This window comes from Calidris pugnax, unplaced genomic scaffold (assembly GCF_001431845.1).
Source record: "Calidris pugnax isolate Ruff unplaced genomic scaffold, ASM143184v1 scaffold70, whole genome shotgun sequence".
Taxonomy (NCBI): Eukaryota; Metazoa; Chordata; class Aves; order Charadriiformes; family Scolopacidae; genus Calidris; species Calidris pugnax.
In genome coordinates, this window is record NW_015090862.1 from 16,665,432 (window position 1) to 16,934,527 (window position 269,096).

A 269,096-nucleotide genomic window follows, 5' to 3' on the forward strand; every position below is an offset into this window, starting at 1 on the left:
TGTAGAACCGATTTCCTTGTCTTTATTTTTTGTGAGGTTCATTCAGAGGTCAAAAATCCAAGTATTCAGCTTTTGACCCTAACTAATCTGAGGGGCAGTACCACAGACAGGAAAACTCTGTCTGTGGTAAAAAGACAGAGAGGCAAGTGCCAAGCCAAACTTCCCCACCACACGTCCTACAGGACAGACTGTTGACAAATTTCCATTTACCATCAGGGAGAGAGCAGTGTTGTAGCAGGTGAATCCCTCCACCAGTGTCCAGTCACCCTTTGCTGCCCCTGCGGAGGCCAATAATAGTGGCTGATTTTTGTTATGGGGTAGTGATCTGTAATTTAAGTGGAGACATTCATCATTCAGAAGTCACAGTCGAACAAGCTGCTCAATGATGACCCTAGGGCAGTCCCAGCCATGAAGCAAGCTGGGGATATAAACACTTATGTTTAGGGAAGAGTGTTTACATCCTGTCTCTCTCTCTCACTACTTCTATTGTTTAATAGATTGGTCGAGATCTCTTGTGATGTCCTTCAAGAGTCTATAAAGGACTACACAAGTTACAGCAATCAAAAGAAAAAGGAGACTCTTAATAGTCCATACCAATGATCCACTCACATTCATTGTAAATGGACAAAAAAAAATGGAGTCCCCAAAACTCCAAAAGACTAAATGCACTGCTTTATTGCCCATAGGTGCATTTATCAACTGTTTTCCTGCTTCCTTAAGAGCCAATTCCCAAAATACTATTATTTCAACAGCAGCAGAGCTGTGAGCTGTCTCCACGAAAAAGAAAAAAAAAAAAGGAAAAAAAGGGGGGAAAACCCACTGAAATCTTTTTCTCAAGGGGCCTCTAAATCCATTTTCAGGCAGGATCCAGCAAGAAAGCTGAGATTTTTCATGGAGAAGGGCTGGAAGTCAATAAAATTCTGAAAACGTTTCATGGCCAGCACACCATATGAGGGACGGTTGTGAGTAGATGATCAGGCATCTTTATGACTGTCTAGTTACCATGCCCATCTAATTACCTACTGGAAAAATTCTATCCATCATCTACTGTCTACCTTCAGTGAGAACAATGCTACTGTCCGCTCCAGTTTCCCGGTCAGAGCAGATTGCCAGGAACAGTAGCAATAATGACATCCCCTTCTGTCCTCACAGGAACTGAACACAGAAAAAGAGCTGCTGGGATTCTTCTGCACACTTTCGCCAGCTCTCTTGCCAGGATCTAGCTGTAAGACAGACTGGATCCAGAGATGGCTTCATAAAGTGAAAAAAAAAACACACCCAAAAACCAAACCCAAAACCACAAAAAAACACCAACAACCAGATGTGCCCAGTAATTGAGAAAAGAGGCTCTTTCTCTCATACAGCTACATGAAACTTGCAGCATTATGCAAGAAAGAGCTTTAGCTAAAATATAAAATAGGACATAGGAACTCTTAGGATTTTGCTCCTGCCACTGATCCTTGTGCAATTCACTTCACTCGTCTACGCCTTGGTGTCCCTTCTTTAAATGGGGATGACAGTTCTTTCCCATGCCTTGGTGGTTTTGTGAGGTTTAACCCTTATTAACATTTGCAAAGCAGATTGGGACCATTGAATTTCAAGGCTTTATTACTTGAGAGAAAAAATGTTGAATGGATGGCTGAAAAGAATTTTCAAGGCTTTATTACTTGAGAGAAAAAATATTGTGGGGGGGGAAAACCAGATAGGAGCAGAAGCCTGTTCCCCCTCTTGATGTGGCAGAGTCCAGCTCTTTGGGACCAGTTTAACCCTGTTCTCTGAGGCCGTTCTCTGGCTCAGCCGCCTCTGAACAATCATGCTCTGCAGCCACCTCTTTTCATAAAAAAATATCCCAGATAGGAGCAGAAGCCTGTTCCCCCTCTTGATGTGGCAGAGTCCAGCTCTTTGGGACCAGTTTAACCCTGTTCTCTGAGGCCGTTCTCTGGCTCAGCCGCCTCTGAACAATCATGCTCTGCAGCCACCTCTTTTCATACCCATTACAAAAGGTGAGCAATATTTATTGGTTCAAGCAGGGCCAAGGGCTGACATTAAGCAAATTTCAAGGGTTATTTGAAGTTAATTGAGTTTAATCATGTAATGATTTTATAATTAGTCATAGTTCCCAGTCTTGTACTGAAAAAAGTCACACTTAAGAATTATTTAAAAGAAAATTAAAGCCAATTTAGAATAAGCAGGAGGAAACTACATCGGTGATTGGTGGGATTGGGTGAAGGTGTGCTGGCTTAATGCACTAACTGCTTTAGTGCACTGAACCTCTGCCTTTAAGTGCAGTGAGCTGCAGTCCCAGCTGGGGACTGGCTCTAAGGGTAAGGACAGCAGTAAGTTTCCCGAATGTTAGTCATGCTGACTTGGTGGTATTTCTCACTGGCAATGAATTGGATGGATCCTGCCCCAGGGGAAAAGAAACTTCAGAGTTTTTCCACCTCACTGGAGCCAGGTCCACCCAGCTGATTCAAAAGAAATGGCCAGGAAATTGCGTTTATACATCCCTAAGACAAGGCTTGCCAGTGGAAAACTATACTCCCCAGTTATATAGAAGGTAAGTAAGTCCTATAACGTACTTACTCTAGAACTTCAAGCATGTGTTTGGAAATGGAATCTGAAATGCAATTTTTAAGTTTTTTTTTAAAGATTCCTGTGAAAATGGCATGTGCAGCAATAAATGAGGCATAAACGAGATCAACATCAATGAGTTTGGTGAAGTTACAACAATAATGCATCATCCATTCTATCCCCAACTCTGCAAGGCATTCAGGACACCGGCAAATAACCACCTGTGGAACACAGCACCTCAGAAAGTAAAATTGTATGGGTGCTTAGGGATAAAGGACCTGCTTAGGGACAACTCACAGATCACACAGCAAACTACCTGCTTGGTAGCAAGTACCTACTTGGTAACAATTGCTCCTCACTTCCTGCTAATCCAGGACACCCCTTTCAGGAGCATTACATGGTCTTGATGAGCTGGGTTTTGCAACGTCATATTAAAACGCAGTGTGTAATGGTGGGCATCTGGTGTGGGTTTAAACATTGTTTAAACAAAACCTTCTCTTGAGGGTGGAGGCAACTTGTAAGTCAGCCTCATGTGTTTTCACTGTCTGTGTTTCCGCATCTCTTGTACTGTGAAAATCCAGTCTCTGAAAGTTGGCATATCCCTAAGAAGGGAAACATGTTGCTTTCAGAGAAGAACTGGTATGGTTCCCACCAAAGCTGGCCCAAGGTGCAGGAAAAGTGATCAGCAGCATGGAAAACACCTGCAATTGTGAGCTTTGGGGTTGAGGAGAAGGTGAAAATGTAAGGCTGTAATACCTTAGAGAAGCAGGAAAGTGTCTTCCAAGAACAGGAGCTGTGCTCTGTCCCACCTTACCCCAGAGTGGCAAAAGCCTGCTCCTGCTGTCCCTTCTGGTTCTGCTCTACTTCTAACTCAAAACCTCCAGAGCAACCAGCACCTGGCCCAGCTCCTTCCCCTGGTCTTGTCTCTCAAGACTAAAAGGCACTCAAAGTTTTACCTCTGCAACAGAGCAGCCTCAGAGGGATGTTGACTGGTCCTGCGTCTTGTCCTACTGCACACGAGGTGTTGCAAGGTTTCCCTGCAGTCTTCACCCTTCACCATGGTGTGGAACGGCACCGTCACCATTGGTCTTCCCACTCACAGCAGTGTGGCCACCTTCAGGGCAGGCCCCAAGGACTATGTGACTCATCTGGATTTAAGAAGTCCTCCTGAAAAACAGTTAAGCATTTATAGGTACCAGTTCCGTAAAGATACTTATCACCCCGCATAGAAACACAATTACTGATAAAATGATCTTTCTCCTCATCACCCACTGATAATTCTTGTGTAATTGTCTTGCTTATTTTCATCAAATTACAGAACTGACGTGTCCCCAGCCACTTGGCAATCATGAGCCACAAGCAAGACTAGTTGGGACAAATATTTTTCTTTCAAATACTCAAATCATGTGGAAAATTCAGCCAAGGAAAAATAATCGACAAGCAAAAATTCAGAGCAGAAATAAAAATTTAGTAGAACTCCCTCTAACTAAAATATATTTAAAAATAAACTAATTTGATTTTTCACTTCAGAAATAAGATTTCTCTAACTCAAATTAATTTGATTTTTCACTTCAGAAATAAGATTTTGAAGTAATTCTGTCCTAAATGTATTTACAAATACATATTATAAATATAGATATATTCCAGCTTGAAATGACCAGTTGTGCTTTTGCTGAGGGAGAGAGGATTTCAGTGATAAAGCTGTGAGACAAGACATTCAGAGCAGCCCAGTAAATAATCAGATCTTCATTCTCTTAAGGAAAGGAAGAACTTGGAGGCATCACTCTCTGTGTGCTGCCGTGGGACCGGAGCAGTTGGAAAGACCAACAATGCTGTGGTGTCTGAGTCAGGACTGCGTTCTGTGGGGGCTGTGCCATGGGACATGCCCAACAGAGAGCAGATTTTGAAGTTATTCTGTCCTAAATGTATTTACAAATACATATTATAAATATAGATATATTCCAACTTGAAATGACCAGTTGTGCTTTTGCTGAGGGAGAGAGGATTTCAGTGATAAAACTGTGAGACAAGACTTTCAGAGCAGCCCAGGAAATAATCAGATCTTCATTCTCTTAAGGAAAGGAAGAACTTGGAGGCATCACTCTCTGCGTGCTGCCATGGGACAGGAGCAGTTGGAAAGACCAACAATGCTGTGGTGTCTGAGTCAGGACTGCGTTCTGTGGGGGCTGTGCCATGGGACATGCCCAACAGAGAGCAGAACCAGAGACAGTCAACTTGGTGGCAAGTTCTTTCAGAGCAAATCCACCTCCCAGGACAGTTTCCAAAAGCTAATGCCTTAACTCCAGAAGGCGGTGTTTAAAATTATGAGCCTAACAAAGGCTCCTTTTCATTTAAAACACAATCTTATCTGCAGTATTCTTACCCTCTCCCTACAGCCATAAATAATACCAGTGTATTACTTAATGATATGACTTATTTATTATTTATTTAAATGATTTATGTAGAGCCTATAGCCTTAACAACTATAACGATAACGATTCAAAAACCAGAAGCAACATGAAAAGGAGATGCTTAAATAATTAAAAGCCTCCCTCCTTTCCCGAAAGAGAGCCGAGGAGCAGTGTGTTTTTCTTTAGGTTTTTAGTTCTCCTACAAGTGAAAGGGCAGAGTGCCATTGGCTAAATGCTGGCTTAGCAAAAGAAAATAAATCAGAATAACCAGTATTACTGTAGCTCTTGTCTAGCCTTTCCCATCCATGCATCTCAAAGGAGGGTAAGTACCACAGGACCTATTTTACAAAAGGTGAAACCGAGGACAAGGAGGTGATACAAATGGTCCACAGTCACCCAGAAGTTCATGTGCAAAGCTGGGCATAAATCTTTTCTTCTATCTGCTGGACCAGCCCTCCTCCACCAAGCCCCACTGATTTCATATTTTCTCTTCTTGATTCTTTTCTATCATGATTCTCTGCCTTTTCAGCATTTACCATTCTTTATGTCCATCTCTCTTCCAGTCCCTCTGATCTCAACTTCAAGCCTTCTTCCTCCCCTGGTGGCCTTTCCCTCCAGGTTTACCCCTCCTGGCAGTCACTTTTTGCCCAGTTTTTCCAAATAGGTTTTATCCTCTGCAACTAGGCAAATACTTGGCAACTCCCAGCACAAGTGTGTAATTGAGCACAGTTGTAAGTGGATTATCATTGAAATGACTGATTTTACACAATGTAGAAAGCTCAAGGCAGCAACAGGGTGCTTTGCAATTTAAACATTGCAAAGAGAGGGAAAATATTTTCAGGTTTCATTTTAAAACTTTCTAAATGCAAAAACGGAAGCCGCTTCCCCAATGGCAAGGCATAAATACACATTGTAAACTCAAATCACCAAACGTTTGCCTACCTCGGTTAAGGGGAACAGATGAATTATCAGAACCAGACTTCACAGAGCAGCTGGAGCAGTAAAAAAATAACATAACATTTGAAAAGATGTTCTGGACTACTCTTCAAACAAGCAAAAAAACCAGACAAAAGTTCCTTGACATCGGTCTTGGTGTGCAATGAAAAAACTACCAAAGTAGACGGATAGGTATCTCCAAGAGAAAACCCTGAAAACTTACACTTTGAGACTCTCAAAGTTTACACTCATGTTGGGGAGAATTCACAAAAATTGAGAATTCATGGTCTTGACTGGAAATTTCTAAAGCCAAAACCAACAGCTCTCTGATCTAGGGATCCTCTGTGTCACTTTAACACAGAACTAACTCTTTAGCAAATGGAGTTTTTAAATTTCTCACTGATTTAATTGGGAGTGTGCAAAGATTAATGCTTACAGATGTCTGACAATTTGTTGTTTGGGTTTTTTTTTAAACATATTCAGGACACTGGGCTGAGATTTGGTAAACTGGTTCAATATTCAGCTCTGCCACAAACTTTCTGCGTGACCTTGGAAAAGTCATTTAGGTCTACAGATCTACATTAGGAAGCTAATCCACCCAGATAATGCAGAGAGACAGAGACAGGCACCAAAAGAGAGGGGATGCAGACCACCTAAATAATACATAAAGATATTATTTTCTCCTACTCTTCATCTCCTCTATTGAGTATTGCTCATTCGATGCTGCATTATCTTTATGGCGTAGACTTTTCTCTCCCCCCAACAGGATCCCAATTCATATACCATCTTGAAGTGTTGCATTAATACAAATAAAAATAAGAATACAAATTCCAAATTGTTATATTTATCTCATCAGAGCTGCTTACATTTAAAAGACTTAACTGTCACAGTGAACAGCTCACGAGCAATCTGCAAACTAAAAAGGCAAATAAATGTTTTGTTAAAAGTTATTTGAGGAATGATTCTAAAAACCACAATCAACACAAGAAAACCACAGTCTGCTCAGTGACCAATTGAGAACATACAGAGATATGAAGTTTGAATGAAAAAATTTACAACTTAATCTGCCAAACTACCTTCTTTATTCTCAGAAATAGCAAATAAAGGAAAGCATTTGTGAATAAGAACTATTCAAGACTGGAAGCAGGTACATTAGATATGGTGGACTGAGAAAGCAGATTCAGTCTGCTGGAGACAGACAGTCGCAACAATTTCCAGTGTCAAAGAAAAATCTGGCACCTTGTTAAATATTAATAAGCTGTCGGGGTCAAAATGTTTAGGTCCTCCCAACTCAATCACTTTCATTTCTACTTCTCAGAAGCCATTCAATTGGAAATACCCTTTCCTGTCTTGCCCCTCCTCATCCTGCCTTCTCACCAAGAATCATGCAGAATCAGATGAAAATGGACAGTAAATGAGTTGGCAGCCAAATGATGCTTTTGTCTCCCCTGCCTTTGCTGGTATGCACGCTGTTATTTTTAGTAAGGCACACAAAACTTAAATACAAGAAAAAGAACAATGAGAAGACTTGGTTTAGCAAATCTCTGCCGCATTTTCTGCAGGTTAGTGTTATTGATTACTGACACCTAAGGGTCTGACACATAATCGATAGACCTCACGACCCACATATGTGACATGGCCTGTGGGGGCTTTAGAAACAAGAATGAACATGGCAGCTCCATCCGAAGCTTTTCATATAATATTTATTTATTTATTTGCAGGCAAAGCTGTTTCTACTCAAATTACCGTCATGGTGAAAAGTGGTGTCAGAGGGGTTTGCTCATTTCTTCTTGCAGTACCTGAAGACATGAGAAGAAAAAAAAAAAAAACCTGTTAGTGAAACAAAAATCTAACTCTACATCAACAATCTAGGAGCTGAAACTCCCCTTCCCTCCCGAATCCAGTTACTTGTAAAGTGAACTAGTCATCTTAAGGAGAAAGAACTCTTGAATAAGAGAAAGAGGCAGAAGGTGTCTCCCCAGCTTACCTTCATCTTTCTGCAAAGTACCAGAGTAGTGCAAACTGGTGTGGAAAGCACCAGTTTGACTTCAGAAGACTGGAGCGGCTCTTTTCCGGTGCACAGTCCTCAAAGGTAGCTGGTAAGAAAAGCTTTTGTACTGCAGTTTGCAGACTACAATCTTCTCCAAACATAATTCTTTGTTTTAGTGTTGTCTTCTCCCAGTACAAACTGGTCAACTCAGGATTACTGCTGGATCTCAAAGAGCTATACCAGATGTGCTCATTTCCTTGACGGCAGCATTTTTTGTAGCGGGGATTTTATACTCCCAGAGCTTTCCTTCTTCTCACAGCTCACTATCTTTGCTGTTTCTGAACTGGTATTGTCTTCTCTCAACATTGTTCACTTTCAGCTTGAGGAGTCTCAGTGCCAAATTCCTACCTCTGCAGTCTTCAAATGAAGGCAAACATCTGAAATTCTCCATCTGGGTTTTCAGATATTACTGAAGTTCTTCCTCCCGTTTCTGCAGTCCATTGTCAATTACCTCCACAATTTTTCTACTTTGTTTGGTTTTTTTACTCTTTGAGGGGATATTACTATGAATTAGTCATTACCTTGTTGTTGCCCATACACTTAGGCCATATGCAGGCTGCTTATGATAGCACCTAAGATAAACGCAGGCATGTAACTTCATGAGCACAATAAACAACTGAGAACACTCACTATGTAGTACAGTGGATCCTGACTGGGAGAAAACAGGAAACCAAGGAAAGTTACACATGATCAGGTAGTCCAAAAATGGCTCTGGGTCTGCATCTTCACCCACATAAACTGTTATTGTCAGGGCTAACACCAAGGCCGAAGATCAGCAGGCATAAGTCTTAGTCCAGTCTCATGTTAGCAGACTGCTCTGCTGCACAAGGACCAGATTCTTCATTGCTTTGGAGACTTCAGCATACAGAACTGATAATGTCCTACTACAACTAGGCACCCTGCCCAATCACAGCAAGTCAGTTCTTTCCTGGATGAGCAATTCCATGCCAGAACAGCCTAGACTTTTTCATAAGCGAGCAATGGCTTTCTTACAGTATCTGCCTTTTTACAAGCAAGCAATATAGCTTGTTTTCAAGCCAGGCCCCAGGAATCGCTTGGTGGGGCTGTCTGGGGCCACAGAAGGCATCCTGCTGTTCTCTTCCCTGTAGACTTTTTACCCCACTTCTGTCACATTGACAGTTTCCTGGCATATTCTGAAGGAGAATATGTTTCTGACCCAAAGCTATGTGGATGTTCAATGCTTCTTCCAAATCACAAAGAACCAAACTGCTGGAATCAAAGAGTTCCCACCGACAGCAAAAAACCAGGACAGAAGCTAAGATCTCCCAACAGTTCTTTCTTGCATTAAATGCCCTACAATAGCACTTAATCTTCAAATATCAGTCAGCAAAAGTCAATTGAGAGGCTGTTGACAAGTCCCTCCACAGTCCTGTTCTCTGTGCCAGCTTCTGTGTAATGCTGGAAAGATTTCAGTTCTAATAAATTCTTTGTCGACATGAGCAAAGTTTTTATTAGGCCAGTGAAGCATGCACTGTCTAATGCATGTAGTGTACTGCACTGTATGTTGTAGAGGGGCAAATGTAGCTTAAGACAGAGCTAGAAATGAATCATAGAGGGGGACACAACCCACATTCACCTGGTGGCCTTAGGGCCACTACAGCTCTCAGTTCTCAGGATAGTAATTCTTTCAAACGCTCACTACTGAGCAAAGCTTGGCCATTGAGCCCTTTCCACTCAAATCCTTTCCTGAACATCTAACTCCAGTGCTTTTCTGCCCTCCCTTAATAAAAACATTGATTCCTGATGGTGGGCAACTTCACCTCAGTGTTGTGCTCCACTCCAAGCTGGCTGCATTTAAGGGAGGGTGGCAGGTAGCACTCGGCATTCTTGGTCTGTGAAGTGTTGGGAATTCTTCAGGATGGAGAACACTACACATTTTACCCCCACACATCTTACACAAGCCAACTACCTACTTTTTTTTTTTTTTCCCTCTAGTTTTCATCTCTTGCAAGACACTGTTATTTTATGGAGAGCAGAAAAATACCATAAGTAAGTCAGAGGCAAATAATAATACCCATTCAGTTCACCACTAGAAACCCTATGAAGATTTTCTCTTTCCACAAGACCCAGCAATATCCTGCATGAGAGATGGCCTGCTGCTATCATTTCAGAGGCACAATCTCTTTTTTCATCTTTCCTGCTGCAGAAAATTCCTCATCAGCTCCTGGTAAACACTGTTTCTGTTTTACCCTGTTGTGCCGCATGGGGAAACACACTGCTGGGTGCAGGATCTTCCTGGTATCTATTTTACGCCTCCGGGAGTTTTCCAGCAGCCAGCAATAATATAAAAGATCACCATGGACTGTGATGTGACCAATTACAGCAGACAGCAGTTATTTATAGAAAAGTCAGCAGCACTGAAGCTTTAACACCAGCCAGCGCACCCCTCTGCTTCCCATCGCTTAGTGTGTGTGCAAGCATCCTGCAACACCCTCTGTAGCAAGGAATTTTAAGGCAATTACCTTGGTACCTCACAAAACCGTGGAGACACGTGGCATATGCCCACAGGACAAGGAAGGAGCAGCACTTTACATACACCGGATCTTCAAGCTGCCACAGCATATTTCATTTTCATAAATTGCTGACCCCAGATGTCACTTTCATTCCGAAATCCTCGTCCGCCTACTCAGCAGCACAGCACATCAGGGCACGGCACAGTCCATGCATGTAAGACACTGTAACACACACCTTCCTGATTCCTAGCTCTTTGCAAAGTGTCTCTTCTCATCCTCTCCAGGACCTGCTATAAAGGCTGTCCAAATATTACAGTAGAAAGGAAGTAGAAAGGAAGACAACATGTTAGCTAGGTATCTTTCTGAACTTCCCCAGTCATGATATAAAGTCAATTATAGAATCATAGAATCATAGAATGGTTTGGGTTGGAAGGGACCTCAAAGATCATCTAGTTCCAACCCCCCTGCCCTGGGCAGGGACACCTCCCACTAGAGCAGGTTGCTCAAGGCCACATCCAGCCTGGTCTTGAACCCCTCCAGGGATGGGGCATCCACAACTTCCCTGGGCAACCTGTTCCAGTGCCTCACCACCCTCATAGTAAAAAATTTCTTCCTGATATCTAATCTGAATCTTTTTTCTTCCAATTTAAAACCGTTTCTCCTTGTCCTATCATTACCCTTCCTGGCAAAGATTATCAATTAGTTGATACAGTTGTCGCTCTCTTGATGCAAAGGTGGAAAATCCACCAAAAAAGCATGAAAAATCACAGTGACCAAGTGGGAGATGTTACTTCCAGGGGTCACATACTGCCTCACCAAATCACTCCTATAAGGCAAACAACACTGACGGCCCCCAACATGGAAATGCCCCTTCTCAGAGCTGACATGCAAGAGTGTTTGAGTGATGCGGTTTGTAACGCAGGCACCTGACATCAGCCACCGAAGGAATTTGGATTCAAAACGTCATTTCAAATTATTTTGCTTCTGGAATATTTAATCCCCTATGTAAGTGTAAACCCATCCTTGGAAGCTGAGGGAAAAAGTTCACGGCCCCTTTCTGAGGTGAGCATTTCCAGCAGAGCGTCGCAGAAGGAAATGCAATATTGCCATCTACTGCCTGACCTGGAAACATCCCCTCTCCCTCTGACACATTCTGCTGAAGATGAGATCAATGTTTCAGGACAAGGAATCTTTTAATCATAATGAAAATGTGATCTTGACTGATCCGAGGTCACATTACATTAATACAGTCTTCAAAGCTTTTTTAATAATACAATTAACGATTTCTGCCATACCATTAAGAGAATTAAAGACCAAAAAGCTTAAGGGGTATTGACCTATTCAGTTTCAGTTTTAAAATAACGTCAAAGCAATATGGACTTTTTTCTTTCTTTACCTCCCCCTCCCCTTCAAACTCCCAGATACATAATTCTTAGATGTGTTGTTCTATTTGTGTTCGTGGGTATCACACTTTTAGTAAAGATTGGGATAAGCCAGTAGAGGGGATCTCCATTCTGATTAGCTAACCCCTTTTATCTTGTGAACCAATAGGTCAGGCTAGGACAGCTCACACTACAGTAAGAAGAAAAACAACAACATTAATTAGGAAGGTCGAAACTACAGTTTGATGCAGAGAGAGACTTACTTCCACAAAGGCACTTTAATCCATAACCCCCCTTTCTGCAAGCCAAGAGTCTCATTCTCTCCCTTAACCTACCATCCTGCTAAAGGTCTCATCCGCCCCTTTGCAAATGCCTTGGAAAGCTTTAAAGGAATTTAATAAAGCCCAAATAAAATATATGCTGGCTAATGTTTACTCACAACGTGGTCGCTCCTCAGCACCAAAAGGCACAGATTCAAATGGCATTTCTCAGCAAGGGGTGCTATTAGCCAGCCACTAACTTTAGCCTGGGCATCCCTGGGTTCAGACTACTCCCTTGGCAGCAGTGCACAAGGTGGGATTCAGGACACAGTGGCCAGAAGGGCAGGACTGATGGACACCAATATGGGGGTTGTATGAGCGAGGTTGGCATCAGAAAGCAGCACCACAGCGAGTTTCACCCTGGATGAGTCCCAGAACTCAAGAAAGATCTTAGCCAAAGTGGCATTATACCATGTACCTCTGTATCAACGGACTTCTCTTCTGTGCTTGGTTGTTTTCTTTCTTTTTTTTATTCTTTTTTTTTTCAGGTATTATATATAAAACCTGGCAGCCCATGTTTACTTTTAAGTAAGGACAAGTGAATCCAGGGTAAGTCGTTTAGAATCGATTGCAGATACTGGCAGGGTTTCTTGAGGGAAAGCAGACTTGTCTGAGGCTTCACGCTACTCCTGGGCAGGACACAAGAGGAGAGAAGCAGAACTGCGCCTGTGCATGAAAAATTGCAGATGAAACCAAGGGACTGTGAAAAATCTATAACAACAATGAGGAACACAACTCAGCCCGTGTCATCACCATATGAGCTTATTGTCCTGGGCAGGGGTTCAACCATGGGATTTGGCAAAGATGATTCTTTCTGATCAGAGCTACACCAATCCACTGCTACAAATATACTGAATAATCTGGCCTCGAAGCTGCCAGGAGTGAATTTCCCAGCACTTCTGGGCCCTCTGTAGCAGAATACTGGCTGCCTCCTGGATTTCTAATACTTGTGGTTTTTTTCCCCTTGGCTAGGACAGGCAATATTGTTTGTCCTGACCTTGGGAAGCTGAGAGGTGAATTATCAGAATATGTTTTACCTCCCTTCAGATCCCATTGCTAGAACAGGGAATCATCTCTGTCGTTATAATTACACTGCATCAAAGAGACCGGCTGGTCTGAGCCTAAGACACAGCAAGGCTGTGACCAGGCAAAAACACAGAGGCAGAAATCAAGCACTTCTATCGCTCGTAACTGATGTCAGCTCTGCCTTTGGTAGAAACCTGCCTTCCCTTTCCTCTGTAGGGCCACTGAACCGCTCTGCAAGCTTAGGCCTGCAAGTCAAAAGCCAGGCAAGGACAGAGCACAGCATGGTACATCCATCTGTTGGAAGCCAAAGGCTCTCTGAAGCTCTCAGTCTCAGTTACCTCAATGAGTAGAAAGACATAAGGTCCCTCCCTCCCATCCCCAGCGTGGCAGAGCCATGTGCTTTGCGATCTATTTGACAACTCACAAGGATATTACCTATCGAAGTGCCAGTGCCTTTGATGCCTTAACTGTTCAGGCAGGAAATGCTAAATATCATCTTGCAGAAACTTCTGATGTCTACAGGGAGCAAGACCCCTTCTTGACCTTTTCTCTTGCTATTTTGCTGGTTTTGTTCTGCGCTTCTCAGAGCTGCTCCTCCATTCCAGATGCACAAAAGAGGTCAAACTAGCAGAGGTGGCTTGTGCCAAAGGCTTTGGCTTCTACCAAGAGATGCTTTAAAAGGAAGATATTTGTGCTTGTGACATAGAGCAAAGAGGGACAATACGTCTTTCACTCCGATTGATTTACCCACCAACCTGCTACGCAAACAAGGATAAAAGCAGCATTTCAGTCTGTATTACAGCAGATGGGCTCCGCATGCAGCACAAGAGAGATAGCTTTAAAAAAGACTGAGCCAGCCCCAAGATCTGGTGAGGGTGGGGGAATCAGAAGGCTCTTTTATATCATGCAGCTTGAAGACAGCATTTACCCAAAATGCATCTTAGTTAAGAGACTTATCAAAGGCTTGGAAGAGAGGGGACATGCCAAGCAAGAAGAAACTTAGAAAATGAGTCAATTGAACTAATCCCTTTAGAAAGGGTTTTTCTTTTCTCCCTCTCCACTCCTTGCAGAAAGCTGGGAGGGGATTACTGGTTCCAGGTAGGAGGACTGAAGGTATGCTGCACATCTGTATCTTCTCAAAGCAGCATGAAATTGATGCCTTTATGCCAAGGCCACTCCTGTGACCAGAGGGCACACATAGCTCCAAAGTGCTTCTCCTCTCATGGTCACTGACCTTTAACATACCACAGTCCAGAGAGGCTGAGCTATTAATTTACAAATCAGATGTCAGTGAATGAATACCGACATCCCCAAATGTGCTCATCATGGTGAATGCAACCTCTGATCTCCTCCCTGAGAATTAAAAAAAAAAGTTCAACTTCATCTAAGTGTCAGGTGGCTGGTAGAAAAGAATTCTTCCAGATGGAGTTTATTGATCTTCCAAAAATGGAGCCTTCAGTTTAAATTAAAACCAAAAAGATTTCTTAAAAAAACACCACCAAAAAAACCCCCAACAACCTTCAAGACAGAAAAATTCAATAAAGCAAGGATAAAGTCTAAGGCAAATAGAGAAGATTAAACTGAGACTTTACCATGAAGTTGGATTGCAAGAGGAAACAAATTGAAAAGCAGGCTAATTACAAACTCCTAATTTTGTCTCCTGTGTACTTAGATTTTATTGCATGTTCATCTGTAATAAGAAATATATAAAGGAAGGCCTAAGTCAATAGCAAACAACCAACTACAGCTGGATGTATTCTTTGTTTATGCAGTTGAGCAATAGATTTGACAAAGCAGAAATTCTATTTGGACATCTTAATTTTGTCTGTTTCTGCAACATCCTTGATATGCAAATATTAAGAGGGATCCAGTGAGGTAATGAAGTTTAAACTGTTCCCTCCCTTCTTCGTCCTTAGGATAGGACACTGCAATGTGATTTGAACCGCCCCTAAATGACTGCAAATCAACTGCTGTGTTTTACTGGCCTGCCAAGGCTTTCTTTAGGAACGTGGGTCAGTTAGAGGGAATCAATCCTGGCTACGTCAGCCAGGCACTCACCTCCGAGGACATCCCTGAACCCTTGCTTGGACACAGTCAATGCAAAGCTGCCAAGTTAGTCTGGTTTTCAGACTCATGAGTTCAGACAAGTTAGCTGTTTTTTCCTACTTTGGCACCTTCTTACGAGGCAATGTTTTGGATGGCTCACTTCTCATAATCAAGTAATATATGTGAAAAGTGGTTATTTAGAAGAGTTTAATTGCTATTTCTAAACCTCTAAAACTTTTAACACAAAAACCATGGCAGAAAGAAAGCATCCGAAGTTTTTGTGACTTCTAGCAGATCCTTCAAGAGCAGCCCATGAGTGTCTGAACAGATCCCATAATACTTTAATGTCATCACAGTGATGGGAGGGAAGGTTATTAGCCCAAGTTACTGATGTGATAAACTAAGAGTTGCACAGAGCTCCTACCATTTAGCAGACAGACATCTCATACCACACTAATCATGGATTGTGATATTGCAGGCCTGAAGGACTGGAAAATCACCACAAAAATAGAGTTAGCATTGGGCTCACAAAAAGCAAGTGAAAGAACAGAGACTGCTTTGAAATGTTTGCATTACAATCTTTGATTAGGATGGAGAACTGCCCTTCATGTACAACTTTATGCTTGCACTGAAGTTTTACTTAATATTAACCATTTAAAAAAAAATTAAAAATAAAAATCAAATTGTCTGCTTACTTAATCTGCTCTTCTCTCCTTTGGATTGGTCACATATAAAACATAGCAGCAAAGGAAGAAACTTAGCATTTAGAGCAAATATAGACCTATAGATTCTTGCTTTTCCAATGCTGAGAATATTAACAGCATATTATATGGCTGCTGCTATTACATGAAAAGTGCTCAGGGATACTCTGAACGTAGTAGTAGTAGTAGGTAAGGGAAGGGTCAGAAACAGAAAATCAGATGTTCAAGTTTTTTGAGCAGAGAACCATCCAGTGCTGGGAAAACAAGAAATACAACAGGGAGAAGTCCCACCCAGGCTTCCTGATGAGATGAGAGGACAAAGGGACACAATCTGGGTGCAGTCTGTATTTTGTGCTACTCTATGACTTCATCTTGACTTCACAAATATTTGAAAACCTCAATCCTGGGCCCAGTCAACATAAACGCCAGAACTACAGTGCGATTGAACAGCAAACACGAGACAAGCTTTACCACACCATCATCCTCCGTTCTCTGAACCAACAACCTTCCTCTGAAGAAGTCAAGCCAACCAGTGATGTATTTAAATCTCAGGAATCGTCTCAAACACCCAAGAGATGACGCCACTGTTAAGCTGTGTAATGGTGCCATCTCGTGGTAATAATACAGATGATGCTGGATAGAGACAACATTTTCAGCAGTCCGCTGCAGCCATTGTGGCCATTAAAAACAACACATTAAAAACAGATACCTCTTAATTCCTCCACGTCGTTTAAGTTTTACAGTGTATGTTCACCATTAAGACACACAAGTACAAAAGAATCCCGTGATGATTTACAACCACAGGCCATCGCAGCCGGAAAATGTTAACCCGTAACAGTCAGCACGACTGTAACTGTAGCCGGGGCTCTGCTCGTGTTCAGGCTTCTAAGAGGAATTTGAAAAATTGAAAACCTCTCTGAAAGGATAAGAAAAATTAATCAAGGTCAGGAAAATCTGCCTCACAGAGACAGATCCAAAAACCAGTGCTGTTTACTGATGTCACGCCATAATCATAGAATCATGGAATTGCCTAGGTTGAAAGAGACCTTTAAGATCATTGAGTCCAACCATTAACCTAACACTAAAACATGCCCCTAAGCACCATGTCTACCTGTATCCATTCCCACATAGAAAGGATCTTAATAGTACTAGAGCCATAGCTCAGCATTAAACGGAAAAGCAAAATCCATCATAGGAGACTAAAATAAAATGAATTCAGACTAAAAAAAAATTGAGTGCACTTCTAAACACGAAACTTTAGAACAACTTGCCATGGAATATGGCAGATTTCCCACCGCCCAACATCTGAAAAATCAAAACTGTCATATCAAAACATTTTTTCTGAAAAATGGGTTGTTTCAACCAAACCCAATGATTTTTGATACAGCAGCCATGCATGAAATTGTCTGGCTTACATTATGTGAAACATCGTGACAGATTAACGTAATGAAATTTCTAGCCTTAAAATCCATATGTTTACTTTTCTTGAGAGTGATTCAAAAACTTTATTTAGTTGGCACACACCCACCCAGATCACTGCTAACACTAATGTCTAACGTCTTACCTGCAGGCCAGACTGAAGTGTCTGTGCTTATAAGAACAATAGGTACAAATTTACTTTCATCAGGTCTTCCATCTCTCACGCACACACACTTACCTCCTTGTCTCCTAAGCAGAAATACCATCATGTCAAGCCACAACCACCAGAGTTAAGATTCAGAGTGAGATTAAACCCAAGGTTTTGAAAACTTAATTCCAAAAATTGGAATGCCTTTCAAGCCTTTGCCAACTTTTCCAGCACTCTGAAACGATCCTACCCTTGAGTAAACGCAGATTTCTTTTATTTAAAAGGACTTCCACTGTGAGAAAAAGATGTTTGTGCTGTTGGTTGTTTTTTTCCCTCCTATTATGTTCTATTAAGATAGTAAAGATATTGGATCTGTTTCTGCTTCAGACCCTCTTAGGATTCTTGTGATCTCACTGAGCACTTCAGACTTCCAAGATCAAGTTGCAGCTTTTCAACTAATCAGGTACTTTAAAGCACTAATATAACAAGGTTTTTTTTTTCTCCTATTATGTTCTATTAAGATAGTGAAGATATTAGATCTGTTTCTGCTTCAGACCTTCTTAGGATTCTTGTGATCTCACTGAGCACTTCAGACTTCCAAGATCAAGTTGCAGCTTTTCAACTAATCAGGTACTTTAAAGCACTAATATAACAAACAAACAAACAAACAAACAAAAAAAGGAAAATCTATATTGAGACTAATTGTTCTGTAAATCAGCATTTCCAAAATAACATGGGCCAAGCCTGTGTCTTCCTGCAACCTGTAGCCCAGGAGCTTAGTACTGTGAAGCGGGACCTCAGAACACCTAGTTCTGCTTCTTTACTGGGTCTTTACTGGATATAGATAATGGCCAAATGTCTGCATCCTCTTATTCTACTCTTTCTGCTTGGTGTGTTTCTTTTGCCAGGCAGGGAAGATGAACGGAACGTAGAACATCCCTAATTGTCACCAGTTTTGATTAGAAGGATGATATGATCACTTTCTTTGATTAGAAAGTACTAAGCCATCTGCCAACACCTTCTCATCAAATGCACCTTTGCTTACTTCTATAATATGCCCAGTTGCCACCATGAGCATGCATCAATTTTTTGATGAAAAAGTATTACTTAGAAAACAAAAAGCTAAACGTAATCAAGGGTGACAATTCTTACATAGAAGAAAGTACCTTTTCTGTGAGAAGAAATTTTTCTGTGAGAGTAGCCAGTAAAGTAGCTGCAATGCAGCCAATGGATCACTGGATAATAGAGAGGTGAAACAGAAATTCAGTTTGGGGATATTGAAAAATTGCTGCTTTTTCCTCTGATTCAAAATGTCCCTAGATATAGAACAAATTTAGTCAAATTAGGTGTCTGCCCATTCTACACACAGTACCTTATCCATCTTCTTTATTCTAATACAAATTCATACAGAGTTTCCGTACGGGGCCTTATTAGACAAAATTTTCTTGAAAGACTTAAATCAGATTAAACTTCTCAATAGTCCCCACTTGCAGAACAACTCCAGTTTACCTTACCTTGACAATTATAATATAGGCTGTTACATGCAAACTAGATGTGAGGCTACTGCAACTCCAGAATCAGCTTTCATGAGGAGAGATATAATCATTTTCTAGCATATTTAGGAGCAACCGGTATTGCAACTCTTCACAAACACTATTTTTTTTTAAAAGGTATGTATTTAACCATACATTAAGTGAAAATGTAGGCTGCTGCACAGGAGGACACACAGTTTCAGGCAGTCTTTATAGCACGCCCTTTGCAACTTGATGAATCAACAACCTGAAGATCCACTGATTATAAAGTTAGTCCTAAATGCATTCTCTTTGAGACAAGAGAACCATGGCAACATGATTAAGGCTGGCACACAATTCAGTGTTTTAATTCTCTTGGCAAACATTTGTAAGTTCCAATTATAGCTTTTCTTAAACATTTTTTTTTAAAAGAGATGCCTAGAAAGGTCTGATTTCGATGTGTCTCAGGCATATGGCTTACCGAGCAGCTCAACAGGGGAGGAGTTACTTAGATACATGAAAAAATGCTGTGTTAAATCACAACCTTAAACAAAAACAGGGTGACAGGGATATGTGTAAGCAATTATGCTGTACAGGGGCAAAAATATACATCCTGACAGTGTATCTACAATGCCTGCCTACAGAGCTGTCTCCCTGGAAATGCTGGATTAGTTTCTGGAAAGAAATAGCTACCTCTCCTTGTTCCAAGACACCCACTTAAGGAATTACAGGCTGGATCTCTTCAGGTTCATCAAGACCCTTCTGTTGTTCTCCACTGAGCCTTCCTCTTTGCAAAGCCTTCTCTGCCACTGGACAAAAGATCTGATCCTCAAGTTTCACCTGTAATCCTTAATACAACATTCAAGCTTTAGAAATTCCCCACTATAAAAAAAATAAAATCTAACACAGAACCGGCTTGTGGTGAAAGATTGTCTTGGATTGTCAATTGCCAATTTCTTTACCAAGCCATAACATGAGTACTCTAGTGAAATATGTTATACTTCCAAGTTAATTAAATGCAAAACATTAGGAAAGAGACTACAGGAAATAAAACATGCAATTTGTAATCTAAACAAAGTTCTACACCCTGAACTTACACATAACATGATCACAGTGCCTGAACTGAAAGGCAGTTTAAGGCCGGTAGCTTGCTCACTCCTCTTCTCTGTACCAAACCTTTTCTGCCTGAATGGAGTTTGTGTGTCATCCTGTCCACCACAGGGACAGTTTTTCTACTAGAAAAAAAACAAATGAAAGCAATTCAAGATCAATTGTTCCATTTGAAAGGAAGGTTACAGCTGTCATTCTCATACCAACGTGTGTTGCAGTATCTCTCTTCCATAATGCACGATGTGGTTTCCATAGAAATATCTTCTTCCTTCAGTATCTACAAGCCCTCCAATTATTCCCTTTTGGACATCTCACGCAATCCAATAAAATCTTTTCAGAGCAGGGAAATAACTAGGCTCAACTACTACTTAATTACTTGGTGAGAAGAAAAAGAAAAGGAAAATTAGCAAAGAAAAGCTTTATTTAAAACAAAACACATGATGGAGAACATGTGCCTTGCAAAAAAATTATATCTTACCTGAAGAAATCTCTCCAGTGTTACAAATTATGAACAGTCACGTACAATTTTTAAGATCACACAGATTTTGCTGATTTCTGAAAGTGCAATTATGGTATAATTCTACATTGTTTGGTGGCCTTGTCTCCAACTAAGCCCCCAGGGCCTGCTCTTTTTCTGAATCCTTTGCTTTGCTGAGCATTGCCTGCACCTTGTTCAAAGTCCTCTTGTTCAGGACCCTGCGAGCTCCGAGTCCCTGCTGCTGCTGCTGCGTCATCTTCTTTTTCTGTGGAATCTCCTGCCACTTTCCCAACACCAGGAATGTATTCAACGCCCTGAAATTAGAACCAAGACAGAGGGAACACCAAATTACACCCAAACAACATAAACAGTGACTTGATCCTAATATAAAATGCTTCTGTCAACCGAGGCAACCATAAACACGCAGGGCAAGAAACTGAGCTGCGTTGTTTGTATAGAACAGCTTCATTCCTGCTGCTCTGCCTGAGTTCCCAGAAGTGTCAGGATAAAGAAAACTGGGAGCACACGGAGCCTTCATCTGGCTGGGTGGGCTCTGAAGCCATGACCACAGCACATAACGCAAGAGCCGTGCACCACAGGGGCCAGTGCTGTCACAGCTTCCCCAGGAGACCCATGTCTGAAGAAAACAAACTCATTTAATTGTGCGGTAACCAAAATGTGCTGGGGAAACAACCCCTACAGCTCTTTGTTTTTCTTCCACTCGTCTGTCCTTTTTTTTTTTAATTACTTGGAAAAGCTTAATTACTGTGATTTGTTTTCTGAGATACACGTTTCCCTAACTAGGTTTAGGCGTCTTTCAAACCTCTCATCCCATTTTAGGCTTTCACCCTGCAAAAAGTTAAGCACAGTCAGATCTGCAGCTCAGTAGTTGGATAACATAATTAGGACTGTAAAGAGCTGGGCTTACTCATTCTAAAGGTGTCGCACTCAAGCCCTGTACAGGCACAGGAAAAAAAATCATTGTTCAGTTCAGAAAGCCATTGCATACACAAACTTTGGCACTCGCTGTTTGCCAGCTCGTTACAGTTCCCTTATTCCAGTAAGGATCAATCTAAACATTTAGCGAAAACTATCCACTACTCTTTAGCCTCTCAAACTACTACAGCTCTATAAATTAGCTCCAGGAATCAATTATATGTGTATGTATACATTATATAGCTATGATTACCTACATAAACCTATGGGTCAGCAGTAGAAAAACACCTATAGTTGTCTGTGATGGTCTCTCATATTTAAACCTCAGTACTTCACTAAAAAGGAAAAAGGTCACCAAAGAAAAAGAAAGTCATACAATAGCTAATTAATGACTGTACCTTATTCATCTGGTCCACATCTGATTGTCTGGGTTTACTGGTTTGAGCTTTCTCCATACGAGAGCCCCCTTCAGTCTCTGGAGAAATGGGGTGAATAGTTTCGCCCCAGAAAGAGATTTAAAAGGAAAACATGTCAGCAGACTTTCATGGCAATTTTCACTTTAAAAACACACCAGATAAAGCCACCTGAATGCTACCTTCCACCCCTTTTTGCCTCGCTTTTGTTAATTAACCAAAGCAGGGTGCCTGATGACACTTTCACAAAAGACAAAGGTAAACAACTGTAGTAGAAACAAAATGTGTCTGGGCCTTTCTTAGCTTGAAAGTTCTGCTAAATAGACCATCCATCTCTTACACCCAGAAAGCCCATATCCCTTCCTCCTTTTCAGAAAATGCAGATACTCTGACCAATTCAGATAAAGGATTATAAACAATCATTTGAAATTGATTTTAATTCTTGGTCAGCCTGCTTATTTTTTGCATTAGCTTCACATTTACACGCTTTACGTATATTACTAAACAACTTCAAAACAGCTCAGTTCACCGCCTGATAGATTTAACAAGTAGGATCGAATCATGTTAAATGATTTCTGTTCCTCCAATCAGCCCCAGAAGAGAAATGTCACTGTGTTCCTGTTACTGAGTCTATTTGCTGTAAATAGATCTCTCCATTTTTCAGACAGTAACAATTAATTCAGAATGAACAATTGCAGCTATGTGTGACATGCTGAAGAGCTGTATTTGCATAGATATATGTATACATGCAGACAGAAGTGTGTATATCTATGTCTATGTATCTGCACACATCCAAACTGAAGTATCAGTTGCAGTAAACAGAATGCTGCAGTTTATCTGTACTGCCACTAGATGCAGCCACATAACCTTGCAAAATTTAAAATTCTGACCTCAGGGTTATAGAAACCTTTTTTTGGACTATCTGTGATAGCAGAAATCTTACAACAAAATTAATAGTATGCAGTCCCTGAGTACTAGGGGAGGAAAAAATGTAATATGAGTAAATTTTCAATTTTTCTTCTCAATAATTTTGTTCCAAAACATAGCATTGTGTATGTTGATGGGGATCTAAGAAATAAGAGCAGAATAAGACTTGTCTGTTTTCATGGTTGTTGCCATAGATCCAGATCGGAGCTGACAATATTGAATTACATAGTGTTTTGCTTTCTGCATAACAGAATAAATAGGAATGAAGCACCATATTCCCAAAGCGACCCCCTAAAGACAGAATCATAGAATCGTAGAATAGTTTGGGTCAGAAGAGACCTTTAAAAGGCCATCTAGTCCAACCCACCTGCAATGAGCAGGGACATCTTCAAGTGGATCAGGTTGCTCAAAGCCTCACCCAACCTGACCTCAAATGTTTCCAGGGATGGGGCACGTACCTACCACCCCTCTGGGCAACCTGGGCCAGTGTTTCACCACCCTCATTGTAAAAAATTTATTCCTTATATCTAGTTTAAATCTGTCTTCTTTTAGTTTAAAACCATTACCCTCTGCCCCATTGCAACAGACCCTGCTAAATAGTTTGTCCTTGTCTTTCTTATAGACCCCCTTTCAGTACTGAAAGGCTGCAATGAGGTATCTCTGGAGCCTTCTCCAGGCTGAACAATCCCAACTTCCCAGCCTGTCTTCGCAGCAGAGGTATTCCAGCCCTCTGATCATTTTTGTGGCCTCCTCTGGACCTCCTCCAACAGGTCCATGTCTTTCCTGTGCTGAGGGCTCCAGAGCTGGACGCAGTACTCCAGGTGGGGTCTCATGAGAGCAGAGTAGAGGGGTAAAATCACCTCCCTCGATCTGCTGGCCCTGCTTCTTTTCATGCAGCCCAGGATATGGTTGGCATTTCCACCTCATGTCCAGATTTTCATCTACCAAAACCCTCAAGTCCACAGGGCTGCTCTCAATACCTTCATCCCCCAGCCTATATTGATACCATGGATGGCCTCGACCCAGGTGCAGGACCCTGCACTTGGCCTTGTTGAACCTCATGATGTCAACACAGGCCCACTTGTCAAGCTTGTCCAGGTCCCTCTGGATGGCATCTCGTCCCTCAGGCACGTCAACCACATCACTCAGCTTGGTATCATCTGCAAACTTGCAAAAGATCTAAATGACTGTGCACATATGGAGCACCTAAGTGTGCATCTCTAGTGGTTTCCACTCTATGCTCCATCATTTTCCCCTCTCTCCCTATACCACAGCTCTGGAAAGACAAGGTTCTCTTTACGTGTCTGGTAAGCAGCAGACTAGCTCAGATGATAAAGGATTTCTGCACTCAGAAAATGTTTCTGGTTTATCCACTATTAACAGAGAGCGTGAAGCTCTGGAAAATTCTCTTGTTATTTCTCAGCAGCAATTACACAGAGCCGTGCAGGAGAAACGCTGCCTTTAAGAAAAGCAAAATAAGGGAAACTCTCCCCTAGTTTTAGCAGGTGTTATCTGCTCTGTACTCTCCCCTGGTATTTCTCTGGGTGTGTAATATGCACAGCACTGGGATAATACAAGCACAAGAAGCCCACAAGTAGATTCCATATGTAAAGCAGATATAATAAATGTAGTACACAGTGTTTTAAATACTGTTTTTATAGTGGGTTGATTTTCCACTGAAGATAGATGAAATAAAGCCTGTTCAACACATTCAGTGTAAAGGAAAGTGATGCCCAGTGAGCTGCGCACCAGAGTGAAGAATATAATTTAAAAAACAGATTTTTATTACATATTTTAGTGCCAAATTCACATGCTTCTGTTCCCTTCCACTATAAAGATCACATTGCAACTCGCAATCCATCAAAATTATATATAAACACACACCCCCACTTCTGGTTTATATTTTCCCTCCTTCCTTTCTTTGTAGATACGAGATATCTCATTTACGTGCAGAACTGGTCAAGGCAGTTCCTAGGCCTGACGTGGATTCTTTACTGACAGCCACTCTAGTGCAATTATGTTTACCCTTGGTTTTGGGTTGTTTCTCTTTGTTTGCTTGGTTTTTTTAGAAGACAGCAAAAAAAAAAAAAAGAAAGAAAAAAGAAAGTATACTCTCCCCTCCAGGACCTGCTTTCTGTTTGCTGACCTGATCATAGTTCTCTTTAATTGCCATTAATAAACTGAATTTAGCAAGATGGATTAAAGGAAAGAGCAAACACCAGTATTTGCTGGTTTAAAGCATGAGGAACATAAATATAACGGCTTCAGAGGAAGCCAGCCTAGGGCTAATTTCTGACTGAACTCTCCTGTGGGGTGCTGCAGAGAAGATGAAACACAATGTCTCAACCGAAGGTCCCCAAGCCAATCCAAAGCAGGACAGATGTGGGAAGGCATGGGAGCAATTTGCTCTGCAGCACTCCTTGCTGCACTCCCAGAAAGAGACAATGTGTGCCCTTCTTTTGGAACCTAACGCTTATCACAGCTTGTGCGCATGCAGCAGAGGGCCCTGTCTGGATCCCCAAGCCAGCTGAACAGACTACAGCAAGATCCCCATATGAACTGTCAAAAGGTTTTCCTACTCTATTGCTATCTTTTGTGAAGTAGGCAGAAAATGCTCCCAGCAAGAAGGATCTACCCTGTAGGAGAGTAATTTAAATCTTCCAAAAGCCATAATGAAAAGGTTTGTGTTTCCATCCAAGAATGGTATTGGCAGCAAATTGAAGGCAATTAAACACATTGCCCATTGGCCATACAAATTTCTTCTTTGTAATAATTTCAGAGAAACAAACCCCTCTCTATAACCCAGACATTGTGTTGTGCAACAGGAATTTTTTGGGCTAACTTCTACCCTGCTGTAAGTGCACTGCAATGGGAGTTACAGCCACTTTATGCCAAGACTGTGCTTTGTTCAGTATCTCTCAGATGCTCTGTAGTTCTGTTTCGTTACCTCATAATTTCTAAGAATTGTCCTGTTTACTGGGAAAAGACCAGTGAACTGGACTGCACGCTCTGTAGTTTCTCCATGTGCAAACAACAGAGAAACCACCTATCTATGATCACTACCTAACGCTTGATTTTATTTCTTATCTTTATATAACTAACACGGCCAAGCTCATATTGTTTAACTCACTTCCTGAAGGGGATGACTCCATCTGAATTTTTAACCAGATATTCACTCGCTGGCTCCAGTCTCCTGGTGCTTCCACCTCCCACAGTCGCTTCTGCTCCTCGGGATAAGTCTGCAAGAATTTCTGGCAAACTAAATAGGAGAAACCAAGGGGCAAAAGCATGAATGAGTGAAAAGTACAGTGGAAGAGGGAATGTATTCTATCCTGGAAATGCTCTCAGACCTACTTTCATTAGTTCCTTTGGAAATCTTTTCTTCTCTCTTCTTGTCTTCCTTTTTTTTGCTTTTAGCTGGGGCTTTCAGGAAAGCTCTGTGTGGAATGACCTAAACAGGCACAAGTGAATCCTGTCTGTCTGCTTCAGTCTGGCTTCCTTCCTTCTGAGCGCAGAAATACACAACTTGAAATGACTTACTGAGCCACCTTCCTCTGGCACTGCATCACAGAACTGTCACCAGACACTTTACAGGTTTTAGACTAACAGCAGTGAGGGTTTTTTCACCTTCACCACTCTGAAATGAAAGGTGTTTCAGTGTCTTCCAGCTTTAACCATTAAGAATGCTACTCTAATTTCTATTTATAAGCAAAACCTTGGTATCAGTTCATTCTTGGGCCAATAGCACCCTCCATTTTACTACTCCTACCCTATAATCCGTTGCTGGGGTTCATTTACTTCTTTGGGTGTGGGAAAACAGGCAATAGGAGGAACTGAGAAAATAATAACAGAGGTCCCTGTGTCAGATGTACGATCGCCTTCAGAAACCATGTTCCCACAGATTCTTATCACTGTCAGTACATACTGAACATTAATATAAATTGGATAAACAATCAAATTTATGCTTCTTTATGTTATCAAACTGAAATCTGTCTTGTTTAGAGGTTTCCTTAGGATGTGTGCAGAGCCAAGAGGAGGCGTATGTTGTAGGACAAACAGTTCAAAAAATTTAAAGGGGATTTTTAAACTTTCCTTAACCACCATTCTATCAGCTCCATCAACTGTACTAAGACAGCAAACTGTAAACAAAATTATTTTCATGCTCTCCTCTGTTCGTTGTAGTTCATCATACTACTGAAAGGGTAATTCATCTTCAACATTTAACAATGGGATGTCGAAACAAAACCCCTAATTCTGGTATGTAAACATTTGCCTTACAATAATGAGCAGAACACTGTCATTAATTTTATTCAAGGATATCCAAACTAAATTAATCATTTCAATAAAAGCTAATGAAAGTAACATATTTACCAAAACAGAGACACCTGCTAAATGGCTTTTTACTTACTTTTAGGCATCTATAGCACATTAAACAACGTGCTAGTGAAAACTGTGCACGTTTACTACAGAGATTTAAAGTTTGCACTTTTTTGTCAAAGTATGAGATTGTGGTTCCAATGGAATTAAAAACAGGCAGTAACTTCAATATACTCTAAATTTAACTTACAGTATTAGTATTTTTATAAAAGTAGGACCCAGAAAACCTAAGAAGAACATGAAATTTATTCACTATTAACTCTAAACATGACTGAGATGAAAGCATAGCCTTGCAATATGTAGCTAGCATGAACACTTAAACAGTGCAACTTTCGGATCCGTGGGTTCTAAACCATTGATGCCTCCCATAGGAAAAAATGATATTATTGGGAGAAGAGAAAGAATGTTGTAAATACTATTCCTTCCTGAATTTACAAGTAGCAGTACCTTAGAAACTTCTGGGATACATTTGTATACATTGGGGTACATTTGTATACATTCAATGGCACATTCTCACCAAGAGAAAGAAAATACATGGTGAAAATTTTGTTGACACTTATTAGGAAATAGCTGTAAAGTCATAAGTCAGTAAAAACATCTCCCAAAAAATGATAGCAAAGACTGCTCTCTCATACAGAGAGCAACTTTAGGAAAAAATACTTTTTTAAAGAAAACAGTTTTATAAATGTGAGGACGGGAGTTTTCTGTAAATTGTACTTTTCTGTAAATTGTACCAGAACTTCAACCTGAGCACACGGAAGATATGTAATTAGTTAGTGATGTTTTTAAAGTGCCAAATGTTCGAAGGCAGTCAATACAAAATGAGTACTAATGTGACTGGATGAACAAGTAGAGCCTAGGTATATGGCTTATTAGATGTAATTTCTTACAAATGCAGTACCTACAAAAGCATTATGTGCATAGTGCAGGCTTGACAACATCTTATGATTCTTTTCCCTCTGGTGTCAAATAAAACGGGTAAGTCACTGTCTAGGGCAATGACATAGTTCTAAGCGAGAGTGAGCTAAGAATGCAAAATGTCAAACAGGCAGTATGAGTTTTATGCTTTTCATTGTCTTACATAAAAATTGGCCTACCTTTCAAGAGGAAATTCCAGAATTCTCAAGAAAAGTAACCAGTAAAAGAACAGCAGTTCAGTTCAGACCAGTGCACTGAACTCTTACACAGTTAAGAAATTCCAACCAAGACCATATTGAAATGTATACATTATACATGACCCTTGCCTAACGTTTCCACATCAAATGATTTACCTTGATACATCGCAGCAGAAATAGGGCAGCTGATCCCCAAGGCATCCTCAGCCACGAAAGACTGACAGAAATCATGCAGCATTTTCATCCCTAGGCCACCTCTCCTGTACTTTCTCCGGACAAATATAGTATCCAAAACCGGCAGCAAGTAACATTGACTGGTTGTACCATCACAAAGGCTCCCTGAAAGCAGACAGTAAAAAAATACATTAGTTTGAAAACAAACTTGGTATTGCTGCACTAACTGCCCTCATACCTTTCCACAGGGTGACCCCAGCTGAAGTGCATTTGCATAGACAGTAAAACACTTTCCAAGAGGAAAATTTGTGCCATCAAACTGAGAGGACCTGCTTAAGATGTGGCTGACAGGGCACACCATAGTCTTTTCCACATTCTGATTCTCCATAATCAGCCCATCTAGGTACACAGGCAACGTACATAGGAAAGTTCACTGAAAAGATGTAACTGGGTTATAGCCAAAGAGGCATAAATATTCTGAATGTAATCTCAGTATGTTCCTTTAGCTTTTGGCTATTCTGGTAAATCACCCCACAAACTCTTTTTGTGAAATACACTGAATCACCCAACACAGTACGATCTAAAAGCTCAGAAGGTCAAAACTGCCTGATGCAGCATTTTCCTTTCAAATATTCTATCACTTTATCAGGGTCCTGCATTTGTTTGGGAGTGAAGTTTCAAACCACTGGAGGTGAGAAGCTCTCTAGATACCTGCCCATATTCTTCCACATGCCATGCCACCCATGACTATCCAGCCTGGGGGCAGATCTCAGGGTGTTACTCTTAAATAGTTGTTTAACCCTAAACAAGACCTGAAAAATATTCAGGAGACATAGCAATAGGAACGTGCTGGTTTAAACATCCCAAGGATACTCAAAATTCTCAAAAGCTGTTGTACCTGGACCAAAGGAGAAAAGGGAGGCAAAAGAGTTGGGGAAAGTACCCCATCCTGCTTCCCCCATAGATTGGGTGCAATTATTAATAAATTTCAAGACATAGCACCTGAGGTACGGGCAGAACAGCAATGATGCATGAATGTACCAACGTAACCACGTGAACAGTGTTGTTAGTGTTGTTGTTATATCAGGAGTCAATATTACACAGGATAGCAAAGTGATAATCCTGATAGTGCTTGTAAGAATTTACATAACACAACCATGTGAACAAACACTGCGACCAGCAACTATTTAACTAATATAATAAATGCATATAACAGATTTGTTTTAACATGCTCTGGTCAGATGTGTCGTTATCTCAACCCCTCGAGCCCCATGCTGGGTGCCAAAAAGGACTGTTGTGGTTTAGTCCCAGCTGGCAACAAAGAACCACGTGGCCCTTCACTCACTCCTCCCTCCCCAGCTGTGGGATGGGGGGAGAATCGGAAGAAAAAGGCAAAACTCATGGGCTGGGATAAAGGCAGTTTAACAGAACAGCAAAGGAAAGGGGAAAACAAGAATAATACTGATAAAGGAATATACAAACCACAATTAATGTACAACTGCTCACCAACTGGAACCCAGAAAGCCCAGCCCACTCGCAAGCTGCAATTCCTGCCCCCTCTCCCCACCAGCTCCCCCAGTTACATACTGAGCATGATGCCATGTGTTGTTGACTACCCCTTTGGCTAGTTTGGGTCAGCCACCCCAGCTCTGCATGAAAATTAACCCTATCCCTGTTGGAACAAGGGCAACAAAGTCCATGCTAATAAACATATTAAGCCAGTCACTTGAAATCATGGGGACATGACATAATGCTCTACGTGTAGACAAAATACAGACTCAAATATAAGCCTCCAAACTATAAAAACTCAGTTCTCAGTGAAAACTGTCAAAAAAAATTAGAACCAAGGGATTTATTTTGCCATCATGTATGGTAAACTCAAACTGGAGTCAAGAGAAAGTTGATTAAGAAGAGACAATCAGAGTCCAAAATTTTCATGTTCATCCTAAACAACTTTGGGTCCCATTGCAGGAGGTACATTAGCAATTCACGGAACAGCTTTCAGTCAGTGCAGAAGGCCATAGAAACAGAACCTCAAACTACTTGACAGCATAAGCATCAAATCCCAAAATGAATGACCAACATCAGTTCACCAACTACCTATATATAGGATAAGGTCACCATAGAAACATCTCACTGATTTATTTTAATTTTTAGAAAATATTTATAAAGATTTTATGCTGCTTCTATCTGGGTACACAGCAGTTTACTTTGTCACTTAAGTCTAATCAAGACCTTCTCAGTTTTCTTTCTTACCACTTACTAATGTACCACTCAGTCCAGGTTTCAGTATCTTGAGACATGAAACTTTCATCACTTCACTAAGACCAGTTTCACAGATCTCCTAGTGAATGGCTGTTCCTAAATTCCAGTATAAGACTTTTACTTAATAAATCCAATTTGTCTTTATCACATCCCCACAGCTATCTTAAACTGAGATCTACTTCTGCTCCTTGAGTTGGTGTCTAGTACCTTTTGCTGATAAGTCACCAGGCCTGACTTCAATTACTCTCTTTTCTAGGATGCCAGTTCAGCAAAGCATTCATGACTATAATTCTAGACCCCAATTTGTCAAGGCTGTAGCTCTCCACTTAGCAAGAATCCACATCACTCACACTCAGCCATACAACAAGAGTATGTAAGCTACACAATCACTCAATTTACATTGAGGCTTGGTGCACCCCTGCTTAATCAAAGTGCATGCTTAACTTCAAACACATGTTCAAGCACATTGTTGGAAAAGGATGGTTTGTGGTGGTGTTTATAACCTTTCAATATTTGTAACACATGATGGGTAGTTATTCTTTTTTTAGGAGCCAAAAACTTGAGTGTATCCCTAGTCCCATTGTTAGCTGCCAGCCCAACAGAAATGTTGGATTCCAGCAGCATTGCACCAAACATTCTAAGAAAGGGATAAACTTTTCCTCGTGAAGTCAATAGCTTTAAGAATTCCTGCATGTTGCAAGCGTCCTTATAAGTTTATTATTATCTCATATAGTCTGTCTCCTATAAATCCTGATGAGACTGCTGTGCTGCAATCCCAGGAGCTGAGTGATTTATGTCTGTGCTCCTAATTTTGTGTTGAGAAGATGACAAAAACTTGTAATGTCTAAAGGCACTGTAAATAAAGAAACCATGAAGCCATTCTTCACCTTGTCCCTGGGAAACATATTAGAAGAGTCATAGCCCACAGCCATTTGAAATAAAATAAACAAACAAACCAACCTTTGGAACAAAGGCCACTTTGTCTCTAGTTTCCATCCAATAGCAAAGAGGTTACCATAAGCTAATGGTGGCCCAGAGGTGACCACTGGGCTCTCACACACTTGGTTCCGAGGTTTGTTTCATTGTTGAAACACACAGACTGAGTTTTGAGGTGAGGGAAGAGACAGGGAAAATAAGAGCACTGGCGATGGACATGGAAGTATTCATACAGTCTGCCCTTTGAAAGCCTTTGATCTCTTTGGTTAGGTCACGAGTGCCAAATGACCAACTTATGAGCCAGCAAAATGGTAAACAGATATTACAAGGGCAGGAAAGCAGACAGCCATTAGCATTCCCACAGAGCCACAAACCAGAAAAAAAAAAAAAAAAACCCAACCCAGTCCCCACATCCAACAGACCCAAACAAAACAAGGTTGTGCATACTGACTATTTCCCTGCTGAACAAGTTGGCTTGGCACACACATGTTTGGACAGGCCTTGAGCAGGCTGAGAGCTTGTGTAAAGGGTGGGGAGTATTTCTGCTGAATAGAACCCAAGGTCAACCCATTGTGTGAGTTTGTATGTGAGAAGGGGAACAAAGGTTCTGGCTTCAATAAAATTAAATGAATTCATGTCTTGACTGGTATGTAGTCATTTAATTTTTATTACAGCCAGAACCTTCAGTCTGCCTCAGAAATGCACATTAAAAATATTATTGCTAGAAAACAGAGGGAGAGAAAAGCAATTATCCAACAAGATTTCAGCTAATTATCTGTCAGGTTAACTTCAATTCTGATTATTTTTTTTCTAAAAGAAACGTATGTAATCAGTGCAAATAAAATCTTACTATCTTTTTAGGATCTATTTCTAGAGAATACCACCTAGGCCATCAAAGTATTAAAAGAAATTTGAGAAGGCTTGTATGAAGAAAGGTGTGAAATGGATTTTAGCTTGGGTAACCACTTCCAAAGACCATCTCTTGGGCTCTGGGGTAGAAAAAGCAGAGACTGGCCCAAGGTTTCTTTGCTTTGAATATAAAGCAGATCTCAAAACCAAAGGATCTATATGAAGCCTTTCGGAAAAATATTTCATTTTCAGGTTGTTGTCTGCAAAGAAAGGGACAGGGACAAGGAACTGTCATTTCCTGTTGTACCTTTAAGAGGCTACATTCAGTGAGGTCTAACTCCTCAGCTGTCTAATATGGGAGCCGCTGACATAGATAAAATTGGAGACATTTATCTTGGCACGTGACAAAGTGTCTTATCAGCCTCATTAGTGGCTTAGTACGTCTCATCAATCTTTAGTATACCCAGTGGTAAATGCTGCATGCCTGTCATTGGACAGGAATAGGCACATACCAGGGAGGCTGGGGTGATGATCTGTGTAGTCATGAATAAATTTTGTTTTAATAAAGGTGTCTAATGCTCACGAAAAGTGATAGCCTTGAAGAATGAGTCTTCTGTTTATCTCCACAACAGGTGCAGGATGACCAGTGTCGCTAGTTGCCAAATTGTCTCAAAACCTTGACTTGCAGTCACTGAGTCTCTGAGCAAGGCGGGTGCTCAAGACCATCTGTCCCTCTTTAGCTGGACTATCAAAAGAGATCCAGTTAAGGATGCTCAGAAGATTAATGGATATGTGGAACTGGACCAAAATTACCAAGTTCACTTTGTACAGGCCACCTAGGAACTAGCAAATGGAAATTACTTTAGAATATTGCCAAGATAGTTAATTGGAATCACTGAAGTCCATTGAAAATTTAGTTTGCATAATGGCACACTAAATCTGTAGCAAAGATCGAACAGTTTCTCCTCCTTGGTCACCGTTTCTGTGATTCACCCAGATGACTTATGTATGAAATAGCCATGCTCCACAGATCTGTTCTGGCTTATTTGGCTCCACTGAAGCATGTTTCTGTCATACTGTAGATAATGGAAAGTTCACAGATGAGAAATACAGTTGAACACAACATCAGCATGAGAGTCTCAATTACCTAGTGAAGAAAATAAAACTATAAAGAATGGCCAGGTAATTGCAGAGCATGGAAATAAGGGGAATCAAAATCACATAGTGGGCACAAAGGACAATAATTTCTTCCTAGGATCAGAAGCTGTAACAGAGGTCCAGCACAATATAAAGTCCTGTACTTAATGCTGCGCCTACTAAATGTTCTGACCAGGAGAGTAAAAGGAAAAAGAACTCCCATTATGATTAAAAAAAAGTTAAAAGTTAAAGATTAAAAGAAAAGTTTATGAAAAAAATCTAGAACAACCATGTGAAATACAACTTCTAAGAGAAGATATTTATCTTAGCCTGTTTTGGGCCTAATAAATCCATGGCTTGTGTAGAAAGTAGAGAGAATAGGATCAGCCAGAGCATGGCTGGTATGAAATTGAAATCACAGAACTTCAGAAAGAGGAATTATTTTCTCAATGCATACAGCAAATCATAAAAATGGGCAAAAACAATCTGTTTCAAGCTTCCCGAAAAGCCTTTGGCAAAAGACCACAGTAATTTGCGACACAGGCCAAAAACTAACAAATATAGCTGCCCAGAGAAAAAAAAACACTGGCAGCAAAAGACAGATGCTGACAAAGCTGGACTTGAAGAATTTGTATTTTATGTGGACCTGGTTTAAAACCAAACTGTGACTCTCAACTTACTCAGAAACAGTTTCAACTTGGCTAATACTCCACCCATAACAGACTACTGTGTAAATTTATTTTACTGAAGCATGAATCATTACAGCCCATACAAGTGTTTCTTTCCAAGAGCTTTGCTCAGAAATATTTATGGACTTAAAGGAAAATGTACTATGGCAATTGAATTGTTTGCCAATTACAAACCAGTTCATCAACATATTCACAGATACATACAAGATTCCTTTATCGTAGGCTGAGTCTTGTACCACTACAGTGGTGTACAAACTACACCTCATTGTGAAGAAGGATTTTGCACATCCCAAGGGAGCAGAAGAGCAAAACATCTCTTATTGTTGCTGGCCTTTGAGCCTCTATCAGAGAAGGCGCCTTCAGACTGTCCTCTGGAATCCAAAGCTATCCATATCTGCACAGCTCTCAAGCTGTTTCTTATTCTCCCCTTTTGGACAGATGGCTACTGATTGCTGAATTAAACAATATACTTACCTCCAAAGAGACCAACTTTTCTATGTTTAAGCTGCTGGTATCAAGATAACACCCATGAAACTTAAACACAGACTGGTAACCAGCTCCTACATGGGGGTACGAACTCAGCTGCACACCTGAAGTTATTCTCATGAAGCCTTTTCCACTCTTGCTTGTTAATAGCAATGTACCTGTGTTCATACATACTATTTAATAAAAAAACTCAGTAAAGTTTATACTGGTGCAAGTATCCCTAAAGATTCAAAATACATTGTTTCTTTTCTATGCTATTTAATCAATTAATGATTAAATAATTAATCATCATCCTTTAAATTGGAAGTACCACAACTCGACAAAGCATTCCAGGATGGATCTAGTGCATACACCTTCCTCTACACAACCCAGTCACTGCTCCTTATGCATCCAGGGATATTGCTTCTTCTCTCCACCAGCCACTTCTGAAACACTGGTTTTCCACTGTGAACTTCCACTGTACTCCTTTTTTCAGATATCATTCTTTCCAGGATGCAGTCCTTCAATCTGCGGGTAGGCCCTGCATTCTTTGTTCCTAGATGTACAACCTTCTACTTGGCTGCATTAAAGCACATTTTATTGGAATAACCCAGTACTTCAGATCACTCAGTGTAACTGAGAACAGAGTTTTGAGCCATCGTGTTTAAATGAAAGTAACATGGATGGCTTCCAAATGCTGGGAAGGTTTGTTCCCCAGATTTGTTCTAAGAAAGATTTGATATAAAAATGTAAATGAGAGCCAGGATTATTTATACTGAAAGATAAACAAAAAGATTACATTTCTAGCTATTAGGAACCAATGGAAATGTGTCTCTAAAATGACCTTACCTTTCATCTTGACTGAGTAAAAGGCAACAGCCTCGCTATTTCTCCAGAGTATCTTGGCACACTCAGTGGCAGAGTGAGGTAGAAAGAATGCATCATTAGCTGAACTCCCTTCCAGCATTCCAAAAATAACGTAGTTCAGAACAAAGAGGACAATCCTTTCTCTAAATGTCTGGACCTTAGAGAACAAACAAAAACAGAACAAAGAAAAATGAAGTACAGAATAGTATTTTGCATTTCATAAAGGCTTCAAAATTAAAAAGGGATGGGAAGGAGGAGGAGGTCAGGAAATACGTACACTTAATTTGGAGAAAATACCCCACGAATTGCTTCAGATAGAATAACAAAAACAGTGTTTCCCAGTGTTCCACCCTCTATCCAGAGGGCATAGAATAATTAAGTAACAATTTATAAAGTTTGACATATCTCTTGTTGTCACAGAGAGGAATTCTAAAGCAGCAGGCAAAGAAGTATCTTCATTATAGTCACAGCAAACTAGTCACAGATTTGGAAACAGGAGCAAGGCAATCTAATCACACCCAAAAGTAAAATAAAGACAGGATTCACTGTGTCATCCTTGTCACCTCTCTCCTGTTACCTGTGGCTGTCTTGCCACAGCATCAAAGAACTTTAGTGGGTGAGGACCTTACTGAGGTAGACACTATACAAACCAGAGAATAAATACAGTATGTTCCAAACAGCTTATAACTGAGGTGTAACATGAACAATTAGGTTTTATGTCATGGTTCTTATTAGACAACCAACAGGACAGGGAGATGGAGAAATATAAAGGAACAAGATCATACTGGTCATCAAGGCAAAAAGTGATGCCAACAAACTTCACATGAATGCTGAAAAAGAAAATGAGAGTTTCCACAAATCATGACAATTTACCTCTTAGCAACGAGCTAGAAGGGGCAAGTTTTCAGATATATTTTCATTCTCTGTTGATACAGCAGATGCTTGAAAGCCTATGTTTCTGCTCCATCTTGCAAGGATTTGTATCTCAAAATCCCTCCAGTTCAGTTACCCACTAAAAGGCAACTTAATTCAGTGAATAATTAAACTCTATGTATGGCAGATATTAGGGAAAGATGCTAAAGGAATGGAATCATTAAGGCCCAAATCTGGACAAAGAAGGTTGGGTAGGAAACAGAACTGATTTAACAGCCTCATGGCAACACAAAGCTCACATGGGGTAGGCATTTGTCTTCTTAGTTGAAAACAGACAACAGGCTACCCAAATCTCCCAAATTACAAAAAAGTAGTTGTATCCTACTAAGATAATTTATTTGGAAAAAGAATTACAGATATAGAAACTATTAACAACTGTTTCATAAAATGAAGGCAATATAAACATTATTCAAGGCCAAAAAAAATCATAACTAGCTAGATAAGGCATTGTTCCAAAGGTCAGTAACATCTCCCATCAGACAGACAGTCAAGCAACACTGAAGAGTTCTGCTAATGTAGTAATTTGGTTTATCTGATTATTTCTTTAGTAGGCAGTGAGGTTAAACTGAAAAGAAAAACTAATAAATCCCACAGATGAATCATAAACAGAATACACAAAATTGTTTATAGAGGGTTCATGTGGATGCCACTGTGCAGAGGGAGGTATATGAAGTACTTGGTGAGCCACACAGCCCGGAGCCCACAGGTTACATAAAGCATGAGCTATAGGAGACCAGAGACAATTACACATGATTGTTCCAGCTGGAAAGTTCCAGGGTAAAGGCAATGTTTAAAATAGCATCCTTACCGAAATTAGCCCATCTCTAGAAGGATCAGCTGTCTTTACTACATCTTCAACAGGCCACCAACGCTGGTTCAAATAAACTGCCAAAACTACAGAAAGAAAAAGACAGGGGAACACGTTACCTACTAATAAATGCAAAGTTGGTTCCAAACTTTTCCACAAGCAGCCTCAGATCTACTTTTCCCTCCAGCTGACTCCAGTTTGATCTGCTGTGTGACAGCAGAACAACGATTGTATTTCAATTTCACCTCCATGTCCCTTGATTTCCAATTTTCAGTACCACAGGAAGCATCAAGTGAAGGTAATTTTTCTCAAGAATTTGATGTGACTTTGGTGTGACAACCTGTGTGCCATACGAATAAAGCCCTTCCTGCCTAATATCTGTTCAGCAGCACAGTAAGCTTGTGCAGTATTTGGGACAAAGAGTGCTATCTAGCTAAAGGTTACATTTTTGAAGTGTCTTTCAGCCATTCCCCTGTCCAAATGGACACACACTCCATACAAGTCAAACACAAAGGTTTTCATATCCACTTTTATCAAATAGCTTTTCAGCTGCCTACGTGATTGAATTTCTATGTGTTTGTACCTGTAGAATACAGACTCCTAAATCTCTGCACGGACAGATGTTCACAGAAGTTCAAAGGCATACAGAGAGGTTTCTATCAACAAAGGATAGGCATATGCACACATAATTATGATACACTGAAGAAAAAGTGTATGACCAACCTACAAGTAAGTAAGGCCCTTATGTAGGTCCTATGCAAAACTTGCACCCCACTTTTTCCCATCCTTCCTGAATTTTTCACTTATCCAGAAAACAAGTATTTAAACCCTTCTCCTACATGTTCATCTACAAAATTCATTGCCTGCCATTAGATTTACAAGACTGAAGCAGCAACTGTGACACTGCAATTGCTCCCAAGCCCTGTTCAGAAACAAAAGTCTTAATACAGGGTCATTTCAAAGGACACAGAAGAGATTTCAAGGGTTTAGACTAGGTTTTAGAATAAACACAGAAATCTGACCATTTATGACCACCAACACACCAAGGAGCACATATTTCAGCAAAAAGAACTTTCATTATCCATACAGTAGTGACATCCACCTAAAGAAAGTACACAGCTACAATTTCAGGAGTGCTCAAGAACACCACTATCTTTACTGTCTTCAAATAGGGCAGGTAGAATCCCCATTTTTAGACAAAAAGATAAAATATAATATAGGAAGTATGTTGCAAAGATCAGCACGGAGTTCACACCTCGAGTCCTAAGACAGTACACTGTCTACTGGTTTTCTAAGCTATCCAACTAGGGACATAAGAAAGTTAAAAACCATCTATGAGTTCGAGGCAAATTCACACACGAGGAAATGAAATGGCTTTAACAGGATTCATCTTTTACCTGTCTTAGGCTCAGGTTATACAAATATCATTGATGTGCACAGGTTAGTTTCCCTTTTTGCTTCAGCCTCTACCAGCTCCCACTGGCTTTAGGGCTGGAGATGCCACTTAGCTAGCTTATATTTCAAATCAATTATTAAAGCATACACCAAAAAGCACTATACTTTGTGTACTGGGTTAACAATGAAGAAAGTATTGCACGCCAGGGCAGGCGCCTGTTTATAGCACCAGATTCAATCCATGACATATTATGCACTTACTTGCATGGGAGTTTCATACTCTTTCTGTGATGGATTCAATCTGTTCCCTCAGTCCCTTCACTCTGCTCTCAAATGCAAGCAGCCACTGCTCCATTACACATCCATGAAACACGCAGCTACAAAGGCAGCTGAGTCAGACAAAGGGGATGTAACGGGCCAAATGCTGACTTTAATGGGAGCTGCAGAGAGGTCTGGCACATAGTTCAGACACATACAACGCACATAGTAAAGGTCAGAAAAGTTTTTTAAATCTTTGAGGAAAATAGGAAGATGCACAACCATGTTCTAAAGAGCTACTTTTATAGAACATTTACTGTGCTATTCAATAATTTAAATGTGTGGAAGGGAACACTAGTTGACATAGCAACTGTCACATCACATTACTTGAGCAACCTTATCTATATGGATGCTTTCCTTGAAGGAAAAACATTTCTCCAGATTTCACACAAACATATGTACTTTGCTTTTTGTTATAATTTTTCAAGCCAACATCTGGTCCGCAGTTAAATCCATCTATGCTTCCCCATATTCTCATTTTCATTTTATAATCAACTTTGAGGAACGCTGTTTCAAACGCAAACATGTTTTGTGAGACCACATGTTCCTTCCCTCTCCCAAGCCTTGTTGTTTTTTCCAAGACATTCAGTTATATTCACCTGATAATAAGAGATCAGGTAATTGCCAACAGTAATGTACATACATCACCTGAACCCTGTGAATCATGATGTACGTGATTACAATGATCTTGCAATTGCAAAACTTGATGTGCTCGATCTTGCGATTGCAAGAGTAGGTGAAATGGATTAAGTGAAATACATTTCAGTTCACAATTAATGGGGTATATACATGCCCAGTTGGGTGGCTTGCCCTGAAAGCACTCGCTTGCTAAACCTCAGTACTTTGATCACTTGCAGCCAGACAAACATATTCAGAGTGTTGCAAGAAGCCGAGAGCCTGTGAAGCACACGATTCTGTACCACTCCGGGTAGCTGGAATACGGCACTGAAACACACTGAGTTGAATTAAGCACTAAGCATAATGCAATTGTGATTATGAAATGCCTCCTTTTGCTAGGCAAACATGGAACCCTTCCCAGCCCAGGTCTGGATCATATTTTTACTTTCTAGGCTACGCTGGCCAAATGTTCCCACGCTGGTGCGCAACTATTTGAATGAAATGTGCATATCAGGGCTCCACACACAGAGTAAAGGAGAAAAATTAAAGCAATATCCAGATTGGTACTTCTTTTTCCCCAGCCGTCATCTGAATTGCTGAAATGCATCTCTCAGCCACAAACTAAATTAAAGGCAATGAAATATATGAGAGATGAGATTTGAATATGTTTAATAAATATAGAATGTACCAGCTCTTTACCTTAGATGAAGTCATCTTTACCTTCATTTTGGCAGGATTTCAGATTGAGGGCACACTTACAGAAGCTGCTTCTGCCAAAGGTCAGCGATGGTAATGGTGCAAGCTCAGAGATCCTACATTAAACTGTGTTCTGCAACATCAACATACCCTGAATAGCTGTGTACCCCAGCTCCCTATCTTTAATATGGAATAAGAGCGTTTCTCTCTCTTTCCTAAGAGTCTTATCGAAATAAATACATTAAAGCTTGGGAGGCATGCAGATGCTGCAGTAATGGCAGCCATTCAAGTATCTAAGATAGATATCTTTCCTGCAACCAATTACATTTTCTTCTACAATTTGAGTTTTACTCAGTGATTTGTTGCAAATGTCTTGTGATAAATGTTCTGTGGCATCTAACAGTTATTGTAAATTATTATATACAGCATACAGAAAATGCCACAATAGGGTATGTTTATTTAGTGTTATAAAGACGTTAATCACCCATGCTATGCTCTGTAAGCCCTTAGAACACAATTCACATTCTCATAAAAATATCTGCACAGATATAATAACAGAACAGAACACTCAGCCCATCAAAAATAAATTAAAAACGCTCCCAACCAAGACCAAGTCCTATGGAAAAGCTATCATATCCATTTTCTCTTTGAAATATGCAGGTCATTTCAGAGCACAAGCTATGCATCAGTTCTGGACAACCCATCTGAGCAAGACGATCAGATATAAATCTCAGTGTTGGAATCAATCCCTCTTAACCTATGTTCAAGAATTAAATGCCCCCAAACTTTAAAGCTCTTCACAGGCAAACCTGTACCTATGCTGCTAAATTCAGTATTTTTCCAGAGTCTAAACAACTAGAATTTCAAATACAAGTTATTAGATTGACAATATTTTCTTTGGGAACTGTGGGAAAATAGGTATATTACAGTGGATATTATTTAATAAGTATTATATACATCATTTTATCTATTCAATACTTATCCATTATAGATCTAAACACAAATGGAGCTGAAAGAGGAAATCCCATCACATATGAATGTAAGACATACAAGCTATACAGTATTCTCATTGAGATTAAGGTACTGCCCAGGATGTTGGGAAGTCACCAGAAGCAAAAGCAGAGATGTTGGAGCAAAACTGAAGGAACTGGTGGTGTCAGGGATAGAGCTGGAGAAGAGAACCAACTTGAAAAGGCAGTCACTGGTCAGAAGAACCACTACAGCAGATCTGTTCACTAATCAGAACAAAAGGTCACAAAGGTAAGCAAGTCCAGATGGACTTGTCACATTCATGGAGCCTGCTGCCTTAAGAGTCAATTTCAAATCCGTTGAACTGTGGGAAAAATAGCTGGACAAAACACTTCAGATGTATATACCCATATGTAAAGGTACGCACACACATACACACACCCCCAGCAGACTTTACACAACTAACAAAAATTTATTAAAATTCATCTAAATAAAAGTATTGCGTCAGTCAAATTTGATGTGTGTAGGAAGGCTGGCCACATGTTTATAGCATATAAAATCCAGAAATAAAGAACTTCCAGTAAAATGCTTTAAATCATACTTGTAAAAGGAAATATTAAAAGCCAGATGATGTAGGCCTTACTTAAATAACTACTTACTGATCTCTGTGAGACTCCTTCTGTGACTATGGGCTGGTGACTCAAGCTAAAGTTTTGCAAGGGGGTCACAGTAGTCAGTCAGTCTGTTGTTTATAATATAATAAGGTGTTTATTCTGCTAGGTTTAAGCTTTTAATGTAGATCACTATCATATAATTTAGGCTCCAATATGGACTTGTTTGACTTGTTCCTGTGGGAAACAATTTTTCCCTTCTGTATATGTATCTCATTAATACTTGTTGATCCTAATACTATTAGATCATTTAACTGAAGATTTGTGCTAAATGCACTGCTTTCACCTGCATTTATTTAATAATTCTTTATTTTTGCATTGCAGTTGTTACAGATCCCCATTCCTGTTGTGCAGCCTAAACTAACTTAATGCTGGTTTCAATTACATTCCTTTGAATGAGTCAGTAGGCCTGCACAACTGCACTCAGAGAGCAAGTTTGGCTCCGGTGTTGATGCTTCTCTCCTTTATCACACCAGTGCCTATCTCTCTTCAGAAAAATGTTAATGGAATATATAAATCAATGTCAGGAAAGTAATTCCATATCAATAGCTTTAGAGAGACCAGAAAGTCTTTTGACCACACTTCTAACTTGGAAAGGCCTCCTGCCTTCAATTCCATGAATCACAACCCATTAGCAAACATCAAATTGAAACTGTATGTAAAAGGAGCTGGAAAACTTTACAGAGTTCACCTCTAACCACAGATGATTTTAATCTGGTTTTTGTTCTTATGAAGAAATATCCTGGTTACAGGGTTTGCACTGAACAATGAATACTTAGTTACACTAATAGTACCTGTTCTAGGAGTCTAAGATCATTACCTGACACACTTTAGAACTGAACATAGAGTGCTACACTTCTTTGCCTTGCCTTTGTTGTATTATTAAGAATACTGGCCATTAAAGCCTACAAGGTATAATTTATAGCTTATCCTTAGAAAAAAAAAAAGTTCGTTTAATGACAGATGTCATTAGTTTGCTGCCACAATTGGAGGCTGAAAGTTTAAGAGGTTTCACGTGTCCTCTATTCCCTAAGTGACACAATGGGTCAATGCAAAGATTCATGTCTTTGCTGTAGATGTTCCAAAGATTCCACAGCCCATTGCTTCACAACAGCTCCAACACTCCCCATTTAATCCAGGTGGGTCAAAACCTGGGCTTTTAGTTTCCCATTGACACCAATTCCAGTGGTATCAAGAGCTGTTACCTCATTTGCACCTGCGTTTTTTCACATTCCATAGTCAAAGACACTTGCCCGAGAGTAAATACAAAGAAATCAGGCTGTGTATGAAGATAATACAATCCAGATAGTGGGAGATAAAACTTAGATACAATTATTGATCAAATCTTAATAACCTGTTGATACTCTAAGCAGACTCTTGAAACAGAAACGCCAGTAAGCACACGCTGACTTTTACTGCCTGTAACACAATTGTAGCGTATCCCTGTCAGGCTGACACATGGCTGTAATAGGAAAACACCAGCATTCATAGCAGCAAGCAAGTTTAAAGCCTATCTTGGGAGAACTGCCAAATAAAATGGATTTAACTCAATTCCTGAGCATAGTTGCACTCCAAATATACCCCTCACACACCAATACTGGAAACAGGAGGCAATTAAATCTAGTACTGAAGAAGGTACCATATAGTAAAAATAATATGAAGAAGAACCAGTAAGACCTAATGCAATGTTACATATATATTTGCTTATGTTTAAGGATTTCAGAATTCTATGCAAATTATAATGCATTAAATTTCACATCATCTTGAATTAGAAAAATATTACCCCATTGAACAAACTCAGGAAGAATAACAAATTCACCCAAGGTTATTTTTCAGCTACCAGCAGAGCTATGCATAGAATTTAAAAGCTCTGATGGTCAATCCTCCCTTCTAATCAGTAGCCCACCGACAGAAATCCCTGACAGGTAAATTGAATCCATTTCATATTCAAAATAAACCCCCAAATATTTATATATATAAACAAGCAGACCATCTAGAAAGTACAACTACTCAAAATTCAAAATATTTTGACCAATTCTAACCTGTCTCTTTATCCTTTGGATCAGTTAACAGCAACAGTTTGCAAGTAGGATTATTTCGGTAGAGAGGGACAAAACACACAGAGGAATCTTCAAGTTTAACCTAAAAAAACAAACAAGCCCTGTAGCTGTTTGTACTGCAAAGCTCGCGAGCAGAATTTCATGTATTAGATGCATTTATGGTATATTTTACTAACACGCATGGTATAAGTTTAGCACAACACCCTCTCAATCCTGAACTTCAAGGCACTAAAACATACTTAATATCCTAATACTATCAGTAGGTAAAGTTAATTTAAAAGAAATCAAGAAGTGAGTGAAGACCTTAAGGACAACTTACTATGATTAGTACATAACCTGGCTTTGAACACAGTTACATGCAGACAAACGGTGTTATGAAACACCAGACACATCAAATAAAAACAAATACAACTTGCACTTCTTACAGCATGGTCCAGCTGAGTACTTGTGGTGTTTTGCAAACAATGAATTAAGCCTCAGGGTACAGGGAGTATCAAAGCACTAGGGCAGTGCCTGGGCAGTTTATCTGTGAGGCACAGGGAGGGTAGATAATTGGCACAAGGTGGTTATGTTGAAGGCAAAGCTAAAATCAAAATGCAGCTCTCAAGCTCTCAGTCTTAGACTAAACTTCTAAACGATGTGACACATAAACACAAAATTACTGTGCTCAAACAGCTCTATATGCATAGAGATGACGATTTCCATATGAATATTGCAAATGCTCTCATGTAAGTTTAGGTACAGGCAAAGAGCGTGCATAATGTAGCACAGTATGTACTGTACTTTCAAAAATCTGGTCCATTGTGTATGTGTGGGTGTGCCTCTCTCTCTAATTGCACCCATTTGTCAGTTTGCTATGAAACTCAAATCAGTCATGTGATACATCTAATATTTCTTGGTGCAAGGAAGGAGTAGTATGAATATGGATTATTCAAGATAACAACTCTAAGTTGAAACCAGTGTTCACTAGTGTGCTAGAATCCTGGGATCATCCATGCAAACACTGGACTCCAGGAAAAAAACTGAAAACTGCCTGAAGTCTGTATTCATGAGCTTTCCGAATTCTCAGTATGTTCTGGGGATTCAGTTGTTCTTTTCATGCTTCAAATATAACAGCATCAATATCATTATGGCACCTGGGAGCATTACTATAATGAAAAGGCCAGTACTATTTCCAATAGTGTTATGATTGTTATTTTGTTTCATAAGGTAATGTGCACTTTCACAGGTGCTAACAACATCAGCATGAGCCAAGCAGAACCTTCTGCGTATGAACGCTGCCAACGCGCTTCCATCCTTGCAATAATCCTTGCTATCTGTGTACTGGATGCTTGACCAAGGACCACACCATACCAAAAAGAAGGTCTGTGACCCCAGCAAGTGGGCTGACAGCCACTTAACACTTGCTAAATAATTATTCATAGTTGCAGGGCCTGCCACTTCAAACCTGCTTTAATTCAGATACACAGAGGAAAAAAAAAGAAGCCTGGTAATTGCAGCCATTATTCCAACACCAAAATCCTCATCCTTCAGGTTGTAGGTATATAATAGAGATTGTTAGCTCAGATATTCACTGGGGATGGGGGCTTTACCTTGTTACATTTAGTTTCTTTTTAATTACAAAATATCAACGTTCATTGAGCTATTTATTATAGAGTATAAGGAAAAAAACAATACAGCAAGAACATCACCATTACTTATGCCTTTGACTAGCTGTCTGACTGCAGATTAGATTAGACCTGAATTAAATGTATGCAAAGAGAAATGCGTTGCTACGAGACTCAAATCAGTCATGTGATACATTTAAGGTCTGATGACAAGCCACAAAATCAAGACAGTTCTGAATCAAAAACGCAGAAGTCCGCCTTTAACTGATCTCACTGTGTCTAGCTACTGCAGAAATACACACAGCACTGCTCGGGACTTTAATTTACCCTCCCTTCTAATGGCACAGTAAATGAGCCTCTAAAAGTACAACCAAAGCATGAAAGGCTGAAGTAAACCCTGAACTGAGGGATCTTTGCATTTCAGGTTTGTTCGTATTTAACCCTACACGGTCCACTAGAGGGCATTAAAAGAGTATCTAAAGCTAGTTAGATTCACAGCTCACAGATAAAGCTACACACCTGAAACGGCAATTTTCTGGAAATTACTGCATATTATTTTCCTAAATCGTAGAAAGGCCACTGTATACAAAATATTTATTTCAACTAATCCACTTACTGGTTTGATAGTACAGTCACAGCCCAACACACCTTTTACGACCTAGGACATGCCCAGAATGAAAGGTTTCATATGTTGACTGAAGGCAGAATTTTTAATAGGCCTGTTCAGTCATCTCCCATCCATTTCCCAGGTGGCTCAGGGATGGATCCTAAAGCATTGGCAGCTACAGTATTTATACCATCTATCAATCACATCTGATCGGAATTGCTTTGGGAGAACCTATATTCCAAATTATCAATATTAGTATTGAAAAGAATGAAAATAAAAGATAGATTATATCCCAACACCGTGTAAACTGCACAGTAGAGGCAGAATACAGAACTGTGCCATGGTATAAATGTCTAGGAAATTCACTTTTGATTCAGTCCTGTAACAAGGCAAGTCTAGATGCAATGCTTAGGTAAGTACTTCAAACCCTCATCCACACTCAAGAGGGTTTTACACTTGTAGTTTAAACTTATCTCTCATTTGCAGCATGCAAACTTTTTGAAATAATGCAGAATTTGCTGATTTTAAGAGATTTGTAATCCGGCCACACCAGTTTACCCCTATTCACAGACAGACTACGAGCACAACCCACAAACTAGTTTGCAAGTGTCTAACTGGCAGTATGAAAAGCAGCAGCCTACTACCTCTTCTAGTCCAGGGATGGAAAAAACATCAGGAGCGGATGATGGCTTCTTCAAGAGTTTTTCATAGTATGTTTCAGCATCTGCTTGCAGAACCTCTGGATCTCCCACCAATGTATCCACCAAGTAAAGGCGACCTGGAATTAAAATAAAACACAAGATATTTTTACTTTTAAATGAACTAAGAAACATAAGTTTTAAAACGTTGGTTTCCCCAAAAGCTGCTTGGTGTAACTGGGTGCTTATTGTTCCCATTACAGCCTTTTATATAATCCTGATCTAAAATAGTAAGGCTGGTAAAAATCTATCTGTTATTTGCCTCTTGACATGCAATTTTACAAAGTAGAACCATGACAGCATCAAATCACATTTGTCTCCTTTGAATTCAACAAACCCAATCTCAAATTTCTCTAGGTGTAAGTAAATTGCTTTAAAGCTGGAAGAGCAAAAAAACCTTCAAAACACAGCCTGAGATTTAGCACTGTCCAAAAATATAACAGGAAAAGAATTCCAAAGCTTCCACTCTTTCTTGGAAGACTGCCCCTTTATGGGTCAGTCCACAATCTGTTGTATATCATTAGTTTTCTCTTTCTCTTTTTTGAGTAACTTCAATTGGGCACTTTCACAACAATGAAATCATGTCAAAAAATATTAAAATATTTAACTACATAAGAGTTCCCAAAACAGTAACCGCCACCTTCTATGCATCATAACTTAATCCATGAGACTCAATGCTGAAGGGTATGCATGCAACGTAGTTGTTAACTGCATGCAAACAAAAATTACATACATCTGATGCCTGTTACCTAAATGAAACGTCCAACTCAGTGCTCATGAGGAACCAAGCAACTTCTTTCTAATATAAGAAACTAATACTGATTGGTGATTCATCACCAGCTAAAGATAAAGAACATCAGAAGAAACGGGTTAGCAATCCAAATCGTATTCTGCCAGTCTTCTATCACAGGAAGGAAATAGTTTCAACTTAAGGGGCTGATTTTAATTCAATCAACAAGCTACACCTGCAACTCTCGTAAGCCCCAAACTGAGGACAAAATCTTCTACCACATTGCTACAGCTGGAATCTTAGTTCTAAATCCTCCATGGTTTGCTCTCACATGGCAGCTCCTGTGACCCAAGTTTAATGTAGAGTAACCACACTGATAATAAGTGCAAAGTAAATGGCCGAGCCAATGAATAGTCTTACAAGGGCCAGATTAAACTGTATTAAGTCTATATTAAGATTCAGAAACTATGAATCATAAAAGTACCATATTGAAAATGATACCTTTCTACGTAACAGTAGGAGGATGGGACCTGCAGTATCAGGTCAGACTTTCACCCATGATCCTACCACCCTCCCTCTGGCAGTGATCAGTATCCGATTCCTCAGCAAAAGGGTAAGAAACTACAACTGATAATTCACCACCACCCAGCACTGCTTAAAATGCTTTAAACACAATTTTCCTGCCCTTTGCAGGCAATCAGCTTACATCCTGAGGCTTGACAGCAAAGCTACGTAGTCAGAATGCTGAACAGAAGCTACTCTGTAAATGGTTTTCATAGTATGTTTGCATGTGACAAAATGGGAGAGAAAGCAGCATTGCAACACTGGCAAGTTGAGTCACACTATAAAGTCCCAACCAGGACTTAGGAATGGCAGTTTTCTTCTGCAGCGACCTTCCCCCGTGTACTCTGTAACACCATCAAGCAAAGAGGCCATATAAAGGAAAGAAATTAAAGATTATTATTAAAAACTTTAGTAATTTACCAAAGTAAATTTACTTGTAAATTAATTCTTTGCAAAAGAGCAGCATGTAAGACTCAACTTTAGCACAAAGAAAAATATTGCCTGAGCTAATAAACACTATTCATGAGATGCTACTTACAAGGCTACATCCTGCCATTGTTAAACCAAAGCAACTTAATAAGCACAATCATGTTTTCTACTTACTGAACAGAACAACCAGTAACTTCAAAATTACACTACCTTTCTGGTACATAATATGCTTATATTCGAAGGTAATAGTGACCATTTGAAGGATGAAATAATGCCACAGATTAAATGAGGCATTAGAGAAAACTTCTGATCAACTTTTCATTAATACAGCTCTCCACAGAAATACTTTTTTCCTCTAAAAAACACCTTTAGACTTCAAGTTAATTTGTCTTTCCTGTGTAATACTCTGAAAACAACCAAGTGTGTTAGGAACACATATTCCAATAAAGGGCAAATCCAGAAATTTTTCATAAAGAAAACAGATCCATTTGAGCTTCTGTGTATAAGGGAAGGGAGACAGAGTGAGGGTCCTTTAGGCACAATACAGAGCAGAAGTCTAACTTTAGGTACCCTGGAGAGTCCTCAAGAAGTCAGTTGTGCTAAGGATGGCTTTTGTGAACATCCCCCTAAAACTTGCTCACACATGCACGCACCACTAATACTCCTCAGTTGCCATAGGCAAGAGAAAAATCACCAGTTTGAATTTTTTTTTCACATTACCTAATGTGTTTCCCAGTTTTCCCCAGTATTTGCCCACCTGTATATGTCCTTTTATGCTTTTTTTCTATACAGAAACAAACGAACAAAAAAAAATCCCTCAACAAAGTCTAACTATAACTATTGTTATTAGGCATGTGACTACAATAATAATTATTGCTGGCTAACAGGATGTTAAAAATGGTCCAAAATCAAATGTAAAATAATTTCTTAACTTCCTTCTAAAAGAAAAGCAGCGATATTCTCCTGTGAGTGCTTCAGTCTGAGGCCCCTATCAGTATCTTGGGATACCAAAATTGCGAAGTTTCAATTACAGCCTTTTAACCTAATTTGAATTACAGGATTTCATTTTAATTTGATCTTACCTAGCAGCAACAAAAGAGCACATTGTGGCAGCCAATCTGCTGGACACCCAGTGAGCACTTCTTTCAAACGGGTGATGTGCACAAAGGGTTACCATCTGGGGGGGGGGAAGAAGGGGGGGCAGAACGGGTGAATCATAAAAAGGGGGCCTCTTGCCGCATCCACAGAGGAGGGACCATAAACCATAAGAAGAGCAAATTTAGAACAGGAGGCCTACTGCATTAGAGGGATTCCTGACATTTGTGCTGAAGGGGCTGCCATCCCAAATAGCCAAAGCTGGTAAAGAAGGTCAAGACATCATCAAGGAGGATTCTCCGGCAGCGGTGACAATGAAGGGTGCGCAGACAGGTACCGACTTTGCCTTTTACAGGGCACTGGCAAACGAGGAGGAAATGTATGCAATTCCAGGGGAAAAAAAAAACAAAACAACCAAAACGCATCTAGGGACAAATAAATAAATAAGAAATCTGAATGGCCATATTTCCATTTCAAGCACACAGAATAGATTTTAAAGCAAATACTAACACTGCTTCTGTTTTTCCTCTTTTGTTTCCATGGAGCAGTCTGGGCCACTTTCTCAAGTGAGGATGTGTAAGTTCATCTCCTCTCACTCTAGTGATTTGTCATCAATTTGCACTAAGAATCTGATTTTTAAAGTGAAAAGCTACCGTTAGAACCAGCTATACAAACAAGCAGGCACTGCCCATACAACTCAGTCATCTTTCTGAGATACTACCCTCCAGCACCTATAGGTACCTCAGCCTGAAACACCACGCTACTCTGCCAACAAGGCATAAACCAGGGCCCCTGTTTCAGCCCTGATCCCTGAACTCAGCTTTTTCTAAACCCATTGCTATCCCACTTCTGGTTTTCTTGAAAATAGAGAGCTGAATTTTATGGTGGTTTCAGGACATGGACAAACACCCTTCTGGAGAGGTAAAAGTCAGACAAAGTTCACTTCACTTATGAGCCATATGTGGGAATCCAGGTAGATCTGATTAACATGCTTAATGTAGATAAATAACAAATGCAATCACAAAACATGTTTTGCATCAGGTAGATAAATAACAAATGCAATCACAAAACAGAAAACAATGTTCTACCTTAAGCTAGAAATTAATTTTCGTAGATTAGAGACAGACCCTCATCATTACAGATTCAGCAAGAATTTCATTCTATCAGTTAAAGTAAGCAGGAAATATTTTTCCATGGGCAAAAGAATTTATACTCAATACAACAGAAAACACATGGTGCACACACTTGTATGTGAAATTCCACAAGTGAAATTATAGACTGCTGTAGTGCCGGAAGGTAAATGACATGCTTCAATCTAATCAGTTATTCTGAAGATTCTTGTTGATGATCCCTCTATATCCTCTGCAGCTAAACCCTGTGCCATAATAGAAATAATTTAACTAGAATATACATAACCACAGACTTATCTCATTAACATAATCCTACAGCAATTCACATCACACATATTCCTCAAGCTCTCTTTCACTATGCTAGTCATTTTAGTACCTATATATTAGTTTTACTATTTTGCCATTATCTAACAAATCAGTTACAACTTGGGACAATCAACTCTGTCTCTTTGTAAGGTGTTTTAAATGCTCATTGAAGTTTCAAATCAGTATGTATTATCAATATACTTAAGTCCTTTTTGATCATGAACCAAATACACAATTTATTAAATGAGATATTTGCTTTCATTTTTAAGAATTTTCTATTCCTGCATTCATATGTAGCTTATTAATAGTGTTTCCTTAAGCCAACAAGTTGGTGGTGCAGTTACTTCAGAGCAGACACATCACTGGCTTGATTGAGATGCGTTAAGGAATTGCTGGTACGCCCAGGAAAGACTTACTTGTTGAAAAAGCCATTTCAGAAATTTGTAAGAGCATTTAGGATGCAGCCAGATTGTAAAGCAAAATACATCAACCTCACTGTAGATGAAGCATGAAAAGTGTTATGTCTGAAGTGAATTAATCATTTATCTTACAACTACTTTTTCATGTTTTACAAACACAGAGAATGATACTACATGCATCCATTAAGAATGTTTACAGAAGAGCCATCAGTCACAACAGGATTTGTATCCAGACTGTACATCTTTGTACATTTGTGCAAATTTCTGCATACTTTTACATGTAAAAGTACAAAAAAATACTTGTGTGATTTCTAGTGGTGCAGAAACAACATAGATAAAAAGAACCTAACATTTCTAACTTTCAAGTGTCATTTTTTATTCAGTTTTGCCATTTCTAATGCTTGCAATAGCAGGACTGGTTTTATTTATTGGCTTTACTATTGGCTTTATTTTCATGCCAATATATTTCACAATCAACAACAAAAAAAACAAAACAAAACAAAAAAGCAGCAAAAAAAACTTCAGCACATTCTAAGTGTTTCTGACATTATTATGAGGTTTTTTGTCCAAGAAGTATTTTACTTTTTTTTTTTAATCGCAATACGAGACAAACACCCATGCAGCAACACAAAAAGACTGTCTATCATGTCAATATTTAGGAGTGAATGTTCTTGCAATTAAATCAGGCAACTGAGACCAGAACTCCAAAGATTTATTCTTAACGCAGGTGTGGTTTTGTGGCCCCCAACAAATCACTTCATCTTCTGTCTGCTTTCTTATCAGCTAAGTGTATGTCTTATCTACCACTTCAAAAGGGTGTGACGTTTTTCTTATCAGTGCCTCTGAAGTCACAACATAAAAAGACAAAGTCATATACCATAAATTGCTCTCTGTTCTCCTGTGGACTGTCACCGCCACACTATGGCAGCACAACCATGATAATGTCTAGGATCTAAAGATAAATTTTTTTGCCCTTCTAAATCACACACATAGAACAAAAGTGGTTTACACTAGCCTCCCATAGGAGTGGAACCTCTGTGTTGAACAGCAGTGCTTAACATCAACTCTTCTCCATCCCATCCAAAGAGCTTGAACAGCTCTATGCATGTGGTTATCATTAGACAACCGTATTTGTTTAACCTTCCAAAGGAAGGAAGAGGTCTCTGGCACGTTCCCGGGAGTACATGCAGAACCTGACTCTCACATCCTGAATTTAATTGAGCCAGTATATGTCAAAAACCCAAGTTCTAGTGTTAAGTGAAACTACACTATCATAACAACGTGTGGTGGCAACAGAGCTAGTGGGCAAACGCTGTGGTGTGATATCTGTCCAACATGGCAAGGCAGCTCTTAGCCACATGCTGTACACCATTAATGAAAACAATGTTCTTTCCCCAGTGCATTGCTTTTCACCATTACTAATAGAGCAATCACTCTTGGAACCCAAAGGATGAAAAAAAACCAACCCATTGGCGTTAACAGGTTTCTCTGTTTCGATCCAAAAATGACATTTATGTATTACTTACTATTCTGTCACAATTCAATGGTCAGAAGGGCTTCAGAAGAAAAACTAAATATGTTTCCATTGGTAAATAATTTTCTGCTGTGGAATCAATAAATGAAGGCAGAAGGGAAATAAATAATCTTAATCCCATTGCCAATTAAGAAACAAAACATTAAATAGATGAGTTCAGCTGTAGCTATACGTGTCATTACTGCGGATTCCATCACTCAAGTGGAGAGGAGACCAAATGTTAGGCATCCCAAATGCAGGATGCTATTATATTAGCTATCCCATTCCTGCTAACACATTTTTACTACTGATTTCAGAAAGGGGGGGAAAAAGCTTTAAGCATATACATTCATTTAGCAGAATGCAGATGAGCAAGGGCACAAACTAGACAAGCCTAACTCTGAATAAATATCAAACACCTTCAATTTCTACTCACCTCAATGAGCTTTGAAAGCCCTCAGAACCCTGTATGACCAGGGTTTGGTAAGTCACATGTGCTATTTACTTTCCAAAACTTAAAGTAATCTGCAACTTATGAAATGGGAAAAAAATAGACAAAGGAAATAAATAATTGATTTAATTATTTAGCTCTTTTTGGAAAAATACCTAGATGAAACCACATTATTTAAAATGTTTCAAATCCAGAAGAGCAAGTGCATATTGAAGAAATTACATAATGGCATTAATCACCTCTAAGCTGCAGTACTCCCGTACTGAAATTTTCAGCAAACAGGTTCCAACTACATCTATTTTTCCTCAGATGGATGTTAGCAGTGTTACACTTACAAAAATAAAGCCACACCCAACTCACAGTACAGATAAATTAAAATCCATCTGTGTAAACAGGCTATCTCCTGTCCTATTATACACAGAATGCACATCTGGACTGGCATGTTTTGCACTAAGTTCTAACCTAATGTAATTGAAAAAAGTTGAGGTATTATGGCCCAGAAACAGCCTTTATAAATAAAAACTGTAGCATACTGTGAAACCATGGAAGTGCTAACAGCTGTAACTATGACATATCAGGAATTCATACTTCTGCACGTTTAACTCTCTTTTTCACAGTGCTTAGATGCAAAAGAGAAGGAAAGAGCTTACAGAATAACTGAGAGAAGATGCAGTCCTGAAGAAATTAAGGCTTTAAGGTTTATGTTCACATCAGGTTTTGCTCAAGGAAACGCCATTGATTCAGTAGGTTTGCTGCTAATACCTCTGAACATGAGAACATCAGAATTGAGTTCTTAATAGGCACCATACAACCAAGAAATGAGCAGAAACGTTCCTGGAAAAGTCTAACTTCAACCACTGAAGGCAATGGTGTGAATTTTCTTGCATATGTAAGGAAAACAGATCTAAATTTGTCAACTTAATTATTTGTCTACCCCCTAAACAAAATAAAATATACAAGTTTTCCAGAATGACTATGTCCACATCAGGGGCTTTTTCCAGCACAACTATGTCAGTGTTACATCTCACTTCATACCCATAACCAAAATAGCTGCACCAGCAGAAGTTCATAGTCCGGGCCTGACCTCAAATCAGAGACTGACACTCAAATTCTAAGCAAAGAAGAAATGTGAGGCCCTGAATGACACTGAAATATATCACTGAAATATTTTCATTATTCAAAGAGGTTGATTTGAAAGGAAGATGACAGAAAAGAACCCGTGAACAGCAGTAGAGCTTTTCTGAATCACAAGTTCAAATGTAGATTGTGGTAATTCAATCCTTTACAAAGATGGAAGACTGAAAGGAGGATGCATTGGTCACAAGTCATCCTATAACTTAAGGGAAAAGACAATGTCTCCCATAGTGATAAACAAGGAACAGCGAAATGGCAGGAAATGACAACTGAGTCTGGCAAATGGTCTAGCATGAGCATGATTTCATCCCGTGGGGAGAAGCCAGCCAGCCTGCCAGTTAGGGCAGTTTCAGAAAATAGCCATATTTTAAGACCAAGGAGCATTTAAAATTATTACTGAGACACCCACTGTCACAGCCTGGCACCAGGGCTAGTATTTAAGCACTGCATTAAATACATCTCCCTGTTACCACCATCATTCAAAGCAGGTGTGGGAAACCTCAGGCCACACTACACACAGCCCCGTCTTCATTTCACACAAACTATGGGAGTACGTGTACAAAAAGTACCCGAAAGCCCTGGCTTGTTTGTTGTTCCCCAAACGAACGATACAGCAATGAAAATATGAGCCAACTGTCTAGATTTTCAGGGATACCAGTTTCAAATGCTGCATAATTTGAGTTGCAAATGCTTTACATATCTGACGAACCTACTGCTCCCACCAGTAGAGTGCATGAGTCCGCCTAAGAAAGCCCAGCAGCCTTTCAATTACTTGCAAGGAGCAATTTGTACAGCCAGACTAATCTCAAAATAAAGCAATTAATTTGAGGAAAAAAAAAGAAAAGAAACAAAAAAAATCCCTTCCCCCAGTAATTTCCACTTTGGTAAATTTATTATGCGGCTGCAAATTAATACGTCACCTGCACTAGCAATCACAAGCCTCTCAGCCTGTCTCAGAACTTGCTTTTATAAACAGCTGCATGTAGTGGAGGAAAAATGCAAACATCTCTCTTGTTTCTCTGTGCCATTGTGTCAGCTATTCTACATGTCTTTGAAGGTGCTCCAAAATCAGCATGGCTCTGCTTCTCCCTTTTTCTCCTTTTGGGAGGAGGAAGGAGCAGAGAAGGAAGGACAGGCTGGCAACAGAGGGCTAACTCTGTGCTTGCTGTGCTCTTGACAGTAAGGCTGAGATTGTTTAAATTCAGTTTACACAGGCTGTTCTGTAAGGACAAAAGAAACCACTGCTGGTGGTTAAAAATGCAAAAGGTTTTGATTGTAATGGCTTGACAATCAGCCAAAGATATGACTAGGGGGAAAAACACAGCAAGGCAGCTATGACCAGAATGGAAGAAACAAGGAAAAACACATGGCTTGACTTCAGACCAGAAAATTGACTTAGGCTTTGCATAAATGACAGCATACCTCCAAGCTTGCCTGATCCACAGTCTGCCTGGAATGAGAACATGTAGTCTAAAAGCAGAGCCTATTAAAAGGCATAATGTTTCTAAACGGCATCTGTTACGTACTAATAAGCATTACTTAAAGGACACAGGCCTTAAATTGCTACCAAACATGCACTTATCTGAAACTGCTGCAAGGCAATCATTACAAAAATGTCACATGACACCATGGGAATTTGACTAATATAAAATGTTTTTATTTAGTTTGGCTTGAAATCATTACGCAGAAAAAATATGGAGGCACTTTCTGAGATTTTGAAACTGTGCAACTTCACAGGAATGAAACCCTAGCAAGAATTACATCAGCAGAGCCATTTGCCATCTGTTGTCAGCAATACTATAAAGACCAGCCACCAGACAGCAGTTTGAAAGGTTACAAACACAACATTTTTAAGCATCCACAAACCTCTCAGTAACTGAGCAGGACCCAGTTTACTTCGGATATGTGCGACCTGAGGGTCTGCCAACCATTTTGCAAAGACACCAGAACTGTGAACTACCACACAAAGTGTTTGGGAGTCTCTCAGTACGCAACCATTATACGATGTGGAAAACACATACCAGCCTGCTCTACGTAGGTTCCTCTAACGTACTCACAACCATAATGTCTGTACACCTCCCACTTGCAAATTTAAACCGGCTAGACTTTCTCTTGTGGTGTTTGTTTTCTCATACTTTCCCCCAAGGGAAGGAGTGTATTCACTGCAATGCTATTATGAAAAAGGACTCAGATTTGTTTGCTGGGGTTTGGACTGTATTTTTTCTTTGAGGGAAACATTCAGGATTTTGTTTCCTGATTTCTTTCCTTCTAGACCATAACTACATATTTATGTTAAAGAAAGCAAGGTTTCAGTAACTTGCCTTACCTGTGGCATGGAAAGCAAGGAGGTTATGACAGCCCTTACCTCTCAGATACACACGCTCCTCAGTCTGAGTAAGATCCTACCTGTTCCGTACGTGAGATTTTAGTTAAACTGAAGGAATATGTTGTTGATCAGTCTCACTGTAGAACTTTGAATATCTTTTCTAGATGTGGGGGCCACGTTCATGATACATGGGCCACAAAAACAATCAGAAGGATGGAACACCTCCTACGAAGACAGGCTGAGAGAGTTGCAGTTGTTCAGCCCCGGGGAAGAGAAGGCTCCAGAGAGACCTTACTGCAGCGTTGCAGTACTGAGAGGGGGCTTGTAAGGAAGATGGAGACAAATTTTTTAGCAGGGCCTGTTGCAGTAAGACAAGGAGTAATGGTTTTAAACTAAAAGAGGGTAGACTTAGACTAGATATAGGAAAGAAATTTTTACAAACTTTTTACCTTTTGCCAGTTATTCCATAATTATTTTAAACATAGGTATATTCAATTAAATAACTACACCAAAACTTGGACAATACCTAGAAACAATGGCATCTGTTCCAAAAGAGGAAGGGGATGGAAGAACTATTCTAAACATTCAATTTGAGAGCAATGAAAAAGTTAGGGGGGAAAACGTAGACATTATCTCAAGTGCCCAACAATACAATGTGTACTTGGACATGCAAAGCCAAGTCCCATTCATCTAGAGATATTTTATTTAAAAACATTAGCAGAATTGAGAGACTTCCAAAAAAAGCCAACAGCATTATTACAAATGTTTGACTTTCATAAGTGGCTGATAGGAGGGAAAAAATAGAGCAATCTGACTACGGCGCATTTAGCCATGAGCAGCTAGAGGAACTAATGAACATCATCATTATTTTACTGAAGGGGATGAAGTAGGTGCTTTAGATAAATGGCAGCAACTTAAAATGCGTTTCAGAAGATAAATTCACTTTCTCTCCATTTACCTGCTAGTGTGACAAATTAAGAAAGAAGAGTATAAAAACAGAGCAGGAGGGAAAGCAGTGCAAAAGCTAACTGAGGTGATGCAATGGGCCCTTATCCAAACAAGTGCGTGAACAGAGATTCTTGGAAGTGCTCCTAGTCAAATATAAACCAGGAACACTACACACACCAGACTCCCTTGGAACTCCATAGTGGAGCATGTGCAGAAGGATTCACCTGTCCTAAAATCAGCTCCCTTACCAAGCACCAGGAAGCACTGCCATTTGGGAAGTAACATGTCAGTTTCAAAGCAATGTAAGTCCACCACTTATGGAATGGCTGAGTTCTCTCTGTTGGCCTCTGCTGGGCCGAGCAACTCTTTGCCTACTGTTAGAAACACCAGTAAATTAACTTTTGCGCTCCAGAGAGACCTTACTGCAGCGTTGCAGTACTGAGAGGGGGCTTGTAAGGAAGATGGAGACAAATTTTTTAGCAGGGCCTGTTGCAGTAAGACAAGGAGTAATGGTTTTAAACTAAAAGAGGGTAGACTTAGACTAGATATAGGAAAGAAATTTTTACAAACTTTTTACCTTTTGCCAGTTATTCCATAATTATTTTAAACATAGGTATATTCAATTAAATAACTACACCAAAACTTGGACAATACCTAGAAACAATGGCATCTGTTCCAAAAGAGGAAGGGGATGGAAGAACTATTCTAAACATTCAATTTGAGAGCAATGAAAAAGTTAGGGGGGAAAACGTAGACATTATCTCAAGTGCCCAACAATACAATGTGTACTTGGACATGCAAAGCCAAGTCCCATTCATCTAGAGATATTTTATTTAAAAACATTAGCAGAATTGAGAGACTTCCAAAAAAAGCCAACAGCATTATTACAAATGTTTGACTTTCATAAGTGGCTGATAGGAGGGAAAAAATAGAGCAATCTGACTACGGCGCATTTAGCCATGAGCAGCTAGAGGAACTAATGAACATCATCATTATTTTACTGAAGGGGATGAAGTAGGTGCTTTAGATAAATGGCAGCAACTTAAAATGCGTTTCAGAAGATAAATTCACTTTCTCTCCATTTACCTGCTAGTGTGACAAATTAAGAAAGAAGAGTATAAAAACAGAGCAGGAGGGAAAGCAGTGCAAAAGCTAACTGAGGTGATGCAATGGGCCCTTATCCAAACAAGTGCGTGAACAGAGATTCTTGGAAGTGCTCCTAGTCAAATATAAACCAGGAACACTACACACACCAGACTCCCTTGGAACTCCATAGTGGAGCATGTGCAGAAGGATTCACCTGTCCTAAAATCAGCTCCCTTACCAAGCACCAGGAAGCACTGCCATTTGGGAAGTAACATGTCAGTTTCAAAGCAATGTAAGTCCACCACTTATGGAATGGCTGAGTTCTCTCTGTTGGCCTCTGCTGGGCCGAGCAACTCTTTGCCTACTGTTAGAAACACCAGTAAATTAACTTTTGCTGAAAGAAGATGAGGCGCGAGTGACTTTTTTTCCCCCCCAAAAAATCATCATTAGAGACTACATATTTCTTGTTCTACAGTCAGCCTATGATTCAGCAAAGAAAGTTTTTACCAAATACTTTTTAGAGAAAGGGTATGTCCTCTGCAATGTAGAAAACCTTTTGTATCTCACTTGTACACCAAAATAATCAAACTAATTATTCTTTTGTGGTCAAGAAGCAACATGTTTACTGCTCCTTTTGTCCCTGTTAAACCATGCATCCTTTGTTAATCCATGTTTTTGTGCAGTTTGGGTAAACACTTGCTGATACTGCCTGACATTTGGCCTTAAAAATGTAGAAGTACTTTTACACAGTATTCCCTCAGCTCTTTAGCAGTTCTCCAGCACTTTGCCATCAAAGTCCCAACCTCATGCACCTGTGCAGTGAGACCTCTGAACACATACTGGAAACTGACATTTGGAGACGAGCCCTTTACAAGCACCACCTGCTGAACCAAAGCTGACAGAAATCCTCGGGCCAGCTCCTCTCTGCTTCAGGACGTGTTTGGACTACCCTAAAACTTGGAAAAGTTACCTGAACACGTAAGGAAAAGGGCAAAGAACCCTGTAGCGGCCTACTCTGGTTGCCCCTGCTTTGTGCAAGGTGGGGTTAGACTCCACCATCTCCCCTCCAGCAATGCTGTGGAAAAAAGGGCGCTGGGAGAACGGTAATGCAGAGCCGGGGCTCGCCCGGTCATGACCGCTGGCAGCTGAGCAAAGTTTTCCTGGAAAGGCCCTAGTGTTTTGCGGCGTTTTGTCCGCTTCTGGAAAGCCCGGCCGCGGTGCCGCGGGGAGCCCGCCATTTCGGGGCGGCGGGAGGGGGGCTCCTCACAGGAGGCGGGGGGGGGAATGGCGCCGGCGGCGCCCCCGGACAGCCCGGGCGGGCGGTGCGACAGCCAGGCACCGCGTCCAGCCTCTGCGGGCGGGCGGCTGGCCCGGCATGAAGGCAAGAAGCGAGCGGGGCGGCTGCCGTGAGGAGGCGGCGTGAGGGGAGAGACGGGGCAAGGGGAGGAGACCAGGCCGCGGGGGAGCTCCCGAGCGCTCTCCCTCCCCTCTTACCAGCGGCGGCTCTTCCTCCTCCCTCGGCCTCCATCACTTCCTCCGAGGCGGGCTCCCGCCCCCGCCCCGGACGGGGTGGCGGTGCGGCCCAGGCCCTCTGCGGGCGGACCCGGAGGGGCGGGTCGGGGCTTGGGCTGACAGGAAAAGCGGCGGGGATGGCGGTCGTGGGGCGGCTGGGGGAAACAAAAGGACGGGGGAGGTGACGGTAAACAGTCTGGAGAAGTTTCTGTAGGGGGGAAGGCTGGGGAGGCTGCGAGCTCCCGGCAGGGTGTCCGCAGGCTGAGGGGGCGGCCGCCGGCAGGACCCGGCCTGTGGCGAGGGCCAGCCCAGGACTGCCTCTTAACTTCTAAAACTCCCAACAAAAGTTACAGATTCTTCCCTTAAAAGGCCCTGAATGTCAAGCCGTAAAGCTAACGCCAATTTCTTTAGACTCGACTGGCAAAGGCAGGAGGGTTTATGAGGGAAAGTAAGTGCAAAAATGACATTTTTATAGCGTTCTTCAGCAACGCGCTGCAGTGATCGTTGTCAGTGTGAAAGAGGCTTTTGGTAAAGCTAGGCATGCAGCCTGCTGTTCATTATTACAAACTGTAAAATTGAGGTACAGACATTAAAATGAATACACAGTTGTCAAAATTAGAAAGTAGAATCCAGGTGTTGACTCCCGGGAGCCTTCCTACAGCGGGTGTGCGATGGCTTAATTATTTCTAAAATAGCAGACACAAGTATCAAAAGAGGTGAAGAGAAAAGTGCATGGAAATAACAGAATGTTTGCATGGAAACAAACTTACCTTTGCACTTTCACTGTCCGGGAACATGCTGTGACCTGGAGGAAAGGTTTCAAGGCAGCATCTTCAGTGCCTCACATCACTGTTAGGTCCATTCCCTGACAGCACAGGGACTGGAAACTCCATAAGGTTTCTCCCCCTCTGAAATGGTTTAAAACACATACTAAAGTAGATTCATATTTTCTTTCCTCAAAGGACAACATACTTTACAGAGTATCAGTGGATTTCAGCACCATACTTTACAGAGTATCAGTGGATTTCAGCACAATTTTGTGATCTGGATTCATATTTTCTTTCCTCAAAGGACAAAGTGAGCTCAGCCCATACGCTGATGCTCTCAGCCATACTTTACAGAGTATCAGTGGATTTCAGCACAATTTTGTGATCTCCTGGAAGCTTTGTAGCTTCCACCACTCCCCATGTTACGCTCTGCCCAGAGGTTTGGCTGTGCCATGAGCCAAGGCCTCGTTTGATGCAGCATTGCCGTGTGGCTTTGCCTGAGTTTTATCGAGAAAATTGTTAAGCCATGAGAAAGTACATGGGCTAAAGCTGTTACAGACGAGAAGATAAAGTCACAGGAGCATTGTTGTTGGGATGACAGTAATTAGCTGGTGAAAGATTCAAGAGGAAAGATACAGAAGTAAAGAAAAGCAGAAAATGTGAAAGTAACTCAGTAATGCTGAGGGATCTGCCCATACCAACAAATGGCAGAGACCAACTTTCCCCAGTATATCAGAAACTTCCTGGCCAGCTAAGACTCATCAGTTTTCTGATCAGGAGTGGTAAACATTTTACTGTTTAGCCTAGCAATCTGTTAGTTCTAGCTATCTATTTTGCATATTAGCTGATAAATCATTACTTAAATTGTGTGTATCCTGCTTGCAGAGTCTCTTTGTGCATGGTAAATGATGCCTGAACAAAAGCAACCCATTGATTGAGAGTTGCGTGCTCTCCTGCTAACGTATTTTCTCCCTGTACTAAACTATTATAAACAAACAAACAAATTGGAAACTTCCTGGCCAGCTAAGACTCGTCAGTTTTCTGATCAGGAGTGGTAAGCATCTTACTGCTTAGCCTAGCAATCTGTTAGTTCTAGCTATCTATTTTGCATATTAGCTGATAAATCATTACTTAAATTGTGTGTATCCTGCTTGCAGAGTCTCTTTGTGCATGGTAAATGATGCCTGAACAAAAGCAACCCATTGATTGAGAGTTGCGTGCTCTCCTGCTAACGTATTTTCTCCCTGTACTAAACTATTATAAACAAACAAACAAACAAAAATCTTTCCATACACAGCAGTTAGTTTTTGTCAATACTGCAAGATCAGAAACTTCCTGGCCAGCTAAGACTCATCAGTTTTCTGATCAGGAGTGGTAAACATTTTACTGTTTAGCCTAGCAATCTGTTAGTTCTAGCTATCTATTTTGCATATTAGCTGATAAATCATTACTTAAATTGTGTGTATCCTGCTTGCAGAGTCTCTTTGTGCATGGTAAATGATGCCTGAACAAAAGCAACCCATTGATTGAGAGTTGCGTGCTCTCCTGCTAACGTATTTTCTCCCTGTACTAAACTATTATAAACAAACAAACAAACAAAAATCTTTCCATACACAGCAGTTAGTTTTTGTCAATACTGCAAGATGACCAGAACTGAAATTATAACAGCCACCCAACAGTCTGCCTACGTTAAAATTATATACTATTTCAATTTTTTCCATTATTGCTAAGCACTGGGTGTGCATCAACGGTATCAGTTACAGAAGAACTAATATAAATAAGGCAGCAACATAAAATATATAACACTTTCTATCCAAAAAAAGGTATGTGAAATTGCTGTTACATTTTTCCATTTACCGTTTCTATGAGTTTGCTATAGAAGAGGCATTGGTCCACAGGGAACAGTGAGCTTTACACTGAAATGTTTGTCTCCTCTCTTTTTGTGACATTGCATTCCATCTATCTAAAGACCAGCTTCGGTCTTTCCCCAGGATCATTTATTTTTATTAGAATGGAAAGAAATATAGGGTGTGAGATACTGAAATTTCTATTTAAAGTCCCATTATAGTTTAATGTTAAATAGCATAACAGCTTGATTTCTCCTTCCTCTCATTAAATGTTGAACAGCTGAGATAAAAATTGAAATATATTAAACACTTCCACTTAACAGTTTCAAACATTGGTCAGTGCCTGCCAATAACAAGAAATAAAAAATCTATATGTAAGTAATAATAAAAGAGATAAAAATTAAGGAGCTGTTTCTAAATGAAGGGCCATATTCAGTTCTTGTTACCATCAGTACTAAAAAGCTATTTGAGCGGTGTTCTGGCAGTTCTGCAATATGAACAGAATGCATTTGCAGAAAATATATTTTTCTCTTACTCAGCAGTTCAAATAATTTTTAAACGTGTCAGACAACTGTACAGAAAAATATTCAGGGTGATAACCAGGGCTTTCATAGTTCAGTTGCTTCCATTCCTTCTTTACCTCAAGATGAATGCCATGCCAATCACGTTTGTTATGGCAAGAAAACCAACCTGTGTTTAGCTGAGTCAGCTGTCTCTGTGACTTGCCTTCAAATATCCACGGCTTGGTTTCTTAATTATGGATGGGGAGATTAATTTGCACAGACCTCACATATCCAGTGACTTGGGTATTTATTGTTACAGGCACACATACACACGAGTGCTAATATTAAAGCTACAATCATACTTGCACAAGAATTTCGAGAGTAGTTTCAACTTCAGCTGAAGAAATGGTAGAGGAAAGAAAAGGTTTAGTCATTAAGCAACTATAGACCTTAAATCTTGCTTTATTCCTTGCATCTGCTTTGTTCATTAGACCACCCTGTCCTTAGATATTTTTTTTAATTTATAATATCTATCAAGCTTTTTTTTTTTTTTTAAATCAGAGAGAAATATGAGAATAGTCATATGCCATTGTCCTTACTCAGTATCATAGGAAGAGTTTTACTAACTCTCAATTAATTGATTAAAAAGTTAATTGATGAAAATCTTGTTTGACATAGGGGAATATCACTGATATGAGAGGCAGATTTTGCCTTATTTAAAGCTGAAGAGAGTTCTGTGTTTACTGTATTAGCTGCTTCTTTGGCCTCAGTGGTTAGCAAAAGTCAGTTTTGCAACTGCTATTAGTCAGGGGAAGAAATGGGTGGTGGAATCAGGGTCTTTTTATTTAAGAGAATCCACAACTTTCTTTCTGTCTCAGTGCAGGAGGATTTAAATGACACACGGCTCATAGCTCCAAACCTCATTCAGCCACCACCCAATCCAAGAGATTTCTTCAGAGATTTTTTCTTAAGGTCTCACAATTACCAGCTCTCTTGAGATTATATAGTGGCTTTCTATTCTTAGCATATTTCTCTCTGTGTGTCTCTCTCTCGCACACACACACATACACTTCCTACTCAAAACAAGACCCAGTGAAACCCTCTGCCCACATAGTTATAATTCCCAAGAGAACTTTCATATGCTTTTGTTTTGGGCAGTGACAATGTGCATATGTTTTGATTTCAGGCCCCCTATTGGTTCTCATGCTTCAGTTTAATGAAGACAGACCAGCTATTAAACTCTCCAGTTTCGGCAAGCTATAACTCAGCTTCTAGAGTTCCTTTGACCTTGCAAGTTGGAGTGAGATTTTTTTAACATGTTGCCTGTTCCAGGATATTACTGAGTAAATGTTTTGGTTTAGCAAATACATACATTTTCCTATTGGTGTTTTGTTTTAAGAGTGTAAGCTGCTTGGATTCTTTTATGAGAGAAGATAAAGCTCAAGATTAGTAAATTACATTTCTGCTCTGAAGAGGAACAGCAAAGTTACCCCTGAGCTTTTTAAATCAGTAAGAAAAAGTCTAAGAAGAGTGGAAATGGACAGATGCGTTTTTGTGGTCAAGTCATTCGTCACGATTAAAGTGAATTACAACTGTGCTAAAAATAGAATATCCACAGAGATATAATAAAACTGATTCAATTGACTTTCTGTTTACTTGTACATAAACAGGTTTCTGATGAAAAATATTGCTGAATATTTGGCAAGTTGTTTCTTTAAGCCTTTCCTGATCTTCCTAAATACTATTGCATGCCTGAAGAAAGGAAAAGAAGTTTGGGGCAGTCCCAGTCAGTCAGCTGGTCAGTCAGACTTCTATCTTTAATACAGAGACGTAACAATTTTTGCCTTGAAAGTTACATGAATCACAAATCATCCCTGTCTTGCGAATCCAGATACATCACAGTTTGAAGAAAAAAAGGTGCCCTAAATGAAATTTGCCACAGATATGTGAATCCTAATACCGTTTGGAACTGAAAGACAACAAGATTGGACTTTCTGGAGCACAGATTTCATGGATTCAAGTTCCAACACTGTGGTTGTAACTGGTAAGATTTTTATTGTATTCTTCTTTTAGCTAGAGATGGTATGCACACATGCTTGATCTTTGTCGTAAACAGTTCCCTGGAGGGAAAAACAGTAGCAAATGGTCATACTAACAATTCCAAATGGAAAATAACTTGCTGCTCTGCCTTCCTAAGAAAATCAGATGCATGTCAGAGGAAACAGACTGCAGTCTGCCCTCTTTACTGCAATCCAGTTTGGTTTGTTGTTCATTCGCTCCGTGTTTTAATCTTTGTTGACATTCTCTCTGATCCAAACCACATAGCTCAAGGCAGTGCAGGCTAGTATGAGATAAAGCTTACCCAAAAGGAGCTCTGAAGCAAGAAAACCAGGTTGCATCACAATGTCACATAGTCAGTGTCCAGAATTAGAGCAACACATGGCAAGTTTCAGGGTCTCAGTTTCAGGGCAAGGTACGGGAGATTTAAACCGGAGATGCTGCCTCATCACTGCTAAACTAGACCATTAAATTTAAATATACCAAAGGAGCATGCCTGAACATGCAGCACAAGGGACCAAATTTGGAGTATCTCTTGCTGGCTATAGCTACTGCTGAATCACAGTGGCAGAACCACTAGCTAGAAACTTCTGAGCTTTAAAAGGTTAAAGCTCTTAAGGAATGCTGCTCCTCACTATTTCTCTTGTTGCCACTGGCTCATCTAAAAGCAATCATTACACATATCTTGACATGTGAGTTGCTGGATAATTTTCCACTGCAGGTCATCTGAGGACATAGGAATGAGGTTGAAGCTACATCAAAGAGATTTGCATCTTGCTGTTTTCAATTAAACACTGTTTTTTTTAAGTAGCTGCAAGATGGGCAGAACTAGTTTGGCTTGCTCTAGACACAACTGCAGTTGAACTGAATAGGGTGCAGAATAGAGAAAGAGGTATTTGCTAACCTCTTAAAAAGGCTGACTATCTGGTTCTCTCCTATGATATTTATGGCACGTACCCTTGATGGGCACACTTCTTAGCACCTTATTAGTTCTTTCTCCCCTTGGACAGCCATTTAGAAATCTACTTGTTTAAATAGTTTTAGACTAGTGTGTCCCATTAAAGACACAGGTGCATCTTTAAGCTATTAGGGGGATTATCACCGCATGCCTCTGTCACATTTTCACCTGCTCATAATATAAACCTGCTGGCAGTGAGCCCAGTTGATTGAGTTTATTATATAGTGCCTAATAATATTCAGCCAGTTTGCTCTCCAAGTGGTTGCAGGTATTTCAGTACTGTAAAACTCTCTTACGTTTAGTCATTTCTTTTCATAGAACAATATTATCCTAAGCAATAGTTTTCTTATGGCCACCACTGACATGCACGTATTTCATTGTGAGCTATTTAGTAACTGTACTATAATTCTACAGTTCTGCACACACAGGTACACAAATATGCACAACAATTACAGCTTCAAAATGGAGTAGGTGTCACCCTAGTTTTGCTCTGAAAGCGGAGTGGGACTAGTGAGGTTTTATGCTCCCTGTTAATGTGAAATAAGCACCATTTTCCCTGTTCCCTCCCCATAGTACTGACTTAAACCTGGGGAAAACATTGTCAAAAACAGCAGCACCATCCAGCTTTTCATAACATTAAAGAAAAAAGATTGAGCAGTTACAAAATAAGTATTAACAAATCAAGAAATGCTTAAAGTCTAGCATTAATTAAGATGTCATAAGCCTGCATTTAGACTTAATTGTCCCCACATACAAGTACCTTTCACCATGCAAAATAGCAATCATATGCTGTCAAGTATTTATTTGTTCATTTAAGAATTTTTAAATATCTAAGAGTTACAGTATTAAAACCATTTCAAAAACTGGTTTTCCTGCCACCCAGTATCTAAGACTTGGCAACACTCTGGACTGAGAGCAGTAATTGAGATTAATAAAGATAGTGGGAGTTTTACCGTCAAACCTTTTCATGACAAGATGCCCATCTAGCTTGAAATGTGTTTTGTTGGGTTTTTTTCCTTTTTATTTAAAGATATTCTTTTACAAAAAAGGATGCATAAAGTTAAATGTAGTACTCAGGATTTGAAGAATCGTTTTCCCTTTCATCCTCTCTTTTACTATGGGGAAAAAAGTAAAGGATGAGATTTTGCCCAGCACCACAAAAGCACACTTTCCCTGACAGAACACTTAAGTTTTCATTACTTAGGATTAAGAAAAAATAATTATAAATGAAATAAAATTTTACTCTTTCAAACATTCTTATTAAATATGCATAACTTCATGAGCTTTAACAATGAGAATGGTTCATTGACCGTGACCTGGGACTACTTAACACCGGATCTTTTAGTCATGGTATTTCTATGGTTGATGATCCTTTCGCAAAAATCATCATTTACATGATCTGTCCAATTGGCTCCACTACATTTAGCGGCTTCAGTTAAGGTGATCTCATAAGTAGGCCTTGACATGAGTGAAGATTGCAGGATTAGTTCTTATATCAGTGCATATGAAAAATGAAAATACTACTTCCTTAAGTATTATAAAGGCTAAATCATATCTAAAAAACCACAATGTCCATAATCAAAAATATGAAGATAAAGAACAAATATGTGTGTGTATGCACGTCAGCACCTGATCTACAATTGCACAGCAAGCACAGGTTAAAAGCATATTTCTGTCTTTTCAGGTTTTGGTCCCTTTAGACAATACCTGGTTAATTCTAGCTGGGAAGCAGTGAAGGTAAGCACTAAAAAAAAAAAGGGAGGGGGGTGTTTTATTTTGCGGGGATCCCAATACAAACTGTTTTCAGGCTTTCCATTCCCTTCAAGAAAATTATTTCTTATGACTCATTAAACAGAATTGTGCCTGATGGAGCAAACTCCCAACATGGAAGAAAGAGGATCATTAAGAAGTGAAACATTATTTTATTTGCAGGATATTTTTTTGTGTGTACTATTTAAGCAATTTTCAAATTATTAGTCTTGATTTTTAAAAAGGGTATTTTTTCCTTAGGGTAACTTCTCTGCAACTAACACATATGCCACAAGTTATCTCTGTCTTCAGTAAAAAGATCATCTAATACCACAACTTATTTTATCAAATCTGTGTGAGACGATTTCCTTTTCATACAAGTGTAGCCTATTGAGATCTTACTGCCTACTTCAGGAGAACGAAACCTAGAGTGTGCCAATTCAAAGTATGTTTTCACACCTCAGCTTTGGCTTCCACTTTCAAATGACAGCGAAGTCTGCAGCTGAAATTGAAAACAAGGTCATTCAGACTTCTTTCCCCTCCATACACCTTGACTGGCATGTAACAACATGTCTAAGATGGAATCTTGAAAATGCCTGCTTATTTCCTAGGCATGTGTATTAGAACAAACTTAGCAAAAGATACAAAGATCATGGTTTGGATACCTGGCTTTCAGTATAAACTTTACTGTTACAATTGTTTATTTTCTAATTATTGTTTATGTCAACACACATTGCTTGGGACATGCCAAAAATTTCCAGAACTAGACTATTTTTCAGCAACAAGCTTACTCATTTTTAAAACATTATCTAGGTTTTAACAATAACATAATTTCTGTCTTTAAATACCTCTTACAAAATAGTAGCCAACTATTGTATGTAAGAGTATGTCTACTACAATGAAATTATTTACTAGTTTGGTACTTTAGTCCTTAAGCTCAGTCTAAAGTGTGAAAGGTCACAGTATCTATGTTCAAAGGGTAGGAACAGCTGCAGAGATTTTCTGAGTATGTGTAAAAGTCACATGCAAGGTTCATTCATTCTCCCTAGCACAGACAATGGCCATTCCTTGGGTTCAGTTACTCTCATAAGGTATTTATGCAGAGAGTTAATTTAAGAGCGTCTTTCATACGAGTTCCTAGCAATTTCGAGGTAGAAGGAAGGTTAACACAATGAAATCTGAAACTGGTTAGAGAACAGTCAAGGTAGTAAAACTGAATTGGAAGATTGGTCCAATATCTGCAAGAAATAACAGATAGTACCGATAAAAATTGAAAGCAGGACACAAAAACCAGAGGGGACTGTGTTCTATTAGGGAGGCTGAAATAAGCCCATTAACATTTCAATTCTGAATACAGGACTGTAACCATATTACAAATTTTGGTGACAGCTACTGAAGATCTGTCTTGACAATGAAGAGCAGTCAAGCCAAGACGATTGAAAAACAAGAAGCTAGTACATTTTTACAAAAAACAAAGTTGTAGCTTTATTAGCTGCACCAACCTATACATATTTTCTGTTCTGGCTTTGTTGGGTGAAGAATGCTGACTGCAACTTGTGTTTGGAAGAATAAATCTATTACCCATTCAAAGTCATGAGGGATGTTATCCCTGTAGGCTAACAAGAAACAGAAATACTTCTGTGATACCTTTCTACACCTCAGTCATCGAGACCCATAAATTATCTTAACTCCAACTTGACATGTGCCCTAAACCACAAATATTTGTCAGTTGACAATGTTCTTGCTTACTATTTCCTGATTCCTATTGGTTCCAATTTTGGGTGCAAGATCATCCTCTTCTGGCTGAAAATAAGACGTGTTCTTTATCTGCAAGCAAAACAGCCTAAAGCAAAAACACACTGATGAGAGGAGTTTTCTGTAGTGATGCCACGCACTGGCTACGCCAGGAAGTTGCATAACAAGGGCTACAGCATTCCATAATGAAACAGATGTCAGTCCTTGTGTATGGAGGAGAACGGATCCATTTCCCTCTGATGTGACACCCTCTGTGTGGAATTCATTTGTATTCATACTGGGGATGCTGCTTTGGTTTCCTATTCCCTGGCAAAGGTGGTTAATCCAGACAATTCAGGGAAATTTGCTGCAAATCTGGAAGTACTTTGAATGTTGATAGGCTTCTCCACGCTAAATAGCAATCTCATGGTATTGTTCCATTGGCCTTGTTCACATGAGTAGCCCTATGGTCTTCAGGAAGCTTATGCACTTATATTAAAGATAGCAAAATTTAGTATTTACATCTGGAAGTTATCATGTTTTGGCTTTGAGGTTCCTGCATGGATCACTAAAGTGACTTATGTCAGCCCTCCTGCTGAGTCCCTATGCTGACAACCACGCAAGAGTACACTCAAACTCATCCTCAAGAAAGTACTGAACAGCTGGACCTGAGCTACTAAACTTGATTGCTCCTTTGTACGTTATCCAGAACTATCTGAATTACTCCCTAAAAGTAACTAGGTCCTTATCAAAAGCCTGGATTACCATGGTACCCTCAGTGACGTTGTAAGGCTGATACGTGTCATCTTCTGAGTTCATATCCCAGAAGGGCTCTCACACCAAAAGCATCCAAAGTCCTGTAAAAATACATGTAACAGGAGTCCCAGAGTTCTAATTCTCAAAGCATGGCCTCACCCACCATACGTTCTGGAATGCAGTGTTTGCTAAAGAGCAATGGCTTTGCTTTTTTGAGCAATACTTGCTCTTACACACATCTGCTTCCTTAAGATCCCTGCTGAACTTCTGTGTGAGATGCTGTTGCACTCTGCTGTGCTGATGGGATCAGCCATTTTCCTGAACTTCTTTTCTTGCTGTAGGGAGATTGACCCAGTGAGCACACAGCCCATTCCAATAGCTACATCCCTTCTGTGCCCTCATCAGGCACTCAGAAAAACCGTTCTGTGATATTGTTTCTCTTAAAAATTAACTATTTACTACCACCTTTTTGGTGAAAAAGCCAATTTCCATTTTCTGAAATCCCCAGGAATCGGATGATAAATGCTAATAAAACTCTCCACATCTCTATTTCTGTTGGCTTCTAAAAGGTATTTATTCTGAATGCTTGGTTTCCTATTGACACTATGTAGCAGTGCATTGTCCCCATTCATATTATTTCATAATATGAAAATATAATTTTCCAACAACGTGAGGAGTACCCTGTTGGTTTTGCACAAACCCAGGTTCACATTTCAGCGAAGAGGACTCCCACACAAGGTGTTCATCAGCATTGCAGCCACAGAGTTCTCCTTGCTCAGCAAGTACCGCTCGAGTGTCCAGGGAAAAGGATAGTCAAATGGATCTGAAAGTACAGGCGAACCTGTCAATTCAGGGTCATTGAGAAAAGCTTCAGAGCTTTTACAGACACTGTCACATGGCCCAACATGGTTGTCTAGCACTAGAAAGACAGCTTCTCTTTTAGAAACCTGTCTCACTAAGTTTTTCATGGTTCTCATAACTCCATTCACCTGAAATACCCTCCTAAGATACGCACGAAAGCTCCACCAGCAGCACTTTTAACTCTGGAAGTGCAAGACATTCTCTCTAAAGGAAAACACCACCAAGTATTTACTCCCCATTTACTGACAGATCACATTGAGTTATCACAATGTTAGTTCTTTGGCACCACATGGGACCCTCAGAATCCCAGATCCCCTGAATTATTTATTCCATATTACAGATTGATGGTCCCACCTAATAACCCTTGATCTGACCCTGTTTCTGTGTCTCCTCCAGAAACTCCTGTCTGGCACTTGGCAGCTAAATAACCTATCAGGGCAGTCTACCATCAAGGTCAAAATCCCCAGTTAATAGGGCACAAATGTAAGTTGAGTGACAACATTCATAGTAATTAAACTGTTAGTGCAAAGAACAGGTCACATTTCCAACTGCTTCTGGGAATGATGTTTGCTATCGGGAGATGAGGATCGGATCTCCGAGTGCCGTTTTTCATCCTGCCACTGACCATGCGGTCTTTGGAAATTTGTCATTTAATCTCTCTGTCTCTCCCTCTCTGCTTTAGTTTCATCATCTGTGAAACTAAGATGACTGTTTAGTTGCTATTTAATTCCCTCATTTCTGTTTTGGAACTTTCTTACATCCCTAAAGCTTTAAAAAGGTATCAGCAGGATTTAAAAAAAAACAAACAAACAACCAGAAAACAAAAAACACCCAACAACTAAACATTGTCTGCAACATTCTTGCAGGCTGACCGGGTCAACTGATAACCTCTGGGTTTCTTTCTGCACCAACACAAGCCCTTTTGCATGAGGTTCCCAAAATTAACACATGCCTCCTTCCCCAGCAACCCAAATCAGTGAACACTCAGGAAAACTCGGGGACATTTTCGGGAGTTTTTTTAAAAGTTCAAGATGCTTCTAACACCCCGTGTGACACCAACCGCTGCACCTGAGCTCAGCTGATCTGTGCAAAGCACTTCTCTTTGGGGAGAGCAGTGTAACAACATGGGCCAGAACCCCAGTGGACCAGGACTATGACCACAACTCGCCAACAACTCCAGGTCATCAGCTGATAAGGCTGCACTTCATTTCCCTTTTAGAAGAACTTCCCGACAACGAATCTCCATGCTTTCTTTTGAACCACTTTTCCCACAAAAAAAAAGTCCTCCAAAACCTTTATCCTCTTTTGAAGTTTCCTTTGCTCTTTCAACTACAAAAGACAGACACTTGTTTACTGAATGAACTCACCAGCGTGAGCTCTAGTTTCCAGATGCAGTCATCCTCCTCTAACCATCTTCGGTCTCTCACCTTAAATGCAAAGATGGTTTTAGTTAAGGCTGAGACAAGGAACAACCTTTTTTTTTTCTTTTTTGTGGTCCTTGTTTGCACAACATCGGGTCTAGTGGGGTATAAGCCCATGGGGTAGGATTCTTAGACGACAAAGTAATACACATTATTGACAACATGCTGAAATTGCTTAGGACATAGCAAACTACCTTCCTTTGACACAAATTCTCAGCCCTTTGCTATTGGCCAGCTTCTGGGTTTGTCCTGCACGGAAGTATTTTTGCATGTTTCTCCCATGACAAATGGTGACAACAGAATGTCAATCCTGAGAGCACGAGAGGAGAACAGCCCAACAACTTACTCTGGGTCTCCACAGCCTGTACTGAAGTTACGGGTAGTCGAGTCCTCTAAGCCTTACAGTTAAAAAGGAAGAATCTCATTAAATGTTAAAATTAAAGATGCTTTAGAAAAGAAAATGCTAATTGTGGACCAGCTGGGGTTTTCTTTTTTGGAAGCTGAGACACAGTACAGCATTCTTAAGCAAGATGATGCAATGGTCTCTCAAAGCCTGTCAGTGCCCAGAGGAAAAAAGGCTGGCACTGTTCTCCAAATGTGTTTACTTCCCTGCAGGCATTGTTTCCTTGCTTGTGTCAAATACTTTATTGAGCACAGCTAATCAATGTTTCCGCTGACAAGAAAATTGGAACAGTTTATATAGGAAGCCAGTGTTGAAGGGCAAATTTCCCAGTTAGCACGGCTTAGAACTGTGGGCCTCATCCGCATGAACATCCGTACTGAGAAATGAAAGCTTGAGAAGACATTTAGTAAGAAGTCACAGGTTTCTTGGGCTCTGCTGCTGACTTTTTGCCTATGCCCCCTTAGAAACTTCACCTGTACCCTCCTTTGGTAGTGTTCTACTCAACTGCAACAGGGATTTTCAGCCCACCATTTTACTTTTCTGGGACAAACCTTTCCACCTCAGATACTCTCTATCTGCATCCTGCCGTTGCAGCAGCCTACCTTCTACTTAGAGGCTTATGCTTTGTTTGTCAGCCCTATTCCTCTGACAAAATAATTTCAAGTCATTTCCACGTGACATTTATTCTCCAGACCGCCTTCCAACCATGTGGCCAGTCTGCTGCTTTGAAGGGTGCTTTTGTTTCTTTCACCTCAATCCTGGGCATAATTTTTGTTTCCCATGAGGAACTTCAACATGTAAATGACAGAGCAATAACATCCCAGCTTTGGTAGTGTTCTACTCAACTGCAACAGGGATTTTCAGCCCACCATTTTACTTTTCTGGGACAAACCTTTCCACCTCAGATACTCTCTATCTGCATCCTGCCATTGCAGCAGCCTACCTTCTGCTTAGAGGTTTATGCTTTGTTTGTCAGCCCTATTCCTCTGACAAAATAATTTCAAGTCATTTCCACGTGACATTTATTCTCCAGACCGCCTTCCAACCATGTGGCCAGTCTGCTGCTTTGAAGGGTGCTTTTGTTTCTTTCACCTCAATCCTGGGCATAATTTTTGTTTCCCATGAGGAACTTCATGTAAATGACAGAGCAATAACATCCCAGCAAGTGACATTTCCTTTTACGAGAGAAACATATTCTAGACCAGAGCTTACCTGAACCAGTTCAAGCCAGCAGATCGTGTGTCACTGGAGTGGACAGCTTATGTGGATTCCTCCTAGTTTGTGTCTCTTGATGGTGCGGGTTTATCTACTAGAGTTTTCAGAGGACCAGCTCTTACCTGTTTAGATGCTTTCAAGTGCAGATCCTTTCTGAGAGATCCTTTATTTCATGGTTCATGGTTCTCCATGGACCAGTCCCTAAGCAATAACCACTCCCACCCATTGGAGACTGAGATCAAAGCCTGTTTAGATGCTTTCAAGTGCAGATCCCTTCTGAGAGATCCTGTATTTCATGGTTCCCCATGGACCAGTCCCTAAACAATAACCACTCCCACCCATTGGAGACTGAGCATCCCTTTGGGAAACACAACAATGGCTCCACATGGACATTAGGAAACTGGTAAACACATTTTAGTCTCTTCCAGCCAGAAAAGGGAGAGCTACCACAAAACAACTGACTGCAGACCAATATTTAGGAACCACGGGCTCAGACAGCATTACATTGCTCTTTCCTATGTTTTCTCAGTTGGATCAGCCTGATTTCTCTATCGCAGTCTGAGAAATTCAGTGCTCTTAAAAGTCCATGGTGGTTTTTTTGTAAACACAGGAGCTGTCCAAGAGAGGCCTTGGTGAAAACATAGATCTGCGAATCATGCAGCTGCCAGTGGTTTACCAAAAAGCAAAGGAGCAAGTCTTCATGATATGGAAAACTCTTCAGCCACTGGTGAGTAATTAGGAAGTTACACAATTTTTCCCCTTCATTTATGAGTATTATTATTCTGACTAGAGCTTTAAAAAGATCTCCAAAAGAGTATTGCACAATATGCGCATCAGACAGCTCTGGAAAGTGACTATTAAAACTGTGATAAAGGTTTCAACCAAATTTGGAGCACACAATGATTAACATTTCATTTAACCTTTTGCCATTTAAACAGCGTAACTGCCCATTGAACAAAGGGGGGGAAAAAAAATCCACCATAAATTGCAAAGGAGGTACCACAGCTCTGAAGTCCTGAGCTGGCTAGACACAATCAAAACAAACTAAAGCACAGTTTTGTTCTCATTTATAATCTCTTTTCTTTAGGCATGAGCTACAGCAAGACTCCCTACCTTGAAGCTAGTATTTCACATAATGCTTGGCGCTATTGCATTGCAGGTTTTTTTTTAAAAAAAAAACAGGTCTCATTTTTAATTTCCTGTTATTCACTCCGGTGGGAAAAAACCAGCTTAGTGTTCATGTTGGGCTGGCTTCATCCACCAAAGCAGTCATCATCCTCGAGCAGTGTGGGAAGAACAAAGGCTACCAAGAGATGGATGCTTGTGGTTTTCACCCAGAAGGTGGCTGTTGCATGCTAGATGGCCCGGAAAAGATTGAATCTACAATTAATATGAAGACTCTCTGGAAAAACATTTTGGTGGAAGGGATTGATATCATCTTTTCCAGAGATGCGGGAAGGTAAGCATTGCATATCAGGGTCTCTCAGTAAAAGCAGAAGTAACTCAATCAGCTCATTTAACCTTGACGAATCTTTGTAATGAGTTTTCCTCCAACCAGAATCGCTTTGAAGCAAAGTCTTCAGAAGGGGCACAGGTATGAAATTGGGATAAATTTAAATTTTATGTAAAGCAGCCTTCATGAAAAACTACAGCCAGTAGATATTTTTCCATGGATTTCTAAATTCCAAAAGAAACAAGTTTCAACACAGCACACCCTGTGATTAACAATCCCAGTAAACCTGAACTATTAAGAGAGTCTGAAAGCAATACTGACTAGTAGCAGATTTTAATCTATTTTTCCCAACTGGGAGGGATACAAAATGTAAATACATACACTGAAGAACAGAGCAATTACAGGTACCTTTTGAACAACGTCTGTGATCTCATTATGTTTCAGGAGTACTGAAGCCATTTTCTGTTATGCTAGTCTTTATTTAAAAGGAAAACACAGAAAACAGAGAATGATCTAATTTAAAAAAAAATAAAAATCAGCTAATTTAGGCCTTTAATTTTAGGATTTTCACCTCTAAGTGAAAAGGTAGAGTGATAAGAAAAAAAAAAAAAACCTCAGACAGGGAGACTGTATGATTTATACAAAAAAATGTTGTAGTTCCAGTGGGCTGTGCTGCCTTTCCCATCTCACACCGCTTACAGGCGCCCAGGAAAGAAGGCACGTCTTGTGAGTTTTTTATTTGAAGTTCCTTCTGGGTGGGTGTCTTCAGAAACCATCAGATAAGGAACATTTGTTTTTCAAACTTGGTTTATTTCAGCATTTCCTTTATTCACTAAGCAAATAAAAGCACTTTGAAGCAAAGTCTTCAGAAGGAGCACAGGTATGAAATTGGGATAAATTTAAATTTTATGTAAAGCAGCCTTCATGAAAAACTACAGCCAGTAGATATTTTTCCATGGATTTCTAAATTCCAAAAGAAACAAGTTTCAACACAGCACACCCTGTGATTAACAATCCCAGTAAACCTGAACTATTAAGAGAGTCTGAAAGCAATACTGACTAGTAGCAGATTTTAATCTATTTTTCCCAACTGGGAGGGATACAAAATGTAAATACATACACTGAAGAACAGAGCAATTACAGGTACCTTTTGAACAACGTCTGTGATCTCATTATGTTTCAGGAGTACTGAAGCCATTTTCTGTTATGCTAGTCTTTATTTAAAAGGAAAACACAGAAAACAGAGAATGATCTAATTTAAAAAAAAATAAAAATCAGCTAATTTAGGCCTTTAATTTTAGGATTTTCACCTCTAAGTGAAAAGGTAGAGTGATAAGAAAAAAAAACCAAACAACTCAGACAGGGAGACTGTATGATTTATACAAAAAAATGTTGTAGTTCCAGTGGGCTGTGCTGCCTTTCCCATCTCACACAGCTTACAGGCGCCCAGGAAAGAAGACACGTCTTGTGAGTTTTTATTTGAAGTTCCTTCTGGGTGGGTGTCTTCAGAAACCATCAGATAAGGAACATTTGTTTTTCAAACTTGGTTTATTTCAGCATTTCCTTTATTCACTAAGCAAATACGTTTTGAAACCAAACCATCAGATAAGGAACATTTGTTTTTCAAACTTGGTTTATTTCAGCATTTCCTTTATTCACTAAGCAAATACGTTTTTAATAATTTCATAAACCAGATCTGGCTTGGCTACTTAAAGAATATTTAAATTTAATCAAAGTTTACCGTTCCTTAATTCAGCTTTCTGGTTTTTGTTGTTTGTTTTTTTTTTTTTTGTCCTGAATATTGCAGGTATATCTGTGATTATACCTACTACACTTCTCTTTACTATGGCAATGGAAGAGCAGCTTTCATCCATGTGCCTCCGTTATCCAAATCGGTAACAGCGGACTTTCTAGGGAAAGCATTACAGACAATTATTTTAGAAATGTTAAAACAGTGTGGGGAAGAACGAGAGTAAGATGGATAATACTAGAAAACAATGAGGATTTCTTAGAATGCAATTCCTCACCTCTTAAATGAAGCAAATCTAAATATCATTTAAAACCCTTACATAAAGGATTTTATATTCCATGTTATTTCCAGTGAAATTTCCTCACAAAACTCAAAAACTGTTTAGATCTCTCTTTGGTGTAGGAAGCTTCAGAGAAAAAACAAATGATTGGCAGTCTGTATTGGTAACAATGATAAGGTTCAGATTTAAGGCGGCGTGAAACTGGACTTAAACCCTTTTAGATGCTTAATCCTAGTTCTGATGGTTAGAAAGACATAAAGACCTGCTGAACCGAGATGGATGGTTACAGCCGCAAGGACATTCAGCAGTGGAGGGATATAAGAGATCCCCTCAGTCCCTGTCCATGTCCAGAGAGATGGTTCAGCCATGCAAAGTGCCCACATAAAAAATATAAATACAGGAGAGAACAAAAAAACACGTAGGGATTCTGTAATGTGAAGTTTTACAATTTACAATTGCCTGCTCTAAAAGCCAATTTCCACATCAGAAATGAGTTATAAACACAGAAAAGAAAGTAAACAAGCTGGAATCCAGCCGAAAGGGGTAATGCTATTAGTAACTTGGGTTTCAACTGCCCCAAACCACCACTTACCCCACATTCTCAGGGCCTGACCCAAAGGAAAACGCTGTTGCCCTTCCCCACAGAGCACAGCACAAAGACAACAGTCTTTCAGTAGAACAGGTCACGCCTATTCGGGGACTTGTACATCAAAATCAAAAAGCTAACTCATCCCAAGAAAGGCAATCCTTGAAGCACTGTGCTGTGGCACGTGGTGTTACTTACAAAACAGGAACCACACAAGATCCCAAACTGTAAAACGTGGGCCACCACTCTGCCTTATTTCAATCAACACTTTGATGACAGGAGTCAGAAGAACTGGAAACGCCAAGAAAATTCTACTTTTCATGCCACTGTCTTTTTCAATAACCATTACAGAAAACTGATAACCACGTGCTGGATGGCCGATCGCCTCATCTATGGATTGCTGTACAAGTAGATAAGCAGGGGGTCTTCAAATAAATAAATAAACGAATAAATAAGCTTACCTTTTTCAAGGGAACTACCTGCTCCAAACCAGACTCAAAGTCCTATTGAGAAAGGATCCAAAAGCTCGTTGTCACTGGACAAAAGGACTCTTGCTTTCAACCCAACGCAGTGGCAGTACTGACCTCTACCAACATTTCTTCAGAGTAGCTCAATTAAATAGAGCCAAAAAAGGCAGAATTAAACCAGAGATTTACTCAGCTTTTACCAACCTATACTTGCTTTGCATTAGGAGCAACAAATTCAGAAACAGGCAAATGCATACAGAATTCTTTTATTTAACTTAAATCATGTAGTACTGAAACTACTAGAAAAAAGCAGAGTAAGAGAAACTAAAGGAGCCTTAGCTTCAGCCATTCAAAATAGACAAAAGTTTCTTCTTTTCATAATGTAAAGAATCCCGAGTATATCGCAATAACAGGAATAAATTCTTACAACAGAATATACAAAAACATTTTGAATTTTTTTTTTTATCTACTGATTCATTTTAATATAAACACAGGAATTTCTTTAGGAATAATTTATACACAGCAAGTCTTTTAATGTAATAAATTGGCCATGTTATTGTTTAATTTTCTCTTAAAAAAATTTAAACAAGAAAAATTGGAAAATGTTGTATTTGCAACTGCATCCATTCCTTAGCACTTTCTAGTTTTGTTTTTGTCCCAGAGGTAGACGAACTCTGGCCAATCCTTTCATCTCAAACCTCACTGGTTCAGAAAACAGAAGAGCTGATTTTCAAACAGTATCTAAATCATTGTAACCCTTCAGCAACGTGGTCAGTCAAATTCGGGGGGAGCGAGGGAAAAGGGATCTTCAATACTCTTAAATAAAAATAAATAGGGACCCTGCCTTGCTCATTACAACAAAGCTTCCAACGGTGCTCAGCATCTTGAGAGGCTGCGTACAAACTTTTAAAGTAAAGAAATCTGCAACTAGTTCTTCAATAGTAATTATGAAAACTGTCTTCCCTCTTTCTCTTACTTCAAACCACACGGCCACCGTCAAGCAGGAACTGAACAGCACAAGTGAGTGTGGGTAGCAGCAAAACCCGTTCTGTTTCCCCGACCAGTGAGGTTCTTGTAATCCATTAAGTTAACTGTGAAATGACCAGTTAAGATAATCCCACCCCAACCAGAGGGCTCTGGAAGACCAGGATACTGAAGATACAGAACATTTCTCCAACTCCTTTCCTCGTTCGCTATAGACTGGGACACAAAGCTCAGGGGGAGAGGGACACGCCGTGAGCTGGACACGTCAGCCATCCTTTTTTTTTGGCATATTGTAAAGCTAGCCAGGAAACTGGTACCATCGAAACAACTCGTCACATACAGACACACCCAGACACAGACACAGAAAAGTGCCCTTAAATTATACTTTAGGCATTTATAAACTACAAACATTTTATAAAATTATTCTATGTGCTTACAAAATGCAATGAAACATTTAATTAGTTCTTGTAAACCAGATCTTCGTCAACTGACTACCCGTAATCTACTGGACTTAAAGCCCTATTGAAAATGCTAATGGTTACTAATCAACGGAACGCATACAAATAAAAAAAATAATAAAGATGAACACACACACACACACACGTTTGCACCCACACAAACTAGTGATAGTCTTAAGGTACTTGCAAAACAGACCAACTGTAAGTTGAGACTGATTGATAGAGAGCAATGATGACAACTGTTAAACTCCAGTAATGGATTTACCACCCCAGCTGGGAAGTCCAGAGGTTCATTTACAAGTACCAACGATCACAGCTGCGATACCTGAGCTCTGATGCCGCCCCACGTTACTAAGCTCAGGAAACTACCTCCAACTTCTGCCAAGCCCTGTGTCTCTGTAGATACCCATGTCCATGTCCTTTGTGTTCACGTGTCTCCACGCAGACACTCCTCAGTTCTCATCTACCCGGCCGTGCTCCATCTCAGAGGCCGTTTATCCTCTCTGAGCAACCAGCTCTGAGCTGAGGCACAAACTAGTGATAGTCTTAAGGTACTTGCAAAACAGACCAACTGTAAGTTGAGACTGATTGATAGAGAGCGATGATGACAACTGTTAAACTCCAGTAATGGATTTACCACCCCAGCTGGGAAGTCCAGAGGTTCATTTACAAGTACCAACGATCACAGCTGCGATACCTGAGCTCTGATGCCGCCCCACGTTACTAAGCTCAGGAAACTACCTCCAACTTCTGCCAAGCCCTGTGTCTCTGTAGATACCCATGTCCATGTCCTTTGTGTTCACGTGTCTCCACGCAGACACTCCTCAGTTCTCATCTACCCGGCCGTGCTCCATCTCAGAGGCCGTTTATCCTCTCTGAGCAACCAGCTCTGAGCTGAGGCATCCTTTGAAGCCCTCCTGCCTGTTTATAGTTCTGTATCTTCAGCACCCCTGGCCACTACTGTTGTTTCTGCACATCATTCTTAAATTCTTGTCTGCACAACTGCTCACGGGTTAAGTTGCAATATCTGGCTTTTATCACTGGTGAGTAAGGAGTGGATCCCTTGCACCTTCCTCCAACTGTTGTTCAGCCCAGTGATTAAATACACGGTTGACAAACAAAATAAGAATAACAGGAAACAAGTGTTACTTGTACTAATGGAATGAAAAGGGTTTAAATATATATATCTATATTACAGATATACATATACAGATATATATATGTATATATAGATATATATGTATGGAGTTATACCAACAATAGGAGTGTCGTTCACTTCGGTTGTACTGAACACCCCTCAGCAGTTCCCAGAGGACCTGACAGCAGTTCCATCTGGTGACCAGTCGTCCTGGGCAAACTGGGCTTTATTTTTGTTTGTTTTAAAAGACCAAGAGGAGCATCAGTGCGAACCTGCCTCCAACCAGACACCGCCTCCAACCAGCTGGAAAGAGCAGAGGCATCACGCTGAGAAAGGCTCGCGCTTTCCACCACGCTCCGCTTCTGCGTCTAGTTCATCGCTCCCCCCAAAGAGCACCTTATTCATATATATATATAGATATATATGTTCATATACAGAGTGCCAGGCAGCTGACACTTCTGTCTTTACATAGGAGCCACGTTCCTTTGCAACCAAACCACCTTCTGTGCCACTGAGCGGCTCTGGGACGCCAGGCAGGTGAGAAGAACGGCCGCGCACTAAAACCAAAGCCGCCTGCTCCCTGCAGCGATGCCAATTTGTTATCCCTCTGCATTGAAACATCTTGGTACCATTTGTCAAAAAGTGCTGGTTTTCAGGGCTGGGTGGGCTTTTGTTTTTAATTTATAAACAAATTGGATTACTTTAACTTTATTCAAACATAGCTGAATTTCTAAGTAAATTTTCCATACCAGACAAGCCAGTGGTCTCAGGGAAGAACAACATTACAAACCGTATTATGACTCTATCAAGCCAACATTAATTCTCAGTTGTTCACATGCACAAACAACTTGATTTACTGTCCAAGGGAAGTCTGCATGAAAAACCCATGTGAATAAAGCTATTCAAAATGCACAAAACACAACAAAACAAAACAAAAAAAAAAGCTATGGAAACAAACAGAACAAAAAAAAGGAATTAAGCTTGAATTGCAAACACAGAACGCAATGGTATCATGAAGGTGGTTTGGTCCAGGAGAGCTGACTGTCACCACGCACGCGTACGTGATGTCACGCGACTGTCTTTACCCAAGTGCTTTTTGAAATGTTTCTCATGATGGGTGCTACGTCATTAGTGTTTTGTCCTAATGCATTTTAAAACCACCTACGTACAATTATAAAACCCAGTAACTTGGACAGTTTTAACAAAACCCTCCTAGCCAGCTGAAAGATCTGAGGATCTCCAGTTGTGGTAATCAATATGTGCGAGAGAGGGGAAGAGTCACTGCGCCGAAGGGCCACTGGAACCCAATCAAAAATGGAAAACCAGAACAAACTGGTAAAAACATTAAATTTTGCTGGTTTCTCAGGGCCAGAGAGAAACGCTCCCTCCAAAGACAAACTCCGTGGTGTGTAACCACAGCCTGTACAGCTCAGAGTAGCCAAGCACCACGGTGTTCAGATCCCACAACCAACACCTGCACCAACAGCTGCCAGAGCTGGAAAAAAAAGAGCAACGTTATCCATCAAGTTGACAGCAAGCTCGTGTTAGTCCTGTGTGCTTGTAAACCAGTTACACGCTGTCAGAGGGCAGTTAAAATTTGATGGCTGGTCCATCAGAATCCACAGTTATGAAGCATATAAACAGGGGAAGAAAAGGGAACTGAATTTTTACTGGCACGTTAAAACAAAATCAATTCAATGTTAGTTTTGAAAAATAATAATAATAATAATAAAAAAAAAAAAATCAGTGCTCTCACCAAACAGAAGCAGCAAAGATCCAAAGCTGTAAACTTGATGTAGTAGTATCATCAGGCAGCCGTGGCAGGTTTTTTTTTTTCCCCCACTGTTTTTTTGGTCAAGAAAGCAACGCTGTTGCTGGACCAGCCAATTGCTTTGGAGGTGCTGATTCAGCCAAACGCCTTTTTGGTGCTTGTGGCATCTGAGGGAAAACTGGCAGGAATGACTCAGCCCATTCTACAGGACAAACAGAAAGGCCATTCCCCTTCCTCTAGCAATTCCTCTGGACCTTCACACACTGTAAACAACTGATTTCTGTAACAGATTTCATCAAATGCTCCTCATTTAAAGTCCTCGTATCAGGTCAGCTACGTCTCTGCTCATCTAAACACGCAGCATTTTGTTGCTGACCCAAGGCTGTGCCGTGACAGCACGTCAAAAAGCCTTCGTTTTTCCTTAAAGAATGGCCACCCTCAGACAACTCTTAGATTTCTCCTCCCAATAAAAAATCTGAGCCAAAAAAATTGGAGAAACTCCTTGGAATTGAGGCAAATATTCTGAAGTGACCCTTTGTGACAGGCAGTGACTGTTCCCCTCCAGAACCTAGAGCATGTGGTATATGGAGTGAGAGGTTACCAGTATCAACGGCATTTATTGGCTGCTGAGAAATGTGAGATGTATTTTTTGTATATACACACATATAAAAAAATAAGAGTGAGGTAGATAAATGTTTGAAAAAAATCAAAAACTGTCCCCCTGTCATACTCAAAAACCCTTATCTCAGTATTTAAATTTATTATGGGGCATCTCTACAGTGATTTAAACTGATATCACAAAAATAAATAAAAAATCCTACATAGAATACCTTCTTAATTAACTTTTTTGTCTTTTTCATTTTTAAAAGGGAAAAATAACTATGGGACAGAGGCAAGAGAAGATAATGGGACCTAAACTACACAAGCAAAAAGCACTACAAACTTTTTTTAAAATCTCCAGTCAAAACTAGCAATCAGTATATTTTAACTCTTTGTTCTTACTCAAAAAGATTTAAACGTTTCCATCCCAGAACCACCTCTTCACTGCCATCGTTTGGTTGGATCAGTGCGAAAACAAAAGGCTTAGATGCTGTAACTACGGTTAAGATGAGCAACTGGTACGACTCCTTGGTTGTAGACTTTCTGATGGCCCCTCCTTCCCCTTTCACCAAGGCTTCTGCAACTGAACAAACAAGCTCACTCGTTTGCTTTTGTTCTGAGGTTTGGTCTATGATTTAAGCAACAAGCTGGTTCTTGTGCGGGTTTCCATAGCTGCCAACTCTTTAACTGTTTGCTCGCCAAGCCGCCGGCCCCAGCTACGTGCTTTCCACCCAGCCCCGTGGAAATGGAGTGGTGGGGTTTGGTTTGGTTGGGTTTTTTGTTTTTTTTACCAGGGGTGCGAAGCGCAGCCCAGGGTGCCCTCTGAGAGGGCTTCCTCGTGAGGAAGGCAAAGAGCTGGGGTTTGCCGGAGCCAGGTGCTCAATGGCCACCCTAAGAATGCCTGGCATCACCAGCTGCAGCTGGGATAGCTCTTGTTCACGGGGTGGAAGGGTTAAAATAGTCTCTTTAAAAATCAGTGACCCAAAAGCCTGGTGTCTGCTGTTGTACCCAACAAATAGAAAAAAAAAAATAATAATACATATGTGTGTGTGTGTGTGGGGATGGGTGGGTGGATGTGTGCCACAACCAAAACAAGCGGGGAGGGGAGGAGGGGTAGGACCCTTGTACAACAATGAGTATAAACACTGAACAAGAATGTACTAAATATTTAACCTTTTTTTTTTTTTTTTTTCTGACCTGAGTTTGTATCATGCCTTGCACTGTAAGAGACTCGCGTGCTGTCTGGGCAGGGGTTAGTGGGAAGGAAGGAAGGAAAACCGGGATTTAAAAATACACCACGGCACTGCTAGAGTGTTCCTGTGCAGGGTGTCCCTTCTTTCTCCATGTCCCCCCCTCAAAAGCCCTGTAGCCCACACAGCCAAGATGATGCAAAACAACTAATGGAAAAAGGAGAAAAAAAAAAAAAAAAAAAAAAAAAAAAAAAAGGAGGAAATGTATTTATAAAAAGGCATTAAACAGTTCATGGCAAATCATATGAAAGGTATCAGTTACTGGGAAGGAGGAAGTAAAAGTTACACACTATAGTACAAAGCATAAGAAAATCTGTTGAAGTGGGAGGGGAGGGGAAGGGAGGGAAGGAGGGCAGACCTGAAGGTTTTCATAGATTAAATCCACAAAGATAAAGAACAAAAAAAATAGCAGCTTTTTTCTGTACAGACATATAGATGAGTATCTGAACCGTAAAAAAGTTATAAAAGTGACACAAAAGACAATGTGTATGCAAATGATCCATGGTCTAACATAGAACTGCAAGACCCTTCGAGAAGTCTTAATAATAAAGAGAAAAGGTCAACAAAGCATCATATACTTGAATCCGGTTACTGCTTTTTTTTGTCTTCTCCAATTTATGTTTCTAGGTGGTTTTTTCCTTGCAAGCCTGTGAAGGCAGCCAGGCTGCAACGATGGAGATCTCTGCCGGTTATTTTCATGTTTTTCATGTTTCATTTTTGGCGTGCGGTTGACTTTTTTTATTTTTTTTTTGTACAAAATGCACGGTTATTTAGCTCACCACTGCCAGTTTTGTCCAGAATTCATTGGGATGGGGACAGGAGCGGAGGGAGGGCTGTTTCTTTACCCCATCCCTTTTATCTTCTCCATCACAAGAAAAAAAAAATAAATCACATTTTGTCCAGTTTTGAAAAAAGATCTAGACAATTTGATATTTTTTAATTTTTTTTTTTTTTTTAAATACCAGTGTATGATTGAATAGAACGTATTGGTCAGGATCTCTTTTAAACAGAGCAGTTGATTACTGTGCTCCTTCTATGCCTACAAAAAAAAAAAAACAAAAACAAAAAACGAAGAGTTCAGTTTTTTGGCAAAATTTGGCAGCGTTGAAAATGGTAACAACCTTGGACGAATGATGGCCCTTTTTTATTCTTTTACATGTTCCTAAAAAGATTAAAGAGCAACATTAAAAATCCAGTCTTTTTTAGTGTTGTTGGTTGTTTTTTTTTTGTGGGTTTTTTGTTTGTTTGTTTTTTTGTTTGTTTGTTTGCTTTTTTTTTTTATAAAGACCTACAGTGTTAGGCAGGTGCTTGCAAGGGTACCGGGAGCCACCTGGCCTGCGATATCTTTGATCTGATAAAAGTGCTGTACGGTTGAACTTGCACGCAGATATGTTTCCCATTATGAAGCAAAGAGAGAGACAGAAAGAAGGAGAGAGAGGGAGAGAGGAGAGAGAGAAAGAGAGAGAGAGACATCAGATCTCAAGTTTTCTGTTGCTATTAAGTGTTAACATTAAGAGTTTTAAAAGGCCGACTGTGTGCCCCATGAATGGAGTCCTTTACTGAAACAAACATCTGCTTGCATATTGAAAAAAGAAAAATACGATAACTTGTTTACTGAAAAAAGGGTTCTCCCAAGTGCAGCTATGGCAGTTCTGAAGATCCACTGAGGTACAGTAGGCTTTTGAATATATTGTAATTTTTCTTTCTTTCTTCCCCCCGACGCCATGTGTTTGTTTTTTTTCTGTGTTTTGTCGTTTCTGTGAGATTCTGGTTCTAAGGATCAGCAGGCCGAAGACTGGGGCAACGGTAAGGCCCTCTCATTCTTGCGTCCCCCGTTCATGTGTGCGTACGGCTGTCTCTCCTCGAAGCTGGCCCGAAGGACCACCACGCCTGGGCCGTTCTCGGCTTTGTGTCCTGAGTGCTTGTCAGTGGGTTGGAGGGTGGAGGAGGGATCTAAAGGAATGCTCTCCATGTTTTCAGTCTCCAGGTCAAGCTCCTCTGTATCCGGAGGTTTGTTCTCTTCACTGTAGAAGAAGGAGACCTCTTTGAAGGCTGGATCCAGCTCGTCTTTGATGCTACCGATGATTTCCAGGAAGGAGGGCCTCATTTTGGGGTTGTACTGCCAGCACATGCGCATCAGTTCAAACCTGGACAGGAAACACACAGCAAAACCATTTACTGAAGGTGTTTTACGAGCCCCGGCTGGAGCCCAACCAGCCCTGACCGACGGCACCACAGGCTGTAGGAAAATCATTCAATTCTGATGGAAGACGAAGTGACAGAATTTTTACAGGCCACGTTTCGACCTTCTTTCTAATCCTTGATTTACCTCATCTCCCGTCTCCACTCCCTTCCACACGCCTGCCCGTAAGAGTCTCCCAGATACCTGACACTCAGGAGCAGTTTGTACTTTTATTCTTCTTTTTCATCCAAAACACCCTGTGCTTACTCAATCAATACAGCTACTAAATCATACAGCTACAGGATAATGCCTCTCAGAGTACCTTTTCCAAATACCCAATCCCTACCCTATCAATATTGTCTTGGAAACAATTAAAATCGGAAATACACGCAAGGTAAAGCACCGCTTTTTCCCCCTGAAAGAAGAAAATTACATTAAAATTAATTGTAATCCCCCAAAGACATCTCCCAATCTCAAAGACATTCTCTAATCTTTTATTTGAAAATTATTATGTTGTTTTCATTTACAGCCAGGGATGCATTAATATTTTACGGCGTGTGAGATCATCTCTTTAAGCGCATCCATGATTAGATCTGTACAACGTCCCATGCTGGCAAAACACAACCACAAAATGAAACAGTAATACATCCATAATGAAAACAGCATTTTCATGACACTGCAAAATTGGATATTCCTGAGAGATTGCCCTGAGCTTTAAACACAACACAAGAAAGGATTTCACTGTCTGTGAAGGTGGAATAGGGACGTCTTCTGTTAACACAGCACGAGTAATAGGACAAATTTAAATAAGAAAAGGAAGATTAACATTAATTCTTCGAGCCAATCCTCTGCGTACGCACAGTACTCGCAGGAACACGCTGTGTGTAGGAAGTCACCACTGGCCAAAACTACTACTTTCTGGGCTAGAATAAGAATGGATCTAAAAAAAAACCACCAAAAACACCACCAAAGAAAAATCTTTCAGTTCTGGTAACGCACTGGAGAATCCTCCCCATCCCTGACTTACCTTCCAGCACTGCGACCTGCAGTCCCAGTCAGACCCCAGCAGCCAGCCTGGGCTCATCTCCCCACCTCTGCCAGGTCACCTAAACTTCCAGTTTTGATTTTATAAAACAACAATACCATCTCTCTGACTTTCACAGACTTTCAGTAAGTCTGCAAGCAATTCTATTTTATGCTTTAATTAGCTCTCGCTGCCTTATGCCCTGGCAGCAGTTTAACATCTCTGCAGCAGTGTGTGGAATGTTTATTTTTAACTAGAAAAAGAGACAAAAGCGAACAAAAACTCACTCCTTTTTTGAGTAGCACCTAAGTCCATCACAGAGTAATGCCCTAATATCTCCAGAGTCCCTGCTGTAGAGCAAAGCTCTGCACAGGACTGTCCCCCAGCTGGAAAACCCTGGGCTCTGAAGCTGGTTGCTGTACATCCCTGCGCACAGCGGGGGCCAGGGGGGTCTGGGAACCCTGGCCTGAAACAAAACCAAAGCAAAGAAATCCCCTCCCCTGGAAATTCACTCCTTGGGAAATACTGTTGCATTTCCTCATAGGGTGCGTTGTGTTCTCAGCTGATGTGAACCAGCAAAGAGAGAGAAAGCGGCTGTGCTTGGGATGCAAACAAAAACAATCTTAATTGAAGTGCATTTTAAGTCACAAATATTACTGTTAGTGCTCAGCTGGCACAATTCTGCCACAAACAGAAGTCAGGCACCTGAGCACGGCCTTGTGACACCCAAGAAGAAGCTGGCAAAACCAGTCTGTGCTGGGAGAAGTCCCCGGGTGCTCAATGCTGCATTGTAACGGCACGTAGACATATAAACACTGTTAAACCAGCGCTTGTTTTTCAGTCTTTAAAACGCCTTTCATAGCGAAAGCGAAGCCAAACTATAAAACTGCACTATACCCTCACCCACAAACGAGGAGGAAAGCTGGAGACATAAATATATAAAATCCATTGCTGTTACTTCATTGCTGTTTCCTTTCCAGCTGACTGCTGCGTCCCTGAATAGAAGCGTTTGCTGGAGCCAAGAACACTGGATATTCGCTGGCGCGTCGCCCTGGGGCCTAAGGGCAATGCTAAGGAGATACCACAAGCAGTGGAGTAATGCATGTGACATCAGCACAAACAAGGACATGTGATGTTTCTTTTAAGCCATTCCAGATTTAAAAACCCTACAGAGTTCCCATAAAAGGATATTATTTTTTTTTTCCTTTTTAACTCTGTGGGTTCAAAGACCTCGCTTACATTATCTTAAACAAAAAAACTCCCCGACTCTTTCCAGTAGACAATGGGAGAATTTAGAGGCTGTGAATACAACCTGAGCACTTTATAATTATAAAGTATGTTTCTGACTGGTGGCAAGTGGGCTGGAGGAAGATGTGGGCATCGTCATGAGATGGAGGAATAGCTGATGTCTTTCCTGGGCACCTTTTGCTCAAAGAACTGAGCAGAAACTGAGTTACTTTCTGCACTGAGACAGTAAAAAAACCCAGAAAATGGAAATTTACTATAGAAGCTGCATTCCACTGGAGTTTGGGCTTTGCATCAGACTTGATTTGGGGTGGGGGGAGTGAAAAGCCCTTTCTCCTGCTCTGCTGCTGCCACGTGCTGACATTACCTCTGCATGGCAGACCCTGCTTTCTAACCCAGCGCTCGCCAGGAACAAAGGGAAAAATCAGCAATGCGTAAATAGTCTAGTCATCTACAATACATGTGGGGGAAGCAATTTTGCTTCAAAAACAGAGTGGAATTCCAGCCTCCACAACTTTTAAAAGCCCCATGGGAACGCACTGTCTGAGAGCTTCAGCTGTAACAAACCTTCTTGCCACGCAGCCATCACCTGACGAACGCTGCCATAACAATGGTAGTACATAAAAACAGGGCTTATTACACAGGAAGAGGAGAAAAACAGCAAAGCTCCTCCTGGCACCATCTTATTGAACCATCTGTCTTATTGCATGGTTCTGTCTGTAAAACCATGCAAACTATGCCAAGAGGGTGTAGCATAAACAGAGCTGAGTCTTGTTTCACCCTGTGGAAGAGTAAAAAGCCTCTAGAAATACCGTCCCCTTTGTGCTTAGCCCTTTCCTGGGGATTTACCACCTCTCTGAACCACGAGACAACCGCGCCGTAAAATCCCCCTTTGCACAAGCATCCGACACAACCAAGGTGCAGAACAGAACCTCTTCCAGCTCTTCAAGTGTCCTTCTCTGATCCATCTAAAACCTGCTGGCTCGCTGCTACCAGGGGTGAGCAAAGCACGGCCCCTAACAAGCATTACTGGTGCTCTCAGGAGAGATGGAACATCCAAGGCTGCTTGCACCACGTAGATTCATGCAGGGGGGACAAGAAGAGGCCCTTGGGAAAACCACTGCACTGTGGCGGGAGCGCACATGGCTGTGTCAACACTCACATCATCTGCGGGGTTAAAAATAGTAGATTCGGTGACAGTTGCAGCAAGATTCTTCTCTCTATTCTCATCTACACTTCCCCACAGCAGTCCACCTCCTTCACCTGTTCTGGAGGTTTTTTGTTTCTCAGTATCCTCCCTTCTCTCGGCAGAAAGGTACATTTGTGTCCTGCCCATAATTAAGTTGTTTCAAAGTCAAACTAATTTAAAGAAAAAAAATGTATCTCTGCATTTGTAGGCTACTCCATGGGATATATAGAAGTGCAGCTCCCGGCTCCCCTTCTCGTTTGCTTTCACACAGGATGAAGCACAAGTAGTACATTGACTTCCCTGCAGTAGGTGGACTTTGCTTTCTGGACATCTTTAATATTAACTCACTATATTAACTCAAGTATCACAGACAAGACAGTCTCCACCAGTAAGAACTTGTGCTGTCTGAAAAAATACCTTCCACTGGCACAGACGTGCCAAGAAACCTGTCTTTACACAGAATCTTTAGCAACCTCCACAGAAAAAGAGGAGCCACTATTTCACACCTGAGCGAGCTGTTGCCTGAAACGCTGGGGATGAGTGACAAGATCCATACACAACGTCAGGGCTCTCTGCAACTCCATTACAACCACCTTTCTGTCCCTTGTGTAATTTTCTTGTTAGGCTGGGTGCTGAGCAGCAGCTCATGGGGCAGCTGGTGAGGGCAGGGGGACTCTGCCCACAGCCCAGGTCACCGAGTGATGCACAGCATCTTCACAGCATCTTGGGCAAACGGGATGGAAGATGGGGAAAGAAGTGAAAGCATGCAAAAAAAAAAAAAACCAAAAACAACCAAAAAGCACCATAGTAACGCAGAACAGGTTCTTTGAATGCCAAATGCATAAGCATGGAACAAAGGTGAAGATTATTCCTGGAGCTCCCTGCTGCTATTCCTACAACAGCCTATTTGAATTTCAGCAGACTTGGGTGTCTCTCCTAATCCAAAGACAAAACAAGCTGAAAGGGAACTAAAGCAAGTCACAAGAAGTTCCTAAGGTCAATTACATTCAATTGTTTTTGGTTGTTTTTCTTTTGCAGTTTGGACAGAATCAGGATGTTTTATACACAACTGTACCACCAAAAAAAAAGACACCACTAAACTGGATGTGCCTCAGTTGTGATTTCATCCCTGTTCCTTGTTCTGATGAAGACATGTGGCAAAATTCAAAGGACCATTTTTTAATTCTGTACTTCTGCAACATCAGGCTGAAGTCTTGGCCACCAGAACTAACACATGAACAGCTTCTTCATTAAAATCAGCACAGAAAAGGCCTTTGCTGTTACACACTGGTGTGAAGATTTGCTCTGCCAGACAAAAACCCAGTTCTCCCAGCTCACAAGCCAGTAACCCTGAAAATGGATTGCCCAGTAGCAACACCCAGCAAGGAGAAGATTATCTCTGAGGAGGAGGAGGGAAGAAGGAAGGAGAAGGGGCTGGGTGGGCTGCAGCAAAGAGACCTTCATGCTGTGACTCCTCTCCCGTCCCCCTGTTGATACCACACACGCCCCAGGTTAATGAGGAATTTCTAATAATTTCTTACCAATTTTGTTTGCACTGTAGAGGTATTTTTTTTTTCTCCTATGGACTCGGGGAGCTGATCCCCTCACACACCCTGTTCTTCCCCCATTTCTGCCCACTCCCCCCGCTCCATTACACAGCTCTGACCGCGTTAAACAATCTCCAGTCAACCCGACTGCCAGGAATTCTCCACAGCATCGTGGAAGGGAAAGAATGCGAAACTGAGGAATCACATGGCAGCTACACCTCCCCCTGCATATACCACCCACCCCCCTCAAACAACAAAACAACGCTGCCTGTCATCTGAAACCAAAGCCAGGGATCCGGCCAAAAAAGCTCTTTTCCTAAGAATCCCAAGCAGCTGAGGCCCTTAAGTGATTGTATCCCTTCTGTGGGCCTCCAACAAATTTCAATAACTGCAAGACGCAGTATTTCCTTCCCAAAAGCCAGTTTGGGCAGTGTAGCAAAGTAATAAAGTCTGAACAACTGAAACTGCTGTACACAAAAGCCAGCAGAAGTATTCCAGCAATGTAAAGCTCCAAAGCGAAGCCGGCTGCGCTGCGCACCCTCCTCTGCTGCCAGGCTTTGTGTGGATTCCAGGGGTGGGCAAAGGTTTTCCTGCCCACTTCTTTCTGTGCTCACAGGAAGGGAAACTGCCAGCAGGGGAGATTTGTTTATCTCAAGGCGATGAGCACGGTGACTGAAATAGCAGATCCAAGGCTGCTTCAGACAAAGGGACAATACATTCATCTTTCTGGATGCTGAACCAGAAAGCTGAATTCCACAGAGTTTATGCCCAATACACTTCAGCTCATCCTATGCCCTTTTTTCTCTTCCTGCTGAACAGAATTACTTTAAGCAGAAGAGACAAGATTCAAGCACCAAGTCTTCTGCTATAGCAAATGTGACTTATGAGCTTTTATCAAATTTTATTTCAGGAACACAAAGATTGGGTTTTGTTTCCTTATTAGGGGAGAGAGCCCAAAGTGAGATTCTGGCTGCAAGCAAAGTTGTTTTCTAGTACGTTCTAACCACTACAACATATGAGATTGACACAGACTGTTCAAGCAGCACCTCACATCGCTATCGTTCTTTAAAAGCCCCTCCCTGTGGTAGATAGAGCAGAAGTGGACACCAAAGGGATTAGGAAGAATGAAGTGTGCACTGAGAACAGTGGGAACCGTTGTCACTTACAGCATGTCGGGACAATTATCTGGTTTTTCCAGCAGACCTCCTTCCATCACAAACCGTAGCACTTGTTCATTGGTCATGCCCTGGTACGGCTGCTCCGCTAACGTTGCGATCTCCCAGAGCACAACACCAAAAGACCTGGAAAACAAATCAGAACTTTAGAAAGCTGAGCACTATTTGCAAGGACATTTTTCTTGGATGATGCTGAGCAGGCAGGTATCCATGGGCACTTTCTTTTACCAAAAAATTCTGGTTGCTCAAAAAGTATGCAGCTACGGTGATAGCCACATCACTTAGCATGAGGGACTGTTGACTTCAAACCCTTCTAGTCAATGGTGAGAAACACATTCCCAGTTCTGAATGACTCTTCAGAATGGCCTCTATAGGAAAATACTGCTAACATCCATCTCCATTTTTTCACACCATTATCTACAGCTCAGAGCTGGTCATGATTAGGACCATTCAGTGGTCAGAATTACTTGGTTACCCTGGTTCTATACACGTCAAACATTAAAAAAAGCCACCACAAGGTCACCACGTTGACCAGAAGCCTCCTAATGCAGAGGAGATTTAAGCTGTGAGCTTGCCTGGAGAACCAGCCCGCATCTCACCTCCCTTTCCCTTGGCTTTGAGTTCAGGCTTTAGGTGCACTGTGAGGTGGGAAGAACAGTGGAGAGGGGAAAGGGAAAGATGCAGTTAAGGAAAACAAACAAAAACAATTAAAAAAATTCTGTTCCTATCTCCAGGCTTCCTGTGCAGAGGAGCTCAGGCTGGAGAGACCTGATCATTGAAGTCTGCAAAAAGATCCATATGTGGCTGGGTGCAGGGAATCAAGCCTTCTAAACAGGTGGAGAAGTTGCAGAGACTGGTTATTTAGAGCAAGATCGACAAGTCGTCCCCCAAGCAGGAAAAAAAGTCTGTATATTTTAAAAATTAAACTCAAAATCTTCACGTAACATATTTCAGGTACTCCTGATAGCAGCTGAGAAGGCAACAACGCAGGACTGCAAGCTCTCGTTCCAGCACAAGCTGCTTTTCATCAGAAATACTTGAGTCACACAAATCTGATTTAAAAGCTGCATTTTCCCCATCCTGCTCTAGCATGAGCCAGAGAGCAAATGCACATCAGCACTCCTGTGTGTCTCATCTGCCTCACCACTAAAACCAAGCAAACCAACCAGCCTCTGTTCCCAGGCACAAAAACACTTCTTGGGCAAATGCTTTCCATTTATCACTCTGATTTGGTTTCGTCCACATTCTAAGTCAAAGGTGCAAAGTGAGGATCAAGGATCAAGGCATTTGATTCACGGCAGCAACCAACACAACCACTTTTTGAAAAAGACATGGAAGAAACGTGAATGTTCCCCAGCTTCTTGTACCAAGACCCTGATTTACGCTTCAGCCGGAAAATATCTAAGGCCCCAGGAGAAACTCAGTTACCCCTTTTACAACATGTGTGTAACTATGTTCTTGAAACAGAGCTTCCAGCTCCTTCCAACTACCTACAAAGGACAGCAGAAGTGAAAAGAGAAGTCTGTCTAATAATAGGAATTGATTACTGGCGAAGAAAGATAAGCATAGTTATGTAATTGGGTAGTTTGGACGCAAGTATTGACACTTTCTAAAAATATCTCCGTTTAAAATTAGTTTATTGAGCAGACGTGGCTCAAATTGTCTGTCCTGCGCTGAGGAGTCATCTACTTTTAGAGCTGCTGTGCAAAGAAAGAAAATCTAGATGTTGTCTTGTCTTCTGTGGCTAAAACGCTGAGTCAAGCTTAGACAAAAAAAAGCTTAGTTTCAATAGGGTATTGTTGTGAAAACAGGAGCCCAGTATTATTAGCTGGTTATGGTAGAGTGGTTTTATCTTTCAGTTATCCACTGTATCTAAAATGGTTTGCATCTGGAGCCAGAAGCCACAAACAGACTTGCAATTGTTTGCCTTTCAGGGCAGGCAGGGACAGAGGGTCAACTCAACATTTTGGTGTCTTTGAAGCTACTTTGATCACTGCAGGAATAATGAGAACAAGTCTTGTGCACCTACTAGTCATATTATCATAACAAATAAACTTATTGCTCCTTCAAGGCAACTACCAGCTCTGAGAGAACGCAAGATGCCGAGGACTTATTTATAGAAATACACTCTCACCCTCAACAGTATTACATGAATTTTAAAATGTTCTCCTTCCCTAACTACAACAAAAACAGTCTTGTCTAATTACCTCATTCTTCAGTCTGAAAAGCAATAAAAGAATGAATTGCTAAAATAAAGCTCCACCCTTCAAAACCTCCAGACACTCTTTTTGCAGTTCGCCGTTTCACCTTACAGCTTATAAATCTTGGACTCTGACCACTCACACAGTTTTGTCTTTTTGACATTTTGGCTTCAAAAACTTATCTCGAAGAACACGGAACCAGATGTCACAACATCCGACCAAAAAGGCAGGGAAAACTATCTCAACGTATTTTTTTTTACTGTCTGATGAAAACAAATGGCCCCCAAAACAGCCAAGCTACACAGTTTACAAGGATACAAGGAGTCAGCATAAAGAGACCTTCAATGTATTGTGTTTTGTCTAAAAGTTATTAAGAAGTAAACTGGAATGATCCTTTTAGCCATAAGCAGACCAAGTAAACAGCCACTCTTTCATGACAGTGGGAAGTCAAGCTCCACTACACTGGGAATTCAGATTGAAATTTCTGCATCTACAGCTGTGGATACACGTGGCAAATGCAAATGTATAGTGTTCTAAATAAACAGAATATTCCTGGCTTTGGTACCTCAGGATAGCCTACCTAGGTGATCCAAACTTCAGAATAAGAACTTCTAACAATTTCCAAATAAGAATAAGTCACTTCTAACAATTAAGATGACAAACCATCCCCAAGGAGGAACCATCTGAAATACTGCTGAGAGCTGTGGACCCTCCTCCTCTCCATAGACCAATTTTTTCCACTCTATACTTTCCAAGTTAAAATCTGTCAGATTTTACTCCTCCTCCTTAAGTTTTCCACCCTTATAATCAGTAAACTACTTTTCTTGACATGACTTGTGGCTAAAATATTTCCCTCACACTGTCCTGCTGATAATCTCCAATACTGTTTGCTTGACCTTGGTTGGGACTGGACGACTGACGAAGGCCAAATCTTGTTAACGCTGACGGGGGAACTCACGTACTTCCCACGACAACTGAAGCAGCAACTCACTTCTGACGCTGGGTTTGGCGTCACGTCCGTAGGGTTTCTTTGTTTGGAATTTGAGTTGTGTTTAAACAGCGATGTCACCCAACAGCCACAGGTTAAGAGGAACGTGTGTAGGGAACAAGCGCGGTACGTCAGCGAAGCCGAGCACCTGACGGGCTGCAGCCGCTGCCGATACAACAGCTGGAACTGATGGATGGACTTCAAAGTTACTGTTGTGTGGCAAGAACGGGCAGGTCTGCCAGCTCTTCACTCCAGGCTCGCTCCGTTCTACATCTGGGGATTTTCTAGGGATATATTCCAAATTTCTGTCTGCTTTGTGAAGCCATTACAAGTCCCAAAATTCTTTTACTGCAGGGACACTGCCAAAAGCACGCCTGGGCTGTTCCATTAGATGAATGGCTGATACAGGGCTTCCCCTTCAACTCAAAGTGGTTATTTTCATCTCTTTCCAAGTTTGAGGGTTACTGGGTTCATAAATAAGTTACTAGCCATACGCAAAAAAAGAAATAAAAATCTAAGCAACGTTCTGGTGCTTTGCTTTTTCCCTTGCTCCATAATTTCTCTTATGAACCTTTCACTCAAAGCTGGTGCTCTGGACTACAGTCCACCGACTCCAAAGTCCTCAAGCTGTTTAAAGAAAATGCAGTTTACTACTAAAATACCATTCTACTGGCTTCTAGACATTTGGAGGCAATCAGCTGCCAATTCTGTAACAGATCAGCAGTAAAAACATCTTGTTAGGAAGGCAGAGAAACCATAAAAGACAGAGTAGAGGTTTTGCCAGTACAAGTCCATGTCCTGCCAAGTCCTCCCTACCTATCTGCAAAAGTTTGAGGGTGGGATGTGGGGGGAATTGTTCCAGAGTATTACTCCTTTTAAGAAGTGTATTTTGAAATTTCCTGAATGCCTCTATTAATAACTTCACAGATAGAGCAAGCAGGCAATGTGCTTTTAAAGAAAAACCTATTTCTGCATCTTGCGGTATATAAAACAAGCAAACAAAGCTCCAAATGGAGAAGGATATCCACAGGGAGAACTCTCAAGAAAAAAACCTGCCGGTGTACACAAACCGTCTGCGGGCAAGCAGAAGTTATTTACACAGAAGGTTTTGATAGAAAAGCAGGTCAGCACTGTGAACCTTTCTATATTCTTGGCAACTTTTAATGCTTTTCTTGAAGGAGGGCAATTTGAAAAATGACAACTTGCTCTTCCAGGTGAAAGTAATGTTTTTCACTGCACAACTGATTTTACAACTCACAGCAGGAAACATGCTGCCACCTCCGGTTTTGGAAATCCATTTAATTCTGCTCTCTCTGAGAGCAGAATTTAACCTCACGAGCGTTTGATTTTGCAATGGAAATACAAAATATAAAGCAGAATGCTTCACAGTGAAAAAAGAGTTACCTTTGAAGAGACAGGAGCAGCAGCATACTTAGTTAAGTCTACTAAAAGAAGAAAAGAGGCTACAAAAAGAAGAGAGGCTAAAACAGATTTTTAGAACCCGTTTTTTGTTACCAGACATCGGAGTGCGTTGTGAAGACTCCATCTTTCAGTGATTCTGGGGACATCCAGCGGACAGGCAGCAAACCTTTCCCTCCTTTCCGATAATAATCTGTCTCGTAGATGTCTCTTGTCATGCCAAAATCTAGAAGGTATAAATGTTTTCAGTGTACGTGATAAAATGATGAACACTTCCCCTCACGACAAACTGTTGTAGCCAGCAGAGAATGACAGTTTGGTGCAAAGAATCCACAGTCTGTTACCACAACACTTTGCAGGCACTTTACCTGCTGCCTTAGGGATGCTTTAGTTCCCCTCCCAGCAGAAACAAGACATTTTTACCATTGACTTCAGTGGGTGAGAAATCTGAATTATTTAAATACATTAATACGAAAAGTTCCAGATTTATGCTCAAGCCTTGCAGTAAAAGCTAAGTCTTCTGAAGGTCATACAATTCACGAATCTGTTCTCTAAATTCAATGATTTTCCTTTCTTTTTAAAGAGTGTCAAGAGCTCCTTTAGTACTTAATACTATTGTCTATAATTAAAGAATCTCACATGTTGAGGGAAAAACTTCTTTTTTTTTTACCTCTTCCCAAAGTTAATTTCCAGTTCCCGTACAATATTCCACCACAAACACTACAGAGGACCAGGCTATTCATATATGACTAACACAGACTGATATTAAAGACATACTTTGGGTTATACATGTAAATTTAGCTGCAAATACATAAACACTTTCAAGACCTGGATCTAACAATGCTCATCTCCTGACTGTAACTCAAGACTTATTCCAGAATTTCTTCTGACCAATAAGCCCGATGCACACAAAGCTGCTGGGTCTTGGACTGGCCTGTTTAAACCAGTTACTGTGTTTTCAGACACTACCTAAAAAGTGAATAAATCAGGTGGCATCAAATCTCTTACTAATATTAAATGCTGTCTGCTAACACAGCAGAGCTAGGGCAAAATCCATTTTATCTATACGGACCTGTAATTGCCCCTTTTTGGGGGGAGGAAAGCAGAGTGAAAAGAAGACAGAATGCCTCCAGTTCTCCCAGCCATTATTACCAGTCTACAACTTGGCTGAGTGACCAAGCACTGATCCTTCTCATACCTTGCCTGCTATGGACACCGGTACCCTCAGAGATTATGACTAAAAAGCCCATCTGTGCAGCTATTCCATCACTCCCACGCACCAGGGTGACTTTATCTGGGCTGAATCAAAAAATTCTTTAAAAATGTAATGCAAATAAGAAACAGATACGCAACGAGCAGAGGACAGTGGAGCACAAAGCTCTTCCTCTGAGATCTAAACCGTCTGAGCTGGCGTGTTCCAGTCAAGATGCTCCTAAAGTGTTTCTACACGAAGGGATCTCAACGCTGGTAACTAAAGGAGAGCAGCACAGTGTATTTCATGGAATGCTTTTGGGTGACCATGTACCACGTTAAAAGGGAAGAAACGCACTTTGAAACGCACCATTTCAAAGAATTGTAAAATGTGGTGGTGGCGGGGAAAAGAGTGCGAAAACTGGAACTGGAAGGATTCAAGGCTGACTTCCCCCGAACCTGCAGAAAATGCACAAAATCCCCCAAAGATCTTATTTCCTAATTAACTGACTCAAAATGAAATCATTTTTCCTTTCTCCCAAATGACAGGATTACTTACACAAATTATCAAAATAGCTGAGTTAAGCTCAGAGAAAAAGAATTAGTTTCCTACAGCAGAAGGCTGTTGCTATACATGTTATTTTAATATGCACAACTCAAAAACAGCCAAAAGCTTAAAATCACCCTCTCTGGAGAGAAGCCTGAAAAAACTCATCTGGCTCTATTTTGGAGGGATGGTGAAGGGAAAAAAAAAAAAAGAAAAAAAAAAAAAAAGTGGTGTTCTAACAGCAGAGCAGAGGAAAAGCCATTCTGCTGTCTGGAAAGCAGAACTCCAGTTCAGACTGGAAAGCATCCAGCTGAAGTCAAGCCTTACATTCCACTTCCAAATCAGCTATGCTTTAAAATAATCTTAAAATTCTTATTCTTGAATCAATAAGCAGGAAGTGGAATTATTTTTGCACATTAACAGAAAAGCAAATGACACACCAGTGGTAACTACACCATCCACCCAGATGTCTGCAGCATCTGCACCTCAAATCACTGCTTCACTACCTCTTTTTAAACCCACACACTATACAATTTCCTTACTGGAACAACAGCAAGTAGAGGTATTCCAAGAGTTTCAACTCAATGTTGACTGCTCTCAGGTCTTAAATCATGACAAGCCTTCATAAGGAACACATTTCATCCTGCAGAAATCTAAACTAGAGCTAAGTTTCAAAAAAGTCTTTCAAAAAAATTAAAATGCCAAGTTCCAAGATGCCAGTTTCTCAGGGTGATGGGTTTTGTTTGTTTAGAAGTCAAAATAGCGCACCTCCAATTTTCACTGTGAAGTCTTCTGCCACCATGCAGTTTCTTGCAGCAAGGTCTCTGTGAACAAATTTGTTGGCGTTGAGGTATGCCATCCCATCAGCAATCTCTCCCGCCATCTGAATCATCTTCTTCAGAGTTGGAGGTGCCTGGCCAGGATTACTCTGAGCAAGATTAAGACGATAAAACAGATTAAGGGGGAAAGAAAAAGTAACTACTTTTACACCAAACTGTAGCACGCTATTTTAAATTTTTTTAAAATATTGTATCATCACAATTCAGCCTGACATGAGCCAGGCTGAACAGAAACCCAGGATTATGTACACCATAGCATCTGCTTAGTGGAAAAACTGGCCATATCAAGTTGGGTCACAAACAGAACTCCCAAATGGCTCTAGAATGGGGTCATTCTATTTTTGGGAATACAAGCAAGAAAGACTTTTTGGTATAAGGATGTCTTCTTACACCTATGGACTTTAAATGTCTATCCCTCTGCCACGCAAGCTTTGAGATACAAAGCAGAGGGCTTACTTTAGAGATTTCTACTGGTTTATCATCTTGACAAACAACCAGAAGATGCTAAATGATTTCATTTCCTGTTCCCCAGTTCTCCATAACCAGATGTCTCTTAGATTACTTCTGTTTGTAAACAGCAAAAAAGGTTATGGGACAATTTCTTCTGAAGCTAATTTGCTCCTCAGAATCCATGGACATATGGCTTCTGCCATTCTCAATCTCATGGATAAGGAGTTCAGGTATTTACAGACAATCAGTTAAGTTCCACCATCCCTTACCAGTACACTGCACACCAAGGACGACAGGGAATTCAGGCACAGGCCCATCACAGACTTCTCTGGAGAGCACCAGAGTACAACAGAGAAAAGCCAAATACAGAGCTCATCGTTTTGGCAATTTCTATATAACATCATTGTCCCTTTTCATGAAGTTTGTTGAATTAAACCCAAACTATTTCATATAACCTGAAACATTATTAATCATAAATGCTAGTCAAGCCCTTAGTCAATAGATCTATGGGGTGTTATTTTCTGAATCCTTTATTCAGAGTGATTATTTTCTGCACCCAAACACATAAGCAATCTGCTCTTGCTACATGCAATGCCCTCCATTTATACCACATTCGTTCTCTTGTGCACATCTTGTGCTCATGTTCTGTTCCTTTAAGTTATTCAACATCAGAATTTTTAGATTAAGGGCAAAAGCTGCTGAGCTCATTTTCTACATAGTCTGCTATGATTTCAGTGGCAAGTGACCTATGTGTCATCTTCATCCTTCAGACCCTGTATCACATGTGGCAATTTTAGCTGCTAGACTGATGGCCTACATATTAGAGTATGCGGATTAGCTGAGATATTAAGATTTTTTACTTTCCAGCAGAGGCAACATGCAGGATATAAAACATGAAACAATCATCCTAACACGCATGCTTCAACCAGCCAAATTTTTGTTTAACATCTTGATGAGTCATTAGATTAGAAAAGAGACTTAATTCAAGTCTCAAAAACAGGACTCAGTAACACAAGAAGGGACCTATTCCATGCAGTGCACTGGGCTATTTGCAATAGCTACCTCATGAAAAAAGGTGTTGCAGACCACAGAGCAGCTCATGTTTTGTTCTTAGAGTTTAAGGAGAAGGGCAAGAAAGGCTAATTGCCTGCTGCCTCCAACGTGACGCTGTTTCGTTCAAGATGATTCTGACTGAAGAAATAAAAAAAAACATCCAGCAACTTGTGACTCACCTCTGTGTCTGGCCTCAATGATCTCAGGTAACTTTTGAGGTCCCCACGTGTCATCAGCTCCATGATAACCAGCGTAGGCTGGCCCTGAGAAACAACACCAAGCAGCCGAACCTGGAAGAGGAAAAACAAGCATTCAGTTATGAATTCAGCTAATTGAACTATAGTAATTATTGATGTTGATATGTAGCCCCAGACACCTGTGAATCTGTGGGAAAGGTCTGAAAGTAGATTAGGTTCAGCTCTCTGACTCCTGTTTTGCAATAACGTTATAAAGCTGCACTGAGTTGAAGCTAAAATCCCAAGTTCCCTCTTCAGTCAGTGAAGACGTGCCCTGTGTGGATCACAGCCTCCTCACATTTTCATGACTTACCACATGGTGACAATTGAACTCCTTCATCACCGAGGCCTCGTTTAAGAACTCTATCCTCTCCCGCATGCTCGCAGACTCATTGACAGTCTTGATGGCCACCCTGGTCTCTGGCTCATCCTTCACCACTCCCTTGGCTATTCCCTCGTACACCATCCCAAAGGAGCCTTGCCCAAGCTCCCGACACATGGTGATCTTCTCACGGGGCACCTCCCATTCGTCTGGAACATACACTAAGGAGAGAAAGAACAGGCCATGATGTTCCGCTTCTGCATGTGGGGCGATCAACTCACTGCTTTACAATACCACCAACTGCCCAAACAGCTTACTGTACAGAACATTAGACACAATGCTGAGACCTTGCATGACATATGCAAATTGTTCATGGTCTTTCCCATAAAGAGATAGGCAGATGCTTGGCATACAAATAAACCTTAAAAGAAATATATAAATTGACTCGAAGTGGCCTCACTATGGTACTGACATAATGGGATTGAAATAAGGAACCTCAAAGCACAAAACCTGGGTGGGAAGAGGCTTGAATCAATACTTTAGGCTCAAGCTTTTCTTGGGATCCCTGGTCTTCTAATTCTTCCAGACAGCATCAAACATACTTGATCATCTGTATCAGTTTAGTGTCTGCTGTATTCTCTATTAGCAGATTGATTTTATGACTAGAGGGAAAGAGACTCTCTGATCTAGTAGGCTCTTTGCATGAAACTATTCTGATCACTTGCACACACACTGTTGCACCAGGAAAGGCAGAACTTGCTGCTGCTGCCAGTCTTTGATCTGAGGAAGAAGAGAGATCTCAGAAGGTGACTGCCAGGAGGGAGAACTGCCTCGGGCAAGAAGACATCTGAGCAGCCACTGATGCTGCTGCCTATCAGTCACCAAAGGAGGGGATGGTCGTGTCACATGCTCTGGATGGGTGAAGTGACAGGATGCAAAAATAGAGGATTATAGCATGAACGTTGACAGACCTTTAACCCTAATGGTGCCACTATTAAAAATAACAGTAAAAGAGTCTGCTGCCGCTCTGGTTAAACCCATTAGCCTCCTGGGGCCTTTTGGAAACACTATTTTTGACAAGAACTCCAGAGCAGTAGCAGCAAACCAAACCTTAAACAGAAGAACTGATGCCTCAAAGAAATTCATCTGATGTTCTGATTTCCTCCTGCACTTGAAGTGCTCCACACATACATAATCCATACAGTATGGGCACATGCTCATTACAGACAACCACACTTTTATTGGGGGGGAGGAAATTAATTAAATATCTAGCAAGTAGGGTTCCAGCCATAACCTAGTTGCTTTTGGTATTTTATTTTTTTTTTTTTTAAACAATTCATTTCACCAGAGAGCTGGATTTCCAGGGTTCTACATTCCATGGCAACCCCAGCACACGGGCAACATTTATGTATTATCAATGATGGACTCCATGGCTGAGCTAATAAAATGAAAAAAGAAAGCAGTTTTACAACATCCTTTTGGAGTTTCATACCTTTCAAAAGTCAGCCACAAACAGAAGATACAAAAGCAAAAGCATGAGAAGTGTAAGGCCACACTCACCATCTGAAGCACTGAAGTACTCAGGGTTCACAGAAGCGTAAAGTACTCCATTGCCCAGTCTGTCACTGTTCCTGTTGAAACATATTTTTTTCTTTTTTAATCTTTAAACCTAAGTAAATTTCAGACCACCTCTTCTACAGTCTTTTCCATTTGCTCAACCACAGAGTATTATTTACTGTACCTAGAGAGCTTTTCAGACAAAGGGGACAAACCAAGTTCTTATTCTACTTCACATAATCAATGGGAAAACAGCCCAGAACAGCTTTCCCAGGAAACCTGCCCTCTTCATTATACCAAATCAGCACCAGAAAAGCTTAAACACAAGGTACTTTTAGCTGCTGGGTAAAACTCCTCCGAGGCAGCTGTACGGCCATACACCCAGGAGATCTGTGGCTGAGAACACCCTCAGCCTGTGGGAGAGAAGCGGTCTAGCAGAGGACAAGATTGTTTTTAATGGGGAATTCCACTCAAGTATTTTGTAAGGGTTTCTATTATTTTATTTTAAAATACACACACACTGCCTCTTCTTCCCCCCCTGTTTTACTGGAGTGATTTTTCAGAATAAGACGTATTTATTCCGCACCATGAGAGCTCCTGCAGGAGGCAGGCTGTAGAAATAAAATTATCAATCAGACCTCAGAAAATCAAAGACAAAAATTTCATGTGGGCTAGAACAACAGTTTAAAGAAGGATGAGTTATCAGGCATTTCACCGAGGAGAGCCCAAGGGAAGGCCAGGCAGGTATTGTACTTCACTAGTACTTCACTTTCTGGAGTGCTTGAGGAGAAATGGTACTACTGTCTGCACACAAATGAATTAGAGCTGGAAATAATGGGATACTCAATGAGCATAATTTGTGTGAGTGTAATAAAAAGCCTCCATATCTAGGAAGTTGCAAGGCTGAACATTTGCACTGACTTCTATTAAGTTTTCATTATGTATTTCGGTTAAATAAAAAAATAAATAAATCACTGGTTATAAAAAACAAAACTGAGGAAAACAAATCAATAGAACAGTCCCCCAGACTGCTCTATCTGGGATGCAGTTTTTTAAGTGGATGTAAAGACTTAAAAAAAAAATGGTCTAGAATTTGCCAGAAATCAAATTAACCTAAATTTAACTAAGGTTTCATGGCTTATATTGACCCATATGTCACTCAAAGCTTCTGATTATATAGGTTCAGTGTCTGCCATCATTGTCCCACTGGATGTGTTCCTGACAGCCCTTCCCTCTTCCCTCCCAAACACGATACTGTAATAAAAAGCCTCTTCATATCTCAAGCGGCAGCCAGATGCTCGCTGGTAACTCTAAACCACCTCCTTTTACACACCAACAAGACAGAATTGACTTTAGCTTCTTGAATCCTCTGAACGCCATTTCCCTTTTTAATTTCTAACTTGCTCCACGAGCATGGATTTAAAAATAAACATTCCCCTCCTGCAGTTTTAACCACAAGCATATACAACTCACCTCTTCTTGTTAAAGACGTACAGCATTATCAATAATCCCCCAATGATGAGCAGGAAAGCAATAGGGAGCACAATTATCAAGTGCAGGAAGTTTCCATAGTTTGCTGCTGCAACCAACAAGAAAACAATTGTATCAGGCTTTCTATAAAATCTCCCTTAACAAAGAAACATTCAAAACCCAGTCAGTATATTTCCATACAGGGAAGAAATCAAAGTACTCATTTTCTTGTCTGATGTGGAAAAATGTACTCAGAAACACTCCCTGACTGCAGATGAGTGGAACAAGAAAACAGACAGTGAAAAGTATTAATTTTGTACAGAACAGTGTCTGTCTGGGGTTTGTTTTCACAAGTTATGCTTAAGGACTTATATTCCTCAGTGAACAATATGTAATTGTACACTTGCAGCGTCACCTTTTTTCCACCTTTTGATCACCTTGCAATTGCTTGTACTTATATTCAGAATATCCACACACTGCTCATTACTTCAAGTCCAGCCATCAGAAAACCAAAAAGGAAAAAAAAGCTGAGAGTTCCAGTTTTCTGTGGGTACATGTGCGCTACAACTAAATACGGAAGTTCTTGAGAGGGTCTTTGTGGATACTATGGTGGTGTTTTTCCAAAATATAAATTACTCTCATTGTCAGGACCAGCCTCACCTCATCAGGATGCTACCTTTATCAAACGTCTCTCGGAACATGCCACATGACAAAACATCTTGATTTTTAAAAAAACCTGCCAGCCTCTAACCAAATGATTTGCTTCTTGTATTATTCTGCAAATTATTTTTCAGGTTTGCCTGATTCTATGAAATAAGAGCAGTATTCAGGGTACAGGCAAGAGGCTCATATGCCCAGTTACGTAGGTAAACATCAGAAATTATTAAAAAGACAACAGTCCCCCAGTTCGACTCAGCCAACAAACATTTATCTTACATTTGGGTTGCACATAGAACGAGACTGGCTCAGTCCATGACCCATTTCCAGCTAACGAAGTGGCCTGAACTCTAGCAGAATAGTTTCCGGGGTTCAGATGAGTTAGTTTAGCTCCTCCAAGCTTCTTGTATTCCTGTCTGGAAATACATTCCCGCTTCTCCTAAAAGAAGAAAGTCATTTACAGCTCACGTTAATATCCTCACATTCCTTCATTCTTGAGAAAACAATACGGCTGCAGGATAAGCTAATTTAACTAAAAGCCCCATATGATCAGTTTTTCTTCAAACACCTTAAGGAGATACGTGGAATTCAAAACTGTCAAACTAAACAAAGGGAGGGCATGGTGGTTACTGCTGGGTGTTTGAAGTCACAGTTTCCACCTTTGGCCTGCAGCACTGCACGGAAGCATCTTAAGAAATACCCCATTTTGTGTATAAATTAGAGTTACAAGCAGTATCTCTTACCAGAGAAATGTCAAATCCTCACCTCTCCATGCTGCCCGTATTTGATTTCATACATTAGGATCAGCCCATTTGGATTTGTAGGCTCTAACCACTTCAAGTAGACGGTATTTTCCTCTTTTGCTTCCCATGCTACCGTTCCTGGAATGTTATCTGCTCCCTCTGTAAAATATTTACAAGTGATGTGAAGAGAACAACTATTACTGAAACAGGAACTTATGCAACCACTGAGGAAAACAAAAGGTTCATACTATTCTTTAGCTATCAAAGCATTGCACTAAGTGCTACTCAAAGACAGAGAGAACAAAATGCACTGGCCAGGGGCCTGTTGGAGAGATTAGCAAAGTCTGAACTACTTAATTGCCAGGAAAACAGTACGGTGTATACATCTTCACCAGTTACAGGCTCTGGGGTAGTCACTGTGCCCTATCATGTGCCTCAGAACCTGGTTATCAGGATCTGGTTCTTCCTTCCAAACACTCCACTACAGCAGAACAAAGGGTGCAGACACAGCTATTGCCACCGAACGGCTGTGAACACCTAAGATCTGACCCACCGACGTCCCTTCCCAAAAACATCCAGTCTTGGGAAACCTGACACAGTTTAAAATGGAGTCTCATTAGCAATTCAGAAATTGCTTTATCTCTATTTCATCCTTGATAATTTCACGTGTTTTACTCAAACCTCAACAGGACTATGAAGACCATTTCAAAGAAAAAAGGCCACTTCTTCAAAAATACAGTTGTTAAGTTTGGAAGAAAGCAGAATTGTTTAGCCTTTAGTTTTCAGGGCCAAGCGCTAAAAATCTGGGAACACTTATTTCCTTTTCCCTGATCTCAGAGTTTTCCTTATTTCCTTGAAACAAGCAATACTTTTTTTTGCCTTTTTTTTCCCCTGACACAGCTGGATCTGGATTATGATAAGTCTTTCCTTCCAGAAACAAAACAAAATTGCTACCATTCTGCATCAAATATTCCCAGACATCTGCTGGAGTGAGAAGCTCTTTGCTGGATGCATATGAGCTTACACTAAAATCATCTCTATTCTTCTCAGAAGAAGTACAATCTGTAAAAAGTCCCAAACATGAGTAGAGCATTCAATGCTTCCTATTTGAAGGACTCTCTAGACGCCGGGGATCGGGCACAAAGCAACACAGTGCTCCTCCTGTTTCCAGGCTGGACAAATGCATGGTCGTTCTGTGACAGAAGAAACATTTGGCAAACATTCCCACCAGCAAAAACTCTAACATCTGCAAACAGTTCAGAGCGAGCACAGCAAAACTAAACATTAGCAGAGAAATGTTCCCCTGTCTCCATTCAGCACACAGGGAACTGAAGAATAAAACCTTTTAACCCACCACCTCTGTGGGTCTCACCTAAATGGCTGAGAAACAGATTCTTTCACAAGTATCTGGATACTCCGTGCACACACTTCTACCTTTCTCCATGTCAAGGACAGACTCAGTACCTATCACTCACAGAATGATAGGGGTTGGAGGGGACCTCTGGAGATCATCTAAGTCCAACCCCCCTGCCAAAGCAGGTCCACCCAGAGCAGGTTGCACAGGAACGTGTCCAGGTGGGTTTGAATGTCTCCAGAGAAGGAGACTCCACCACCTCTCTGGGCAGCTTGTTCCAGGGCTCTGCCACCTTCAGAGTAAAGAAGTTCCTCCTCATGTTTAGACGGAACATCTTACGTTCACATTTGTGCCCATTTCCTTTTGTCCTGTCACTGGGCACCACTGAAAAAAGACTGGCCCCATCTTCTTGACACCCACCCTTTAAGTATTTATAAGCATTGATCGGATCTCCCCCTCAGTCTTCTCTTCTCCAGACTAAAAAGACCAGGCCCCCTCTCAGTATACACGAGAGATCAGTCAAGGACATTAAATTACTGTAACAAAGTTTTATATGGTTCCAATTCATTTTCTTGCGTACAATGTTTTTATTACATTCCCATGTTTTTCTAACTGGTTTTGGAGGGTTTGTCCTGCCTGAGATTGCTCTCTCTGCAGGAGATAAAGCATTATACTTGGGAGAGCGTACCTGAAGGCATAGTTCTTGCAAAGACAAAGTTGGAAGCGCTACAACCCAGTGTGTCAGCCTCATGGTTGCAGCTGTGAATATCGATGCGGTAAAGAGTAAAAGGCTGGAGATGGGAGATGACAGTTCTCTCCTTGCCATCCACTTTGGTCTCAAAGAACGGGTATTCCACCTCACTCTCCTCTGTGTCAGAAACGTTGGTGAAGTGATCTGTCCCAGTCGCGTTGTTCCTGTTTCGAGTGGCCAAAGTGGCATTTGCGATCCGGAACACGTCCCTCCGCTTCCGATCGGGTCTGTGGAACAAACAGACAGGTATAGAAAAGGTCTCATAAGAGAAACATCACTTTTCCTCAAGCTCTGTGAAAAAAAAAACCCAACCAGTAAAATATGTAACTCTACTATTACAAAGGCTAAATAAAAGAAACTGCAAAACAAGACGAAAGCTTTCTCCTAATCTGAACCTGCAACATGTCAGCACATCCTCTTACTCTCTTTTTTGGTCAGATACCAATCAAAACTCTGAAGCTCACACTGTGCCCCAAGATAAACGTCCAAACTTCTGACTTCACACAAATAAACTGAATAGCAAAAATGGCTTCACTGTTATTCAATAAACAACCTAGATTTGTATTTAATGACGCTGATGTTGATGCTTAAAATAAAAATCAGATGTTAAAGGTTGAAAAGGTTGGGGAAAACACTATTTTGAAGTTTGCTAGATTAGCAAAGCTGCCTCTCAGTAGGCTTAACTTCCTTTCCAGTTGTAACGAAATTATAAAACCTCAATATATTGCACTAAGAAACCTTGGAAGGCAGCTGGAAACCATGAACATTAACCACCACTACTGTGTGCTAATTTGTGTGTCTCTACTTCTCTCACCCAAACAAAAGCTCTGCAAAGGAACAATCTTCCTATGTGAGAAAACACAGCACTAATATTGTGTATGGCAAAGAGGTCACTGAGCAACTTTGCTTTGCTTTGCAGGCATCTGTATGGAATTTATGCAGTTAAAAACTTGAGGATTTTCAGCAACACCACTACTTCCTCAAGCCTGAGAATCTGTCGTAGCGAACAGGCCCGAGCAGCGGTACAAGTGTCAATATGAAAACACTCTCACAGACATTGGGATTGTATTAGCTGACCAACACCCGATTGCTACATAGGAGACTTGTCACCCAGTCTTGTGTCAGATCCAAAGCTGTTTTGGACAAAAGCACTAACTACAAGGGGCAAGTTGGCTTTTCCAGCTCCTGCTCTCCTGGTCTCCGATGGTCCAGGTGTGACCCCTGGAAAGCAATGCACCAGGGGAGTAAAAGAAGAACCTAAGAAGAGTCACACTACAAAACCTGTTTTGGCTTGAATCCTGTCCTCCCTGAAATCCCTTGGCCAGTGCCCGTTTAGCTCCTGGCCAGTGCAAGGGTTATCAAGGACAAAGATAAAGTCTAACACATTTCTATCAGAGAGGGAGTTACTAATCAGGCAAATAAGGCCTCCCTCAAACACACAACAGGAAGAAAGATGACTCAACAGGAGAAGTTAATTCACTGTCAAATATACTTTCTTAGTACACTCAGCCACAGAACAGCATGACGCAGAGCGAGCCAAAAACTGGCTGACTTGGTTTTTTGGCAGAGGTTGGATGAAATTAGTGTATTTTTTTTTTTTAGGAGTTCACTACAAAGTTTTCCAAAATCCTTTTACTATGTCTTGAGTAGCCGTTTTGAAGCTCTCAGATGCCACGTAATCCACAGCAGAGAAATAAATGAAGACAAGCAAAAAAAGCTTCCTAAGTTACCAAGAAATTGTTTTAAGCAACATATAAGCACGTGTCTTAACTTGTCAGTGGGGTACGAGGGAATTTCATAGGAGATGTAAGTACTTATTTATGAGATGTAAGCAAGTATTTATGAAGTTACTAAACCTACTGACCTCGCTTAGGAGTCACCTACTGCTTTAACTCAGTAGAAAGAACAAGCTTTTGAACTGCTAAAAGCACACTGGATGCCTAGAACTGATGAACATTTGTACAGATTTCGTGACAAAAGCAGTGAAAATAAAAAGTCCATTTTCAATCAGCCACAAAAGCATGTGCCAATGCAAGAACCCAAATGCATGACACTATCACTGCTTTTATGGGATGGATGGAGTTCAACTCTTTGGTGGTATCTGGAGGGATGGAGGGGATGACTACAGTGCTACCTTGCCTTTGGGGAAACAGGTAAAGAGAAAGCAACACAAAAGTTGTTGGTGAAAACTACAGTCATATGAGAAAGAGAAACAGGCCTGCTGGACAGCAAACATGATTAAAACATCAAGAGATCTGAGACCATTGCTTTGCAGTCAAGCATCTTCATGCTTTTGTGAAAGGCACAGATAAAGGCAAAAAACAAGCATCCAAGGAAGTCTATAGATAAAAATATGAAAATTCATCTGTTTTGTTAAAGGAGAGGAAGGAAGAAAAATGTAAGAGAAAAATTAAAAATAACGCTAGAAAAAATTAAATCGAAACTAAAAAGAAGAAAAAAATGTAGGTCATTTAACACAAAAGCAAACTGTTCTCATACTTTATGAAAATTTTAATGTTACTTCTCAGATCTACCTGCTACTACACACAGAGCCTGCCACATCCTGCTTATTAGAGAACCAAAAAATTTGAAGAATAACTCATCCTCCTGTAGTGGTCAACGTCTCTTCAAGATTAATCAGAGTCCTAATGTTTGAAGTCTACCTCACCAGTGCCAGTAACACATATGGGGTCATCCAGAAGTTGCACAGAAGATGAGATTAACAGGCTTTTTAAACAACCTTAAGACCATCCAGTCCAGTATTTTCGTGCTGTCTCTCCTTCACAATATCCTGGAGACAGATAGAACACTGGAAACACTACTATTGAGGCTTGCATTAACACATTAATTAACTTCTCCCATGGGAAAAAGGACCAAAAAAAAAGACAGCAGTAACGAGCTGCTTAGATTTGTCCCATGTAATGTCTCACTAGCTCAATCTTTAATTTCTCTGACACACAGTCTCTTTAAAGTTGCTTAGCTATGCAGGTATTTCTGAGCATTGTACCTTATCTGCCCTTGCTGTTACAAAACACACCCTTATAACAGTTTACTTAAGAAAAATGGGAAATGGACGAGCTTTCAGGAAATTCTTTGTGAACTGGTCAGTTTATTTGTTACTGTCTGAGTTCAAGGTTCAGAGTTTCCTTTACAGGGAGAAATGCAAGAAAGCTTGGGAGAAGATAACACATTTTAAGTGACAGAGCTTTGGTGAAATAAAAAAATAAAATTAATTTTTTAAAAAATTAAAATAATAAAAAAAAAATTAAAAGCCTGTCAGAAGGCCTTGCTGTGCTATTTCATAAAGTCCAAAATCATATCACAGTTACAAAATTTCACATTGCTCAGGAATTACATCCCGGCCAGTCACAGTGGCTGTTAATTCTCTGTACCTCATCTTTGCTGCTGGTTCTCATCATCAGTAGGGAAACACAGCACAAGTTCAACCACCAACGCTAAATGTGACTCTAACACAGTTCAGATACAATACCTAGCATTTCCAAACAGAGGCAGTATTTAGTTCCTCATTTTTTGGATGAAGCGAGGAAGCTCCGCACACATCACAGTCCCAACCCCAAACAACTCAATTCAACAGATCCTTCAATAAAGGGTCCAAAAATCACAATGGAGAGTGAAATTAACCAGTTTTAATGAGCAGCAAAGCCACATTTTCAAGTTCTCAAGCACAAGACTTCACCATAAATTTCAGCTGCCAAAGACAATGAGATAACACGCACGATTGAAATCTGATTGCTTATAGACAGACTGTAAGGTAACAGCTCTACACTGTGTGCTAGGCCCCGGGATCCAATTAACTAAAGTAAGAGCAGCTTACATGAAGGATAAATTGGAAACTCAAGGATGAAAATCACCAATTAATTCAGTAGTATCTACTCTATGTTGCAGCATAAAATCGTTACTATTCCACTTAATGTGTAAGCACTAGTGTTTATCATGGAAGCGTGGGCATATTTAATACTTCTCTGCAGCACAGACCCAGGAAACCAATATGCCCTTTGCAATTAGCACAGTGAGAAAGGAAGACCAGTTTCAATTCTGCGAGGTGACTATGCCCTCAATTTCAAAGGCAAATAAATCTTCAGATTGGAAACATAAGCACTTAAATGGCTATTTAGAGAAAGATTCCATCTGAAACCCTTTGTCTGCCACATGTTGCTCTTCTCCAAAACCCTTATAGACAAAGAGCTCCTCAAGTGACTCTTGACTCTGAAAGGAAACCATCACTGAAGTCCTTGAATGATACAGGTAAGAACCCTTACTATTAGATAAAATTGAGAGAAAGAGACAAAAATTAGCAAATCAGAGATACTACAAAGTAAGGCTGCACATTGTCTCACAAAAGGAAGGGCAATGTTTATGTGTTTCAGGTGTTTCCTCCACTTTCATGTCCAAGAAGTGCAAGTTCTAGGAAGAGTTAAGAAATTAAATTATTAGCCCCACTTGCAAAGAGAAAGCGTCAAAAATCCATTACCTGGGGACAAAGATGGAGTTGTGAAGGAAGTTCTCAAAGACTTTCCGGTACTCTGCTTCCTCCTTCTCAGCTTGCTTCTCTGCCTCTGTCTTGGGACAAGCACAACAAGGTCCTTTTTCTCCCCCACAGCCCTCTGGCTTGGTGGGTTCAGTAGCTTCTTCTGTATCAATGGTCCCATCAGCATACCTTCGAATCGGGACTTTATCTTAAAAGAAAAGAACAGAGGGGGCTCGTTTCTTTTGTCTCAACATTACGAATCCAGCAACAAGCCATGTTTACCCATTCCCTTCTACCTGCTGTAATTCATAAAAGAGCTGTGAAGCAGGGCATAGGTTTAGCATTCCTACCTTTGGAGCAGTAATTGTGTCTGTAAAGGTAGCTGTCCTGAGGTTGCTGCTGCCACCGTACAATGTAGTATGAGAGGTTGCCGTTGGGAAGAGAGGGAGGATTCCATTTCACAATCAGCTGGGATGAGGAGTTGGACGCTGAAATAACATCCAAGGGAATGGATGGCACTAGAAGAGGAAAAAAATACAAGGCAGCATTTAAATCTAGAGCATTCTACAGCCTATGTCAATGAAAGCTTTCAAAGCAAATCCCAATCCATTTCTATACTGGAAGAAAATATGGCATCCTATTTCAAATAAAATATTTCCTACTTATGCCCCACTAACAACAGTTATTAAGGGTTCCAATGTAACCACCTACAGTCCCAACCTGAAGTTGTACTTAATTTGACCCTCACCAGTGGAACAAAGTCTGAAATCCTAACTCCAAAAAACTCCCACAGCTCTCAATGAAAACAATGTCCGAACAACCACAGAGTTTTAATTCAAATGTTAATGCTGCTTTCAAAGTTACTGAAACTTTTTAGCATTATCCACATCATCCGCACATAAATTCAATTTCTGTATTAACAATAGAACTTGCATAATAATACAACAAGCGTAACTGTAGCGTTATCAACCTCTTACCCAAGAGCCCTTGTCTCACCTGCAGCATTGGTTCGTATATATACAATTTCACTTTTTGCTCCATGAATATGATGGTTTTCCATCATTGTGAGGGTAACAGCCTTGACATAAATGGCGTATTGAGTCCAAGGTTTCAATCCCTGCAGTAGGATTCCAGGATTGTTCTCTTTGTTCGGTGGCAGGTCAACATCGACCATGTTCCAGCTATTGGAGCCACATGCATCTTGCCCATCGTACTCTGTCACGTTTTTGAATGGCCTGAAATATTAAAACGAAAAATTAGTGTAAAATATTTATTTTCTCCCCAAAATTGTCATATACTCATGAGTGCCTCACTTCAGCATTGCTCAATGAAACAAACACAGCTTTATTTGTTTTCCACAGCAGAATAAAACAGCATAAAATTTGTATTTATTTCCAAGCTACAAAATTCAGAGTTCAGCTTTAGCTGCAGGTCTTATCTTCAGTCACCAGCAATAAGGTGACATTCTCCAAGAAAACACTAAATTTATAGGGTCTTTGTATCCAAAACAGACAGTGAAATGCTTCAGACATATCTAGATTTTAGCTAACCCTATATGAAACAGAAGCAACTCAAAACTGATAGCGGCTGAGCTTTTTACCATGAAGAACCTAGACTTCCATGACTGACTTTGATCAGCCCAACAGGCTTTTTTCTCCCCCTTTTACTTCCACACAACACAAACACACTTATATAGTCATATAGTTCTCCTTTTCCCAAGTTGCAACACTGGTGCAAGAGCATAGAGTACCATTCTTGTTATTAATTACTATGGACTCATCAACACTATGGTTATTGCATCACAATACACTGTCACAGGGATATTCTTTTTTAAGTGATGCTGGCCATCAACAGTTTGTGCTCTGTGTCTCACACCCCTGCTCCATATGTCATTAGCAGAATTCTGAACCCCCCTTACACCCCCCCAAACTGCTTGGAGAGTTATTAGTGTACTCATTTGTATTTCTATTTTACATCTGAGACACTGCAAGGATGTACAACGGCAGAGACACCTCCCAAGCAATTAGGATCTCTCCAGCAATTGCCCCACTCCATTATCAAGAGATACTGATGCTGACTAAGGACTAAGGACTTTGCTGACTAACTTTTCTCACCATTAAACCGAAAGCCAGAACAGAATTGTCTGCTAGCTCTTGGACTGACCCCATTAGTCTCCGAGGACATCTACTTACGCTTCTTTGTAGTAAACAGTGAAGCTAATGAGATCTCTGTAATCTGGAGGGCGATACCGTTCCCATGTTAGTTTAATCCGATTCTTGAGCGTGGTGTTGGAAACAAAATGCAGAATGTGGCTTTCACCTGCCATACAGAAAGACAAGACATGACAGAGTTAGCACCACATTTTCTTAATATCAGTTTTACCTAATTAGCCTTTCCAGTAATGCCTATGATGCCACACAATACAAACAGCCTTTGTCTTCATAGAGCTTCCTATTTCATCCTAATACATCTGGGTGCTTAAGGGTAAGCAGTGACCTTGGCAGTCATTCTAGAATATTTTGGAGCTACTTGTTACTATCTTTTCTGAAGCAGATATTTTACTGCATCATCAGAAAGCTCTTGAAAGCTACTTCAGACTGTCCCTGAGCAAGGAATGGAAATTCTGTTTATTCACAAGGCTGGTTTAGAAACACTAAATTAATCATCCAACTCGAATGGACACACAGAGCAGTAACTGGCCTCTGTGTTCTCACTTTCCAGGACAACTTTTGACAACTACAATTTGTTTTTCTGGGGAACGGACAACATGGAAAGGACGAAGGAGTTTACATTCTTGTTCATGAGAGGCTGGACCAAGAACTCCAAAACTCAGTTCATATACGGCACAACCATTTGATGGCAGCAGCTTCCAGCTACTCTTCTGAAAAGAGCTGGATGGAAGCCGGCAGCTTTCAAATGAATGGCTTCCCACTACCAATTCACTGAGCTCTCCAATCCAAAACAAAATAGCATTTTAAAAAACTTAATTCTTGGATGGAGAAATTGTGTTCAAAGTGTCAACTGTGAGTTAGTTTCTAATGTTCCATAGAAGTCTCTGAAAATAAAGGGGGTTTCACCCTCATGTACACTGGCACTATTGGTGCTATCTTTTCAAAGGCAGTTGAGCTTTTGTTGATTCTTTTCCCCTTCTCAGAGTCAGAAAGCTTTCTGTAATGGTTTTTTAAAAAAAACAGGCAGCGGCTGGCACTAGCCTCAGTAGTAGTAAGGACTGGCTGTGTGTCTGTAACTCCTCCAGGACTGCAAGCCTTTGCTCTATTGAATGTGCAAAGAATGGAGTGTGCTTACAACAAGGATCTATGCCATCTGCGTTTATGCATCACGCCTAAAGAGACATTCAGCAGAGTACGTGTCCCAGTTTTGTAAACACCATCCAGAACAAGGGGACTCGACTTATACACAAGATCCATTTTAATTTACTCGGCTCCAAGAACACCACAAAAAGACTGAAGAAAAACGTGTAGTCGGTTCTAAGAGTTTGAGTACAAGGTCAGATTCCTAAGTGTTCTGTCATCTTAATCCTAGATGAGAGATTGCTTTTAAATGCATTGGTTACACCTGGAGACGTGACGTGAAGATCACTGAAGCCAGAAGAAGACTTTCCAGTAACTTTGACCATCGAAGGATCCAAAATAAAGCGAAGAGACACTGAAGTTTAGGAATACTCTAGAACACTAAAAACTGTTCTCAACTCAAAAGGAAATAATTTGAAAATAAAGCACACATAATTGAGTTTACAGCAAGCATTTCTAGCAACAAGGTACAATATTCAGCAGGAGACAAAGAAACTTGAAAATAAACAGAAACTGTTTTGGTATCTATGGAATTGTTATTCAGCAGCTTCCTTATTATAATTAAAGAGCAGATATCCGAGAGACGAAAATACCTATAATGATGCACATTTGTAAAGAAAACAGAGAGACTACTCCTCTTTGGATATACCAGAACACTAGGTTTTATTTCTCAGTTCCCAAGTTTGCTCCTATTGTTATATGATGTTGCTGTCACAAAAAAAGGTTATTTGGAAAGCAGTCATCTTCATCAAATGGTTTTTACAGATGAGATAGTGACTATGTGACCACATAATTTTCCACACATGTGAACATACTTTCACAGCCACATTTCAAAATCTGAACAACTGGAAGCTTAGTATAATTTCTAAACCCCAAATACTGTAATGGTCAACAATGCGGCAGTGTGTTGGAGGGTTTTTTTGGTGACATCCTCCTATGCACTTTGCCTCGAGGTATTTTGTGTGTGTTTGTATACTTACAAGAGGCTCTCTCCCCATTGTTCCTTGGATTTATGTCTCCTTTGCTCTGTCGTCCCTTGGTTCCTGAAACTTCCTCCATCCGGTAAATCTCAGACACGCACAGTTTAGGATTAAATGCAAAATACATTTTCCCCTCCTTGATCGTCAAGTTGTGATGGTTCCAGTCCCACAGCTGCTGAAGATTGTGGTTGTCAAGCACGTAGAAGGAATAATTCCTAGAAAGAAGTTTTTGAGGGAAAAATATTAGTTTTAATTCATAGCCAATTCCAACCAAGAATACCTTAACATAAGCAAACTTTAAAACACTATGTTTCCTCTTATTACTTTAAATTGGTCTTCAGCAGAGTAAAGGATTTCCTTCTCTCACACGGAGCAAGTTTTCCCTGAATGCTCATTCAGTCAGAGGGCAGGGAAATGACTGTAACACAGGACTCCAAGGCTGACACCACACCATGTAAAGCCCACTCCAACATGTGTTTTAATAATTGCATAGAAGCTACTATGAGGAATATAAATCCATGTCCTCTGAGCAGCAGGTCTCTACGCTGGATTTTCAATTTTGTGGCAAAGAGGAAGCAATAACCTCACATACCTTATGGGAGGAAAAGCATGGTGCGGCTCTGACAAAATAAAATCATGAGCGCAGACGTCTTGCTTGTGTGTACAAAAACAACTGTAAGACTTTGCACAGTGAGGTTTCCTTGCCTCTGTCTTAGTTTACCTCTTGGCCCAATAAAGATTTCCCGTGTTGTGCCAAGTACAGTCATGCCTATACATCAAAACCTGGCAGTAAACAGTTGCCCTGACTGCACAGCACAGGATCCACACTTCAGAGTGAGTGCAGAACTAACAACGCAGGCAGCAGAACGTGCTGAGCCCATTCCCTAAGCACAGCAGTGGAATAAGATGAACATCTTTCATTTCCACAGACACTACATGCAAAATTGTGTGTGTAAATCCTATGATATATTAAGAAATTCCTGGTACCACTCGATTGTGCTGAATTGGAAAAAAAAAACACCCAGGTGCAGCAAAAGCAAGATTATAGGCTCTGCTTCAGCAGCAAGAAAACACCTGCAAAGACATTTATATTTTGGGATCATAGGGATAACAATGCACAATTGGGAAATGAGTGAAAGGTCTGTGTAGCTGGATGAACCTAAATCAAAGCAACCCATCATGGCAGCATGTATTACACTCCTCTGGGCAAAGTCCCACCAACATCATCACGTACATCAATGTAAAATCCATTATTAACACAAGGAAGCCTTGAACCCTCTGCAAGCCATTTAGCATCGGTTAGCCCACGGCAACTCAGGTAAACTAGGCTTTCTACAAATCCTTAAACCGCCCTCAGAATTTCTGGAGGGTAACATGGCAGACAAACCATGGGGCTCATAAAAAGCTGACATCACCTACTTAATTTTAAATTTTGCATTAATTCCTCCCTTACCCAACCTGAAGTGAAAACTGTGCATTCCGGTTGCAATCTGTGCAGACCACGGTTGCAGTTTCTTTTAACATACCAAAATGCTGAGTGTATTTTCAGAACGATGTGAAAAAGAAGTGGTTTCTCCTATTCCCCACTGTCTCCTAATTATCCAGGACTCGATTGCTAATGAAGTCGGTATATCTGGTACCGCTTCAGACGGATGTTGACAAGAATGTGCTTGGTTGATGAGGGAGAACATACGTGTTTGTGCTTTAAATGCGTCTTGCCAGGACAGAACAAGGATGATAAATTGCATGTGGGATTTGACAGACATCACCAAAAATCTGTGTTTCTTTGAGACACCTACTACTCTGTTACAGATGACTAAAATCCCTGCAGCTCCCTGTGCACTGCTGAAAAGATGACACTTCACCATAATTAGCCACGTGATTAAGTGATGGCAACTAAGCCTTTCAGGAAAGAACCAAAAACCTGGACTCAGATTGATCACAATAAACAGAGGTGTGGCTTCAATGACTACAGAAACCATCTTGAATTTAAATATTTAATAACAGCCTAGCCTGTCTCCTGCTCACAACGGTGGCAATTACGCTTTAGACACTAGAGATAATTCTTGCATTAAAGCAACGTGGCTGAGCTTTCAAGAGCAGGAATAAATGAGGCAAATCAAGCACACACTGGTGTTTTCCACAACTGCACAGTGCCTGGGCCAGAGCTGGGAGTTACCATGGCTCATACGTTAAAGCCATCTGCACGAGTTGGAGCAGCCATCTGAGGCAAGGCAAACGGGTCCTAAGGGTTCCTATCTACGCTGAAAGTATAAATTAGTGGAAGTTATTCCAGCAACATTCGAAGCACTAGGGAAACCACGTTTGGAGGGCTATATATAGCCTGGGTCACAGGAGGGGTGCAGCACTGCATGGCTTGAAAGGTGGTGCGAAGGGCAACTGGAGTGCACTTAAGGCTTATGTTAAAAATAAAAGTTGTAAAAAGATTATGTCAGACTGGCTCTAACAGCCGTGGAGAAAAAAATAATCAGGATGCCAAGGAAGACAGCATGTAAAGAATAAAAGATTCACTGTAGGAAAACAAAGCGCTGCCAATCAAACCCTAGAGACAGTAACTGCAGGAATGACTGGAGATTATGACCCGAAGGATGGGCTAAACCTCTGAACAGGAGTACATCTGGGCACATCTGGTCCCAGGCTTGCCATGAAATGCCTCAAGGGGACCTGCAGAACCCATGCACTCCCACAGGACAGAATTCCCACAACATGATGTGCATCCCCAACTGCAGAGCACCCACAGCCACTTAATTACTGACTGCATACATTAGAACTGTGCTTCACGCTGTTATCTGCACGCAATGCCACATCTGTGCTCATTCACCCTTCATAAAGCTGAGAGGCAGAACACGAGATCCAAACCAAAAGGAGACGGGTGTGATGGAAATGTTTCAACAAGCTTTCAATCATGCTTTATCCCCCTCCATAGCACAGGGGACCCAAAAACCTCCTGAAAGGGGTAATGACCAGATAAGCACACTGTTAATGAGAGAGCAATGCACGATCTGTAAAGGCAAGTGACTTGCACCAAAAAAGGAATGAGAACTGGCAGAGGACTGTGAATGAGAGCAGTGGATGAGCTGGCTACAGAAGACCACCAGCAGAGGTGTATGGCAGACTGACTACCCTGGGACAAGAGGAGCAACCCCGCAGGATATACAGAAGAGAAGATGTTCATCTCGCAGTGCTGCAACGATGAGAAAGACAGAAAATCCCACTAGACCAGCTGGGACATCAACCAATAAGAGACAGGAGAAAAGGAAAGCCCTTGCTGCTTTACATACACAAAACATGCTGCACGATAGCTATAAATTATTAACATGGTATATGTTCTACACCTGTATCACGGCATGACCCTGATCCCTGATGAGGAGCTGACAACAGTCAAACATATACAGCCCAGCACCATGACAGAGAATAATATGGGGGACAATACTTCAACAAAATACTCCGTTGGATGGTCTCTCCTTAAACAAGTTCCTTCTGCAGCATTTTTCCACAAGCCTGAACTTTATCAAATTTCCAAAACATTGCTAATGCTGGCATATTGCATATAGTAATATATGATAATATACTAACCCGTGGACTTGGAAGTAACGCACCTTACTAATGCTAAAGTTCAGTGTTTCCTTGTCCTGTTTGGAAAGGTAAACTGATGAGCGTCTTAAACCCCCCCCCCAAATCCAGCCTCACACTTCAATGTACAAACTCCTCAACTCATTTTTTGAAATTTCACTTAAACACGGACTCTCCTTAAAACAAAACCGAAGCTGAGGAGCACTCACTCCCCCCATGGGAGCCCACCACTGCAGCCATGCTCACCACCCGTGTTCACCACCAGCCTGGAGGACATTACTCATTCCTACAACACTCTCACACACAGGGTGTCCACTTTGCTGAAATTCTCTGGCTAAAAGAAGCCTTGCTGTCCTCATGCCAACTGCCTGAATTCTCCGTAATCTGACAATAATGATCCCAGGAAAACAAACTGTAGAGTCTTCAGTGAGGAGCCACGCAACAGCCGCAGATCCCATTCACACCTTCCAACAAGCCTGACAGCTACGGATGCCTCCGCTTCAAAATGATGGAGTAAACGGGGGGGGTTGTTTTGCTTTTATAGAGACTGTCCCCAATTTACCGCAGGAGTTGAAACACAAGGTCAGCAGCTGGTCAGTGCCGCAAGAGGAACTCTGCCTCAGCCACCGTCTCCTCACTTGGCTCCTGAAGGCCACAAACTCCTCATTTTCCAAGTCCCCAACCTGGAGAGGCTTTGAGGAGTGCTGCCCACACGCCATCCATCAGGACGGCAGCTGCAGCCGATGACAGCAAACACCCAGCGCCCCGGCAGAGGACACAGGGCACTGGCAGAGCCAAGAATTAAAACCCTGCCACAGACACCGAGACCCCACAGCACATCTCCATCTCAGCATCCCTATTTGCAAAGAGAATTGGGTTTTTTTCTTGCCATGGGAGCACATTCTCCAAGGACACAGTGTTCAAAAGAGACAATGAATACTCTGAAAACAAACAAATTCCCTCTAACTTTCTATTTTCTGGTATAAGCAAGGCAGGCATCAGCAACTGTGGAAGGAAGAAATACTGAAGTACTGTTTTGTTAGTCCGGTTCAATATAAAAAAAAGGGGGAAGGGGGGGGATGGTGGTGGGGCCAGTTGTGTAATGAACAACTATCCTAATGGGTCTCAAGTTAACCTCCCTCTCACCCCCCAGGGCAACACGGGCATAAACAGCTATTGTTCCAGCAGCTCGGGACTTCCCAGGTTAAGACCCCGCTCCCTGTTGTTCATAACTGCCAAAGTTCAAGCTCAGTTCTTCCTTACCAGGTGCCTACTTCCACCTTAGTATTTTTGGAAACGTTACTTAATTTGGGCCTCGCCACAGTCTATGCTGGGCATTTTCCAAGCAAAGAGCCTGCCCCTGACCCAAGGTATGTAACTGCAGTCATTTCCTAGCACGGGTGAATTTTAGCACAAGTAGCTCTTTACTCTCTATCTGTTTTACCTCTCCCACTCAGCCCCATTTTCCTCTTCAAAGCTGCACCGTTTACTCCTCTATTTGGGAAATCGATTTAAAAACCTGCCATTTCCCTTCATATCAGCTCTTCTTGCCGACACACAAACACAGTTACCACTCGAAACAGAAAGCTGAACTCAAATTTAAAGAGAGCGAGGGAGAGAGGGGGAGAGAAGAAAAGACAAATTGATAATTGGAGTATCTGTGAGAGCACGCCACATCCTCAGTGGGCTGAATGAGCCTTGTGCTCGGCAAAGTGACAAGCCTCTAGGATTTGCAATTAGAAACAAGCTTTTCGTAGAGCCAATGTTCTTACTGAAAAAGACAGTGTGCTTTTCAAGTGCAGGATGAAGAGCTGCCCTTTAACTCGCTCTGTCAGATGGTGGAATTTTAAGAATTTAAGGCTGACCAAAGACTAGCCTGAGAGAAAGAGGGAGGTTGTGAAGAATCCCTCATGCTGTAACTTTATCCTGTCGGGCCAGATAAATCAGACATAAGCAACCTTTCCCATGACCCTCCCACCACCTTTTCTTATACAATTTCCCCAAATTCTTCATTTAATAGTTCTATCATTACTGAGGAAGACTTATTTCTCCCAGAGAACACTGGTTTAGAACGCTAGTTGGACTAGATGGTCTCCAGAGGTCCCTTCCAACCCTGTATCATTCTGTGATTCTGTTTAAGCTTGGGATGGCTATTTGATTGAGGAAGAGAAAGAGCAAGGCAGTTTGCTGAAGGACCATCACCAGACCTCAGCACTGCAAGTTCTGTGGAGATAAAAACTTTTCTCTTGGCTGTCTGTTACCATCCTAGGAAAACAGGATTTAAATACAGCAAAAGTATGACACACGGTGTAATTATACACATTACAGAAGCCATACAACCCACAGCAAACATTTCGGGGGAATCAGCTTTACTTCTCCTGACCGGTGTTTTTTCTGCTTAATAGATAACTCATTTAATGCATTTCAAGGAGTCGCAAACAATTGCAACTCGCAAACAATTTCATACTAGCTGGGTCACTTCCAGTTTCACTCCCTGGTTAGCAAAGGTTCAAGGTTCCCTTTCAGCTGACGTTCTCCATAAAACTCTGCTAAAAACCAACAGTAAAGAATTGCAAGGAAAGCCAATTGTTTCTGAAAATGCTCTTTTCTCAATAAAATAAACCAAAAAGGACAAAGACACTTTACCAAAGTAAACAATCTCCCTAGAAAAACCTGAAGTGAAAAGCAACAGCAAAGTTACCACAAAAATACTTTTAATATACTCACTTTAATATGCTGATTTGGATAGTAACCCAAATGAGCGATGACTGTGAAATAGCGTTCATTAGGAGAAAAACACTGCATATTAGTGGAAGAGCGGATTCTTTAAGTGCTACATGAATGCTTATCAGGAGACTTAATTCTCTGCAGCTTTCTATTGAAGTGCAATTGCACCTACAAATATCTGAACACTTACCCGTCCACCTGTTCCTCTCCCAGAATATACCGCAGGTTCTTCAAGAAAGACAGGGAGACTAATGCATGGGAGTGGCGAATCTTCACATACCCTGTTACTGTCTCAATCAGACCCATGAAATTCTCCAGCTCCGAGGCGATATTATCTACAGTAAGAAAAATATAATTTTATTATTGCAGAATTCATAGCGTTAACTGTTATTCTGCTTAACGCAGTATTAGCTTGTTAAAAGAAAAATATGTTTGTGTTTGTTGCTTTTGAACATGAAAGACACTGGTATTCCTCCCCCAGTAACAGTTGCCTGTGTGGACAGATGGTTGAAGGGCAAAATAAAGCCACAGAGCAACAGTGGAAAACCAATCTTGCTTTTCCAAACTGGTATACCTGCTTTTTCCATGGACATTGCATTCTGAAGCCAGCACCAAATGTTGAGCCAGCATTCTGGCAAGGATGAAAAGACCCTTGTGTAAATGTACACATCCATGAGACTGGAATTGCTCTTTGGTTACAGAGCAAAGCTCAGGCAGAAAGCTCCATTGGAAAACAGAGAATGAGGCTGAAGATGAAGAGGTGGAGGTAGCGCACTATTGGTCTTCTCTGGGGCACAAAGCGGTGCTTTCAGTGACCTAAAAAGATTTGGCTAAAAAACTGAGAACTCTTGATGAAACAGCAAAGATAAAACCATGAGGTTTTATGCCTTATTCCATGGAGCATGTTCCATGCAGCTCGCTGAAGGTGATTTTCTATAATAAATTATTAAAACGACTGCAGAGCAAGCTCTACTCTTCAGTACTGCTCCCTCCCTAGGAAATGTACTGTCCCTGCCTAGGTCTGCAATGCCCCATCAAGGGGTACCAGGCTCAAGCTTTGAAGTCCTGGCCTCTAGTGATCCCTGGCCCATGCCCATTGCCTGGTGTCACTACCCTGTGAAGTTACACTGTGGTTGTGAGGGGCAATTTTTAAGCATTCAGGATGAGAGAAGCTCCTACAGGGTGTGTTTGCTGCCATAAAAAAAACCCCAAAGTCCTAAGAGATGGTTGGGAAGCCAAATTACCAAACACCAATGGTTGGTTCTCATACCAAATAAGCCGGGTGGAAGCAGATGCTCTTCAGCAGTCTAAGGTAACACTGGAAAAATAAAAAAAACTCCACACTTGCCCCAGGTAACTGGAACATCTCCTCATAAGGGAAGATTGTACCTGTAGCAGTGGGACCACAGATGAAATAATCTACATGCTGCTGTTTTTAAACCCCGAAGTTTTCATTCAGCAGGAAAGAGGGAATCAAATATATATCTCAATCTTTCAACCTTATTCATGAAACCAAAAGGGACCTTCCATAGGGAGATACATTTCCAATGAAAACTAACAGTGATTTTTACTCTGCTTTTAAGAGCTCATCATCTGTCAACACTTCCCTGGCTGATGAATCACTGCTCTGACAAATTTAATCCAGGGCTTGTTCAAGACATGTGACAAAGGTGGCCAGCTCACTAATGATGACCACCCAGAGGCACAGAACTAGGCTTTATATGTGCTCTCAGCACTCTGGATTCCATGTTTTAGCAAGACAACACACCTTGCCTGAAAAAGTGAGGATATGCAGTCTTTACAGTGCCATGCCTTGCTTGCAGATTAGGTATTTACCTTCCCAGATTCAAGGATTTTTGACTTTTCCACCTTCTTGGGCCTTTGCTATTCCTTTGGGACTACTGCTCATCTCACTGCCTAATCCTGGTTCCCTGTCCTGCCAAAAAAGCTAACAAAAATACCAGCTTTCACTGCCTTGTAACTTGGTAGCTGCCTACCCGTTCCATCTGCGTGTTGGAGAACAGTGCTACAGTGGGCCAAATCAAACAGGAGCACCGCTACGGGACTGGAAAGTAAACAGTTTGCTGAGTTTTTAATGTTCTTATCATTATGCTGACAGACAAAAGGAAAAAATATTAAAATCAGCCTTATCAGAGGTTCATAAAGAGAGGGCAAGCACTTACTTCCACGACGGATGTTGATCAGCAGATTTCCCTTGAGAATTGTGCATCCCTGCAACATTTGTGCTGACGTGACCGAGTCAATGGTCTTCGTTTTCCCGTCTTCACAGATTTTGGGACAAGGCCCCTCACAAGGGCTGCAGAACATGCTGTAAGGAAAGAAAGGGAAAGAAAGGACACTTCATGTGTGCACAAAACATGCCATAAAACCACAGAATTGTCCAGGTTGGAAGGGACCTGTGATCACTCCTGGTAAATAAAGCCTTCTCCATAGCCTGGATAACCAGGTCTCCTGTTTCCTTCCAGAGAGGGCCCACATTTTCCCTACTCTTCCTTTTATCCCTGATGTACCTGCAGAAGTTTTTCCTGTTGCTCTTGACATTACTGGCCAGATTTAATTCTGTCAGGGCTTTAGCTTTCCTAACCTGGTCCCTGGCTGCTCCACCAATTTCTCTGTACTCCTCCGAGGCTACCTGTCCTTGCTTCCACCCTCTGTAGGCTTCTTTTTAGAGTTTGTCCAAGAACTCCTTCATCCAGGCAGGCCTCCTGGCATTTTTGCCTGACTTTGTTGGGATGCATCACTCCTGAGCTCAGATGCAGTGACCCTTAAATATTAACCAGCTTTCCTGGGGCCCCTGTCCCTCCAGGGCTTTATCCCATGGTACTCTACCAAACAGATCCCTCAAGAGGCCAAAGTCTGCTCTCCTGAAGTCCACAGCAGTGAGCTTGCTGTCTGCCCTCCTCGTTGCCCTAAGGATCTTGGACTCCACCATTTCATGGTCACCGCAGCCAAGTCTGCCCTTGAACTTCACATCAGCCCCTCCTTGTTGGTGAGAACAAGATCCAGCATGGCACCTCTCCTCTATCACTCGGAGAAGGAAGTTATCATCAAGGCATTCCAGGAACATCCTGGATCGCTTATGGCCTGCTGCATTGTCCCTCCAACAGATATTGGGGTGGCTGAAATTCCCCATGATGATGACCAGGTGAATGTGAGGCTGCTCCACTCAGTCTACAGAGGGCCTCATCTGCTTGGTCCTCCTGGTTGGGTAGCAGACCCCCACTATAATGTCACCTGTCCCTGCTCCCACTTAAACAATAAAAGAAAGAAGCTTCCTTTTTTTAGTAGTAAGCTCTGATTTCAAAATCCTGCACTGTAACATGCCACAAACCACTAAAAGCTGCAGACACAAGCAAGAGACATTCAACTAAATGTACAAAGAATGCTGGAAATGCTTTCCATTTGCAACTATTTGTTAACACCACCTCTGGGGAACAAAACATTCACTGGCCTTGAGTTACAGCTCCTTTCAATCTCTGCAGCAGAGCACAACAGTGAGATAAGATAGGATGGCCACGCACTTCAGAGTAAGCAGTTCAAACAGCTGGTACTACAAGCTCAAGTAGATAACAAAAGAAACATTTCTCAGGTGAATATCTGGATCCCAGCAAAGGCAGCGTTAAGTCGCTTACATCCAAATGTCAACTGGAGACCGCCTTACTATTTGATCAAACAGACAGATGACACACGTGCACAGACACAAAACTGGTGCAGGTATCACCACAACCACCTTTCCAAAAAACCCAGCATCTTTAACAGCCTACAAAGATATCTTTTTAGCAAAGTACTGAAGCAGTATGAATTTTAGCACACTGACTATCCTTTACTCAAAGTCTACGACTTCCAAGGGTCAGCAGGCAAGTAAAGCTGCTTGCTTAAACCACTGGCAAAGTAAGAAAATCATAAGCACACATCACTCCAACTGTTAGAATTAAACAAGAGCAGGTGAATGACTTTCTTGCAAGAAATTATTCTGTATAATATTGTCAGCTGCTGCATTATTTTTGTCACCATCTACATGATTGCTCTCTTCTGAAACACCATTGTTATCTTCTGGAAACAGTGATAATGGGGAAATAAAATTAAATAAACCAGAGAACACACATGTCTAAAATGCAAGCACACATAAAGCAAATAGTATGTAAAGCAAAATAATGCCTGTGATTTGTTTTGTGTGATAATGGTCATCGGTCAACCTCCAACCCTGTGTGCCTGGGCTTTCACTTTCTTGTTAGTGTCCACCTGAAGACCTGCTTCTGCATTGTACTGACCTCCTCAAGTCCTTCAGAAGAATCTGTGACACCTGACAATGCACAGGACCACACACAATCAGACTTTTCAACAGGGAGCTCATCTAAGCAAGCCTTTACCAGGAAGTCACGGAATTCCCCATCATATGTTCTCACTTCTACCTATTGAAATTTGCATCACAAGCTGCCGCAGAATAAGGGGTGGAAAAACCCAAACATTGACAACTCCACTGGACTTCCCAAAAAGCTGCATTACCTTTGGCTCCCGTTGCGTATGAATCCGGAGGGGCACTCTGCCATGCACTCGTCGTTGTGAATCACAAACCTCTCGTATTCACTCGTCTCGGTGGCGGGGACTTTGGAGCAAAACTCTTTGGTCACGCAGCGCCAGCCCTCGAACTTGTAGGTGTTGGGAGGGCAGGTGGGCATGCAGACCCCTTCGTAGTAGTAATTGCGACAGGCCACGCAGGCGGTGTTGTTGTCGGGTGCCGTGCAGCTCCCCAGGCACTCGGGATGGCAACACTCATTTTGGTCTGTACAGGCTCGCTTGCCACATGAGCTGGGGCACACTGCAAGACAGAAAGGCAGGCAGCGTGAACAAGAGCTATTAAATAAAGCAAATGGCCTTAAAGGAAAAAAATCCATGCAACTCTCTACTTTCATTCCCTGGGCTCTAGAGTATCTCTGCAGAAGAACCAGCTCCTGTAAAACTGAGAAATTAAATTCTGTTTTTCTCAGTTCTAGTTGCTTGAAAAGATCTTTTTCTCAGATCAAATTTATAACATGAAGCAATTAAATAATAAGGAAAACTGCTGAAGGCGAGATCAACATAAGGATAGTGGAAACAGCCAAGAACTGGAACCTAGTCCATAACCCTAGTATTATGGTTAATTTCCTTTTTTTTTTTGAGTGCTGACTGATTGTCTTTCTAAGCATTTCTTGTCTTTCCTATTTGTACTTCAAATTGGTCTTTAACTGGCAAGAAAACAAGCTTCCTTTAAACGACTTAATTACACTTGTACAATAAAGCAGTGCTATACTGCAGCACACATGGTTAGGTTGACCCCAATGTAGCATCCCAATGTTGCTTATGTATGCAAAATGAGGTTTAATAAAGTACAGATGGTACACATCAAACGCGGTGGAATCATGGAGCTACTATTTTCCCCTGAAGAGCATAACAGAATTCTGCCTTATCCCCAAATTCTGAGTTCAGAGAACAAAATATGAAAGGAAGGCAAAAAAAAAAAGGGGGCAAATTTATGGAGGCATTAGTTTTACATGAAAGCATCTCAGCTTGGAAGACAGGAACAAAGAGCAGAATCGTCAGCAGACAAGCTCACCACTGCTACATCAAAAGAAGTGGCAGCATTATATTTATGTAACAACAACATTTTGATTACAGCGTTGTATGGCCTTTTAGCCATGTGAGCTGTGTGCCAGAGGCTCTGTAAACAAACACAGATAGGAAATCTGGTTTGCATTAAGTGACTGCCTTCCACTTTCTAACTTAGCAAAAACACAGTACCAATAATAACAGCATAAAACAAAATTTCAGTAGTACAACTACAGCGAGATCCAAGCAAAGCACCACAAGACACTCAAACTGAACTATCTGAGCAAAAAGCAGAGAACCAGCAAAGAAGTCAATATCCCAAAATGAACACAGAAGCAGCAGAGCCCGGTCTGTAGAGAAAGACAATGTTTTAAGAAACCGTAACAATTCCACAAAAGTTCCGCATTGCAATTTCTCTTCCAGTTTGCAACTACGGTGTTGTTTTAGTGCAGGACCAAACACTTTAAACTTGCCACCCTCCTCTTCCCATAACGAGACCTAGGCTTTCCAGTATGTTTTCCAATCCTACTGAGCAGAGCACCACAACCATTATACGGGACCAAAAGCTTGACAGTGCTATTAAGCAAAAAACCCAAAAAAACCCCAACCCAAAAACCCCCCAAAAAATCCCTGTTCATAGCTCTGCATCAGGATCTGGGCATCATATGTGAAGTTTTGATTTCAAGAAGCCTTTTTCTGCCAGCTTTAAGGTAGCTTTCACCTTGATAAGGGCTTGTAAAACTGCTATCAGAGAATTTTCTGTTTATTGTCAAAACGTTTCTGTATTGATCTTGCCTATTTTTATGCACTTTTTCTTTAAGCCCTACCTGCCAACTTTGAACCCTTAAGCATCTGGGTACAAAGCTGGGTTCTCCTTATACAATCCAGACTAAGAAAGTTTTTGTGGAGGAAATTCAACCTGTAGGTACTCCCCAGGTAACCAGTGTGAAAGGAATAAAGTCTGCCCAGGTGCCACCTTAGTAAGGCACCACAAATTGCCTCTCACCTTAAGGAATACAGTACTGCTTGCATTTGTGACTGCTAAGGGATTAAAAAAAATTTTAAAAAAATCAGTGTGTCTTGCTAGCAGATGGACTGCTGTTCTGAGTGGGTGCCAGAACTCACATTTTGTGTGGTAGCTACATTTCCAGTTCACAGCCCTGCTAAGAAAAAAACCACGCACTCCCCATGCCTCCCTGAAGTTCATTACTAGATGTATTGATTAACTACATGGTTTTTTTTCTTTCTTCTAGACAATTTGCTAAAAACCAAACACTGCTACATTAAGTATTCAGATAAACATAGTAGAAAAAGATTGAGAGTATTTCATTCCTGGGAAAGACTCTTGTATTCCCTTAATGCCTCTGCCATTCATGAGCAGTCTGCTATATAAATAGGATTCCCCGCATCTCCTGGTAAATCTGCTGACTCTTGTCTACAGAAATATAAATTGAAGCACGGGAGGATACACAAGTTCACATGCAAAAGGCAATCAGTGAAACAGGTTTTCAAAACTACAGTAATATTTTAATCACAACCATTTTAACAAGAACTCTCGAAAATTTTTTAGAGATAATTTCTTAAAAGCTCAGCAACCTGGCTTTTCTCTCAGTCCTGTTTTTTTTTCTTGTTCTTGCTAACGTTGGCACAGTTTTCAGCCTGGAGACAATACGGGTATCCTGTTTCTTTGAAGAGGCAGAACAAGAACTTTTGTGTGTGTGTAGGATATATTATCTACAACAGTCTTATCTGCCTTACGTGACAGTTCCCTCAGATATCTCCGTTATAAAAATCTTACTGCACAACACTGGCTGGCCTTACAGTCCAGCCCCATCTATCCTCCGAAACTGTGCTACTCAGGCTGCTAGATTTGTACCAAAACATTTAAAATGCAGGTTCCAAAATACTTTTGCCAAAAAAACCCCCTGAAATACGCTCGATAACTTGTTGACTTTAGTCCGCAAGAACATTAGAGAGACAAATACAAGCTAATAGCAGGCTGATGTTTGGGGACAGAGTTTATCAGCCAGGTACAACAGTGCCTTGGACCATGAAGGCTGATGACTGTATTAAAAAAACCCAACCCCCCGAACAAATCCTTGCTGACAAGCAAAAGGGGAAAAAAAAAAAAAGCTTAATTATCATCACGTGAAGCTACCAAGATAATGGAAAATTTCAGAGACCTTGGAGGGCAGCCATGGAAGGAGGAGGTCAAAGCAAGACCTGGAGAAGGGCAGACCCTTAAGCAGCTTCATGACTTTATATTAAAGAGATGATGGAGGCTTGACTAGACCCGAGTGTCTATTTACATCTAGTGAGTGAAAGTACTGAATAATCAGCCGATCTTCAGAGGACATTACAAGAGTACCAGTAGCCACAAATCAAATTTACTGGAGCAAAACCAACAGCAGTAGTTTCTTGGACTATCCATGCCTCACCTTCCCTACAATTTCACCAAATGAGAAGTTTTCCTTGTCAACAAATCAGGAGATTTTCCAAATACCACTAAGGTTATTATAATCACTCGCAAAAAAAAAAGGGAAAATATTTCAAGATGCCCACTTACTAAGCAAATCAGATTCAGACCTAACAGAGAGAAAGGAGACACTTCAAAACTAAATGCAAAGATCTTACAAACAAGAGGAGCTCCAAGAGAATCTGACTCAGAGACTCATTATTCTCAATTAAAATCCTCAAGATGCTAAACCAAAATTGCAAACACAAAGCAAGGTAAATCCTCAAACATACACCCAAAAAAAAAAAAAAAAAGGCAAGAAATAAATCATCTCTCTGTATTTACAGCAGTTCCCTTTCGGACAGCCTCATGCTAAGGAGGTGGCAGTGAGTCTGTCTGTCTGACATCTCCCACCTCCTGCTATTTGAAGCTCGCACAAAGCTAAATCTCGCGGCAAACCCTCGGTGCCTTGACATCACGCCCATTGCACAGTTTGGGCAGACAAAAGTGTTCTTATCTCCAAGACGCCATGACTTCAGCATCGCCGAAACAGAAAAATCAGGTGAATAAACAATCAGTCACAGGGGAAGTGAAAAAACAGGGCCAGAAGAGGAAGGCTCCTGGCAAGCCGAGGCACCGGCCCCTGCCAAGGCTGGCACCCCGCCAGTCACATGCGGGCGAGCAAAAGGTTGCCAAGTGCGGGATAAATATTTTTTTAAAGATTCTTTCTCTCCTTATAAAACGATATTCGATCCTTCCTTTTTTTTTTTTTTTTAAAAACATACTGTTTCTGCTTTTTTAGAGCATCCTTCACATAAAATAATGTTTCAGAAAGAAAAAGGGGATAAAATAAAAGCAAGCCTAGTTTTGAACAGAAAGCAGAGGAGGAAGGGAGCCTTTTCTCCCAGCCAACTACTGAAAAAATTAGCTGTCTAAATTTATCCACAAAGACAGAAAAAAGCGGTCATTTTTGGAATGTTAATCCCTCTACATGACAGAATTTTTAAAATACTGCATTTTAATGGTCTAAACTTTGGTACGGTCTTTGAAACAGCTGACTTCAAATGCTCAAGCAGCCTATACAAGACCTGATTTCTTTTGCCCAGTATACTGTGAGAATAGAGAGACCGGAGAGACATTACTCAGAAAATCCTGTTCCAGTGATTCATAGCCAGAGCTGGAATCAAATAACTACAGAATAAAGGCTGCAATAAGGAAATACACATATTAAATACATGCAGTAACGTGTTCCAATCACAGAAATATGGGTACAAGTCATCTCCAAAGAACTGAGGAAGCCACTTAGAACAGTGGTATAAAATCTTTATAGTGGTACAAACCCAGGGATTGGTAACATATTAGCAATGGTATATTTTTGTCTTTTCAGTCTTTCCCCTGCACTCAGAAACCTGGTATTTGATGCTCAGTTAAAGTCTGGAAGGGAAAAACCGCTACCATGTCGAACAGCTTCCTTTCTAGCAGTTAAGGCATAAAGTCTGGCAAATTTTGAAATTAACAGCTAGATCTCATTTCAAAGTTCTGTTCAACCCAGCCCTGATGCTAGGACTTCAAAATGATCATCTCCTTCCTCTTTAAACCTCTAGAATGTATACAATCATGCCCACCAGTAAAATATTTGGATAGGTCTACACAAATTTATACCAAGAAGCGGGCATTAAGTCCACAGCCTGCAAGCTACATCTGACTCGAGATATCTCACCAGTCATGTTTACATCCTAGTCATTACCAGCCCCTTTCTATCTGGCAGACCTTGCCAAGGGTCTTGAAATTATTTCGAAGTTGTTCTGTGAATTATTTTCTTCCCACTACTCAAATCCAGCTGAAGTTTGACTACATCTGGTCGGCTTCCACACAAAGCTTTTTGGTCTCTTGTTTCCTGGTATTTCAGTTTGTCACAGATGCTGTATGCTGTATCCCCTAAGTGAAGGAGTAGGTGTGATGAAGCATCCAGAACCTCAAAAATCCTCAAAAGGTTTGCCCAACCTGACACCAGCCCACTCCCTGCTCAATCTTTAACCATATGAAAGATCGATCAAGCAATCTACTCTTGCATCCCCTTCCTTGGGATTTTATGGTTGAAAAACAATCCCACACCAAATGCGTGTATAGCCAGTTGTTCAGCAGCTGGATCCAACTGCTCAGCTGGAAGCACCTGTAGATGATTCTAGAGCAAAGGAAGGGGAAGAAAGGAGCAGAGAAAGGTTAGGAGAAGAAAGCCCAGCACCACTCAGCACCTGGAGATTCCCAGACACCACCAGATGCAATAAGGGTCTGTCTATGAAACAGAGGAAACATTCATCATTCAGTAAATCGAACACTTTGCTGGAATACATTGTTGTGGTGAGGTACTCCATGCCTTCTAGTTTTACAATTTTTTTTTCTTCAACGTTACTATTTTCCCTCCCCTTCAGAACAGCTTCAGTACCTAGAGTGTTTCAGAGGAGCACCCACACCAGCAGAGCTCCGAGGAGCCCCCAGCCCATGGTGTGGTTTGTAGTCCCTCAAACACACAAATGCCTCGGCACAATGTACCTGGAGCTCTCCTTCCCAGTCAAAAACCCCCAGAGCAGCCTATTAAAAATGATGATGAAAACAACGCAAATATTTCAGTTGGATACACTGGAGTTCAATGACCCCACCACCTCTTTTAGCCATCCGTCACTCATTTTTTACCTTATAAGTTATCTCAAGAAAACGCTTCCAGGCCTCCCAGCTGCGATACATAACAACACGTGTGCTAAATCCATTTTATTTAGAGCGACTAGAGGACTTGGGGACACTACTTGGCACTGTAAAAAACCTCCCACCCCTTCAGGTTTTCTGCAAGTGAAGCAATCAACCCTGCTAAAAGCTCCAGCAGCGTTAGAGCTACTCACACTGCACCAAAATTGGAGCAAATGGAAACCTGAGTGAAGAAAACAACTACCTTAAACCACAGTCAACAGGAACCGAGAGATGGTACAGTGACTCCATTTGCTGCTAAGTGCGTAACACTAACGACCAGGAAGGTGCAAATAAACACGACTTATTGACAAACCCAGGCAGCACGAATTGCATTCTCTTTCAAAACAGTTTGTGTTGCCCAGCACAACTCGGGCTGGCATCATTGCAGCTGGCACCGGAGAGGAGGAGGAGGGAAAATAACAAGTCCATTTTGTCCCTTCCACGCCAGTATGAATTCAGTACATAAACAAACCCCACTGAGGCACATACACAAGCATCTATGAGGCCTTCAGGCCACTTTTACTCTATCTTGGACACCGGGTAAACAAATTGGTGGGGAATGTTTTGCCATCAGTGCCGCACTGTTCTAGAAACATTTCCTCTACCAACAGGGAAATTTCCCACTGGAAGATGGAAATCAGAAGAGCGACCCGACGCCAGCGGGGCTGAAAGCAGTAAAAGCCAGGGTCACCTGGCAGCGGTGAGAGCTGCTCCCCGTCCGCTCCAATCCCCCACCACTCACCCGCACTGATTTGTTCACATTTCTAAAAGGGGCAACTTAAGTTCCCAAACTCTTCAGCAACACCTAAGGAAAGAAAAGGGCTGCTGCAGAACAGCTCGGAAGCAAATTATTACTATTTTTTTTCTTTTCACTCCATATTACGAGCAATATACCGGGGTTTTGGTTCTTGTTGCTTCAAGCAAGATTTAATCTTGCCTGTCTTCCAAATGGTGCAAGCATACAGCAATAAGCTTTATAGGATTTAATTAATACACTGCAAGCAACGAGTGCTGGTCAGTCATCTCCTGGCAAAACCCCAGCTGGAGGAAGAACACTACTCACATTCCAGATTTACTCTAAAGGAGGAAGACAGTTTGATAACATTATCACACCGGCCTAAATTATGTAGTTCTCTTAACGCTGAAGGATAATGGCAGTTTAATCTTGGGGAAAACCAAAAAAGTCACTGGTTTGGAGGGATTCAACTCTTGCTGTTCCATGAATGCCCTTCACATTTCTGCATTAAGCCCATCAACAGGTTTAACCATTCTGGCATAACCAATGAAACATAATGCTCATCTTAGAGGCAAACATCAACCCTGCTCCACTCCAAGGATAATTACCCTGAAAATGAAAAGGAAAAAAAAGCTTCAGTAAAACTAACGTTTACAATACACACAGTAGGGCAAGCTTTGAAAGATTTTGTTCATCTCCAACCAGGATACCTGCGTTAGCAACAGACAACAAAGTCTCTTGAGTTTTAATCATCAAAAAGATTAAAACTCAACGAAATAGCCAGAAAGAGCAAGAGCATTCAAACTGCTTTACTACAGAGGAACTTTTTCCAAACTGTTCATCTGCTAGTGAGATAGGCCACTGAAAACAGGACTAAGATCTAGTTATTTGGGAACCCGAGAGAAGAATTCCAGTGGAAGGGCAAAACAAGATGCAAGAATACTGATGGATTGGAAAGTTATCAGAGACACTTGGGTGCATTTGTTTTAAATTACGGACTAGTAAGTCTGGGAGTACGTCATCATTTACGATATTTGCACATTGCAAGTGAAGGCATCCTGTTAAGATCAACATCACTTCAAACAATATTAAGGGCAATTATGTTCAAAACGATTAAACAAAGTATTTCCTTCACGACTTCCAGAAATACAAGAGAGTGTAAGCAAATCCGACAGCAGCGGAAGGTTGTGCTCTTGAGATCCACAACAAACAAAAGGTGAGCTCTTTCCTTGGTTTAAATAATCATGGAATAATTTCTTCATTTTAAATTTTTTCTCAATTATAACACAGTAGGAATAGAGAAGGTGCCAAAGTTTGTAGGACCCCAAAACAGACTGGAAGGTCACACATTAATCCATCTCTTAATGTATTTTAACAAATTAACAGGCAGCGTGGGCAGCAGACTTGAAATATGCACTGAAATTAATTTCTTCTCAGATCACAACTGGGGACGGAAGTGCTTCAGAAGAAAATAGGAAAATATTACACCACAACTGGGGATGGAAGTGCTTCAGAAGAAAATAGGAAAATATTCAGTATCTTTTCAGACTTGATGTAAATTGCTTTCATAGTCTGTAAATCATCCTAAACTGTCTGGACATGAACTTCTAACTCCATCCTACATGGTTTGATCTCCAAAGAAGAAAAGTGCTGCAACAGCTGCCTGTTCTTTTGTGGGTCACTCAACAGCTCTGTCTCTGGCTAGGAACGGCTGAGCCAGGTTGCAGAGCCTGCTTGGAGAAGCTCAGGGATGCTCCTGATCCACAGAAGCACTGGACATCGCCATGACCTGAAAGGAAGCCCCAAGAGAACTGCTGCAAGTTCAGCAGCTCTTTATCCCCACCTTGCTCAAGCCAAGGCTGAAACAACTGAAATTAGAAGACACTGGGAAAAAGTGACTTGGGTCAGTGAGGGGCACTGATGGGACCAACATACGGGTTTGGTCAGTGTTTTCTTCTAACCTTATCCTAACTGGAGGATGACATTATGTCATCCAGCCTGCACTTAATCCTAACCAGAGGATGACATTATGTCATCCAGCCTGCACTTAGTCCCTTATCTTTAAAAACACCCTCTGTTATGAGACGGAGCTATTTCAGTTCTTCCAACATGTTGATAAAATAAACTGAGCGAGAAAAGCCACGCTCTACTACGCCATCCCCCAGAAACTGCCAATACAACTAACACACTCATAGGAAAAAGGGGACCCACCTCACCGTTGGCCGTGTGGTCAAACACAGAGTTCATACTCGGATGGGAGAATTGTCTCTCCCTATGCACATGCACAAGCTTTTGAGGAATTCCTACTAGTACGACTAGAAAATAATCATAATAATAATGACATTGCCTCAGACTTTGTAAATCCTGTCCAATAGCAAGGATTTGTGATCAGATTAGGGAGCACCGGGCAGTTTTATTTAGAGGAAGGACAGTCAAGGTGAGCTGTATGGCTGGATCTGACAGGGGCTCCAGGCTGCAGCAAAGCCAGCTCAGCGATGCCGCCCGCCTGCTCCGAACCTGGAGACGGCATCAGATGGCACTTATTAAAGAAAAAAAAGGGGGATTCATGTTTTTGATACTAGCACAAAGTAGGAAGCACGCTGCTTCCCACTCTGTTTCTGCTAGAGTTTGGCACGTTTGAGCTACACTCTTCCCCTCCAGTACCTTTTTTTGTCATCTCAAGTCACATTCACATGAACATATAAATACGCAGATCCTTACACACTGTGTATAGCAGATACTTACATGGATGGTCTCAAAAAAGAATATTCTTTTCACACACTAAAAAAATTATACAGAGTTATTTTAAATTCAGAACTGTTTGTATATTCCTTATAAGTTTATAAAACTCTCACTGTCCTCCCATGACTAACGAAACTGGAATTGAGAGAGTATTCTATATTTATAACTCGTCTGGTTGCTCATGCCTATGGCCCTATTTCCACCCTCCGTTACTGTACACAGAGCTATGTGAGGTATTGTGGGTTCCCAAACTTCACCGATTTCCTAACAAGGCAGGCCTGTGTCCCGGAGGAACAAGCCGGGGGCTGTTTCGCTCCAGCATTGGCCGAAGGCAGAGGGAGAGGCCTTGAGCGCTGTGGTTTTGGCAGCTCTTCTTGAAACTGGTATTAGAGGCCATTTCTGTGCAATTACATCCCTAACTGGCACCGGGTTGTGTATCGATGCTACTGATGCACTGTCTGCAGCCCAGGACAGTTCAGAGCCCAAACCCGTATTGCTGTTGCTACTTTCCCTATTTATTTCAGCGGCGCCTGAAAGCCAAAAGCACTTGGGAGGCTTCGTGCAGCCCCGTCAGTCACCGGCGGCACAGAGGCACCAGAGGCACCAGGCAAACCCAAGCCATTACAATGAAGCCCAACAGACTTTTCATTGGCCTCTCAAAATCCAAAGGAGACAAAACCCTCAGACTTTACCCAAAATCCCTCCGAGACCACACTGTGTTCAGTGAACTCAACGGGGAGGCAGAGGAGACAACGCTATCAGATATTCAAATGCAGCAAAATGAGGAAGAAGATGGATTTCATACAAATGAGGACTGGATGGCACTTGTACCATATGAATGTCCTAAGGTCTGCCTAAGAATAACGCAACCGCGGCTCATCTTTTAAACAAAAAACACTTCACTAGTTCATAAATCCCAAGAGAGAAGCCTAAGTCTTTGAAATTATAAAGGTGCCTTGCAATCGATGGGTTTTTAACACATGCCAGGCACCTGCAGGGCACAGAAACTGTTTCTGATTTACAGATCCTATAGTACAGGATCTGCAAATATAGGTTCTATAACATAGGTTCAATATAAATAAATATTTACACAAAAAGCAGAGGGAGAAAAAGACACAGGTGGATTTTTCAAATTCAAGGTATGTTGTGGTGGCTGGGCCTGGGGTCTAACTCTCATGGAGAGTTAGATTCATTACATACACATGCTATAATAAACCACAAAAATCAAGAAACCCACGACTTTTCCTATGAGGCTTTGCAAAGCCCAGAGACAGAACAGCAAACAAACGGTGCTGTCACATTGGGCATAACTGCCTTGTACTCCAGCCTCCGTGTAACGACTCAGGTGTTTTCCACAACCACCACCATCCCCAGGGCTATATTCAAATTCAGGAGTATTAATCTGGAGATCTACACGCTCCACGTACAAAAACGTGTCCTTCCCTTTATCCCAGGGTCACAGCCTTTGCTGCAGGTAAGCAGGAGCGCTGCAATTTATTTTTTTTTCCCCTCTTTATTCAACTGCTTTCTTTACTTTGCAATAAAAAAACAACTCTGGTGAGTCAGATGTTCAAAGGGAAAAAAAAAAATAATTTTTTTGTACTTCTCACCATCTAAACAGTAATGCTACCGGTGTAATTGTGTTCCATCACTTTGCATACCCAGAACACCAGACAAACTTTTAACAGCTATTAAAAACTCCTTCTACTTAGCGAGAAGAAAAATGATCTAAATTTATCCCAAGAAGCTAAAGTTCACTTCATTTTGAGGGAACGACTTAAATACGGAATATTTTTTCTTCCATCAAAATCAGGGAGGAAAATTATAAAAAGGTCTTTGAAGAACTAAATACAGCAAAGCTTAGCATTATCTTTTGAAACTATAAAGAAACAGGTTCCACATATTTACACCATAAAAAGAAGTCTATGTTGCAGTAATTAAAGCACAGATGTTCTTCCACAAAAGCATTCTAATTTGACTGACCCTTTTCTAGAGTTTTTTTTAAAACTCTCTTTTCATGTTAAAATTCCATTAAGCATTTAGTTTATTCTGCAGAGGGTTTGTATTAGGTATAGGAGAAGATGCAGGTTCCCAAAACAAACCAGCACTATACAATTCAGTAATGGAAGTATTTATAGCTTCCTTCCTCATGCAGAATGTGCAGACTTCAGACAGACAGTGAAGACTGCTCACAAGCTTGTTCAACCTAGAAATTATTAGATTTATAGGACACCTACAAACACCTATAAATGGAAAATTTAATGAATTCTAAGCTTTATTTCTCAATAATACTGCAGTAAACAAGATTGCAATTACCTTTTCTTCCAGTTATGGGTCTCCCTGAGCCAATAACTGCAGATACCTTTGTTTATAGAGGTCAAAGGGGTGAAAGCATTGTCAAACTTCCCATTTTCCAACTCCTCATGATGCTACGGCTGCCTTTTTACTGTTCAAAAGTGCATCCTTCTCCTTTTACTGATCTATTCTGAAGATGCCAGCCGTGCCGCTCAGTACGTTCTCTAGGTGTACATTTAATATACATAAAGCAGCCCGAGAACAAAAATATCTCTGGTTTTGCTGGAGTTATCAATATGCTATCACTCCAGAAACATTAAATCTGACGTTGAGAAATGTTTTGACAAAGAGTTAAGTTATCACCTCCGGTCCCGATGCTGGTGACTATAAAAGGAGCCCAGTGGGTGGTTTTGGCCAGTGCGGGGGGACAGTGCCGTGTTGCCATCAGACCACACTCCCTTTGAGAAACGCTTTCCAGTTCCATCATTTAGAAATGACATCTCTCTTCCAATGTTTACCAACTGCAAACTGAAATAACGAATGGACCCATCCCAATTTCAAGCAGGGAAGGCCCCACCTTCTCTGCAGTTACACGAACCTTAACGTCCACACGCATTAAATAAAGTTTTCTGTAATTATGTAAACACGAGCCTGAACACACTTTAAAAATCACACTAATTAAAAAAAAAAAAAAAAAAATCACACAAATCCAAATTTGCAGACAGAACCTTCACCGAAAAACAGTAAAAGGGGACTACCAAATAACGGCAGATCCTGCTTGTTGATGGTTATGAAACAAGAGAGAGGGAAGGGAAAAATAATTAGTATTCCAGGATGTCCCACACACACACCCAAAACTAAAAGCATTAAATTGGATGGGAATAGAATAGCTGATTTTGCCTGCAGTCAAATACGGAGAAGTATCATTTAAATTGCAAATTATAGAGCAACAGATTTTTGCACAAAGTTCAAGGGTTTTTTATGGTTTGTTTTTATGAATTAGGAATGACACGGGGAAAAAAAAAAAAGTATGGGGGTTGGGCTAGCTACTACCCTTAATACATATTTCAGCCTCAATATTTCTCAGATTCATTTGATGCACTTTATCTGGGCCCTGCAGCTTGTTAAAGTGATGACAGAAAGTAAAGCAGCTTCTCAGAGATCATCCCTGAGGATGTAGTATCCGCTGGTGGCCACGCTGGCGCTGGAGGATTAACTGCTACAGAAGGATCTCCAAACTGACTAATTACTGCCTCCCTCCCCACATCGTGTCCTTCCCCACAAGGGAAACTTTTCATCCATTCATACCTTTCCCGGGAAGTGCTTTTCAACCACCAAGTTCATTTGACAAACCTTCCGCTTCCCTTTCCCAGGTTTTAAAGAGCTTGTTCCTACTCACATCAGCTTCTTGGCCTTGGTTCCTACAAATTAAACTTCATGAATGCTTAGTAACAGAAGAATATATACTTCACGTTTATACAGTGCTTTTTAATCAGCAGTTCTCAAAATGCTTTACAAAGCATGAAATCTAATCAAGTGGTTGTTTTTGATGCCCATTGTAAAGCAAGGGGGGGAACAGACGCAGTAAAAAATGATGAGTTACTCAAGGTTACAGCAAAAGATTTCGGAACAGAAGCAGCTGTTTGTCTTGATACGCAAAAGCCCCTGACACTACACGACCGCAATAATTTTCTTTCAAAACATAACAAGCTCAGAATTACAGAATTCCATACGTGATTACAGAATACTAATTCAGAGGATCTGGGGTTCAAGCATTTTCTTGCCAGGCTGTTAGTACATAATGGAAAAAATAGAGAAAAGACAAAGCAGAAGCCAGGTTACCTTTTTTTAAATTGCTTTAGAAACCAGCTTGTTTTGGGGATATTTGGAATAAAGTCTACCAGTGGCTATGTCAGTAACCATGAAGAAAGAGATACTTCAACTCTGACAGTGGGCCACAATCTGAAATGTGAAATACTTTTGTAATACCAGACTTGGGTCCTTTGTGACAAACAAATGCAAAGATATTCCCGTGAAGATTCTACAGGCTTTAAAGGATGAAAACAAACATCTCCATCTTCAGCAGGGAAAGAAGTGAGGCGTGTTTGAGAGAACAGCACTGAGCCAACAGCTTTACGGCGATACACGCCTGATCCACACAAGCCAGTACCACATGGCTTAACTGTAAGGTTTAGCTGGAAGGAATATTATATACTGCATTACCAAAAAGGATGCAAAACAGAGCCTTGGGATTCTTATAAGAAAATATACACAAGGTTATCTTTTCCAAAAGTTTCTATTTAAAAATTTAGACTCAAGGGCTTTTGGAGGGTTTTTAAGTAGTAAGCCTAATGGCTTTACAAATTATTTTCACTTTTTAAACGACACTGTTTTGTTTGTTTCATTCTCCTGTTTGTTTTTTTTTTTCTACTCGCAGATGGTGCCACCTAGGCAGGTCTTCACGCTTACACCACTGAGAATCTTTGAATTAACTTCACGTCAATAACTGTTTTTAAGAGATATCACTGCCCAATTTGGCACTTAAGAGAATCATGGTTAATTTAATCCTGCTTTTCCTGCTCACTGGAAAGAGATGGTGGTTGATCATGACTGGACTTCCTCGGCCACCAACAGCCACAGCTTTCAAGTACCCTGTGGTCATGGGTGGATTCACCTGCCTTACTCACCACGCTACCGGGGAAGCAACAGGGTTTCACCCCCAGCACAAATAAGGACCCTGGAGTCTACGTGACCTGCCCACAGCTGCACGGCTTGGGACACGCTCCAAACCGTCTGCATCCAAACCAGGGAGATTTCTCCAAACTGCCTTTTTAAAGATTAACAAATATTATCTGGCTTAAAAAATTATCATTTAGAGAATGACATTACCAGGTCAATGTGTTCCTGAACATAAACTACCTCTGAGAAAAGACAATTTTTAACAGCATCTTGTGGTTCTTGGTGCGATGGATAGCACAGAAAGAATAGGCTCAGCACAAATAACAGCAATCTCTGAAAACCAAGATCTTTTTAAGTGCAGTTTGAAATATGCCAAACTAAACTTAAAAGAAACTCTGCAAGTCCACAAGCCCCTTGGCCGGCTTCTCACTCCCTCAGATTTCATCTCACTTGCAGGGCAGTGTACAGCTTTGCTGACATCTCTCTTATCTCTGGCTACATGAGGACCGCATCCTGTTCACTCTACCATCTCCTGCTGTACATCAGCTTTTCCCCTGCTCCCCTGTTATTATCCTTCAGAAGCTTGTACACTGCATTCTCTTCCTCAAGCTACAAGCTCCTCAAGCCTCCTCCCTACCCCAGACTCCTAAACACAATCTCATCAGTTATTCCGTACAAACCACTAATAAAGTATCGTCATGAACTTGGCACTTCCCAAACGTCAATACAGTCTACTGGCAACCCTATCAATATACAATCTCATCAGTTATTCCCTACAAACCACTAATAAAGTATCATCATGAACTTGGCACTTCCCAAACATCAATACAGTCTACTGGCAACCCTATCAATAACCAGAAGCTACAAAATTCATGCAAGTGTGCATTTAGTTTCTGCCGGTTTCGATCAGGGTTAGCTTGATAAATCAGCAACGCTGACATGCATCCAACAAACTAAGGATTGCTGAGCTCCAGTACCTAAAAATATGGAGATTATAAGCAAGAGGTATTCAGCTGTAAGTCTGATCTCATCATCTAAGTTATGTTCTTAGTGATATACTGCAGCATACATTGTTTTATGGGTAGTATCCTACTCATTTATAACGTACACACTATAAATCAAAAGACTCAACACAGAGAAATTCAGCTATAATTACAGGTAGAGCTAAATGCTTTTGAAGTCTAGTCATTCACAATCAAGGGTTAGCAGGCTGGTCCAAAGAATGGTCTCGCATCCAGTGATGCAGCTTCCACCAGGAATGCGGTGGGTCTAAGGAACTACCTAGTAACCAACAGAGAAAAAAGATGCATAGAATAAAATTATTTAAAATCTCAAGTATATGCATTATTTTATCTGCACCTTTACACTCTCTCACATGACAATGCCCATGCCGACACATTTTTGTCAAGAAATCACTGCAAGCACCTGCCTTTAGAGAAGCTTAGGACAGGCTCAGTGCCTCTTTGTGCATCCTAAACCCTGCAGATGAGATGAAATGGAGTAAAAAAAAAAAAAGAGAAGGGGCGGGGGGGGAGGGGGGGAAAGCGCTTTGTGTTGTTTCATTCACCACTCACTCCCAAACATTCAAATCAGCGGCAGCTCGGAGAGGAAATCCAATAAGGATAATGCTCCGTCCGGCCGTGGCTCTGCGGGGCCACGTGATGGTTTGTTTATGAGTCCGGAGCAGCATCACGAGGCGCGTCCCCCGCTGCGCCCCACGGGAACCCGCCCCCGCGCCAGACCCCACCGCGGCCTCAGCAACAAATACATCTCCCCAAAACGCTGCCCGGATCCCCTCCTCTCCATCACACCGGGCTGAATATCACACAGTCCTCAGATGGAAAGGGAGCAGACGCAGCCGTCCAAGGCACAAGAAGAAAACGCGCTTTTCGACGCGCGCAGGCACAAAACAAAGCAAAATTTAAAGGCAGCTCTTACCATAACCTCAGTTTGATTCTGCAGGTATGGATTTCTCTCCATAAAAAAAAATAAAAAAATCAATACAAGATGATTTTGAGGCATTTGATTTCATTAGCCTGTATCAAATCTCTGCTCTGAATGGAACAACGGAATCAATTTGTAAAGCTCCTACAGGCTACGCTGTCGTAAGGCTTTCAAGTGCCTTCTCCCTACCTCTCTTACCACAAAGACAGCAAGATAAAAACCCCACACTGGAGGTTATTTGATATTTCTAAACAAGTACCCACGGATTTTATTTTTTTTTTCCCCTTTTAGCCCTCTGATTCTTTACACTGATGTGCCAGGAGGAAAGGGAAAAACCAACCATGAACTGTACACAACAGAGGGTCGGTTCCAAACTGCAGAAACCCCCTTCCTTGAGTGCCATTTCTTCAAGATGTGCCCAGCTGCAAGAGCCATTTGGGAAGAGCACAGGGGGAGCTTTGTGTGCCCAGGAGATCCAAGGGGAGGATGCTCATCATGCTGGCGATACTCACTGTGGCCTTTCCTGCCCCCCCAAAAACACCCCGTGGGCTCTCAGAAACACCCCGCTCCGCTGCAGCGGTGACCAAAGAACTAAAATGTCCTATTTTCACCACTGGAAGAGGAAAACATGTTGAATTCAACAAAGAACAGGCGTAACACTACCTACTCTTCATGCTCAGGCAATGGGGTTTCACCGCAAAAGAAACACACTGTAGCTCATTTCATGCATTAAAAAAAAAAAAAAAGATGGCACAGGGGATTTCTACGTAGTGCTCTGGATCATTATGAAGGGCTTATTAAAAACTGAGCAGACACAGAAAAACAAGTGTCACGGTAATAGGGTTATTTTTGATACCTGTTTTAGTCAATATGTTACAAAATATTAAAACCCGAAGTTTCAATCTGTGGGCTTCTCTGAGTTATCTTTCTTGCATCGTTGTCAAAATCACTTAAAAACACCAAAAAAATTGCCTCTTTTGTACACAGACTGCTCGTGATACGATCAGTATGAACAAACAGCAATTCTGACAAAAAAAAAAAATCCGGAAAAAATAATGTGACTAAAGTATCAGACCTCTAATCTGTTAAATAATTGCTATGAAACCTAGTACTGGCTGGGGGTTTTTTTGTTGTTTTTTTAATATGGCTATTCTGGATTATGGTAAAGCTGCTTTGTTTTACAGAATATGGATACTTCTATTACCTGCCCAGTACGCTGGTGTATGTAACACACCCCCAGCAAGCACTCTAAATCATGCACTGGCACATTTATTTACATTTCAGGGGAAGCAGGACTCAGTGGGACTGTAGGGGGGTTATTTGTTTGGGGTTGGTTGTTTTTCTTTTTTAATTCAGAATAAGAAAGTGAAAATGAATGCAAATACCTCCTTTCTTGGCAGCAGGCAGCGCATTGTTAGCATCTCAGCCTACTAGTCTGAGCACTGCAGCTGCCGAGAGGAAAAAATAAATAAATAAGAGCCCTACCCTAACAGCAAAGCATTTCAAAGGACAAAGGATATAAAAAGGAAGAGCTGCAATAGAGATTTCAGTACAGCCACAAGTGAGATATCCTTAATTCCTGCAAGTTACAGCCACTCTCAGATTATTCTTTTTTTTTTTTTAAGCTCCTTACAGTAAGTGCTACTTATCTGATCTCTGCTATCCACCCTGTTTTGATTTGCTGCAAAGGCCACCCACCATCCATCAACCCTCGGCGGTTCTTTTTCTTTCACTGAAAACACACCCAAAGAGTCTGGAGATCCGGGCAGCAAACCCAGGGAGCTTTAGATGCACTCTTATTTTAAATGCATTGGATAATAATTTACACCAATGCTTTTCAGAGCTGATGATGTGGTGATGGACTTTAGGGGTTTGGGTTTGTTTTTTTAAATCATCTGAGCAGCCCGAGTCCCTGTGTAAGACAGGCGGGCGATGCAGGAGCATCAGGCACTGTGGCCTCCTGCTCTGGGCTAGAAACCTTCTCAAGAGACCCAGATGGAAGCTACTCCAGTACCTTCAAAGTCTGCATTTGTTTTACTTGGGTTAACTCATCAACTAGAAATGTAAACATTAGCTGGGAGAGAGATACGACTTCACCCAGTTCTGACGCAGTGAGGAAGTGACAGCCTCGAAGATCCAGGTCACAGCCTGGAGCCTTCTCAGGTGAAGGGATTCATTTCCAAACAAAAGCTTCACTCCTGCTCACAGAAACCCAAGTCTGCTCAACTCTGAAGGTTATGGGAAGCCCATCAGTCAATGATGTCGAGGACAGTCTGGAGTTCCAACACTAATAGGAACGAAGTGCTGGGGTACAGTCCCACAGTTGAGTGTTGGAACAGCCAAAGGGGTGATGCAGGTACCAACCATGGACAAGGGGCAGGGAGCACACACCAGAGATCTTCACACCAGAGTTTCACTCTACTTTGCATCACGTAGTCCTGAGTGGTACAATTTGAGGCGGAAATTATTACAGAAAAGAGACCAGTTAATAGCATACACTTAGATTTAAAAGCTTTTTAGGAATCTGCCTATTGCATTTTTTTAACACCATGGAAACTATGCTGGCCCACAAGGTGGAAGATTGATTAATTGTAAGAGAAAGGATGTCACTAGGTGTTTCATTTATGTAAGTTTCATGTAATCCAGGCAAGTCCAAATGAAAAGCAAGTATCTTATTAAGCTGGTAGATACTTAGGTGTATTTTTTTTTAAAGTAGTACTTAATTCATGACTTCTCAGAAATGAAAAAGAAAAAATATTGGTTTTGAAACTGTAATGGTTAGGATGATCACCTGATGTAGAAATGCTCCCTCCTTACACAGTGTGGGGGAATGACAATGCAGTAGAAATTATTATCTAAAGAATGACAGGCTCTTCACAATCAATGCAAAGAAGTGATACTTTACATATAGGCACCATAGAGTACATTAAAACCACTTTTTTTCCTTGTAAAAGAAGAAATTGCATACCTGTAATTTTCACTCAGAAGAGAGTTTTCTAAGACAGTCACTAGATTAACCTCAGTGATTTAATACTGCTTCACTAAGTAGAGTTCACTAAGTAGAAATAGTAATTGTTACCCTAGCCATAAGAGATCTGAACTTTCTAGAAGTTGAGCGTAATTCCTTACAGGTGATTTTATCAGATCTACAATACCCCACACATTTGAAGAGGACTGCTCTGGAATACATTAGAGCACAAGTCAAAAGGATAAACACTGACACAATTCCTCAGCTTCTATCTGAAGACCTGTCAGGTTTGCTCATTGATAAACACGTGAAGTAACTCCTCATCCTCTGACCGCCGCTCGCAGCGGCACGTTTCACTTCTCACAGAAATACACATTTCTCAAGCCACTGGTAAATCGCCACCCTGCACTACCCATGATTTGCATTTAATTCAAAAAATTAGTGAAGTACAGCTGCCCTGGAAATGAGCACTACCACAACAGAGCAGGATTTCCCGAGAAACTTATCGCCTCCAGAATCTGCCACTTCCCCTGGAGCACGTGCATCATTTATGCAACACAATGGAATTTGTATCGACCAAATAATTCCACCAGAAACTCCACAGAAGATTCCACAAAAGGCAAGTAGTTTTTTGAAAAGCAAATCCTAGTTACGAAGGTAATCTTCACTACAGAAGACTAATAGAAGTGTGAAACAGAAAAAAAAAAAACCCTCTTATTTCAGCACATATAGACAGAAAGGTGAGTAGCCAGGGAGTTTTATAACTTGAATGGTCTGAGGATATTAAGCACAGGATTTTTTAAGGTAGAAAAATCTTTTATCAGATGCTCTTGGAGAAAGGGGGGAGGAGGTGGGGGGAGTAAATTTTGGAGCCTGCAAGTCTTTTTTCAGGTCAGATGCATCTGTTCTATTAAGAAACCTCACTGGTACTGGTTTTCAACAGTTTTTCTCTAACCAAAAGATCCTGCCTGTCCTGTTTGATCCCAGAGTGGAGCGGTTCTTTTTCTTTCACTGAAAACACACCCAAAGAGTCTGGAGATCCGGGCAGCAAACCCAGGGAGCTTTAGATGCACTCTTATTTTAAATGCATTGGATAATAATTTACACCAATGCTTTTCAGAGCTGATGATGTGGTGATGGACTTTAGGGGTTTGGGTTTGTTTTTTTAAATCATCTGAGCAGCCCGAGTCCCTGTGTAAGACAGGCGGGCGATGCAGGAGCATCAGGCACTGTGGCCTCCTGCTCTGGGCTAGAAACCTTCTCAAGAGACCCAGATGGAAGCTACTCCAGTACCTTCAAAGTCTGCATTTGTTTTACTTGGGTTAACTCATCAACTAGAAATGTAAACATTAGCTGGGAGAGAGATACGACTTCACCCAGTTCTGACGCAGTGAGGAAGTGACAGCCTCGAAGATCCAGGTCACAGCCTGGAGCCTTCTCAGGTGAAGGGACTCATTTCCAAACAAAAGCTTCACTCCTGCTCACAGAAACCCAAGTCTGCTCAACGCTGAAGGTTACGGGAAGCCCATCAGTCAATGATGTCGAGGACAGTCTGGAGTTCCAACACTAACAGGAATGGAGTGTTGGGGTACAGTCCCACAGTTGAGTGTTGGAACAGCCAAAGGGGTGATGCAGGTACCAACCATGGACAAGGGGCAGGGAGCACACACCAGAGATCTTCACACCAGAGTTTCACTCTACTTTGCATCACGTAGTCCTGAGTGGTACAATTTGAGGCGGAAATTATTACAGAAAAGAGACCAGTTAATAGCATACACTTAGATTTAAAAGCTTTTTAGGAATCTGCCTATTGCATTTTTTTAACACCATGGAAACTATGCTGGCCCACAAGGTGGAAGATTGATTAATTGTAAGAGAAAGGATGTCACTAGGTGTTTCATTTATGTAAGTTTCATGTAATCCAGGCAAGTCCAAATGAAAAGCAAGTATCTTATTAAGCTGGTAGATACTTAGGTGTATTTTTTTTTAAAGTAGTACTTAATTCATGACTTCTCAGAAATGAAAAAGAAAAAATATTGGTTTTGAAACTGTAATGGTTAGGATGATCACCTGATGTAGAAATGCTCCCTCCTTACACAGTGTGGGGGAATGACAATGCAGTAGAAATTATTATCTAAAGAATGACAGGCTCTTCACAATCAATGCAAAGAAGTGATACTTTACATATAGGCACCATAGAGTACATTAAAACCACTTTTTTTCCTTGTAAAAGAAGAAATTGCATACCTGTAATTTTCACTCAGAAGAGAGTTTTCTAAGACAGTCACTAGATTAACCTCAGTGATTTAATACTGCTTCACTAAGTAGAGTTCACTAAGTAGAAATAGTAATTGTTACCCTAGCCATAAGAGATCTGAACTTTCTAGAAGTTGAGCGTAATTCCTTACAGGTGATTTTATCAGATCTACAATACCCCACACATTTGAAGAGGACTGCTCTGGAATACATTAGAGCACAAGTCAAAAGGATAAACACTGACACAATTCCTCAGCTTCTATCTGAAGACCTGTCAGGTTTGCTCATTGATAAACACGTGAAGTAACTCCTCATCCTCTGACCGCCGCTCGCAGCGGCACGTTTCACTTCTCACAGAAATACACATTTCTCAAGCCACTGGTAAATCGCCACCCTGCACTACCCATGATTTGCATTTAATTCAAAAAATTAGTGAAGTACAGCTGCCCTGGAAATGAGCACTACCACAACAGAGCAGGATTTCCCGAGAAACTTATCGCCTCCAGAATCTGCCACTTCCCCTGGAGCACGTGCATCATTTATGCAACACAATGGAATTTGTATCGACCAAATAATTCCACCAGAAACTCCACAGAAGATTCCACAAAAGGCAAGTAGTTTTTTGAAAAGCAAATCCTAGTTACGAAGGTAATCTTCACTACAGAAGACTAATAGAAGTGTGAAACAGAAAAAAAAAAACCCCTCTTATTTCAGCACATATAGACAGAAAGGTGAGTAGCCAGGGAGTTTTATAACTTGAATGGTCTGAGGATATTAAGCACAGGATTTTTTAAGGTAGAAAAATCTTTTATCAGATGCTCTTGGAGAAAGGGGGGAGGAGGTGGGGGGAGTAAATTTTGGAGCCTGCAAGTCTTTTTTCAGGTCAGATGCATCTGTTCTATTAAGAAACCTCACTGGTACTGGTTTTCAACAGTTTTTCTCTAACCAAAAGATCCTGCCTGTCCTGTTTGATCCCAGAGTGGAGCACACCATAAAACATTTAGAAGACCTTACAAAGCTGGTAACAGGACGAAAGTGTTCAAAAAGAGAGTGGAATTAAAACACCGGTAAACTAGGTCAAATTTCTGGAGGGGAGAGGATCCTCAAATACAGCAAAAAGTAACTATTATAATTGTAATTTCTATCGCAGATAATTTAAATGATTAATAGCAGGAGTTAACAAAAATGAATTAATTCCTGCAACTAATTCAATTTTGTTGTATTTCCTTAGGGTGTCTGGATTTTTAAGCTTAGTACCCAAAGTCCTTTATGCTTTTACTGCAATGATGTGATGGACTTGTATTTTTACACTTTTTTTACCTTAAATCTCTTTAGTAATTGTTCATATTTATCAGCATCGTCTCTGAAACTTCCGTCCAGACCTGCACGAAGGTACCTAAAGGATCCAGCCACGCTCCGAATGCTGCTGCAACTGGAAGTAACTACTGCAAATCATCAATTGCAGAGATGCAAAAGGTCTCTGCTGCTCATTCCATCAAAGTGGGACGCGTCGTCACTCGGACGTGGCCAGCAGAGGAAACCACCGGGGCCCTTCAGCCTCCCCGATGGATAAAGCGACGTTCCAACGGCACCCACATCCCCTCCAGGAAAGGGAGCTGGTTATAAATATCTCTGGTGCTCAAGGAAAGGTATCTAAGCCTGGGAGCCAGCACTGGGCAACAGAGCCTGGCAGCTTGGCTTCCTTGGCCAGCAGCTGGGCAAGGAGCCCGGGAGGGGAGAGTCCCCGTTCCCACACAGGGCTCCACTCCACACGTTCCCGACAGCCCCGACACAAATAATTCCATCCACTACTCCTCCATCACACCCACCCCAGCACTTTGAGGGGGGGAACCTGATTCAGGTCACTGGCAAAAGGTAGAAAAACACTTATTTGAACACAATGCCCGCCACGCTTCCTTCCCCACGCTCCCCCACATCCAGCCGTCCTCCCCGCGGAAAACCCTGTGCCCGGGGAAGGGATGATGGAAACAGCGTGTGGGGAAGGGGTGATGGGAACAGCTCACAGATCCCCACTCCCACAACACAGCCATCTCAGGATGGCTGCCACGGCTGCCCCAACGCTGTTATTAGCTGCAGAAGGAGCTCCCCCCTCTCCCAGGGCCCCCCTCATCAGGCGGAGGGACGGGAGGTGAAGAGGGAAGCTCAGACACACAAAGGAGCTCAGAAGAGCAGACCCTCCCCACCGCCCTCCACCTCCCCTCCAGCCCTCCCAAACATTAAAAGTGGAAAAAAAAAAAAAATCGCCCAGAACAACCCACCCTACAGCAACCCCGTGTTTTTCCCTACAGGGCGATTAAAGCAGCTCCTGTGCTAATGAGGAGAACCCAAATTTAGAAGAGGCGCAGCATCCAAATATAGGCTTAAACACACCTCACTCCTGAAAAGGGTCTCACTGTTTTCTTCCCCCTCCCCTCTCCCCTCCACCCAGAGCAGACATGGGTTGAAAGGGGCTCTCCTTGCCCTGCTGCTTGGCAGCATCCTGCATCCCACCACCCCACCAGTAGCATCCTGCTGCCCCACGGGTACCAGACCCAGACCCATCCCGCCGCCACCAGCCCCACAGCCCGGCCCGGCACCGAGGTGGTATTTTGGCAGAAGCCAATAATCCTGCTTCCCCAGGGAGGATCCTTGGGACAGGCCTGTTATTCCAGGCAGAAAGTAGTAAACAACCTCCCAGGGGCTGGAGACAGAGGTAAACCCCAAAGATGCCATGTCCTTGCTCAGGCGAGTGTTATTACAGGACAAAAACAACATGGAGCTTCTGAGGCTGCGCTAAAAAACCGTAAGGGAAAAGTTAAGAATGCTGCTCCTATAAGAAAAAAAAAATAATAAATGAAGTCATATGTTTCTCCAGAAGGACTCGATGCATTTGTTTACAACTAACTATGTTTACGAATGCTCTGAATTTCAGAAAATAATTTCACTTATTTTTCTACGCAGGTAGCTTTTTATAAAGAAAGATCTTTTACGAAGAGCATTTGCCTTTTTCCAAAACAAAAAACAAAAGGGGGAGGGAAATTATCAAGGCACTGAGATCAGCAGTGGAGTGTTTTTTTCCCTACACATATAGAAACATTCTAGCAAAACCAAGCCTTGGTATTTAGCTTGATAACATACAGATGAAGGAAGAACATTCCCAAGGCAGCCGCCCCACGGGGGAGGATTTTAAAATTTGTTTAAAATGCTATTTGACCACATTATGTCACTATATTCATGTGATGTCACGCTTGTTGCGGGACAGAAAATGTGCTGCTCGGCCATTAACATCCCAAGGCGGCTCTAAGCAGGATGGGAGGATTAGTTTGGCCTCTTTCAAGAGAATAAATTATTGCTGAAGATGTTTACACAATGCAGCTTCATGAGCCTGAAAGGTTGCTTTCAAAAGAGGCCCGGGCCCCCGGCCGGAGGAATGCGAGCGCAGCCCGTGTGGGGAGACAGCCCGGGCAGACCGAAACCCGGGGATCAATTTCATCCTCTGTCTTTCACTTCAGGTGACTATTTTTGGGAGGCACCGAGTTGTGTGTGTCGGTGTTGTAACCAGTTAGGCTTTGAAAACATTTGGAGGATTTTAGAGGTTATGGGGCTAAGTATCGTGTTTTTAAAGCAATTTTGCATTGTAGGAAATGTTAAAAGACAAAAAAAAGGGAAAAAGTCCAGAGTGGCAGCCTGCAGAATAAACTTTAAAAAATATCTAAAAATCAGATAACCAGGAAAAAAGTTGTCCTTTATATCACTGCACAACTACACAAAGAAAAAAAGCCTAGCTATTCTGAAGTCAACGGCAACACACAGAGTACCATAAGGGAGCACAAATTTGGCCTCAATTTATTCCTCAAGTGTTCTAAAAGAACACAGCATTTCCTAATTTTTACACAGCTGCACGCAGACATCACTGCCACCACTGCCTACATATCACACATCAAGAGACACTAAATTAAACACAAATTTAAATGAAACATCATTGACGTTTTGTTTCCATCTTCTCAAAACAGAGAATAACCAGACTGAACCCTTTCATAACACTCAAATCTGTGTATTTAAAAAAAAAAAAAAAGGGGGGTGGGGGTGGGTGGGCAAGGGGAGGGGTGGTACAGGGAGGGAGAAAAAGGTGCTCTCAGATTTGTGCCCAGCTCCTCCCTACCAATTCTTTTGTTCAAATACACAGTAGAAGACAAGGAGACACGCGGGCTGTCAGGGTGCTGAGATTCAAAACAGAGGGGCTCACAAGGAGGACAAAAAAAAAACCTGCTGTGAAGCACCTTCAAAGTAAATAGGAACCAAAATCAACCCAGTACTCACTATAAAGTCTTGCCCATTAAGTTCCTGCTACAGTAAAGACACGAAAAGCCCTGATTGACTTTAAGGCTACAAAGAACCTGCATTAAATCTCATGGCATTACTTGTGCTTAAAATTAGGGAGTGACTTCAGGATCTCACCAAACAGGAGCTCAAGCCACCAGGCTGATGCCTCAAACCCCCAGAGCAGAGAACCTCAACCTGGAATGCACAGGCTCCGGGGAAAAATAGCCTAAAGAATTTAACAGTCAACAAAAGCAAGCTTATTCTCTGTAGGCTTAGCGGTGTTTGCACTTCCACTGTTTTGTGGGGGTTTTGTGTGTGTTTGTGTTGTTTTTATTAAGGAGGACAGTGGCACAAAGAAGGCTGCAGCTATTCCACATGCAGTACACAGCAACAACTGCACTGGGAAAGAAAAACAGATGTCAGCATACCTTGTTTCTATACCTAGTAATAAAATATTTATAAATCATTCTCCTTTCCTCCCTCTCCCAATTTCCTTTGCTCTCCTGGACATAAGTAGCCTCTCAAAACTTACTCCTTCAGCTACTGAAACCTGGCTTTTGGTGGACTTGGCAGCGTTCGGTTCACAGTTGGACTCGATCTTTTAAAAGTCTTTTCCAACCTAAATGATTGTGTGATTTAGGTATCACCTGCTTCCCAGAGATGCTCTCCTGAGGCCCCACACAGCACTGCCGGGGTGAGCCATCACCTTCCACTCGCAGAGACCAAAGCTGGTGTAAGCACCATCCCAACAGGTTCTTCCACAAGGAAGCTGGGGGAAAGCGGTATGACAATTTCTGGGGATCAGGCAGGGTTAGACATGCCAAGTCACTCGGGAGGAATGACAGTATATCAAGTAACAAAATAACCTGCTAAGCAGTATTTCACGCATCCACCTGGTTTTGAGAAGAGGAGGGACACACAGCATCTGACTTCATGGTGTAATCGTCCATCATCCATCCCACACCAGACACTGCAGTCCCCTCCCTCACCCCTGCACGTCCTTCCTTCTCCCCTTAAAAAGGAAGGAAAATGGGATGAAGAATGATTAAGTCTCTTTTGGTAAGGGGAAAACTTTTTTTCTTTTTTAATTAAAAGATTAAACCTTCATCCAACAAGAGAATATTCCGAATTTATGGCTTAAATTTGGAAGCCTGCAGCCAAATCAGAGGCAAGACATCTCTGATCAACTATGCAGTTCTTATCTCCCTTAAACAAAGAAACACCTCCATCAAGCATATGGATCATCAACGTGCCTCTTGGAAGGGACAAGAAGAGATTAGGTATCACCAGTTATACAAGCTGCACTTTACAAATCCCGTGTCAATTAAAAGATGCTGTGTATTCCGAAACTCCCACACTCCTCATGCCCACACATCTTCTGTAGGCTTTATTGGCAGCAAAAGTAGCGGCATTTGGCCCAATAACTGAGAGGATGCTAAAGCTTAATTCAATCCTCTTCCCTGCACTCTGGGCGCAAACAAAACTAACAAACAGAACAAGCCAAAGCTGGCCAAAAAGTTTTTCCAACTATTACTGCATCATTCGTGCACAACAAATGGTCCAGCATTTATCATCATGCAACAGAAAGCCACAGCGCCCAGGCCCATCAGAAAAACCCTCCTTATTCTCACCACAGTTGCATCCTCCCCTTTGGGACCCAGAGGGGTGACCACACTAATGAGGACTCTGCATTGCAGACACTGCACACCACTAAAAAACCTTGTTGAAATAGAGGGAAAATAAAAGAAACTCCATGATAACATTGTAAATGTGCGGGTTCCTCCCATCTCAAATACAGACTGGAACTCTGATCTCTTCAGCTCAAAAAGGATGGAATAAAACTGGAAAACGTACAGCGAAGCACAACAACCCAGAACTATTCATGTACCCATGAAAACAAAGAGTTTTCTTCAGTACTTCAGCCTGAAGAAAAAACCAAAGAGAATAAAAAAAATAAAAATCACTGTTACTGTCAGACTAATTGCAGGTAAAATGCTTAAACCCACATTAATTCTTACAAATAACTGGACTGTAGCTGCACATTCCTTCTACCACCCAGAGATACTGTTAGTGTACAGAAATTAATTTTGCTTTTTATAAGCCTTTCCAAAACCTATTATTTTCTAGACCAAGAAAAAAAACAACATCCCAGACTCCAGCCCAGTTGTTGTGTTTTTCCCTGTGCCAGCTGTGAGTAAAAAGAGTAAGCCTGAGAGGAAAACAGGTTTCTTGACCAGTCCTATCTTGAAGTGATGTAAATTCACATCACTAGACCAGAGTCAACCTCCCAAGAGCTTACAAAAAAAGCTGTGGGACAGCATGTAGAGTATGGAAGGCTCCAAAACTACTGCACGGCTCATTTCAAATAAAAGTAATATATTTATATTAATCAATATTCTTACAAGCCAGCTGTCTTGATTACCATTTAAACACTGTGTGTGATTAATTTAGGGGGCAGCATTCCACTTCAGCATTACCACACAACCAGCAGGTACGCTGAAATCGGGATGGCAGAACTCATTGCTTTCTAGCATTTAGTTTTTAACTGTACACATGACCAACGGTGCATCACCTTTCTCACTGTAAAATTTAACCACATCACCCCCGAAGCCTAATGGCTCAGATACTCAGGTATCTCAATCCCTTTCCCCCTACAAAAGGAAATTAAAACATGAAGAAAGAATCCAAGTCAGAAGTGATCCCTAGCAGGTACATCATTTCCCTGACTAGCTTTTAATAATCCTGCACAACACTCAACAGTAGCATTTTGTCTCCCATTTCCTGGTATCATCTGGAGTTGGACTCTAAATAAGGGGGGGACACAACACAAACACATTGGAAGACACAGTCATCATCACTTCTCTGCCCAACCCTGAAGCAACCGCTCCACACTGGCTCTCCTTCCACTTTTACAGTTCTGTACTTTCATCTCAAACAGCAGGAGATTGTGACTGGTGGGGTACCAACTCCAGACTCAGTACTTCCACCAGCATCCATTGGCAAAACTGGTTTGTATTTCAGTCTAACAGGAAAACCATCTCCTCAGCTCCCTCCAAGACAGCAGCCTACTTGAAATGAATTTCTGTTTGTTTGTTAGAGCTCTCAAGGTGGATGTCTAGTTCACCCTTCAAGTTAATCAGAGTATTCAGACCCCAAAATCTGGTGGGTTTTCCAAATTTTCCATCATTCCCCCTACTCAGGAATCCCCTCCGCACTCATAAAATGATTTTTTTTTTTTACTTAATTTCTCAAATCTTACTTTCATACTCCTCCGCAAAACATTTAGATGCTTAGTTCCATTATGTTTTTTTTAATCCTGCTACAGTTAAACAAAATATTTTCATGAAATAAAAACACATTTGATTATGAAATCTGCAATTTTAATTAAAATCTTCGCTCCCGATCTACTCTTGAACCAAGCCAAAGCTGTTGTTTGTTCATGCTTGAACGATGCTTTTATTTACCATGAATAAAAGGAGAATTATCTAATACCACGTACATGGAGTCATAAATTGATTTTTTTTTTATTAATATCTAATTAAAACCAAACAGACCCATCTCTGAAAAAAAAAATAATAGTGTAGGGAGCAGAAAACCTTGTTCATGGGAATTTCTTACATGTCAACTCACTCTAGCTCTGGGTAACGACACTAGATCCTTCCTCTTCTGCTGGTAAAAGGATGCAACACTGTTGACAGAGCACTTTAGCCAGACAGTTTCTTCCAGGGAACACTAATTTATAACAAGATTAGTTATTTTAGATAGAAAGAGCCTATAGCCAAAAACAAGGAGTAAACATTTTAAATCTCAAACACTCATAAAAATGAAAGCCATCAATGATAACCTTCCCTATTTCTGGCAGGCGACCAGGCATCAAGCTGAAGGTGAACAAGCCTCAGGTACCTCCAAGATCCCTCCCTCCCCAGCACTGTCACCTGACAGGGGCACGTGTGAAAACAGCATTAAAATCTCATGTCTCACTGAGGATGAAGTCACAGTTTAAATGAAAAGTGAATACTAAAAGTCTTCATTGGAGTACACATGACTTCTCCATCAAGAGACTCAAAGGGGAGCATCAGCACTTAGAAGCAGCCAGCATTCGAGATCAATACTGTGTAATAAAAACCAGATGCACATGAAAAATGAACGTTTCCAGTTGTAATCAAAATCACAGAAGAGGTTATTTAACCTCAAAAGGAGGCTCTCTTTTTCAAAGCAGGAGCATACATACCAGTTTGGTGGGGTAAATGCCTTGTCAGCATGCCCTCAGGTGGGATGCAGTGCTGGGGGTGTGATCCCAACCCAATTCTGGGATAACTGGGCTGATCCAGAAACATTAGGTAGACAAAGTTTTTAAGAGGCTAGGATGCAACTGCTTCACTGCTCTTCTGGATGGAGCCTGAGAAACACCTGAATTAATCCACAGGATCATTTCTCTCTCTCATATTCATGTAAGAGTCCGCTTTGAAACGCTCAGTCCCCGAGCCTCTTTTTGCCAAATGTAAATACACAACAATTTTTTTTCAACAATTAAGATCTCCCAAAGGAAGTCACTATATTTTAAAAAGTGACAAGAACAATCTTAATTATAGCTCTGTTAACACATTATGATAATGAGCACTTATTCTTTATCAGACATTTTTTTAAAAAATATTGTTGTTCTGAATTATACAAAGACTGGTCTGAAGAACAAGGATCTTTGTCTCCTGCTGCCAGAAGAAACAGCATTTCCTGAGGCCTGTTTCTGCCTTCAACTAACAGTTTTGATTTTGGCTTTAGAAAAATAACTGCATGTCCTCTGCTGGAGGAAAAAAAAAAGAGAAGTTCCCCCTCTTCCCCCTCTCCCAGATGCTCAGAGGAGAGCAGCATCACCCTCTGTAATAACACTGTGTTTCACTAGCCTTCAGGAATAAAAAATAAAAACCAAAACCACTAAACCTCTGGCTCTCCTTGTTCAGGTAAACAACGGGAGATTATTACAGAGTTAATACTTGTTTTTGTTCATATTCCTCTTCCTCCTTTTCACCTCCCCTTGGAGCCCCAGACTAGAATTACAGCCCAACAATAGCCCAATTGTCGCCCCCGGCAGCGACTTCCATCCAAACAATAGATCTTTCCCTTTTCTCTCCACCCAAAGTAAAATTAATAAGGAAAAAAATTCTCTGATTACAGGGCAAAGGAAAACATTTTAAGGGGGAAGACAGAGACCCGTGTATATACCATGGGATTCTGAGCTTCCTTTGCACAGAAGAATTTGCTTTGCCTTTCCCAGGCTCCTTTGTATCCCACAGCCCCTCCTTTGCAGGGGAAGAGATGGGGAGGAAGGTTATGCGCTCCGGCATGAATGGCATTTCCTAAGAAGGTCATTTCAACCACTACACTGGGGTCCTTTCTTTAAGGAGCCTCACTCATTCTTACAAACATCAGAAGCAGAGCTGTGAACCCCCTGTTTATTTCCACACCCTGATAACCTGCAAGCACACGTGCCTGCCCTCCGGAACGGAGCTCACGGGAATTCATGCTACGAGGAGAAAACCAGACTGGATGGACAAAGCAAACATTTTTCTTTTTTTTTGTAGTGAAAAGGGTGTTTACATATAGGAACAAATATGTTTTATTTCCCACTTTCCAGATGGAAGAATACATGCTACTGCACTGCAAATATTTCGGTAACGTGTGCCAAAAGCCAAAAATGAAGAGAGAAGACCCTCCTTTTGAAAGAGGAACAAAATCCCCACCTATTTACAGCCACGGCTGCAAGAAGTCCAGCATTAGGCTCATCGTTTGCTTCCATCTGCTAAGAAGCCCAACATTTATTTCAGAAACAAAGCGATAGGCGATAACAAACAGTCAAAGCTGCTCTCCAAAGAAGTTCTCACGTATTTCAGGAATTTTCTTGTGCTCTGCCGAGTATCTGCCCCTCACAGGGCTCTACCACAGCAACCAGGGCAACATCTGTTGGTTGTGGGGTGACAAGAGAGGAAACAGGATATTTTGTGATTTTGCAGTAAATGCAGAAGCTGCCCCACGTGGAATTCACACTGATATTAATTTCAGCTTCTGCCTGCCTAGTATTTACTCATGCGACAGCTAGTTAAAAGCTCTTTCTAAGTGCCTTTAAGTATGTGAGATTTGTCTCCACTAATCAAGGTTTATTCTCCTTCAGGTTTAAGTACTTACTAAATCACTCCTCTCAGTAGTTCTGACATCTGATTTCTCCTCACTGAAACTATTAAAAAAGGTTCTGTCATCTGGCTATTGCAACTGGGAACATTTAGAAAAGTAGATTTGATTTCAGTCAGAAAATCTTGTTGATTTTCAGTGAGAAAATAAAAATACTGAAAAGAAAAACCTTCACTATGCCCATGCACAGAGGCTGCCTTGCCAGCAAGGCTCCCACATGAGTTCAAGTCCCCGTCCCAGTCCTGAGGGAGCACATTTACTTAAAGTTTGAGTTTGAATAGAAACTTGCAGCTCACCAGGGACACGTCCACCTCCACCCAAAGGAACCTCCAGGAGCCACCTGGGGATCGGGGCAGAATTTTTTCATCTGGCTTCACAGGCTCTCAGAGAAATGGTGCCCAACGCCAGAAACTCAACCAGATCATACGTAATGATATTCTGTGGGAAAACACAGCTCCTTATTTGTAAGGGATAATGTGATTGTAAGATATAAAGTAACTGAAGAGGAAAAAGCTACCGCTTGCTGATACAGTCTTTTTTTACTGCTCAGAGTGTCAAAACAATCAGAGAAGGAAATCTGGGGAGATGGGGGAAAGGAGAGGTTCTTGCTTTGGATATCCCATCTTGACAGGTCCTTGTAATTATTGACTCTTGATTCAGAACAAGACAGTCCCCGTTTTGCAGAGAAAGGAATAACAGGCCTACAACAGCCACAGTTTACTGGAAAAGCTGTACTTGTTCTTTTACACAGGAGATGGAATATAGTGGATATGGCAATTGTTTCAACAGAAGGTAAGATCTCTGCCGGCCTGGAACCGCTGTGAGTCTCTCAGAGGCTGCCCTCATATCCCTTTTCAAGCATGTTTTACCTCCTCTCTTCAAGCAATTTTCTCCAGTGACACATAAAACCTGAAGCTGTGATTTAGGTCCTAAAGTTTTGAGGAAAGGGTCCATTTTAAAAATGCCAGAGCCGTGCTGTACCAAGGACCAGCAGGTATACTCACTGTACAGGAATTCCTCAGCCTTCCTGAAAACTCCGTGTCCACCAGAAAAACATTTTAACAGGCGGAGATGATGTTTTTGTGGAAAGAATCAACACTGACATTGTTACTTACACTCCTTAAGGAGGATTTACTAACATTTCCTTGCTTCATTTCCTTTTGGGTTTATGTTTAAAGGCAAATATTTTGTTTATAGTGAAGCGAGCACACATCCAGCTGATCTGTCTCAGAGCACTTCCTGAGAGCTCGCTCGGCAGAGCTCCCGGGGCTGCCAAGGGCTGCCCCACGCCAAGGCCGATAACCAGGGTACGGCCCTGGGAGCTGCAGCATCGGAAAACAAACCACGCCAGCTCTTCTTCTTTCTCCAACAAGGCATTTATGAGGTGAAGATGTCATGCAGAAGTCCAATATCTGCAACAGCTCATAAATAAACGCGCAGTTTGCCACTTCTCTCACAGGCAAAGTAAAAAGAAGGAAAAAAAAACAACAAACAAACAACAAACACCCTACCGTCCTTTGTTTATGTAAGCAAATTTAAAATTCACTTCGAACTCCATTGCATTTTATGGTTGTGAATAATCCTCACCTGTCTGTCCTTTCCATACTTGTGACTCTAAAAGAACATATAAGAAAACAGCATTCCTACAGTTTTCTAGAGCTTAACCTTCACTGCCAGCCTCTCTAACTTGCCAAGAAAGGAGCAGGCATGTACATGAAACACTACGACTACTCAGTGTCTCTCAGAGTATTTGCCCATGAGAAAGGGATTTTGCTTGTAATTCAGTCTTATACTTTCTGGCATAGGTTGGAACTACATCCCATAAAGGAGTGCACAAAAAGCAGATTAAATTCAATTGCTATGATGATTAGCTATGGTATCTCTCAAGAAGTTGTTCAAGTCTTTTAAGAGGCTGACCATCCAGTGCATTTCCTAACTAATATCTGCAATTCTGCAGTCAAGCAAAATGCATGGACTTCTCCTGTAGGGAGGTTAGAAAAGGAAACTGAAGCACAAACACAGAGGCACTTGCCCAAGATGCCCACAGACCCCAGAGTGTTCCCAATCCCCTACATCCATTCCACAAAATCTTTACATGGAAACCATCTTGGGTGACTTGTGGAAGTCTGAAAAAAGCAATTGTAAACCATGTGAATCATGCCTTCAGCAGACAGGATATCTTTAACTATTCTCTGAAGCTTCACTCAATCTTTTACCATCTACTGTAGCCACCCTAAGCTCATGGAGCATGTGAAAACAGAAAAAACGAGGTATGGTAGAGCAAAAGAATACCATTTATGACAAACCTTGAGAAGCCTTAGCCTGGCTCTCACAAGAGGGAGGAAAGATAGAAATAAACCATATCCTCTTCTGTACAATATCATTAATATTCTGGAAGGTGGTATGGAAGGGTTGCTTTTAAAACTGCTGAAAATAGCATATTCTGATTATATCTTGCAGCTAGTAAGTGTTCAGAGTAAAGTCATGGCCAGCTCCTCCCTGTCTTTACTGATAACCCTTTTTGTGCACAAACTTCCAGGTAGCCCTCAGAATCTTAAGAGGAATCCCTCAACAAGAAGTTGACTCCAAAGGTCACTGAAAGCAGGGACATTTCCCAACAAAGCTTAATGGGTCTCGATCCAGCTGGACAGAGGCTGGATGCTGACCCGAGACACACATCCTGCATGTATGCAAACAAAGTCTTTGCTAAAGTGCACAAAGAAAGCAAAAGAAGGCAAGGTGCTAAAGAAGGGAAAAAGGAAAGATAGCTATTAAATATATCCATCACAGTAGTACATTTGGCTCACGTGCAACACAGTCTATAACAACCTTCCTTCCACTTCTGTCAAGTTACAGCCACCTCAGTTTCTAGGCTAGAGCATGGATCACCTCTAATTCTCACCGCTAAAGCATCTTCTTTATACACCTCCATCTTTATACACCTCCAAGAAAAGTAGCAGTGAGGAAGAAGTGACCAGGAAACCCCGGGCATCACCTAAGTCCCCAACCCCTGAATCTCCTTCCTGCCTCACGCTTAGTGCACTTACAATTTCTAGCAGTCTGCTAGGGCAGCTCCGATTCCTCACTCTGGTTCATTTAAGGACCTTAATTGTTTGTTTTGGCTCCAACTAGCAACCATGTTTATGAAAAACAGGTTACGCTTTTGGCACCAAATTGTTTTCAAAAAACCTCAGCCTTTGAAATACTGCCTTACAAAAAAAATTGTTTTTCTACCTTTAGACCCTGCATCATAACTTGGTCTAAAAGATTCTAAGCTGAGACGCAACACGTGATGTTTCAGAGAAATCTAAAGTTATTATTTCTAAATAAAAACTCCTATCCCACATGACCATTCGTGGTTTTCAAATTTTCGTGGTATATTTGCATAAATAAGGTGGACTTGTACTCTTTAAGTACCTCTAAGCGGATGCTAACCTTTACAAGGCTTTAATTCAAAGAAACCTTCCTGCTGCCTCCTTGCCCCCACTGTACCCCTACTAAACACTGTACAAGGCAGTTCTGCAAAACAAAAATCTCACGAGTCCAAAACTGGCCACAAGAGTTTACACTCACATTTGAATTTATAAAAGCAGATTTCACTCCACAGTCAACAGCCTCTAATGCCAGAAATAAATATCTAAAATCATGACCCAGAGTGAGAACTTATCATTCAAGGGCTGATCATGCTCCCAATGAAGGCACGTGTACAAATACAGTAGGAAATCCTGAGTACAGGTCTGGCACTTCCTTTTTTACTTCGTTAAAAAGCTGGTTTTGTTATTTTTTTATTATAGCTTATTAGTTTTCTCCAGTATTTTAATAGTCTCAGTATTTCGAAAATTAATTTGGATGTAGTGGAAGGGAATCGACTGGGTCGGTTTTCTCCTGAAAGTATACTCAGAAATGAGATGGCTGAAAGTCTCAATGCTGTAAAATTACCAAAAGCCTGTATTAAGAAAGAAATACCAACTTTTCCACCAAAAAAAAAAGGTGAAAACAGACTATCAACACAGTCTCACTGAGCGATACTAAGATCATAAGTGGCCTGGTGTCATTTCTTGTCCATTTGAAATAGTTTTGGTCTCCGGCATGATCATATCCAGGAAGAAATTTCCAACAGACTAATGTCAATACAGGCACTCTCTTTTAGGGTCATAATTGGTACACGATATAAGATTTAAAAGTCACAAAATGTTCCAAAACAGCCTGGAGTCACTAGGATGGTGCTCTCTTGGGACAAAAAAAAAAAAAAAACACCACCACCAAAAACACAAACAAAAACCATTCTCATAGGGAAAGTTCTTTCCCCAATTGAAAGACAATCTAGTGTTGCAATTTTTACTACGTTTGAACATGAAGTGAACTACTATTCACAAGGCATCTTATTCTTCTACCATTACATACAGGAGGTGGTAGAGTAATACCTGGAGTCACTAGGATGGTGCTCTCTTGGGAAAAAAAAAAAAAAAAACAACACCCTCCAATATCCTTCAGAGTCTACTTTCCAGAGAAACAAACTGAATTAAAGCAGCCATCGTCCCTCTACAGGCAAGCAGCTCAAAGTGCAACACCAGAATGAAACGCAGGCTAAAAAAAGAAGTACACACTTTGAACAGAAACTGGCTGTTTGTCATCTATACTGAAGGATACACTTTAATTATCCATTTGCACAGCACCAGAAGAATTAAAAGGGAGGGGGGCAAGGGGGAAGGAAGAGAGGGAACCAACAATCAGCATCTTGAAGAAAGCCATTAAAAAAAAGCCCTCCCATCGCACAGTGGCATCAGGGAGCGTGCTCGGGGTGCTTTCAAATAAGCATCAGATACAGATTTGAACTCTGGACCATAAAAGCCATGCGTCCTGTGTCTCTTGAAGGAATCAGAACTTATCCGGAGACCACAGGACTCCCGACGGAGCGTTTTATACCCTATGGAAAGGCAAAGTTTGGTGAGAGGACAGCCCAGCTATCCCGTAGCACTCAGCTGGGACACCAAGCGCTTGGGGAACGTCTGCAGAGCTGTCACTGCAGCTGCCAGCAACAGAGAAGTGGGAAAGAGGAAGGAGAGAACAAAAAGCACAAATATATCCAAGCCCTTTTGGTAACTCTGTCTATCAATTTAAATTTAATATCAGCTTACTCAGAAGTGAAGTCCAACCTCAGAATACAGCTTTGGTCAAATTACTGACATATAAAATTAAAGCTCGTGCAATATGCTAGAAGACTCTGATGGAAAGACGTATGATTTCAACTCCTGCACTAGTGTCAGCCAACGTTTTCTAACCAACTGCTTACAGTTAGATCCCCAGCTCCTTTATCTGGCCTCTTAAACGATGCCAGTCCTTATTTTAAAAGGAGAAAAATCTCACCACCACCCCGTTCTTCTACTAAAGCATCGTTGCTGGCAAAGAAGGGACTGCTCATGGTGCAGTGCACAAGCTGGAGTGGAAAGGATGTCCAAGCCATCTGGAAAAAACAGAGTCATCTCCACCTACCAGTTGGGCAAACACCAGATCCCCTAACCTTGATGCTACAGCAGGAAATCTTCACTCTACAAATCACCACGTTTAACTCTTAAGAGAGAATTGTGCTATCAAGTGAGTCAGCACAAGTAAAACACAGCAGTGACAGTTCAGAAATTCCTGATGCACGACCCAAAAAGCAGATCTAACATCAGACTATGGACTTGGAGCACTGCTGACATGCTCTCCAGTTCACGTTACTCATAAATCCAACACAGGAACATAAAACTGTATTAAAGGACCTCAACAGCTTTGTACAAATTCAGCACTTTAACATCTCAGCAGTTTTACTTTACAAATAAGCCATTTCCTATGTCAAATTACTATTTCTATTACCACAAACAGTCGGAAGAACTGTTGACTGTCTACAATTGCAAAACACAACGAGGGAGCAAGAATACACTACGGCTGGGCCACAACGGCTGCTGTATATCACACCTCTTCCAATAACCCTATCTGGAGTCTTTGTGCTGGCAAGCTCAGCCCCACAAACATCCCCAACTTGTGTTACAATAGAAAAATTACCATTTTAACACATCAGGAATGACTTAGAGTCACACTTGCGCGTAGCAAAAAGACCATTACGTCTAGTCTCCAGTTTTCAACTCAGCTACATAAGACTTGCCCAGAATTAGACAGGCTAAAAATGGAAACACTTAAGCTGTGCTGGTTTTGCTTTCAAATAACAAGTGTTCCTCTAGGAAACCACGTATGGGAGATGCCCTACAAATTAAGTTTAAAAAAAAAAAAAATTAGTTGGGTTTTTTTCAACACTATGAAGAGTAGCTGTCCAATACAGAAAGCTGCTACTTCTCTGTTTAAAGGGGACTCAGATCCATTTGGGCTTCATCATCCTTGTTATAGATGCCAGTTTTAGAATATATTGATAGCTATAAAATATGGTAAATATCTTCCTAGGCTCAGCGTCAATGCTGCTAAACCATGCCCAGATGAAGTTAAATGCATAATTTTAATTGTTTTTCTAAAGCATTTTATTCTGATGTCAATACTTGTCACTACAAGTGACAAGGGTCCTTTACAAGAAAAGACAAAAACTATGAAAAAGACTGAAATCTTAGATCTTCTCTCCTATTGGCCTAATGATACAGGAGTTCTCCATTGAACTGGCATGGAAGAAAAAAAATAAATTCAAAGATGCCTTTTGATTATGTTATTGCACGAGGAAAATAAAAATCTTTAATTTGGGTCGTGATATGAACAACCAGAGGACACGCAGGCTGCTTCACTGCTTACCTTCCTGCCTGCAGCAACTCTGCCTTACCAGCCACTTGCCACGGGCCAGGAGGAATCAACTGCTCACAGCCTTTCACCTTGAGATTTCTCAGTTTATAAAGACAACACACTTCTTTCTGCCTTCTCAGGAAAGTGATCCAAAACACAATCTTAACACCACCTTTGTACTGCTTCCAGAGCGTCCTGCTTAACTCTCATTCCAGCAATAGTTTTAGGCATCCCAAATTGGGTCACATGGCTACCCTTAAAGTTGATCAAACATCTCTTGTATGTGCCACGTGAAATCCAACGTAGACTAAAATAGGAAAGACATTCCAATACCTTGACTGGAAAAAAATTACCTACCCCTGAAAACCTAAAACTATCAGCATCCCTTGACGTGACTTCTCCTTGTCCCAAATGCAGACAAAACCTTCACCACAAAAGCTATAGTCTTCCTTACTCCTCCCCTCCTCTTCTTCACCATTTATGTTTATGCTGAGAAATTAAAAAATAATATTAGAAATAATAACATGGGACCCTGCCTATCCTCTAAGATAAGCTTTTATTATAGATTTGTTTGCTCACATCTTTCTTCTGTGGCTGGTGCCAATGATGTCCTTACACAGCATAATATTTTTTTTCTTCCTTATTCCCCTCTTTTTCTTTTTTTTTTTTTAAAGCTACCACAAATTGTACACGCAGTCATTGTTTTGAGTATCAGAGGGGGTGCCTCAGCTCTCTGGTTTGAAAACTTATTAAATTTCATTCCGAAATAATAAACAGGTCTTAGAGCATCCAACAGCTTGAGCCACCAAAATGCTCAATTCAGCCTCTGCTAAACTGGAGAGGAGGAAACAGAAATAACGTGAGTAATGTGGAGCTCATCTATGAGATTTGCTAATGAAAAATAAAACTCAACTGTTTAGCACAAAATAGGTAAGGAAATAAGGATGGGGCACCATAAGTATCAAAAGTAGAGAACACACACCAACACGTATTCCACCCAGCACAGGCAGGGCAGAACAGCAAGTGCTGTTAAAAGAAAAATAAAAAAATTTAAAGAAATCAGTTTGCCTGCTCTCGTCATGTGTTCCATGAAAGAGCCGCAGGAGCTCCCACAAGGCTCCCCAGCCTTGGGAACCTTCTGCATCTCATGAACCGCGGGAGTGATGAATCGTGTTTTGTGCGCGCTTCACTCTCAAATAATAAACTTCAAAAGGCTCGGTCCCCGGCAGCTCCCGGTGGTGAGAAAGGGACAACTGGCGAGAAGGGGCTGCAGCTCTTGTTCTGTGGGCACAGGGGCTGCCAGGCGTGTGACATCACCCCTCCCCATTGGCTGCCACTGACATCATTTTATTATTCAGCTTCATGTTTGCATTTCAGCTTCCCCCCTTTCAGGGACCTCCAGACCTCACACAGCTCCGCAGGGCTGCGAGGAGCACGGCAGCACGTCGGAGCCCAGCCCTGCCTTCCCCACCTTGGGGCTTCCCTCCACAAAGGCAGCAGCAAAACGGGAGAGATTTCTTCTCTTTTTAGCTCAGTTCCCTATTTTCGGTTGGGTTTCTGAGCTGGGGAGAGGGGACAGCGTGAGGAGGATAAGCAGGGGTCACAGGCTTATAGCAAGGCAGCAGGAGTTAAGCAAAACTCTAAGAAATTTGTTGCAAAAAAAAAAAGACCTGAAGGCTGGAAAATAGAAAACATATGAAAAGTAACAACAGAGAGGCACTTAACACCCGTGCACATTCTACACGGACACACATGTATGAAGAAAGAGCACAAGCAGGACAAATTCCTCTGGGGACCGCTCAAGAGCACCCCAACATCCTCCATCCTCCTCAGCATCCGTGAGGGACCCGACACAAAGTCGGGTACCACCCCCCGTTTGCCCCCCGCCACCGCGAAGCCGCCTTTGTTCCAGCTCAACATCCTGCTTCCCCCGGCGCGCTCGCCCCTTCTGAACTCGGACGCCTGAAACCTGAGACGAAAGAATGTTAATTTCTCCAGTGATTTTATAAAAGCACAGAATGAAAGTAACCCGATATTTTCCCCATCTTGAAAAATATTATTTTATAGCGCATACAACCGTAGGAAAATATATCTGGTCTACAACGAGCCTCTGGAAAAATAAACTGAAAAATGGGCTGCTCTGCCCCCATGTACCTACTGAACTGTACAGTTTAGTACCTAAAGTAAAACTGGTAGTAGAACTACAATGTGTGTGTATTCATATATACAACTGCGTATAGGTGTACATGTGTACATGTGTGTGTACAATGTGTACATTCATATAGGTGTACATGTGTGTGTACAATGTGTACATTCATGTGTGTACATGAATTATTCACGTCCACACAAACACAGATCAATCAGGCAGAAGATCAGTTTCAAGTGAGTTAAAAATACATTAGTTAATGCCCAGTTCGAGTCTGTAACACAGTTTTATGAACAATTTAAACAAAAATCAATTAGGAAAATCATGGGACTAACTTTCAGACAGGCTGCAGTGCTACCCTAACACATCCTACGAAGAAAAGCTTTGAAGGGTAGTACCATAAGCCACTACATAAATTCCAGCCAACATAACTCCAGTTCTACCTAAATTCACATCCAGCATCACCAGCCTAATCATTTTTACATGTTATGATGCCTCTATTTCCTCTATATTAAGAGAACATGAGGACTTCAAGACCCTAAATCAAAGTGTTGAGTGTTACTTTAAAAAGTATCCCCAGAATCACTTTTAAGACTGTGCCTTAATAGTTTAAGTTTTAATAGATACTGCTTCCTACCTCAGCACATTTTACTAAGACAGTAATTCAGCCTTCCTTAGACACAAGGGAACTGAGTGCTTTTAAGTGCAAATGAAATAAAAAATACTATAAAAGTGTTCTAGCTTCAACTTCTAGACAGTAAGAAGGTGGAGGGAAAAACACTGGTGAAACTGAGCAAATCCAGAAGTGATCATTTTCTTTTGTTTACCTTGTGTGGATCGGAATATAGTATTTCATAGGGGTGTTTTCCACCAACCGTAATCTCAGCGATCAAAGTTTCCTCGCTGCTATGTGAGAAATGACGTTAAAAAGCAGAATCTGCTCTTATCAACACATGTCAATTGGGGTTAACAGGCTAAACCCTACATGCAGCAGGGACAACACAGGTAGAGTTTAGTGTGTCTGATCTTCTGCAGCAGACACCAGACAGCTGCTAGAAGATAGATGTGCTCTTTGCCACTATCACATGGGAATGCTTAGAGCACCACGGCGAGCCTTCTGGCTCAGCAAGCTTTTCCTGACTTCAGCAAAACAGGCTGCGATCGTTAAGCAGGACCTGAAACATAACAATCTCTTCATTTATCACACGCTTTACAGAATGCTCTAAAAACCCAAGTGATCCGTTTTACACAAAGCAATGCATTTTCATCACTCATGAGAACACACACTCCTCCTCCCTATGTCTCACCAAGAACAATCCCAGCGCTATCCGACACCACACCTGAGCATACCTTGCAGCTTTGGGAAAAGGTCCTACAGTTTCCACTGAGATGGCACTTCTTTAGCTCCTTTGGCAAAGGGAAAACACTTACTGCCTGATCCGATACAAATTTTCCTAAGATCAATTAAGTTGAGTTGCCCTCACTCCGATTTGGGCTATGAGACTGCAGAAGTTTCCAAACCTTTCCTGCTAATGACCACAGTTCCCAAATGAAGCTTCGTAACATTCCCTCAACCAACCAATTAGAAGTATCAGCCTAAAAATGATTCAAAGAGGAGGGCTGGAGGAGTCACTGCTGCAAGAGGACTCTTCCACCACATGCCAGAGGCAACAACAAGCAAGACAAGGCATTACGAGACACGTCCTACAGACAGATAGATCAAAAACGAGTACGTAGGTACCCAAATCCACCAGCTAAAGTATCTCCCTAAAGTACACATGAGGCAAGGTGCCACAATTCATGTGATGAAATAATACTGATAAGCATCAGTCTCAGGAAGATGTCTTTTGGAAACCATGTTACAGCATCCCATCAGTCACCTCTAATGGAGTTTCTCAAGTCAAAGAAACCTAGAAGGACCACTTGGCCTTCAGGAACAGGTTCTGAGATTTATTCAGCACAGAACTGCCATGAAGTGACAGGTGTTACAAGCATTGGGTATTTACTCATTACTTTTAGTATCTTCTAGTTCACTTCGCTTTTGCAAGTGTGTAAACACTTAATTAATAGGATTATTTCTAACCTGTACCCCTGATGCCTTCTATGTCACCTGCAGAGAGGGCCCCAAGCTGAGAAAAACTGGTTCAAGTCATGTCATTTATTTTGAGCCTCTCCATCAAGATCATCTTCTTCTGGATCCTCCCTAGCTCCCTGCTTCTCTCACTCCACCTACACTTCTAGGCAAAAAACGAGGAAGATCTAACATTTCCAAATGCTACCACTGTAAAACATACTAGACAAAAGTGCGAAGGACGTGAACCAAATCCCTAGAAGGAACTTGTGGGTATCTTTTATTTATGACACCGAATGAAGTTCTGTAGAATTGAAGGCGGGGGGGGACATGGGGGTGTTTTAATAACCTGTTTTTCCACTGCAGCACAGACAACAGGCACGGGCACTCTCTGCTGTTTAAAAAAAATTTGGAACAACTGGACAGGAAGAACAAAAGGAAGAAAGACTGCTTCCAAACAAGATGAGAGGTAAATTCAAGTTTCCCCCCACCCACCTTCCACAAAAAAACATCAAATATTTTCTTTCATAAATAATTGCAATAGGATGCCATAGCCTTTTCCGAGCAAACAATAGGGAGATTGTGTAATGTTTTGCCCCAGGCAGGGCCCGGGGGGAGGGGGGGGGACACAAAGGGCGGCTTTCAGGGCTTGGGGCCTCTCGCTCCCGCTCCGCCGGCATCGCTCCCTTCCTACTCCTTCGCCTTCCCATGCTGTCCCTCCGCTGGGACATCGAAGTGGCAGCCCTGGGAGGGCTTCTGCTAAAAAAAGAAAATTTAAAAAAAAAGGAAAAAGAAAAAACACCCAAAAAAATCCCCACCCCCCCAAAAAATCCCAAACCAAACAAGCAAAAGCTCATTTTAAAGCCCCTCGGGCCCTGCCACCGACCTCAGAGGGATCAACATTTCTTATTTCCCCAGAAGGGGACCCAACGTGACCTCCGTGGGACCGATTTGGGGTGCTGGTGACCCACAGCAGCCGTCGGCGGGCACCCCCTTTGGCACATCCGCCCCATCCCGCTCCTCTCCCAGCTCAACAAGTGGCCTCTGAACCAGGGCGGCCTCTTACTGTTTTGAAGATAAAAGCTGTCTAAGGGCAGCCACTACAGGCCAGGCAGGGCCGTTCCCCGGGTATTAAAAGAAAACAATGGAAAAAAATAAAAAGAAAAAAAAAAATCTTTTCTGCCTATAAGGTGTTTTGAGTCACCCATTTGAGTTGGGAAACCTGAGAGCTGTAATTCCCAGCTCTCTGTGATTCACCAACCTCCCTCCTTCACGTCAGGAATGAGAAAACAACCCGCCCCAGCAACATCAAAGGAGCACCAGTGCTCCCCAGTACCCGGCCAGCCAGCGCAGGCACTCCTGCCCGCCTTTCATGTCCCGGGCAATGCCGCCGTACGCGGCTGGAGATGAACCCAAACCCCAGCTACAGCTCCCGGGGGTCCAGGAAAAACACTTCTTCCAAGCAGATTATTTAGCTGGTTACCCCACTTCATAAATAAGCACATTCAAAAATGTTATTTACTTTTATACATACATATATATATACACACACACATATATACATATTATATATATAGTCATCTACATCAGGAAGTACTCAGGCTGGGAAAAGACCAAGCCAGAGTAACAGGAATGCCCAACCCTGCCTGAAATATGCATTAATTCTACGTAGCAGCCCGTACTAGTACCATCTTAGCACTGTAATCTCCCCTAAGCCAAATGTTTACCATAGTACACTATTTATATATAACATATTATTCTGTGTAAACCGAATGTAATAGCATTAAGTCAGCTATGATGCCAAACAGACTGGTCTTCACAACAGAAGAAAGCGGAGCACGCGTGGCCAGTTGCAAGAGCACAGATAGTTAGGGCAAGTTTGCAATAGATCAGGTTATTTTGTTTAGGTTTTTTTTTTCTTTTTTTTAAGTGTGGATCAAAAAGACTGCAAGAAATGCATCAGTGCAGGTAAACTGATCTGAACTACACTTCAAAACACCCACCACACGAGGCATAAAGAAAACAACAGACAGGTGCTAGCCACAGCAATTAAACCAAATTTATGACAAATTTATGCAAAATGCCGCCTGCTTCAAAACCTGCCGGAAAAAAACAGAATAAAAATATATGGTCCAAAAACTTTCCAAGATGCATCTACAGATGGAGACACTGCCTGTTTTTCTATAGGATAAGGCATAAAGAGGAATACAGAAAATGGGAAAAAGCTAATGGAGCAGAACCACCTTATCATTGACCTTACCTGATCATGCTGTTAAAAACATGCTTTGTGACGTGACAGCCTATTTGAAAGATGTTCTCCTTTTCTACAAGAGGAGAGTTTAAGCCACTCGACAGCCACAGAGCACACCCGAGCCTCTGAAGGCTGAAGTGTCCCTCCCTGCCCTGTGTCAGAGCAGCCTGGCTTCACCTCTGCCAGCCCCAGTGCAGCAGCACCGGCTCCTCTGCACCCCTCATCCCTCTGGAGATCCTCCAACTCCAGGACACATCCACTCCGTGACCCCTTGGCACATCCACTTACCATTTGTTGAAAGTTTGGATGTCCCTACCAAGTAACTAATAGAGACTCAACCAAACTTCAAGAAATAATTTTTTAAAAAATTAAATTTCATTAAGTTCTCCATAAAGGCACCTTTTTTTTTTTTTGGTCATGTGTTTCCCTCAGCTCTCTACACATATATGTCTATTTTTAACTTCAGACTCATTACTGGTAATTTGCGGAGAGATTTAAGCCCCCACCCATCAGCTGAGTACTAACATGTTGCCACAATACATACGCAGAAGGGCTTAGTCTGGGGTGACAGTGATTCTCTGTGTTTCCCTTCTCCCAGGTAACAGAAGGTTCTGGCTGAAGTTGGGACATTGATAGATTATTTGACAGATACAGCAACGTCACGTATACCTTACTCAGAGTGAAAAAAACGGATAAAAATCAGTGCTTCCCAAAGGACTCTGCAGGTAATGAGTTTAGTTCAAAACTGTTTTAGAAATTCATTCCACAAACTACTTCCACCGACCTCTGTCGGGACAAGCTCCAGCCTGGGCTCAGTAAATCCCTTGACAAATTATTAACGAAGCAGACCTCTACATTTATACCTATTTCTACTGCTTTTTCACGTGTGTATTACACCTTGAAAAATATTCATGAAAACCACGAACACTCGAAGTAAAGCATTTAGTTCACAAAACACTTAGTTTCTAATACCAGATCTCACACTTCTTAAAATCTGTTATCCAGAGACCCAAACTGCAATATTTAGATGCAAGGCACATCTTACACCACCTTGTTCAGCACAGGATTTCAATCCTTTAACTGTAAGGCTAAATGTGTGCTCTTCTTGACTAGTGGGAGTCTGGGCTTTACAAGGCATCTTATCGTGAGAAAAGGCTCTCTCAAGATTCCCAAACCCAATTTCTAAACCAAAAAGATTCAGATAAGTATCTGAGCATTTGCAATGCTTATCTGCTAGCTCCTCTTCTCTCCATTTCTGCCTTGATGTTTTGTAGGCCTCCACAACGAATGTTTGCCTAAACTCTAAAGAGAATTTCATATGGTTATGCAAGTTAAAATTCCTCCACGCATGCAGGTAATTTAGAGGGAAATCTCCAGAGTTTTTCTGAAGAATGTAGAAATCACATTTGCCTTCTTTACATGAGGTGCAGCCGTCTGACAACACTGACAAGCACCTCTTACATACCTGCATGGCCAATGTCGTGGTCTCCATGACGACTGCCGTTAACTTACACGCATAAATTGTCAGAAAAAGATGTCATTTTCCTTTTAACTTAATTTTTAATTCAGCTACGTAAGAGCTAATTTGTTAGCAAGCTTTATTTTTGTGATCCTGTAGGATGAGCTACTTGCCATCACAAGGAGCTTCCCACCATTCTCAGTCAAGCACAGCCCCTTACGTGGCATTGCTTGACCCGGCGACTTTATCTTTCCCTCATGGTCCTGATGTTTTTCCAGCTCATCACTTTTTCCTTTACCAACACAACTCCCCGTTTCCAATAGCAAGGTTAGCCTAGGTCAGGGTCACGTGTTTAAGGCTTATCTAACGTGGAAACCCTGTTTTGCAATGCAAGGTGCATTTTCGTCATGACACAGCGAGGTGCTCTCCTTCAAGAGGCAAGCACCTTGCTCATAAAAACCCTTGGGTACCAAACCAGCAGGAGAGAGCAGCAGCTCCCAGCCGAGCTGCAACACAAGCTCCGCGCTGTGCAAGCCTGGCAACCCGAGGTTTTTAAAACCATTTCAGACCCACAAATACAGCACCAGCTGGGAGAGGGCAGATCGCATGTTTAAGCTTTATAACGAAGTGAGAAGGTAAGATACAGCAACTTCTGCAAAACACCTCCTAATGACAGCCCACACAGCCATTACAGAGGCCAAACATATCAGCTTCCCACTCAGCAAAGCTGCCAGAACTCAACTCAAAGCAAAATTTATATAAACGGAACAAACACTGCCATGTTCTGCTATCACTTGTATCTGCCTTCATTTTGAGAGCAAGTGAATCAAAGGATTTCGGATTACCAAAAGAAGAGGGGAATGTCCTTCCCCACCCTCACCAACAGAACAATCCTTCCGTTACCGTTATCTCAATACTCGAAAGCAGCTCTGCAGCCATAAGGACTTGCAGTGTTTCAAGGCAGTAGTTTCTTATCCTAGAAACAAATCAAAGCACGTAACTGAATGCTCTAAACATGAATTCTCCTCGCTTTCACACCACAAATGCCATCAGCTTCATTAGCATCTTGTTGCCTGTATTTCTCTCATTCCCCCTTATTCTTCAGATCAGAAGATTCTACTGTGAGAATATTAAAACACTAATTGAGGAGCATTAGTATCATACACGGAGATGCCTTTCCAAGATCAAGCTAAATCCCAACAATAAACATATGGTATTACCTCAGCAATTGGCACATGTGGTGACCGCTACCTGGATATTCTTAAGTATTACGTGTAGCAAGGGCTCACTCTCAGGGCTTCTAAAATTTGAGACTGGGAAAGAAAAGTTTCTATCAGCATGAAAATAGGTTGTTTATACACTGGATGTCAGTCCAATGGAAAAGGCTGGTGTATCTAATATTCTTTAGTTTTTGAGGAAGGGACAAGCTTATGGAATTTAGGATTTCCAGATTTCACTCTTAAATTACATGACAACACTGGAGTCAGCAAGTTAGTTCACACTAGTCTCGCACCAAAAATACATAGAAAGATACCAGGATGAAATAAGGAGGGTGGTGCAAATAAAAACAAATGCTCCGTGAATAAAAGCGTTAGACCCAAGAGCCAGCTTCCCCCTTCATTATTTTCAAGAAATTTCTAAGAGGATTTGCAGAGTTAAAGATAAGGACCAGAAGAGAGATAACAGATGGCAATGGAAGGAAAACAGCATGTAATAACTTGATACGGTACATTCAGTTCTCTAGTACATTAGGAGAAATCCAGAGACAACTTCCACGTGCGTGTTGCTTGGTTTCCTATTTATGAACAGTAGCATCATCAAGGGCTTTTCACATAATATTTAGTTTTGTATCTACCAGTTTCTGTTTTAGCACCAAGAAGTGCTATTATTCAGATCCCATCGTCCATACCTTGATTATGTTTTTATAAAGAGGCAGAACCCCAACCATGACTGGAAGAGGGACTACTTGAAGTGACAGAGATGGAGAAAAAGAACCAGCATGAAGGAAACGGTGTATATTGTGCTGTTTTAAGATTTCACAGGCTGCATGTTTAAAGTCTGAGCTTTACTTTGGTTCTCCCCTCTCTGCTGCCAACTGATGTGCACAAGGCGAATGCCTACTAAGCTTTTGTTTACTTCAAATTTTTCAGAATCTATCAAGAGGAGAGACTTTGAGCTGTTCTGCCTCAACAACAACTTGCCACCAGCCTGAGCTCCTCCCAGATCCCACACAGAATCCAGGTGAACCAGAGCTACACCTTTAGCCAGAAACACCTGAGGTAGAAACACAGGGCTCACAAACATCTGACATTGAACACTTTTTGTTTCTGTGTTGAGGTTGGTCTTTTGTTTGGGGGATTTTGTCGGGGTTTTTGTTGTTTTGTTTTTGTGTTTTTCCAAGGCTGCACTTCAGAGCTCTGTGTTTTCTGGGAAAGCAGCAAACAGTCTCCCAGTCCCGCCAAGCAGCCAAAATATCACTGGTCAACAACCTTCTCTGCTATCCCCACAATCATCACTTTTTTTGTTTTGCTTAAATTTCCCAGGCTACGAGCCAAGGCTTTCACAGGCAACGCATTGCCATTAAGGTAAAGGTTTACATTACCAGTCTCACTGCGGGGGTAGAAGCCCTACTGAAAAACAGCTACTTCTGCCTAACCAGTTTGTCCCAGTCCACTCAAAGGAAGAGGTTGGACAACCACGGCAGGCACCCACCACCTCTACTCCTGGACCCTGTGGGTGTTTAGTTCCAGAGCTGGAGGCACAGCAGTAGCTACCCTGAAAAACAGCAGTGAGCAAAGGCAAAAAAAAAAACCCAAAGAGCACATATTGATCCAGGATTACAGGACCACAAAAAAAAAGAAAAGGCTTAGGTCTGTCTGAATCTGCACCCCGAGAGCTGAAATGTGAGGATCTCCCCGTGGCAGGGACACCAACACACACCAAGGCAAAGCTGCTCGCTGTGAACTGCGCCTGTTTGGACTGTGGGGGAAGGAGACAGACAAGGGAGATAAAACTGCCATAAACTTCTGCTGAAAACAAAATTCATTTCTTTCTAAACAGGACTCCTCCAAGACTGTGTTACAGGAGCAAATACCTAAACAGCACTGAAAAACTATGTAAACTGTCCAAGCCAAGGCTGCCAAGGCATTTTGTGCTGCCCTTTCCAATGAGCCTGCTCCGTAGAGTTTAGTCTCTCAGGGAAGTCAGGGTGTTCAAATTATGATAAAAGTCTCTCATCCCTGGCCATGAGATGTCAAGTCTCCAGCACGCAGTTACGATGATCTGAGAAGGACAAACTGCAAGGTTATCATAGCCAGGGCCAGTTTTAACCAAATCAAGTCCCCCCCAGTCGTAAGCAATTACAGTTTTGACCCACATCTCCGCTCATCTTTTTATTTATGGAGAAGGTAGGAGCACGGAGACAAGCTACAGTAGTCTAAAAAGCCAAAACAAGCCAAAGTCAAAACAAAACCAAAAAAAACCCAAACTCTCACAAGCAAATAACATCCAACCCCATCTCCCCCAGCATCTACAGCATGGTCTGTATGTCCATCCCACCAGGGAATGTAGGTGCACTTACCATGGCAGGACAAGCCAGCACCTCCCTAACTGCACTTGTCCTTGCCAAGGTCACTCCAAAAAGCTTTCCAGGCTACTTGGTATAACTCAAGCTGTTGTACAGGATCTGCTCTAAAATAAATATATATATATATTCACACAAACACATATACTTAAGAACTTCTGAGTACAGTGCCAGCTATTTCTCCTGTTTATTATGTTTCTGTTCAACCAGCTGCACCCAGACAAGCTCGGTAAAAAATACAGCTGTGTAGAAATCCCATTAAAGGGAACAGTTACATTTTTAATTACCTCCAAGGCAAAAATTCCAGCACATAAAAACACAGAAGGGCCGTGTTTTGCTTTGGTGGTGGGTTTGGGTTTCTTTGTTTTCCAGGTTTGGGTTTTTCTTTTTTATTTGTTTAAAAAAAGTGCCTAAGTCAGTGGCAATTAAAAAAACAACTGCAGTGGCTTAGAATCAACTAAATCCCAGAACAATCTCACAATAACATCACACGGTATCACCTTATCTATCAGCCCATTGCTGCCGAACCACAGATAAAAAGTTTCTGCCCCAGACATAAATAAGCAAGGGCAAATTTACGTCATGCAAAAAAAATTCTGCAATGAAAGCAATCGGTGAGACAAGCAGAGATGCAGATAACACGCTCTTTATGTTCAAAACACCAAACTTGTCTGGAAGCATTGTGTGTATGTTACGGGAAAAAGAATTCACGTGGAGATCACAGGGACGTTTTAAAGCCAGATAGAGTTAAGATGTGTAAAAATGGAGTTTCTCCTGAAATGTATGAACTGAAAACTGCATCCAGGCCAGCGTTTCGCACAGTTTTAACCTGCAGCAAGGTCACAGCTCCAGGTACCCACACAGAACGCCGCACGCAGCCAGCCTTGGTCCTCGCCACGTGGTTTCTCTCTGAAGAATGGGAATAGTCCATCGGTTTACCCTGTGGGCTCGCTTTGAATCTTTAATTTTGTTATGTTGAAGCTCCTCAAATGGAAATCACCTAGCAAGCACAGAATAGAGGCTTAGCTCATACTAGATATAAAGATTAGAAAATCCGGGATTTCCCCTATCTCCTTTCAGCCTGCGTTTAGTCTACCATTGGCAACAAATGAATTTAATTTCAAGAAAAGATAACCACAAAATAAAACAATATGTATTTTCCACATAACAAAAATAACTGACAATTGTTATGGGCTTGTTTGTTTAATAATATATTAATATGAGGAAACTAAGAGGTATTTTCCTTCTTTGTTTCACCTCAGTTTCACTAAATAGCTTATAAAACCCCCAAAGAACATGTCTGAAGCTGCAAAGCCACAAACACATCCCTCCCCACTTCCCTTCCCAAATCCTAGTCCCTAACGTGCAACTAGGTAAATCTCGGAGAAGGAGAAAGGAGTTTTATTAGCAGAGGGCTCAGAATTGGAGGGCAACCGCTGAACACTGCCTGGAGCTAAACCTCTCGAGTTCCTGGCTGGCTAAGTGTGCCTGCCTTTGATCGGCGGGGTTCAGAGTCCGCTTATTTAACCTCCACAGGAAGAGCTCACTTATGTGGTGCAAGATGAGCTCTTTCCTACACTTTCTTCAAGACTTTTATAAAACTGGCATACTGACAGGCTTTGCACATTTCCAAATATTAAAAATAGCCAGGCAAGAATTTACAAGTAGTGATATTGCTGACGACAACTCACAAACCATCTACCTCCCAAACTCTTTTTTTTTTTTTTTCCCCTGAACCAGGTCTACAAGAGATTCCAGCATTGAGGGTATCTCCTAAACTAAACCTGATAAGCCAAAAATTTCACAAAATATTTAAGTATCATGTGCTTGGTTGAGCGTCCTACCAACAGAAACGATGCAGAACTTCAGAGAAAGACAGAGAAAGAGAGAAACTGAGAAGGTTCTTCCAGAAAAGAAACTCAAAACATTCCAGTATCTTCCTTGTTTATAGAAAACTTAAATAAAAACTAGCCCGAAAAGCCTCCCTGGAACATTTAGAGCAGGATTTTGCAGATGTCTGTGCACCACTTTGGTGAGGTCATATTAAACACGTCTGCAGCCTACACTCACACGGAAACAAAGTGTTGATCTGGTTGAATCTCAGGGAAAAAAAATGCAAATAAGCCTATATGCAGGCTGGGTGAGGAACAGCCTGGTTCTACTGCTCTAAAGCTTTCTGTCTGATGGGTCTTGAAGGTGCAACTCCTGTGCCCACGCTATGCCCCAAGTACTTAACTCTTTACATGAAAGCTGATTTCAGCACTATATTCTATTATTTGTGTATTGCTCATCATTGAAAAGCTAACATAATCTGCAGACATCTTTTGTAGCAACCTGAAGTCTCATTCCAACTGCTGTTAGCCAGCCTTTCATTGCCCACAAGACTCTCAAGTCATCTCAGCTTACTCATCCCTGAAGGCTTTTCTTCAGACAGAAACTTGTGTCTACATTAGTGGATATGAGTCAGAAAGAGGCCCTTAACTCCAACACTGAAAAGGATATGGATCTCAGGGAACCAGATCACTTAGTTTTATATCATTAGAAGTTTATCCCTGCTTTTTTTGGTATCACCAGAATGAAAAGAGATGTTGCTCTGAGGAGTGGAGCTCTGCCCAACGCTACCTGCTCAAACCAAATCAGTTGTTTTCACCTGACACCTTACGTCAGCAATCAGAGCTGCCCAACAACACATTCAACCAACACTTCAGCATCTGTCTCCAAAACGTAAAATGCCTACGCAGTTTAAAAAACATTTCAGAATCATAATGTTAACAGGAAAAAAGCAAGATGAACCTTCCCCCTCACAATTCATTCCCGCTAGATACAATTCTCAAGGGATCACATAAAAAACCCCAGGAAATGAGTTTTCCTCACCATACTTCCCAACCTTTTCATCAGTTTCCCATATCCAGCTAAACAAGGCTTTTAAAGAGCCTTTCTGAAGTCACAGCCCACCTTGGAGATCCCCGATCTTTACTGAGATTTTTTGGGGGTTGAACTAGTAGACCTTTAAAGATCATTTCTAACCCAAAGGATTCTAAGACTTTACTTACTGAAAAATTTGCCTCCCTACATAAATTAGGCAGACCAGAATACGTACTTTTCAGTATCTCCTAGGAAATTGCCATTTATTTAGCCCAAGTTTAAGGGGATTAAATCCTAGCACATCCTCAGATGATCAAAATACCATCTTTTTTAAAAAAACCCTATATTGTTATTCTCAAAGTTGTTTCAACCCAGTGTGCACTACCCTTGAGGATGACCAGAAAAGAGACTGGCTGTTAGTCAGGAGGGTGATGAGCAGCAGCATCAACTTGCCACAAACTGCCACAAACATTTTCACTTTCCTACAGCCCACAAACGAGCGCTGCAGAGGAAGTGATCTGTAAAGCTTCTCATCTAGGCTAGGAAAATGAACTTACATATGGGGAATTTTGGCCACTTTATGGCAGTTATTATAAGACTGGTTACAGAAAAATGCTGTGCTTCATGTAGTAGAAGTGGAAAATGACTAATTATGTTTTGTGGCTTCGTAAGACAGGAAGAACACCAGCTAACACCATAGCTTTACTGGGGCAAATGGAAACTGCAGTGCTGAAACAAGACAATATAACTTGACCAAGCACATGCTCCTTCAATATTTTATGAAACTGCTGGCTTAGCTGTCTGAACTGAGGAGATATTCTTCATGCTGGAACTTGGGATCTCTTCTGGACGTGGCCTGGGTTTAAAAAAAAAAATTATAATCGAATTTGGGAAGCAGTTGGTTTGTGAGGTGTGATCAGTGAGATCACTTCTGGTAAATAATTTTCCGTATCTAAAAACAAGAAGTTTTTGAACTTGCACGCCTTAAACTAAAAGGGGATGCTGCACTGGCTTTAAAAAGCTTACTGTTGGTAATTAGGTTTCTAGTCCTAAACAGCCTCCACTGTTACAGCTCAAACAAGCAGCTTTAACTGAGTTGCCCATCTCTTTGTGTTTTTGTTTTGATAGAGGCTCAATTATGCTCAGGACAATGGCCTGTCTCTTCATTTTGCTGTGAATAGGAAGCAAGGGTGCCATTGTCACCCGGCTTCAATTCAGTCACAACAAAGGGGTCTGAAGTACCGAAAATAATGGGCTACCTAAAGTAGCTAGGAGGAGGAGGAAGGAGGGGGAGAGCTCTGCAGTGGCCACAGCCCCCCCTTCTCCCAGTCCTCCCCAGTGCCTCAGACCAGGCTGATGCTCTGACAAGAGCCATGTCAGGGCTGGTGACACAGGACACTGTGCTGGTCCCCGGTGAGGGGAGGTGGGTGATGGGGTGGAGAGCTCTGCCCACGCTTCCTAAGTGGGGTGGGATTGAGAAATGGGGGAGCTGAAGAGAAATGGGGGAGCTGCGCAGTTTGCTCCAAAGAAAAACCAAACCCAGGAGGCACAACCTTTAGCATCTGGGTGGGCTTCAGGGTGGGGGAAAATGGGAAGAGATGCAGGAAGGCAACAGGAGGGAAGGAGAGCAAACCACAACAGATTCAATTAGGAAAAGAAAAAAGGAATGCATTTTGTTTAAAGGAAATAGGACGTAGCTGGGACCCAGTGCCCGCACGCAGTTCCCAGCTGCATTTCGGTCCTTCCCCACAGCCACCCACCCTCTCCTCCTCTCTCCCATTCTCTTCCCCACCCTGAAATTTGGGAGAGCAGGAAGACTTTTTTGCAGGTTGGTTTCCCAGGAGCAGCTCGATGAGGTGGGGGCACAGGGAGTTCCATCTCACCTTCTCCCACCAGCCTGGCTGCCCAAAACCTGCCTCCCTTCCCTCTCCCTTCCAAAAACAACCTCCAGGTGTATGCATACAGGAAAAAAAAAAACCCAAACAAAACAGATCAGATTTCAAGAATAAATTATCACCTCAAATTTCCTTAAAAAGCAATGAAAAAGCCTTCCTATGCACCCCCAGCCTACCCGCGGTGCACAGATAACTCACCCCTCACGTTTGCCTTCATGCTATTTGCAGCTCGGAATTCCTTCAGAACATTTTAATTAGGCAGAACAAGACTCAGACGTGCCATAACAATATCAGTACTAATAAATCACGGGCAATACAGTATGCTGTTTGTAGTTACAAAGGGGAATTTCCAAAATGTTTTAAAAAAAAATTTTAAAAAGGAAGACAAATTAAATAGAAAATGCATCTTCCTCACTCCTGCGCACATGAAGAAGGGGAAAGAACCCACCTGTTATGCTCAAGACTCACACGGGTGCAGGAATCTTAAGCAAAACATTCACAAGCATTGCCCAAAAACTGAGTAACTAATGATGGATGGCAAAGGGGGCCAAGGCCTGACCAAGGACCTTATTTCATTATCAGAAAATAAATTAACTTATTGAAACTGTCACCATCACTATGAGTTACTCATTTCTGATTCTCCTGCTAAACAAATCTGAATTCCTGCTGAACAATTAACAATTATCCTGCTAAACAATAAATCAGGAAGTTTTAATCCACTTCTCACAAAGCCATTTAATAACAGACTTACTTTTACAGCCAACTTTCCAAGAAGATAAGTAATTCCCTTAAGAAAGCAGTTCCTTCTTCCAAAATTAGAATAATTTGACAATGTAGAAGATGACAAATAACATCTCTTCTTCCGTTTTGCTAAATCTCCACAGAAGCCCCCCAGCCTGAGCAGCACGCAAGGGACAGCAGGCACTTGACCAACTCACAAGGACGGAAAGAAGGTCTGTCCTGCTCATTTGTCCATCTTACACAGTGTAGGAGGAAAAGAAAGATTACATTTACACTACTGGAAAAATAGGTATTGCAGAATTAACCCAAGATCCCAGCTACATCTTTACCACCAAAACCATTTTCTCTCTGGACCAGAAGGAAAAAGGGGAGGAAAAAAGGCCTTGAATTAACACAAGTTGAAATTTGAATCAAACGGATTAAAGGTGCAGATATTTCAGTGACAACATTACATAAAAATGCCCACAGAATACTGTGATATGGTGCAAGATCCTCAGCAGTGATCCATCAGACATTCCAAAAGAAAATAGGGTTTCCAAGCTCCCAACCAGATAACCGTTGCTGCATCTGACCCACCTGGATGCTTTCAATTACCAAAAAGAGGTAGTAAAACTCCTGAGAGATGACTGTTTACTCCACCTGTATATTAATCAGCTCCAATTCACAAAAAAGGCACTCAAAAAATGCAGGTATCCCCCTCCTCCCACCGCATCTCTCGGGTTCCATTCCTTCTTCTCACACATCCGTGAAACCTGGAAGACTTCTTTTTTTAACCCATAGTCATGCCCTCTGAAGAGATGGCATATTGCTATCAGATCCGAAGATGTAAACCACAGCTGGCATTTCTCCCCAAAAGAGGTACTTGTAAAATATTTTGAGTTGCCTATATAAGTCTAAAGCATACTTCTGGGGAGAAATTCCCACTGGCCTTTGATGAAAACCATTTGCAACTGCTCTTCCCCACAGGTGCGATGACCAGAGATTTTTAGACTCCAGAAGAAATGGTTGAACCCACAAGCTCTGCAGGAGACCATTTCTTGATGAATACTCCAGCACCAATTTTCTATGGGTATGGTTTCCATTTATATTTGTGGAACTGTTTTAATTAAAACAGCACTAGCTAGGGCAGAAAACTCTTAGAGCAGTCTCACGTACATTATCTGTGCCTCCTGCAGTACAGGGCACTTCAACAGCAAGAAGAAAAAAAAATAAAAATCAGTGAACAATTTGCTAAGCAGAACACATTTCTACATCTTTACTTTAAACAGAACATGAGATAAATCGGGGGGTACCACCCGTTCAGCTGCTTGTTTAGCCTGATTCATCTAGACTGAATTTCTTTGTTTGGTGAAGACACAGACCAAACAGTCACACTTTCTCAACACACAAGGCCACATGCCTTGAGCTAAGCTATTGGGAACTGACTGCATTTTAAAATCACCAACTGAAGTTAGCACTACTGTTTTTATTTATATATATATATCTATATATAGACATAATACATACACACACATTATATATGTAGATGTATATATCTTAGCACTGCTTCCACGAGCAAAGCAATGTCCCAACTTATAATCAAAGACCCACTTTTATGAGAAAAACAACCACAACACAATGATCAACTATTTTCACTGCATTGGCTTGAAGCTTCTGTGTATAGAAACATCTGATAACTGCTGCATAGCACAATGTTTTAGGAAACAATCTAGTAAGAAGAAAGCTGCTTGATTTTCCTTAGATTTTGTGCATCTGCTCCCAAAATAAGTCCTTTGGCAGAGGTACTATGTGATGAGAGAAAGCCTCTGGACAGCCTCAGAGGTAAGTGAAATAGCCCAATCAGGTAACAAAAACCAGATCAAACCAAACAAACCTGGAGCACGGAGTCCTTTAAAGCTCTGCAATACCCTGCTCTGTAGTATCAAGAGCAAATTGAACTTTTCAGATAAACACCACATTTGGTTGTTTCTGTAGCCCAGAAATCACAGCTCTTCCTCTCGCTCATGAATCAGGTATTTTCAGTACGGAAAATATGAACAATCTGTAAGAGTCATTCTCTGTCTTAACCTCAATCCTCCGCAACCTCCAGCAGCACAGAGATAGGCCTTTTTGTCCTGGAGGGTCTGAAGAATATCCAGGTCACATCTACCCTAATATCACGAGCCACAAAACACTCCCCAACACCCAACACAAAACCCAGAAGTCACAAACTGCCAGTGATCGTATCTCACAACAGGAAACTTGTTATGAAGTATCAGCAATCTACCAAGACCCAAAATGACATTAAGCAACGGAAATGACTTGTCCACCCTGAACCATAAAGTCTAGAGGAGACACCTTAGTGTTTAGTATTCATCAAAAATATATATTTTGCATCCAGCCAGAAAGCCTCTAGTGGGAGGTGTCCCTGCCCATGGCAGGGGGGTTGGAACTAGATAATCTTTAAGGTCCCCTTCCAACCCAACCATTCTATGATTCTATGATTCTAAGCCCACATATTTTTTAATTTTTTTTCCTGGGGGTGTCAGCTCAAAGTCTCTTAAACAGCTGAGCACTGGCTTATGACTAGTAAAACAGCTTTTATACATTCTCCTTCCACTTAAACATCATTATGTATTTTCTTGCAGCTTCACCATGATCAAAGTCCTCACAAAACAGCAAAACAAAATGACAAACAGGATGTACACTCAGAACTCCAGTTGTGTTGGCAAAATACAGAGAGTCGTTTATGTTTCATTTCCGATCAGTTTGTCCAAAAAGTAACCACTACGACTCATATCTTTATTTTGGCAGGCAAAAAAAAAAAAGATAAGATACACAAAGAAAGCAGAGCAAGTGAGTTTTCCATCTCTGTCACAAAATAAGAAGAGATTATTTCTGTCAGCAAAGATATAGCAACCGAAGACAAAAGTTAAGGAATTAACATTTCCTGTCACACTGGGAACAACCAGTAGCATCCGAAGGTGAACGGCGAGGAGCCAGGCTTCTCTGCAAAACACTGGAGAGATCACACGCAAAAACCAAGCCAGTGTCAGCTGCTTCCTGTGTCCTGACACTGAACCCCTGAGCTCGGTCCTGGAGTCACAGCTGGAGCAGGGACTTCACTTACCTCCATTTTATCTCAGCACCAGCTCACCCATTTCACTGCTGCGGGGAAACTCTTATATTCTTGCACTTCCAATCTTTCCACCTGTCTGTCAGTCCTCTCCTCATCCCCCATAGCTAGTCTGTCCATGCTGTACTGGGAACTGAGACTGCGGGTGGCACCCCTTGATCTAAAAGCATCTCTGTGTGGCTCAACTGAAAATTCACTGAAATGTCCCAGTACTTTCCACAGCCGATACTGGGAAAGAGAAGCAGGACATCTTACAGAGCACACATTTGTTTTCATATGGAAAGAACTGGTACTGACTGAAGTTAGTTCTCTTTCCTGGAGTACTTAACTGAGATCAACAGGACTATTCACAAATTTGAAGTGTCGTACAGTCTTTAAGCATTTGCTGAAGACAAACATTCACCTATCAGTTTGCTTTTTAATTTAAGTTCTCAACTAAATGCTTTTGCTGTGCGTGACAATGACAGGCCAAACGCAACAGAGGGGGAATTCAGTTTCTCTCTACATGTCATTTTCTCATAGTATCGGAGAGCTGCTTCATAATACAGTTACATTCACCTGTCAACTTTCAGGTGAATTTTTTGTGGTGTGAGATTCCTACAGGAACTCCTCGGGAATCCTTTTTACTTCTAATTCCACCACATGGAAGATGCTCAGTTCTGCCTCCCCAGCTACCTTCTAATTTTATGAAGTCCTTTTCCAAACCCTCTTTTGTCACACTGGACACAAATCACCCAACATAAGATGCACGGCAGGCAGATAGTTGTCACTCTTGTTGTATGAGCAAGATCTGGAGGTGCCTACAGGAGGGAGATGCCACCACTGGTGTGATACTTTATCCTGCTTTCTCCCTGCAGCTCAGTACCTCAACTTGCTGCGGTAACGAAGCTATCAACATGGAAAACTCAGCAGGGCACTGAACCCATTTTCCTATTTAGCTCAAGAACTACCCGATGCATCCACTCGTTTTAGCAATTATCATAAACCGGTTTTACCCCAAACTGTCAGCCCTAGGCAAGCCTATGTCCAAGGTGGGGGAACTTCCCCCGACTTATTTGGGCACGGTATTCAGCTGACTTAATTTGAAGCTGCTTTTCCCTTCAAAACATGCACGCCTACTCCGCAAACCGTAACCACAGCTGACTCGGAGGAGGAGGAGGACAGGCTCCTCAGCTTTTCTCTTCCTGTACAAGAGAAAAACAAGAGGGCACAATATTCACTGCCTCCCTCCTTCCTCCCCAATCACAGCCAGCTCAAACAGCGCTGCCTCACAGACACAGCCAGCAGAAACCTCCTCCTGGGATACAAGCAACAACAAAACCCCTGGTCTCACGGCAAACAAGCATCCTCAGTTCACGTCTGCGGGGAGGCTCCGGGTTTAAAAAAAAAAAAAAAAAAAAAGCTGGGTGGAAAGCCAAACTCCATGTCATTCCTCTTCCCACACACAGACACAAAGGGCAGAACCAGGCCACCCTCTCCTTTCCCCCCTCTCGAGGTGCCTCACGCCGACACGCTCGCCCAGAGGAGGTTGCAGCGCCCGGAGCGGCTTAAAAACAGACACGGGGCCTCGCAGAGGCAGGAGAAAGAGGCACCCAGTTACCCTCCCTAAGCACCACTTTTAAAAGCACATAATCCACCCCCCCACCAGCCCCATCTCCTCTGCACTTCATTTGCTTCACCCCTTTTTGTTATTGCTGTTTGTTTCCCTGAGTTTGTGAGTACAGAAAGAGCCCGCCTGCTACAACCACACCCCGAAATAAAAAAATAAAAAAATAAATTTCATAAACACAGACTGATTTACATGCATACATGGCTTTGAAAAACACATCCTTGGCACATAAACATCCTCTGGTAGGGGAAAATATCACCACCTCTACAGAGAGCGCTGCGGCACGGAGAACCCGAGGGCGCAGTCGGGCACCGGGAGCAGAAATCCCATTTCCAGCTCCCCATAACGTGGAGCAAGAATCCTCCCCAGGTATGTGTGAAAAGTGGCAACTCCAGGAGACATCACAAGGCTTTTAGAGGCAACACTCACAGATCTTTATGGGGAAAAAGAAAAAAAAAAAAGAAAAAAAAAAGAAATCACCAAAAAAACCACCCTCTGATATCTCAAAAAAAGTGCAAGAAAAAAAAATCATACAAAAATACAACCACAAAAAGCATTTCTCTGAAGCATTTAAACAGAGTTTCACCCAAAAACGGAATTACTTTCCTTTCTAAGGAACCAAGACTGCAAAAGCAGCACAGAACACAGCTCTTTTCTGAGGATATGAAAGTGTTTTCTGCGTAGGAGACTTCAGAACACTCCCGAGATGGCCACTTTTCATTTCAGACAGGGGAAAGTGGAAACACAGATAGGACACGGTACAGTATGACTTCAGGCCACCAAAACAAGCAGGAGCGAGGAACAGGTCCTGCAGACTTTGTCTCGTCACTCCCTCTCTCTAACCCAAAGTGCAAGTATGAGATTTCCAAGTGTTTCTATAATTATTGATTGGACTCGGGGGAAAACACCTTCCAAAGCTTTGATGTCCCTGTCACACCAGACTTGTCCTCGGTGCCACTGATCATTGCTGTAAATAAGCTTTTGAACTGACAACCTCATGACAGGACCAATTTACAAAACAGAGTGTGATGAAAACTTATTTCCATCCAGTTGATACTTTTATACTTCTGGAAAGCCGCTAGAAACTCACTTTTCCTAGCACTTTTGACTTTGCTGTGCTTTAAAATCCACACAGCAAATACAAGAGGAGCATACTATTCCTGGATGGGGTGTAAATCTGTTTCAACCCCACTCAGCCACTCTTCTATAGGATTCTGGGATTTTAATAACCACTGAAAAACGCGCTGGTACTGCTCAGAATACACTCAGAGCCCTGTAAGGAGAAGAGTAAGCAACAGAGCTCCCTGCTCGTGGGCTACAGGAGGAGGAACTTCATAGAGGAACTCATCGTTTTGCCCTTGCAAGACAATGAGATAAAGCATCCATTTGGTCAGATACTTCACTCCTGAGCCACAATAAATAACTTATTTGAGCAGCACAAGGTTGCCCGTTATCACCAATGCTCTATCTTAAGGATTTTCTCCCAAACTATTAAACGGGGTTAAGTTGTCCCAGCCAAAGCACAACATCAGGGAAACCAGGTGATTTCAGGGAAAATAAAGTCAAGTTTAATCAATTTGTACATTACCAACAAACATGTTTTCCAAAACTATATGTCAGTTTAACAACCACCGCTAATGCTGCTCCAGTTAAGAATTTGCATTATGAACCCTATTTTAAGAAGTTTATTGCTTAGCTTCACAGAACTTCCTTTGGGCTGTAAGTTTCTCTGAAGCCCAGAAGCGTTTTCAACCAAAAATCTCTGGTTTAAAGGTCCCTCATACAAGTTATGTCAAGTACAAGAGAAGCTTTTGGAACACCTAAAAATTATGATGACGTTATCCTTTTACAGGTCATAGACTCAATGCAGAAGAGTAACCGTATCTGACATTTGGAGAAGTAGGTTAAAAGACAACAGCTCAGTCAAAGATGTCACACCAGCTAGAAAAGGTCTTTTGAATCAAAAATGAAACCAATGAGCATCCTTAGAGGACGTCTATACCCTCTGCGCTTTTACTTCGAGCACTTATTTCTGCATTCCTCGAACACCTCCCTGGTTTTGAACAGAGCATGACTTTCCTTTGAATGACACAGTCAATGCTGTCAGCAGTTACCGACGCTATTTTTCAGGTACATTTCATAAATCACACCTCAGAGATTCAGGGAAAACCACCAAGGCTGGAAGGAATCTCCTAGATCTCTATGCCTTGCTCACCTACTCCCTACCACGGACTAGACAGTGGCTTATACACCACATTCCCCCAGTTTCAGAAGCAAGGAAACCTTTCCCAGCTACTTTTAGGAATCCTCCAGTACAGCACAGAGTCCTGTGTGCTGTGGACGGGCTGCTGAAGAAGTATCTCCAGCAAGGTGACGTGAAAGATGTCCTGAAACCATAGGATGTTTGTGTCAAACATTCCTCTACGATCAACTCAAGATTTCTCTGAACTTCTCTTTGTTTTCCAACACAAGGATTCCGAGATCTCTGTGCAACAGGACCCACCCCGAACAGCTCTGCTGGTTTTCTGGATTTTTGTGTTTAAGGTAGGAGGAGCGTATTGGAGTTAATACGACCTTAATTACACTACTGAGCTGCTCATCATTATCAGCTCCATTTCTGGCAGCAGCAGGTCCCCACTGAGCAGACGCTTGCAGCTGTTGGGCTTGTTGCTACTCACTGATGCTGAGATTAAAAGCAATTTCAGTCATCATCGTGTGCACCCCACAACGAATACAATACCACTAGAAAAAAAAAAATATTAATTTAACTGACAAGCTGGTGTCTACAGCTCTCCTCTTCCCCTCCTCTCCTGTCATAAGTTCTTACCAATAAGGACTCGCATGGACTACTGAAAGCAAGAGAAAACGGTGTCATCACCAGACAATATAAAATATCAGACTACCTGCTAATTTCAGCTACAGAAAGAACTTGTTCATGGAAAAGGGAACTAATACAGAGAAGTACAAGTTTTGAGCAACTAGTGGCTCCAAGATGCACAGCCACGTGTTTAAGCTCAAGCTTTTCAAAAGCCAAAGAGACGCAGAGCTCAGGTCTCAGCCTTTCAAAGGCGCTTCTGTGTGCGGCAAGAGACGGGAATCAGTAGCTTGCCTAAAAGATAGGAAAAGCACATTGATCCTACACCCAAAATACCAGCACTGCTCTCTGATTGCACAGACATTGCCTGTGTGTGGTTTTCTATGTAGTAAAACACAGATTGCTTCTGTACCATCAACGATCCTTAAGTTAAAGGGATAAATGAGCCTACTGCCCACTCTGGGAGATGGCATTCCTACCCCAGGCTCCTGCAAGGGTGGGCACGTGAAATGGAACTGCCCGAAGTAACTGAAAACAAAGCAGCTCAGCCATCAAAGCCTTCAAGCCCTGCACTGCCAAAAAAGTCCTCAAGTTTCCCCCAAATTATTTCCCCAAATTTATATGCACAGCTGAGGCCAGACTGAAGTCAGTACTTCTCCACAAAACCACGCAGGCTCTTACAGACACATAAAAATGCAACACTTGGGTCTGCACTTCCTTTACAGCAGGGAAAAAACAAGACAGAACCAAAACCCGCAAGTCCCCATTTCATCAGTTTTCTAACCCCAAACTCTCACTTCCACGCAGCTGAACGGTTAAGCAGCAGATACACACTACACATTACATACCCCTTCTGTAAGAACCGTACCCTTCAACACACCACTCCAAAACTAAGGACAGACTGTTTACGTCAGGAAGTTCAGGTGTTTGGAGCAGTGACAAGAACTTAAATTTTAAAAACCGAAATGTTTACAATATATTGCGTTACTTCTGATTGCAAAATGAAAACAAAACTCTCCACAAAACAATTACTTTGCATATAAGAACCATCAAGACTTTTCACTAAGAAGTGACTGCTAATGTTAAATAGCTTCCTTGGGGGACTTCTAACTCTTGTTCAAAGGAAAAAGACAGTTAAAAACTTTATTTCCTGCAGCAAATTAGGCTGAAGATGCAGTTAACTGCATTTCCTGAAGTCCGAGGTGTGGGAGCAAGGGATTTAGGTAATTCTTGAGCTATCATCTAGACTGTTGACTGTCCTGAAGTTTTTTTTCCACATGCTAAACTTTATTGTCCTTTAAAGCTCTGGAAATTCAGAAGCCCAAAATACACTGCAGTTAATAGTACTTCCAGTTTCTTAGATCTAATTACAACCTGAGCCATGACTGCAACTTAACTTCTCAGTTTTGGCTCTTTCACCACCCAAACCAAAGTTCACATTTGTATTCTTAATCTACTGGCTACATTTGCTTATTTTAAAGTAGTAGAAATTATTTTTATTGTTAGAAATAACTACCATAAATCAGTTGGGAGTTGCAGTTAAAATACCACTACGATAACTAGACAATAAGAAACGCTGATGATACAGACTGCAACTAGACACAGCAGGATGAATATTTATTGACTTGTCTCTTTTCTGAAGTAAGAATCCAGAAACAAACTCCTTACAGAGACCAAATGCGTTATTCATTTATATGTAACACTGCACAAATACATAGAATACACTATATACTCATACACAATCACAGTATCTTCAATTTGTAAATTAGATTAATGTATTTGAGTACTTATATTTTGAATTGGTCAGCAACACACACACACACAGCACCGATGAAACTGCCGAAGATCAGTTTATTTCACTCCACTGAGGAGAAAGCTGTGATTGGAAATTATCAGTGAATCTACCAAACGCAGCAAGAGAAACCAAAAGTCTCAGCAATTAGAAAAGTACCGGGGTTAAAGGCTGAAGAGTGAAAATGGCAACTGCTCTTGTACAGTGAGAGGGATCCTAAAGAGAGAACCTGCTTTGGAGGGGCAGGGAGGGGAACATGTTCCCTGAACAGCAGGTGAAATGGTTTCTCCAAAATAGTTTATTAGGTAGATTCAACATCAGCAATAAGTCACCACCTGCAGGACTGCTTTGCAACGAAAGGAAAGGACTTACCAATTCTGTGTCTGGCTCCACTTTGAAGCATGTGGAGGTAGTCCTACGGCCATCAGGGGTTTGGCAAAATTTAAACACTTCATTTTAAACTGTCCGGGTGAGGAAAAAACCAATAAACATAACATGAAAAAGGTAAAACAGAGCTACAGCAAAACGATGGACGAACCAACACCCCATAACTGTGACCGGCCAGTCAAGTGGGTGGAGAAGAAAAACTTCCCCCCCTCAGAAACAGGAAAAGTTGTACTGTAGACCAGTCATCAGGAAACCGTATAGGAAACGAGCAGGTTTATCTCATTGAGCCCCTAAAGACTTTTCAGGAAGTACTCCAGGAAGCAATGAAAGGCTTCCCAAGCCAGCCGTGGCTGCCAGCAGAGATCCAGCAGCCAAGCCAGCCCCGAGACAGGAGGGGCAGGGGTCCAGGTGGTAGATCTGAAGCCTCCCTCCCTCCAGGGAGCAATAAAGAGGCTTTGCCATGTGGGATGGACTGTATCCCCTCTCAACAGGCTGATTTGGCCAAGCACAAAAAAACCTGCCACAGATTACAGACAAGAATCTTAGCCAACATACAAAGGAATTAAACTTGAGGGGGGAAGAAAAAAACAAATTTACAGTCTATTCCCAACTCTTTTAGTAACATGAGACACTGCTTATTCCAACAGCAAGCAAAAGCTTTCAAGAGAGTGCCACAAAACATTAGTATTTTCTGCTGTATGTGTTTCAGAAGTCTGCTACTGCCTGAAGGGAAACTCAAAACCACTGTTCAGGTACGGTGTGGCTTGTGAACCATCCTCTCCAGCCCCACCAACAAAAGCACAACGTTCAGATGACTAGAGCCATCAGGTGTGCTTCCAAGCATCACCAACTGTTGCTCCAACTGCTGCTCTGGCAAAGCAAAGAAATGGCATCTGACACATTGAGAGATGTTCTCCAGGCTCTGGAAATGAAACAAAGCATCCTCGCGACTCTAAATGCAGAGCGTTGGGTTTCGTACACCCGTGTTTCAGCTGGAACCAGGACACCAGTGACCAAGGCACAAAAAGCACATGGACTGTCTCAGCAGGTTTTGTAGACTACAGGGAAGAACCTGCAACTCAGCACTTGAAACCTGAAAAACACTAAGTAATTGCAAGAACACCTGCGGTTTTTAAGACATTCAAACCCGTTTTCAAAATTATTTGCCAGTGATGTCTATATACCCATAATTGATTCAATAACAGATTTTGAAAGATCAAAATTCACAGTCACCTACTTTGCACAGATTTGCACAAAGTGAAAATCCTTGACACATACACAGCACCCTTTGACCAGCAAATTTGTTTCAGGCAAAAATAGATGCTGTGCCCTGTCTCCAGGGCCATCTTCCAGGGGGCTACTGGACACCAGAGGGATTCGAGTTCACCTAACACAAGTGACTTGGAGAGACGTGAAGACTTTTTGATTCACGTCCTCTTGGGGAGTTCCAAGAGGCTCTTCAAAATACATAGTAATTCTAGAAGTCCAGAAACTGAAGATTTGCACTGATGTTTGCACAGCTCAGGACAAACTCCTCCCAACTAAAAGTTATTCGGAAAAAGCATTCTCCTTTCACTGCTCCCTTCAAGAGCTTAAAGCGAAATCATCACAGGAACAAAACCCACCCGAGTCAAGAGCATGCTTAAGAGACAGTTGATTAGTCATAATAAAACCAAATGCTTACGCCAGATAACAGACACGTAAAACCCCTGCCACACACACCAAGCAAGATTTTTGCAATAAATAAATGACACAGTATTTCTTAAGAGTCACCCATTTTCGGTCTACCCTGGCAATAAAAAAGTAGTATCACAGTACACTATGTTACTGCTTGTTGTGTCAGGATTTGAAGGAACTTAGAATTAAAGGACAGCAGATCAAAATTAGTACAAATCAGCAATACAGAAGCCTGGAAGACAAGTACTGAGATTATTAAATAGCTGAATAAATGTGGCACAGGCTCTGCTTCTAATACAGCCACAATGCAAGCTACAGTTCTTGGGGAAAACTCCAAATGCAAAAACTACTCAGGAAGCTGTTCCATCTACACATCCTTCTCCCAGAACGAGCTGCAAATATTCTGTACACCCAGTGAGGAGAGGAAGAAAAAAAAAAGGGGGGGGGGAAGCTTGAATATTCATCTCATGCATTAGCTTTTCATGAGCCCTGAAAATTTACTACCCTTTAACCTTAACTCGTAGCAACATATTAAAGTTCTAAACCATCAAAGATGCTACCAGAGACTACGCTGACTTTAAGAGGCAGTGGAAAACACATCTATGCATTGCAAGTTAATACTTATTAATTTCTTCTATTCAAACGCTGCATATGATTTTTGTAGTTGAAGATTTTAGTTTTAGTCAAGCAAAGAGGGGAAAAGGTTTGCAACACCTCCATGAGAAAAACCAGCAGGCAGATTGCAACCAACCAGATACCCAAATAAATCCCTGGTAAAGTCTATGTTTGTTCAAGTAACTCATCCAGAGCGGAAAGAATTTGAGGAATACCTGCTTGATAGATAAAAATTCAAGTAAAATGATAACAGAAACACTTTTAACTGTTTACATTCAGTTTGTTTACAGCCTTTTTTTTTTTTAAACTGCTGTACCACATTAAGCACACTGACTCACTTCAAGAAAACTGCAATTCCTCACCCTAACTTTTAATGTGGACAGTGTTCTCCACAGACATCCTGTAATTCCTGTACCTTCACCTGAGCGGGTACTGCCTTTTCATGCTCAAAACACGCTCTGTGTATGCGGAAATTGAAACCCTGGCGGGTGAAACCTCCATCGTTACATCTCCACGCAACTTTCTCATGTTCTCAAGTTAGGAGCAGTCATCACGGCTGCAGAATGCACTTGGGAAAAGCACGTCTGGTGGTTATGTCAGAGGACAGCAAGTCTGGCATCGGACTTCTATTTCAAGCGATGCCAAGGACTGTGACCTTGAACGAGTCGCTCCACCAGACGTTAAGGTACAGACTTCATCCAATGTGCAAAGGAGGAGTTGTGATGCTTGGAAGTTTTAGGTTCTCCTTTCAAAAGGAAGGGGTTATTCTGAAGAAAGGAGGGTTTTCAAGTACAGGATTAATCATACTGTAGATTATTTTTTTTCTTAGCTCAAACTGATACATTTTCCTAGGAGAATGACAATACACAAGGCTTGTTACTATAGAACACTAACATTCAACAATTCAGTGTTAAGTACTGTTGTTTGTAATTATTCGTGTTTTTTTCCTCAAACATCACAACTGAAATTGGCTTGAAATGCATTCCCTGTCTTCTCTGCGCCACTTTCCTCCTGCTTTTCAGTGAAGTTAAATGTTCCCCACCCCCAGCCCAAAAGTCACACTTCCCAGTTTCACTTTTCGGTTGCAAAAGCATTCCAGTTCAGTGCTGCTGGGCCAGGGCTGATCCCTCCACCAACGAGGACATAAACCAACAATTTTTGATTAAAACAGAAAACATTCTTATCAGGCAATTCCCCTGCCTTGTTTCTTTTCTTACTTTTTTAAGTAAACAGGACCTAAGTTTAGAGCTAAAACTAATTTGACAGTGACCCTGTTACAACAACAGTCCTTCGAGTGCTCTACAGTCCGGTGCCAGTTCAAAGCTTCAATTCTGGCCAACTGACCACTGGAGAACTAAATTAATATTTCATTACTAAACTAAATTTAAATAAACCATTCTGGGTTGAACTCCACATCTTTTATCAGGAACACGAGGCTAAGCAAACACACTTTTTCCAGAAAAAAAGAACATCCATAAGTTCAAAAGCAAAGAGTAGGTTTCAACGAAGGCAAAAAATATTATTCAAGCATCCCAGTTAACCACAGAAGGTCACTGCCCCTCTGCTCGCAGCTCACCAGCAGAGAGGTACCTCCGTCTTCAGAGGATTTGTTTCAGCCCCTTTACACAACAGAGATTGGAGCTGCCAAATTATCAGAAAGAAATTTAAAGATCATTTCTCAAACATACAAATTTGATGTGACACCCCCCACCCCCCCGATCAATCCACAATCTTTATTTCTTTTTAACCACCAAAGTGCAGGCAACACCAGTCTTTAAACACAGGGCTGTGATTACAAGCTTCTGACAACACACAGGAGGAGAAGGTTGCCCTGTCCTTGCACGGATTCATCCGTCGTTCCAGACAGGGTTCCTTTATTTACAAAATTTGCGTGGCGGGACACAGCTTCACTCCCGGATTATTTTCTATTTCCAGGTAGCAAAGCTGTCCCCGAACAAACTGCACTATTTCACAGCTATCTATAGCACATACCAGGCAGCGAGTAATTTTAATCCCAAATCCTCTTCCCCCTTCATTATCCCCAAACTGACACCAACAGCTTTCAGAAAAAACATCTCTGACTGAAAAACTTCGATGAAACAGAGTCCACGGATTTAAAAAACACTAGATAATTCCTCATGCTAGAACATTAACCATATATGCTTTGTCACAGTCTCTACTTTTGCTCTTGCTATCAGCTAGAAAGGGCACACCCCCAAAAGCAGCACCTTTTGTTTGCATCTGGAAAATGTGAATCACTAAATCCCAGAACTCCAACAGCTTTACATAAATACATCTCAGCCAACGATCCAAATTTTAAAATAAATCTAGTTTTCATAATGCGTGTAAAAAAAAAAAAAAACAACCTCTGCCATTTCACCTGAAACCAACAAAACACCTTCATCAGCCCCTTCATACCCTTTTAGATTTGATTATTTACATAGTTCTGCTGGTGTCAATAGCAGCTCAACACAGGAGGCCGTTTTGGTGCTGTCATCTTACAAAGTCTGTGACTTCCCCACAAATTCCGTATCTGCCTTTCTTGCTTTCATACCACTTCACTCCCAGCAAATCTCCCAAAAGGAAAACAAGGTGTGAACAGATTTATTTGCCAAGTTAAGTATCCAGAACTTGTTCCACGTTCCTAAGCTTTGCTCAGAAAACATAACCTTCATAACTGGGAAAGAAAATATATGCAAGAATATAAACCAATGCAAAAAGCAGCCTCTAATTTGAGATATTCAGTTCATATTAAACTAATCAAGCCTATTAATCTATAAAAAAAAAAAAATCATTTCAGGCACTTTAAAAGGCTTTTTTTTTTTGCAGTAAATCCTGGTTAACTTTTTTTTAAAGTTTTCCCCTACATACTCAAAGCTTAATAAAGAAGTTTAGTTTGTTTCGTTTGATGGTTTTTTTAAGTTTAGTAAGCATTTACAGAGCTGAGAGTCACCCCAAGAACAAGATTACCAGAATGAAGAAAGTGATGCCGCTTACAGATATTTTTTTTTTCTTATTTTGAAGAGTTCTGTAACTGCATTTTATTGACCAGCCACTGAGTGCTAGCCTTCGTGTAGTTCAGCGATGGTCTATTTTCCTATATCAATTACTAAGAAATTTGAAAGTGAGAACTGAGCTTTACATCACAAGTTCTCACACTCCCACTGAGCAGCTACTACAACTGAAAAACTGCAGAATCTCAGTATTACAGCACAAGCAGGGGGAGAGAGAGAGAGAATGAAGGAGGGGAGAGAAGAAATCATGAAGAGACCACACACAAGCTCCTCTGTCCACAGAGTGGCAGAAGCTACATTGAAATTAATGTCACCAGCCTTAACCTGTGTTACTGAAATTATAGCCGATTGGGAAGGAAGATTTCTTTGAAGAGAGAAAGAATATTAAAAACTTAAATTCTAAACTCTAGTTTTCCTCCGAGACTCAAAAGAAACCTCCAGTATTCTGAGAGATTTCTGATTAATGCTTCTACCCATATCCCTAGTCTCATCTCAGCAGAATCTATAGTATTTCATGACTGACACAGACCAATAGACAGAGAGATGCTCTTAGGATGGCTGCATTTCAGTAACAAGAGCACAAATTCGGATCACTTTCTCCATTTAAAACCATTTCCAGTCTCCCAGTTACAACGAGAACAGGTCTACTCCATGCACCTCAAATACCCACGGCATTTTGTTTTGTTTAGCTGAAACAAAAAAGCACTTTTTGTAGATGCTGGTATTCCAAGCTAAACTATCCAATGCATGGTTACTCATAAAAGTTTGTGTAATGAAAAGTCACATACCAGGAGTTTACATCTGTATATACACAGTCAAAAGTGCATTCCTCACCTGTATTTATAAACAAAAGCGCTAAAGGAAAAGTTTAACAATGGGAAGTTTTTCCTTTTAATCCACAGCCCCTTTGCTGTACTACTGGGGCGGGACAGCAATTCCCCACCTCCCAGCCAAGGCTAAATGAACACAGACTTAGAGGCTTCCCTGCACCCCAGGCAAAAAGGTCACACACAAACAGCTTAGGATTTCCAAACATTCAGAGCCACAGACCAGGTTTCAGCCCCGGATCTCAATTCCTTGTGTTTCAAAGCAAATCATAACATAATCCCCTAAATCCTTTGAGTTTCCCAGGCTGTGTTTGTTAAAAAACAGAGCACAAATAGAACTTTCTAGGGATTTTGTGCCTGTACTTTGACTACCTCCAAATTAATAAAAACATTCTGTCTTCAGAAGGACTGTTTACTGAAGATGTTTACTGAATCAGAGGGACAAAATAACTGAAAGAGAAAAATTGGCTTTTCACCATGACAAATACTTTGTGGGAAACGTTGATCATCTTTTTCCTTTCAAAAAGATATCTGAATACATTGTGTAGTACACCAATACCCCAGGGCTGATGTGAATATAAAAGTCATCACTGAGATTACAGACTGATCCTTACCAACGGTCAAATTCTCCTCCTCCATAGATACAATGGGGCAGAGGACCTTAACCCAGCTGGTACAGCTAGCATATTGAAAAGATGCACAGAAACCTCAACTAATCTTTCCTCTTTTCTGGAAATTCACACTCTCTGGGATAAACAGCTGTTTAATCTCCTACTCTCTTACTGAGGACAGTCTTCCTACGACTTCATGCAAAGGCCCTATTTCACATAGATTTAAACATTACCATGACATTCTTGTCCCTTTCTGCCTCCAGGAAATCTGAGCCATTTGTAGAAAGCATTCCTACTGTTTCCCTCCTCCTCCTCTACTACAGCAAGCTGCTACAGCACTAGAAATACTGCATTTAAGTGCATACAAATTATGAAGGCTCCCGAGGATATCAAAAATCACCACTCCAAAGCAGTTAGTGGCAGCGACAGAAGCCACAGCCATCTTTCTTCTGCTGAAGGTCACCAGCCCAACTGCAAGGATGAGGGAGGAACTGCAGGAACACTCCCAACCCTCTGCAGAAGCCAGGGCCAGTCCTGCTCTTCCCATCACTCGGGAGGTTTAGACAGACCTGACGGAGTTTGCCTGGAGGAAGTGAGCACTCCAATTATTCCACCAGCTCTTGAGAGGAGGTGGAGCAACTGCTGGCACAGGAGCAATAGAAAACAGCTGGGAATCAGCAAAGTCTCAACAAGCACAGGATGTAGATGGACAACAGCTAAATTCATTTACTGAAATGACTTAAGCTCTTTTGTAAGCTTTAGCACTGGCCTCAGATATGCCAGACGATACCCTGGTTACTCAATCTCAAGCGTTCCAGGCAAGGGAGAAGCAAAACATCCAACACCCTCCCCTTCTGCACCTCCTCCCACCCAACCCCCAAAAATCCAATCTTACAGACTGAAGGCAGGTTTAGGGTTTCACCAAGTGGGAGGGGGGGAAAAAGAAAAGAAAAGAAAAAAAAAAAAAAAAAAAAAAAAAGAAAAAAAAAAAAAAAAAAAAAAAAAGAAAAAAAAAAAAAAAAAAAAAAAAAGAAAAAAAAAAAAAAAAAAAAAAAAAGAAAAAAAAAAAAAAAAAAAAAAAAAGAAAAAAAAAAAAAAAAGAGTTGGCAATTCCCTCCATACTACATCCTGAAAAGGACTTATTTAAAAGCCTTCAAAAACCCCGTAAGCTATTACATCAGTGAGAGGTAACTCATTACCTTGCTTAGCAAAGTCAAAGGTAGCCAATTTAGGCCGTCAAAATTTCCGCTGATAGTTAACCCTCACTTTCATGGCATTTGGAAGCAAACAATATCTGTGCCAGACAGCAGGGGCTGCAGAGCAGTAATCCAAGCTGGACGTACAACCTGTCTTAGTGAGAACTCTGTGCACAAGCTGAGATAACTTGAATTTCCTCCAGCTCAGCTGCAACCTGTCATCCTTTTTACCAATACACCTACCTGACCACCCCCCCAATATAATCATTATTTTATAATGTTGCAGGAAGCCTTAAAGTGACAGCTACATTTGATATAAGTAACTGACTTGTTTGTGAACAAGCCTGTTTACCCATTTTATGACAGAGCATGGCAATAATAACCACAGCTCAGTATGATTTAGAAGGTTCCAACATTAGAGTGCTTCTTCTACCCTAAATGGTCCAAACTTTGAAATTCCCTCTCTAAAGCAGACTTGTGCTTGGGAAGCCTTAGGAAGAAGATTACTCCTAGGTGGTATTTCGGTAACAGCAGCGTTTTTACTACACTTATCTCCTACTTCTGCCTGACACGTCTTAACTAAATTTAACCCACTAATCCTAACACACCTGAGAGAGACAGCAGCGGCTAACACTATCACTCCTACCTTAAACAGGAAAGCAAACCACGAAGTAAGATTACTCAGATTAAGTGATTGACTTGAGGTCACAGGAAGTATGTTGTCTGCCCCGAATTTGAGTCCTGGACGTCCCAACCTCCAGTCCTGAGCTTGAACTACCAGACCCCTCTGGCTTTTTGCAAGCCACCGTGGCAACTGGACATCTCCTTTCCCCTTTCACTTCTCCGCACACACTCATGCATACTTGCCTCTGCATTTCAGATTTAGGGGCTGTGGCTGCCTCTGTTCCTATTCCTTGGGCCAACACGTGCTGGGAGGAAGAGCCACCCAGCTGCACCGTCCCCTTCCCCTCCTAGCAGCCACCCAGTAGCCACAGGGGAGGAACAAGGAAACATCAGCAAGCCCACTTAGCATGGTTTGAAGGAACTTACTGAAGTTTCCACCAGCAAGATTTTTTGGTGGTTTTTTTTTTTTTAAACCATTAGGAAAAAGAGATACTGGCAACATCTTACAGCACATCACCTTGCAGCAAGAGTCCAAAGGGCAAAGCAAAACCACTTATTTCTAGGATGCAAGGAGGGGGAAAGGGCTCAAAGTCTGGAGCAGCAGCATCATTCAATACATAACCACCATTTCAAGTCACCTTGGAAGAGACAAGAGACCACGTCCACCACAGCATTCCACCATATTGAAGGACCAGAGGAGGTGACCAGAGGAGTCGCTGGTTGGGACCAGAAGTATAAGCAACAATTAAAACAGAGTAACACCAGACATGATCGATGACTACTAGCCTGGAATTGCTCAGCCCAGAAAACTGGTAGTCTTTCAGGTGACAGAGGATAATTAAAATAGAAGAGATTCACTAGATTAATCACCTTTCACATGATATAAAAACATTTAAATTTGTGTGCATATTTATGTGAGTATTTCTTTTCAAATATCCAAAATGAAGGTGCCTGCAATCATTACACAAACCTGCCCTACACAGAGGGGGTACCCTCAGGAACAGGAATCCAATAGTCTGTGCTGAGGTCCACCAGCTACGTCAAAATTCTTTAAGCTTAGAAGGTTGCCTACAAAAGGAAAATGCTGTGCATCAAAACAGATGTCAGCTTTTGCTTCTTGCCTGACAGTGATGTTGTTCTTCCCTGTAAGGGCTGTCAGGCAAGTACTGTTCCTTGGCTACAGGCGCAGTCGGAGAGATACCCCGAAGTCCCTGTTGGAAGGGAACACTGCAATAGTACAACCACGCAGCCCAAAGCGGCACTCGGATATGCCAGAAAGGTTCTACTGGACAAGATTCATAATGAAACTAGATTTATTTTTTTTAAAAGACCCTTCTTGTTTCTGCTTGAACTCACAGGAATGAAGATTTTAAAAACTTTCCTCAAGAGACAGACCACATATGTTATATTCCTAAAGGAGAAGGGTGTATATTTTATTCACTAGCCGCCCTTTTTCTCTCACCTCTTTTCCATTCCCTTCCCTGCCAAAGCATCAACATCATAGGAAAAGTAAGTCCCTAATACTGAGTTTCATCAAGTAGTCACCTGCACGACACCATGCCAGAGGCTTTACTGCATTCTTTACAAGTAATAATCGCAATTATTGAGACTGGTCAAAGTCATATAGAAATCACAGCTCTGAAAGTCACCAGAGATACAGGTATTTTCTCACTTTTTAACTTGTTCCCCTTTTATTTTTCATAATGGCATAAGACAGAATTTTTTAAAATCACTGATTTTAGTGCTGTCTCATGTGTAGTTGCTATGGATGCAGTATGTTGCTCAGATGCTAATAGTTTGACTGTTGACTCTTACTTGACTCATGCATCCTAAAAATGTGGTGCTGCTGGAAACCCTTATCCTCAAGTGTAAGGGAAGCTGGGACCATACAGGATCCAGCACTAATTCTGAAAATTCATGGTTCATCTTCAACAAATTATTGTGGTGTAGACACTCTTGGTGTAGAATTTTAAACATGAGGAAGGAGTACGCTTTAATATTAAAAATTCAAGAGCTTAACACTTTTCCACATATTTTTAATTCAAATCTGCTGGAAGAACCAAAAACAAAAAAATACAAACAGCTTTTCTCTTGCCTGATGCATCTTAGTCCAATAGCTTCCTGCTGATTTCTGTAGTTAAATGTTTGACCCTTGCCAGGAATGGGACCCAAAGTGAAAAGAGTCATAGTTTGCCAAGTGAAGCAGAATCCACAAACAAGCATCTCACTCTGGCTACAGATTGCTTCCTTTCAGAAATTTAAGAGGGAGAAGGGAAGGAAGCCATACTGTGGTAAGTCCATGTATTCTTGGGAAATGCTATTATTTACAAAACAGACATTAATGCACAAATATGTATTAGTGAAGAGAGGAAGGCACCCAACTTACTCTCCAAGGTCTAGTGTGTGTTTTTCATCTCATGTCCCCCCACCTTCCCCAGCAAGCCTAGTGTAGTAAGTTTGCTTATCTTGTAGTGCATTACCACTGCTGACACTGTCTAAGCAGAGAAAGTAGCCACAGAAAAAAATTAGTTTCTCAAGATAAAGTCTTTTCATTGTGTACACACTGTCAAATTGTACAAGTCCACTGGAAAATAATGTGCATTATTTATTATACATAACACTAGGAAATCTGTAACACTTACAAAGACCATTATGATGCCATTAAAAAGATTTCATGTTCAGCTTTCTAGGCATCTTGGGCACACAGCCATCGCTACAATAATTATTATATTTATCACTATGTAAACTAACTGTAATGCTTCATTAAGATAGAGAAAAATGATATCACTGAGGTCCCTGCAAGAGGCAGTAACATTCCCCTCAGTTATACGTAGGTTTCCTCTCTGCAATCACTTGCTGCATCTACTGAACCGCTCAAGATTTTTATTCTGGTAAAACAAGACAGCAACACGTGCTAAAGAGGGTCCTGAGCTACGATGTATGGCCTGCAAAGGCATTTCTGGAGTAACTGCGCATACTGGACTCTGCTGAACACCATGGTATATAGTTTTACACTTGGGTGCTGTACTGCTCATAAAAAAAGCCCCAACCTATAGCTATACGTCTTTTAATACCAAAAATTCTTGACAGATGCCTTTTAAGAAGCGAGGGCAGTCTCCATGCTCTGAACACACACATGTACATCCACGCTGCACTGGGAAAACAACAGTGCTGGCCCCCAATGGGTTAAAAACAAGAGTGATGGGCATGGAAAGCCACAGCTTCCTGCTATCTATGTGACCTAACCGCCCAGCAGGCACAGGCAACTATTGTAAACTAAACTGTCCTGACACATGCATCTCGTTTGAATCAGAAGGATCCCTTCTAACATGGAAAACTACTGACGTGGACTTGGACGTAAGCTATAAGCCTTGGAGAGATTTCAAACACGTTTGACACTGACGCGGTACTAATTGTTCAAAAACTCTTAAGATCCACAGGGACAAAGAGTTGCCGGGAAAGCCTCACTCTCCCTTTTGAGTTTGTGCAACTGGAGCCTTCAAACACAGTGACATTTTCCGACCAAAAAAAAAAAAAAAAAAAAAAAAAACAAAAAAAAAAACCCCACTGTGGTTAGGAAAAATAAATAATTCCGTTATCTCTGATGAATTTCTGCCTCTGGGACCCTAAAAAAAAATGAAATTTCCCAAAAAAAAAAAAAAAAAAAAAAAAAAAAAAGCAACCAAAAAACCCCACTGGTGTGTTCTCAGTTTTCCTTCTCCCTCCCCAGAAGATTCTGGAATACGTCAGAGAACAGACTGAGCTCTTTGCTGGTGGATTTTCAAAACCACTTGACACCGGGTCTTTTTCATTCCTTGCTAAGTGATAGGGACAGTCACCAAACACAGCTGCAGGACACTGAGGCCTCGGTGGCTGACCTTACAGGCTGGTCATTCTCCACACGAGTTCCACCTGTTTATTAAATTGATCGATTAAAAAAAGTGTAGCTTCTAAAAAAGCATTTATGAACATGCCACCTTTGGAATTTTATGTGATTAGAAGGGAGTTGGTGAACAAAGATACAGGAGGCAACTGTCTGAATCACACCAGCATCAGTTAACTGTGTCTTCTGCACTAATACAGTTTATGTCAGCACACCCACCATAGGATACTGGATCTGCTCGAATTTATGTTAATAGTAATGGCAGAGATGTTTACTGCTCCCACATCCAACCATCAGAAAGACCCAACTCATTTTTTTCTTTAAAGGTTCTTATCTAAAAACTGTTGTCCAGCTTCTAAAGCAGGATTCAAACAGCTCGAGAGTCAGCAAGAACTGCGGTAATTTCCATTTATGACCAGGAGAATTTACACTCAAAATTAAGTCAATGTGGCAAGATAAGAGAGAGAGTAGCCACCCAGATCCAGATCAACTGGCCAGTAAAGCCCTGTCACTACAGATAAGGCTCATTTAGGAAATGCAAGCACACAGGAGAAATGGGGATTTGCAGCGTGGGGAATTCTTGAGGAGTGACGGTTTTAAGCCTTTAAAGACAGGAAAAACAGGAGGGGTGATAAGCGCTGCAGTTCTTCCCTGCCCGCGCACAGTAAACACTTCTAACCAGGCCACAGTGATTAAGCTTTTCCAAACTGACTAGATTATCAGAGAAGGATGGGAAGATGCTTCCTGCCTCGAGTCAACCCTCCTCATTACTGTCAGAGAGGAGAAAGGATCAACCTCAGCGTATTTTGTTACAGGGAGCATTACGCCGCACAACACCGAGCGCCTACCCCGGCCGACAAAAATCCGATTTATTTCATTTCATTCTGCATGAAAAGAATAAGGACAGAGGGGTGTTTCTTTTCCAGAGGGAGAAGAGGGAAGACGATGTAAATTTCAAGCACATGATGCAAAACAAAGAGCTCAAGTACAATCTGACCCCACAGCCTGCAGAAGGCAGACCCAATTCCTATATGGGCCACGGAACGACAGCATCCCCATTCCTGCATTTGGGCCTCTCGTGCATTTCCTTACTCAAACCCCAAATGGTACTTTACAGTCAAATACTATTATTTACTGAGGAATGCAAGACCTAAAGAATAAGACCAAGATTCCATAAACATTCTTGCTTTCAAGGGCGGGATTAGAGAAGCAGCAACGTTATGGGTGTTTCTACAGCCTTTCCATCAAGAGAGGCACTCGGGCAGGAATCAAAATGCAGAGCCCACGGGGACATGCCACACGCCATGCAGCAGGAGTGGGGTTTTGTCCAAGAGAGAGCACTACCAGGAAAAAAACCACTGCAGTGTCGGCTACAAGCACGAGACACATGCAAGAAAGCAGTGCTCAGTTCTTATAAATGAGAAGAAAAAAAATAAAATACACACTCTGAGGTCACAGATAAAATGGTTATGTTTCAGGCTGAGAGCAGCACACAGAATAAGCTCATTATCTACCCCAGGACAGAAAATTCCACATGTCTCTGCTCTAAATCCTGCAGTCTAGGTAAATTGCAACACACTATTTTCTAAGCAAAATACATAATGCCAATACCATGATTATTTTTTTTTTTCAGTAAAATTATCAGTAAAAATACAAGAGAAACACTGGAGGCTTTAGAAAATCTATCTTACTGCAATCTAAGTCTCTTCCAGCCTGACACCGCAGCGATGGGGATGTGAGAATACACACACACGCGCTGCACAGCCCTCCAACTGCACTGCTTTCTTCAAGGTGACAAAAAAAACGTCACTGTGACCTGGAGTTACTGCATATCTGCTGCATACCACATCTGCATTTAAAAAAAAATGGTGATTATCAGTGATAAAGTATGACTGTGTCCAGCAGGGCTTCTGCCTGCAAATGGTGATTATCAGTGATAAACTATGACTGTGTCCAGCAGGGCTTCTGCCTGCTAGGCTGCTGGTTCACTCTAACACTGAACTGCTGGAGCCTCCCTGCTCCCTGCCGCGCGGATCTGGGTGATGCTGCGGAGCAGGGACATCTCTGACGCTGCACTCAATGAAAGCAGCAGGATCTGAGATAGAAAAGAAGCCCAGAGTAATCAATAATTCACAGAACTATGTGAAAAACTACTCCTCTATCTGTAAATGCATGAGCGGGATAGCAATTCGATTCAATCCTTCATAAAAACACATCAGTAGATTTATTTAATTGAGGCAGCAGTTGTCTGCCCCGGCAACATTCAGAGGAGCTTCTCAGTCCTGGGTGACTCCAGGGGAAATGACATAGTGCAAGTACAACAAGGGAAGGTGATGATCAACAGTTGCAGCCCATCAAGTGGAAGAAACTCTGATGCATAAAGTAACACACCTTTCTGAACAAGCTAGATGCTTACAATAGTCCAAAAGTGAGGTTTGTTTTTTGGGGTTTTTTGTGATTTGTTTTGTTTTTGTTTTTTTTTTTACTAATAGTCCAAAAGTGGGGTTTGTTTTTTGGGTTTTTTTGTGATAAGTTTTGGTTTTGGTTTTTTTACAGATTCTGGCTTTATTAATCTCATAGGTAAAAACAAGCATTTATCAGGGTGCTGTGCCCTTCACCTGCAGTGCCGATTATGCCTAATTTCTCAGCTTCTCCTAATAAAGTAACTGTGCCATAATTGAGAAAGCCTGCGACGAGCCCCATTTCATCGACAGGGCAAAGCTGATGCTGATTTCAGAGATGCAGGACAAAGAAGAAAATGGAACTCATAACTGCAGTTTCTATTTGTTGCCTTTTCTCTTTTTAATATGAAAATTAACAAAAAAAAAAAAGCCTGAAAAATGCAGTGTCTTTAAGATAACCAAGCCAAACACAGACCTATAAACGGTAGCCTGTTACTCTAATCCACTCCACAGCCCTGGACACCACACTGAGCAGAAGCCATTACACTACCCCTGCATCCCTACAACTACAGCCAAAGTGGAATTTAATTCTGGGACAAACTGAGACCACACTCCCCAAACAAACAGGGCACAACAGCTTCCAGTACTTCTAGTCTTCTAGTCGCTATCACTATTTCTTGGGGTCAAAAATTAGCATGAGAGAAATCCCATATGAACTGAAGAAGTGCACAAACCCACTCCAGCAAGAAAGTGGAATCTCACAGCGTTTGCCTCCCAGAAATCAAGATGGCCCCATTACAGGCCACTTGCTGTTCAAAATCTTTGCAGAAAACAAGTTTTAGGTAAACCTAATGAAGTTTATAAGTGAAGAAAAACAGTGAGGCTAGCGTAACTTGCCAGCTTCTCAGATGTGGGAGAAATCAGCAGTAGAGAGCCTGCCCGAAGCATTCCCAAGCTCTCAAATGACAGCCTACCCGACGCACCAGCAGAGCACTGGCCTTTGGGAGGGGGAGTGGGAGGCACACAGACTTCATCTCAAATTAAATCACAGCCACTCGCAGAGTTTGCCTGTCCCATTTGAGACCTGCCAAAGCCGTGCCCATCCTGGGCTGCAGATGCCCCGAGGCGCTCCGGGACTTCTGACTAATGCCACCTGCCTTTTAGCACTAGAGTTAAGCTGAGTTTGGCCAGTGAAACACGCGAAAACCCACCCATCCTGCAGGCTGCAGAGGGAGAACTGCAGAAAGGCACACGGAAAGCTTCAGAAGCGCAGCCTGAGATAACTCCAAGCAAACTGACTTTCATCACAAGTGGGGACCCTGCTCTTTCACCTCTGACGCGGGTCAGACCAGCAGTAAACGTGATGGGACAGAGACAGACCAGGAGCAATCCCTAGAGGAATACCAAAATCTGAGTAGGAGCCAGAATTAACTCTGCAAAGACTACTCTTCCAAGCCGTTGCAGTCAAGAGTTTAATTAGAAAATTATGCCCATGACTACTTAACTGTTCCTACAGCTTTCATTCTGAAGCCATGGCCCAAACCCAGTGGTTTCTCCTGACAGCTGTCGTGCCTTCCTTTTACCCATCCCACTAAACCTTTCATTCTCTTACTCCACCAAAACCAATGGGATGCTTGCTACTGCTTCCACATCTATTTCATACCCAAACCGAGACCTTACATGTTAGATGCTTACACCACCCACCACATCAATGTCAGCACTCAAAACTTCTCACTTGGATACTATAAACAATATTGAATAATCTGGTCAGGAAAACAACTCATGGCTCAGATATGATCAAAGGATCAATGACTGAGAACTATTAATCTTTTTCTTAAGTAATCAAGGAAGGACCCTCTTGAGCTCGGCAAGGCAATGTGGTCTAATATGGGCCTTTAAAAAAACCCAAGCATATTTTTGCAATCAGCATTTTGAAATTACATAGATGACCCTAATAATGTACTTCACCAGCTCCCACATTACAACAGTTCAAAAGTTTTGAAACAGATTGCAAGCCCAGCCACAAAACCAAAGAGCACAGCTCGAAACGGAGCTTCCAACAGTGACACAAAGTCTGCTACAGTTAAGTAAGAAACGTGGGGAAGTATCACAGTGCAGGTAAAGGACGAATTTAAGAAAAAAAAACCCCAGAATTTAAATAGTTTGCAAATTAAACACTAAATCCGGAACAGTTCCCCTGCACTATTAACAGAATGATTAAGAAGGAATTCTTACTGGTAACCAAAGCGCTACATACATCAGCTGTTAAAAACAAAAACAAAACCCTGCTTAGAAGAAAATGAAACACAAAAACAATTTCTTGTGCACCCTTATTATAAACCCATACAGGTCAATCTCCAACAGAAACTAGCCCCCAAGGAACGACACTAATTAGAAAGACACAAACAAAACTACACCAAAGAAGAACTTTATTTATTCTGATACTATCATAATAAATTTCTTCTCCAGGGTGCACTCATCTTCAAACAAACATTATTCTACCCCACCTCCTCCACTGTTGCCACTCTGAACTTTTTGTCCAACATCTCACTGTCTAATACTCAGCACACACTTTATTTCAGTAGCAGACAACCAGAAATAGTTTGGATTTTTATACATGAGAATTTTCAGGAATTAGGGTTTGTTTTATTTCTACCTAAAAAACAGAAGGGAGTGTAATATCAGGATACCTCTGAAAATCATACACATCTACCAAGCTAAAAGATAGTCAGCACTTCTTACAACTGATTATTTAAACTTATGCTCGTAACACAGCCAAGAAAACAGATACTTTTTAACTATACCAAAATATGATAGGTATTTTTCTTAACAAGATGGGAAAAACAGAAAATCAGACGTAAGCCCCACGGTAATTATGTTAGAAGAAAAAATTAAAGCCCTGAAAAATCATGTTAAATTCCGCTATTGGCAAAGAGAAACTTTCTTCAGAAAGTCCCCTCGCTTGGAGCACTCTGCTAGCTGCTGCTGCAGATAAACCTTCTGTAAAGCCAACCTTCTCGCGTTTCACCCCAAAAAAAATAAAATCCAGGCCCAGGCTCCTATCATGCAAAACAGAGTCCCAGGCTAAGTGCTGCCAAGAAAGCACCTCATCACCCCCAGATAGCATCACTTTAAGCCCTGTCCACTTGGAGCACCCGATTACTGTGTTATTCCAGACCACAGGCTGAAACGGCCTCTGAAATAACTAGGGCTGGTTCCACAAGAGCTTTGCAGATTACAACCTAGACCTAAAAACACGGCTGATAAGATAGAGGAAGCAGATGTAGTATCTGCCATATTAGGAACCAAGGCATCCCACTGCTAGATCCCTAATGGAACTGAAAGTAGATTTACCATGCTAGAAGAGTTTTGCGAAGTGCAAGGGGAAAAAAAAGGAAAACTGTTTCACTCTACTTAGTTTCTAACACTTTTAAATCACCTCTCTAAAAAAAGCACCAAAACACAAACAAAACAATAAAAAAAAATCCAGAACATCCACACATACACTAACTTCCTTCAACCAAAAAAAAAAAAGCCCAGCCCATTGTCACAAATGGACCCATTGATTCCAAAGTGAGATGATCCTATCTTCTCAACGTTCAGCCCTCCATCCCAACATTCAGGCAGAAGGGAAATTTTAAGAGGGGAGAAAACTGACCCAAGGCAGATTCCCTTGTCTCAACCAGTTGTGTTTTCAAAAGCACGAGAGCAAAATCCTACCAAACCATGGGATGCACCTCCACCCTCATCCCCATCCCCTCAAACAGGGTATCCATTTAAGCCAAGAAGCCTGAAATTAAGATCCACATTCAGATGACTGAGCCCTGTAGCAGAATTTATGTGTAAAAGGCAGGATGCAGCTCACTCCTTAGCAACTACATGTTCTTTTTTTTTCTTTTTTTTTTTCCCTCAAGTGTAAGGTACATAGGGCTTCTCTTTTCAGGATGCAACTCACTCCTTAGCAACTACATGTTCGTTTTTTTTTTTTTCTTTTTTTTCTTCTCAAGTGTAAGGTACATAGGGCTTCTCTTTTTGCTAGAATTGAAAATGAGACATTTTTGCCTGCTAAAAGTAAGTCCAACAGAATTGGGTTGTTTCTATAACACTGCTGGGGCTAGAAGATGGCTCGATACATTTTTTTCTAGGGAGTGGAAGACTTGTGAAAAAGAGGCCACCTCGGGTGGGTGACGGGAGACAATAGACAGACAACTCATGAACTGGCACATCCCATCAAGTGGATGACACACACTTACACCAAAGGTCTCCACTGAGTGACATGCAGATCACTGGCAGCTTTTTGACGTCTCTAAAAGGTATGGCATTCTGTCCCCACTTGACTGGCCTTGAAAACCACCCCACCTTTTCGGCAGAGACCCACCAAGTACCCGAGGAGAACATGAAGTGTAGAACTGCACTTCATGAGCCTCTGGATTTTACCATTTCTCTCTCCCCCATCGCATACTGGATGCTCCCCCAAGTCATTCCACTAAAATACTTTGCTATTAAAAGAGATGGAATTTTTGACAACTATTATTGCTGAAAAAATATGCTTTATTGGTTAAATGACAATGTAAAGCATGCTAGTAGAATACTTAGCACTCAAAAACGCCCCAAACACCCACAAAGCGTGTCCCTCTGCTGCAGGCCTGGGAACAGCAGAAACTGGCTCCCAGACCTGCTTGCCAACCCTACAGCACTTGGGGTATAACATAAAACCTGGGTTAAACTGCCTCAGCTGCACCCAAGAACCCCTGCAGCACCTTCACACTTGTGTCACCACAGGCGTTCGCAGGGCTGCACAGTGTTCTGGATCAGGAAACTTGATCCAGGTTAAAAATACAGTTTATTTTTTGGGACCAAGTTATTTTTAACCCAGATGGGAGTTCTCTGCTCCCAGTCACTGCTCGAGCCCATAAACAATTGTACCAGGACAGAGATTGGTACAGGGTGAGAAAGCATTTAAGCCAGCCATGCTACTCAGAGGGAAAAATTTAAAAAAAAAATTACAAAAAAATGGAAAAAAACATGGCTATTCCTGTACAGCTGTGCTTGGGATTGATGACCGTCACCTTCATAGTATCTTCCTTTAATACCTATGAAATATCAATTTCATTGCCACTGCAGTAACCCTCACACAATTCTTACACTCCTACTAGAGACTCTTCAGATGTTGTACCAACCCTCCACCCCTCTGAACATTCACTCTCCTTTCATAATAATTAACAACCATGGCTTTACTTGAGACAAGATCCCTAGAATTCAAATTGGGACCCAAGATGGGGAAAAAGAAACCCAAACAAAAAACCCACCCACACATCACAACTTATTTCCAACTCCACAGGTGTTAGTTTCCCCACATTCTTTTGAAGGTTTTCTTCACAGTGGCAACAGCTAAAGGATTTTTGGTATGTCAGCCAGATTCTGCACAACAGATGAGAAACCCATCCCAGCCCCTCACTGGGAACCATCAGCTCATGTCCTCCTACCCAGCTATGAGGAAGAACATCAGCTTCAATGAAGAGGTAATGATGCAAGTACCATCTTCATTTTGATACCAAATTTGAGTAGTCACTGGCCTAACATATTTTCACTGGTGTTTCAAACTTACACCAGTAGAGAAATATGTCAGTAAGACCCCAAACCAACACTGAGCGCCACCAATCAGCCTTTTTGGTAGATGTTATTTTGTTTTAAAGGAATTAAGTGTCATCTTTTTGCAGGTGCTCATATAACACACACAAGGAAAGCATATTTTTCTTCTTCATTTGATACTTTTAAGTAAGATTAGGTCATGATTCTTCAAAGAGAAACATAACACTACACATGCCTTTACTCTTAGAAACACAAAGTGCTTTGTCTTACTTTTTCAGTATCTCTAATCTTGTACATCACTTAAAAAGTAGATTTGCATGTAGCAAGAGAGATTCACAGCTTTCACTATTTCAGCATTTGTTATAAATAAAGATAATGCCCAGATGAAGCTTTTTTTTTTTCCTTCCAACACAATCCCAAAAATTCACATTCAACATTGACTTACGTAGGTGTGGTCACAAAGAGGAACCGAATGCGTGCAGCTGCTGGAGCGCTCTTCCCTGTGATTACACTGCAGCCCGACACAAAAGTCAGGAATTTATCTTGTGGTGGGTGTGGCAAAGTTGAAAAAACAATGCCTTTTTTTTTTTTTTTAAATAAAATTGCTCCCAACTGCAAGGATGAAACTTACTTGTGCATTTCGAAGTTCAAGACATTTTAAAGGCAACTATGGGTAGATGAATCAGAAAAAGCTAATGTGGATTAGAGTGGAAGCAACAAAAGACTCTTTTCACGCAATAAATGCTTTTATGGTTACTTCAAAAAAACTACCAGGTTAAGTACCTCTTAATTGTAAAATATGTAATTGTTTGAAAAAATGTATTATTTTCATGCAAATCTGAAATGCAAATACTTTATACATCTTCTACTTAAATGCATGTAAGGATGGCTCTTTTTTCTTTTTACTTCCTTGATTTGTATTGACTTTTTTAAAAAATAAAAACAAACTTCACATATAAAACTTCAAGCATTTCAGGGCTTCGGGTTGGACAATATGAAAAGGCAATCTCTGCCAGAACTTTAACATGATCCTCATGTAAAAGCACTCCCCAAGATTAAATTGTTGGGTTTTATGTGATGTGGATAATAGTTTTTTTCCCTGCAAAACTATCATTCTAATCCTAAATTCTTGTCTCGGAACATCTTCCTGAAGCACAGGGCTCAAATACTTAATAAAAAGATTGTCTGATCTAAATAATGTTTATTAAGTGTTTTTCATTTCAAAACATCCCGACATGCTTTGCAAACGGTATCGCTGCTTTCACTCACTTCTCGGGACCGACACAGCAGCTGCTCTGAAAGCGATTAATAAATAGTACATCACAGTTAAGTCTACAAAGCCACGATGACAGTATTAAATTGAAAAAGCACGGAAAACATCAAATAGTTGCATACTGTGAACTACTTAGCGATTCTTCTCTAATTCTGAAGAAAAAGCACCTTCCGTAAGTGCTGATTTAAGCAGTGAAGATCTCCACTGAACACTCAGTCAAAAAGCTACCGTTTGGAATACAACGATGCCTCCAGTGCTAAGCCACAGCATCAGTAATTAAAAAAAAAATAAAACACCAATTGCAATCAGTCAAGTTCTTCCAACCTTTAAGCTTTCTTTGAAGTTCTCCCTTGCAGTACCATATAGGGCTGACCCTTCTTCACTGGCAAGATCCGACAAGGTCGCAGCCCAAGGTAGCAGTACACAAACACAAATGAGCCCACAGCACATCTAGAAGGGTACTCTGAAAATGCAAAAAAACTCAGCACGCTGGTACTCACAAGCTTTGGAAAGCTCCGCATATTTTTAAAGGTTTACTATTTTTGGCAGGAAGATGAGGGGAATTTAGTAGTCTTGCACACAGTTCTGCAAATGTTGTGTAAAGAAGTTTGCAACCTTCATGTTGCTGGTGCATGGAAATGGTAACACCACCCTACTCCATTTAGATGAAGGAGAAGCAACTAAAATAGGAAAACTCTGGATAGTGAGGAAAAAAACTTTCACATAAGTTGCATCCAAAAAGCGAAACAAGCCAAATGAAATGCATAAATTCACAGAACTGTGCCAGTAATTCTCAAATTGGCCCAGTTCTTCTGAAACTTCACTGCTTTCAACAACCAGCCACCTCCAATCCCTCTTTTTTTTTTTTTTCCTTTCAGCACTTCCAGGACAGTCTTCCATGTAAAATAGGGACAAGGAAGATTACAAACTTGTGGCAAGTCACAGTTCAATACTGCCCAGCCCTAGACTTTGGCAGAGCCGCCATCCTGGACCAAAGAGGTAAATCCACGTGTGTCAGACAAGAAGAAAATACCAAGCAACCCCAGAAGAACAGCAATCCATCTGCCTCGTCTGAAGGCACAGAGAACTGTGTGCCACCTACGAGCTGTAAAAAAAGCCCAAACCCATCCAATTGTTTTCTCCACTTGTTTGGATGCACTTTCTTTGCATTGATAAAAATTTTGCTGGCTGCACTCATCTGCTGCACGGCTAACATAGGCTTTCTCCGTGAGGAAACTGAAGGACGATGCTCAGACAGTGGATTATGACCTACACAAAAGTGATGTGCTTTCTTTCCAGCCACACAAACGCAGCTATAGGGAATCCAAACAGAGCAGAAAGACCACTCTCGGCGCTCCAGCCAACTTGCGGGGAAAAGAGCCTTTATAAACAAGGCATTCTGCATTATAACCAGGGTCTTGGAAATCACATTTGTTTCTACAAACGTAACCCGACCAAGTCAATCTTTCTCAGTCGATGCAAGATGCAGAGATGACTCGCCGGAGGATTTATTTGAAAGGCTTAAGCTTCTTTAGAATTAAAAAGTTTGCCGCATCTATTTTCAACAAATGAAATGCTCGCTATCCACTCACACTTCAGTAAATTTCCAATTCTAGCAGGTGAATAAAACAGCAAGAAAAACAAACCCTTGCCACCTTTTCATGTTAGTTTGTAGACTGTAGTTGAACACAAAAGAGATGCACAGCAATCAGAAGGTTTTTTGTTTAAAAATCCACAAGTGTAACATATTCATGGGGGAACTCTCCCAGGCGGCCATGCCCTTGTCATTGCTACTAAGCTGGCAAAGCACAACCTTCTAGCTGGATTACCAGACAAGCAGCATGTGATTCTCCTTCCCCTATTACTGTCTCAGTGAATCTGATCAAGTCACTTAAGTATTCTGTATCTCATTTTCCCCATACATGAGCATAAATTTCCTCCTGTCCCTCCAATGGCATTATCCCGCAGCCAAATGCTTCTCAGAATCAGGACGTTTCCCTTGATGTGTAGACCTAAACCTCACTCCTAGTTGACTTTATCTTTTCAAAGAATACCATATTTTCTGTGAAAGGATCCTATAAGGAAGAACTTTGGTAACGTTTACTCTTAGAAAAATACACAGACCTCTTTTCTTACCAACATTCTCCCACCACAACATTCAAATTTATATATTTGCTACCCACAAACCAGTTATTCACCAGGGAAATTGTTCCATTTAAAACAAACAAAATCCCCCTCTCAATAAAATTTTTGCTTGCTAAAGGCTTATTTTATTACAGGAAAACCCTTCCCGGTTCTTCTACACCCCAAAGAATAGTCATGGCTCCTAAAAATTACAAAAGGATGCTCCTAGATACCAGGTGACTAGAGTTGACTATTAAAAAAAAAATGTTTCTTTAAAATTAAAGCAAATATGCACCAAAACCTTATTCGTAATATATTCCCGAGTGATGCCTGGACCAAATGTATCTGACCAGATTCATCATTTCACGTCAAATGATGCTTTTTCTGCGCTGTCTGGAGCGGCCTCTCGTGCCGACACCGCAGGACTGTGGCACGGCCGACACATTTATGAAACGAGGAAAGTCAGTCACTCTTCCTTTCTGCAGGCTACCCACTAACTACCACTTAAAGAAACACTTAAACTACAGAACTGACCTATTTTCCTAGGCCAAATATACATTATTCCTTCATAACTGAACTTGGTTGGATAAAGATACAAAAAGGAGACAAACAGCTTTTACACCACTGTTAAAAGCCAGAGACGTTTTAAGTACAAGTTCAAGAAAGAGAAGGGTTCGTGGGGGGGGTTTTTTAGAGGTCATTCTGCTCCCCCCTCAACAGTGAGGAAAAAGCAATGTCAGGATGCACACACATTGCAGGCTCCTGAGCAAATACCAGAACAGCAGTTCCTGTTCCCAGAGACATACCTGCACCAACATTCTAGCAGATAATTGATTTCACCTTCCCAGTCACCTTGACGGTTCAATTCTAGACTCACATTGCTTACATACTTTTTATGCCTAACTGGACTGGGCTTGGAGATCAGAAAAAGGGTCTGAAATTTGTCTCCTTTTCAATGCAGATTGAAATAAGTAAAATGGATCGTTTCCTAAAGAGCTGGCTCATGAATGAACTATAAAATAAGATGCTCATTTCCAACCTTTTAGAAGAGCTGGAGTTTGATTCTTACACATTTCATTCAAGCTGCTAGCAGGTAACATCACCCTCTCTTGCTAAGATGCATTTTTGTAAAAAATTTTCAATTTTTTTTTTTTAAATCAGGATTTTCAGAGCAAATATAATTAGTTCACATTAGCTACTTTCCCCACCCATAGTGACAGAGCAATAGGAATTAATATGATAAAGGTAATCAGAATATTATCTAAAAAAACTACTGTTGTTCCCTTCCTCCAAAAAACTTAACGTATTCTTTTCTTGCCTTAGGTATAAGAGTAGAAACATGAAAGAAAACAGGGAGTTAAAAAAATAACAAAGAGACGGGTACTCCTTTTTGTGTATATTTCTTTCCTCTAAATACCTCATCTCTTTAAAAAGCACGCTGGAAGACAAATATGTAAGCTTTCCTGTTGGATCTTTTTACTCAAGTGATGAATCTAAGTCTCTTTTGCTTAATGTGTTTTACGTGTGCTTCCAAAAAAACTCCCGCACACCCATCCAAACAGATTTATTTTCCAGCAGCAGCAAGCTGCATGACTATAATATAGCCCTGCACATCATCGGTCCGGTGCAATATGAGAAAATGGGACTATATAGTAACAAAAAAGCATGTAAAAACAAATTTTGCAAGCAACATGCTCACCAATTCTTTACGTTGCATTGAAAAGGCACCTGCAACCACTCACAAACGTTAATTGGTGCAGCACAGTACTCACGTTAAATAAGATTATCCTCCTTATTGGACAGATGGGACACCGCAACTTAAGTGACTTTCCCATAAAGCAAGCATAGGACAGAGATATAAACTGAGCCCCTTCTGACATCTTAAACTGCAAGACCATTTTAAATAACTGCCCCCACACAGACAGACACAGAGCAGATACAATGCATCACCCAGAATGCAGGTAAAGACCTTAAAAATGAGAACAAGTTCAGATTAATCTAAATACTGTGATATAATTAAACACGTTAAAAAACTGGAAAAGTGAACAAGAATAATCCCCAAACTGACTTTTTAAGTATTTTATGTAGAGAACAATAGTAATAAATTACGTTCTTTCTCTTCCCAGGGATAGTCACAACAATTTTAAACTCATAACTATGTAAATTTCTGTACACAGAAAACATTAAATATCAAACAAGCTGACATGTTTCAAATCATTATCAACAATGTTTAGCATATAAATTAACACAGACACAAAGTGTCTACAAACATTTATTTTTAAACTGTTGGTAACACAGTAAATTATTAACTATTTCTCTCTCTTTACCCACAGGAAGAAATGCAATAATACAGAGTATGATTAGCGTTGCTTGGCATAATTTTAAAACAAATACATTTAATACACAGCGAATGTGCTGGGACAAAGGGCTTTGCCTCACAGAATGGCATCTTTCAAAAACAAACCCCAGGACTAGACATTCATCATTTGTATCTGTTGATATTTTAATGATACCAATGATCTAATGATCAAGCTTTTGAAAGATGGAACAAGATAAAACCAAGTCATTCTTTGAAGAAAAATGTGAAGCTTGTGAAAGAAGCCTTATAGAATTAGCCAGTCCAGCTTTCTGCGCTTTTGTTTTAAATGCTTAAAAACAAGCAGCATTATTTTCCCCCCTTCCCAAATCAAAACTTTCCAAATGAGGCATGACAAAACAAGCTGAAGTCCCGAGTTAACTTACAGTGCAAGCTACAGGCATGCAGGGGATGAGCCTGCTGTGCCAGCGTGCTTCTCAACAACATTGTTATCAGAGAAAGCGCTGACATCCAACATTTAATCTACCATCAAAACTGAAGTCTACGTTCTCTCTCACCAGTAGCTCCAAAACTCCACTGCAGCACAGGCCAATCCATGCTTTAACAAGACATATTAGAAAGTAATTAAATTTATTTTCTGGTTGATTTTTGGACTGAAATAAAACACGTCCTTAGGCTATAACCAGCAAGAGATTCTTCACTTAGAATTAAATTACTGGTTACTTTTCTGCACTCCTTGTTGGGGTTAAAAAAAAAAAAAAAAAAAAAATGCAAAAAAGAGAACGAAGCCCCAAACACCTACCTAGAAATTTTTAACTGAAAGACTGGGGTTTGTATTAAGTAATTGGAATCTAGTGTTCACTTTGATAAGTAGATTGTTTCCTAAAGAAGAAGTCCAAACCCAAAGAAATTCATGTGGTCTTCAGTATCTCAGAGCAAGCATTCAGTTCTTCAGATGTTTGTTCCTTTTTGGGGGTAAAAAAAAAAAAAAAAAAAAAGTGCCTGGGGTTCCACAAGGCCTTTCTCCTGCCATAAAACAATCAAAGCTCCATGGCCATTTTCCCACCCAAACAATAAAAGCAATAAACACTATTCAGACATTCCCAAAACTCATGGATTAACAAAAGAGTATGAAGGGCGTGGGGGGTAAAATGAGGTCTGACAACAAGCAGCCCTGGGGAAGGCACAGGACTGGGGAGATTCCATAAACCCAATTACAGCCACGTGAGCCACCCATGGGGTGAAACTGCTCTCAAGCCCACAAAATCAGAGGGGAGTTTCCACACAGGAAGAAGGGAGCCTACAACAACTCTGTTTTCATCACATATTCGAGAAGGATGGCAAGGGATGGACTCAGCCCAGGTGCTGGTCCTGCTCCTAACCAGGTAGACGTGGGAGGTGGAAGAAAAGGCACGAGGGGAGAAGAAAAGCTCTCAAGTGCAGGATCCTTCCCATCTCTGCTCCCAGGGCAGGTCATTGAGATCCAGATGCTGGTCTTGGAGCTTCCTCCGTGAAACACAGTGAAATCACAGCGTACACCCACCAGCCGGCTCCACCAGGAGCTGAGTGGGACCCAATTCCACAGTTAAAACTGGGTTTTTCTCCTATCTCAACTGCAGAAATAGCTGCAATAATCCAAGGCTCAATGCCTTCCAGGCATAAAAAAAAAAGTAAAAAAAAAAAAAGGCAATGGAAAGACCCAATGAAACTCCTGTTGAAGCCAACGATTAGTTTTAAGGTGCCTGTTTAAATAAATAAATCCAGTGTAATTGGACAATCTAGGAATTACTACTATAGATTAAATAAACTACTTTTGGTTGGCCTGCTCTAAACCAACCAATTGAAAAATCGATCAGATATACGAATTGCATAAAAGCCTGGGTATAAACAGCCATGTCAAGTGCATTGTCTGTCTTCAAGTAAATTATATTAATGAACTAAAATTGTTTGGTTGTTTTTCCACACCATGAGACAATGTTTACACTTGGCAAAATCCTTTGCCCTAGACTTTCCAATAGGACTACTGGTTTCAGGCACCTTACATTTTAGCTGTAGACCACCCATCAGAGCACTGTGAACCAGAACAGTTCTTAAGATAAATAAAATGAATCAGAGTATCTCACTGAAAAACCCAAACTTCACCTTTTATTTTTAAATTACAATATCCATAAAGAGCTGAGCCTCTCCCTGACAAAATGTTCATAACACATGTAAATCATTAAAATAAGAATCCAGATATTACGTTACAGTATGACACCACTACTCCATATAAAATAAACCCCACACTGATGACACAAGGAGTAGGAAACAAGATTAAAAATCAGTGGCAAAGCTGCAGCACAGTTCTGTCAATGACAGAAAGTTGATATAGAACTTTCTCATATATTGGAGGATGTCTTTTATTTTATCAATCTTGTCCTAGGATGGAGCAAGATACCACGTGATGCATTCGTGGAGAAATCCTTAGCATTAATTTAAAAGCCCTGGTTTGCAAACTTGGTTTTGGCAGAATGTCCAGAGAGTAAGAAGATGATAGAAGCAAGAGATGGTTGCATAATGGAAGCTCATTTGGTGAGGACAGACCTCTTCATCTCAAGTCTACGCTTTACCTGAAGCCACTGGTGAGTGCACTGTTGTGACTCAAGCTACCAAATAGTTTGTCCACCCAAGACACGGCCCAAAATAGCAACAGTAAGGGATGTAAGAAAAGGCTTGTGTGTAATAATATTAAAAGACTGCTTTCTTTGTCATTTCAGTTGGGAAGCAGTCCACAGAGGCCACCTTTCTGAAGATCGCTTGCACTCTTCGTGTTTCATCAATATCTGCAAAGGCCTTTCACATCAGCTAATTAGAGATCAGCACTTCCTTTGTTTTGACGGAAGCAGCAAGTTTGACAGTGATATATCATTTAAGTTATCCAACACCATAGAATTCAAAGGTTTTGTTCAATTACTCTTCTCTGGAGGCTTTCTACAGCTACAATTCACAAAATGGTGCTGAAAACAAATGAAACAGCCCTCTGTAACGCATGCCACAAGGCAGACCTTCTGGCCCAGAGTATTTTTCTCTACAATTATTTTCTTGCCTGGTCCTATACTATAGACAGTGAGAAAACAAGCTAAAAACATGTCAACAGATGTCTTCCAAAGGAAATGCTTATAGAACAGACACTCGGGAATACTTTCCTCACCTGGAGACAGGACTGCTAGAGAAGTAAGATTTGTTCAAGTCTAGATAATGCTTTATCCACAAGTCACTTTGAGAAGCAAATCCCTCATATAATTAAAGCAGCTTGGCTCAGGAAACACGGAGGCAAAGTCAAACAAACAAGTTTGCAATCACTGTCTAACTTGCATCCATGGCTTGCATTGAGAATAGAATGGCTTGCTAAACCAGAGTGCCTGGTCCCTGTTTAACTGGTTCATCACTCGCCCCTGGCTGTCCCATTACCTCTCACATCTGCAGCAGCACAAACACTGTGTTTTTATTATTTCTGCTAATCTTATTTTCCACATATTACATACGACAGTCCAAGTGTTCATTACTGCAGCATATAGGTAGATTAAACCACACCTCCTTCACAAGAATGGACAAAGATTACTAGCACAACAAAGCACTTCATAAGAAAATAAAAAAAAAAAATTCAAAACGTTCAATACCTGCTTTACCTAATTTTACTCAAGAACACATTAATATAATCACATCTGTAGACTCTTCCTCTGTTGGCTACCGCGATCACCACACTTCTTCAATTATCATATCCTAGAAAGCTATTGTTTGCGGACTGTCTTTCCAACAGTACCATGACGAGCTCTACCTTCTGTACTCGCTCCCCCAGGTAACACAGTTCAAGGTCTCTCTCCAGATACTTCAAACACTTCATGGCAATGGCCCAAGCTACCCAAGGGACACCCTCTCACTGCTGGGACTGCAGCTTCCTACAGGAGCCACATTTCACTAGACAGTCACTGGGAACCAAAAGGGAAAAAGAAAAAAAAGGGTGACTCTTAAAGCATAGAAAGCAGAACCTTCATGTAAACTGACTCCAGAAAGTAAAACGACCAAAGACCTCATGACTTCCAAACTAATGTAAAAACATATCCCTTTGATTCTAGCTCTCCTGCAATTACTTTTTCATCCACAAGACACACCCACTCACCCACACAAACCAAAACAAGCCCAACACAAACCCTATAAATTTAATCAAGGAAGGAAGAGCGAGTATGAGATGTTTATTTCTATTTTTAAATACTTGGGAGGTGCCTGAATGCTCCCTGCCGAGATAGATAACTAAGTAGGTGCTCCAGAACAGTGAGATCCAGTGCATGATCTGGCACATCCAAACAGCAAAACATCAGAGCAGCTCACAAGGCTATTAAGAAAGCTATTAAGAAAGGCTTTTGAAATAATTGTTTCCTCTAAGCCAGGACAGACAGTAACTTGGGGTGTTGTTGCAGAAAAAAAAAGTACATATATACATATATATAAAATATATATATATATATATGTACTCAAGCACACCAAAATGCTCTAAGCAGCATGATGGTTTACAGAGAACAAGACAGTCTCCTTCTTGTTCCCACAGTTCGTTTCTGCCTGAAGCAAAGTTGGTTGCCACTCTGGTTGCTCTCTCCCTCACCCAAATGGTTTGCATAGCAGATTTGCTGAAACATCAAGTTTTAACCAGGCCCTAATCCTGCTGACTTTTCTCGCAAAACTGCTGGAAAGGAATTCCTCCTGGCAGCTGCAGTGCCTCTGCTCATTAGTCTACCAAGCAGCAGCAGAGTGGAATAGACAGGCACATCATTTCTGTGCTGCTGCGGGGAACAGCGATAAGGACCGAGCAGGAAAGGGAAAGCTCCCAGGTTCACAAATAGATATGGGAAGGGGAGGACAGAAAAGGCAGAGATCTCAAAAGAAAGACAGCAACATGGCTTGTGAGAACCTGGGCAAGTTGCTGGGGTCATAAACTAGGAGGAAAGCCTCCTTTTCCTTCAGCCTCTACTCGTAGGATTTGGGGGTGGGGATGTTTTAGTTTTAGGGGGGTTTTAACTCCTGCTTTAAGGCCTTGCGTTTAACCCAGCAGGGCCCAGAGTTATTCACACCAATTCCAGTGTCTCCTGGATACTAGAAGAATGAGTAGGATAACACTGCAAAATAGCTGTCCACTTGCTCATGACATTCTTTGTGCAGACAGCACCCTCGCACACAGGTCAGATCACGCAGCCCACTCAGCAGGCAGAAGAAAAGCAAACGTTTTCCTTCTTGCTGAACAACTTCATTGGAGTAACCCTATTACAGATACTGTTTATTAAGCACGCTTAATGTAAACAAAGTACATTTCTTGGAGGATCTGCACGGAGCTTTGCACCATTTATGGTGACTGGTGAGCCCCACGTTGTTCAATAATATTTCCTCCTCCTCCCTCATCCCACGCCAACTACTACTTTAATAAATATTTAATAAGTAGACAAGAAAAGCAAGAAAGCTTCACAGCTTTAAGTTTTCAGGTACTACGTGCATGTTGTTGAATTCTTCTAACCAGGAAGCATACGGACAATATATCCAGAGCCCTAACAGCCCACCAGAGACACAGCACACAAATCTAAGTACAACTAAATGGTGCTACAGCAACACCAGTTCACAGAGAAGAACGTTCCTTTCAGGAACAGGCAGCCCAGTTCTCAAGTCACAAGAAGCCAAAGGCTGGGACCTGCCATCGCCACAGACTTCAGTCACCTACCACTTTCACCAGGCACTGCCACACTGAAAGATGCCCACTGCATTCCCCACTCCAAAAATGCCATCTCGCTCCCTCTTACCTATATATATTTCACTTTTCTCCTAAAAAGATCATCGGCCACATGCAGATCATTCTAACCGTACCAAGAAGCTTCCTAAGGGTAGAAAAGGATAAAATCTTTGCCTAGGAAGAATATTAATTTTTTCCAACTGTAAGACATATTCCAATGACTTATTTTCTCCTGTAAACAACTTGATCCTAAATCAACCCTTGAATTTAACTAACTCTCCACAGCTGTTTTGCTGGAAGTTGTATTTGTTTTTCCTGCCACTCCTCTCTATTTGTTTCCTGGAGCAAGGTATTACTATTATTTTAATTTCTCTTCTATGGAAGAGAAATGGATGCACACAGACAAACAACTGCAGCGAGTAGAAGAGGAAGAACATCTCTGAATTAAGGATTTGCATACTGGGTTTTATCTGTAACACCCACTGCAGTATTTTATCCTAGACTCTCAGATCACAAAAGGCAGAGCAGACAGTGACTCACTGCAATTTCGGTTCCACATGTAGTGCTTCACATGGACCAGTCAATTCTGATTCTGCCAAACAGCCTTCATCAAGCACTTAAAAAGTGAAGCATCTTCTCCGAGAGAGAGTTCCTATTCATGTGCTGCCTTCATGAGGAGAGCTCCAGAGATGGAAGAGAATTTAGTCAATGTTTCCCCTTTGTGTTGTAATGATTTAAGATTCAATTAATGCTACATAGGGAGGCACTAATTCTGAAACACCTGCCTCAGTGATAACCAGATTAAGACCTCCAAACTTGCTCCACTCCAAACAGCAACCGCCTGCCAAATGACAGCAGTTGTCAATATCGACCAACTGGAGGCCGGGTTTTCTGTTAAACCCCAGAACCATCCTTTAAAGAGGATTCCCCACAAAACAGGAGGAAGGAAAAAAAATAAAATTTAAAAAAAAAAAAGTCACTTGACAGCTCTGAATTTGTTTAGCCAGAAGTGGCAGCTCCTCCTCTTGCACGCTTTGAAGGCTGGAGACTGGCAACACCCCTATCAGATGCTTTCAAATCCCTTGAAGGGAAGAGATAAAGCCAAATAAAGGGTAACACCACCCACGGAGACAGAGCTACGTGTCTCCAATCAATACACTGTGTGCACTAGAGAGAGGAGCTTGAAGATGGATTTTTGGGGAGAAAGGCTGGGCAGGGTAGGGGGGGCGAAAGAGCCGAGAAGCAGCTGGTTTCATTGTGAGAAGAACCAATAGGTTTGGGGTTTGGTTTGCTGTTTCCAACCCTACAAAACAGGGGTTTCTTTGGATTACTTTGGGTAGCATGAAGCTTCCCGGACGAACACAAAGTGCCTCAGAATTAAGACCATGCTTGTCTGGAACCTAGAGAGAAATCTTTAGACCGGTGTGCCAGCCCAGCAATTAACAAAGCAAAAGACTTCCCTGCTTTTTTAATGACACAGAAAGTATTTCAACCACAGAACAAGGAGCTGGTTGTTTTGTTTTAGGTTTGTGTTTTTTGTGGGGGGCTTTTGTTGGTTTTGTTTTTCTTTTTACCTTTACACCCCTTCATCACATCCGCGTATCGTGACCTATTCGAACCACGCTTAAAAGCTCGGTCTGAGTGCTCAGTGATACATAACTTCCATTTTAGTGAAACAATCCATCTGCTCCATGTGACTCAGAGCCTGCTTTAAGAATGCAATACTGTTTAGGCCAACGGTTGCACCGCACAAAGTGTTTTGTTCACATGCATTCCTTTGGGATGACAGAGCCTATCCACGGCCGTAACGGTTGGGGCCTGTGGTTTTTTTCCCTCATCCGCTGAATGCTGCAGTGACTAAGCTGACAAAAATTCCTAGCCAATTATAAACCCACTTAAAGAGACAGGCAATCCCCCTGCAACCTCCTCTTGCCATCCTATACGGGAAGTTTCTATACATAGAAAAACATCTCCTCCTCCCCAAGGCCTGCATTGATATAAAAGACTTTCTCTGCGCGCTTAACACTTCAAACATGCTTCCTAAATGGCATCATTTCCCAAAACTACAAGCTTTACATCCATCACACATCAACTGGGAGGAAAAAAAAAAAAAAAAGAAAAAAACACAAACAAAAATAGGAGAAACAGACTCCTCAATTGAGTTATGCCAGTAAAAAGTTAGAGAAGCCATTAACAGAGGGACGATGAGTACGCTGGGAAGAGATGAGTCTCGACAGCTAAAGAGTACTGTTTATTAAGAAGGGAACAATTAAGCAGCTATCAACCCAACACAAGGCAACAAGGAAAAAACACATCAGGAAGGTCACACTGGTGTACAAACCACAAGTTTGATCCACCTAAGAGCATAATCTGAACTTTAACTAGCAACAACGAGAACTTTGAGTCGCCTCCTGAATCCCTCTGAAAATGCAAATCAGTAACCAAATTCCAAAAAACAACAGCTTTTCTCAATTCATGTGCTGAATTCATTCTCGCTTATATCGTCAAGGGCTACACAAATGCATTTAATACTTAGCCAGGGCATACAGAACTATGCTTTGGGCAGGTAACTACAAGTTCACTTTGCCCAGCAAGAAACAGTCAATAAACAAAAAGATAATAATTGAGAGACAGGCATACGGTTTCTAGCTTTAAAATAAAACAGGTTATGGGCACCTCAAACCCTTACTGTTTCATGGTGGGCAAACTACTTGCTAAATCATTTTTAGTGCTGGGCTGATAGCACATGTACATTCCATTCCAAACGCTGAAAACTTTGCTGGGGAGGGGGAGGAAGAGACAGTCGACAACTGAACCAGGCTGAGTTCACCTCGGAAGAAAAAGGCAATCCAACAATCTGTATTAACATACTATTATCCGAGCATCTTTTTATTACAAGTTAATTCTCAGAGCCATAAACAGACTTGAGAAGGAAATCGCACTATTAGTGGGAAGGCAGGCTAAACAAAGGCTGTTTCATCACTGTTTAACACTGAAAAACTTGTTTGCCACATGAAAACGATTTATGAAAATGCTTAAGGACAATTCATTCCTACATTCATGTGTGTTTGGGGAAGGAAAAGTGGAAAATGGCATCTACTGTTCAAAATTTTTAGAGGGCATGATTCCTATCCAGGGTTGAACCTACATTTTACCTTTATTTCATATGAAAAGCAGGCTGGTAAGTTCAGCGCCCACCTCCACACCTCCTTCAGCCCATTGGAGCCAAATTTAATCGCAGACCAGTCATCACAAAAGATGCATTTCTATACATTGCATGAAAATGGACAGCTGGGTGGAGGATGGATCTTTTCAGGGCCCCCACCAAGATAAAAAGACTGTGGCTCAAGTTCACCCCTCGTTAAACATCCACACAAGCATTAACTGTCAAAACCCACTACAAGCCAGACTCCTGGCGTGGATAAAAGCCACAGAGAGAGAAAATGTGGAAAACGCTAAGCCAGGCTGAATTTGCCTTGTCCCTGCGACATTTGCAAGAATACAGCAAAAACACAGCTTTCTCCTGGTTTTACACTTGACATTTCCCTGACATTTTCCCTATAACACTGCTAGCTTTTCCCAGCTCCCAGTTGTTTTGCAAATTCATCATCAAATTAAAGCTTACATTACTTGTAATTAACTATCCAATACAACTGCTTGTTCTATTAACATATATTTGTCTAATAAACATCAATGGAGCCTGGAAGTCCATTTTAAGCAGGTTAATCAAAGATTTGGTTCGAGTTTAGATCCATATTTAATTTCATAGATTTAACATGGTACTGCTAACACAGGAACATAAAACAAAAAATAATTCTCTAAGCAACGCGTGCTTCTGTATCTTCTTGTAAGAACCAGCATCGTTCTTCTTCCCTACCCTTTACCACACAGCATCAGAGAAACTCAACCCATAAAACCCAGGAACAACTATTTCCTATAAGTGATCCCAAATTATATTTTTATAGTTGTTTTTCTGACAGTGAAGCAATTACTTGGCATGAGACAATTCAAGTAAACCCATATTGCTGTAGCAATAAAGATTACTCACGATTTCAAAGTTTCAAGAGGCATCTGAAGCCATGAAAGACAGGCACAGTGTGGATGTGGAAACGCTTTCTGTCCAGCCAGGTTCCAATCACAGTAAACTTTTGTTTAATTGCAAGTATAAAATGTATTTATAGAAAGCACAAAAACCCCTGCCTCCACTTCCTAGATTGAGCAAGTTTGTTGTTTGGTCAACTTTAAAACCGCTAATCCTCATTTTTCTTAAATCAGAATGGTCTCTATGCAAAATAGAGTTCATATTACTCAGAATAAATAGGTATATACATTTAACCAGCTTGACTATCACTTTCAAGGTATTCTGCTTCCACTGAAATCATGGCAGCATTTACTGTATCATTCCCCAGCATGTGGATTACCCTCCCCATTATCAGAAACAATACCAAAAGAAATAAATTTCTCCAGTAGCATGGATGGACACTAGAATATGGCTATACATCACCTCCCAAATACTAACACACCTCTTAACTGACAAGGTAAAGCAAGTCAAAGCAACTGTAAAATATGACACTTTTTAAGGAGAAAGTTGCGTGTGTGTGTGTGCACACGAGTAGAAAAGACACAAGGTATCTTCAAAAATCCTGACAACACTTCTAACTTTTTTTTTTATTTTTTATTCCATAAAGCGGGGAAAAGGTCTCAATTTTAAAAATAATTTTTTAACATTATTTTACAACCCACGGCAGTGTGTCATTGATGGACCTAGTTAATTGCATCAAGTCTTTTAATACTAGAAAACAAAAATCCAAAATTTGAAGTCCTCTCAAAGACACTACACATCTTAGTGCCACAAGAAGCTAGGAAGTCAAGCTAAGTATTCAGCATTACCACCTAGCTTTCGGTGACTGGTGCAGGTTGCAAGATTCAAGATACTCTTCCCAGGTTACGGCATTTTGCAACAGAACAAAGAAAAATGGCAAGTATACATTTGTTTAATTTTAGCCCTTTTCTCAGAATATAAACCACTGCTACAGTAATTAACTGCAGATTGGCCTAAACTGCTCTGCGGCCATTCAAGCTTACTAATTAAATATGCTCTCACAGCCATAATAAAAATTCTGGGAAACCTCTGGCTGAAGAGCAAGCTTCTCCAGAGGGGAGTGAAAATCAGGAAAAAAAACTCCATTCAGAACGAAAACACTAACAATTATTTTTTTTAACGTGCTCCAGATTTTTCTAACTCAGTAACACCAACTGCACCTTTTACAAATTTTTTTTTTTTTCTTGTCCACCCTTCTGTTTATTCCTTTCAGAAGATGTTTATTTGCTGGAGAGTTTGCACACCAAACAAATGGACTAAGAACCTGTCCATTTCAAAATATGTTCAGGTTTACATGATTTTTTTTTTTAACCTACAAAGGAAAGATGGGTGTTACACAGACTAGCTTCACATTATACTAGATAAAATTTGCTTGCAAAAAGAGTAAAACTTTTTAACTATGTTGTCTTCTGCTGATAGACGCAATTTCTACTCTATTTCATGGTTTCAGAAAAAAACCCACAAAAAAAACTTAAATGAAGCACCAGAGAAAAGTATGCAGACGTAATTTAAAGCAAAGTTAAGTGCAATTTGATTCGGCATCTCCGGCTCCAAACTTCTTCCTCTCTCTCTCCACGTCTACATAGCTCGTGTACGGACACGGGAATACAATGAATATTCCTCAGAGAGAGGAAAACAAGAAGGAGAGAAGAGGGGGGAAAAAAAAATTAAAAATGCCAGCACATGGTTTTCTCCACTACTCTGCTGAATCAACAGGGAGCAGATTCCCAGATGGCGTACACTGGTAAGTACCGCACAAGTCAATGAAGCTATGTCAAACGATACCACTCAACTGCATTATCTTCTGAGCTCCGTGTAAACAAACAGGAGCAGATTCTGAATATTTGCGAGAATACATCATGTTACTGTCTCCATATGTTTAAACATTTTAGTAGAAGGTACATATGGACCACTCTTCCCACTCACTGTCATTCTCTCCCTCCTGCTCCTCATTCCCCACATACACCATATCTTTTCAGGCCACTGTCAAACCAATTCAAAAAGGAATAAGGAAACATTTTCATTAAAAACATTTTGTGCTTGGCTGCCATCTGCTTCTTTATCAGCCTCCAAATCCCACATGCCTTTCCCGTGGACTCCTGTTTCACACATTCGGAAGCTGAAAGTTTTCTGCTGTTGTATTGTGAAGCGCAGTCTACATGAGCTATTGTTTTTCACGTCAAATTCGCCTCTTTTGAAACAAGTGCTTAATGTTTATGGCCCTAATCCATGTTCTCTCTACAATGCCAATTTAAACCTACTTTTCTTCTTCTTTTTTTTTTTAATGCCAGTGGCAAATCTAATCTTAAAGGTCCCTTATGCACTTCAGCTACTCACCTTCACTGTTTTTATGGGAAGTGTGGCTATTTCACCCCCTTTGTGCAGCACCATAATGTGCTCCCTCACAAAGGGGGGGACACCCAGACATCCAGACCATGCTCTTGTCCTTTCACACAGAAGCTGCAGTTAAAGCCATTACCCCTTTATAGCAGGTATTAACAGTCTGTCCTCCCCATAACCAGACCCCTGGTTTGTCTTTATTCTGAGTAGGAAAGGAAGGGTTTCAGCTAATACCTGACAGAGAGCATCTCCTGCTTAACTGGGGGGTGGATGGAAAGCAGGCAAATAATTAACATGAAGTTAAAAAGAAATAAAATATATATCCATACACTGTAGATGCTATATATGGATCACTGCTAGTTTAGCTATTACTTTCCCACATAAACAGTTTGCCTATTTCGTTTCTTATGACCCCATCAAACACAAAAGTGTCATAAGAAGCATTAGCTGGACTTGTTCAACAAACATCACAAAGGTTAGACAAGGGATCCTAAACTTCCAGGCAAGGCTTTCAAGGCTGTAATTTACATTTGGTTTCTACAGGCTTTCAAAGCTAAGGCAGCAGACCTCAAAACTTACTCATCAGCAAAAGGAATACAGAAAACAATGAAAGTTTTCTTTACAGTAGGCCAACGGACACGCAAAGCAAGCGTGTCAGGAGACTCGTCTTTCAAGGGATACTGCAGGAACAATTCTTTCTGGTTCTCACACATCAATCAGTGAGCAAGATGCAGACAGCATCCATAAACATGTCCAACAGTCACAACTGCCAGCAAGAAAAACAAAAGGCCATCCTCTTATTTATATGTCTGGACGCTCAGTTTTTATCTTTTCCATCTCCACCTGTGCCCCAAAGCACAACCATTGATGCAAACATCTTCAAGTGTTCTCCTTTTATCCTGAGGGATTCTTCTATGTGGACCTGCAACCCAAGCCAAGTACAGCTGGCACTGGATACGCCAGAAGAAAAGTAGGTGCAGGTCAGAGAGATGACAACACACCAAACCCAACACAGCACACCGCAGCTCCAATGTGAGCAAACTAGTGAGGCTGCTGCCTTGGGGCACCCAAAGGTAAAGGAATGTATGCTACACAGAAACCAGGGCAACAAAACTGGCAGAGAAGCCACCAACACTTCACACTGGACCTTAGAAAAATAATTTTTAAAATAAAGTTACAAATTCTTTGTCGCTAGTTCTACTATAGAAACGTCCACGGATTATTCTCAGTCAAACACAGCACATCCTTCCCTCTCTCCTCCCTCCACCCTCAACATTGTTCCTGCACAAATTATATTGAAGGAAGCACGAGGTTCTTCCTTTGTTTGTGAGCAAGAAAAAGAAGGAAAAAAACAACTTCCACTCAACAGCAAAACTAAACAGAAGCCAGGCTACTTAAAGTACTAAGTGTTCCCACACAACATTTACCCACCAACTTGAGATCTTTCAGCATAAAACCTAAACAAGGACAAAAGAGATTTAATATACACTCCTCCGCAGATCCAGAGTGAAGAAAAATAAAAAGGCATAAAGGAACCCTGAGTGATAGACAGCATTTTCAGTTTAACATTACTGTGACGCACAAGGAGAATGTCAGGGTTAAATTAGATACTACGCTAGAAAAATATTGCCTGGAAAATAACACAGGTCTCATATCTCTACTGGTAGGAAAATGCAGATTTGAAACACTCAGTAACTTAAAAGTCCTTGCTTCTGTTCTTTTTTATGTCTTGTGTAATTTTGTACTGCAGAAGTCCTCTCCAGATCAGGAGTTCATTGCCAAAGCGTCCAAGCAATCTAGCAGGACAGACAAAAAGCTTCCTTTTGAATAACTGCAAATTTATACCTCCCTTGTTCTTCTTCAGAATGGGAGTACTTTTGAGTTTGTTGGGGATTTTTTAACATGAATAGCTGGCAAATTTGAAGTCTTATGGCTTGAAGTCGGTGGCTTATCACAAACAGATTAAATAAGTCCAACTTTCTCACTCCTTTTATTGATTATAACTTGATCACATCTTTATACACTGCATCCCAAGATACTCTAAACCTACACTGGTTTTCCACAGTGCAATGCTCCTAACAAGCCTTTCAAGGCTCTGTTCCAGTACTTGCTTTCTTGTTCGTTATCTCCCAGGAAAGGAAGATGAAAACACATAGGAAAAGAAAAACATTACCTACACCCTTGCCTTAAAAGTACTGCCACCACGGTGTAACTATGACCTCATTTTATTTAAACAGGTATCTTCTCACTTTGGGATCCAAGTTATTTTAACATTCCACTAGAAACCAACAAGCTTTTCTTGCACATTACTTTTGTCTACTCCAAATAGCCAGAGCACACAACAGAAAGTAAGCAAGTTGTTCTATCTCATTTAATATACTCTATTTACATTCATTCAAACCACTAGAGGCAATGAGGTTGCACAGGAATCATCTAAGTCACCCTCTGTAGACAACAGAGTTACAGTCTTTTAATGAAGACATAAATTTGGCCTGCAGAAGCCTAACGACTCATAGCAATACACAGTAAGAAAGCAGTGCAGCTTGCTTCCCTCACCTTGGACAAATCACAAACTCTTCCAGTTACAGGCTGAGGGGTTTTCTTTTCCTTCCTTAAAACCAAACGTTATCTCCTGTAACAAGTATTGATGGAAGCACAGCCCTACAAAGGCCTTTTTTTCAGATATTTTTTGGCATGTGTTGACTGAAACTGCCCTACAAGGTACGTTAATTTCAGTACTAATTGAACATGAGGGCTTCACAAGCAGCTGATGAGCCACTTCAGAAAAAATATCGTCCTCAAATGAAGGTAATCTGAATATAGCCCTGTTCCTGTTTTCTCTCACACTGTGGTGCTTCCTATCATTATAGCAGCTTTGGTCAAGACTGCAAGTGGAATTTAGAAACTGTTCCTCACAGTGACGACTGCTTGTAATTAAGCCCTACTGATACTGCAGGGCTCAGCTTTCGTAAAGTTACAGGATGAACTCAAAAAGCCTGCCATGTAATCATGTTATTTGAGTAAACTATGTGTTTGTTTACTCTATTTTTAAAAAGTGAGAAGAGATCAGGTTTTGTTTTTGCTAATACTTGCTATCAGAAAGACATAAACCCCCTCATGCCAGATAAGAACAAAATGGGCAAGGATAATTTCACCTAGAGTCAAGATATCCATTGACTGTACTGTACAACCTGATTTCAGTAATAAGTTCTTACGTACAGAATTTACCATTACAGGAATTTCTAAGGTGCATGCCAAGGGAGGCAACAAAGTCAACGTACGCCCAGTTAACAGCTTCAGTACACAACTGACTCTGGCAGACACATAACGTCACTTTGGCAAGGAGAAGGAGATGGCATTCGACAGCCACCTCCTGCCAAAGTCCTCAAGGGAGATAAAACTAGTTCCAGGTTTTCTACAAAGGCTTTAGTTCTAGACTTACTTTGCATCTTTTCCATAGGGAAGTAACCCAGAAAGTTTGTGGGGTTTTGTTGTGTTGCTGTTGGTTTTGGTTTGTGGTTTGTTTTTTTTAGATTAAGCGAGAGGATCCTTTACCGGTTAAGGAGGAATCTATTCTGGGTAACTCATTATGTGGACTACATAAGATTAGAATAAAAGTTTTAAGTTGCTAAAGAGCTTAAAATAAAACCACAAAACGAAATCTTTACTTCAGAAAGAGGTAACAAAATCACACTATCTACTCAAATCTTACTTTTCTGGCAGTGGTTGGTGGTCCAGCAGCGGTAGTTGTACTCATTGTTAATAGACGTCTTCTCACACAATGGCTTCTCTTCCATTGTTCCCGGACACAAGTCCCCACATTCCTTTGGAGGCTTATTCCCAACGATGTAGTTATTGGACACTGCATCTAGGATGAGAGACCAGTCCACCGTGGAGAGGTAACACAGGTCAGAGTTCTTCTCAATCCGTATGGCCCCGCGGGTTATGTTCCTCAAGTTGTGAAGCCCAATCTCTTTAAGATTTGTCATTTCAAAGATAACCAAGGCATAGTTGTAGAAGAGGTTCCTCCCACGAATGACTGTGAGGTTGGGGAAGAGATCACTGAGGCTTTCCAAGCCTGCCACACGGAACAGCAGCAAATAGTCAGTTATGACAGTGAGCTTTGGGAAGCGGAAGTTGCGGTAATCCTCTGCTTTAGAGATGAGCAGAATTTGAAGGAAACCCTCAATTACCGTACAGTTCTCCAGGCGTTTCAGCTCATGGATATCATTGCGAATGTCAACGTTTGGCCCGCAAACTGAAAATGTGAAAGGAGAAAGGAAAGTTAGTAAATAAGGCATTTTTAAGCCTTTCAAAATTGGAATGCAAGTGGGTATTCTGACAGCCATAAGATTTTTAACTTTTTAATTAGGTTGTAATGTTAAAATAAGAAATGAGTGCTTAATTTACACCTACATTGAATATTCACCTCATTTAACCTACATACATAAACACTACAGGATCAGCACAGTGATGCAAGCTATTGCTGCTCTTCAGCAGGCAGGAAAATGTTTTAGAATTTCTGTTGAAAAGAGCTGCATTAGACTGAGGAACGTAAAGACGGAACCAAAGAATAGTTTAGGTTGGAAAGGATCTTTAAAGGTCATCTAGTCCAACCCCCTGCAATGAGCAGGGACATCTTCAACTAGATCAGGTTGCTCAAGGCTTCATCTAGCCTGACCGCAAAAGCTTCCAGGGATGGGGTATCTCCCACCTCTCTGGGCAACCTGAGGCAACCATTGTTTCACCACCCTCATTGTAAAAAATTTCTTCCTTATATCTAGCCTGAATCTATCCTCTTTTAGTTTAAAACTGCTACCCCTTGTCCTATTGCAACAAGCCGTGCTAAAAAGTTTGTCCCCATCTTTCTTAGAGACCCTATTTCAGTACTGAAAGGCTGCAATGAGGTATCCCTGGAGCCTTCTCTTCTCCAGGCTGAACAAGCCCAACTCTTCCAATCTGTCTTAATAGAAGAGGTGCTCCATCCCTCTGATCATTTCTGTGGCCCTCCCCTGGACCCGTTCCAACAGGTCCATGTCTTTCCTGTGTTGATGTCCCCAGAGCTGGATGCAGTGCTCCAGGTGTGGTCCCACCAAAGGAAGGCAGAGGGGCAGAATCACCTCCCTCACCCTGCTGGCCACTGCAGGTCAAGCGAGGTGATCATGGATCCCAGTAAGAATGGCACAAACCCAACACGATTGCACATCCTGCTTCAAATTACATCATGACATGTGCGACCAGACCCAGGGTTCAGCCGCATGACTCCAGACAAGTTAGGTAACAAAAGTGATCCAATGGTCATCACATTACTAACCTACTCCCCACTCCCCCTAAAGACACGTGCACATAAAGGGCACGAAAATTACAACTTATTTCTCAAATCACTCTTTCTTCCCAGGGCCACAGGCCAAAGTAGCCCTACTTGTGGAATGCTAGTATTGCAATGGGTCGGCAACACCACAAAATCCATGGAAAGCCGGTCAGCGCTTCCTGCCCTGTGACCGGGAAGAAAAGAAAGTGCTTGGACTTGTAGCTAACGCACTGAATTCCTGTTTGCATGTTCCAGTGAGCCCGAGTTTCACTGATTTTGGCACCAAGATACAAAAAAAGTTCATTGAGTTCTAAGAAACACAGGATAAGTTTATTTACAAGAACACACAGCATCCCAGCGAGGAATTTCCCTTGAAAACAGCAGGCTGAACTCAATGCACTCTCAGGAAAACAATGGCCAAAAGGATTATTCCCTAATAACTCCACATATTAGCTATTCCCTTATTAGACATGTACCACTATGAAAATTTTAAAGGGGCTGGAAGAAAAGTGTGCTAATAATGTAATAATTAGACACAAGATGCACTTTAATGTATAACGAAGAACTACAGAGCGTAGAGAGCTGTTATTCTTGGAAACCCTCAGAGTTCATCTCTTCTGTGGAAAACATGGAAAAAAGATTCCCCGGAATAGGTAGCAAGTTGCTTATTAAGCAAACAAAGTAAAAATCCCAATTTATTTAAGCAAGCCAAAACTTAAATAAACCCCAAGCAATTCAATTTTGTGGAAAGGTTCTCTTTTTATGCATGCTAGACTTAATTATTTTAACAACATATTTTCCTCAGACAAGGAAAAGGTCTAAACAAACACTGGAGCCAAAAAACTTAAAATTCTAACCCAGACAAATTGTCCAGAGATTCAGAAATTGCGCTGACAACAGAAAGCAGTCCTTCCATCCCACAACACTTATCTAAGGCTAATAACTTAAGTTAACAAAGGATCCAGAACATGAGCACATTAAAACCACAGCCACTCTAATATCCAACAAGGACTTAAAGACTTTTAAGTCTTTAAAAGACTAAAGGACTCTCTTGTTGGAGGAAAAACATAAAAGAAAAAAAACCAACTGAGATCTTTTTTAAGAAACAGATGTTTTCTACACAAACTATTACCTAATCTTCCTTCTTGTAAAGATGCGAGCTGAAAGCAGAGGCTATTACAATGGGACTTGCAGCATTAGAAGCAGCTATGTGCAAGAAAGTTCATCCCCATAACCTTTAAAAAATAAAGAAAAAAAACCCCAAAACCCACTAAACACCAAAACTTATGTACAAACAGTAACACTTGGCCATCACAGTAACACTTGGCCATCACAACCAGTGGGACAGGAAATTCCCATTTTTGCATATACTGGTTACAGAACAATTGCATACAACTGCCTGGAATACGTGTCAAGGCTTTAACTTCAGGAAAACATTACAAAAGATGAACGGGTTGGCATTACCCAGCTTTAGAAACAGAGGGGGAACATTAAATAACTCCTAAGAGAGTAGATCTGATGCGGCAGAAGTGCCGGCTTCTCTCCGAATCTGTAGGAAAGACAACCTCAAACCAGATTAACTCCCTTTAATGAGCTGTCTCGCTTTCAACTCCTGAAATTTTCTTCTAAAGCAACTATCCCTCCACCCACCCTCAAGAGACAGTGCCCTCTGCCCAAAGCACAGCCCGACAATAACATGAGTGTATTTACACATCGGCTTTGGGCTTCTCTTTTTTTTTTTTTTTTTAATAAAAGGCAAGTTGGAACAGACAACGTTTTTCCAATTAAACTGTTTTGGTTTCTGTCTCTACCTGCTGGCAGGACAAGGTGAAGAGTGTGGTTCCTGTTACGGAAAAAAAAAGTAGCAAAATTTATTTTACTGCCATAAAATTTTAGAAAGCCTAACTGCTCCAAGCCCTTTATTTTGTTAAAGAAATAAAATTTGCGCTTGCGCTGACATTTTGTAGGCAAGGTTCCAGAGTGATGGGTTTAAAAACAGCTGAGTTACAATACCCTAAAGAACAATTTGTAAGAGAAATGGCAGCAACTGTTAACTAAAGCATTATATATCTGTTCATGTGTCTATTCTGAGGCTGGGCTTTAAAAGTCATCTTGCTTTTAGCTTTATATTTGTTTCAGCTTGAAAGTTACTTAATTTTAGCTATTTCATGTTTTTATAAATCAATGAGATTTCTAGAAGTTTATGGCAAAAGTATGCACTCGCCTCAATTACAAAACATCATCCCCCTTAATATGGAAAAGGATAAAGTCCAGTGGGCTCTAATGTTAGAAACTGATTACAGATGAGCATGCTGTTGACATTTTTGATTTAAGAACTTATTAGCTTATCTAGTGAGTTATATTTCGCAGAACTTCACGAACATAATGAGAACTGCAGAGACCCAAACACCCAAACATTTTGGTCCATACTGACATTTGGAAAAAACAGTTCCAATTAAAGAAGATGCACTTCTTTTTTTAAAAAAAAGTTTCTATTAAAATTCACATTGTTCACCAAAATTAATTATACCACTATGCATCATCTTTTTCTCACGTTTTTCTCACTGTCCTAAAAAGGATTATATGAAAAACAAATTAATCAGAGCTCAAAGTCAACTACAATTTCCATTTGGCTGTGCCGTGTTTTCTTTGGATTCCGTTTTAGAGAAAGCGTATATGGACTTACAATATAAACTGGTCTGTCTGACAGAATGAAGTGCACATAAAATGCTCTTTAGAGCATTTATATTCCATTTAACAGTTTCTGATATTCCAGCTTATAGAGCTTTTTTAAATATGACTAGTATTACTTACCTTTGTTTCATGTTCAATTCAGAATTGGAAATTAACTATTATGTATTTATTTTGCTCACTAACAGAAAATAAAAATGCAACATCTGTTTATTACCCTGCCCCAATAGTTATGCGTAGACTATAAATACTCAGGATAATTACCTACAGTCAGATTCATGCGGGGTTTATTCAGCTGCTTACAGATTTCCAAGCCTTTCCTCAAACTGCCTATCATTTCTCAGACTTATTCTAAACTAAGCACCAAACTCTGAGTGAGAAATTAGTTCTTTAAAGAAATATGCATTTATTTGTTTAAAAGATAACACTCCAATACAGCAAAATACCAAAGAGAAGTAATGCATTCTTCACCTAGACGAACACAAATGCCTCCCTGGAAGTCACACTTTAATCCAAAAGTACTGAGTTTCTCCTACTATGGAATGAGAAGCCCACTTGTGCTGTTCTTTTCTGGGAGCATCCCAGGGGCGAGCTGCAGGACACGTAAGCTTCCAAAGGTAACAGAAGAACCCACTCCACACTAATGTCTGAAGACCTGCAACCCATTCCTAATCAGAGAAGAGATCCAAGCCTGATCACGTAACTCAGATGGGGTCAATGAACTACCAGGAGAAATGATTGCACATAACATGTTCATATGATGAGGGTAATTAATGCAACCTGCAGCCTATTCTCTAGTCTGGCAGAAACTCCTGGCAAGCCTCCTTTGCACCAGGTGGGGCACCAAGGAGCAGACCAGAGGCTGTGAAGAGCCATGCACCTAGCACAGCACATGGGTGGTGAGATGACACTACTGAGTGCACACACACCAGGCACAGGTACACACAGATACACACACACAGGCTAGAGCAAAGCTCTGTGTGACACAAAGAGCTCAGGGTACAGCAATCCAGTAGCTCCTCCTCAACCTTAACTACAATTTATAATGCTCATTTCAATCACAAAAAAAAACATTTTGACATGGAGAAGAACCTTGCCACCTTGAGAAACACCTGCTATTTAATCATCATCTACCATCAAATAATCATTTACTCCATGCAGCAAGTCTTCACTCTTTTTCTATATCCACTAGTTATTCAGGTCACTAGCTACTCCTAAAAGGACTTGCCTGTTGCCCTTTAGTGTTTCGAAGGAACCGTTCCTTTTTGTAAAACGGCATGCTCTGAAAGACAGATCAGCAGAAAAGCTACTGTTCCCTATTCAGCATATAATACTACTTCTTGCTACAGCATCTGTCAGTGCTGTGCATACTTTCACAGCAGTTAACCTATTATCAATACTCAAGTGTTGGAGGGCAGCATTGGCAGTTCAAGCATTCACTATTTTTTAATATGAGAATAATTAATTTCCTGTAAGCAGCCATTTCATCATGGTATAGTTCTTCCTTCCAAATTTTTTGTTACTCCATTTATAAGTTCTAAAGAAACTTAAGGTTTTATCTTGGGAAAATGCACACCTTCACATTTAGTGATGTTCAAAGGTTGCGCTACACTTAATGTTCTCAGTATCCTCTCAACTACCCAGAGGTTAAAGATGGAGCAACCATCACTATGTGGCTCCCTCAATACTCACACACTAAAAAAAAAAAACAAAAACAAAAAAACCCTCTTAGACACCAAAAAACCACACCAAAAAACTCTTAGACAAAGCAGCACCAAGGCAGCTCTGAGTCATCAAGTCACCCCAGCACATCCCTTTCGCAAGTCTAAGGCCTTTTCAACCTAAGCCTGCTCCAGCTGGGTCAGGCTTTCCCTAGCAACAGAGACTTGTTCAGCCTGTGCAGTCATTTACATTTCTGAAATGAGAATCAGGACAGACTGCTTGCCATTAACATGTAACGAGCCATCTTTAAATCAACTCCTGTTCACCCTTCTCCCGTTTTATACACTCATAGCACGTTAACAAGGCGAGTTAGGATTTCCTTTTGTTTCCCGTCTTTTGACTTCCCCACCATGAAAACCATTTCCTTTGCTTCAGAATAGAGATGCAAAGCTTTATCTCAAATGAGGACACCTCCAGCTTTTCCATTTAAACAAAAAACCAACCAAACAAAAAAACTACAAAACCAGAAGATATCCCCTTACACCAGTTGCTGAAAGAAAGCACTGAAGGTGCACAACTTGTTCTAATTCCATATTGTCTTCCTGCCTAGAGGTTAAAACACCCGTTCTGAGGACAAAGTCTGTGATCCACAAGGTTCAAAAGGGTTCCTTTAAGGGAGGGCATGAGGTTGCTCAACTTCTCATCTACCCTGAAATTCCGTGCAGCGATAACAAGTACAGTATGTTACCATCAGCACTGGATGATTTCCTACACAAAGGAGGAACGGCAAGGCCTAATACAAAAAGCAATTGTGGCTGGCTCTACTTTTAGCAGAGTAGTTTGCTCACACCACCACCACAAGAAAAAAAGAAAATCTCACTTCGCCAAGAACGGCTTTTTCTGAGCACACTCTACTTCAATGAGAGGTCTGCTTTCCCAGACAGCTACTGCTGCTCTATGGTGAGCTGAGAGCCCACATCACTGAACACACTAACATTGGACTCCCCCAAACTCCTCTAACAAAAGAGGCTTGACCACGTCGTCCATCAGCAACATCAGCTCAGAGCCAAGGCTCCTTCTGGGAGAGCAGCACATCTTCTGAACAGTGTTGTTATTTATTCCCAACAGAGCCATTTCCTTTTCATCATGTATTTTTTATTTTTAATCTATGGCAGGTCCTTGTTAAAAAAAAAACCAGGGTCCAAAGCAGCTACTGAATCCACAGGATGCAGAGTCCTGTTTGAGGCAAACATCTTTGGAATTACCATCCCTCTCTCATAACAACAAACACCAGGCTCATTGCTTTGTGTGGATTTAGGTCTGCATAACATATAATAGCTTCATATTGAATATATGCCGGATCAACTCAATAGCGGACTTGTCTGGCACACTGGAAAAAAAACTCAATGGCTCAAAAAAATTCCTTGCAGACACTTGGAGGTTAAAGAACAACTTTGGCTGATGACAGCATCCTAATCTCCATGTTGTCTGAAAAATCAGTTTGAATCAGGAACTAAACACAGGATAAAGCCCATCAGCAGGTTTAAAAGAACCTCTTTCCTACCCCACTGCAGTTGCTCAGAAGAGAAGCAGGACACATCAGTGGAAACAGAGAGGGAACAGTCTGAAAATGTTACTTTTCCCTGTTTATAATCTGCATAGGCGTAAAACTTGACCTTAACCTCTCTCTTTATTCTTTCTGCTAAGTATTACAGCTGTCATACAGCCCTGAAGAAGAAAAATCTTTAAGTTCATTTCATTCACTCATCTCTGAACAGGGAAGCACTGCAGTCCATGGCCTGGTCTTCAGCCTAGCTTGTTCCTGAAATTTCACTCCAAGACTTGGAAGGCAAAGGTAGAAAGGCTGAGAAGGAACCGATTAGCAACCACAATTTCCCTTCGAGCCCATGGAAAGTTTCAGCATAGTTGCACCATCTGCAGACGCAGGGAAAAAAAATTACTACAGAAGTCTCAGGATTCTTTAATTGCATACTATGCAAAGGAGAAATTAAATGTGGAGTTCACAGAAATCAGTGGTTGGAGAGATTGCTTATGACACTTTACATTAACACAGGATTCCACCACCCACTGAGCTCTTGGTTTTGCCTTCGTAGTGACACTATGAATGAAATATATATTTTAGTGTCTTTAATGTACTTACACAACCTCCCACAAAATTTCTGTACTCTCTAAGCTCACCTATCCTGCATGTGTCACATCAATCACTAGATCTCTTCCCAGGGAAGCCAGCTTCTGTATTACCTCTTGGGATGTCAGAACCGGTAACGAGGAGGGAACTAAATGTACGCCGCGTGATTCAATCTGTCTCCCAAACCACTGAACTATTCCTCTTCATCGAATATGCTACATAAACTGCTTTACATTTACCAAGATTTTATGAAGTTATATCTCTCTGCATTAGGGGAGCGGGAGGAGGGAAGAGAAATAGGTAAAAAGGCACCCCACAATCCAGAAAATATCAACTATTTTAGCTTTTGCTGAGCAAGTACATAATTTAAATTTCAACTTCTGTATTCCTAGCACTAGTTCAACGCTGCCATCTTCACAAAACACAAAAGGGAATACTCAAACCCAAACAAAACCCAACTGGTTCCATTTGAATACAAGTCTTGAGAACACTCTTGTTTACACATCTAAGGCACAGGAAGAGGGCTTGGGGTTTTTCTTCATTTAATTAAAAGTTAAGCTTTGGAGGACCAAGCCAGACCACTATGACCTTCTAAATACTCAAGGGACTGGAGATTATATTGCAACGTACCTTGTCATTTCTGAAACATACATTCTATTATCATTTATTTACCTTGTGTCACTTATCACTCCTAGCAGCCTTTTACAGAATTCTTCTCCCCCAGGTTTGGAAGGAAAAAGTGGTATCTTAAGAGGCCAATCGAATTTGGCCCAAATACCTTAAAAAGCAACTGGATTCCCCTTCTCTTGATGTCTTCCATAGCCCTTAGAAAAATACACACGTCCTACTTTAATTTTCTCTTTTACCACTCTACTAACTATATATTCCAAATCCAAGGGCCACTGTGTTACCAAGCTGACCGGAACAAAGCATTCACAAAAATAACACACAGAAGGACTACAACCCACATCACAAACTCAAACTGGCTCTGCCTTTTTGCTCTTGCAATTTCAGCTGTCATTGGCTAAAGATATTGCTGGCATTGCTGCTTTCCATGAACTTCCTCCAACTTCCCCGTAAGTTTACACAAAAAAAAAAAAATTCAGAATAAATCACTTTTCTGTCCCTCATCTCACTTGCTTTCTCTCTGCCAAAATTTTACTTTGAAAGTCAACAGGAACAGCAGCTTAACAAAACCAGAGCCAACAAAATGAACTGAATCCCTTTAATAATATTGATTGATGCCTTCTCTACACAGCTCACCAGAGCAAGTGGGTCTAGATTTAGCCTAGCTCACGTGAAAGCATCCTCATGACAGAGTCATCCCTAAATTAATTCTCTCTCACCAAGACTGCATTGACCCAACACATCCCTCAAGGGTTCCTCTGAAGCCACATCTGTCACCTCCTACTACTGAAATAGCAGAACAGGAGCAAGGAGCTCAGCTGGCATGGATTCCCATTTGTCCTCATGGGTCCACAAGGCAAAAATGGAGGAAGGTATTGTAGAGCCAGTAACACTCAAGTGGCTGAGCTTGCATGACCACCCCAGAACCTCTGGCTATCAAACCAACCAAAAGCAGCACCAAGCTTTAAGCTCTGATTTGCAGTGTCCATAACCTGGGTGATGCCTGCAAGATTCTCTGCCACTCAAAGAAGAAAAAACACAATAATCTAACAGAAAGAATTCCTCACCCATTAACATCCAGTATGTTCAATCATTGAAAGACGCTGTTGAGCATTAAGCCTGGAGCTGAACACTCGAACTTCTGGTGAGATTTTTTTGTGTATTTACAAGGAAGGGAAAGCTGTTTGAAGCACCAGCTGAACGCAACTCCAGAATAATTCCATAAACTACACTGCAACACTTGAGAGTCACAGTATGGTCAAATTTGCCAGCTTGCGAGAAAACCAAAGACAAACAAATAAACAACAACAAAAAAAAAAAACTGCAGAAGAAAGCAGGTTAATGCCTAAATTACTAAAGATGAGCTCCATCCTCGCAGGAAGAAAGACAGACTTGAAACCCCTGTACTCTTTTCTTTCCGACAGCACCACAAAATGAGAGCATGCCATTCAATACAAAATACATAACATAGAAGCGAGTAGGTGGCATGTTATGATCAATAACTATGAGAGTAAAACATTTTTTTTTAACTGTGATAATAATGTTTAAACCCTATGCCAGTAGCTTCAGTTTAATGCCTGCTAAAGCAAAAATGGAAGTCTGAAATTACAAGCTGTTTATAACACTGAATTTGTGTTTCACAATCTGTGACGACAATAGAGCTTAACAGAAATTGTCTCTCCTGGGGACTGTTCTTCTCCACCTTTAAAAAAAAGTTGTTGTGTGCACGATTTTATTTATTTATTTTTAAAACAGTTGTCTCTGCATCCAAGTGACTTGGCAACTGGCTGACAGAAATCTATGGGATATACACTTAGGTAGTCAGGATAAGCAGCCAATTCTTCCAGAATGAAAATTCATCATGTGGCTGGGCTCAGCAACTCACATTCAGAGAGACTTTATGTTTCTAGCTGCCTGCTGAGTTGCCATCCTGCAGTAATCTAGGAAACCCGCCTCTCTTGAAAGATTTTTTTTTTGGCAATTTTCTTTTTTAATTTATAAAAATTAACTGGCCAAGCAAGCCAGATCATTTAGGCTTCATTAGAAGCAAAATGGCAAAACAGTATCATAACATATAATTGCATCCATAATGGTCAGCTAAAGGATTTAATAGAGTCATCAGGAAGTTATACTTAGATCCACAGAAAAAAAATTAGAAGTCTGATGCAATTATTCTTAACAATATGCAACACATGGCCCTACTATCCTGTGCTAACCACCTCTTACATGATGCAACAGAAATCCTATGTTCTCTGCCCTTCCACAGTAATGTTTATGTTTTAACAAACTGAACAAAGACCTAAAACTTCCCTTAATCCCATAGTGCCACCTGAACAGAGATTTAAGGTAGTTTCGGAAAAAAAAAAAAAAAAATTAACAAATCATCTAATTGCACAGAGGAAAAAGACAGCACTATGAAACTTCAATTAACAGAACAGGAAGCTCTCCCACTCCTCCCTTCACATGGCAGCTACACAGCTTAAAATCACATAGGTCATGCTGTAACCTGCTTTCTCAAGGCAGTTAAAGTATGACCAACTTGCACTCCCCCAAAAGGGCTTTAAAGGTGTTAAATTACATATATGCAGGTGCTGTGGGGCTTTCCAGTCATGAGCTAACCAGACTGAAAAAAAGAACCTTCCTCTCCAAAGACAAGGTAAAGCATGTGGGTTGGCACCAAAGTCAAGGTGACTAGTAGTTCAGGTCTTATCAACAAAAAGCAGTTGCACCAGAAGACAATTTAAGGCAAATATAAACCAAAGTAACAGTACCAGTAGAAGTTCTTATGTGAACTCGCTTTTCTGGCCAACTGGATGCTTCTGATATCCTTCTATTATCACAAACACCACCCAACCAAGGAAAGCATCCTTTATACTAGAACAACAACATTCACACAGGTTATTGTCTCAGAGGCATTACAGCACAATAACCAGGGAAAAAAAAGAGAAAAAACAACCAACAAATCACCTCTGTGATACTAGTCAAGGTGAGTCTTGCCACAAACAAAGCAGCAAACAAAGCAGGTGAGAAACAACCAGACAAACAGGGTTAAGCATGAAAAACTAGAGCCCTTTTAGGCTCAACCAACTACTAGAACTCTAGGATTTTCACTTCCCTGAAAACAAAGAAAAGCTTCCAATCCTAAGTATACAATTTTCAATCTATCTATGCAGATTTTCTGTTCAGCAGTTAATTGACATCCACTGTAAAATAGGGAATTTAAGAAACAAAAAACCACTAAATATACATTTTGTTAAAAAAAAAAAGTGCCAACAGTGGTTTACTCCCAGTCATTTGTCCACATTTGGCTTTTAAGTTCAAGGTAACATTTCAGCCCATGCTCACAATTTTACATTTATATACTGCCCAAGACACTGGATCTCCAACCCCATATACAGGTTTTTAGACACTGCCTATAAGCACCGTGGGTGATGCACAATACTATAATTTTGATTAACAAAATGGTTTAGGTATTCATTCAGCCTAGCTGTACTGAGTTCTATTGCTTGGCAACTGCAATCATTGTCACAATATCCACTTTTATTAGAAAAGGATTGGAATGGCAGAGCAAGCAGCAGAGTTATTATTCCTCCTCTGGCACATGCTTCTGGAAAGCCTGCGATGCAAAAGGTTGCCCTAATGCATTTCTAACAAGTCCACCCATGAGAGAACACTGGGTCTAGCTGGGTTAAAGACATACAGCCATGGCACCTTTCACCCAACATCACCACACCATCTTTCCAGACTCAAGTTTTCATAACTGCAATAGAACCAACCACCATGACCTGGTTGACTGAATTAAAATAAAAATATCCTCCTTGTATACTTATGGAGTGGGCTACTGCTGTCAAAAGCTGGTTTAGCACTAGAACACCTGAAACCACACAGCTTCATGAGCAAGTGTGTTTCTTCAACAAAGTACTCCGTGTTTGTGAACAAGTGTGTACTACTTAATATTTAAATTATAATAGTAAGTAGATTTATAATTAATCTATGACAAGGAATCTTTTCTCAGAGAACTTAAAATTAAAAATTACTTTAAACAAGTAAGTTTTTCCACTGCAACAAATAAGAGGAGCTGAACAGAAAAAGGGAACCAAGAGAAACCACATAAACCCAGTAATACACTCTCAAATATATAAACCTAAATGACATATTCTTTAGTTTCACTGAATTCTGAAATTCTTATCGTAACAATACAGCCACTTTGTATTATGCAAGACAGACAAAAAAATACTACCTGATGTCCAATAGATAACACCTCTCAAGCACAGGGATAATCAGCAGAGCTAATTCTGCACATCTCTTCACAAGAAGGAAACTGTCCTACAGGCAGAAGCTGCTCACAAGGCTTCAGAATTAGGCTGCAAGATTGCATCAAAGAAAACATCTCTCTGGATCCAGACTACTTTACATCCAACAAAGCTTTGGCAAGAGCGCTTCTTTCGGACATAAGAGTTTCACCAAGCTCTGAAAACCCAGAGCTAATTTATAGCATCCCGCATCCTCCCGTCCTCCCTCTGCCCCTCACCGACATAGAGTAAAACCAGCTGTCAATCCTGCAAGGTGAAGGGAGAGTCTCATCTCCACTGCAAAGGATGTGCCAACTACAGCCACCCCAAAAGAAGAGTTTGTCTGCCTGTAGTTATGATTTGCCTGCCCAAACAACACTAAGTCACCAGCCAGACAGCTCCTGTCAACATAAACTACAGCTACGGGGAGGGTGTTCGACGGCACAACTGCATTGGGTAACGGTGCCATATACACCTCTAAACACAGCTATACTGCAACACCTTAAACCAAGTCTGATCTGAGAAAGAAAAACATGAATTAACAGGAACAGAGGGAAAAAAAAAATAATAATAGCATTGGTAAGAGGATCTGAATAGGAAGACAACAATTAAAAAAAACTCTTTTCCAACTGCTAGCTTGAAAGCGAAATCATCTGGAGAGCACAGCTGATGGACAGTCCTTGGCCTCGCCTCACTTGTCTGACAGCTCTACTGGCCTCTCACTGCTGTTGTGAAAGAAAACCACGGTATTTATGCAAGGCTAGTTGGTTCCATGTTAAGAAAACATATCTGAGCGGGCTGCGCTTTGCTTTACCACACGCCAGCTTCATTCAACTCCACATTCAGAAACCAGGACTTCGTCTCCTTATTTCCTGCACAATTAACCAGCAACTCGGGACACAAAGAGAAAGTCCTGAATTTACAAACCGCCCCCAGATCTGTGGAAGGTCACACACAGTCTTTACCGGAAAATTTTCTAGTCAAGTTCGGAAAAATGGAGTTCTCTGGTGGTAGGAATGACAGCGTTGGGTAGCACCACAGCCACAGTCATCTCTGGTGTCCTCAGTGGGCAACTAAAGCAGACTTGTCCCCATCATCATCTTCCCTTCCCATACTCAGACTGAATCAGAACAGAACTTCTAAGTGCTGGAGTCACTTTAGTTATCCTGCCAAAGTCTGAATTTCCAACCCAAATCATATTTCAATATTCCTTGCCAAATTAATCAAAAAAATCCCAACTACGACAACTTGTGCGGGAAAAAAGGGCGGGGAGGTGGGAGGGAAAGAGGTAATCAAAATTAACACACAGGTCAGTGTGCCTCCTTAAAAAGCAATGCATGAAATAGACTTTACTATAAGCCTATAGAAGTTTATGATGGAACAGTAAAACCAAATAATTTAAACCAAAGAGAGACTCAGAATTAATCTTTGTTTTGGTGTGAAGATGTACACACCCGGGCTGGGGGAGATGAGCAAGAGACAGCAATGGGGCTTTATGGAGACCATTAACTTATTTAAAAGTCATAACAAAAAGGGAGTAGCCAGTGAGCTCCAGTGACATGAACCAACCCAAAGGATGACACCTTATCTGAAAGGAAAGGCTGGTCAAAAGGAAGCAATGAAAAAGATATCCATCAAAGAACAAAAAGCAGATCTGAGCACACAGCCAGCAGCAAGACTGCAGCAAAACTTACAAATGAAGTGTAAAACATCAGACTCCGTATTCCTGCTGCCAAGGAATTATTTACCAGATGACAATCAATATTACAACACACACAGAGATACGTATTTTTATCTCAACCTCTATTTGACCCAGTGGGAGCTACAGAGACAAATTCATATTCTTCAAGGAAAGTCAAGATGGGGGAAAAAGAAGTTGGAAGCATTTCAGGGTCTGTCCCCTTTTAGCCCATTTCTACTGAATGGTAACAAAACTATCTTAAAACAAACAGTTCAGAACAGATTTGTGCTGCTTGAGCACCTGGTCAGTAAAGTAACACACTTCAGGATCACAGCAAGAGGTTTCATTCATGCAATGAGCCAAACCCTGGTTGTGCTGTCAGTCTTTTCAAGTCCTTGCCCTTCCTTCATTGCATCAAAAGCAAAGCATCTTTTAAAAACTCCTCTGAAAGGCCTGAACAAATGCCTAAATTTCCAAGATCTATTCTCTATAGCCTTGAGCCAAAGTGACAGGAAATAAAACTTTTCTCCTCAATGGCTGCTTTTAAGTGCCTTTTTTTTTTTTTTAATTAAAAAAAAAAGCCATCAGTACTCTACTTATTACAAATTTGGAAAGTGCACATCAGGAAACGAAGAAGGCAATGGAGAGAAGAAGAAGAGATGTGATTTTCAAACAATCAACTTGAAAAGTCCTTACTTTAGTGAAAGGGTAAATAAGCAGTTTCAGATGTTTTGGACATCTCATGTTACCTTCTGCAACATAACCAAGCTAAAGGGAAAACGGTTAATTATATCCCTTATGCTCCAGAGTATTTCAGCAGGCTGCGCATTATGTTCTTCTGAAGGGCAAGTTGTTCTTTTATTTATTGTTTAAAACACAAACATAAACACAAAGTGTCCAATGCTGACCTGGCCATTACCAGTTTTACTAAACAGAGAAATACAAGGCTGCAGAGGCTTTCCACTGTTAAAAAGCATTTAAACCTATTCTCCTTCTCTGACTTTTTTTTCCCCTCGCTCTTCTCTGATACAGATCGCAAAAACAACTCAGACATCTGACATACAGGAGAACATCCTGCTGATTAAGAAAAAACGAGAGCACATTACTCTTGAGAGGATACAAAGCACCACTTCCTAATGCATTCTACTTTGTCAGCACAACAGGCTTCTTGTCATTTCAAAGGGAAACTGGTCATATTGATTTTTCCAGAACACAAGTATTATAAAAATATTACACATTTAATTGGTTTAACAAAATGCTTTTGTACTGGGACATATCAACACAGACCCTACAAGACAAGGTATAAGGTATCAAGATGTGGCTTTAAGTATTTGAAGATTCTCTGCGAGTGACAGCTTCAAGAAGTGCCATGATCACTCCCTAATAAAGCTCTCTTGAAGCTCCTACAACCCTCAGTAAGACGGAGACGTGTCTTTTTACATGTGGCAACTCTTGCCTCTGAATTCACAACACCCTGAAGAAACATCAGACTTCTCTCAAAACTAGTGTCCTCTCCACGGTTCACCAAATTTCAACCATGTAACTCAGCGCTCCGTGTTTGCTCAACTTTTTTCTAGAGGAAAGGAAAGTTCTTTACACCCTCTCAGAGCAATTTATTTCTCTAGTTGTTCCCTTGCAAAAGCCAGACCAACTGAATCAGCTCTTCTGAATGTGAAAAACCACACACCTAGCCTGTCAAGAAGCCTGGAAGATTTTTTTCCTGTTTTGTTTATAATTCTGAAAACCAAGCTATCCTTGGACAGCAAGACCAACCATCCCTTTTTCCCGCTTCTCAGTTTTCTATAATCCTAAACATGGAAACACTGGGAAAAGCTTGCACACACTTTCCAAGGAAAAAAAAAAAAATTCTCCTTCTCCTAGTTCTTTATTTCTGTTTTAACACAGCATATCAGAGCGTACACCCATGACAAGTTTCAACGGTTCAAAGACCATCTGAATAGTTCTAAGAGAGAACACAGATTGCTATTTTGCATTCCAAATTACCACTTCAGAAAAATTCCTTAAAAACGGGATTTTGTGAGGGATGCAATAAACAGAAGAGAAGGGACGGCCTTACTTCACACCTCCTCTTATTCCTCCAGGGAACTAAAGTGAGTTTTCTCTTCCTGAAGCGATACTTTAAGGCTTCCTTATAGCTTGCCTCCAAGTGGAACAGCATATATCCTCCCTTTAATTTCTTCTAACAAATCCCCTTTCAGCAAAATTTACTCTCACATATTCCATGTGGGCAGAGTGTAGTAATGCAACTTAATAGTTCCTAACAAAAAAGTTTTGCTAACAGTAAGTACTAGGAGGGGAAAAAAAGAAACTTTAAATCTTACTAATTAGAAACGTGGGAACGTGCAGGTATCTTTCAAAAGAGCATTAATCCCGTTTTATTACAAAAACAAAGCGACAGAATGACAAGATCAAGGATTCATCCAAAGATAATCACGAACAATAACCAATATATGCAAGATTTTCTCCACCACACAACACTGCTGTTCCTGCGTCCTCTGTCACTGCGCAGTCCAACATCTGTTCTGCAGTCACACTGCCAAAGAACAGGAGACTTTCACAGTAAATAGTACCTGGGAGCAAAGGGATTTCAACATTAAAAAAAATAATCTTCTGAGCCAAGCAACAGAAACACGGGTCTGTCAGAAGGTGTCTCCAGTACCGAGAGGACTAATGAAAATTTTAATCTTAAACTTCAATCTGTAGCAACTTAAGAAACCTCTCCCCTCCATCTCTCACACGCTGATGAAGAGAGTATTTTAGTGCCCATATTACCATTATTTCTAGGTAACTCATCGAGCCAGACCATCACACTTTCTTCAAAGCCTCCCATCTCAGACACACACCTGTTCTCACTATAGACATTTTTGTACTAGCACCCAGGGCAGCATTGAATTACTCCAGATAGAGTCACTTCCACATTCCACCCTCAAACTCCCCTCCAAGAAGTCATCAGTCACTCTCGGCTTTCACACTTCAGTAATTTTGGAATCAACAGGAAATGGAGATCAATTGTGATTTTACTAACTCAATAATGAGTCATCACTCAACTCCCTTTAGCCTTCAAATTCATCTGCGAAGAGACATGATAGCGAGGCCAAATTAAAAATAGCAAGTCTGGCTTGCACGCAATTAACACTGCCTTGTCCATCGGACTTGCCATGGATTGCAACATATCCAAGCACTTAAGAAATCGCCACATTCTGACCATCTTTCTTATCTCCCTGTCAGATTCCAAATGCAGTTACAATTATCTCTCTTAGCTTAACTGGGAAGAACAAACAATAAACAAAAAATTTTTATATAAACCCATTGTACTGCATTCTGTAACATCTGTCACTCAATTTGAACATGCCCAAATAAGAGTTAACTCTGCCTACCAGTGCCCCTAGCTAGTGACAACCAATCTTCTATTCTTTTTATTACAGAATACTCTCAAATCATTAGATTTCTTTCTGCTTACATAGCCTCCAAGCCAAAAAACCCACATTTGCATGAAATTAAAAGCCAATAAAAAACAATTATTTCATTTACAAAAATAGAAAATCATTTTATATAAACCACTTAAATGCATTCTTCTAAAAATAAACCTAATTACAAATCTAGCATGAAATTATAACAGCATATATTAGGGCAAATGCCTACTGTAATTTAAATAAAATAAAAATAGTAAGCATATAATTTACACCAAAAAGTTTGGACTGGTGAATTTACTTTTCAGTGCTCTCTTGGAGCCACCCTTTGTTGAAATGCTAAGACAGCTTTTACATTCAACAGCCACTTCCACAAGTGCCTCATCTCAGTTTACTCAAACTGTTCAGTTCAACGAGCAATTAATTCCAAATGAAAAAGGACTCCTGCACTGAAACCTGCGAAACAGTGGGCAAGATCTATTAGCTCTAAATTTTTGAGAAACAATAACAAACTATTTTCTCTATTGATTTTTTTTTAAGTCATGCCTGTCCATCAAATGTGGGAGCTTTAATTAAGTCTCAAAATTCAGATCTTCTGCATTTCAATTAAAAAATAACATTTTCCCTTCAAATAAAAAAATAACACAAATGAGAAGTAATCTACCATAAAACACATCATTTGCCATTTTGTCACTTAAAAATGTGAAAATTAAGGATCTGAGTAAATGTATCCAAGGCATCTAATTATTTACATGAATGTGTAGAAATGGCAAATGCTATTCATTAGCAAAAAAAGCCTGTATTTTCCAAAAAGGTTGTATTTGCAAATCAAGGTGTTCTAACAGTTGTCAGCCAATAAAAAAAAAGAACAGCTAAAAATATGCATAATGAGATTTAAACTGTGTATTTAATACATGCTGTTTTAAGCCACTATGAAAATCACTCACACTCACCTCAGTAAAAGAGAAAAAAATATTATAATATGCTAGTAGTGCTCTGAGGCCTTCATACTAAGGAAGAAATAACTTTAAAGGACAAATCGGATCAAAATTCACTACATTTCCACCAGAAGGTCAGGAAGCTATGCAGAGTTGTAGTGCCCAGCGGAAGCATCGGAATTGTTTTTAATTCTGTAAAAACTATGACATTCATCAAGCACTCCATCTACAGCTGTTGCTGAAGCCTGTCTTCGCTGAACAAACAAACTCTGAGTATTTCAATGAAAATCATTCGGCTACTTTGAGAAGAGAGCTGGATGGTAACACACTCATCCTCACATTCAGATTCACAGCCCATGTGGGTGACAAGCCCTGGCCTTTGCTGGCAGCTGCCCCTTGTCACCAAGGGGTGGACTGTGATGCTGCACCTCAGAGCCCATGCAGAGACCTTCATCCACATCCTTAACGCTCCCTAACCCGGAGGGAGGATTTCCCCTTCCAGTCCCCGAGTCCCGAGGGATGCTCAGCCAAGTCAAAGAAACCCACCTTTCGTGGCACAGGCAGGAAAAGCACGGAGAGCTGCTTGATGGGGAACTGCACTAAAGCAACCACTTGTTTTGCTTCTCCCTCACCCCATTCTCAACCGCACCATCCACCATCCCATCCCCTCAGGCTCTCATCGCACCCTTCCACAAGTCACTGCAACTTGCTCCGTTAAATCAGCTGAGAGGAAACCAAAGCCTTCCACCCTCTGAACATCTCAGCAGTTATGTCTCTCAGACCCACAGCCTAAAACTACCTCCATCACTTTCTGGGCACCAGGCTTGACATCAACAGAGTCAGCCTTGCAGTCATGCTCTTCTTCAACCAAGACGTTGACATAGCAAGTATGAGACACTGTCGAAAGGTTGATTATTGATAGAGAGGGAGAACATACCCAACCAGGGTATGTAGACATCTTAAATGGAGCCTTCCTCCCTCCCCCTGCAAAAATGGATGGACATGACCATTTTATCTTTTATCCTCTCTGCTCTTCACTTCTCCCTGATTTCACTTCCTCCTATTGAACGGGATTGACATCATCTCATCTCAGCAGGTCTGGGGGAGCTGCCAGGGTGCTAAAGATGAACTTGAGGCATGAGACACCATGAGCAACGACAGTCATCCTGAGGTCAGAACAGTATTTTGATACCGCAGTAAACACAGCCCGTGGCCACAGATGCAACAGGGAATAGCTCCACAGTTCTGTGAGCCCCGTCGCTCCGGAAGAACAAAGAGAAATCCTATGGAACGAACAGGCAACATCAGAGCCCATCCTCGCAGGGAGGCCAAACCATGCTCAAGCCACCTCAACTTTTGCTTCACTCTAACTACACGTGACGCCAGGTAATCTTAACAGTCGCCCGTGAAGATCTGGGGTTTATTTTAGTGTAATATACTATCTCCTTATCAGCCAAACTGATTCCAACACCCCCACCCTCATACTTCTGCTAAGACTAGTCCTTGATTGCCTGACAACACACAGCTTCTTGGTTAAAGTGCCTTCACCTGGATGGCAGAGTCACACAAGCATCCGAAGCCATGTCATGGTTCTAAAAACAAGTCCTTTAACCACTCCTCAAGGATAGCATTTCTCTGATTTTTTTTTTTTTTTTTTTTTTAAACAAATGGGGAGGGAAATACAAACACCCGGAGGAGGAATACAATTTCTTCCCAACCCTTGCATACTGTCAGCTTCTGAAGCACGAGATGTGATCACTCCCTATTTTAGCATGCATGACTACCAATGTCATTGCTCACAAAAATTATCCGGTCCCTTTTTTAAACCCAGTTTCAGTATGTAACTTCAGGCTTTTCTACCAAACTAGTGGATGGAGAGAGGTGAATGCACTGATATCATCTTTTTTTTATGACCGGCAAATAAAGCACGGCAAGAAGACCCTCGCTCTCAACTTATACTTGTCAAATCAGTATTTAAACAAAACCAAATCTGGAAAGAAAAACAAATGTGAACACAACTGTGCAGCATTAGGATACAACATCTGATTCACGCATTCCAATTCTCTCGCTCTCTAACACTGCAACGTATTGCAGACAAATTTAAAAATAAAGTCACTGATATCAACTACAAAAACACCAAGAAAATCCTCAGACTATGCTGGCTTAGCCAGTGGAATGCGTAATTCTTGTCTTCATACTATCACTTTCTTTCATGAAAAATACTGAAAATATCTTTTTGCCAGGTTAACCAACTTTGACTTCAATCTTGCTGACATTTCTTAAGTATAGCTGAATAATTCCATTCATATGCAAATTGTACAATAAGCCGTGAGTAGCAGCACTTGCAGAGACGCCCTCACAGAGATGAACATTTACTCTGCCCAAGTCTAATCTGCAGTGACATATCTGAGATGAAACAAGGTCCAAAAGGTACAGCCCCAACAACTTACAGAAGGCATATTTTCACCCTGGATGTTGCTTTTTCTCTTACTTCACAGGGTATTTTTAAATATTAAAGAGATGAAAGAATCGAGCACCGAGATTGCATCTGTTGCCATCACAATTTAACCACAGTCCATGTATTTATACAGTGGAATCTCCAAAATAACACTGCATCTGTTAAGATGACAGTGTTTTTCCATGGGCTGTGCTGCGTTATAGCGGAGCTACTCCAAAGCTATTGCTTTTGAAGTGCTGATTGCCATCCACCCCAAATTCTTTTTGTAATCTTCCTCAAATGTATTGAATTGTAAAGCTCTTGTTTCTCGGTATGGCCTGGGAACAACAAAACCCCAACACATCTCACCAGTGGGCATCTGGCACTAAAGCCTTACAGCTAACACAACATCTTTACTTAAACAATGAACTACCAAAAGAGATACACAAAACACAGACCATGTAAAAAAACACAGATGCCCATTTCACATGTGTTTCTGCTGAAGTCCAGAACCACTGCCACATACACACACACTCCAATGCATTTTTCTGTCTGTGCCTTATTTCTGTAGGATAACAACTGAACCAACTTGAAAGGACCTTTGTTCACTCACTGGTAATGCTGGCCGCATTTTAGAACCACAACCCATCGAAGCGTATACAAGCTTCAATTTTAAAAGGGACTCTCATAACCTCATTTAAGTATTAAACACATATTACACGCCTCTTGATGAGACACAATATCAATGAAAATATTTGTCCACGTAGCCAGCCCGCTCAATGTGACAAAAACACAAACATTTTATTAGCGCACACACAGACAAAAGGAAACAGACAAACAAACAATCAAAACCTTCAGTCACCCCCAGACAAGACCCAGGCAGGCTCAAGTCACAGCCTCAAATCAAGCCAAGTCTCAAGTTCGGATCAACAAATGTACTTTTCTTAAACCCTGTTTTTGCTCTTTTGTACAGTAACAACTGCACAGACTCAACCTCCACCATGGATGTAAGTCACTAGAAGAGCTGCAAGGGAATGCCAACAGAACTTCTTAAAACAATGTCCCTACCTCCAAGGTGCTTGAGCAACAGGACTAACACACCCATAGACTTTTGGCACCTTCCTCCACACACAACTGGTCACACGTCCTACTGGTTTGTCGCTTTCCTCTCCCCAACCTTGGAACCTCTTGGGTCCAAGGAAAAGGAGCAAAGCACACACAAAAGCAGCAACTCGTATGCATCTCTTAACACAACTGGATGTTCATTCCCTCCATACTTCCCAGGAGACATGGCATTTGCAAGGAACCAAAATGTACATCCACCTCAAAAGAAAAAAAGCTTCAGCCACAATAAACTGAGAGAAGATGTTAACTGCAATCAATACAGAACCACAAGCTGCTTCCACCTGCTGGGGATACAGAACAGGCAGAGAAGCAGCAGCCAGGAATCCCATGGTGGCAGCCAACCACAATTCCAGTGGGCTCCCCGCTCCATCCCAGTGGGTCTGCAAGCTCTTAGGAGGGTTTGTGCCATCATTGTGCTACGCATCTCTCTTAACACTGGTTCTCAGCTGAGAGAAAGGTAGAGCCACCTGAAAGCTTAAGAACAATACATACTACTTAACTCCCATCAGTATTTTGGAGGAAAAAAAAACCTAATCCCCAGCAGGATACATGAAATTTGACTAGAAAAGACAATAGTAACAATTTAACTACACATCATAACCCTGGGGGAGAAAGCAACAAAAACACCACAATAAAAGTAATTTCTGCACCACCGAGGAGCACGGGGGATAAGACAAACAAGGTATTTCCATTGCAATTTCGACTCTAACGCTACAACCAAATGTTACTCTGAGATGAGATGAGCCGTGCAAATACGTGTTTGTTCCTACAGTGCCGTGCCAGAGCCTTCACCCCTCCCGTGAGGTGTCCAAAATGGGCTTTTCAAGCCTTTCAAGGTATGTACTACTCTCACGCAGAAGGACCCAAGGGGAGGTGACAGGAGTGGCAAGGAAGCAAAGAGGTACTATTTGTAAAAGGACATAAAGTGGAGACGACTCTAAACCTAAGCCAATGCAAATAATGAGGAAACCACCCTAGCGAGATCCAGGGATAAAGCCCTTCCGAAGTCCAAGCCAATTCTCTTTTTGAAGTTTGGTTATAGACTGTTTCCAGGCGCAGCTTCCTCCAAAATGCTGTACCCAGTTGATTAAGACTTAAGGTTTGAGCTATCCTTCTCTCTAAGACAACCTTACACCTTCAGAAAAAATTCCCATTCTTTTTGAGGGCTGCTCTATCATGCATCATTTTAGGGTTTTTTCTACACCATAAACAACTCGCTTCTCAAAAATAATAAGCTGTCTTGTCTACAAATCAAGAAAACCAGCCCTGGGTCAATCTATGTTTGGGGAAGCTGGTTTTGCATCCAAGAGATCTGGAATTCTCTTTCCCCACCAATAACCTTTTCCAAACACAACGGTTCAGCTCTTGCAAAGTTTTCCTGTGCGTGCAGATCAGGAAGACTTCTCAAGTTGAGTACCATGATCCATAAGCAAACCAGATATAGGGTCCCACTAAGGATGAGGGAAAACCTCCTATCACCTTGCTAAAACTCCTCTTAGAAACCCACAACAATGCTAAAAAAGGAAATCAAGCGACGTGATGCTATGCTAACCTTACCAACCTGTGGCTACTAGCAGACCCTTCCGACTGCTGTGCTTCCACGAGTTTCATCCCACAAACACCCTCCACGTTTCAGCAGAAACATGTATATAACTAAGTACAAAGTGAGCACCTTAGTCCTCCCTGCCACTTCTTCTCATCTGCCTTACATAAGAACTGCCACGATAACACAGTTTGAAGATAATGATGTACTCTGTACTTGAGAATCACACATTCAGCTGCAGCTACCTACTGTATTCCAGTAGTAACAAATGGAAGAGATACTTCAAAGAGCACATTATCCCAGCTCTAATTTATGCATGCTCCCTCTTACCATCAAGCCATTTATTTTAAACCTGTCAGATATACTTGTAATGTAGCATCATGAATAATTTAAAAAGTAATCTGTATAAACCAAGTTTATAAACTTAACAGCAGGTACAGTACCTTTCATTCAAGCAGACTGCTCTCTGATAAAGTACAAGGGATCTTTGACTACTTCAGTATGTATTCATTTCATGCATTCTGAACTTCAAAAAATTCTTCTTTCCTGCCTCCAATCAAACCCTCTGCTATTTGAACAATACTGTATAAGTAGCTGACTTAAATGAGTAGTGTACTAATTTGTGAACCATTCATATCCAAGGAAAAAACCTGTAAGCTTCTGGAAACGATCAGTAAAAATGACCCACCACCCATTCACCAGCAGGAAAAAAACACACACATGTAAAGTTTGCCTCTATCATTAAGAACTCTTAATATTCTCCGCGTTTGCCTGATGTGGTCACATTCTGACACTGCCCTATGCCACATAGAGAAGGGATGCTCCCCAAAGAGCTCCCAAAAAAGCCCACCTGTTAAGAGAAAGTGTTTTGATCAGAGTTGATGCTCACACTTCCAAGTAAACAGAGCTATCTTTACAACACGTAATGGCACCAATAAGAGGTTTACAGAACAGCCCTGACTGGTGACAGAGCTGTTTCAATAATATGTGCCTCACTGGCAACACACAGCAAACAAACACATCAGGTCATCAGACTTGCCCAAAACACATATCTTCACAAACTAAGCATTCACAAAAGCAGGACACACACCTATTATATATACTATTACAGTAAAGCACACACATGGGCAGTTCACCCATTTCCTGCTTTAAGAGTTTCTTATTTGGATAATGTACACATTTTTTGTAAGTCAATAGCATCACAAAGTTCTTAAAGCACAACCTGGTTAGCACTTCTCTTCAGTGATAATCTTAACGTGAATTATTGCTCCAAGTTATTATTAAAATGACTTCCTGTTGCTACAAAAGGATACACTTGCTGTTTCTACCAAAATATTTACTAAATGGATTTGTCCCTCTAGAGGAATAATTTTAGTACCTTACTGGGTATGAGGTCCCTTCTCACTGGGTAGGTCAAAAACAACACTCTCCTTGAAAAAAAAAAAAAAAAAAAACACAACTATCCGGGGAGTCACTGAAAAATATATATGTTTATTTCTGCTCATACCATCAAGTTTACCCAGAAAGTAACAGAGTAACAGGGCACGTACACATCTGGATATTCCAAAATTAATAAATAAATAAAATTATATGACATTAAAGCTTACAAGTAATATGCAAATCAGTCTGTAAATACAGAAAATCATGATTTTGCTTTTCAGCACATTTTAAATAATCTTGTGCCACAACAGCAACTTCTTGAGGATATCAACATTGAAGAAGTTAATTGGTGTCTTGGAAGATATCCTAAGGGAACTACTCATATTTAGCATTTGTAAAGGTTAAGAAAAAAAAACCTTCAGTGATAAATGCAAGTTAAACCTTCACAATGCAGCATCACACTAACACCAGTTTTGCCAGAATGCATCTTCTTAACTAATGAATAAACCAAACTAGTATAAAACTTATTTAGCAAAAAACAAGTCCCGCCTAAAGGAACTGGAATCTATTTTTGAGTTTGAGGGCTTGGATACAGCTCTGTTTGCAGAGCACAGAAATATATGAATGAACACTCTATGGTGCTAATCATTTGCCCGTCCTCAAAGTTTGTCTCAAAGACAAATATAGTACTACAGAAATCAGTCCAGATTGTACCTGTCATGACTTGGCTAAGAGGAGAAAAAAAACACAGCCCAAAAAAACCGCACACAAGACAGACTGGCTAACAACCGCAAATGTGTCTTCAGCGGTGGCTGTTTGTTGAGTTCTGCTTTTGTACAATAATAAAAAAAAATTTTGAAAATATTCTTTTTAAAGCGGCTTTCATAAATCAAAAAAACTAATCCAACTAACCTACACAAAGAAGCTGTCTATACAATTTACAGTGATAGAAAAATTATACATGTCAAATATATCAAAATACTTAAAACAGTATTTCTACCTTTCAAACACATCATTGCATTCTTGAAGTCTTGCTGAACACAGAACTCTTAAAAGCAGCATGTTCCATTACCACCTAAGCCCAGAAACCTTAAAAGCACAAGTTTGTCAGAAAGATTGGAAATCAACTGAAACTACAGATCTGCAACAGCTCTAATTATGAGACTCTCGAGACAATTACTCAAACAGCAGCTTTTTTAAAAATTTAGTAACATACACAATAGTTTTCAATAACAAACTGCAGTTTACCCATTCCTATGTGCGCACTCACACATACAAATAAAAAACAGCTGCTGCTTGATAACATCACAAAGCGTTTCCAAATGTGAAAGCTTTACACTAAAATCCAAATAAGAATGTATTTAACTTCATAATCCAAAGTTTAAAAAACTTTTCGGAAAGTTGCTATTCCTTCTCAGTCATCACCTTTTCAAGAAAGTAAAATAATGCTCATGGAGTTATTAATTAAACTGCAGATAATCTAGAGAAATAACCCTAATTTTTTTTTTTAATAATTTATTTCAATGTATTTCTTAAATTATGAACTTTAGGGCTATTACAGATGATGAGTTAGATAAGTTGTTTTCTGTGTGGGATCATAATGTTAACATCCAGTGTGAGAAAAACAGGTTTCCTGCATATATTATTTCCTCCCTCTCTCTCAAAGTTCAGGACCATAAACAAACTTCTCTACAATGAAGTTTGCGGTAGCTCACAATTCACACAGATGGAATATACACACAATATAATTAATCATTTAACAAAACTGCCTCTTCTAGTCTCACTGAGTTAATAGTTCCAGTGATCACTGGCAAAATCCACCTCAGCATAAAAAGAGAAAAAAAAAATTGTTGGGGAAGAGGAAAAAAGCTTTAGTTAAACATGAATTGAAATTGTCCTTTAATAGTTTCTGCCCTGAAATGTATTTTTATTCTAAATGTTGGATGCCTAAAAAAAAAAAACAAAACTCCTCACTGAAGACATTCTCCTCCAAGATTTTCTTACTAAACACCAGTTTAGCAGAAAATTAAACAGGATTTGAAACAATGTTTCCCAAGGTAGCTCATACTGATAGAATTTAATTATTTACCAACAAAGATTCAAAAACAATCACATGGAAATTCTTCAACACCAGATTCTGCGTGTATATTTCAAGATGAAAACAATTTTAGTGTCACTGGAGCTGTGCTTGTACCATACTCTAGAATGAGTCTGAACAACTGGTTCCTTCAGGGAAAAGCTGACATAAAAATTAACAGTTTATCAAATCTGAGCAATTTCCCTATTGAACCAAATAAATCATGCTTTCTGTTGTCCTGTTGTTAAACTATTTGATCTGTCTTCTTGTTCTCTGCAGCCCCTTCCTTTCCTCACTTCTGACCACATACTTAAGAACTTGGTTAAATTTCCTTCCCTTTACACAAAGAGTATTTTTCTCTCTCAAATCCTGGTTCAGCACTGAAACTTCTAACGCTCATCTTCTTTCCACACCCACTCCTCTGCTTCTTCACGTTCTCAACACATTTTGCCTGATATTAGCTAAGTCACTACCATTTCCTAACCCTTTCGGTTTCTGAGTCACAGGAGCCTTTGCTCCAGTTCTGGTATGGAAAGGCTTTGAAAGTGCAATCTGACACAATCAAAAAAAAGTCCAAGTACTGCCCGGCTCACCGCTCCTTCCCATGGACTCCAACCACCATGGCTCCCCAAACACCTCCCTCCTCTCCCCTTTCTGCTGAACCCAACTGACGCCCCTTCCTTCAGCATTTTCTATCCACAGCCTCAATTAGAAGAGGAATTATCCAACTCCCAATTTAACAACATCCACTAACCACTAGGCGTACATGAGAACGCTGATGTGAAAAGCTAGGTGTGTGCAGTGCTGACACTCAGGAGGTCAGGAGGGCTTTTACTAAGCAACCTGGGAGAGAGATTAGACACACTGCATGAGCTACTGTTTATTAACATCAGAAACATAAAATATAGCCTGGATAGACAAACAAAAGCTCAGAGCTAACACGAACAGACCCATCAAGCTATCTATCAGTCTGAAGTATCATCAGACCTAAAAACATTGGGTTTTTTCTAAATGTTTAACCCGTTCCCTTCTAGGCATTCTCTTTGCAAACATACACAAGGGTGAAAATCAAAACCCCTGTCACACTCAAGGTAGAAAAGGAATAAAACGCCGTGTTTACATGTCATCTTAAACCCACTCCCAGGATGAAAAAGTCTCTGATAGTTGTAGCTTTGCACATCAAATGCTCTATTATACCAGCACATACTTAACGAAGGGTCTTCTTACTTTTGTTTCTGAGCCGTTCTAACAAAATCTCCAGAAATTCTCAGAATTTTTTAATGACTGTTTTTGAATCAGAAGCTTTCCACTGAAGCTACCTGCATTTTAAAGAGGTTTCTGTCATATAACCATGAACAGATTTTATATAATTTAGCATTAAAGGGACGGGTCTCTCCCCTCCTGTTGTAACTCCTTTGTATTCCTATTTAGGAATGCCTTGCTTGTTTGACCGAAAATGGAAGTGCCTTTTAGCTATGACACAGTATATATGAAAAACAAATAAAAATTAAGATTAATCTTCCTTCCACTATTGTGGAGAGAGAGAAGAATATGAAGAGATGCAAAACATCTGCTCTGGAGATCATTTTTCCCCCTAACAGCAAAATTCTTTCAGCAATAACTCGTGAAAACAAAGGCTATTAAACTGTAAACTACAAAGACGATCGATTAGAGGCAGCATTCAGCTAAGACAAGTTTTTCAGCATATCTTCCCATATTTAAATGCCTAGATCTTCTTCAGAAGAAGATATTTCAATTGGGAGGTTCTTAATTGGGTCATTTTAGCTAAGTGGCAACCGCAAACACTTCAGAGGACGGGAACCGAAAATCTTAACGTACTGTTCCTGCCTTATTTTGCTGCCAGAGCTGGGTGGGCATGTTTATTGGAAGGTGTTTTGTACCAGGTAGGACAAGAGAAAAATAATTGTGAGCGTGTATCCCAGTAGTTTAAGGATACACCAGACCTCCCCCTCCTCTCCTGCCCTGTTGCTCCACGCTGCTCGATCTTCTGTAAGCCCTTCCCCTGAAGAAGGGCACTGGGGTTTTGTTTTTAAACTCTAAGAGATTAATCTTCCTTCTCAAAAACAGCTCTAGCCAAAAAGTTCAGCTCCTGGAAGTAAGGCTACGGCTCTCCAGCCCTGGCTGGCCCTGCCACCACCAGGCAAAAGCCTAAGTCGGGCCTTAATTTGCAAGGAGTTAATTGGCATTCACCGGCTAATGAAACACAGTATTACTCAACATGCGTTACAGGCTCCATCTATGCACTTCTTGCTCACATTTTGGTTTTTTTGTTCTTAGTCTCGCTGTCAAGGCATCCAAAGGACTTCCCTCTCTTTTCAACCTGAAACTACTACTTTCAGAAAAGCCTCTCTAGGTCCTAAATTCTTTCCCTTCACGTTTAAAATGGAGAAAATTGATCTCTCTGCTCCTTCCCTCCATCGGTGCACATCTTCTCAAAAGCGAGAGGCACCCGGCAACGGCTCACAAGGAGTAGTACGTGGAAAAAAAAACCACCACCACACAGCTCAAGAAATTAAAGCACCGAGATGCAGTAAAGAAACATCCCTGCTCCTGCAGACGCCGAGGGAGAGGGAGCAGTTTTTAAAATGGTTGGGCTCCAAGGCACATTTACCACCTCCCTGCCTACAGAGACACTCCAGAAAGAAGGGGAGGGCTAATTTCATGCAAGAGATCCTCAATCCAGCCCGAGCCCGACATACCAGAAGAAAAACCGATCAGCACCGGGATTAATATGGTGATGATTGCAGCCTAATCAATTGCAGCGCCAGCCATCCCTGCCCCCTTTATTTCCCCCCCCGCGCCCGGAGGGGGCGGGCACTGCGATGCAATCGCAGGTTTAAAAACGCACAAAAACAAAAAGTCGGGGCTTTTGCAACTCCCAAACAGGACGGAGGGAGAGGAGAAGGGAGGGCGATCGGCGGGCGATAAGCGGCGGGAGGGAGCGGGACAGCCCCGCCGCACCGGGGACGCGCGGTCCCGCACCACGAACCGCGTGTTTCCCGGCGCAGCCCCCGCACCCCCGCGGGGGAAGCCGCTGCCGAGCCCACCGCACCGAACCTTCCCGCCGGGTGCAAGGCTGGAGGAAAACAACAACAACCACCACCACGAAAAAAAAAAAAAAAACCACCAAAAACAAACCCAAACCCCACCGTTAGGGATACAGCCCACCCCGGCCATCAAACGTTTTTATTTATGCACAAACGTAAAGAATCAACCTGAAAAAAAAAAAAAAAAAAAACAAACCAGGGATACAGCCCACCCCGGCCATCAAACGTTTTTATTTATGCACAAACGTAAAGAATCAACCTGAAAAAAAAAAAAAAAATCAACCAACCAACCAGCTGACTGCGACCTTTAGATTGCGGGATGCCACCGCAATCCTGCCCCCCCCTCCCCGAGCAAGGCGAGTGAAACCCTTCCTCGGTAGTGAAGCGGCAATAAAAAAGGCAAGGCGCTTTATTTCCAGGAATTCTTCCCTGGCTATGGCAGGTTATTGCATACGGCCGCTAAATATTGACAAAAGATCAAGCTCCCTCCATGCGGGGAAGGCAAGCGCTGCGCTTCTCTCCCCCGGCTCCAAGTGTTTACTACGCAGCTCGCAGCCCCGGCTGCGGGGGTCCAAACGCGGGGGGGGGGGGTTCAGGTAGGGGGGGAAACACAAAGGAGGGGACGACCGGCCATGGCGGCCCCTTGCTGCGGGTTGGGGGCTGCGGCTGTGCCCGCCCCGTGTGTACAAACGGGCAGCCCCCCCACCACCACCACGGGAAGGAAGGAAGGGATGGATGGATGGAGGGAGGGAGGCGTGCGGCCCCGCGTCGTTAAACGTGCGGGGGGAGCGGACGCGTAACAGGAGGGAAAACACGCAGGTCCCCGCGGGCAGGGGCGAAACCCGCGCACGGCGGCGGGAAACGGCGTGTAGCCCCCCCCGGAGGACCTTACACCTTCCCCCCCC

General features: G+C 41.2%; 3 protein-coding genes across 3 annotated transcripts; 1 reads left to right on the top strand and 2 right to left on the bottom strand.

Annotated features, from left to right (window-relative positions):
* Window positions 1-20,527: 20,527 nt before the first annotated feature.
* Window positions 20,528-60,867, bottom strand: FAM169B (family with sequence similarity 169 member B). The gene is made up of 9 exons (XM_014944636.1): window positions 60,739-60,867; window positions 47,060-47,193; window positions 44,184-44,283; window positions 37,475-37,560; window positions 35,716-35,890; window positions 28,508-28,690; window positions 25,990-26,118; window positions 21,918-21,994; window positions 20,528-20,897 (listed from the first exon to the last, which is right to left on the bottom strand). Exons 1-9 carry the CDS (start codon window positions 60,770-60,772, stop codon window positions 20,673-20,675), a joined length of 1,143 nt encoding a protein of 380 aa, XP_014800122.1. The 5' UTR covers window positions 60,773-60,867; the 3' UTR covers window positions 20,528-20,672.
* Window positions 60,103-78,812, top strand: PGPEP1L (pyroglutamyl-peptidase I-like). Its single transcript, XM_014944637.1, has 6 exons — window positions 60,103-60,222; window positions 65,765-65,917; window positions 68,574-68,626; window positions 75,639-75,755; window positions 76,258-76,487; window positions 78,289-78,812. The coding sequence occupies exons 2-6, from the start codon at window positions 65,884-65,886 to the stop codon at window positions 78,455-78,457; spliced, it is 603 nt and encodes a 200-aa protein (XP_014800123.1). The 5' UTR covers window positions 60,103-60,222; window positions 65,765-65,883; the 3' UTR covers window positions 78,458-78,812.
* Window positions 78,813-87,045: 8,233 nt separating this feature from the next.
* IGF1R (insulin like growth factor 1 receptor) lies at window positions 87,046-239,039 on the bottom strand. Its single transcript, XM_014944315.1, has 21 exons — window positions 239,009-239,039; window positions 237,492-238,037; window positions 129,534-129,846; window positions 127,190-127,335; window positions 125,197-125,341; window positions 118,686-118,900; window positions 116,587-116,713; window positions 115,391-115,629; window positions 114,745-114,912; window positions 114,398-114,602; window positions 109,843-110,132; window positions 107,823-107,959; window positions 107,337-107,496; window positions 106,404-106,509; window positions 104,934-105,004; window positions 103,365-103,594; window positions 102,995-103,105; window positions 101,242-101,401; window positions 98,832-98,961; window positions 94,119-94,253; window positions 87,046-87,912 (listed from the first exon to the last, which is right to left on the bottom strand). The coding sequence occupies exons 1-21, from the start codon at window positions 239,037-239,039 to the stop codon at window positions 87,546-87,548; spliced, it is 4,032 nt and encodes a 1,343-aa protein (XP_014799801.1). The 3' UTR covers window positions 87,046-87,545.
* Between the last annotated feature and the right edge of the window lie 30,057 nt (window positions 239,040-269,096).

Coding starts and splice junctions, on each gene's coding strand:
- FAM169B (XM_014944636.1), bottom strand. CDS start 60,772: ATGGAGGCCGAGGGAGGAGGAAGAGCCGCCGCTG. Junction 35,891..37,474: donor CTAGAGATGGGCTAATTTCG/GTAAGGATGCTA, acceptor TTGTTCTCTAAG/GTCCAGACATTTAGAGAAAG. Junction 20,898..21,917: donor ATGTGGACCAGATGAATAAG/GTACAGTCATTA, acceptor TTCTAATTTCAG/GGCGTTGAATACATTCCTGG.
- PGPEP1L (XM_014944637.1), top strand. CDS start 65,884: ATGGATTCAAGTTCCAACACTGTGGTTGTAACTG. Junction 65,918..68,573: donor CAACACTGTGGTTGTAACTG/GTAAGATTTTTA, acceptor CTGTCTTTTCAG/GTTTTGGTCCCTTTAGACAA. Junction 68,627..75,638: donor CTAGCTGGGAAGCAGTGAAG/GTAAGCACTAAA, acceptor TTGTAAACACAG/GAGCTGTCCAAGAGAGGCCT.
- IGF1R (XM_014944315.1), bottom strand. CDS start 239,039: ATGCGGCTGAACCCTGGGTCTGGTCGCACAT. Junction 114,603..114,744: donor ACACAATTACTGCTCCAAAG/GTAGGAATGCTA, acceptor TTTTCTTTTAAG/ATAAAGTCCCGATTCGAAGG. Junction 103,106..103,364: donor AGTTCAATTGTCACCATGTG/GTAAGTCATGAA, acceptor TTCCTCTTCCAG/GTTCGGCTGCTTGGTGTTGT.